General features: G+C 37.3%; 14 protein-coding genes and 1 long non-coding RNA gene across 24 annotated transcripts; 12 read left to right on the forward strand and 3 right to left on the reverse strand.

Annotated features, from left to right (window-relative positions):
* The first annotated feature begins 25,687 nt into the window (after positions 1-25,687).
* On the forward strand, positions 25,688-78,441 carry efna4 (ephrin A4). The gene is made up of 5 exons (XM_065261030.2): positions 25,688-26,282; positions 57,485-57,780; positions 64,507-64,575; positions 74,381-74,407; positions 75,206-78,441. The coding sequence occupies exons 1-5, from the start codon at positions 26,164-26,166 to the stop codon at positions 75,307-75,309; spliced, it is 615 nt and encodes a 204-aa protein (XP_065117102.1). The 5' UTR covers positions 25,688-26,163; the 3' UTR covers positions 75,310-78,441.
* Positions 78,442-87,782: 9,341 nt separating this feature from the next.
* On the reverse strand, positions 87,783-94,241 carry flad1 (flavin adenine dinucleotide synthetase 1). The gene is made up of 8 exons (XM_065245735.2): positions 93,878-94,241; positions 93,127-93,340; positions 91,339-92,098; positions 89,482-89,629; positions 88,841-88,939; positions 88,425-88,614; positions 88,181-88,254; positions 87,783-88,098 (listed from the first exon to the last, which is right to left on the reverse strand). The coding sequence occupies exons 2-8, from the start codon at positions 93,283-93,285 to the stop codon at positions 87,963-87,965; spliced, it is 1,566 nt and encodes a 521-aa protein (XP_065101807.2). The 5' UTR covers positions 93,286-93,340; positions 93,878-94,241; the 3' UTR covers positions 87,783-87,962.
* Positions 94,242-94,843: 602 nt separating this feature from the next.
* Positions 94,844-125,337, forward strand: shc1 (SHC (Src homology 2 domain containing) transforming protein 1). 5 transcript variants are annotated; one of them, XM_065261036.2, is made up of 14 exons: positions 94,929-95,300; positions 103,330-103,371; positions 110,886-111,050; positions 111,622-111,692; positions 115,936-115,999; positions 116,406-116,525; positions 118,549-118,602; positions 119,939-119,990; positions 120,370-120,496; positions 120,976-121,135; positions 121,226-121,283; positions 121,597-121,713; positions 122,118-122,353; positions 122,506-125,337. In XM_065261036.2, exons 2-14 carry the CDS (start codon positions 103,360-103,362, stop codon positions 122,632-122,634), a joined length of 1,365 nt encoding a protein of 454 aa, XP_065117108.1. In that variant the 5' UTR covers positions 94,929-95,300; positions 103,330-103,359; the 3' UTR covers positions 122,635-125,337. The 5 variants fall into 5 exon arrangements, with proteins under 5 accessions (XP_065117107.1, XP_065117106.1, XP_073667708.1 ...); XM_065261034.2 differs by lacking the exon at positions 103,330-103,371 and having other exon boundaries at positions 94,852-95,300; positions 110,321-111,050; XM_073811607.1 differs by lacking the exon at positions 103,330-103,371 and having other exon boundaries at positions 94,928-95,300; positions 110,693-111,050.
* A 288-nt stretch (positions 125,338-125,625) lies between these two features.
* lenep (lens epithelial protein) lies at positions 125,626-126,267 on the forward strand. The gene has a single exon (XM_065245744.2). The coding sequence runs from the start codon at positions 126,076-126,078 to the stop codon at positions 126,265-126,267; it is 192 nt and encodes a 63-aa protein (XP_065101816.1). The 5' UTR covers positions 125,626-126,075.
* Positions 126,268-126,949: 682 nt separating this feature from the next.
* pbxip1b (pre-B-cell leukemia homeobox interacting protein 1b) lies at positions 126,950-136,548 on the forward strand. Of its 4 annotated transcripts, none has more exons than XM_065261039.2 (10): positions 126,950-127,058; positions 128,688-128,775; positions 128,894-129,097; positions 130,257-130,560; positions 131,490-131,729; positions 132,086-132,109; positions 132,749-132,792; positions 132,869-132,985; positions 133,105-133,372; positions 133,883-136,548. In XM_065261039.2, the coding sequence occupies exons 2-10, from the start codon at positions 128,713-128,715 to the stop codon at positions 135,319-135,321; spliced, it is 2,703 nt and encodes a 900-aa protein (XP_065117111.1). In that variant the 5' UTR covers positions 126,950-127,058; positions 128,688-128,712; the 3' UTR covers positions 135,322-136,548. The 4 variants fall into 4 exon arrangements, with proteins under 4 accessions (XP_065117111.1, XP_065117112.1, XP_065117113.1 ...); XM_065261040.2 differs by having other exon boundaries at positions 132,752-132,792; XM_065261041.2 differs by having other exon boundaries at positions 128,688-128,769.
* Positions 136,549-136,684: 136 nt separating this feature from the next.
* LOC135727743 (uncharacterized) lies at positions 136,685-140,245 on the forward strand. The gene has a single exon (XM_065245750.2). The coding sequence runs from the start codon at positions 137,198-137,200 to the stop codon at positions 139,547-139,549; it is 2,352 nt and encodes a 783-aa protein (XP_065101822.1). The 5' UTR covers positions 136,685-137,197; the 3' UTR covers positions 139,550-140,245.
* A 643-nt stretch (positions 140,246-140,888) lies between these two features.
* On the forward strand, positions 140,889-146,379 carry LOC135727744 (toll-like receptor 12). Its single transcript, XM_065245751.2, has 4 exons — positions 140,889-143,820; positions 143,901-144,109; positions 144,182-144,290; positions 145,732-146,379. The coding sequence occupies exons 1-4, from the start codon at positions 141,268-141,270 to the stop codon at positions 145,741-145,743; spliced, it is 2,883 nt and encodes a 960-aa protein (XP_065101823.1). The 5' UTR covers positions 140,889-141,267; the 3' UTR covers positions 145,744-146,379.
* A 2,237-nt stretch (positions 146,380-148,616) lies between these two features.
* LOC135743367 (protein S100-A13) lies at positions 148,617-152,730 on the forward strand. The gene is made up of 3 exons (XM_065261044.1): positions 148,617-148,762; positions 151,674-151,801; positions 151,984-152,730. The coding sequence occupies exons 2-3, from the start codon at positions 151,682-151,684 to the stop codon at positions 152,140-152,142; spliced, it is 279 nt and encodes a 92-aa protein (XP_065117116.1). The 5' UTR covers positions 148,617-148,762; positions 151,674-151,681; the 3' UTR covers positions 152,143-152,730.
* A 2,591-nt stretch (positions 152,731-155,321) lies between these two features.
* Positions 155,322-157,020, forward strand: s100t (S100 calcium binding protein T). Its single transcript, XM_065246117.2, has 3 exons — positions 155,322-155,467; positions 156,274-156,436; positions 156,513-157,020. Exons 2-3 carry the CDS (start codon positions 156,275-156,277, stop codon positions 156,687-156,689), a joined length of 339 nt encoding a protein of 112 aa, XP_065102189.1. The 5' UTR covers positions 155,322-155,467; position 156,274; the 3' UTR covers positions 156,690-157,020.
* A 322-nt stretch (positions 157,021-157,342) lies between these two features.
* Positions 157,343-180,309, reverse strand: chrnb2 (cholinergic receptor, nicotinic, beta 2). Its single transcript, XM_065245752.2, has 6 exons — positions 179,990-180,309; positions 168,444-168,589; positions 167,665-167,709; positions 165,359-165,468; positions 163,842-164,952; positions 157,343-161,136 (listed from the first exon to the last, which is right to left on the reverse strand). The coding sequence occupies exons 1-6, from the start codon at positions 180,033-180,035 to the stop codon at positions 160,984-160,986; spliced, it is 1,611 nt and encodes a 536-aa protein (XP_065101824.2). The 5' UTR covers positions 180,036-180,309; the 3' UTR covers positions 157,343-160,983.
* Positions 180,310-183,641: 3,332 nt separating this feature from the next.
* Positions 183,642-190,345, reverse strand: she (Src homology 2 domain containing E). The gene is made up of 6 exons (XM_065261046.2): positions 189,338-190,345; positions 188,114-188,240; positions 186,172-186,390; positions 185,740-185,938; positions 185,001-185,120; positions 183,642-184,844 (listed from the first exon to the last, which is right to left on the reverse strand). The coding sequence occupies exons 1-6, from the start codon at positions 189,800-189,802 to the stop codon at positions 184,661-184,663; spliced, it is 1,314 nt and encodes a 437-aa protein (XP_065117118.1). The 5' UTR covers positions 189,803-190,345; the 3' UTR covers positions 183,642-184,660.
* A 1,171-nt stretch (positions 190,346-191,516) lies between these two features.
* Positions 191,517-218,117, forward strand: cgna (cingulin a). Its single transcript, XM_065245753.2, has 21 exons — positions 191,517-192,077; positions 201,372-201,644; positions 202,351-203,002; positions 203,701-203,801; positions 204,201-204,270; positions 207,633-207,757; positions 207,886-208,018; positions 209,150-209,362; positions 209,665-209,813; positions 211,297-211,417; positions 211,607-211,819; positions 211,913-212,134; positions 212,669-212,917; positions 213,002-213,172; positions 213,259-213,420; positions 213,590-213,679; positions 213,762-213,845; positions 214,718-214,836; positions 215,160-215,268; positions 215,351-215,514; positions 216,449-218,117. The coding sequence occupies exons 2-21, from the start codon at positions 201,373-201,375 to the stop codon at positions 216,588-216,590; spliced, it is 3,561 nt and encodes a 1,186-aa protein (XP_065101825.2). The 5' UTR covers positions 191,517-192,077; position 201,372; the 3' UTR covers positions 216,591-218,117.
* A 3,854-nt stretch (positions 218,118-221,971) lies between these two features.
* Positions 221,972-228,791, forward strand: LOC135743179 (uncharacterized). Of its 3 annotated transcripts, none has more exons than XM_065260758.2 (8): positions 221,972-222,177; positions 222,854-223,174; positions 223,273-223,566; positions 223,936-223,977; positions 224,075-224,239; positions 224,365-224,430; positions 224,520-224,576; positions 227,324-228,791. In XM_065260758.2, exons 1-8 carry the CDS (start codon positions 222,108-222,110, stop codon positions 227,392-227,394), a joined length of 1,086 nt encoding a protein of 361 aa, XP_065116830.1. In that variant the 5' UTR covers positions 221,972-222,107; the 3' UTR covers positions 227,395-228,791. The 3 variants fall into 3 exon arrangements, with proteins under 3 accessions (XP_065116830.1, XP_065116831.1, XP_065116832.1); XM_065260759.2 differs by having other exon boundaries at positions 224,093-224,239; XM_065260760.2 differs by having other exon boundaries at positions 224,400-224,430; positions 227,324-227,365.
* A 156-nt stretch (positions 228,792-228,947) lies between these two features.
* LOC135743178 (uncharacterized) lies at positions 228,948-235,828 on the forward strand. Its single transcript, XM_065260756.2, has 8 exons — positions 228,948-229,347; positions 230,749-231,069; positions 231,167-231,460; positions 231,712-231,774; positions 231,870-232,034; positions 233,065-233,127; positions 233,511-233,567; positions 235,630-235,828. Exons 1-8 carry the CDS (start codon positions 229,284-229,286, stop codon positions 235,692-235,694), a joined length of 1,092 nt encoding a protein of 363 aa, XP_065116828.1. The 5' UTR covers positions 228,948-229,283; the 3' UTR covers positions 235,695-235,828.
* Positions 235,829-235,911: 83 nt separating this feature from the next.
* LOC135743372 (uncharacterized) lies at positions 235,912-239,777 on the forward strand. Its single transcript, XR_010530507.2, has 3 exons — positions 235,912-236,619; positions 238,036-238,353; positions 238,451-239,777. It is a non-coding gene; the product is annotated as an uncharacterized lncRNA (long non-coding RNA).
* The last annotated feature ends 16,726 nt before the right edge of the window (positions 239,778-256,503 follow it).

Below are 256,503 nucleotides of genomic sequence, written 5' to 3' on the forward strand. Positions count from 1 at the left end.
GAGAACCCCTGTGCTATATTATATATCGTTTTCTAAATGAATTTGTGTACCAGAAAATATTCATACAGGCTTTGAACAACCTGGATCTCGTTAAGCTCTGTGAATAGCATGTGTAGAAAATCTGCTGTGAAAACACATATTAGTTATAATAGAAGTCATCATATGCTTGTCTGACACATAATAATTTAAAATACACAACTATCTTACTGCGTTCGAGTGAATGCATAACACTTAGACACTTCATATGTTAGCATCAGACTGATGTGAATTATTCATATAACAACCTTTCTTGTGCAAAGTTTTATCCAGTCTTCCAATTCCTGTGATGTTTGGCTAAATCGTCTATCTGTTCTCTTTTGCATGGCAGTAAGAGGATGTACCTATGCTATGCACATGGCAGCTATCAAATCAACGACGTTTTGTAACTGTTTTACAAGGTGCCTATTTCGTATAAATTTGTACGATGGCATTTGTACATTTTAGTAAGATCTACTTTTACCCCAGTGACATCGGTTTTAGGGATGGGGATTCTTGCTTTTTACCTTTGAATATTTAAGTTAATTTGTATATTTAATTTATTGTTCAGTATATATTAGTATATAGTTTATTATCACAATTTATGTTTTTTGCTACAGATTCTTTTTGAGAGAAAATGTGCAAGTAAATTTTTTTTGGTAAAAATGGCACCACATAAACTCATGCATGGACTCTTTTTCTCTCTGTCACTCTTAGTCTCCCCTTCCTCTTTCACTCTCCTCGCACTCATCTGTCTGACATGAATTTTCAATCTCACTGTTTACCTTCCACTGCTGTGCCTAAAACAACACTGACATAGATAGAGCGCACATACTGTAGAGAGAGAGAGAGAGAGAGAGAGAGAGAGAGAGAGAGAGAGAGAGAGAGAGAGAGAGAGAGAGAGAGCAGATCAAGAAGTAGGAGAGGTTTTAGCATTGAATAGTTTTACCATGAGGCAAAAAATATTATCATGCAAGAGGTTGAAAAAGCATGTGTTTGTGCGTGTTTGTGTGTGTGCGCGTGTGTGTGAGCGTGTGTGTGGCATTTTCCATGAATGGGGTACAAAGGAACATATATTTTATCTTCATCAAATAACCAGTAAAAGGAGAGCATTAACCACCAGAAAACGATAATCATCAAACACAGAATGGCCAACCAAGTATTATATGAGCTATTTAAATTTATGTTCATTTTATGAGATCTGAAGTTTTTGCAACTCTGTTATTAAAATTGGGGATGTGTCTAAAAACAACACATGATGAATTTGCACTTTTCTAGCAATAAAGATTAAATAAATATCACACAGACTAAATGCATTCAATTACAAAGCAGAGGGGGGAACACAATAGTAAACGTTTGTTTCTAGTTATTAATATAGTACTTAGCCATAAATTAAAGAACAATATTTGTTTGATCATTTATTCTTACTTGGGAAACTTGAGTAACAGGGTTGATCTTATTTGTAAAATGTTATAAATAAATTAATCAATAGATTAGTTGCTTTTGTTCCTCCCCCATGTTAAAAATGATTCAGGATATTTCAGGGTGATGCAATTGTGTAATGGGATAAAATCTTTGTGGTAATAGCCTTGAGTGCTACATATAACAGCTGCATATAGTGAACCTATACGTATATCATGTATCAAGAAAATGCACTGAAAAAATAAATCTGGGTGGATGTAAATGTTATATCATTTTTTATCTGTAATATTAACAATAAAACGTTTGTTTATTATTCGAAAAGTTTGTAGATTAAAGTTTGAATTTATCTAAAAATTGTAATATGGAAATTAAAACATTAAGTTGGATCAAAAATATACATTTAAAACTCTTGAAGTTATGTAGAGCACACACATAAAATAATGACTAGAGAAATACAAAAATTAAGTTGACGTTATGTACAAATTATATCTCAACAAACAGAAAAATTAAATAGTTTGTACAAAGACTAGTCTTGTAAGATCTACATAATAAAATTATGCAAAAAATATCATCATGTTTTTTAAAGTAAACCAAGCAGAAAATTTTTAGCAGTGTGGGTGTAAACAATTTTTATTCAAATAAACTGAAAACTAATGCAAAAGAGTCATAGAAAGTTTATAATCACTACGTTCAGAATAATCAAAGGCCCAATATGAGAAAAATATTAACATTTCATTTTTTTTAATAATCTACTTTTTATGCTATGCTCATTTTTTAAGATAATAGTTGTAACAGAATGTCTCTAATGCTTAAACAAAATTCCTGGGACACCTAAACCTGTGTGTGTTCCTGGTAATTATCGCGTTATAGGAATACCAGTTTTTTGTGACATTGTATGGACGTTTTGAGGTCCCCATGAGGAAACAAGCTTATACATCAAACAGAAGTTTTGATGTTTCTTGAAAATCTGAAGTAGCAGAAAGTTTTCTGTGATGGTTGGGGTTAGGGTTTGGGTTAGAGGAAGGGAATAGAATATACAGTTTGTACAGTATAAAAATCATTACGAATTTCGAAAACATGGAAACCAGAATGTGTGTGTATGTGTGTGTTTGTGCATGTTTCTGTCCTATGACAAACAATAGCAAAACTAAGAAGGTAAGCTGGCTAAAAACACAACGTGGTGAACGTTGTCCAGTCAAAAAAATGGAGAGCAAGAGAGCAAAAATGGGACACAGCACATCAGGGATGATTTGAGAGAGCAAGATTTATAGAAGTGGAGAAAAAGGAGGTAGACAAAAGAAGGTTGTGGAGAGAAAAGGGATTTTGTAAACGACAGGGAGGAAGGCGAGGCGGCGGAGAGCAAAGCTTAGAATAGATACACTCTCATCCACATGAAATATTGAACAAGAGAGCAAGAAAACAAGGGGAAAGGAAAATGGAAAGACTGATAGAGATAAATACAATCGTTATTTGTTTAGTGTACACTGAGAGAGAGTGCAAGATGAAGGAAGCTGGAGAAGGAGAAGAAAGGTAGAGAGCACTTTACAAAAGATGGATGAACCAGAGATTCCTGCCTGTAGAATTGAAGGCCGTGAGAAGAGTGCAGCGTTTCTCAAAAAAAAGAGATAGAGAAACATTTGTTTGGATTCTGTTGACTGATATTTGTGGATGAATGGTGTGGTTTTGTTGAAAATATTACTTTGCAAAAAAGTATTTCATCATCTCTCCTCTCTCCCTACAATCCACGCCCTCCAATCTTCCTCTCGCTCTCTTTCCACACTATTTCTGCTTTGATCTCTCTCAGTTCTCACCGATCTTCTCCCTCCTCTCCCATCAAATTTGAAATGTTTGGCAGGCTTTGTTCAGATTACAGTGCAAATGTGCTTGTGTTCAGATTCAGTCCCGTTACCAACAGTGGGCTGAAGGCTAACATTTCAGAGGCATGTTATTTAAAACATTATTCATTTATAATCCTTGGCTTACTCTCAAAAATTTTAGGTCTGCCTTCTGTCATCATCAGAATGACTTTCGATTTGATGCCTTCAAATCGTGTTTTACTGTAATTCCCTTGTCTTGAAAGACAAATGTTCATATTGACTTTTACCAGGCTGTTTCAGAGAGCCGAAAAAACTTCTGTCTGAATGACCAACTCAGCACTAAGAGCTGGTGAAAAATATATCTATGACTTTAACCAGTGGAGGTAACACTATGACTGTGGATATTAACAGGAGAGAGCAGAGATGTGGCCTGATGGGTTGATGATGGCTGGATGCTGAGTTTTTTACAGACCTCTTTCCTGCCAAACCCTGACATAAATCTTACCCATGGAGCTCTAGTGACCCACAGGAGTATCCTCTCTCCCCATTAATATTGTTTGTGTGTGTACTTGTTTAATGGTATATAAAACAGACTCTAAATATTGCTGGATTATTATTAACCCAGTGTTAATTGGTCCAAAAGGAAGGAAACTAACGTTGGGTTAAATTAACCCAGAAAATGTTTATACCTAACAATGGGTTAAACACCTCAACATAGGTTAAATTACAACCCAATTGGTTGCAATCGTTCATTTTTTACCCACCGCTGAATCTAACACATTATTTGTAGAATGTAAAAGGTATTATATGGGTACATAAAAACAGCTTTTGAAACCACACGTAAACAATTCTTTGCATTACATTTTTTTAAAACTTACTATAACAACTTATCTCTAGTAAAAATAAATAATAAGTTGAAATGAATCTGAGTTGATTAAACAAAAAAATTAAGGCTCACTCTTATTGCTGTCAAAGAAATTAATTGATTTTTTTAGTAAAAATAATAAATGTTTTGGTAGCAAAGTATTAAATTAATATTTTCACTTAAGTCCTTAATTTTATATCATGCATTAATTGTACAATTTCATTACAGTTTCTATAATGTGTCCAAGTCTGCTTGGATTCATTACACAAAAAGTTTTACCATAAATTAAAGAATTTAAATGTACCAGTCTTACTAAGGCAGCATGCCTACAATTGATTCAAACCAATAAAAGCAGGGTCAAATGATTTTTTTTAAGGTTCAGGTCAAGTAGAAGGTAACAACTGCACATTTTTACTTTTTACAACACAAATAAAAAAATGCCTCAGGAGCACAAGTTTTGACTATAAACTTATAAAATCAGTTAAATTGTTTAACTTTATTGATCCATACCTTTCCTCGTCACTGTGGCGTCACCACTCTGGAGGCAAAAAATAAATAGGAACCCATAGCAGGCGCGCTAAAAGTTTGAGATTTTGACCTTAAATTGTCATCATGTTGTGTTTTTTGCTGCCAGAATAAAAGGAACAGCACTTTTGGTTCAAACTAAAGTTTTTCCGGATCCCGGCAGACATTCCTTCACAGAAATCAAGACGACAATTGTGGTTGAATGCAATACGGAGTACATACTGGATGGAGACGATCACAAATAATGCTTGTGTTTGCAGTGCACACTTCATATCAGGTAAAACAGTTGCATATTAAACTTAAATTTAGCTTATCCTTCCTATTTTGTTGTTTTTTTTGGGGCGTGTTAGAGTCAGATTCTGTTAGGTGGTCCTCAGAAAAATATTGGAAGATTGGTCCTTGGGCTGAAAAAGTTTGAGAAACACTGCATTAGACAATAAGCCTTGACAAAATTCCCCAAACCACCGAAAGTAATTCATATGCTGTCTAGGAAATATCCAAAACCTGGTTAAAATCGTGAGAGTTACAAAAATAGCAGTCACGGTCCCGCAGAATCAGTGACTGTACATATTCGGAGAGTTCTGAATCTTTTTCTGCATCCATGTTTAATAAATCCCCCCTAAAACGTGCTAGCTATGTCAACATTGCCTCCACGGCTCTTTTTGCCTCCAGCTAAGCCCCGCCCACCCGGAGACGTTCTTCTTCTTCTTCTTCTTTTCCATTTTTATTGGCAACCGCCCTCTTCAAGTAGCATGGAGCTTGGACCAGAAACCTTTCTTTCTCTTAACCTTTCTAACCTCCTCCCAAGTAAAAAAAAAGAAATAAAAATACCACACAGAGACGTTGCAATGTTTACAAACTTTTAAGGGGTCTATTTGATAAGTTAAAGTAACATAAAATATATATTTTGATTTTATATAATTTTTGTCAAATTGTATAGGTCTCCAATGTACAGCTGTCCACAGGTCAGTCTCCAACAAGGAACCAGCATGCTGCCAATTCCATGCTTGACACTTGACGCATGAGAGTGACGATAATATCAGTTTGGCAATGAGTTGTGCTGCTCTTGCAAATATATCTTTGGGAGTTTCTGCCATGGTTTTAGGAGTTATCTCTCTTTGCGAAATTTATATGAGCCTGGGCGTTATTCATGGGAAGTAAAAGCTTCAGTCTCAAATTCCTGCAACTCTGAACTGTTATATGCAGGGAGTAGCCAGTAACTGCCATAAATTTTTACAACTTCTTTAAAGTTGTCATCAGCCTTCCCAACAAGCTTTCGTCCGGTCATCAATTTTGTATGAGCATCCTGTTCTTTGCGATGTCGTCTTCACATTTATAGTCTTTTACAATCCTCACGGATATAAGATCACACAAAAAAGTACTGATAACAATTAAAAAGTGTGAACTTTTGTAAAACTGATATCTGTAGTATCTCTAAAAAACTTTTATTTATGATTACAGTTAATCTGTGAAGGACAATTCATTTGGTAGCAGAATTATTTTTTTTCAAGTTTAAAAATGGTTATTCCCATACTTAAAGTTAGTGTAAACTTTGTTTGCAACCAGTTTTATTATAATTATTTTATCTATTTCCAAACAATTTGTGACTCTGAAAAAGTTTTGACTAAAGTTTTGTAATCTTTTTATAAGATTAGGAGCATCAAAGTTTGATTTCATTTATTGGTATCACTTTAATTTCAATCTTTTAGATTACCTTACCCAATTAGTTTAAAATATATCAAGGTTATATTTTCACACTTTTATTTACATTATGATTCATAAAGAAAAGAGTAAATCTAAAAAAAAAAGACTTTAAGTGAATTTTAAGGTGACAATAAAATTAAAGGTAGGGTAACACATTTTAGAAAAATGCTAACGGTAGCCGCCTAGCAATGAAATCCCGATCCCACCCTCAAGTCAAATCGCTCTCCAAAGTCACGCCTCTTTCCAAACACATGAACACGCACAGATCAGACGGCCACGTCTCATGTCTCATTCACCAGTGAGAAAACTTTGCAGTACAAAGTGAATAACACTTCCAAAATACCCAACATAAACAACTGGTTTACATCAGAATTAGTTTAAGCACACGTTTGGTGGTGTAGACGTAGTAACTATATCGTTATGCTAATCCGTAAACGAACACAAATTTCATAAGCAACACAATGTTTCATCAAAGTAGAATATCTGAATCCATCTCAATACAAACATATCGCGTACCTACCTTACCAAAATAAACAGTGCAACGACCCTTTCAGACCTTTGGCCTCCTGCAGCTGTTTGCATCTCGTGGTAAAGCAGTAAAGTTACAGATGTTAATTCAGCCCATCCTCACCCCATGGCGTCAATATTTGACGCCACTTGACCATGCGTCAATATGTTACGCGGAGGGTATACCCTTCGCGTCATTTTTTGACGAACTGGGGACTTCAATACTATTGAGTCCGTTGCATTCTCTTTCCTATTTTCGTACCATTTTCTTACCATTTTCGCGTCGGTTTAGGGTTAGATTTACATAATGACATCCCTACCCAAACCTATCCCTAACCCCAATGTCAGGCGACAACTGTTTAATTTCGCGTACCTAATAGTATTGAAGTCCCCAGTTCGTCAAAAAATGACGCGAAGGGTATACCCTCCGCGTAACATATTGACGCATGGTCAAGTAGCGTCAAATATTGACGCAATGGGATGAGGATGTGTTGGTTAATTTGGGTTTTTGCTCTTGCTGATCCAGGCAGTTTTTGCTGTTGTTGTTATAAAAGATGCATTTAGTTTTGTTGCTCCTGTGTAGGTTGTCAATTCAACAGAAAAGTTTGGTGTTCTCGCTGTTTACAGACAGAGCGCATGTGAACGCGCCGATGACGTATGGTATCTGCGTGGACTCGCTGCGCGGTGGGAATTCAAATTACACTTACGTATGAGGGACATAAAAGGAAACGTCCGTTCGGACCGAAATCTATGATTTGTTGAACATTTTTTGGTCCTACGCCTTTCACAGATGACATAAATTTTTACAAATACATTTAAACAACTTAACACAGTGATTGCTATCAGGATGTGAGGAGACTTTTAACCAACATAACTAAAAATGTTTCAGGATCAAATCTGTTACCCTACCTTTAAATCAATTCAAAGCAGAAATTCAGAGAGACTAACTAAATCAGACAAATTTCCATTCTGTTCCATATTTCTTAGTTTTTAAAATAAAATTACATTATTAGACTTCTTAAACAAGACAGGTTTTATTACACAAGTAAATCCACATCATACAAAGTTTTAATTTAAAAAGCTCTTTTCTATTCATCATAGTGTGTTTGTGAGTTTAGTGTAAAAAGTGTGCTGTCAGTACTGCTGCTGTAACATTACTTTCAGGCATTGTGCCCTTCACTGCATACCATCCTTTCCTTACTATCTAAAAAACCTGGGTCAGCAGTTCACATTATAATGACGCATGTGAATCGATAATGTCTGCATGTGTGTCTATGTGTGAGAGGGGCGAAGCGGCACAGGCTTTTACGCTTATGTGCCCTTAGGAGAATGGATAGCTTTGAGCAACGGCTTGTCACGCAAGCTTGTGTATGTGTGTGTGTTAATATGTGTGTCTGTGTAAGTTGTTTCTATGGGCACTTTTGGACCTTAATTTGACTACAATATACATGCAATATTTGTACAATATTTCTGCATTTTACAAAATGCTTGAATTGGGAAAAGATTGGGAATGACAAACAATAAAAATATTCTGATATTTTGATACTTTGATTTTTGCTTTATTTTTCTAATAATGGAGAAATTATTACATTTTAAAATATATCATATTAAATTATCTTATGAACAGCTGTACAACACAGCTGTTGTTTTAAAACGTGCTACTGTATATAAATCAATTATAAAAGTGATTGCAAACAAACAGAAATGTTCTCCATTGTGTTCCATGTCCTCACAGTTGTGTAAGTACGCCATGTCTTCCTTCCACACGTGATCGCATCATTTCCTGTTTATTCAGCCCAAAGCTAAAGGCAATCTGATTGGCTGCTCAGCGTAATAACTGTCAGGCAGGTTGATTGATTGGCCAATATGAGACGATGACTGCGCTCACTTTTACTGGACCACATAGACTCTCTTCCATTTCCTCTCACTCACTCTTTTTATCCCTTTGAATGGCCCTTGAGTGCTTCTTTTCAGAGTTTCTCCGCCTGAGACATTTATAGTTTTATTTTTTCTATTAAAACAAAGAAATGAACTGGATATGTGACAATGGCCTTAATGATAATTGCACCCTGCTGTACAGCATGAGATTTATAGGACAGTTTATAGTATCATCTCCCAGCTGTGGAGTTAAGCGTGCTGGGCTGTTGCATCATGGGACAGGTGGGTGGAGGTGAGATCCACATCATCTGTTGTGCACAGCTGTAAAGCGAAAAAACAAAATGAATCACTCATCACAAGCGTCACGTAAGAATCATCACATTAGGCTTCAAAATGAAGCTCTGAATCAAAATGATTTGTGAGTGGGTTCTCACCCGCTTATTAGTCAAACATAAAAACACTTCCATTATGTTTCCCAGTGACATTTCTTAAGCAGATGATTCACGCTTTTGCATTAATAATGTGATAGAATGGAAAACTTTTTGCCAACTGTTTATTTATTTATTTATTTGCCACACACAAAGTTTGATACATTTGATACAATTTCTTTACAAAAAAGCAAAGTGAATCTAAAAATAATAATTCTGTTTTAATGTATTCACCCTCTTATCATATAAACACAATCATTTCACAAATATTCTCCATCTGTTATTGCTCATAGAAACATGCAGTCCCACCCTCATGCCATTGCTTGCAGCAGATGTTGAGATGTCAGGCAGATCAAACAGACAAACAATTTTGAGAGCACCAGAGAGCACCATGTTTATACTTTTCAGGCAGTCATCCCACATTTTTATTCACATTTAGTCATTTAGCATACTTTCATCCTAAACGACTTACAAATAAGAAACATCACAGCAATTTATCATCCAGAGCCAACAATGCATGTAGTGTAGCAATGCCAAGTTTCAAGTGTACTGCAGAAGCACAAGTAAATTAATAAAAAGCAAGAAAAATAGTTTATTTTACAGTAATAATAAATAAAATAAAATGCTTTTGATTTTGGTTGTGTTTTGATTAAGCCCTTACAGAATAGATCTGTCTTCAGCTGTGGGTTATTATGATATAGTGTTAGGAGATTAAATAAAGGCTGAATGCTCATTTGAGGTCCCTTTTCCACCATACATCCTGCTAATGATTACTTATATATATAGTACATGAGCTTATTATGCTATACTTACACTTATTATGCTATGCTTTGCTTTTTTGGTTCTGGTGAAGCCAATTGCCACATAATTGACAGTAAGAGGCAGACAAAAGTAGCAGACTATACTAGGAACATGACCTGGGCTAAACCATGAGTAAAACATCACCTACAAAGTCACTGACCACAGGACCACTGTTTCAACAATTCAACTTACTTTAACATTAACCCTTGATATGAGTTTTAGAAAAGCAGAGTTATTCAGTGGCAGCTGGTGACTTCATTTCTCGAGGGTGCTCGATGCGAAGTTCGTCATAACATGTATGTAGGCCGTCATGTTTATGTGGTTCCTTTTTTCAAAATATGTGTTTTGCACATCAAGAGATCCTGTGTGCATCACGTGTCTTGTCAAAATAAGTGCCTGCTGCAGACGCGTCTAAAGGGTTTGTGATAAAAAAGACGCTCGCGTTTGCCAGATATTCGCTTAATCTCATGCATAATCAGAGTTTACTGTTAAGGGAGTGTCTTGCATGTATTTTGTGAACATGAGCGTCTCTTTTATCATAAATGGTTTTGATATGTATGCACCAGGCACTTATTTTGACAAAACACGTGATGCACATGGTTCACATGAAGCAACAAACACATCTTTTGAAAACACAAGCAACACATACGACACTCCGAACACTTATTTTGAATTAGTGCCCCTCGGATGAGCAGTCACGACCCACCACTGGTTATATTTCACCCAATCTCAAATTTAATACTCAGATGTGCGTTCACACTGAACATGAAAACTTCTTAACAGTGCATCAAATATAAGAGTCTCCATGGAAACAACTGCTAGAAATAAAAGCATGGCAGTACTTCAGTGATGCAGAACTTAAAGTTTTAATGACTGGGAAAGATTATTAGAAACCAGTCTTCACTGTAAGTTCAATTGTATAAAGTAATACAGCTGCAATGCCACACTAGTTTAGAAGTGAGAGTTGTCATAAAAAAAATTAGTATCACTAATATTTTCAGAAAAAAGTTATAAAGTTATAGTGTGAGTTCATGAAACTATAAAGTGATGTCAAATTCAGAGAAGCCTAATTAAACATTTAGAAGTAAACAGATTTAATAAGACAGGTCTCACCCACACAAATATTTAAGGTCAAGAATTTGGTTTTGCTATCACTTGGATTTTTATAATAATACTGTATACAGGCCATACAGTATAGAGCAAGTTTAACGGTTTTGGACAAAGCATTTGGATACATCAAAAGGAAAAATATACATAAAAAAAGGTAAATGGCCATAAGTTGATACTAGCTATAGACATGTGATTTTTATTTTAAATTAAAATAACAGTAAAAAACAGTTTCTTCCTAAAATTGTCTGTGTAATTATTTTGATTCTTTCTCGTATTTTCTTTATCTCTCTATTTTTAATTTGCATTATTTATTATTTTGTATTGTGATTGTTTTCTGTGGTTATCTAATCTTATCTTATCTTCATACTCTTTATTTTATCCAATGAGACAACTATAATACTTGCAACTCCATACACCCCCATGCTCAACTCTGGTCCACCAGATACATCGCTTGGCCCACCTTACATCTCAGCCCAGTCTCACGAATTTTCGTGATATACAGTAGTCACGTAACTTTTTAATTATTTTTTCGTGATATTTTCACGAATTTCCGCGTTTTTTCGTGAGCGTATCACTAATTTCTGTTTACAGGTAATTTTCACGTATTGGTTACTCAACTGTTTTGTACTATTTTCTTACCATTGTCGCTTCGGTTTAGGGTTAGATTTACATAAAATTACATCCTTATCCAAACTCAACTCTAACCCTAACCCCAGGCGACAAAGGTTTAAAATTCAGAAAATATAAAAAAATAATTAAAAAAATATTGTATAAACAATACTTAAAGTGACATCCTTACACAAACATCAAATCTAACCCTAAACCGAAGTGACAATCGTTTGAAAATAGGAATAAGCGGTTGAGTAACCAATACGTGACAATTACACATAAACAGAAATTCGTGATACACTGAAAAAAATGATTCATTCAATTTACTCAATTTTTTTAAGGTAAGTGGTTGCAATCAATTTATTTAGGCTACATTTAAACAAAAGTTTTTTTATTTAATTTTACTTTACTACTCTTTGTTGTATAAATGTAGCTTAAATAAATTGATTGCAACCACTTACCTTAAAAAATTGAGTAAATTGAATGAATCATTTTTTTCAGCGTACGATCACGAAAAAACGTGGAAATTCGCGACAATATCACGAAAAAAGAATCAAAAAGTTACGTGAATATATCACGAAATTTCGTGAGACTTTGTAGCACATCTTTTAGCTGGGGCCGGACCTGCATCTAATGTGTTTGTTTGCCAAAACAATGGTGGACACGTGGCAGGGCACATGAAGGGCAGAAATATCTAAAAAACTTGTTTGGAGAAAGGCATCTTTTGTGCATTTAAATTAGTGCCGCTGTTGACAGAAATTACACACTTCACCTCTTACATCTCCATAAAAACAGCCAAATGATGTAAGCACTTTAGAATAATTAACATATCCATAAAAAATAATAACTGGAAAATGTCTCTCAACGTTTAGAAACATCCCACATTAAAAACATGACACATTTCAATAAAAAACACTTCATTTAGCAATAAAATCTAACACACACCAAACATTCCTGGCCTGTAAACTTTCATTTCAAATCTGCCTAATCCCGACCCCAGGTCATTTGAGAATATCAGTTTGTTGGCAGGATCCTTTAAGAGTCTGATAAAAACATACTCATAACAAGAAAACATCTAAGACGCACTTATAGGGTTTTGCATTTAAGCTCTCCAAATATTTTTCCTTAGTCCAGATAATCCTCATTTCAAAAGGTCCACATACAAAATCCACTTTCAGTCTCTTGTGTTTAATTATAGACCATACAGTATTAGCTATATTTTATTACTAGATCTCTTGCCAATCCACCATATTCAAAGTCAATGCGTTATTTTCTTCCCTATAGTCAAATATTGTAGACCTTCCTGTCCCCTGTATTGTTTACATCAAAACCTGTATAAGCAAATATTTAAATGCTTTGGGAATATTGCAATCCCTCAAAGTCATGACAATAAAGCTTTATAGTCTATGAGAGAGGATGAAAGTTTTTATGAGAGTGAGCGAGAGAAAGAGAGTAAAAGCAGATCTGCTCCAGGTGGGACGCAGTCAGTCGGTGTTATTTTTAAGAGAGCAATGGGAGAGCTGGAAAGAGAGGGATAAAACGGGAGAGAAGAGGGAGGAGAAGATGAATGTAGTTAATTAAGATGAGCAGGCAGTGAAGACAGTGCAGAATTACACAAACACTAATTAGAGTCTTCGTTAGGGGGCACAAAATGAGAGCAGCGCATCCATCATCTCCCTTCTGCTCTCTCTCTCTCCGTCTCTCTCTCTCTCTCCGTCTCTCTCTCTCTCTCTCTCTCTCTTTCTCTCTCATTTCAGTATTTCAATATTCTGTGACTGGATCAGCTGTTGTTTTTTCCTAATATTTCACTGTATAGTATTTTGTATATATTAATCCCACTGGCAATGCTTTTCACTATACTCCTAAAAATAAAGGTTCCTCTCACAGGCTGTACTGTATGGTTCCATAGAACCTTTAACAAAAACTTTTTTTGCATTAAAGTTTACATAGCAAATTTTTTTATTACTTAATAATTTTAAAAGGTAAGAAAGAAATTTATGTTCAAGAACTTTAACTTAAAGGGGACATTTCACAAGACTTTTTTTAAAATGTCAAATAAATCTTTGGTGTCCCCAGAGTAGTTTTAGTTCAAAATACCCCACAGATAATTTATTATAACATGATGAAATGGCCACTTTTTAGGTGTGAGCAAAAGTGTACTGTTTTGGGTATGTCCTTTTAAATGCAAATGAGCTGATCTCTGCACTAATGACTCGTTTCCAAAAACCAAAACGTCTCAATCGCCCCCCCAGTGACTGGTCCTAGTATAGGTCATAAACCCCGCCTCCCCATGTTATTCAATGGAACTTGAGACCAACTAAACAATTTAATAACACTTCAATTATCTTTTTTCCGAAGCTGGTTTCTGTCTTCACTGTAGTTTTTATCACGCTGATGTTTGTTTTTCAAATAAGTTTGTTTTTAGTTAGTTATTTAATGTTATAAAATCGGTGCTGTGACGTCATGAATGACAGCTATGATTTGCGTATTCTGCGAGATTGAGGGTGGGGCCTTGATAAATGGCAGTGCCTTGGTTGGATAGTGCAGATTAAGGGGTGGTATTATCCCCTTCTGACATCACAGGAGCCAAATTTCGATGGCCTATTTTTTCACAAGCTTGATCTTTTTTTTACATTTTCTAGGTTGATAGAAGCACCAAATTATAGCACTTAAACATGAAAAAAATCAGATTTTCACGATATGTCCACTTTAAAAGTTCTTTGGGGAACAATAAATGGTTCACCATATGGCACTGCTGCAGGAAAAACCCTACAAGCACTTGCCAATTGCCATCTTGCCCTGAATGCAAATCCTAAATTTGCTCTATTAAATGATTTTGTTTAAAAGATATGCTTTTACTGCAAACAAGATCTGCAATACTGAATTTAATCGCTATTGGTACCACAGTCACACGGTCCCCTTCCCCAGTCATCATTTGTTTTTAAACAATTTTATTGACTGTCTCCTCTTTCCTTTTTATTATAGACCTGAAGAAGGTGTGTGTGCAATTTATTCATTTGTTCGGTGTCAGCACAATTTTTATTGTTTCATTCGTTCTCTTTAGTCTATATCAATGTGTGATGTCTCACTCCCTCGCTCCGTTTACCCATGTCCCGCTCTATCTTATCTCACTCTCTCAATCACCCTCATGTACAGGTAGTTGTTGTGTTAGTATTTACAAACTAATTTTTTTTATGCTTCTTTCATTCTTGCATTACACATTATACTGTTCGACAAAGCAAAACACAACAAACTTTTCTGATAAAACAATCCATTTGTCTTTTAGTTTGTGTGTGCATGTGTTGGGAGTGTTCATAATAATGGCATAATGGTTAACTCATACAACCATCTTTCTATTAAATGGTTTAATTAATGCAATGTCAAAAATACACTCCATCTGTGTTTCCTAAAATCCGTTGATGAATTTCACCATGTGAGAAAAATGGATAAAAGCAAGCAAATGCACAGCAAGGGGAATGTTATGACATGAGTCAATGAGCTACATCGGAAACTATAGATCTTATTTACGACTGATGACAGATATATGGAACAAATGAGAGATATAGCTTTATAACCTCCAGCATTCACAGCCTTATCAGCACCAGCTGGGTGACAGAAATTACAAATCAAATCTGACTGAACACAGGCTGAGAAATCAGGACTGAAATTATGTAACAGCACAAGTGCAGTTTTTCCACATGTGAAGTTTTTGCTATGCAAAAGTACAAAATCAATCTCTAGAACGTTGAACAGATCACAGAGCTGCATAGATACTGTATTTTTTAACTGTAAAATAAAATAAGAATCACATATTCAAACATGTTTATGTTCTTAAATGGTCTGGCAATAAATGAATTTGTATATGTTTGCTGGTATATTAATTTAACTAGATGAGTAACTCAATCGGCATACATGCAAGTTAAACTTCACTGCACATGTAACAAATTCATTTCCATTAACATAATTGCCGTTCTAGTTCTGCTCGATTTCCATATTTAATTTTCTTTAATTACAGTATCAGATCGTTCTAATGTGTAATTAGAGAAGTAGCTCTTTTGCAGTTGTTGCCATGGTTTTGGGTTTCTGTTCAGCCGGGTCATTAGATGGTTTAATAGTATTCTTCCTGAAATAGAGGCAACCTTTCTTCCCCCTGAGACATTACATGCACTAAGCAATGTCACATATCTATAACAATGTAGTGCCTGGACAAGGTGGACTTCTATGTAGTCACGCTGCAGGTTTTACTGTTTAGATGGCACTTTTTTATTGTGCTTTTGAAACACCAGGAAGCTCTGTGATTTTAGGTGAGAACACCTGGTGGTATTTGCAAACATAGTAGTTTGTGAAAGACGGTGCTCACAGTGTGGTGCTCTTCAGTGGTGGATTGTGTACATGTTTTTATGTCCTGTTGCACGGAGTGTGAGGTTAAATCGCTCGCATCAATGCGGTAGGAGCGGAAAATAAATGTTTGCCCTTCTTTTCTGTGTAGCACAGAGGTTTTTAACCTCAGAACGTTTTGGTTACGATACATTTTTCTACTGGTAGCTACAGGCGGCTAAATTGAAGCGAAAACAGTGCGACAGAAATTGACAGAAATACAGATGGTCAAATAACTAGGAGCTGAAGGGAGGTTTTTGATGGAGATAGATAGGTATGATGAAAAGACAGAGAGACAGGGTTACATAGAAATATTGGACGAGACAGAGAAAAAGGCAGATTTTGACAAAGTTTGATAAGAAAGTTAATCTGTTTATTTTTGTTACTTGCAATTTTTTCACTTACTGCTAATGAACACATTTGTATACACATACTGTATAGTGAGATCCAAAACTATTTTCTTCTATTATTAAAACCTGCCATTTAAAAAAAAGTTATGATATGAAACAATAACTATTTAAACATTTTTTGTTCTTAAATCAAAAGTAAACAAATAGTAACATTCACCTAGTCTTGCGTAGCCACTTTAAATGGCCAGAGCCCAGAGGTGTATACTACTTAAGTATTTTTACTTTCTACATGATAGTAAATTTTCAAGTATTCGTATTTTATTAGTGTTTTTCTTTGGAAAACGTATACATTCCAAAGCATATTATCATCATTTTTACTCCACTACATTTCATAATTTCAAGTTTTTTGTTTATATTTAATATTTAAGTACATTAAACATCTAGTACATTTATTTACTTTTACTCAAGAGAGTAAAAGTACACAATTTTATGTAATTAGGTATTAAATCAATTTTAATATACAATATAAAAAGAATACACAATATGATTTAGAATGTAGCGATTTTTTTTGTAAAGTACATTTTTTTCCCAAGACAAACCCATTGATGAAGCACAGATGCTTGGAAAATGTAACTAAAATACTTTAGTAGTATACATATCTGTAAATGGCCAAGGCCGCAAGAGACCATATGACTGACATGACCTCTGAGGCTGCATCTTACATTTACCATGTTAAGATTTTTGTACGTTTTTAAAAAGTATGATTTAAATTTTTTATACTGAGGCACACAAGATGCTCCTAAGAACATTTTCAGATCATACTGGGATAACATGGATCATCTTGTTTTGTACAAACTTGTATTCAGCACATAATCTTATTAAAGCAAAAGGGACTTTTACTCAAGTTGTTATGATATTATAGTCTGTAATAATGATGTGTGTACTCAAAGAAAAAAATGCTAAAGAGTAGCAGACTTTTGGATCCCATTGTAGATATATAATTTAGACTAAGGTATGTGTGTATATATTTTCTTCTCAACTGAGCTGTTTTCTTATTCTTTGACAGTGTTACATCTCAACAGTCTCTCTTTTCTTTCACCAATCCAGCTATTCTCATCTCTGCTTCTCCTCATCTCTGCCTCATCTTCTTTTCTCTCTCTCTCTCTCTCTGTTCTCTTTCTCTCTCTCTCAGGATATTTAGGTTGATTTATTGTTTCTTGTTGGAAAGGTTGGCGTTTTAATAACTCAAATCCTCTACACCAGAACGAGGGAGAAAAAAGTGAAGAGAACGAAAAACTTCCGTAAGCACAAAATAAACACTGAAACTCGCACAGTTCCCTTCTTCCTGTGTTTCTTTTTATATCCACCATATTTTATGGTTGTGCACTAGTGGACGTTTGTGTACAGTATTTATTTGTTACTACTGTGTGCTGGATGAAAGTTGTGTTAAAGTTAGTGTAAAGTTATTAAAAAGAATTGTTTCTAAACACATTAGAAATGTACTGCTGAAACAGATTACAAAGATTTATGAATTATGTGATATTGAATTGTGGAATTACACGTGGAATTAAACATGTAATTCCACATTTCTGTGTTCAGGATTATTTGGGCAGGGTTAAAACGGTGGCTTGATGACACACTGGATCCATCGCACATGGCCCTGCCCCTATGACATTCGCGAGCATCCATTTAGGTTGGAGAGATATTTAAAAGTCGAAAGAGATGGCAGCTTTCCCTTGAGTGGGCGTGGTTTCAACACTGACAGCAGACACCCCCCCAGCATTTGAGAGCAGAAAATCTTGCTTATTTTTTTTCCAGATTTTTAATAACTTATTTTATTTACTTGTCGTTTTTTATCATTCAAATTTGGCTAGGCGGTTAATAACACATTTTTCTGTGGTGTGACAAACTCAGAACATCACTTTATAAGGCAATCTCAGTTCACAATCAGGCAGTCCGTAATTATTTTTCATACAATCTCATTTATTAGTTCAAGTATGATCTGCTTTTACCCAAGTGGGGCTGGGGTTTCATTATTGTTTTTTAATAATTTGACTTTTTTGGATGATTCGCATTGAAGGAATTCATACAAACCAGCCACCATGAAAAATTCCTGAGATCAGGCAGGGAGGCCTCAGTGTGACAGTAAGACATTTAAGTGCCGTTTTATTTGTCAAAATATGTTGGGTCTGGAGATACAATATATATAAAAAATGTATATAAAAATGTGCATGCATCATGGTCGTAAAATGGTCAAGATTTGTATCCCTGCTGTCACTGGGGCAGTGCCCTTCAAAAAGGTCCTGATATTTACCATTAAGTAGGTACAGATATGATGCCAAAATGTACAGAATGTACCTCTGAGGGACCAATATGAACTTTGTAAAAGTGTGGCGGCCTATTGACAGCTGGGATACATATTTTGACAAATTTTTTGACAGTGCATGCACTGTAAAAAATCTAACTCTTACCTCAAGTAAAAATTGCTGACGAAAAATGCATTATTTTATTCCTGTATTTTTTTTAAACACGTTTACAAGACTTCTAAATACCCAATGACATCAAGGTTCCTTACCATAATTAAGTAAACGACTTTTGCTTTCCTTTTTTTTTTCTCAAATTGTACAAACACCTCATTTTACTGTGTGCGAACTTGCGTGTGAGCGTTTAATCTTCCTGTAAAACCTCAATCACTATTAAACAGCATGAAAGGCTATGGAAGAGAGAACCATGCTAATAAAAGGCTAATGGATAAGAAGAGGAAATAATGAAAGGACAGAATGGGAGAAAACGAGAGTGATTTCCAACACTAAAGGAAGACTTTATATAGAGGCCGATTATTCACACTGATCATTAGAGAGAGATATCACTTTCACTCATTTACTGAAAAGAGCGAGAGAGTGGGGGAGAAGAGGGTAATCATTAGAATCATATCACTTTCCCTCTGTCTCTAATGAGAGAGAGAGAAAGAGAGAGAGAGAGAGAGAGCAGACGGAAAAATGAAAAGCAAAACAGGCTGATGGATGGATGGATGAATGGTTGGATAAATGGATGGATGGATTGATGGATGGATGGATGGAGGGATCAAAGGGTGGATTGATACGTGGATGGATGTTCAAAATATTGAAACTACTGCTTTTGTATAATCAGTTTTCATTGATGGATGTATTTTATCTACATGACAATTTAAACAAATAAGTTGAGTCATATTATTATGTATCAACCCATTATAGCAATCAACCGCCTTTATGACAGAATAATAATATCCTGTCTGCCCACACACCCCTGTGTGTCAACCAAACAGAATTGGCTTTTGCAAGCGCACACACAGACACACACAAATACAGACACAATCACATGGTGTGATTATCAAAATAAGACTGAATCAATTCGACTTTCTCCTACGATTGCATATTTACACATGTGTAAGCAATTAACAAAGCTTTATGAGACAAACTTAATTACAAAACATAAATTGGGATTAAAAGAAACACAGTGCATTACGGTTTTAATTAAAAATATTCATTCCTTATTTTACCAACGTAGGAACAACAAGTAAAGGACACAAGAGAAGAAAATCTAGTAAAGATTAAATGGGGAAAAGAAAAATCTGCACCATCATCTCCAGCTTATATCTCGTCCTCCGGCTCTGTATGTGCCCTCCGGGAACAATTAACTTTTACTTCCCATCACCATGTGCCGCCCATTCTCCCTTCAATTTTCTCGGCCACACCCACAAATAAACATCTAAAATTATGGTTTCTATAAACATACTTTATATGAACCTCACAAGATCGAAAAGTCTGGGGTTTATACGGTCTAATACTGTATATAATGTCCACCTTTAAAGCCACATCCCTAATAAAGCCCATAAATCCCTGAGGACCACTCAAATTCAGAGAAGACAGAGCAAGATGAAAGACTCTTAATTAATTGCCTGAACACAACACTGGACTATGTGCTGACAATGCTTCCCAGCACTGCATGAACAGGATAGGGGCGAGAAAGACGTTGAGCAGTTACTCTGTAGGAATCAGATACTCCTGGGTAATAAACATTATGCCTCTATATACAGTATTCACTCTGTCAGGATGTTAGACAACAGATACACAAAAGCTTTGTTTGGATACTCTAATCTAAACATACATACACACACACACACGTGTGCGCGCACACACTCTCTCTCTCTCTCTCTCTCTCTCTCTCTCTCTCTCTCTCTCTTCTCTCTGGTTATATGCAGTATGAACAAGCTTTATATGATGCTGTATTTGTATTTCCAGCTTTGGCAGAAGTTAATCTGTGCTTTGAGTAAATGCCCAAAGAGGGAGAACTTGGGATAGATCACCAAGACAGCAAACAAGAGTGATGAGAAAGAGGAAAAATCAAGAAACGGCCCTTGAATACACTGGGTACCACTAGGAGGTTGCCAAGAACAAGCGTGTGGGAAAGTGTAACCAAGAAAGACAAAGAAAGAAAGGGAGAGTTGAACAAAACATGATGTGTTCTAGTAATGCCAAGGTCATGCGTGAAATTCCCAGGGATAATGTGCGTGCCAATCAAACGCTTGGATAAAAGTGGTATTTAAACGCAAAACTGAAAACCAAAAATTGATTTAATATCAAACTTTTACGTTTTTTATTCAAACACTTTGAGATGATTTATGGCATGTCACACCACATTGACACTACTTCTCTTTAATGTCAAGCACAACAATAAATAAATGTAGCTGTAATAAACTTCCATGAGTCTGAATGAAAGCCGAAATAATCTTACGAATGGGAACGGGTGAGAAAACGGAATTTTTTATATTTCCCATCATCTTTATTAAAAGGGACATTCATCATTCATGTCACACGCAGACAGCCGTTCAGTATCACACACAATCACATTTTCATATAATCCATGCTGTTGCGGGTCTCCGTTTGTGTTTCATGCGTACAGAAAAAGAGACGGCATGCAATAGGCAAAGAAAGAAATAAAAGACAAAGATAAAGGCATCAGTCGGTACATAAGAAGACATACTGAGTTTCAAACAGGATAGAGGGAGCAGCAGAAAATTGAAGGGAAAAGGGGGCGAATGAAAGCCGAGGGGGAGGTATGAAAAAGGCAAAAACCACATTTTGTAAACAGGTCTCTATAGTAACCAGTGCATAATTTGCTTGGTGGGAGCGAAAGAGGAAAAGAGAAGCGTTTACCGTCTCGGCTTGAGCCCACCACTGTAATTACCCCTCAGAGAGAGTGAGCGAGCGAGTGAGTGAGAGAGAGAAGGGCAGTTTGAGAAAGAGAAAGTGTTTGAAAAGCATAAAAGCTGAACCTGAATGCCCAAAGAAGCGACATGTTGCCTGCTTGTATACGTGCATGTGCATTTTGTATGTAGCTGGGGCAGGTCTTTGGCTGTACGATAAATGAAAGGACACTGTTGTCCTCTTTTACATGAACAAAAGCTTAAATGCTCTTACCTACCCACACACACAAACACACCCTCAGCACCGACACGTAGGCTACATGTACTGTAGGCCTACAAAGACACAGGTCTATTATAAAACACACAGGTGCTTTCAGTCACATTGTGTTTGGCAGCTAAGTGCCAACTCGACGCACACTTTAGTACAGTAAACCAAAAACGCAGCCAGCCATAAACCAATCCCATCACGAGTCTCATTTATGTGTACTTGCTATCGCACTTTTTTGATTGAATTTGAAATGTAACAGCGTTTAGCAGTTTATACACTAAAAAGTGGAAAAAAACGTCTCTTTCTCTGAATTTGCATGTGGGCAGCCTAATTGCTCATTTTTATGTGTATGTGTGCCTTTCTCCATGTGTGTGTGTGTGTGTGTTATATGCCGGTTCGAGAGGAAAGTTAATTATAGAGGGGAGAGTGGTGTGTACAGCCTGCTTGATTACAGTACAGTGGATTGGGAAAATGTGTGTTTGTGTATGTGTGTGTGTGAGGCTGTCAGTCTGTGCCTGTACAGATAACAGGATTAACTCTCCCCTGACAGCATGAGTACAACAGGGATACAGAGAGAGAGAGAAACAAGAGAGAAATGAGGAAGGCAAGGAGGACATAAGTGACATTGATAGGGTTGAGGGATTTATAGAGAGAGAGAGAGAAAGACCCGCTGTTGTCATTTCGGAGAACCTACTTATCCTGTGCTTTCCTAATGCGAGAAGTCTGTCTGTCCTCTTGCTCGGCTTGATAAATCTGACAAAAAAGCAAAAACAGGAACAGGGTGAGGTGGGAATGTAAGTTTTGGAATAACAGCTGATAACAGGAGCAGGAAACACACTTCGGAGAGGCTCCTGGAGGAGCACAAGGTGACTGTTCCTCGTTTAGCCCCGATTCTTAATTACCGCAGTACTGCTGAGACTCCCGCACAATAGCCCAGACCTTCTCCACATGGACCACTGGCACCCAGCTCTTCATTTATAAAAATCAGAGCTCTGCTGCGTTGCGGATGTGACCTACACAACGGCTCTGCTACACCGTTACACAGTTCGGTTTTAATTTTGAGACAGGACAAATCGGTGGTCAAAAACTCTACACGAGTCAGGCCCAGACATGAATAGCCTATACCTTTTCCCAGTATGTGCTGTTTTATTAATTAGATAATAACCAAGGTGGCCAATTCAGGCCTCGGTGGGTGAGACCTTTTGTGTAATTATCCCATGTTCCTCAGAGTGAGGGAACGAGGAACTTCAGTACTGCTGTCGGGGGACTCCGAATCCTCCAGAGGTAAAAACCACACAGGGAAAGGCTCTGCCACACAATCATTGTGATATTAATGAGGAGACGACAGGCGAATTAATGGGTAGTGCCACAGCAAGAGGGAAGACTTGGAAGAATTAACGCAACCAAATATACCCACTGCCGCGTTTCCCGACGTCATTGAGCACTCTCCACCTGCAGGTATAAGTGATTGGCCTGCCGCACTGCTGGTCTTACCTACCGGGCATTACTCATATGTTAGGCTGGTAATTTAACACACAAAGATAATAACGAGGGACCACCGACTGCTCGCGCGCATGGTGGCTGTGGTGATTACCGCCCGAACATGTGCCCTCCCGGGAATTCTGTCGTCAGCAAGTGAATTCATTTTATCTCTCCCTTACCTATCAACACAATCACACAGACACGTGACTATGAAACATGTAAACTCCCAGTGAATCAAGCAGTAAACTCTCACACACCCAAAACCACACTGCACTGTTCGCTTGGGGAAGTTTGAGGGCGCATCCTTGTCTACTTTGGTAAGGACTTTGAAAGAGATACCAGAAATAAAAAAAAGAAACAATAGGTATAATACACAAAGAAATAAGCATGTTGAAAGGATGCGGAAATATACAAAAGAATATTGAAAAGGACAAAGGATGGTACGCTCCAAACACACTTAAAGCATTCCCGGGCACACAGGTCACTTTTCTTTAACCATAAATAACCAGATTGTAAAGAGGAAAATTACAGTGTGTATTCACAACAGAGATTTATCTGTCAATGGTGTTTTGTTACATGTGTTATATATTCAGTGGTAATAACCTGCTTAGAAAAGGTTTTACAACCAGTTATTCTAGTTAATCAAACATCATTGGTTGATCAAAGCTAAGCTAAATTAAACCGAAAGCCAATTTTCACACTGAAACTATTATAAACAATATCAATCCAACTGAAAAATCCAGTAAAGACCAGCATATGCTGGTGAGCTGGTATTAGCTGGTCACCCAGCTTGGTTTTAGCTGGTATTGCTGGTGTAGCAAGCTGGTCTAGCTGTGTTTTGGTTACTTTTTATGCTGGTCTAGCTGTGTTTTGGTCACTTTTTCTAGCTGGACTTTGCTGGTCAGGCTGGGAGGACCAGCTTAGACCAGCTCCTGTCACCTTAAGCCAGCTAAAACCAGCTACCAGCTTATGCTGGTCTTTGCTGGATTTTTCAGTAAAAATATACTGATATATTAAATATATTATTATTAATATTAAATATTATGAGTTACTCATGGCAAAATAAGTTTCACGTGTTTTAAACCCATCAAAATAATGTAATATTAAACAAAATTCAAAGCAACTTTTAGTTAAAGGAATATTCCATTTTCTTAAAAGAAAAATCCAGATAATTTACTCACCACCATGTCATCCAAAATGTTGATGTCTTTCTTTGATCAGTCGAGAAGAAATTATGTTTTTTGAGGAAAACATTGCAGGATTTTTCTCATTTTAATGGACTTTAATGGACACCACCACTTAACACTTAACTCAACACTTAACAGTTTTTTCAACGGAGTTTCAAAGGACTATAAACGATTCCAAACGAGGCATAAGGGTCTTATCTAGCAAAACGATTGTCATTTTTGACAATAAAAAAAATCAAATATCCACTTTTAAAGCACAACTTCTCGTTTAGATCATACGTCATGACGTCAAGAGGTCACAGAGGACGAACGCGAAACTCCGCCCCAGTGTTTACAAATGTGGTGAAAGAGGACCGTTCCTACATTGTTGTATGTCAACTGATACTAATGAATGTCTTTGTGTCAGTTTATTGTTTAAAATGGTCCGCAAATGTGCGTTTTATATATGTAACACGTGACCTCCCTACGTCACTACGCATTTACGTTAGGTCGCGCTGGACCGGACCTAAACGAAAAGTTGTGCTTTAAAAGTGTATATTTGTTATTTTTCTTGTCAAAAATGACAATCGTTTTGCTAGATAAAACCCTTATGCCTCGTTTGGGATCGTTTATAGTCCTTTGAAACTCCGTTGAAAAAAACTGTTAAGTGTTGAATTAAGTGTTAATTGTTGGTGTCTATTAAAGTCCATTAAAATGAGAAAAATCCTGCAATGTTTTCCTCAAAAAACATAATTTCCTCTCGACTGAACAAAGAAAGACATCAACATTTTGGATGACATTGTGGTGAGTAAATTATCTGGATTTTTCTTTTAAGAAAATGGAATATTCCTTCAAATATAATTTAAATAAATGTTTAAATGACTTGGCCAATTTGATTAAATTTAAAAATGTAAATTAGTTCAATTTAAATAGGGTGAAATTTTCTACGGTGTAGGCAAACCGATGGAGAACGTCCAAACGTTCACGTGGAAGAAACTTAAAAGACTTTTATCGCATATTCAGGCTGTCAGTCCAGCGGGAAGCACACCTTTAAAAACTATGGAATGTTAATCACACCCCCTGCTATTCACTGATTGGTCCAAAGTTTCAACAGGCACGCCCTTGGTCTCTGCGTCCCGCCCAGCGTCGCGTTCAAGTCACTCCTAATCACTGTCAACTTTCAACGGCCGTGATTGAGAGCGTCCTGCGACCACAAATGCTTATTCCCATTGTTTAAAGGTCTGGAGGATTGTCACACGCGCGCCTCATGAATCAATGTTGGGATACTATTTGAAGAGGAAGAAGTTTTTCTTTGGATGAGCGTAAAGTGGAATACTTTCCTTCACTAAGAAATACTAAACTTCATGTCTCTGGAATTCAAGGAATCGCAAGAATTTGACATTATAAGGAACTTTTTCCTCACTTAAACATGTATGTTATGTAACTTTAGTATACACGAACATGCAACATATCATAACCTGTTGCATTTGATAACTAGAACATGTTTCTGTTCTTTATTATAAACGCTCGGAGTCCTTAACGGACCGAACTGAGTTTTATTTCCTCTCAAATCGATGAAAGTTGCTTTGCTGGATATTACTCAACTTTTTGAACTCTGAGCCTTTTTTTTATAAGGGCTTGGTCTACTTCAGTCATGACTGTGCCAAGGTCCTCAGTATTTTGCGCTCTGGTGAGACTTCTGGCGCTGTCTATACACATTTATTCGGCTACAGCAAAGAGACACGTTGTATACTGGAACTCTACAAATACGAGGTAAGATCAATTTATAAACCCTGTTGAACCTAAGTACGCATGCTGAGCTGCGCGTTGCTTGTGCGTAAAATTCAGCGCTTTCTGCGCTTCAGTGGGCACGGCAGGAGTTCAGCCCACTGCGGATATTAGAAATGTGTGTGAGACTGTGAGTAAGCACAAAGCGCTCCTGGATCTCTTGTCTCTTCTTGTCTGAAGCCTGAAAACACACATGTACTTATAAACGGGTTTGCATTGAAGCATTTCCATACCTTGTTACACACTACCAAACGTTCACGTATTTATTCCTATTGTGAAATGCAGGCTACTCGCAGCCTGAAGCTGCAGGTGGTCCTGCTGCTTTACTGGTAGATCATTGCGTTTGCAACGCAAAGGTCATGGGTTCGATCCACACATACTGATATATATTTGTATTGCTTGAAGGAATGTACTGTAAGTCGTTTTGGATAAAAGTGTTTGCCCCATTTATAAATCTAAACTTAACAACCAGTGTGCCAATTACCAACTGTATCTTATTTGCATCTGGTTTCCAACATAATTAATTGGGAAGCAGGGTCAGATGAAGGGCTTTTGTATACGATGCAGAGGAAATTAAGTACATGTTGTAAAATCCTTTGCCTTCCTGATCTTTACAGTCCAGTGAACAGGTTCTCCAGGTTTGATCAGTTAATGTTAAAGGTAAGAATAAATCACTGTTAATGGTGCGTGCCTATCAGCTGTCTTCCTGTAGTGCAGCAGAGCTGTCCTCTGACTTGCTGTATAATGATTTTAATTGGCATCATTTGTTAGAGTGATGGTTCGCTTACCTGCCACTCCAGGTGTTACTTCAGCCTGGATTGGCTGATTTTAAGGAGCCTCCAGGGTCAGGAGTTATCTGCCCCTCCTGGTACGACTTGTACTCTGAATAAGGCCCAAAAGAACTTAGAAACAGGCCTTTGAGTGTTGGTTTGGCTTGCGCATAAACAAATTGTTAAAATTTGTTTTATTCATAGCTCATTAGGTTCTCCTCTGAGAAAGAGTTAGTCAGGTTTTTAAAGGTTACCTAGATATATTTTATGGGTAATGGTTTGCTTACTTTGTCTGCTACTGGTACACATTTAAAGCAACACTTTGGGTCAAAGTTGTATGATCGTGTTTAGTTTTAATGGTGATGTGATGTTATAACAACAAATTTTCATGGAAATCGTTAAAACTATTGGTGGCTTATTTTGATGAAATCCTACGAAATGCGATATATATGTTTTTATACAAGCGATGGTTGTGTTCAGTGTTGGTTGTAACGCATTACAAGTAACGTGCATTACGTAATAATATTACTTTTTTGAATTAACGAGTAAGTAATGCATTACTTTATAAATGTACACATTAATATTTTAGTTACTTTTCTAAAAAAGTAACGCAAGTTACTTCTCAATTTAATTAATTTGATTTAAAAAAATAATGTACTGAATTGAAATGAATTACTAGAATCATGCACTCTATGTTTGAGTAAGAAACAGAGATGGCAGGCCAGAGCTTGACATTTTTACGATGGAAAATGTAATTATTTGGGATGCAGAACTTCTCAGTCATAAAAACACATGTAAGGCCTAAAAGAGATCAAGCATTAGCCAAGTAAGAAAAAGTAACGCAAAAGTAACGTTATTATTACTTTCCTTGAAAAGTAACTAAGTAACGCAATTAGTTACTTTTTTGGGGAGTAACTTAATATTGTAATGCATTACTTTTAAAAGTAACTTTCCTCAACACTAGTTGTGTTTAGGGGTGGGGTTAGGGGTACCTTCATGCTTCCAGTTTTTTTTATTTTTATAATTCGTCTTGTATGATTTACATTGTATGAAATCATACGAAATCGCCACCTCGAACGTCACGTTTTTCTGTGAGGTTCATGTTGGTATTACATTGTAATTTGTAACCAACATTGAGGACCTATTACATTGCTTAAGACAACTTTATTGTGTGTATTTGGTGTAATAGAATGAGTTTGCGTGTTTTTTTGTACTGTACATTATTTTTGCTCCTCCCTGAAAGCGTTGATTTTGTACAAAGGTCATTGTTCTGAAAAGCGAAGTGTCCTCTAATTGGCTAGCTAACCAGTACGTTGTGATTGGCCCGAATACCTCTGATGTCAGCCAAAATGTGATGCTCCTTACCATGTTTGGAAGATTGGCTTCCAATGTAATACTGACAGGAGTTAATATCGTCTTTACTACCTTATCAGTACGAGCCGAATCTGATCTAGAAAAATGCAGATGACCAAGCTCATCAATCAACTTTACCAGCATGGCTTGAGCAGAACGTAACAGATTGGTAAGGTAAGGATACTGAAACATTAAAGAAAAACACCACAGTGTTTCAATATTTTCCTATGTTCTTACCTCAACTTAGATGGGTTAATACATACCTATCTGTTTTCAATGCGTGCACTTCATGTTTGCACAACACGTCGTGAATGTGTTAGCATTTAGCCTAGCCCCATCCATTCCTTAGGATCTAAACAACGATGAATTGAGAAGCCACCAAACACTTCCATGTTTTCCCTATTTAAAGTTTGTTACATGAGTAGTTACACGAGTAAGTATGGTGGCACAATTTTTTTTGCAGATTTTGCTAATTTTTTTAAGCAGATAAAAAGGAGAACTATATTGTTTGGCGGAAAAGCACTAAGCACTTAGCACTTCGACCTCTGGCACAGTAACAGTAATCCCTGTTTGGATCCTAAGGAATGAATGGGGCTAGGCTAAATGCTAACAGATTCACGACATGCTGTGTAAAGATGAAGTGCACGCACTGAAAAAAGATAAGTATGTATTAATTAATCTAAGTTGAGGTAAGAATATAGTTAAATAGTCAAAAACAGTGCTGTTTTACTTTAAAACCATGTCTGCATTTGTGATCGTAGAAACGACAAACAACAAGCGTTACTCTGCACTGCACGAAACTTCAGTTTGAATCATGGTTTAGTCAGTAGTAAATTCTTTAAATTCTTTTAAATATGACTACTTACAGGCTGTGAGTCAGAAGCAGCCAGCATCATGATTATGACCGTTGTGTCCATTCTAACAAGTGGAGGAAGTAAACTGTTGCTTACAATCCGTCTATCTGTTTTAATCCAAGAAAAGTGATTAAAGTTGGAAACGATAACTCGCATCATTTAGTACATAGTTAACATGTACTAATAAACACTTACACACAAAAGGAAATGTGAATCGGATAATTAGTGCTCTTTAACCCAAAAATACGTTGGTGTGCACAGGTAAGGATTTCTGTACGTTAATCCTCCTTTTTTTTCAAACACAAACCTGTTCAGGAGTGCTAACCTGCAAACAATCACCATGTTGCGCAAACATGGATTTTCTGTTTACACAGAGCAAAACAATATAATCAGATTAATGTGGCTGAATTCTGTACACATGATCGCTGCAGGGTAGTCATGTTTAGCTTTTCATGTTTTATGGCATCAATTATTTGTAAAGTGTGGGGGAAAGACTCTCCTAGGTCTATCCACCAGGGTATCTAGTGTGTGAATGTGATATGTCATTTTTACTCCTCCTTAATCTAATCCTGCCTCTTCGGTTGCAACTGAACCGTGAACAGCTATGTTACTTTTCATTTATCAGTTGATGTTTCACATGGTCTGCCAGGTGGATAAAGCACAAAACATGTTTTTCTTTCTTATCTCCCACGCTTGCTCTCTCCCAGCTTGCCCCTTTATTTCCTCATGTTTCTCACAATCTTAACCAATAAGTTTAAAATCTGATGCAACAGCTGTGTGTGGACTTACAGCCGAACATTTGCTTAAAAGGCAGTGATTTTGTTAAACACATTCGTGATTTTACAAGTTCAAATCTGCGTATGTTTGGCTCTCTTTGTGTGAGTCACTTACTCAACAAGTTTGGACACATTTCTGATACTGTGGTGTGGAAATACCACAAGCCTCTTTCTCAACACCTCCCACCTCTGTATGTTTCAAAAGAACAAATAATTTTTTGTATTGCTCATTTGGAAATGAATAATTCCTAAAAGTGTACATGCATACATGTTAATTCATGCATACAAGTGCATAACATCCATAAATGCACCCCAAATACAATTTCCTTTCAGTCGTGATGGACAGGACTGGATCTCAGCATGGAGGTGGGGGTAAGGGGACGGACGCGCCCATGCTCATGCAAATTTAAATTTATGCTTGAAGCTCATCTGTAATTTTGTCAATCAGGGCTGCCATGATTGGATTTATAAGCACATGTCATATTTTGCAAGGTCTTCCACAATTCTCAAATAATCTACTAAAAAGCTACTTCTATAAGTCATTAACTTCAAGAACATGTGAACTTTAATCAGCAAACCTACTCGCATTGTAGCTTGTGTTTTGTAGGAAGTAAAGAGCGAACTCCCTGCTGCTTTCTGTCACACACGCTGGTTATTATGTGGTTGACTGTATGGCTTAATGCATCATACTGTATTGTATAATTATCCGTATAACTGGAGCTATATTTACTTTGTTTTCGCCTGCCCTTCCCAGTGTCCGCCTGTAACGTTCAGTAATCTGCTGTGCATTGTCATAAACAGTTGTTCCCAGAAAATGTAGGTTCATAGTTTCATAAATCAAACATAAATGTTGGGAAAACAGGAAATATTCCTCAACCTTGTACTCGCCAAGCACAGCTATGTCCTTATCGCACTTTTTTCCCACTTTGTAATGATCAAACATGTTCCAAGAAACATACTCTTATCAAAACACCTACAGTACTGCAGCTCGATCTCATAGTCTGTTTTCAATCCCCTTCATGAGTAATTTCCATGTTGGTCTTTTCGAAGGCACATTTCCGTTTATAGCACCCTATCCTTCTTGTCTTTATGTATGCGATTGAAAAATGAAATTGCTTAATTCATAAATCGCATCTTTCTGTGAGTCTCCTATCAGTGTGTACTGTAAAGGCCACCTGGCCCACTGGGCACGAAGAGATTTTGGAGGCTCATAGAGGGATTTTACAGCCTGGTCTGTGTCACATGGCAGGTTCCCAAATCGCTAAGGCCCAATCAACTGCTTTGAAGAAACCAGAGTTGATTTGCAAAGCTGATGGACTGAGCGAAAATTGATGTAATCTTTAAAAATGGGTCTTGAGCACTGGAATTTGGCCATACCTGGCAGGGATAACCTTTCAGTCTACCTGGGAGAGAGTCATATTCCATCACCTGTTTAATATTGTAATTTAGTGATTATGCGAGGTTCAGATTTGTCTGTGTGATTGCCTATGTGCCGCCTTCCAACCGTGCCGCTGCACACTGCGAAAAGAGACTTTGTATATTTTCTGCCTTGCCTGGATATTTGGCTAATATCCACCGTACAGATGTTATCGGCATGTTCACTCCATTATCTCACACCTACACATTGACCAGTAGCGCTTCTCTCAGCGTGACCACATCAATATCACCTACCAGTTACCTGTTGCATGGCTGCTTGTACATGCATAAACTATTGCATTATTACAGACAGAGTAAACATATTGGCCAGTGACCTTAAAAGTGTCTGTGAGGTGAAAATAAATGTTTTAAAGTTTTAAAAGTGTGTGACATCGCAAATGACTGAAAAGTAATTATTTTATTCTTCTTTAAAACAACTTCAGAATTATCCATCGATCGTAGCACCATGATCAAAATAAACTACACTTTTAACGTAGGTATGAAAGGAACCTAAACAGTCCTGTGTCAATCATCATTAAAATCATATGGTAAACGCAAGCCTCCGTGCCTCTGCGCCCAGCCGCAATTCTTCTGGCATCTCTCCTCCTTCACTGCTTTTTACTTCTGTTCTGTTACTTGGAATTGGGTCTCGAGCCCGACCAAGATTCGAGCAGCCTTCGAGAACAACAAGCCAAGTTCGTTTAGGTTTCATTAATTATTAAGACTAAATGGGAAGGCAAACTGGTAAAAAAAATGAAAGTAAAAAAAAACAATCCACCAAAATATGGTTTTACACGTCTATAGAAAATATACTATAGCCTAAATAAAGCAATTATTAATTTTCCTAATGCATGGTTGTTATCTTTACTTCCGTTTAAAGCAACACTATGTAGTTTCCATGCAAAAATGACTTACAGCTCCCCCATGTGGTTGAAAAGCGCAACAGTGCCTGGTATCAGACACTCTTCTGCAGGCAGGGGGAGGGGCGGGGCTGTGTTTCCTACCCTCCACCGCCACTTTCAGAGTGTGCTTGTAGCAGCTAGGAGGCTGCTCAGGTTGCAGCAACAGTACAATTTGTCCAGTTAAAAGTTGTTCTATCACTGAAATAATTTTAGAGACATTACTTAAAGGTAAAAAAACTACATAGTGTTGCTTTAAAATACATTTCGAAAAGGAGGATTTTCAGCACTTTGTTTGAACAGCAACTCAGCGACCCCAATCCCCCTCCACCCCCCCAATCTCACTCCCGTTCGGCCAATTTTTTTTAAAGCTGATACCGGTCCGCGGTGAAAAAAGGTTGGGGACCCCTGCATTAAGGGTGGAGCTGCCTGACCTATGTTTTTGGGAATGTTTAGGGAATGTTTGTTTGAAATGATCATTTATGTTTGCAATTTATGTTTGCAACTCTTTATCACTGGTTTTCAAACTTTGTGAGATGACAGAGTCCCAAAAACTGTATGATCAATCTTTCGTAGGGACCCCTTGCCTAAAATATACCTCAATTTATATATTTTTATGCACAACATACAGTAGTGAATATAACTGGCTCCATTTAAAGAAAGCTGTAAATAAACATGAAGACACTTTTTGTTTATTAAAATGTATTTGTACTGCAGCAACTTTGACAATTAATCTGGTTTCAGATCAGCTTTACAAGGAATACTTGCTTTTTAACCCCGGTGATAGTAAAGGGTGATAAGTGTGTAAAAATGGTAAAAACACACTTGAAAGATACATAACACCTAATATATAAACACATAAAAAAATAAAAAATAAAAAAATTGTTTATCCTTTTCTCTGAAAGTTTTCTCTGAAATTTTACTCTATTTTCTCTATATTATTTTTTGATTTAACGCCTTGTGACTATACAAAGAGCGCCAATGTAAGTGAGCACACCAATGTGTAAAATGGCAGGTGTAAAAGAGACCTTTTCTCAATTTTGCTTGACACACCTTGTTAAAAAATGGCCGATCGAGGAGATTGACGCTTTTGTTCACGTGCCTGGAGCTGCTGAAGTTACAGTTCTTGACATGAATATAACCATAGATGATGGAATTGTGAAACAAACAAACAAACAAACAAACAAACAAATAATTATTTAAAGAATTATTTAAAAAATATATATATTCAAGAGGGTTTGGTTCACACATTAGAGTAATCTTTTTGACTAGGATAGCAGCTGAGGTGTTCCCTGTGCACTATGGATGCGACCACGGCTAAAGATTTATGATTGAAACCGTCTTTTTCCTTTTTGTTTTTTACTGAACTTAACCTTAGGGTGCCCTCTTGAAAACATCTCCACCTCGATACTACGTGTCAACGCTTCGATGGGAAAACCGAATTATTGAAGGATATGGGGGTTTTACTGTGTTTGTGAAATCGTATTAGCCTGGCTGGGAGATATTGCATTTCTAGCATTGCCTGTTTGAGGGATCAAATGCAGACCGGAAATCTTATTGTTTTGGCTTTCAATATTACACACGCACAATGTGTATAAGAAAATGCTACTTTGCCTAGGGAAACACATTGCACACAAACATAGATGTGCACATACATTTAGCTTCCTTTCCTGTGTCAGGATGTAAAGAATGCTCTTTCTCTTTGTATCTGCCAGACTTTGATCGTGATTGGTGTCCTCCTTTTTCTGCTAATGGGCATGTTTTATCTGTGAGACAGAGAGAGTTAGAAGTGTCCAGGCCTCATTCACTGTTGAATTTTGGCCTTATGTAGACTTGTGCCTGTCTGTGATGTCTCTGAAATTCCAAACACTTTTTCTTTTTCTGTTTCCTTTTCTCATATTCCTTAAGCATCAGTAACTCATTGCCATTTCCTGTTTTCCACTGAATTGTTCTGATATCTGCAGACATATTTATCTCGAACCTATTGTTGTCTGTATTGTTGTTTTTTATTATTTTTTTGCAGTCACTAATACTTTTATCTAATACAGATATTAAAATACAATAATATTTTTTCTAACAAAATATATTAGCTCTTCACAATCATTTATTTCTCATTTCAGTTCAAATTAAAAACCGAAAGCATTCATAATATTGCACGAGGCATGTACAAACTTCTGTAAAGTAGCCTGTTGATCGCTAAGCAATAAAAAGTTAATCATATACTACTAGTCTAATTTCAAATTAGCCTAGTTACTTATTACCAAAGACCAAATCAAATCACTGTTTCATTACCTTGTACTGTTCCATCAATAGTTATTGCAGTGTGGCACAGTGTACTCTGTAAACCAGTCAGGAGTCGAACAAATAAACTACATTTCTAATCCATGTGATCTTTGACCTCACCGTAACATCTCTTTGAGTTGTCTATGAACAAAATTAGTGGGCATTTAGCTTTCATATTGATTTAAGGGGCATAACCTTGCAGGAATATGGCTTATAAAATACCTTATGTGCACTTAGTGTCTTTGCTATGTTTTTGTTGGCAATAGACCTTATGCGTGTGAGAGAGAGAGAGAGAGAGAGAGAGAGAGAGAGAGAGAGAGAGAGAGAGAGAGAGAGAGAGAGAGAGAGAGAGAGAGAGAGAGAGAGAGAGAGAGAGAGAGAGAGAGAGAGAGAGAGAGAGAGAGAGAGAGAGAGAGAGTGTAGTGGGTGTGTTTTGATTTGTGGTTCTGTCTCTTATCTTCTTGTCAGACCGCTTTGTATTCTTATCCGCAGTTGAAAGTACCCATTTGCTTTTCTGATTTGTGTATCACCCATTTAAGCATTCAGTGAATTGCATTATGGATACAAGCTTAGCGATGTGCTTAATATTCACAAGCAATATAAAAGTAAGCATCGCTGTGAGAATTGCAACTATAAATCGGGAAACTTTAAAATTATTTGGTTAAATGCGTTTTTTCCACTGTGCCAGCAAATCAGTTGGTGTCCGCTTCCTGACCCATGACTCTATGAGAGCATTAAAAGAGATAACTTCAGCTGCAAAAACAGCATTAGATTTATAAATGATGATTCCTCTTATTGAAAAAGAGCATCATTTTAAGTATCTTCAGAGCAAATGCATCAATGTTAGGTCATCAAAAAACTAAAAAATATCAAGTTATGATTTCATGAGGTACATTACACAGACCTGCACAGATTTAACTCCTGTTTTACTCTGTAATTCATTCTTCCTGTTTTTTTAACACTTTTCCCTCCCTACCCTCGACCTTCCTTCCTTCCTTCCAGAGGGGGAAAAGACATTATGCCCATACTGAATAAGGAAAACGCATTATGAAGGAATGGCAGGGAAAGAATCAACAGTGAATTGGCAGGGGAGCCCCTCTGGGGAAAAAGTGCTGAGGTGAGAGGAGGAGAGGAAGAGATGTCAGCGGGTATTACTATCACTGTCACTGTGCAGTAGTGGAGAGAAACACCCTCGTCATGCTTACTTACCCTAAAGGGAAGACATTTGGGGAATAGCATGTATCATAAAATTACCATATTGTCAGGTTTGTGTGTGCATCATTTCTGTTGATATGTTTACATTTATGAAAATGTTTTCTCTTTTGCAAGCGGGTGTAGGGGTAGTTAATGACTAATTTGTCTGTGCGAGGTCTAGGAAAAGTTTCTATATTTTAAGTTTTGTAGTTTTGTATAAATTTTTAAAGGAAAAAAAAATTCATGAAAATTTGGTTCATTTTAAGTTGCCCTGTGGTGTGACACATGAATCTTTAAAAAGTGAGGTTTCACGTGGCTTCTCAATTAATATGAGTTCATAAAAGCTCAAAGCTGCATGTATTATAATTATAAAATGAATGATCAAGCTGCAGTTTAAAATGGTTTTTAGCTGTAATGTAGTAGTACAAACCTGTATATTACACCGCAGGACAGCTTCCCAAGAATATTTCATGCCAGCCACCAATAAATATACGTATGTGTGGTTTTAGTTCATTTATTTTAATAGTAATAGTAGGAGATAGATACAGAGTGTGCATTAGTGTACTGTATGTTTGTGACCTGTTTTTAGTTTCGCATTCATTTTTACAGCATAAAGGTGTGAACTTTGTGCACTGTTTAGAAACAATGGTATACAAAGGTACACCAGTCACTGGGTGCAGTACCCTTTAAAAATGTCCTAATATGTTTCATTAGGTACAGATATGTATACATTTGGTACCTCTGAGGTACTAATATGAACTATTTAGATCCAACGCTGTACTTTTTGAAAGGGTATCGTCCCAGTGACAGCTGGGGTACATATCTGGATATTTTGTCTGACCGTGTGTGTGTTTTGATTATTTAAAATTTGGTTGTAGGTAAGTTGTGTGCATTGTGCTGTTTTCGGTGTTTCAGTTTGATGCTGGTGTTTAACAGATACCCACACAAGGGTCTACAGTTGATTGAAAAGCTGGTATCTTTTGGCAAAGCTGCATGTATAGCATACAGCTTGTGTTTTGTACAGGTATGGGTGTGTTACTTTGACAAACGTCTCACAATAACCGCTTTAGTCACTTAAACCGGCAGCTCACGATTCTCTGGTTATTAAACAGATTTGTCCTGGCTTCGTGAAAGCAAAGTATGATCAAAAGGCCTGATGATGACTGGGTCTTATTGAGCAAGCAGGTTGGGCTGTTAGTATCTAGAACACCCAGAACAAATTTCCTGCAGAGGCTCCCGTATCGTTTCTCAGCCATGCCGTCATTATTGTGGACCTTGGAAGCAAATGTATTCTAAAATTTAATAATACAGAAATCTGCCTGAGCGGAGCGCTTGTGTATAGTAATCGTTATTTCGGTTTGTTCCCGCCCACTTCTTGGGGGACAATCAATACCGATGCATGAATGTGTCCTCTACTTGTCAAATCCTTTTAACATCTCTGCATGTAAGTATGAGGTGACAGCTGTACATGCATTGAAGATGGGCCTCCCTATGGTTTTTGTAATGTTATCTGAAAGGACAATGCCGGTCTGTCTTATTGTTCTTGCTATAGCTGCTTGTCTGTAATCCTAAATTAAGTGGATAATTCGCTCACTGCATGGTGCATGAGAGAAGACATGGGTACACAACATGTGTCCTCCTTGAACCCAGCCTGGCCCCGCCTCAACCACGGCTCTTCTGCTGTTCAGTATTGTGTAAGGGGTTTTGTAGTTGAAGTGCATCCTCCTGTTTACAGACAGCTAGCAGTGGCGCTCCTGCTTTACTACAGCCAGCTGCTTCTCAGTGATATAGCCCAACTTAGATACCTTTAGGTTTCTGTGTAACTTATTTGTGATACAATATCTAAACTTAAGGATAATTAAAAGTATTTAGTCCTTTCTTAAGTAAATTACAATACAAATTTATATTCCTTTATAACCGTTATTAGTCTTTACAAACAGTGTTTATTTGACTGTTTAATCAGTCACAAGTGCAAAGTTTGCTGTTGTATAGAAAAAGAACAAAGAAAGCCGCTACACCCCCACATCCCTCATAAATGAGATGCACTAAATGCTTGCAACACGTGTACATTATACGTTCATCAAATACTTGAGGTTCAAATCTGCTTAATCCCCGCCTTAGGCCATTCAGAAATACCAGTTTGTTGGCAGAATCTGTTAAACATGATTTTTCAGCAAATATAATATAATACATCGATTTTAGCAAAGTCCTCAACGTGCATAGAAGACGAATTGGATGAACGATGTGACGCACAAGGTTTTTTTGACTCGCTTAAGGAGGTTTACCAAACATATAAGGATATTGATCGAGTTTTTGAGCCTTTTACTTTTATTTAGAAAGGACATTAAAGAGTGACTGGAGAGATTTTTAGAAGTTTTAAGACAGGCAAATGTGTTAAATACCAATGGCATGACTAAATGTGTTTTTTTGGCGAAAGCTTCAAATCAGATTTGATCATTTTGACATGCGGACATTGCACAAATAGTTTTGCGCTGTTTCAAAATAGGCATACAAATCATCCTCCTTAATATCGCTGTGTGTCTATTTTAGGTCATAATTAATAAACAACGAGCCCATGAAGCTTTATTCCTCACTGAATATCAAGCAGCAGCAAAAACGTATGTGCCTATAAAGCGTTTTTTTTTACTTCACGCAGTGCTGCAGAGACCAAACACGCATTTATGGATCAGAGTATAAATCATGGACTGACCAGACAACACTGTCAATTATCACTTTACAGGGGTTTTAAAGGAGATTAGGAAAATTTTAAGATTGACAACATAGTTACTTTATGTGACTTCCTTCAGCAAAACAAACTCGCGTTCTTTGCATTACGCCAATTCTACGTCATTGCACGTTCTACAGTCCTTACAAGTCACTTCCTTTAGAGGCTAGGCGAGTCTCCTCTTAAGCATTCGGAGAACACGTTAAATGGAACAGGCTAGCAAGTGCACGTCATTGCATCAATGAAAGGTGTGCTTTCGGTGCTGCGCGCATAGGATTGTGGGTGATTTTAGCGCCTGAAGAGCATATGCATATGCATCCTTTCCTGTACATGGGATATTTCTCGAACGAAGGACTCAGTCCTTGGCTGAAAATTCGAGGATCCTCGACATTGGAACAGTCCTTCGACGGACGTTGATGACGTAGCATCCTCGAAATTCTGGCTGAGAAATGGCTCCGGTTTCAGTCATCAATCTGATCAAGTGTTTACATGTCCTTTTGAGCGGATTACAAAAGGTATAAACCACCCCTCACAAGCCGATTAGATTTTTAATCGGCATGGCTCTTTTTATTCCCATTGAGGTGCAATTTAAAGTGAATTTACTAAACTTAAACATAAGAGCCTGAAAAAAATGCTCATTTACAAGAAAACAGACACACTTAGGGGCCAGTCACACCAAAAGCGTTTATGGCAGTTGCCTTTTTTGAATGATATTCTATGCGCAGGGAGCGTTTGCGCGCTGTTTATGCGTGCCGAGCGCCTTGCGCCTTTGAAGGAACGCTGAGAGCGGAGAAGCGCCCGACGTCATTCGCGTCGTTCCATTGTCCAATCGAATGAGGGGAGAGGCAGGCCTTACATTGTGGTGAGGGACGTTTACAGTTGCTTTAAAGAACCGGGCAACTCTTGCTCACTCTGTCCTGCGTGTTTGTGCACCTCTCATCCTCAAACAAGGTCAGAGCAAGCGCCCTCTTTTTAAAGTTTCTGCTAATATGACGGTTAACTGCAAAAGAGTGCTTACGCTTCAATATTTGATTGACAAGACAGCTGACTCGGTGGTTGCTAAGCAATATTAAAAGCCGCGTCGCACTGCTCTTTTTTTTAAAAAGGCAGTTCGTCGCGCCTTGCGTTTCGAAGCGTTTAAAGCGCGGTTGGTGTGATTATCCCCTTAGAGGGTTTTGCATCTCGGCTTTTCAAACTGAACATTCATTTTATTTTTTCATTTTTGTTCCATGGAGTAAATAGATTTGAGTAAATATAGATTTTAAGATTTTTTTTTGTGAATTATTCTGTTTTCATTTATTTTCTTTTGCAGAAATAATTACATAATTGTTTAATTTTTAAAATGAGTTGGGGAGCATAATCTACATGCTTCTTGTTATTATTTACTAATTGTTTTCATTTTCTTTTGTGTGTCTAATGTGTTCGGGGTTCTCGGGTTTGGTGTTGGTTGGTTTTGAGTCTTTTGTTACATACGTGCCTAATGCGGTGTGTGGATGCTGCTTTTTGTATAGAACAAGTTCTGCTCCTTTGTGCGGTTGGGGCCTTTGTGACCTGAGCATGTTCAGAGGTGCTTGGCTCTCCTCCGGCTCTCTGCCTGGCCACCGCATCACAAAACCCGGGGCTGCCAAGCACCAACACTCTTTCATGCTCTTTCAGCTGAGGAAAAAACAGTCTGAATTTGAATTTGAAACGTTTTGACAGAGAAAGATTGAGAGGAGGGGCTGAGGGAGAGATGGAGAAGGTTACCAAAGACAGAATGGGATGAGAGGGAACGAGCGAGAGAGAGAGCAAAAGAGAAAGGGCAGTTTTGTCCCTTGGGATTACAATGCAGTGACCGTGAAAGTGCTTAAATAAACAGTGTGTGAGAGAGGAAGAGCAAGCGAAGAAGAGATGGGCACTGGGAAATGGAGATGAGCGAGAGGAAGCGAGCGAGGGAGGGAAGGAAGTGGAGAGAGTGTATGGTCATGAGAATGAGTGGTAAGGAATGACAGAACTTTATTAAAAAGCTACAAATTACAGAAAGAATGAGAGTGAAAGATGAGGGAGCTTAGAGGAGATGGTACCTGTCTTGCAATTCACAATGATGATGCTTCATGTTCTCTGTGCCAAGCACTCAAGACTGTAAGCTCTGACTGCATACAGTATGTGTTTGAAGGAGAGAGAGAGAGAGAGAGAGAGAGAGAGAGAATGGAAAGGGGGTCTGTTATGTCTCTTACATTGTGTCCTATCCAGACTTAGTGTAGCTACGGTCTGGACTCTATAGTAGCTTACATTGGCCAAGGACCGTCCAACCAGATGATGACTTTGAAACTCCTGAAGTATTTCCAATTTTGTGTGCCTTATGCATCAGATGTCCAGCCAACATTCCATGGGCATGAGGTCTACTACTCGGGTTAAGGACCTTCAAGTCCAAATCAAAAGAATCCACTCCAAAATCTGTGATATGTGGGTCCCTAGGTTCTTTGTCCCAAGTATGACCAATAGTAACAGTGACACTTGCTTTAGCAGACATCACTAATAAAATTATCAGAGTATGACGCTATAAAGATCAAAATGAAGAGAAAATAATAAATGGGGGGTACAAGCAGGCTGTCACATCACAGGCCTGGTGAGGAAATGGAGACAGGAAACAGAATGTGCAGAGTTAAAAATCAAAGAGCGAGCATGTACAGAGAAGAGAGGCAGAAAGAGCCAAGAGTTCTTAGCCTATCAAAACTCTGACCCACTTTTGCAATGATGGATGTCCAAAGCCAACTCAGATTTATCGTTATTGCTTATTTGCTTAGCAGGCGCCCTTTTCAGGGTTGAAGACTGGAGCACGTAGCTCCAGTGGCTGCGCTCTCTAACCCACTTACTGTCGACAGCTGGGCCTGCAGACCCAGAGAAGGGTTCATCGCACCGTAGACACAGCCGTGCGCCACCGACCCCTACAGCTGCCACAACAGTGATTCCAAAGGCAGACACTTGTCTCTGATGGCACTTTACATTATGTATTAGTTCTTTGCTTCATTTCATTCATCTTCCTTTTTTCATCTTTCCGGACCCTACAGAGATCCCCCAGGAACTGGCGGCTGTGTTGTACGGTAGCTAAACGAGGAAGTTGTATTTAAAGCCAAGGTTTTAAAAACAGGCAGAACCATCATTAGTCTGAGGTTTGGAAGTGGCAGGGATGGAGGAAAGGGTGGGGCAGAGAGGGTCTGGCCTGACTCCCAGTTTCAGATTGGCTGACACCCAGACCACGGCACCTCTGGCCTCACATACCCCCTGGACACCCAGATGCATGTATTGTCATATATTCATACGCACACTATAATAACTATACTTTTGAAAATTCCATAGAAAAGGTCATAAATAACAAAGGAGACCTCTTATTGAATAATATTATTTGGATATCGGATGGAAACCTTTAAATCTCCTGCTGCTTATTTGTCTATATAATCTCAGATGTTTTAGAAAAAACTCAACAGCGGTGCCAACTGTGCCAAGATACACAGTGTACTCTCAGTCAGCAGTCAAATGTTAAGGATTTCAGTATGAAGCATTTCTCCTCAAAATCCCAAATTATCTTAGCTATGCTGTCCATTTTACACTCTTAAAAATACTTAAAAATAAGGGTAATTTAAATTTTATAAACATTTTAGGAACCAAAAGCCTTGAATGTTTCTGCTAAAATTCATTATAATGAATAGAAATAAAACAATTATGATGGTGACATTAACAAGTTTTCCTTTATTGGAAGGTTTCGTTGAAATCTCCAATAAATCTGAAGCCATGAAAGAGCTTCACCCTGAGCAATAAAAATCTCCCCTGAGATGCTTTGTCAGTTCATTGGATTATACACTTTCCCAAACTGTACCCCGTGTCTCTCTGTACCCAAATTGCCTTTAATTGCGTTTCTATTGCAATTTTATTGGTTTTTCATGAAATAAGGAAAGAAAAAAATCCATTCAATGTTCTCTGGCTTTTGTGTGTTTCTTCGACTCTTCAGGGTTTCTTTCACCGGCTGAAGTAGGTGGTAAGTTTCTTTCATGGTATTAAATAGGTAAAAAAAGACCAGTAAAGAGCCTTAAAATGCTTGGGGTTATTCACTGAAAAGCTATTATTTTATGTAGGTATTAGCTTTATCGGTATTCAGCAAAAAAGGCAGCCGGTGTCCGCTTCAATAGTAGAGCATCAGCACCAAGGTTCGTGTCGGGGCTGAGAAGGCCATTTGCTAATCTTTCTCTTTCAGGTCCCGACTTACGCACGCACACACCCGCACACTGGTGCACCGCGCTAAAGTCATCCCCTCCTGTTCTTTGTAGTGCCGTGGGTCGTGCTGACTCGAGGTGAAAAGGCCGCTGTGCTAACAGGCAGAAAATAGACCCCGTTTTCCATTTGAGCGCAAACCTCAAGAGGCTTTGGGCCGCACCGTTGCCCAGTGATAAACGCATTTAAATACAGGGGGCACACAAAGTCTTTCGATGCCTTGCTAAATGCCATCCAGACACTTGCATCCCCTTTCAGGGATTTTTGCAAACGTATCTCCTGCAGCTGAATGCCGAGGAGCAGCCAATAGCACGGCCTGAGCAAACCGAAGCTTCTCGGAGCGCAGATGCAGCTTTTCATGTTACACCAGTGCATGTGTTAGCAGTAAAATGCAGGCCACTATGTAGCTTCTGCATAGATGAAACACCTTTATTGAATAAATGAACGAACCTAATGAATGTATTGAATGAAAGTTTAATTGCTACAGAGTTTTCTCGTCAAGTGCTGATGTTTTCACAAGTGCGCACGCACATTTATACAAACCCATTCATTAGGAACCAGAAATGCGGAACTTTTTGACATTTACAGCGTTGCTTTTACACAGACCAAAGAAAATTCCCATGAGTTGTTTTTTATTAAATGCCACCGACAAACAAATACAGCTTAGCTCAGTCAGAAGTGTTTATCTTTGTCAACTTGTACTCAGCTTAAAGATAGAAATTAATCTCTCAAGAGCTGCGGTGTAGTTACAGCTTTCTGCGGCACGAAAGCCTTGTTCTGAAAAATGTTGAAATCAATATCTGAATCTCTGCACCTGCAGAACAACCTTGTTCTGTCCTCGTAAAGGTAACTACGGGTTTTGGGGCTGATCTTTTATCTGAAACATAAGTGGCACCCCTAAATGAGATTGCTTTGGCCCAAATCTCTTAAGTACTCGTGGTTTCACCCCATCCATAACCAGGGTTCAAGCTAAACAAATCACTCAGCCATTTTCATTAAAACACATCACTTCCAACACATGCATAACATAGATTTGCCTTACCTTATTATGTACATTACTCATAAACAACTACCCTGCTAAAACAACCAGCTGGTCGCCAACATGTGTTGGGTTTTAGATGCCGGAGTTCATATAAGGATGCTTGTGTCTCCACTAGTGATCCTAAATAACCAACATGATTTACTTTCTCAAACAGCATTAAACAGCATGGTTGTGTTAGTCATCTACTGTAGCTTTGCAAATATCAAATCATCACTATCCAGCATAAACCAGTTTGGGTCAGCATGGCAATTGCTGGACTAAAGGGCGTCGCGCCATGAATCTAAAAATGAAACACATTATTTTCTATGAATGTATGCACACCGGCGGCGCCTTGCGGCGTCTGTCCGCTGTGACTCTGGACACTGCTCAAATCCCTGTCGCGCCACAGAGCGCCACTCACATATTTTAACATTAAATAACATCATATTTGTCCCAAATCGTTAGCGATTAACATTGGCTGCTAACGTATATATTTTGCATTTTGAAGTAGACGCTATCTGACTGAGCTCGCGCTATTTAATGTACGATAATGTACGGTGTACGATACCTCCGAGTTGTCCTGCGCTTTTCATGTGGTGTGCGACCCCCTTGATGGTACACTTACTACATAAGTTTTAGAAAAGGCTTCTGTGGACTATAAGCAAATGTTACACCCTAAAATGTGTGGTTGTTTAGCTTTTGCATAAACCCAGTTCCTTAACAGGAAAGGCACAGCAGACAAACTAAGCTCCTAGCCACATGTGGCCCCACACCTGGCGCCTTAGGAGAGATAGAAAGCGACATGCTAAATGTTGGCACCAACAAGGAAGCGTAAGGTCAGGAGTCCTGCTTGTTTTCGTGTGCGTGTGCGTTTCCTTGTTTCCTCCACTGTGGCTACAACATGCATAAAATAACAAAGATCCCATAACAAAGGGTTTAGATCCTGCCTGCCCATGCTAATAGAAAAGAGAGGGAGGGGAACCTAAAAGAGATTGAGGTCACACAAACCAGACTTTTGTGTTAGGCACCTTTTCAATAGCAAATCAAATGTTTTTTTCTTTAAACCAATAGTATGCTTTTTAGCATTTTTGTTCATTTACTTAAATATGACACATTCAGCAGATGCTCTTATTCAGAAAGACTTAAAGTGCATATAATCTATAAATTTTTTATTAGAATTGTGTTGCCTGGGATTGAGCTCATGGCCTTTGCGTTGCCAACGCAATGCTATGCCCATTGAGGTACATTAACAAATTTACACAGTAACAAGTTAGTAATATTAATTTTAATATCCCACACACGTTATATTGCATTTTACAGTTGTTATGATGTTTTCTTTATGAAGGTACTAAAATAATAAGGGATTACACCAATGCAGTATATTACCCATTAAGCTACAGGATCACATTTTAAAGCTACTAATAATAATATTTCTCATAGATTTCACATATAACTTGCACTATAGACGTTATGTTGTTTTCATTCTTCTCAAAAGAACTAAAATGAGATCACTATTATCACTATTCGTTATTGGTATTGTTGTTATTGGTATTGTGTGTGTTCCCTCAGGTTTAGGTAACAAAGAAAAATGAAAAATCTTTCAGAATAATGCCATAGAGCCTGCTTATGTGTCTCTGCTTGGAAGTCACATAAATAGACACAGAGAGCAGCGCAGAGGAAATGCTTGTCGAATGAATATCATTGCTAAGTGGAAAGAAATGAAAAAGGGGGGGATATAGAGGGTACCAGATGGCCAAAGCAGGAGGCCAAGTAGGTGTTTGTCTGAACTGCCTTAAGAGTCACGTTAGACACAACACGGCTCAATGAGCAAACACACACTAAACAGTTGACCACATCAGAGTTGCGTGAGGAGCTAAGCCCCTGTTGGGCCAGCTTTGGGACTAACGTGGGATTTGGAGATGCGCCACATGCTGGAGCTTAGGCTGGTTTATCACAGGAGGGGATAGGGGGGAAAATTTGTGGCACAGATCGGGTGATTTTTTTTCTTGAGGCAGTTAATGTGTGCATTTGGATTTGTGATTGTTATTGAGCTCGTGCGCGCCTTTCTTCATCTGACTGAGAATCCCAGAAGTCTGCCTGCTTTTTCCTGCATAATTACTGCTTATTTATTGTTTACTATAAAATCAAAGACAAAATGCACCACAAATTCATTGGTTTATGAGCAAAACTGGGCATATTTCTGATACAAATCAGTTTATAAATATTTTACTAATTAAAATGTTCCTTTTGTGAACCACATTATAGAAAACATAAAATATTTACTTCTGTGCTGTTGGATGAGAGCCAACTAAATAGGATTTTGGGAATTGCTACTGTAGACAACTACTGGAGCCAGTTTCAATATATTTCTGCAATTTTTGGGTAAATCATGCATCTAATTTGTATTTGTAGGCATGTCTGTGTAAACCAGAGGTGTGAAACTATGGGTCTGTGACAAATCTGCCGTGTGTGAGCATTTTTATATGCCTTGTCAAGTGTGAACTGTCTATACTTACAAAATACTTCAAATTCATTTTCACTTTCAGCATTTTGGTTTGGGCTTTAATTTTATCTTGTTGTTGTCTTAAAGGATTGGTAAATAGACACCTAATTATATTTTTCCAGGGAGCTTATAGTAGACCCAAAACACTGATGTAAACACGTACAGTGTGCTCGTGTTTATCAAAGAGGAAGTTTGGTTACGTGCGTCTACAACAAACAAAACTAGATCAGTCCCATTATAATTAATGGAGCTGTCTACACTAGGAGAGCCCATAGCGGCGATGCACTTTCAGTTGACAGACGCTTCATTTCCCCACTTCTATTTTAGACATGTAGCACTGCTACGCAAAACATTTAATTTTTCCTGTTAAAAAAATATATATATATATATATATTTTCAAATAGTGTGTGTGCGCGCAGGTGTGCGTGTGTGTAGACATTGATTGTACACTGTCGGAAAAAATGGTCCCAACTACCACTGGGGTGGTACCCTTTCAAAAATACACTTTTGCACATGAAGAGTTCAAATTAGTACCTCAAAGGTAGATATTGGTACCAAATGTATACATATCTGTTCATAATAAGAAATTTTTAAGAGTACTGCCCCAGTGACAACTGTGCACCATTTTTGACAATTTTTTCTGACCGTATTTAACTGGGACCGATGGAGAACACCACCTGGCAAATCTGGCAAAACCCTCCTGCAATTTACATTGAACACCTGCAGTAACTTCACATAGTTAAAATTCATGGTTGGGACATGTATTTGTTGTAACTCGTCAGCTCTCCCGCAATGAAGAACATCACCTGGCCAGTGGCCCCAGGTAGTTTGAGTTTAGGACCCCTGGTGTAAACTCCTTTGTATTCGTAGCATTCCACAGTTGAGTGATTTGACCAAAACCTTCACTGTTGGTTTGTAAGTCCCGTTTTAAATGAGTTCTTACATCTGCAGTGTGGCTGTCAAACCCCGGTGACTAACATGAACTGATGAGAGGGAGAGAGGTGGGCCGAGGAAGAATGTGAGAGAGATTAGGGTTGAGGGTTAATGGTGAATAAGAGAACGACTTTGATAAAGGTCATATGTGTATTACATGAAATATTTGTGAGTGAAAGAGTGTGTGGCAATGAATGAAAGATGGAGTGATTGGACTAAAGACAGTGATTAGTATTGACCAGCAATCCAAACTCAGACATTTTCCACTAAGGCTCAGTCGGAGAGCGAGACACTTGCAAGGAAACCTGTGTTTGATAAGAAATTTAAAGTTTTGGGTAATCGTGTCCGCTAAATGCATAAATGTACCTGCCTATGAATTTTTTAAAAGATTATATATTTCTTCTTATTCTTAGTTATTTGCACTTCTGTGTTTGATTCTGATGTAGAGACCATTTATTGAAAAGTCAGTAGAGCATTTAAATCCCTTTGGGGATATGAGTGTTCTCCCTTTTTTTTCTGTCTCACTTGTTCTCTAACCCCTCTAGTCTCTTTTACAGACACCTCTCCTGTTGCCAGGGTCTCTAATATTTTTACCTCCTCTCTTCATTTTTTTTTTCTGTATCCCCATGCTGGTGGTTTTCCACAGTGCAGTTCAGCTTGACCAAGCATGCCAGCCCACCTTTAGTACTCTAAGCCCTAAAACTTCTACCAAAACCTCTAACTTTTCAAGAACACTTCAGCTTACCTGTCTCACTGAGACTTTGCTCTATCCAATGGTTTTAAAACTTTTTCTATTTCTGTTATCAAAGATGTTCAGATAACCCTGATATTGCCTTGCCTCAGGGCAGCTTCACATCACTGTGCCCTTTCACTTGTTGATCTGCTCCAGAGTTCATTCCAGGTTCCTCGACTGCCGAGCCCATCAGAGTCCCTTACTCTCACCTTCATCAGCTCCACTCCATGCCCTTGTTCCCACCACAAACACCCCAAATTTGTTTCCCAGCATGTTTTGCTGTGGATAGTCTAGCATTGTTGATTCATTTTCAGGTCAATTTAGCAATGATGTCGCCGTGTACAGTAAGAGCGCAGCTAGATAGCGTAGCTCGTTTGGTATGCACGCTTTGTCCCGGCTGCTCTGTATTCCTCCGCTGTGGTTGTGAAATTGTTCGTGTTTTAATTATTCTCTTTTATAAAGGGATCAAAGGTGCTGCTGGCACGGTCGGCCTATCTTCATTCATGCTCACCCTCATGCGTATACACCCACTCACGTTTTTTTTTTTACTTTTACTATTAATATGTTCTATTATTAAAACCATGAAGCGCCTGCTATAATGGTATAATGACTCCAGTTTGACTCCTGCCTGCTGTAGGATTTAATAAAGCACTATATACATTACAGACGTTATATAGATTTGTAGTGTGGCCTGCTGTGACTGTATTCAAAGGGATGGCTCATCAAATTTTTTTAATTTTGTCATCATTTACTCACCCTTAAGTTGTTACAACCTGTATACATTTCTTTGTTAACAAAGGAAGATATTTGTAATTAAGCAGAAAGCAGGAGCACCTTTGATTTTCATACACCGTAAAAAAAAGTAAAGTGAGTTACCCGGTTGCTTTACAATTTAGAGTTAATTCAACTGAAAAATATTAGTTAACAACTTTTACACAACTTAAGTTGAATTAACTCAAAAACTTACTTTTTTTTAAGTTGATCCAACAAATCTGGTGCTTCAAAACTGTTACAAACCTTGCTCAAAATATATAGTAAGTACAGGGCCGGCGCTACCTATAGGCAGAGTAGGCAAATGCCTAGGGCCTCAAGCTTGGAGAAGGGCCTCCATAACTGCTAAATCCATGTGCGCTAGTCCGACAATCACTACTGACAGCAATAAATAAAGTTTTAAGGTGAGTTTGACTTTATGCGACACCACCTGTTTTCTCGATTCACTTTCATGGTGCTTTGATATCATCCACCTGTTGGTTCTTGCAATGCCTCATGAAGTTAAAGAAGCCTAGTCTATATGATGAACAACATTAAAATCTCTGCAGCTGAGCGACTTTGAGTGACGCTGAAAACGGCTATCACGTCCTTTGTTTCCTGCTTCGCAAAAGCGGCATGCAAAGACAGTGCAGCACATGATGCAAGTATTTTGAAATAGAGTGTTTTAAAAATAAACTTTGCTTTGTTCTGTGTATTTACATCATTTCATGACAAATCATACTTGAGCACTGCTGACTCTGTTTAGACACCTTGAAAGCGTGTGCACGATAGCATCGCGTGGGGAGCAGACTATCAAAATTGTCAAGTTAAAATGTTCGTATTTAAAGTCAAACAGCAATCAAAACTGGCGTTACCTAAAGTAAACTGTCTGTATATCTTGTAAGTTCTCTACTAGAGCCTCTGAAATCAATTTAGAATCGATTATTAGTCGAAGTTGTTTATAATGTGCATTTAAAAAAGCAACACTCATTAAACAAAATCATTCAAAATATTCTTTATTATCATGAAAATACCTGATATGACAGCGATATAAATATTCCTATAGACATTTCCTGGAATAGAGGGTATCTATATGACGTCACCGTCGGTGACAGGGACTGCGGTTACGCTCACTGAGTGGCAAAAGACAGAGTGGCAGCATTTGAGTACAGCGTGACATCGGCGAAAACACGTCGAAATGGTAAAAAGCTTTTGTGTGATGGACTGTACTGACAGATTAACAAGAATTCCGAGCTATCCTTTTAAAGGACTTCCAAAAAAACACCGAAAGGAGAAGTAAATTGATCGTTCATTCCAACATCCACAGACCACAGGTGGGTTGATAAGTTGCTAGGGTCACTATCAAGCAGAGGTTTTACTTTCTACTTAAAAGTATTTCTCAAGTATTTGTATTTTATCCCAGTTTTTCTTTGGAAAACGTACATTCCAAAGCATATTATCATAAATTTTATTCTATTACATTTCATAAATACACGTGATTGTTTTACATTTAATATTTAAGTATATTAACGCACTTTTACTCAAGTAAATGTACACAATTTTAATGTAATTATGTATTAAATACATTTTAAAATGCAATATTAAAGAATACAAAGTATGATTCTATGCTTTAGGGGCTGTGTACACCAAAACTTTTAAACGCGTCTGAAAACGCCTTGAGGACGCCGAATGCCAGCTGTTTTTCAGCTGAGTGCCAGCTTTCATCAGCTGAGCGCTTTGATAGCTGTGATACTTCAGCTGCGAGCCGGTTGGTTGCTGTGGTAATGTCCCGCCCCTGCTCCACTGTGATTGGGTGGCCGTGTGAGAACTGACATTGACGAGCGGAGCTTTTCTCCCAAAGTTGAATCTCTTTCAACTCTAGACTCTCAGCGCCGAGCGCGTGAAAACCGCCGAGCGCCGGTTTTCAGCGAGGAAAAAACCCGCTCGCTGCTGGCTTATTTGAAAAACGCCGAGCTTCCATTGGAAACAATTGAAAACATGCGCCGGCCGCGGGCGTAAAAGTTTTGGTGTACACAACCCCTTAGAATAGTGAAGTAAAATATTTTCCCAATACAAACATCCTAATAAAGCACAGATGCTTTGAAAATGTAACTAATGTAACTGTATTGTCCACCTCTGCTATAAAGTCCAACTAAATCCAATTTAAGCTGATAATAGTCAGTTTTACTAGCATTTGCGCCGCAGCCGCTATAAAGCCAGCCATTTTGTTGAAGGTTTGCCACTCGACAGGGGTGAGCTCCCGCTTGGTCACGTGGAAAGTGACGTCAATGCATTCCCTCTATAGCGTTTGTAATGCTACTTCTTCTGTGGAACAAATGGGGTTTCTGCACGAGAGCGCCTCCTGGCTGTGGGATGTGCCGGGATGTCACCGTAATTCATTAAAATTCATTCATTGAGAAAGCGCACATTTGCACGATTGATCGTGACAGCTCTATCCTCTACACTTTATTTTATTTTTCAAATCATGAAAACATGATGCATATATATTTTTATTTTTTTACTATTATTCTGCTTAGTAGTTTGTCTGTTTAACTTCCGGTGGCAGCTGATTTGTATGGATATTTAAAGGAACAGTATGTAGGATTGTGGCCAAAACTGGTATTGCAATAACAAAACTTGTGGCTAAAACTGGTACTGCAATCACCCAACTAGTGGCCAATACACAAAATGACAACATAAACATCAGTTGAGGGCTGCAACTCCACATTTTAAATGACAATATCCTGGCCAGACCACTGTTGTCAGTGATATAAGTATTTGAAATGAAAATGATTTCTTAATGTCTAGTGACATATCAGGGCCATTTTATGATTAATTAATATAAATTTCTTACATACTGCTCCTTTAAGGTATAAAAAGGTATTGAAATACATATGAATATATCCATAGTAGATAACTTTATACTGTATATTGATTCAGTAAGATGGGAATGCAAGCTTATAAAAAAAATAATAAAAATAAAAATAGGAGGTGTTCATCTGTAGTTTTTTACAGTTTTTACAGTTAGAGTTTGTGCAATGTAGTGTTGTCTTATTAATTTTACTCTTTGGAGAAAGCAAAACTGTTATCCTGTGTTATCCCAAAAAGGTGGTGTTTTAAATAAATTACTGCATCCACAACAACAACACATTTGACATGCCCTAAAATGTTTAACACATGTGGTTTCGCATTATTTCTAATTCAATGTTAACATAAATTTAATCAATTTGTTAACTATAAAAAAACAGAAAATTAAAGGGGGAAACATGTTTAATCACTGTAGGGCTTAAATTATTTCTTACAGGGTAGAATAAGCACTTTCTCAGATTATTCTGAAAATTAGAGGGGTGTAAGGGGCCTTCAACATAAATTTTGCCTAGGGCCTCCAAATATCTAACCGGCCCTGAGTAAGTAATTTATACAGGTTTGGAACAAAATGATGGTGAGAAAATGATTTTTGTGAAAATTTCATTTTTGTGTGAATTATTCCTTTAATCTCTAAAGGTTTTCTGTTGTGCAGAACTTGTAGCAAGTTGAAAATAGGTCACAGCTCTGTTCTGAGGCTGACAGACATTAGGAAAACACTGATGAATTCAAAATAATATGACCATCATAGAGTCCTAAACCAAAAGCACTGTGCTCATACCAAAAATTATTCTTCAACATAATTTGGTGCATCTTTTGCACGGAGAAGCCGTAAGGACATGGCAGGTCTTTCCTTGAAGGTGAATGCATTATCAGCGCTGAATATGACCATGATTACCACACATATATTACAGGACCCCCGATTCTTTTCTCTATTATGCAGGGTGTTTTTTTACCCCGCCTGACAGCTCGACATTTTAACCTCTCTCTGCTGATTGCTTTATGTCTCCAGTCTCTTTCCTGCTCTATATCACCTTTTCACTCATAGTAACCTTATGTAAAGTAATATGCAAATGCATCAGTTCATTTTCATTGTTATATAAGCTTATTTTTAGCTCTGGAGTAAATAGATTAAGAGCAGTCGATTACAGCATGCCTTTATTTGTTTGTGTGCAGATTTGGCACTAACTAATGAGGACGTATTATTCTAAATAAACAAATGTTTTGATATATTTGTGTGGCTGTGTGTGTCCGTTGTAAGGATATTTTAGTTAATGGTCATTGCTCAGTGGAAGTATACTATCACAAATATGATAAAACAAATCTGTGTGTGTGTTAATTGAGAGATGTTATGCAGCTCAGGGTGTTGAACACAGGAGAGAAATTGATCAGAAGGTCTCGTCTGAGTTGTGTTTGACTGACTCCTGATCGATTCAGCCTGTCCTGGTGATTGATCACCAATACTGTGTCACAAGTATTGATCAGGTCGCTGGTTCATCACTCCAGTGGCTGTGTGGAGCAGGAGTGAGAACAGTAAACATATTTCCTTTACCCTTTTTATTGCTCTTTCATCCCCACCATCATTTAAAAAGAGACTCCTGCTGCCTGAGACCAGAGCATGCTTCTGACTTCAGCTAAATGTAATTATTGGTAGTATAGGAGTTTATTATAACTGTATATTTTGACTACAGAATAATGCTGTCTTAGTCACACTGCTAAAGGTCAGCTACAGTACACGCATTTCCATAATGTCATGATTACACATTTTTAAAGTCCTGCTAACCTTATCTCCAGTAGGGTTAACCAGATGTGGGTTACATACTTAATTTAATCCAGATAAACCACAGTCTACTCCAAGTATTTGCTTTGTGTTTAAACTTGGTCTTTATGGTTACAATCCATATTTAAAATTTACTGCATGCGTATAACGTATTTAATTTAACAAATTGATATTTTTATTATAGATATTTTTGCAATTCCAAAACTTGTTTTTATTTTATTTAAAAAAATGCGTTTAAATTCTGTGTTCCACTTTTGTTTTTATCAGTGGCGGCCAAAAAGCTAGCTATGTGTTCGGGGTGTCATGTGCGTCGCTTGTCATGTAAACTACTGTATGTGTTCGGTGCATCATGGGAACCTACACTCTTAGAAAAGATTTACTGTGCACATCTTTGTGCGTTAAGCTTTTAACAAATTATATGTCATTTTGTGTTAAAATATAGCACAAGTTGTGTTAAAAGTAACACAAAATCTGTCGTTTCAATAATAACACAGAGATGTGATGTTTTTAACACGTTTTAAGAGTGTATGGGCATCATGCATCATGTCAAAATATGTCCATGCTGCATACGCATTGAACGGGTTCATGATAAAAAAGATGCTCACGTCTCGCAAGACACTCACGTAAAGCTAAACTTTGATTACAAATGAGATTAAGTGAGTATCTAGCAAATGCGAGCTTCTCTTTTATCATAAACGGTTATGAAGCACCTGTAGCAGGCACATATTTTGAAATCACGATCTACACACATGACAATGTTTTTACGAGTTTCGCATTTGTGCCTCCTCGGAAAAGAAGTCATGAGTCCCCACTGGTCTCTATAGGTAATATATATATATATATATAATTAAAATAATTTTATATGTTCTGTGCACGATTAAGTGTGCGCCTAACAAATATTTTCCTAATAAGCCAACACCTTACCAAAAAAATTATCTTTAATACAATTAAACATGAAACCTGATTCTTAGAATAAATCCTCACTCAATTTAAAAAAACTCAATTTATTCTGGCGCATTGTTTATTTATTTAACACTAACATTTAATAAGTGACTGATTGATGACACTTTCTTGTTCTTGACAGCTAATAATCAACTTATAAATGTCTCATCACTGGTCAAGCATGCCACTATTTGTGAATATGACATTTGCTGTCAGATCTTGTGTGAATGATGATATGATAGTTTTGATGAGATGATCTTTATTTAATGAAGGGGAGGGGTATTATTGATGTTCTTTGATAAGAAAAGTGAGCTGTATATCATAAACTTTTTTGAGTTTATGTAAGTATAAGATTAACTGTACACTGTAAAAAGTGAAATTGTGGAAATGTTAGAGTACACTGTAAAAAAAATTCCGTAGAAATTGCAGCTGGGTTGCCGGTAATCTACCGTAGATTTAAATTTATGTTATTTACTAGTAACATTTTGTTCAAAGTTAAATGAACATTGAACATTTACAAGTCTTTGTCTTTACAGAGTAAAACTAAAAAAACAGCATCAAGCAAAACATTCTGGGAAACAAAATCTGAAGCAAAAAACAGAAAAAGGTTGATGATGATTTCTGGTTCCCAGAATGCTTTGCATGAGGCTGTTATTGTATAGTTTTATTCTGTAAAGATAAAGACTTGTGAATATTTAAAATTTATTTAACTTTGAACAAACTCTTGCCAGTAAATAACATAAATGTAAATCTACGGTAAATTACCGGCAACCCAGCTGCAATAACATTGTAATTTCTACGGATTTTTTTTACAGTGTAGGGATAAATTTCTACTTCATCTGACCTTTAGTATTTGTTATCCTATTATACCTTTATGTGACCCTGTCTGTGAAATCCAGGCTAAAGTCTTAAAATCTAATTCTAAGTTTACGAGCCGTTGAATTTTTAAGTCGGCATAAAACGGAAGCTATTGTATTATTTTTCTAATAGTGAAACAGCTTCTGAAATTAGAAAAAAGGCCATCCAGATCTGATTGGATCATTTAAAGTTGGGCCATGTTGTTTCTTAGCCTGGTGCAACCAGACTCTCGTACATTCATTTCATTTGTACAGAGAGTCTGGCCACACTCCATTGCAAAGCATCACTTCCGTTAAGGAGGCTCCTCTGTTGAAGTTTAAAACTATTGGATCTGCCCAGAGTCAAACAAAACTCTACACAGCAGTCCCAGACGTAGTACTGAAACAAAATGAAAATTAAGCGGAAGCATGTAGGAGGGCGAAGCCAGGCTAGTTGTTTCTTGCGAATCGCTGAAACCTTTTTCTGGGCCGCGCCCTAGCGCCAGATCTTGTGACCGGAAGTAAAGAGAGATTGATTCGATGAGGGGAGGATATTAGCGTTTTTAATGAAAGATTAATCAATTTATCAAACCAATTTATTAAAAATAATGAAGCTCACATGCAAGTCGTTTGTAAAAAAATACCACAATATTTTGTAAAAAATGCAGATTTTAATAATTTTACAATGATTTCAATCTTTGTCAATATAAAAGATATCAAGGTTATATTTTCACAGATGGGTTTTTATATTATGTAGGATGATTTTATGTAGAAAACTCTTCAGCTAGGGTTTTCACAGACTGGCACACATATTTAACAACTGTTTGACTTAAACTGAAGTAAAAGGATACCTGGTTACCTGACAAACCATTTTTGTTAACAACATAAATGCCTTTATTGTAAACTCTAGTAATGTTTTTTAACTAGGCCAAAGACGTTAGATAGTTTATAGTTTTTCTCTCATTTTCTCCCTCTGCACTCCATCTGTTTCTCTCTACCTTTTTAGCTCCTGTGCTCTTTCTCTTTATCTCTCTGGTCTGGAGTCCTTCATTAGCCTTTTTCCGTCTTCTCTCTGTCCACCCACTTAACCCCCTCCTCATTTTTTCTGCCTTCGTACCTTCCATTTTCTCCTTTTTTCTCATCCCTGCCTTCCTCTCCACCTATCGCTCTGTCGCTTCTTTACAAAAGACTCCTGGTGACAGACCTGGACCGGCCTTCTTGCTCCCCACATCCTGTCTTTTCTTCTCCTCCGTGGCCTCCTCTCATCCCTCGCTCGTTTCCCTTCTCTGGCACACACGCACGTTTGCAGCGAAGAAAGACCAATTAAAATCCATCTTGTCTTCTTGCTGTCTCCCACCAAACTCTCTCCAGGGCCACTAATTAAAATAGAAGCCCTCCTCTCTCAGCCTTTCTTACCTCCCTCTCTGTGTCTGTCTCTCCTCTTGTCTGCCTCTCTGCCCTGCTTTATAACCCCGTTCCTTTCCACCCTCACCTTTCTTTCGGTCTCGCTTCATCTCCATTGCTCTAGACGTTACTGTACTTCCTTTGTACTTCCTTTGTCTTTTTAAGTACCTTACAAGCTCATATAAAGCTTTCTTCCTTCTACTTTCTTTTACTTTCTTCCTTTTTTATTTTACCTTCTTTATTTTCCTATTGCTCTTCCCTTAATATTGATGGTGACTTTTACACACAAGCAACTGGTTAAACAAATGAAGCATGAATTTATTTACCTACTCACTAAGGGCCATTGTATGCTAATTCTTACCCTATTAGTGCAACTTGACTTTTGACTGCGCGTGTGTGTGTGTGCGTGTGCGTGTGCGTGTTTAAGGAGATGAATGAAACTTTATTAGCATGAAGCTGTTATTGAGAGCCATGGTCCGTATCTTATGTTGTATGAATCTTTTGACCTTGTTTAAATCCTAAGGGTTCTTTTTTCCTAAGCTGCATGCTGTGCAGTTTACAACTTTCATGACACTTAAACTTGCTTGATTCAGCCTGCATGATTTATTTCATTATAACACAGTTTTGCTACATCCCCCCATCTATACCATCAGGTAGTAAAGATGTCTGTGTCATGTTAAAGCATTTGTTTTTCAGCTGCGGGTGCGTGAATGATGGCTAACTTTTAATAATATTCCACAGAGCAGCCAAGCAAACGCAGATGAAAGTGTGATTCAGTGCAGATCCTGCTGACACATGCGAATCTGCTCTGTCGGCTTGGAAAAATGCCATTTTTAATGATTGTGCCAATGAATTTCTCTCATGATAGAAATATAACCTGTAACTCCCTCCCTCTCTTTTAGGTTAACAGGAGATGATTACTCTGTCCAGGTCAATCTGAGTGATTATCTGGATATACTGTGTCCCCACTACCCTGCCAGCCACCCGTCGACCGGTCCCGCTGAGACTCTTGCTCTCTACCTGGTGGCTGAGGGCCAGTTCAGAGGCTGTGTGGAGACTAAAGAGGCCATTAAGAGATGGGAGTGTAACCAGCCGTACGCTCCCTACGGCCCTGTCAGATTCTCTGAGAAGATCCAGCGCTTCACACCCTTCTCCCTGGGCTTCGAATTCCTGCCAGGACATCATTACTACTATAGCTGTAAGTGAACGGTGGCATTTGGGAAGATGCATTGAAAGTGTAGCTTGCACTTAATTTGAAAAGTTTTAGCTGTAGCCAAGTAACTCTCTTGTTAGCTAAAAGTTTTTAGCGTAGTTAAACTTTGTTATATGTCAACCCTGTATCGCGAAATTATGTACCTATAGTCACGTAATTCTGTGAGTATTTTCCGTGACACTGACACGTTTTCCGCCTTTTTGCGTGAACATTTTCTGTGAACATGTCACTGTCACGTATTGGTTACTCAACTGTTTTTTCTATTTTCAAACCATTGACGCTTCGGTTTAGGGTTAGATTTGGTGTTTGCGTTAGGATATCACTTTAAGTAATGGTTTATACCTTTTTTCATGAATAATTTTTTTTAAATAATTTTTGATTTTAAACCATTGTCGCCTGGCATTAGGTTTAGAGTTTGTTTTGGTAAGGATGTCATTTTATGTAAGTCTAGCCCTAAACCGAAGCGACAATGGTAAGAAAATAGGACAAAACAGTTGAGTAACACAGTGTTTCCCAACATTTTTTCTGCCACGGCACAGTTTTGATAAGTAAAAAATCATACGGCACAACACTATCACAATAAGCATTAACAGCACCGCACAAACCTGAATTGCAATGTTTAAATGACTTATATTGACTATAGGTACATAATTTCGTGATAATGGGTTGTACACTCGATGTACACTGTAAAAAGTTCAAGTTGGATCTACTTCAATTGGTTACGCATAAAATTTGAAGTTTCTTTAACTTAAATTGTCTCACTATAAGTTGAAAATTTTTAATTGTTTTAAGTGTTACCAACTAAAGTAATTTTTTTCACCTTAAATTTTTTTACTTAAAGTTACCGGTAGAAGTATTACCGGTAGAAGTATGTTTTTTATAAAGCAGCTTTCACTCGTTTTACAGTATAGGCAAACAATTTAAACATCCTAATTAAAAATCAAAAAATTTAAATCATATGAAACCAATATTGAATGTTGATATAAAATGTTTGACAAAAAAAATTATTTTAAGTGATAAATAGTAGATTGCTGTGTTTGAATATTAAACAGTTTTATAAATATTTAAATATTTTCACTGTAAAATAAATCAGTGAATTTTTTTGTTTTACCATTGACTAAGTCATTTCAACTTACTGTTTTATAATTAGACTGCTGAAGACTTTATATAACTTATAAAAATATATAACTTTTTACAAGTAAAAAATGCTTAACTTAATTTGAAAAGTTAAAATAACGTAAAAATATAGGTTGATATGACTTACACATCATTTTTTTACTACTGGTAAATCATGGCACTAGAAGCAGCAAGTTCCTGAGCTCTTTAAACAGGTAACACATTTACTGATAAACTTGAATGCACCTTAAGTTGTTTTGGATAAAAGCATCTGGCAAGTATATAAATGTAAACATTTTCAGCAATAAAAGGAATGATTGGAGGGTAGGTAGGATAGCACAGCATATGTGAAATTACCCTTCACTTTATTTCCTTGCTTTTGGCCCCACCCTCCTGCTCTCAACAGGAGTCCTAAGAGGAAGGAAAGATGGTCTGTGGCCATAAAATTACATGATTTTTTTTGCTGTTTTTTACAGCTTTGTTTTCAGGCCAAAGCTCTTCACCTCCCTCCCCGTTCCCCCCACTCTTACTCTTTATGTATCATAAGAGGGTTTGAAAAAGCATGCAAGCTTTGAGAGAGTTGTGATAAAGCCAGTAATGCGCTGAATGGCTTGATGGAGTAAAGAGGAGAAAAGCAAAAGAATCCTTGTAGGAGCACGAAGTAAACAGAGAATATGAAGTGTGGAGGGGTGGATGGAGGGCATACAGACAGCGGGGTCTTGCAGGGCGAGAGATGGCGGTCAAAAGCAAGAGAGAAGTAGAGGATTGACACTGTAAACTATTTTTTGCTGCCTTAAATTTTCATGTTTTAATTAGGATCTTGGATTTCTTCCTATCTTGACTAGAGATTGAAAAAGTTAACATCATTTTATTTTAATTAAAAGTTGTAGCAAATTATTTCTAGTCAAAGTAAAAAAGACTAAGTTGAAAAGACTTGTAATCCAAGTTGATTATCTTACAAATTTAAGGCAATAAAATTCTTTTACAGTGAATTCTTCGAAAGAAGGAATGGGACCACCAGGGCCAGAGAGACGGTGGGAAAGTAGAGAAAGAGACAGAAATGTGAGGAAATTATCTTTACATAAATTATGGCAGTGGTGACTGGGACAATAGAGCATTGTTCAAGTTTAAGAGTGTATACACAGCATAGAGCCATTCAAACTTCACAAACCCACCCCTGCCCATACTCGTCTCTCTCTCTGTGTGTGTGTGTGTGTGTCTGTGTGTGTGTGTGTGTGTGTGTGTGTGTGCGTGCGCGGGCGCGCGTATGCGTGCATGCATGCATGTGTGTCTATTGTTCACTTTAAAGGCCGTGTAACAATGTGTCTATCTTTCTAATTGTTTAAGCTGGATCTTGTATCTAAAAACAAGGGATCAGTGTGATCTACATTTGTTGTTTGGGTCAGTTTTTAATTTAATTTTCAATCTGTCCTTTCAGTTTCTTTCTTCTGCAAACCAACAATTCAGATATTTTGTATAAAGAAACAGCATGAAGATTCTCATCAGAAGATTCTTATGCATACTGTAATTACCATTTCAGTGACAGTTTACAGTGAAGAAAACATGTGAAACAAGTGACACAAAAGCACTAAAAGCCCCCTAAAAGTAGGGGAGAGCGGGGCACAAAATAACGCTTTTTGGCTTTGGCTCTATCATTCAAAAAATATTAAAGTTAATTAATAATTTTTTACACAGTCAACACTCACATCTCTGCTAGAAATGAACACTTAGGGTCCTATTTTAACGATCTAATTGCATTGTCTAAAGCGCACGGTCTAAACGGGCGTGTCCGATGCCACTTTTGCTAATTTAACAATGGGTAAAATGGTTTGTGCGCCAAGCGCATGATGTAAAAGGGTTGTTTCTATCTTCGTAATGAGTGTGTTTTGGGCATAACGTGCAATAAACCAATCAGAGTCTCAGCTCTCCCCTTTATTTAGATGGCAGAATTGTAAACTAAAAAACTAAACGGAGGAAGAAGACCACCAGTTTATGATTGATATTAAAAAATTGTGTTGCTTTCATTTGTATTGAAACTGTAATTTTTGGTATTAAAACCTTTAAAAGTCGTTTTCTTTCAGTCATGGAAATAAAATTAACAAGCTTTTAATTGCTGTAAATGAATGGATATAGCCTACATGATCTGTGTTATCTCAAAAAATTATTTACAAATATTCAAGAAAATGTTTGTACTCTAAAAATACTTTATTTGTAACAAACAGGAGATAAAGAATTTACAAACGTGTGAAGAGCCATCAGCATTCAGCTGCCCATCCATGTGATAAGCAAACGCGCCTTCTCGTCCCGTTTATAGGCGCATATTACTAACGCGCTCATTAAATAACAAAAACAATATTGCGCCATTGACTTTAGACTTAAGACCAGGTTTTAGTTGGTCAATGGCGTTTTAGTTGCCTCAAAATAGCAACGCGCCAACAATGCGCCTGACCACACTTCGTTTTCAGACCAGAACACCCATGGGCACAAAATTGGGCAAAAATGCATTTGCTATTTAAACAAGGTGGTGCTAAAAGTGAAAATTATAATTGCACCGTGTTCAAACTAGCAAAAGACACTTGCGTCGCACATTGCACTGCATTGCGCCAGGTAAATGATAGAGCCCTTAAAGTTTGTTTGTGGAACTTACCGTTATCGTACAATTACGCCGAAAGTGACTGGAGTGCAAACGTTACAACTTACTCCGTAGGTGGGGTTAGTTGTAACAAACAGAGGGTCCCAAATTCACAGGAGATCATCTTCTGACAGTAAGAGAAAAAGACCAAAAGCACAGATTGCTCGACCCTGTATAATAAAGTAGCCCTGCTACAATTAACCCCACGTTAGTTTGTGCCCCGCTCACCCCTACTGTATTTTGTATTGGTACTGTATGTGCATGTCATTCTATGTCATTAACTAAAGAAATAGTTTCATATCTCAAGTACCGCTGTGACCGGATTGAGTCTGCTGTGAGCTGAATGAGTTTCATGAATGATTTAGTCTGATTTGTGAAGTTCAATCAGTCTTATTTGTGAATTAATCATTCAGTCTGATTTGCGGATTGGTTCATTTTGGAGAGAATAATGACTTTAAAGAGCAATTCTACCTGATCTGATCTGGTTGCAATAGTAAACGACTTACTGAAAGAGAAAATTATCTGTGAAAAACTTTTCTGCACAAAACTATCATATGGCTTCAGAAAACTTCCAGGATACATGAATACATTTTTGGTTTTTGGAGGTTTTGGTTGAGAATTATAGTTTATCAATATTTTTTTTTATATAACACACGGGTAAGTAAATAATTCATTTTTGGATGAACAATTCTGCTATAGTCATGTTTTTCAGGCTAAGGCAAATAGGATTTTGTGCCTGACTGTGAAATATAAGCAAGACAAACTGTTTCGGTCACCTCTCCGTTGTGTCTCTGCTCCGTTTTAAAGATGTTCATGATCTGACTATATAACTCTGAGTTTACTTTTGACTGTAAAAACCAGGGTCACTCAAGCGCTATAAATCATACCCATACATTACCGTACAGCACATACTGCATGTATGAGTTTTAGAAAACCCGAACACACACACACGTATACACAAACATACACACACAGCCCCACTGGAGTCAGCCTTTCTCATTATCGTCAATGTGAAATTACGACGTATGCTAAATGGACGTATCTGCGGTTGTTAGACGTGGGGTAAAAGCCTCTCTGCTAGATGAAAATGGCCACTGCTGTGGTGTGTGTTACTGAAATGGCTGTTATGGATTTATGGTTATGATTAAAGATGGAGCCAGAGACTCACTCAGGCCTGAATTTAAGAGGCTCTCCCTCAGACCTGCTGCTTAGATTCTGGGAAGAGAATTTGCGATGGCCGGCTGATATTGAGGTTTGCCTGTGTGTAAACATTGCATTGTAGGGCTTGTGATGTCTTTTATAGATTTGTCTGTGTGTGTACAGGTTTGGCCCGAATTTAAAGTGACCTCACAAATATAGTGAAACATCACATTTTAATGAAATGTTCGGCTCATAAATTAGACATAAAAGTGTGCATTACTCTAAATTAAATAATGTGTGCAGGTTTATGTGAGGATACGGTGTTGAGGCAGGGCTATGCCATTGATAATATTGGCCTGGTATGAAGTCTGTGAGAGTCTTCACTAATGAAGCGAAACACACCTGTTTTGTTTGTCTGCGTGTCTGCACAGGTGCAATATAGCTTACTCTTAATCTTAACCTAACACACATTAATACACCAGCAACTGCCTCTTTAGCAGGAAGTCAGATTTAATATATATATATATATATATATATATATATATATATATATATATATATATATATATATATATATATATATATATATATATATATTAGGGCTGCACGATTTGGGTAATTTTTCCCATTGCGGTTATTGATGCTAATATTGCGATGTGCGATTGCGATTATACTACATGGTGTCATGAGTCAACTTGATGGGTTTTAAGGAAAATCCACACACAGTTTACCGCCATACAACAGACGTAGTTTTTTTTTAGCTACCAGATCACTGTCAACCTCCTCAGCATCCATCTTCGCTCTGGTATAAGTGACGACGCACACCACACACGTGCACTGCCTTTTTTTGTTAGTTTTTCTTTCTTTTTTTAAACAGCAAGGAAAATCATCAAACTGTTATCAGAAGGTTTGTGTTAACAAGTCCACGCATTTATTTATTTAATATAATTGCAACATTTTGCTGTCATATAATTGCACAGGCTGACATCGCTGACATATATATATAATATAAATAAAATTAAATATAAATTATATATATATATATTTTTGCAAGGAAATATGATCTAAATATTCATTTAATTGATAACACATTTCTGGAAGTAGATCTTAATACATTTTAATAAAAATAGCATGATATGCATGATGATCTGGCTTTTAGTTTCATTTTATTTCCTTAGTTTACTTCCTATATTATATTTTCCATATTCAGTGCATTAAACACGTCTACCAAACAATTTCTATATGACATTTAGGTCGCTCTGTACAAGCATGTAATAGATATTAGATTGCCCTGTTGTGAGTTTTTATATGCTATTAAAATACAAATAGTAGCTGTTTAAGTTGACCTCTGGATTACCTCTGTGGATTTGAAATGTTAGTCCATGTCTGAGCTGTTTGAAGCGACTACGTTATGGAATTTTATTGGGAATAGATATGCAGTCATGCTTAAATCAAACCTGTTAGATGGCGATGGGCTGAAAGAAAATATCACCTCCAAGTGTGTAAATAATGTCGTAATGGTGTAATCATGTTCATTTATGAAGTGTGAATGTTTGCACGCAACCCATCTGACTGCATCACAGTGTCCATCATTTCTGCGGTCGGTCCTGCCGAGCTCAGCATTAACGGGAGCGTTACGCCTCATGCTCGCGCTAATGGATTAGCCATTTCTTCGGAGTCAAGCGCTCGTTTTATGGACTTGAGTTATATGTGTATTTGTGTTTTGTGTGAGTAGTCATAAGCATCGATTTGGTGGCAACAAATTTTGATTCTTCTTTCTCACTTTCAAAGATTTCATCCTCCGTCTTTGTTTCTCTTTCCAGCACTATCGACGGATGATGGACCCCCCCTCCCTTGTATGAAGCTACGAGTCACAGTGTGCTGTCCGCCCAGTAAGTACACACTTCTTTTATTATATATTTTTGTCCACACTTTTTTTCTAAAAAGTGCCCCCCCCCACAAACCCTGTCACGCACTCAGATATCCCCCTCTCTCCGCACGCAAACCTCGCCTGCCCCTCCCTCTCCCTGTTCTACCTTCTACACACTGGTCTTCATCATCCCATTTTCCCTTCTAATGTATTCCCTTTTTCCCTGTGTATCGTTTTATCTATCATATTTTCTCTCTCTATGCCGTTCCTGGCAAACTTGAGTGTTTTGCGGTAAACAGCACCTGCATTTTTATATAACAAAACTACACTCTATTTGTTGTAAATTGATTTTTTTCACTTTTCAAACAAAAAGAAGTGTTTGTTATTTTATTTTTTTAGAAATTGATTTCTTTTTCAGGGGTTTGCAGGGCTATGGGTTTTTTAAGGGAATTTGAGGAGGTTTGTGTTAAATTTCAGTATAAATAAAAAGATATAATCAAAATAAAAACTTATTCAATAGCATTTATAAAAAGTTTTCAAATTAAATAATAATAATAATAATAACATTTTGTTTTTTATTTTAAGATTAATATTATGGGATATCTCAAGTAAATGTAAAAACTAAAGTGGGAACCCCATTACTACACTGTAACTGCAAAAAGTATTACCACTCGTAAAATATTGTTTTTAACCCAGGGCTGGGTAACTATTGGACAGAACACATTTCTGGGTTAAAATGACGCAAATAATGGGTTGTTTTAACCCAACTGCTGGGTTGTTTCAACATGGTTGATTAACAATAACCCAGCACTTGGGTAAAACAACCCAATATTTTTTAGAGTAAGATTAAATGAAGGAAAGCTAATGTAAATAGTGAATATAGTGATCAGTACACTGAAATGAATAAATCCTTAGGAAGTGTTGTTCAATGTAAGTTCATGTTAACAAATAGAACCTTATTGTATAGTGTTATTAATGTTTAATATTGTTATAAAAATCGTCTGTGCCGAAGTTTGTGTGTGTGTGCATCAAGCAAGGCTTGCTCTCAGACCCCTGCAGTTATGTTGACCTTCCGCCTGACTTGCCTGATGCGGGATCAGCAGGGAATGCCGCCCAGTTAGAGTGGGAATGGCAGTCCAGTCCGCAAGCCGTCCGACCCAATTCCACCTCTCGCTTCACACGCGTACATACACGCACACCAGCTTAGGAGCTGTCTAACCCAATATCTAAGTCCTGCCTTGGCCCCAAACCTGCCTCTTGGCCTCTCGTAGTCTCCTTAACTTTCCGTGGCACCTTTTGTAAAAATGCAGTCAACCTAATTATGCTGTTAAAATGTTTCAGAAGCTTAGTGAGGCGTCCACCGTGCTTATTTAAAAGATTATGCCTTTTAGAATGGAGCTGGATAGATAACACGCATGTATCTGAATTACTTGATCTCATTGTTTTTATTCTATATAAAGGAAATCAAACATAACCTCTGTTTTTATATCTTAATCTTGCATTAAAGGAGAATATCTCATGCAATTGATTTGAAATGTTTCTCTGTGTAATATGTGAGGATGATCTGAGGTGAATGTTGTTTAATTCAGAGGCACTGAATGTTTGATTAAGGTTTTTTTTTGTTTTGTTTTGGAGAAAATGGATCTTCTTTCATTCTGACTGACAGTTACTTTGTTATCCAGGCTGGGTGTTTTAATGAATCTGTGGAATGACAACTTTTCTTTCTCGTCTTTGCACATTTTTCTGTGCAAAGAGATGGTCCATCTCTTTTATCCTCCTCTCTTTCCCTTGCTCTCTATCTTTTTCTGTTCTCTGACTGAAACTAATCCAGACTAAACTGTAGCATCCCTGCTCTTCTCTCTCTTTCTAGTGTTCAGTCGCTCCTGGAGTGGCACTAATCTCCCCCACTCGGTTTCCTTTAGTCTTTTTCTCCCCTCCTTCACTTTTATGATCTGACGTTACCAGAGCAAAACTAATCACACTCTGATCCACTGGACTTTCACTTGGTCCTTCCATCTCTTTTCATTTCCTGATTTCTGGTTGTCTTTCAATGTGTAAATCTCAACGCAATCTCACGAGAATTCGTACATATTTTACAAGTTGGCTAATTCGTATTAATTCATACGACCACATTTGTAAGTTTTTGTATGATTTGCCTTGACCCCTGTGATGTTGGGTTTAGGTGCGGTGTTGGGGGTTGGGTTTTGTTGTTGTTGTTGTTTTCGTGAGAATTGTACATTTTAGTACAATAAACTTCATATGCATTCATACGAATTAGCCAACTCGTAAAATATGTACACATTCTCGTAAGATCAGGCTGGTAAATCTCTTGCATTGTGTTCCTGACCAGTAAAAGACTGGAATATGGAAATAGATGAAACACACTAACACATATTATCTTAACACAAATGTAAGTTTGGGAATTGTGTTGTGACTGAAGACAATCTAATTTAAATAAAATTTGTTCTATTTTAACTTATTTTCAAAGTATCCACCATCTACTATTTTTTTTAAATGTAGACATAAGTGTACTTCTAACATTTTATCAAGCAGCTTCTGAGACAATGAGATGCTTTTTAAGCAGCAATAAAGGACTTTTTTCTTTATTATTTGGTCCAAGTTATCCATTTCAAAAACATTTTTAATAAAATGTTATATTTTTCAAAGTTATATTTTTCTCCACGATACTAATTTAAACATTTACACACATTCCTGTAGATCAAAAGGTTGTCAAGATAATGAAAACATTTGTACACTGCAAAAATAAAATGATATAAAATCAACAAACAGTACTGTGCAAAAGTCTTAGGCCACCATGGCAGAATTACATTTGTTGTTTTTGCAATGTTATAGTGATCATATATAATTGTTTCTCAGTCTCTTTAATAGAATACATCCAGAACATACAGGAAATGTGTATAGTATTAAAAACTGTAAATGTAAACTGATGTGTCAAGTATTTAGAGTAAAATCCCCTTCCCCCTTGAGCAATAACAGGAAACTGCAAGATCTCTTAAACCTAAATAAAATTACATCCTAAATTCTAATTTTGAATAAATTTGTCTTTTTACTTCATTCTGCTCAAAAACGCTCAAGATTTGTTTGGGTAACACTAAACACTGACAATGCCTAAAGAAGATATTTAGTCCTGAAAATGTATTTAATTATTTATTTTTTGTACATATTTTCTGTATTTTCTGTTTGTATCTTAATAAAATAGATTGAAAAATAAATATGAATTGACATTTAAACATCAAAACAACAAGTCTGGTGGTGGTGGCCTAAGACTTTTGCACAGTACTGTATATTTGAAGAGTTTGGTTCCAAAATGAGATAAATCCATTTTTTTTTTCAAAAATCTTGTTTTTTATTGTGCCTTCCAGTTGATATCAATTTAACTGCAGTTGGTTTGTTTTGACTTAAGCCTTCATACAGTAACTAAAAAATATAGCTAAGTAGCACAATAAAACATTATCAATTTAAGTCACAACTTAAAATTGTAGGTTGAATTGACTTGCATAACCAAGTTGTTTTAACTTTATGCTGCATTTTACATTGTTCATATATTATAAGTGTAATTTAATTACATTAAATTTTTTGATAACTATAGCAGATTATTTAACAGATGTTTGGTAACACTTTAAAATAAAGTTGCATTTGTTAACAATTAGTTAATGCATTAGCTATGAACTAACCATGAACAACACTTCTACAGCATTTATTAATCTTAGTTCATGTAAATTTCGGCATTCACTATTACATTTATAAAATCAAGCGTTAACTTTAATTAATGCACCATAAACTAACATGAATAACTATATTGATGTTAACTAACATTAACAAAATGAATACATGCTGAAAACACTATTGTTCATTACTTGTTTATTTTAGTTAATGCGTTTATTAATTCAACCTTATTGTAAAGGGTTACCGTATTTTTTTGTCTCTGGTCCAATATCAATTTTTGTAATTGAGAGTACATACTGTTTAATAGGCATGGGCTGGTATAAGATTCTGGTGGTATGATAACCTTTAGCAAAAAATACAAGGTTTCATGGTGTTGCGGTATTGCCATTGCAATGTTATTTTCAAATGCCAGGTAAAAATAAAGCCTTTAAATTATAATATTCTTTCAAAAAAAAAAATTATATTTTTGTTATGTAAATTAAATGTAAACATCAAATCAATCACATGACTTAATGATTTAATTAATTTTGTATAAACACAGCTCATACCTTGGAGACGGTATCACAGAACATTTTTGTGGTTTTGAAACCTTGACTGTTTAAAACCTTGGTATACCTTGCAACGGGTAACCGGCCCATACCTATAGGTGATTTTAGTTTTTGTTTGTTTTCTTTCAGCCATTCTGTGTGTTTGTTGTGTGTCATCACTGAATTTTGACATGTGCGTTGGTCTAGGTCAACATGCTTTCTTTATTTCATTATCCAGAATTAGCCATTTATTTATTTAAAATCCCATATTAAGTGACCCAATATTCTGAATATGTTCAGCTGCTAAACTATTCACTTCAAGCTTTTCTCTTAACCTAAAAATGTCTTTTTTTAATGAATATCTGCTTTTATTATCCTCATTTGCTTTCACTCTGCTCTAAATATTTCAGCACCCATTTTTTTATGATCAGCCCCTCCATCTCTTTCACACCTTCACTGCCTTTTCCCTCTGATCCTGAATGAAAGCAGAAGTGGGTGATGAGAGTTTGTATTGGGGCATGTTTTGCACAGGTGTTGTTTGTCCCTCCTAGTAATGCTGCAGACTGTTTTGGTTCCTTCCTGTGGCAGGTCTTTTATCTTACGGTCTGTGTTCTGAATTCTGTCAGACCCGGCAGCGTTAGCCTCCGAACCGTTAGCCATAGCAACAATGCTGCAGCCGCAGTCAGAACTGAACACCAGTCACGCTGTGCTTTCAAAAAGCTGTTTAAAGTTTAATCGAGTGGAGCGCTTTTCAGTTAGATCATTTGAGTCATAATGACCAGACTCCTGGGATCCAGAATAAGCTAAGGACAAAACTGAGATTAGGAGTAGAGTCACCATTACAAATATAATGTGCTGTCTTTTCTTGGATGATGATGATTAATGCTGCAAGAAGCTTTTTGCCATCTCGGGTACGAGTAAGTGTTTAAAGCTTACTAAAGGTCTGATATATATAAAGCAAATTTAGTGCTTATTAGACTGTGATAGATTCTGCTGTTCGTGGAGTGTAACAGTAAAATCATTCCCCCTTATGTTTAAAGGCTCCCCAAAAGCTCAGAACTGTGTTGCAGTTAAATCCGTCCCCTTACTATGTAACTAAAATATATATAATGCCCACAACAGCCAAGATTGGGTGTTTGTAAGATGTTTATAATCTTGTGGTACTGGTGTGCTTAAATTATAAAAATAAGATCCCAATATTTTGCCTTGTTAAGAGTGTTGTCACAAAAAAGCTCATGGGTGCCTCGTCTTTAATCTTATTCACTCGCTTGTCTACCTCCACTTACTCGGGGCAACTTGTCAAAACATTAATTCTGCTATTGTTTTTTTCCTCTCGCTCATTCAGAGTCGTACATACTGCTTTTCCTCCCCGCTGTGAGAAAGCATTTCAGTCACTTCTACTTTCTCTCTAATTGATCTCTCTCTTTTTCTGCTTTTTAACTCACTCTATACCGCTGTGAGCACATTTCCTTTCCTAAATCTTGTCTGTTTCTCTGTCTTTTAGTTTTCCAGCTCTTTTGTGTTTTTTTAAACCCGTAAAAAACCCTGTCCATTTTTACTGCCCACTTTTGCGATACCTCATCCTCTCCTCTTACCCACATCTCTCGCCTTGTTAGTTTCACATTCGCCAAAGCTTTTCTCTCGAAACGCTTGGAAAAAAACACTCGTTTGGTGACTTTACAACAGTAGTTTTTAACCGCAGTCACCGATTGTTCGGAAATCATAAACGGAAAACAAAAGCAGTAACGTGTGTGTTTTTCGTATGGCTGTAATACGTAAAGTATTGCACTTGCAGTAAGGAGATGGTTTTCTTGCTTCTTCCTCTCGCCTGCTCTTCATCTCTGGCTTCTCTTTGCCAGTCTTTCTCTGCTTCATACCACAGCAGCCATTTTTGATACAAGGAAAAACCGCAATTGCAGCCATTTTGAGCATGAAAACAAAGAGCTGCCATTTTGTTTTGCACATTTTCAAAAACTTTGTATACGAATAATAATTTTTCTACAAGAAAAGCTGTATGTGCCTTTTGTATTTTTACAGAACACTGACGATACTAAAATAAAACATTAAGTATTTGGGATATTTAATTGTAAAGGTAATTATTAAGGTTAGAAAATATACAAAATATTGTACTGTCTGATTAAGATCTTGTTTCATTCAATGTTTAAACCGTTAACACAGTTTTGCAATTTAATATTTTATCATAAGGTTTTTATATGAAATTTAATGGAGTTGCCCAGCCTTTTATAAACTAACTAATGGTGATGTGCATAGTTAATTTTTATTTTTTAAAATTAAAATTTCAATGCTTTTATTACTATTAATAAAATAATAATTAATAAATATTTTTTATAAAATAACCTAAATACATTTTATTTATTTGTTACTTTTTGTAAATAAAAACCTAATAAAAATGTCCTTTTACTTTCATTTTTATCTAAACTTGTTTGAACAATTAAATTAATAAAAAAAATGTATGCTTTCTGCTATATGTTGATTTGATTTAAACCCATATGTTAAAATGTATACAGAGAATGATACATTTACATTTATTAATTTAGCTAATGGTTTTGTCTAGCGTGACTTGAGGAATGCGGATTCAGCATTATCTTGTAGTCAATACACCAAATATATCACATGACATGCGTGCATAATCTTTAGATAATTAAATTAAACAAATGCCTTTTGACAACTGCTGCATTATTTTAAGAGATCTTTTGTGCTTTTAGTCTTTGTAGATGCTTGTTGTATTCAATAGTCTCCTTACAGTATATACACATCATTAACAACATATCAGTTTCATTAGCAGCCTCTTTTAATGACACTTTATCAGTCTTCTTAGTAAAGTCAATAAAAGTCATGCACCCAGAAAATTATTTCGCCATTGTACACCATTGCACTCTTTTGTGAATGTGAATGGTTTTATAATTTTCAGTACAGAATTACTGAACAAGATATAACTTAACTTGGGTTAATTGTTCCCTTACTTAATGTTGTTTAATTGGTTGCTTTTTATTTAATCTGGTAGTTCTAGTTTAAATAGCCTTTGGTTATCAAATTGTTATCAAAAAAATATATATTTTTTAATTTTAATGATAATTTTTAAGATACACTCTAAAACAATGATGTGTTAATTTTTTACACATTGTTTATGCTTTTAACACGTTTTATGTAATTTTGTGTTGATTTTGTGTTACAATAAAACACAAGTTGTGTTAAAAGTAAAACAAAATGTGTTGTTTTAACACATCCGTTCTAAGCAACGTGATGCCATGAGAATACGTGTGTATTTTTACGTAAATGTAATTCTACCAGACGTACATTTACCTACGTTTTCATACAAACTAAAATGTATAATGTATTGAAGGGACTTATATGTTAATTATTTATGTATTAACAGCTTTACATATGTATAGATTTGAACATATTTATATTTATAAACATTAAAATGAAGAGTGGGCATTGGCTTTTCTTATTCATATTACTGACATCTTTTTAGTCTTATTTTTTCTGACTTTTTGTTTACTCATTTACCTAAGAAATGTTCGTGACTTTCAGAGAATAACACAGTATTAAACAAAAATACACTTTAAGACCTTAAAATGAATAAGATTTCTGTAACCATTTAACCATTTTGTAATATTTAGTTTGTTAGCCGTGACACACAAAACACGTTTTCTTCTCTGCAACAATAAATATATCAAAACACATCATAAATTCACAAAATATGTTCATTTTATTCATTCGCTGTAAACCACATCTTAAAAATTCACACAATTACGAGGAATAGATCCAAATTCAGCCCTTTATCCAGCCATCTTGATTCCAGTTCTCACTAGCAACCAAAAACGTCAAATGTCGCATTAGTTATAAATTTGAATTCAAATATGGTGCCTCAAGAAGCTTTACACCACATTGCTTTACGGCAGTGATGCTCATTGGCTCTTGTGTGCTACGTCAGGAGATTTGTGACAATGATTTTCTTCTTTCAGTGTACGTTTGAATTTTAAAATGCGCGCTTTGACAGGGAGGAGAAGCTGGATTAGCGTTCTTGTTGTGAATTAATAACTTTAATACTTGTCTGTACTTCACCTCAGCACATAGTCATTTTAACTACTTTTGGTACTGCTTTTAAAATTTCTCAATAAATAAATTATTTGTGATTACACTTGTCTGTTATGCTTTTTATTTCTAATAGTACATGATTTTAATAAATTGTTTTGGGTAGGACTGAATTAGTGGCTTAAAATATCTTTAAATGCTTGTTATTATTGTTACAAATTTTTTTCTATATATTTATCTCCATTATGTTGCAGAATATAAAAAGTTTACATTTAAAATTTACGTATTTTTTATTTTTGTCCAAAAAGGGTTTGGGTTTAGGGTAAGGTTTGGGGTAGGGTTAGGGTGGTAACATTATCGATAAAATGGTTAAAGGGAAATTCTACAGCAATCTTTAGGGTATAAAAGATGTGTAAATATTTTACGTTTTGTAGCTGTAAAACGTAATCTACGTTTAAATGTTGCAAATACGTCTACATTGTACGCTTCAGTGTCTATTTAAACGTACATTTTGTGTTTTTGAAAGTTACGTATCATTACGTCATATTAACAGTGAGACCAGGCTGTTGCAAGAGTGTTGTTTTCTGTTTAAATAATTTTTTGTCATATGGCTTCTTAAAATAATGAAGATAAAAAAACTTGAGAACAAGTGAAAAAGCAGTCAGAGCAATTAAAATGTATTTATACTGTATACTATACATTATACAAAATATTAATGTGAAATTTTTATTTAAAATCTCAATATTTTCATGCATTATGTGTCATGTGTTACTTACCCTATACATTAGTTTGTTTAGGCAACACTTTTCTTTTGGGCCACTTTGTTTTAATCCACAACATCTAAACATCCACAACATTTCTCTCTTTTTCTCCCTCTCTCTCTCTCTCTCTCTCTCTCTCGCTCTCTCTCTCTCTCTCTCTTTATTCATCTATTCTCCATTATGTCTCTTAGTCTGAACCCCTGCAGTGAGAGTGACACTCAGACACAAACGCCGCCCCCCTCTTCACTTTCGTCTCTTGCCGTCTGACCTTCTTACAGGCTCTCGTCTTCCCCTGCATTTCTCCCTCTGCTTTTTCTCACACTTCTTCCCCTCATCTTTTCTTCTCTCTGTCCTCTCCTGTGTCTCGCTCCATCACTCTCTCTTTGTTGCTTTTGTGGCTCTTCTCTGTTCACTCTTGTATCTCTTGCTCTTTCGTTCCTCTTTCCCTCTAAATCTTTCCTTTTTCGTTCTCCTTTCATTCCTCATCCTCTCTCAGTCCAGTTTTTGTTCCTGCAAAATCTTTCATCTCCCTACACCTTCATTTTTTCTGCTCTTTTTCTGTGTGCGACCTTTAAAAGAATTTGCATTAGGGATGTATTTTGAGGTTGCGCAGCCGGTAGTAATTTTTCAGTGCATTTCTGTTTGTGTAATGTTAAATGTGTCTGTATGTGCATTTTTGAACTCATTTTTTTCTGAAGAATGATTTTCCAAGTAGTTCTTTAAAAAAGAAAAATTGAAAAGGCACTTACACCTCACTTGTCTCTCTCTCCTCCTCCCTCTCTTTTCTCTATAGCAACAGCCGGATCATCACGACGAGAAGGTAAAAGTTTACCGTAAAAACTCTTATGAAAACAAGTGACAGAGACATTATGTATAACCTCTTGTCAAAAATAGCTTCACAGCTTTTTCTGAGCCCATTCCTCCAGCTAAACCTACTGGTCTTAGATTGATGTTATAATTACTTTTTGAAAAACATATGAGCACATGTTATGGTCATGAGAAACATTTTACCCAAGTGTTTCTAAACTTTAAATGGTACTGTATAATTGTAATACTTAACTCTATTTCCGCCGTTGACGAGTTATCTCATCAATTAAGAGAAAACATTTGCCTAAAAATTGAAGAATTTTTATGTTAATCTGCAATCTGCGGTTATCCACTAGATGGCCCAAAAAGACAAATTTTTTATGTTTTGATAATCGTTCTGAATCTGATCTCTTACAACATTCCTTCACAAAAAATGCTATTATTTCAGCTTTTTGCTAAAAAATGTATTTTTAAAGAAAAATACCCATGTTTAAGAGTTTATAGGCAGACCAAAAAATATAGATATGATAAATGTTTTTTCCCGTTTTGTTTGTTTGAAAGCAGAGGGTCTGTTCTTTTATTTGATATATTTGTATGTTTAAATATTTTTAGAAGAATTTTTTTCTGGAAGGCATTTTGTGAAACTTTTGTGAAAATCACAAAAAATGCTGGCAGGCAATTAAAAAAAAATGGCTGGCAGGGAATGAGTTAAATGTGTCTGCCCATAGAATAAATGTAAAAAACGTATATTTTATATAATTTATATAAATGATATATATCATTTATAAAATATAAATTTTTATTTTCTCAGCCACAGAGACATCAGAGACATCAGACCACAACGCTTTTCATCATGTGACAGGCGGACAAATTTCCCTACTCCTCATTTTCCTTTCATTAAAATTTTTCCTTTAGGTCCTGCTCTTAAATAACTTAAGAACAGACAAGTAATCAGTTCCAGGAGGTATTTTCTTTATCTAGTTGCATTACATTAAATGCTATTCAAACCTCTTAGGGTGGTGCTCTGAATTAACAAACACACACACACACACACACACACACACACACACACACACACACACAGACACACACACACACACACAGACTCCAACTTCTTCCTTTGTTTTATATTTTTAATCTCTGTCTTTCAGTTGTCTTTTTGGCACACTCTCTATGTCAAATCTGCCTCAAAGAGCTTTACTTACTTTTTGTCCTTATAAGACAATCATTACATTACCCTCCTGTACACCAAACTGAGCCAAAGAGTCCTGCTGTATGTACTACTGAGTGAAAGATCAGGGACAAAGTAACCGCTCATACCTGTGATCACCAAACACATCACCAAGAATATCTGGAGTTTTCCAATTGTGGAGGGGATCAATGGCTGGAAAGAAAACATACTACAAAAGTGTTGTAGTATTTTTGGACAGTTTATCTTTCACATGAAGTAAAGACTGAAACCAAAGCCAGAACACACTAAATAGTTATCCAATGACAAGCTGTTGTTTGTTCTGGACAAACATTCTTTTAAATACTATTATGCTGTGTTGTCCTTCAGCAGCCTGACAGAACTCAAAAAAAATGCTTGGAAAATCTTGGAATTTTGTTTATAGAATATTATGGATTTTTTTACATTCTGGGATTTGATGATATTTGATTCACATGTACATCATGTGTTAGTGGTGATGATGGGAATGGCCAATAGTGGCTCACACAGGAAAAGAAAAACTATGACTGGGCTCCACTTGGTATGGACTGTTGTTGGCCTGCACATTTTGTGACTGTCTATGAAGTGTGAAAACAGTTGTATAGTTGCTGAACTAGGCACTTAAACATTTTTAGATAACATGACCAATTTACCACTTTGTTTTCTTTTAAATGTGTTTTATTTTTATTTCTTTTTTTATACTCTTTCTTTATTCTTAAATGTGGCTATGTGAATTCTGTGTGATATGTTTATTCATAGGTATTTTATGAGATGGCTGATTTGTATTAATTCATACAACCTCATTTGTACAATTTGCCTTGACCCCCTGTGACGTTGGTGTTAAGGGCGAGCTTGGGTTTCGTTATTGTTTTTTATGTTATAATAATCGTACGTTTTTGCGCGATTAACTTTGTATCAATTCATACGAATAAGCCACCTCGTAAAATATGTACAAATTCTCATGAGATCAGGCTGGTTTATTTGTTACTGAATAAGGGAATATGCAATTGTTTTATGTTTAATAGAAATAAGCATTGTGTGGTTTACCATTATGAAGTAGTTTATTGATGAGAGCAGAAAAACATTATGCACACTATTGTGTAAAATATTGATTACTTTTGATTTTGTATTTTTTAACATTAAATTATTAGTATTAGTGGGAAATAAATTATTTTATTAATATACAATCCTGTTTTTCAGGATAATTTAAGTAATTGAGGTGTTGAGAAAATTAGAAAATGTTTGTATTTAAAACCGGTAAATTAAAGACACATAATAGACAACAAATTATAGTTTTTTTCCCATTAATTTCTGATAATATTGAAGTTTTTTGGCCCTTTAAAAAAATTCTAAAACATTTTGGTTTTGCTCTTAATCTCAATATTGTTATAAATGGGTGCCAAAAGAAAACTGTTTACAATGTTTTTGTTATGGTATCTAGGAATGTCATTTTCTTTGTATTTTGAGTGTTTCACATTTTTGTGAAGTTTCCAACATCTTCTGTGAAGATCTCCTGTCTTTACCATTTTCAAAATGAGCTAAAGAAATAAAAAAGTTTTTTAGATTTCAGTCTTTTTTATCCCAGTCACATTTGTAAATAATGTTAGAGTGAATCTGGAGCCAGTCAGTCTGAGTAGCAACCATATGTGTATTTCAGGCAAAACAATTTTAGAATGCTGTGTGACTTGCATGTAACTGAGGAACTCATTGTAATTTAGGAAATGTTAAGTGCGTCTTTAAAAAAAAAATGAAATTAATGAATGTTTTTAATTCTTTAATTTTATTAACGGAGAACACAATTTTTAAATCAATAATAAAATGTGTATTATAATAATAAAATGTGTATTTTAACTCAAATAAACACATAGTAGTATTATGTTTGATCAAAGCGCATATGAACCATTATCTGTGGTTTAAAGCACACAGTTTTCTAAGACAGCCTGTAAAGTTTGTCCTAGTAGAGGGGTTTGTGTGAGACAGACAGACACTGTATTTATTGTATGAGTATTGTTCCAGTTTTCTCCTCTAGATGGCGTGCTTGTTCTTAGCTGTTCCAACTAGAAACACTGTTGATGGGCATCAGAGGTCACAGACTTACCAGTTCAGTTTCGTAGTACAACCACAAGTCGGCGCTCACTGCATCTTAAATGTTTAATTTCACAATTTGTGCTTTGACTTTTGCTACTGTTGAAAGAAACTTAAGTCAAAATGTTCATAATACTCTTATCCCCGTTACAAAGACAAGGCTTAAGGCTAGTCCTAGACTAAAGACACATGCCTGAGGTGTCTTAACCGAAAATAACATCTTAAAATATGGCAGTTGTTTTGTCTCAAGGTACACACCAGTAATGTCATGTTTAAAAAAATGCTTAAACATCTTCATTTAACTAAGGCCTAGTACTGGCTATACTGTAGCTAAGCCTTGTCTGTGAAACTGTGCCCTAATTTAATGGTTATTTAAAACCACAGTGTTGTTTTTTAAGAGTGTAACTTTAGCATATTAAATATATTAACATATTAAAGGTGCAGTGTGTAAATTTTAGAAGGATCTTTAGACAGCAATGCAATATAAAACAGATAACTGTGTTTTCAGTGGTGTATAAAGACCTTACAAAATGAACTGTATTGTTTTTATTACCTTAAAATGAGCAGTTTTTATCTACACACACAGCGGGTACCCTTACATGGAAGCCGCCATTTTGTGCCTTCATGTTTCTACAGTAGCACTAAACGGACAAACTTTTCTATAGAGCGTTTGTCACTACGTTGTCTCAGACGATGACATGTTTGTCCTGCGCCGCGACTACCATAGCTTCTCTATGTGCTTCGAAAGGTAGGGGTGCAATACGCAACCTCACCACTAGATGCTGCTAAAATCTACACACTGCACCTTTAAATCTACAGATGTTATTATAGATTTGTAGTAGTAGTGAATAATGGCAAACAAACAGACATCACCAAACATTTTATAAATTAATTAGAATTAAACAAAATCATGAATCTAAAACATTAAAGTCTAATGTAGTTAGGCCTACTTAAATTTAACGATTCATTGTAATACAGAAATTATTTTTTGTGAATTTTTATCTGCAAATTTAGTGATATGAAATTTGACTTACTGATATGTCCATATTCTCATTACATCATAAATATACGTTTTAAAAAACGTTTTATATAAAAGCAGATCAGCAATCAGAAATATTACAAACTCGCTTTGATTTAACAGTTGCACTTTAATTAAAATTCAAGACCAAAAGTCACACATACGATATGCTTTAGTATAATAATTTTATTTCATATATCAAACGTTGTATTAAATCATTTGTATTGTTTGTATTAATCAATTTACAGTTTGTTTATGCTGTGGGCGAATCACCGCCATGCTGATATACCAATCTAGAACTTGATCATGCAATAAATTACAAATAAAATTTGTGTATATTGATGCAAAAGCATAATACAATAAAATTGTTTAAGCATTTATCAGTTATTTGTTCTTTAGATTAAAGTCAATCAAAATCCTCAAGAGGAGGGGATATAGCTACAGAGAAAAATATAAAGAATATACATTGAAGCACGTTTGCATGCAAGCATTAGGCTATACACACATCTATGTTTAATTCCACATATAAATGAAACCGCTTTTAACAAATTAAACAGTTGAGAAATAAGTATGATTTTCAAATTGTTTTAAAAATATATATAAAGCTAAATATGTGTACTTGTAGAACGGTTTACACTAATGTTTGTGATTATGTGTCTGTATACAGAGACCTTTCAATATTTTTGTCTTCAACCTTCTGTTTATAAGCCTATACAAAGCCTTATTAAAAATCATTTAGGCTAACAGTGAATCAAAGTGTATACTTCTTCCATCTTTAAAATACTCCATTACTCCAATATTTCATTTTCACTTAACCAATACTCCAATATTTCATTTACATGAAACTTCTCCAAAATGCTGAAATATTTAGGAGTGTAAATGTTTTTATGCATGACCTGCCTGAAGTGGCAGATGTGAGTATCGTAGTCATTCTCTGTGATGTGAATCTCCAGGTACCTCAGGATCAAACTCATTAGTGGCCTAGTGAGTGGACAGCCCTCTTGTAACTCTCTCATGTCACCATCAGTGCTGCTGACCTTAGGGAGAATATAGTCTAAAACCCAGAAATCCTTGTGGAATCCTAAAGCCTCAAGAATTTTGAAATCACCTAGTGGTTGTTGTTTTTCTGCTTTGTTAGTCTTCCAATTTTCGCACAGGTCTGACAGGATCTCCTTTAAGAAGGCCCATTCAATTCTTACTGGTCTTGTGGAGAAAGCTGCAATGTAACAGTCAGTGTTTGGATAGCTGTTTTTCTTAGGACATTCCAGTAACACACGGAGACGTTTGGCCACGATCATAGCAAATATCAAATAATCCACATTAAAGATTTTTCTAGTACCTGTCTCACAAGTTTTGAAATGGTCAGGTATCTGTTCAGAACATAGCAAATGATTAAAAGATATTTTTAGGGTTTCTGTAATTGGACAGCGGTGTATGACTGCATACTGATGCCGTCACAGTATAGCTGATCAGAGTCAGTCATAGAGTTGATAACACTCAGGATTTCTGCTCCATTAATCATTCCTACTTTTTCATCTCTACTGTATGTGTATGTCTCTAACCAGGAAGCAACTGTTGGCATTTTCCGTCTAGAGTATTTTCTAAGAGTGAAACTTAAAACTACAGGCTTGTGATCAGAGATATTCCCTATATTTGTCTCACAGATTTCGACATTGCACACTCGTTCTAAGATGTTTTCAGGCACGAGGAACATGTCTAATCTGGAGAAACTGTCATTCTGAGATCGGATGAAGGCCTTGTCTGTATGGTGTTTTCTGTACCCATGTGTCCATAAGATTAAGCGAGGTAGTGAATTTCTTAAAAAAATTTTTTAGGGGTGTATGTGTATGTTTATCTGTCATGGATTTTCGATCAAAGGTAAGGTCCAGAACTGTGTTGAAATCACCTCCAACCACAAGCACCCCTTCGGCTGTTTCCTTCAAGTAGTTCTGTAGTCGTATCTTTGTCATGTTTGTGATTGTACACATTAACAAGGATAAACAGCTCATCGTGTAGGTAACAGAAGAGTTCAAGATATCCTCCACTATAATCCTCATCATGACATATGTACTTAAATGGTACATCATTCTTTATCAGGATAGCTACTCCTTTGCTTTGGCAGTCATAGACTGTGAAGAAACATTTCCACCCAACAGCATTGTCTAATAACGCCCTGTAATTAATAGACCCGATACGCGTCTCTTGAAGAAATGCTACTTCAGCATTTTCTCTGCTGAGCTCCTTACTTATACTCGAAGGCTTTGGTGTTGAATCACTTTTGTTCTCAACACTACGAACATTCCATGAAACAAAGCGTAGTTTAAGTGGTTCCATCACTGATTAGATATTAAGAAATAGAGGATCTGACAAGCAAAGAATATAGAAATATTTATTACAAGAACTCCAATTAATATTATCTAAAATCATTATTTAAAGATAACTAATAATTGTGACTTGCAACCAGTGGTTTCTCTGTACTAAATAAATGTGTTAATATGATATAAAATAATATTTTAACCAATTAATAAGTGTCCAGGAAATCCTTTAGATTTCATGCGGAGACCTCAACTTGATAATTGCCAAAAGTAAAATTTTACAAATTCTAGGCAAAAGGAGATGCTTAATATATAACAGCTGGGTTATGGTTAGGGTTACACACATATCTTGAATATGATACCCATAGATACGTTTGTGTTATTTTATAGTTTCAATTAGTTTACAAATACTCATTAATGTTGAAAAAAATATAAATTTTGAAATGTAATGTAGATGTTGTAAATCTTTATCAACATTTTATTTGTTAAAAGATAAATGTTTACATAGATTGCTCACAGTAAATGCAGAAATTGTAAGTGTTCTCAGGCACCCAGGACTTTGTAAACTATGTGTGCGTTCATGGTTTCCTCAATGGCATCTTGCATTCAGGAAACATATTTTCTATGCTGTAGAAATGCGTCACTGGAAATTCTTGCTGCCTTAATTTTTTTTGTTTAATTAACTTACAATATTTACAAATCTCTTCAACTTATTATTCATCTTGACTAGAGATGAGTTTTTATAACTTAAAATATAATTGAAATAATAAAATATTGTTGAAATATGTCAGCTTGATTTTATGAGTTGTAGCAACTCATCTCTTGTAAATCTAAGTTGATTTAACAAAACAATTAAGGCAGCAAATAATTTTTTACAGTGTAGAGATCATTTATAACATTATGTGTAATCTATAACATTTAAAAACTGTGGAATGTGGACAGTGTATTCTTGGGTTTAAAAAATCTGGCAAGTCTGTCATGGTTCTGCCAGTTTATCCTGTGTTTAATCTAGTCTTGTGGCAGAATCATGACATGCCCATGTTCTGTGTGGGATCACGTGGTCTGTTCCCGGTGTCTTGTCACTTTTACCTCGCTCCCTTGTCACCCTCATTGGTTTATTTATGTCACCTGTTGTCTTCATTAGTTCTCCCCTACTTAAGGTCCTTGTGTTTTTAGTCAGTGCCTGTTCATTATCTCAAGACTAACCGTGTGTCTCAATTCGTTCCCTAGCTCCCGAGGTCGTGAATCAGTATATCGTGTACACAGGTTCGGGCACTGGTAAGGACCCTAGCTCACTTCACATTGGGACAATGTTCACTTATTTTTCTGTCACGTGGCTGCTTAGCGCGTTGTGATTATTCACAGCTGTTACTCAACAACCGGCAAAACCAACATCTCTCTGACTTAATTTTAAAAAACAGTACATTGTGGAAAATGCTGTCATTATTCTCTTACATATCTGTGCATAAAATTGGAGGCATATAATTACATTTTAAATGTAATAAATATATTTACAATTTTAAATAAATATTATTATTTTAAATATTGAGTAGATTGTGGTCCCTTACTGTGTAGCAATGTGTGTTTATATTTACAACTAAAACAAACGTTTGTCTTTATAAAAGTTCTGTAACATTTCATAAAGTTTATTGAGTTGGATCACGTGATGTTCGGATGGCGAGCGTCAGAAAAGGTCACGTGATTTCCGGTTAGGGAACATCGATGCTCACTGGTTTTTGCGTTGCATTGTGGGAATTTTTAGGGAACGAACGTTCCAGTGCACTGAACGGATTTTGCGATTGAGACAGCCCTTAAAATGGCCGACTCCCTGATCAGTGCCCTGACTACTGAACAAGGGAGCTGATTGAGACCCACGGTAAGAATTGGACGTACAGCATTAAACTATAGTCTATTTAAAATAGGTAAACATGAATCGGGAGAATGTGACAAATGTGGAGAATTAGAAACAGTAATTCATATTATTAATGAGTGTTCTGCATATGAAATGGAGAGATACAAGAATTAATACAAGAATTACGATGTATGGGAGTTGAAAATATTTCATTAAAAGTATTGTTAGGAAAAGAGGGTAGGCAATCAAGAATTCAAGAAGTATTATTTAAATATTTGAAAAACATAGGAATAATAAACAGAATTTAGGTTTTAAATTTTTTTTTTTTTTTTTTTTTTTTTTTTTTGTATTTCTTTCTTCCAAATCTATGCCCACTCCACACTCCAGATCAGTAGGTGGCGGTAATGCACCTTTTCGTTGGTTTGCCAAACCGCCATAAAACACCAGAAGAAGAAGTCAGTGCCTGTTCATTGTTGTTCCATGTGTTGTACCATGCTTTGTTACATCCATGTAAGTACTTTGTCAGTCTAGTCTAGGTTAATCACGTGTATTGTGTTCTGTCAGTTTATTGTTTAGTGTTACCCAGTTTAGTGTAGTCTATCATATTCGTTGTTTTGCCCCCTCGTGGGTTGTTGATTTCTGTTTTTGTGTCACAATAAATTCCCTTTTTTTGTACATCTGTGTCTTGCACTTGGGTTCTCTCCAGCTTTCAAACTATTAGACCTCTCATTAAAAAGCCGCACCTTGACCAGGGAGAGCTTCATAATTTTAGACCAATCTCAAATCTCCTCTTTCTTTCTAAAATTCAAAAAAGTAGTGGCAAGCCAATTATGCACATTCTTAGTGAATAATATTACGTATGAAAAGTTCCAATCAGGATTCAGGCCCCACCATAGCACAGAGACCGCATTGCTTAGAGTTGCAAATTACCTCCTTTTAACATGCGATCATGGTGAAATCTCAATTCTTATATTACTAGACCTTTGACACAATAGATCACACAATCCTACTCAATAGACTAGAAAACTAGGTTGGCATCATGGGCAGGCGTTAGCCTGGTTTAGATCATATATAACCAACTGCTATCACTTTATGTAAATGAGGAAGTCATGTCACTCTCTAGTTAAATATGGCGTACTGCAGGGATTAGTTTTAGGTCCTATCCTGTTCTCGTTATATATGTTACCTCTAGAAGACATTATCAGGAAACCTAAAATAAGTTTTCACTGCTATGCAGATGATACCCAGCTTTACATCTTCTCACATCCTAGTGAAACCCACCAGTTTTCTAAGCTAACAGATTGTATTAGTGACTTGATGGCAAATAACTTCCTTATGCTAAACTCCAATAAGACATAGATAATTATTATTGAACCGAATCGCTCCAAACAAAATATGTCAGATAACAAGTTGCCTGTAAACAGCTGCACTGTTGTGCCATCTTCCACAGTAAAGAACCTAGGTGTGATGTTTGACACCAATCTATCTTTCTATAGTCATATCTACAACGTCTGCTTCCAACTTCCATCTTAGAAATATCTCAAAAACACACCATGCTGTCTGCATCTAATGCAGAGAAGCTTATCCACACTTTTTATGACCTCAAGAACAGACTATTGTAACTCGTTACTCAGGGGGTGCCACAGAAATCAGGTAAACAAGCTTCAGCTAGTTCAAAACGCTGCTGCAAGTGTGCTTACTCGATCTAAGAAGTATGATCAAATAAGCCCAATTTTGGCATCTTTACACCTGTTATCAGTTAAATATCGCATACATTTTTAAATATTGCTAATCACCAATAAATCCTTAAATGGCCTAGTACCTTCGTATCTTGGAGAATTAGTATCAGAATACAATCCGTCATGTACACTGTGGTTAAAAAATTCTGGTCACTTAATTATCCAAAAAAAATCAAGGGTGGCACATTTTCACAGTTGAGTACATAATACTTGCCACAATATTTGCTAGGCGAGTGGAGAAATTTCTTCAACCATCATTTAAAACAAAAACTATGAAAAAGAATTATGAACTTTTTGTTGTTTACTTTTCTGAAAAACCCCCCAAAATCCAAAGACGTTTTTTAAGAAAAGTTCTCTTATCACTGAAGCGCATTCATCCGTCACCCCCACGTGACTTCAGAATTGTGAAAAACATGCTTCCAAACATTGATGGAGTCTATAAACAGCTTAGAGATGGCTGTCCACTTACACCAACTCTCCTGACAATGTCTCTGAAACATCTAGCCAGTAAGTTAAAGGTTGCTTAAAGATTCTGTTGTTGATGTATGTCATCATAGGAAATGCATTACAATCTACATGGATCCTAATCAGTTACCTACCTTAACACAAAAAATAAGCAAATTCCGAAAAAAGTATGGATTCATGTTTGTACACACAGAACGCAAAATCGTAAAAAAGATATGTTTAAAAAATGTTTAAAAAAGTTAAAAGTGTTATTTAGAGTCATATCCATGGGTACCTGTTTTATGAGTAAATAACCTGACACTATTGATTTGAAATTTTTCATTAGCTCAAAATCTGAAGAAAAGCGAAAGTGGAGTGACTCATTAAACATATAGTCAAACCAGTCAAAATGACTCACAGTACCTGGATGAGTGTTAGTTTGAGCAGTTGTGTTGTGGGGATAACAGACTACTAATTGTTGCAACTGACCAATCAGTTTTTCTGAGAGCCATGTAATAATTTTGTATAAGTTAAATCTCCAACTTTAAATTGCAACTCTGTAGCTTATTTTAAAAGCGAGGCTCTGTGTTTTACCACAAATCACATGTATGACAAATGTCATGTTGACGTGTATTTTAAACATCATGTATTTGTATCATTTTTTTTCACATTGCTTTGACATGGACATCATCCAGTAAATTAAAATGCAGCCTAATATATCAACAATCTTTAAAAAATGTTCAAGTTTTATCTGCATAACTTAATCTTACCATCTTCCTTTGTCATAAATTCATTAAAAAAATTTCAAAAAGATAACATCTTTACATTGCTTACCTTAACTGCACAGATCCTCAAAGGATGCTCGGGTGTTTTTTTATTTAAGTTTAAAATTCTGTGTACAGGACAAAAGCAGGAACAACACGCTGATACAAGGCCAGCTAAAAACGGAGTGCTAATAACACTAAACAAAGATAAGTTGGTCTAGTGCTGATAGTGTATTCTTATTGTAAGTGACAGTACTGTCTGTAAGTGCTTTATATCGTATAGGAGCAACACATATGTTTCATAATATGCATATTGTGTTTGCATATGAATCATGCATGGGCGGGCATGTCAGGGAATTCGAAACTTATTAATGAAAAGGTTGTGAGGAGACATAGCTTTATCGTAAATATGTTTTTGGTGAATCGTTTGCAACCCACCAGCAGAAAATCCATAGCAACTGCATGATTATTAATAAATACTGGAGTAATTTCCCGGACAGGGTTTAGATTAATCCAGGATTAGGCCTTAGTTGTATTAGGATATTTAAGTAGTTTTTACAAACAAACCTTACAAAAAAACATTACTGGTGTGCATCTTGAGACAAAAGAATGGCACTGATGTCATTGCAAGATGTTTTTAAATGATGGCAACGCAAACACACTGAAGATGATCTGAACAATTAATTGTTCAGCTGTTGGGTGTGACTCAAATATTTGTTTATTTTAAATCTGACTATTCATACATTTTGAACTCTGGTCATACATTTTGAATTCAAAAACCTGAAACTATCTTACCAACTCTAAAAATATTTTTTGTATTGCTACTATTTTTTCTCTAATTGTGATCAAAACCTTTTCTCATTTTCTCCCATTCTTTTAAGAGTATATATAAGTGCATCTTAATTTCTAAGACATAATATGAACAACATATGTGCAAAGCAAATTTGTCAAGTTTCGAAAGTTAAATCTGTTTGTCACTTGTCATGATGTCATAGGACAAGGATGAACTTAAAACATCATATAAAATGTTTTTTTTTCCATTAATGTGCTTAAAACTTTATAAAGAATTGTTTATAATTGTTTTGAAGTGATTTCTATTTCTATTGTTTAAATTTCCCATAGTAGTAAGTTGGGTAAATTGTTTGTATTAGCAGAAGTTTCTTAGAAATGTTAACTAATAATTATTTGATAAACAGGGCCATTTATGAGCAAAAAGACCATGTCCTGTGTCCACAATGCTACAATCTTCTACTGCTGGATGTTTCCATGAAAATAATTTCTGTTTGTGAAAATATTTGAACATATTAAAAGTCTATAAGGGGCAGTTTCCCGGACAGGAATTAATCTAGTCCTAGAATAAAATAAATGTAAGAGCTGTCCAAAATGAAAACTACTTGCACTGACACATCTTAAAATACATCAGTGCCCTTTGTTTTGTCTCAAAACGCACATATGAAATGTTTTTAATAAGGCATGTTTGTTAAAACTGGTTATATTTCCAAATTAAACTAAGTCCTAGTCCTGGTTTAAGATAATCCCTGTCTGAGAAACCCCTATAAATGTATTATATCCTGTTCAAACAGGATACAACCGATTTATTGCATTCACCATCCTAAATGTTCAATATGATTATATCGCACCCATGAGGCCAAAAACAGTCATTGCATTTCATGATTGATTTCAAGACCTTTCAACTGGATTCCCCTATTTTCATGTTTGAAACTAGTGACTTTATAGGCTCAGGCTAATTTTGTTAGATAGCCATTACATTTTTAAATTAGGCTATCACAGAAAAAATTTAGCCAAGTGTACCACATGCTTAGAATGCGTTTCTCAGTTGTAAAATTACTTATATATGTGAATAACAATAACCAAGGATATATTACTCTCTTCCAGATTCCCTCTTCGAAATACACAAAACCAGTTTCATTGATAATATAATTTCGAAGGATTGAGAAACAAGACACTATTTTACTGTTTTAATATAAATCCTTAAAAACCCCATACAGTAACTCTCCTTGTGCATTCAACAAACATTTACACACATATACAAAATAGCCTTCATGGTTTTTGATTGTGTCTTTCAGATGTTAAAAATGTTTTAAGCTACACTTCTGCCATCCACAATGTCTCCAATGATGACGTCATGCCCTTGAGTTTCGTTCCTCCTCCTCATTTTCCAGGAGGTAGGCAGGTCTGTAGCGGGTCACACCTCTCCCATCCATCATTTTAAGAGAAGGATTCCTGCAAGTGTTATCCATACTTCCCAAAGAAGTGTACCTATGGTGAAGAAAGAGATAAGAGCTTGAGCCAATGAAGATGATCTTATTTAAGAATGAAGACTGTTTGTAAAGCCTCTCACCCTTTGTCATACAGGATACAGTAGGGCACATACAGTGTTCTCAAGAATGACCAAATGTCATGATATGTCCATTCCTACACAGAGAGCAAAAAATATATGATGGTTATACAACAATCATCTAATATTCATCATCATTCACAATCTCTTGCTATGAACCTGTTGTACAAGACCTGCACGTAAGGAGCAAAACTTCATTACTGTATGAGTCCCATTGTGTATATGCAAGTGTAATGCATTCCCTCACCAGCAGTGGGTTGACCCTCATGTAAGCAGGCCAGCCCGGGTCTGTAGGACAGAGGGGTTTCAGAGTGTGCGAGTAAGGGTCAGTCCGCCTCGTTCCCATCAGAACCGCACGTAATTCCGGCCTCCTCTCCTGAACCTCACTTAGTGCCTGTCGAATACTGCCCTCCACTGAGATCAGCTCCAAATCATATCTACAGGACAGTAAGTACCGAGGTTTAATAAATGTGGGTAAACTGGCGATGCAGTATCCTAAAAGTGCCCAAAGCTTTTTTAGAAAAACTTGAACAATTATTTGTTATATATCATTTCAATCACAAGGCACAACTGTAGATTGGCTGATGCAGTAACTGTTCCAGATCTCTTCAAAATCATTGTTGTTCTTATTTTATTTACTGTGTAAATAGGTACATTTCTTACCTTTTAATTGTATCTTGCAAGAATCTCTCCATTTCTGGAAAAGGGGAGACAGTCCGAATATACAGAGCCTTTACTTTGTCTTTACCATCTGGATATCGCCTAACACAGAGAGAGAGAGAGAGAGTGAAAGGAAAAGACTACTGTACTACTGAGATGTCATGTTCATATATGAAACAACAGACAGTAAACTCATGTAGGGCATCAGTGACAATTGATGCTTTCCAGTGAGTGTTTGGTCAAAGTGACCTGAAATGAGCTCTGCATGAGATTATGAATATCTGTAAAACTTCTGCTACACACTGAATAGACTACTGGTGAAAGTAGACAGAGGAAATGAAATCAAACTGCACACTTTCATTAAATTGATAGAGCAAACTTCTTTTTATAAAAGATAATTGAAAGTCTGCTTCTGTAGTCTTTTTATATAACAAATGCCACATGTTATGATGGTTTGTTATTTATTGAAATAACAATTGTACATTGTGCAGGGGTCATCATGCAATACATTCCGTCAACAAAAAAATCTAATTCTGAAGAAGCACAGCATAAAGGCAAAAACAATATTTGTGCAACCTTAGTAATTTTTATTTGGTCCAAATTTTATTTTCTGTCCAGCTCTTGTGTTTTATTTCCTTTCTTACCGTTTGAGAGCAGCATAATATAAATGCAGTAGAGCTGTGCAGTCCTTGCCACCATTGAAGCCTGCACAGATCTCATTAGCTGAATACTGATCCAGTGCCGTCTCAATGGTCCTCAACGCTGTTGCTACTTTCTGACCCAGGGGTGAACCTATAGAAAATTAAATCATATAAAACTTACTTTCAATTCAGACCTCACAATACATTTAAAATGTTCAAGGTTACCCTCAACTGGTAAATCGCTGTGTTTAACAGGTAAATGTCAAATACATCAACTAGGTGTAGAAACCCAAAGAATCATATTTGAAGGGTCACTCAGGGTTTTTTTAAGACGCTTTTAAAGAGGTAGTTTACCCAAAAATGAAATTTCATTTAATCAGGTTGATCCAAACAAACCTGTATAAATTTCTTTGTTCTGCTGAACACAGATGTAGATATTTTGATTAATAATTGTAACCAAACAGATCTGGGGCAACATTGACTTCCATAGTATTATTTTTTTCCAACTATGGAAGTCAATGTTGGCAGAATTTTATTTTTGGGTGAACTATATATTCAAATTAGCCTGGTTAAAACCAGACCACTCAGTAGTAACTGAGTTATGGTCTGGCAAAGCTTCATAGACAAATAATTTCCAAAGGGGCGTCACCAACGGACTTCTCTCAAATGCCTCTGTGTCCAATTGGATAGACCTAAAAACAATCACAGCGATGAAGGAGATGACGCATGCAGAGCTATATCAGACTTTTGCCGGATCCAGTCGGTAAAACAGCGATAACATCTTTTTTTTAGATATGAAGGCTTTGAGTGTTGTTCTTTGCTTGGGTTTTGACGAAAAGGAAAAGTTTAAATCACTTAAAACAGATGCGATAGCCGATTCGAATGACTGATGTTCCATGCCGGCATCCATCTTTGTACAAAAAATGTACAAAATCTGCTTCACTGCGCTGCGGTGTCGTCATCGTGTAAAGCCCACCCCAATGTTTCTGAATGCTACCGCAATTTGTCGGCATTAGAAATGGGCTTAAATGGCCTCTTTGCCAGACTACTTCCAGAGCAAATCTAAATTTGCCGGAAGTTGTCTGGGTTTTCCCAGGCTACATTCAAATAGACTGTCACTGAAACTTAATTTTTCATGAACCACCAGTCAGCTGTGCTTGAGAAAGAAAAACATAAATAATAGTAAATGAACACTTAATATTTCAGTTATTAGATTTCAGTAAATACACTGATAATATGTCCCAGGATTCGTCTAGGGCCTGTTTGATTTTGGTTCATTCAAACCTTTGGATTTGGATTTTTTTTATCTGTGTGTGCCGTTTACACACATCCCATAAAGATCCCATAGAGACACAGGACTTAATGATATGACATGTAAATGTATTCATGCATTCGTTGGAATATTTTCCACAGCGTTTTAAGTTTGCTTATGATTTCTCTCTCCAGAAACTACACTTTTTTCTGATTTGATGACAAACTAGCGCATGGTGTACCGTTGCATTAAGCTGGTGAACAATCTTTGCTTCAACAAAATGAAGCTCAATGGTCTCTGCTTCAAACCAGTTTGCAGACATTTTTTCATTGTGTATGTTGATCTGCATTTAAAACCCCCAGACAAAAAGCTGCACGATAACTATGTCATTGCGACAACAAATGCGTCATAACAACATCAACCCTTGCACCATTGTTTCAGCCTATTGTTCGCACAGGGCTGATCCCATCAATCCTGTAACATGTTTGGGTTCACACAGAAGGCACTCTCTCTAGCACTTCTATAGCAATTTTCTAAAATCAACACTCACTGTGTATTTTTTTCTCACTTTCCATCACCATCTCTCTCATCCAACCTTCCTCACTCACCGCTGTTTGAAAGCGAGTACACCTCTTCAGTCGCGATTGACACTGGGTCAGTGACAAGTGGTACCACACTCCCTTTAGGTAGCTCCTCTATCAGTTGAGCCCGTGCCCGTACCACCTCATCTGCACTGTCCGAGTCCAGTACCAATCGGACACGATGATAATTGCTCAGCCAATCTGGGTAAGAGCCCAGAGAAACATGGTTGCCCCAACTCGCTTGCAGTTTTGTCAGAACCGGGGCTATCTCGGTCTCATCCAAATCCACAAACACCTCCCGGCTGTGAAAGGTGGTTCCAGAACCTGAAAACAGATGGGTAAGTCCGTTAAAGGACCGTTCCAGCAGAGAGGGGATGCCAGGGAACATGTAAACGTTGCGGACACTGACTAGAGGATAGCGATTTGGCCGGCCGGTCTGGGGATCTGTGCCAAAATTTAGTTTTGCTGAAACAGGAACCATGGCGAGCTTCATAGTAGCACTGTTTGGATCGGCCACACCGAAGAACTCCTCCACAAGCTTTGTCAGTTCTGGGTGGGCATGCAGACCTTCGCCAAATGCCATGGCAACGCTCTCAAAAGTGACGTCATCATGAGTGGGCCCGACGCCACCTGATGTGATGAGGTGAGTTACGGAGGAGGACTGAAGGGATACTTCTTTAGCGATGACCTCCTGAATGTCAGGTACCACAGTGATGCGCTGTACGGTGACACCAAGTTTGCGAAGCCCGCGGCACAGGAAAGCACTGTTAGTGTCGACAGTGTGACCCTGAAACATTAGCAAAATTGTGTTATCTTTATGCATAAATAACACATAATAAAATCCACCTTGAACTCTTAATGCAATATTATTAATAAAATTTAAAGGCATGACTTTAAAGGTAGGGTAACACATTTTGAAAAATGCTAACGGTAGCCGCCTAGCAATGAAATCCCGATCCCACCCTCAAGTCAAATCGCTCTCCAAAGTCACGCCTCTTTCCAAACACATGAACACGCACAGATCAGACGGTCACGTCTCATGTCTCATTCACCAGTGAGAAAACTTTGCAGTACAAAGTGAATAACACTTCCAAAAAAACCAAAATAAACAACTGGTTTACATCAGAATTAGTTTAAGCACACGTTCGATTGTGTAGACGTAGTAACTATATCGTTATGCTAATCCGTAAACGAACACAAATTTCATAAGCAACACAACGTTTCATCAAAGTAGAATATCTGAATCCATCTCAATACAAACATATCGCGTACCTACCTTACCAAAATAAACAGTGCAACGACCCTTTCAGACCCTTTGCCTCCTGTAGCTGTTTGCATCTCGCGGTAAAGTTACAGATGTTAATTTGGGTTTTTGCTCTTGCTGATCCAGGCAGTTTTTGCTGTTGTTGTTATAAAAGATGCATTTAGTTTTGTTGCTCCTGTGTAGGTTGTCAATTCAGCAGAAAAGTTTGGTGTTCTCGCTGTTTACAGACAGAGCGCATGTGAACGCGCCGATGACGTATGGTATCTGCGTGGACTCGCTGCGCAGTGGGAATTCAAATTACGCTTACGTATGAGGGACATAAAAGGAAACGTCCGTTCGGACCGAAATCTATGATTTGTTGAACATTTTTTGGTCCTACGCCTTTCACAGATGACATAAATTTTTACAAATACATTTAAACAACTTAACACAGTGATTGCTATCAGGATGTGAGGAGACTTTTAACCAGCATAACTAAAAATGTTTCAGGATCAAATCTGTTACCCTACCTTTAAGGGTCTATTATGACTCATTAAAAGCTGTAATTTCACCTTGAGAATCTCATCTCCTATGATAAGAATAGCTGCAGTGACAGCGCCTCCCTTCTGTGTGGATGAGTCACTGCAGTTCTGAGCCATTGGGACGATTTGTGCTCCAACTCGACGAATCCTCACAACTGCTCTACTAATCTGAGGCAATGCCTGCAGCATTCAGGCCAAAAACGATGACACGGGAGAAAAGCAGAAAGAAGTAGAGAGAGACGGTCTGTTGGGAACAAGCAGGCAAAATCTCAGCAATGAAACTAGTCCTGAATCTACAATTGACTACAGAATTATTTTTATGTATACATTTATTCATTTAGGGAGATGCTTTATTCCAAAGTGAATTACAAATGAGTTAGAATTATTTTATGAACATACAGTTACAGTAAGTTAACAAACTAGTTTTGGATAATTTAAACACAGAAAAGACCTTAACTGAATACTTTGGACTGTCTTTGATTTACTCAGTAAATTTGAAAACACGTGACTTCTAGAAGTGAAACCCCTAAACAAAATGTGACATGCAAACCAACGACGAGTTAGTTACTTAAGCTGGTTATAAAAAAGTTAAACACACCGGTCCAGAACTAACTTTATACTTTTAATAACCTTCTTATGGGTACATAATTACAAATGTGTGACAGAAACAGCGGTAACTGTTCTGCTATTAAGTTTCATTTAGGTTATGTCTTTAGCAGAAACATACAATACACACACGGTTCTTAGCGGGACATTCATAGATATTTTGTTGTTCCTTTACCTGTAATGCAGGATGTAAATGAATGGTGCCGTTATTCCTCTTTAGTGCAGTCACTGTGTATTAATCCAAGGCGTTTATCATTCAGAGAGGGCGTCTAATGGATAACTGAACATGCAATCATGTGTACTCAAAAGTACTGTCATATAAGTAAAACACCGCTCCGCATGCTCGTGACGTAACGGACGTTTAACATGGTAAGCAAGTCGTTTGTAAACATTGCAATTAGTCAACATTAAGTGCAAAGATTATACTAAATCGAGAACCAGATTTATATGTTTTTGATTATATTTAATCAAACGACACCTCACTCCTTACAAACGACCCCTGGTACAGTAAAGAAACATGTCGTCATCCGCCTGTCACGTGACGCCCGTTGGCCGGACATGGTATTACTTCCTTGATGAATTGCCCAATCGGCGTGAAGAGGGCGGGAGGAGGAATTCATAGTCGGAAGTGTGGCGCTGTAGTGCACTCGCGCTGAATGCCCTTATGATTAACTTACTGGCAGATTTCTTTGACAAGTTTGATAAAAGATATAAACGTTGTATCTTTCGTATTTACACATTTTGAAGCTTAATTAATTACCCTATTTGTAATAGATGTATCTGTTTGTTCAAATATGTAGAAAATGTTTGGAAACGGTGAAATATTTTATATGTAAACAGACGATTTATTTTTATATGGTTAATCACATTAACTTTAGAAAAAATCTTTATTACAAAAATAAGTTTTTTCTGTCATTTTAACAGTAGCCTACACGGCATGTTACCTTTTAAAGTCTATCCTTAGCATACTAACGTTATACTTATTCAGGAAAGATAAAACACTTTAGCAGGTTCCTCCTGTACAAGCAGTGATCCTGGAAATGCATTACGCAACTTATTGCACCATAGCTCATATAATACAGTAAGAATGTAGAAATAACTTAAATTAGCACAATTACATAGAAGTTTTTTTATTTTACAGTAAAATACGCTCGGTATTGTATTATGTTTACTCTTGGGAAATTTCATCAACAAACGCCCGGGATAGTCCGTGAGTGAGATCATATCCCGATTTAAGAACAATTCACTTCTTGAGATGTGTATTAAACGTAGTAAACAGGTCAGGGCGCAAACTCAGAAAGCCAGGTGCGGGCGCTCTCGTGGACGCCAAACCACATGACACGAGCAACATCTGATCGCGGAAGTGCGACTTTTTTGGACCGTGGAAAAGGGGGTTAGTCTGGGGGGAGGAAAGGAAGGCAGAGCTATAAGAAAAATTCGTGACATTGCTCGACGTTTAAATGAGCCTGGCGAGACAGGGCGGTTTGTCCATATCCGGACCGTCTTTGTTCCTCAAATGTGATAATTTAAAAAGTTGATCTAAAAGTGCTTTAGGAGAGAGCGGGACCGGAATCGAGAGGCCGAGAGGAAGCGAGTGGGTAAGTTCTGGCAAAAGTTGACCACAGTCATACTGCACGATCTGGGACGGGAATACTAAAACGTGCTCGAATGTTTGTGTCCAATGAAACTGATAAGTTTAAACTTAACAACTGTTAACCACAGTCAGACATGACGCGTTACTTTTGTTTTAATAGTTCTTCTATGGAAAACATCTTGATTTGCGTCTCTTCAACGGCCTGTATTGCCATTTTATTTCTATGAAGCACACTTTTACATCACGAGTTTCACACTTATTCAGCGCAGTTATTTGTGATTTGTTACATGCTGTAGTTAAAACAAAAGTGAACAAAACGAGTGTAACAGGTGAGTTAATCAACTTGTTAGCTTTAATTTGTAGTTATATTGCATTATTACAGCCGCACAAATGTAAATTATCTGTTGTTGTGAGTAGTTGTCTTCGATATTTGGTCTATTTATCATAAACTGATCTGACCAGCTGCGAGTCGTAGACCAGCGCGAGGTCTCATCGGCTGAACGAGCAGCTGTCGCAGACATTTGCAGCAGCAACTCAACGATTCAGGTCGACATGAGGGACAAGCCCGTGTATTACAATCAAGTCAGACGTTTGACTATGACATTGGACTCGAGCTATTCGTGAGATTACTCCGTCATTTATAAAACAATACATGTGATGTAAGTTCCAGGAAACTGAGTCAGTACTTGGTGGAATTGTACATTGCCTACAATCTCTTATATAGCGTCTATCTATGTTTTTATGGATAGTCTCATATTGATTATACATGAGTAGACTGCTTATTAACAAAAGCCAGGTCACCATATGTCTCTCCAACATGTTTTGCATCATTTCCTTAGGTCCTAATACAGAACAGCACCCAGTAGCTTTATGATTACTTGTGCCTCACAAAAGCACTTTGACTTCCTGATCAGGTTTTGAATCGAAGATTTGCATGGAAGGGAAACAACTTTAAACTCTTCATTTAGGAAGAACCTTCACAATAATGTCTGCTTTTGCATACTTAGCAGTTCTTTTATGCTTCAGTGGAAGAAAAGTTCACCTAAAAATTCAAATTCTGTCATGTTGGTCTGTTTTGCATACAGAGCTGTTTTGTGGCCTCATAAGACTATATAGTGTGCATACTTTATATTGACTGTGTTTGTGCTGCTTAAGATTGGTTAAAAAGTGGATATTCCTTAAAAATAAATTATTACACAGGTTTGGGTTGAAATAACAGTGAAGAATTGATGACAGAATTTAATTTCTTAAGGTCGGTTTATGAGGCAGATTATTTATGAACCTGTCATTTATGGACATGACAAATTCTTTGTAGTTAAAGTAAGTTATCCGCACATACAACATTAGTTGGAAAGTTCTGTAATGGGTCAGTAAGTTGCTTCCGAATCAAAATCAGTTTATGTTGTTGTTTTCTTATTAGACCATTTTCGTCATAGCCAAATGATTGACAGTGGCATCATGACCGATCAAACAGGATTTGTTATGAATTGTCAGGAGGATTGCTTTTTTCAATCTTCTCATAAGTGGATATGTTATCAGCTTGCCTGCAGACGACACTAACTGGTAAGGGAAGTGCTAGATGCAACACCTTTTAGCCAGATCACAAGCGGGATGAGCCGGTTGACAGTTGAAGTTCTGCTAAATTGTATCTTTGAGCCGGGCTGATATCACAATGACGCACACCTGCTCCATCTCAGATGTAAAAAAACAGGCATTTTTTGTTTGTGATGTGTATCGATCTGTCCCTGGCAGCTGAAAAGTGTCTGAATCTGTCAGAGTAGAGAGGAGAAACTCATGCCACTCGCTTTGGCATCAAGCCTCTTTTGGCCTCGTCTAAGCTTTAGATGAAGTCGTTTAAAAGATAATACAAGGTTAATCAGTAAGATTTTTAAAAGATACACAAATGTAATTGTTATAGTAAAATGTTATTGAGGTTATCCCACTGTCTGGTTTACATTACCAGTCAAATCACTTATTATGTCATTACGTGTCAAGGCCAAAATCCCAAACTTCCCATCATGACTCAAAGGAGTGCAATACCGGATATCATGTTCCTGTGCTATCATAATTTCCACTGAGTAGTTTATATTTTTGATTACTCGGATGACGTGCACATTTTCTAGAATTTAAATCTGCCTGGTCACATTGGGACTGTTTAAACATGCACTTACAGCATCATCTACAGTAGTCGTATGATAAACTTCTTTACACTGGACAGTGGGCATAATGTCAAATGTGTTTCCCCATGGGTGAAAATTCAGCTGTGAACTATCTAAAACAGTATTAACCTCTCTCTGAGACTGTTAAAAGGCCGTGTTTTTGTCCTAGCCTGCCCTCTGTATCCTGTCATAAGGCTCCAGTGTTGTGATCCTTGAGGCTTGGCTTTCTTTAAAAGATGCCTGTCTGCAAAAAAATGGTGTGAACTTTTGAGAAAGTTTGACCACCACAAGCAAAACTAGAGTGATAATGACGTGTGGGTGGTCAATTCTGAGTCAACAGGATGCCGCTTTGGTTTGCAACAAAGCGAGCATGCCATCTGCACAGAGAGGAAGATGGTCAGGTATTGAAGCCGCATAGTCTTTTGAAGGCAGCAGTATACATAGAAGTTGTGTGTGTGTGTGTGTGTGTGTGTGTGTGTGTGTGTGTGTGTGTGTGGCTGAAGTGTTCTGCTTCTGCTGCACACAGACCTTCATGCAGCACACATTGTCTTTTGTTTTTTCATACTTCACTCTTCCTCTCTTTCTCGACACCTAATTGGTTGCCTTTAAACCGATATAAGGGGCAGGGAGGGGGCATTTCCTGTTCAATGTATTGTCTTGAAACACTGATATGACCACATTGTCTGTTTAAAACTCTCTATGACTTTTTTGATCTATAATCAGTCAGTAAAATAAAAATAGGTTCTTGTCTGTCTGTCTCTCTTCACCGTAGTCTGCCTGTTTTTAACAGATCATCAAATATCGTCCTGCTAGTACTGTGCCTCAAGTTTTTGATAAAGGAGGTAAACCTGTTTTCTGCCCCCTTTCTTCCAAGTTAAACTCATATCAACTGGAATATCTATTCAGTATATTCCATTTCACATTATAAAAAAGGATTAGTTCACCAAAAAATGAAAATGTCCACTTGCCATTACATACCTGTTATAATATTCCCTGTGAAACACAAAATGAGATGTTATGCAGAACATATGAGATAGATATTGCTTTTTTCTCTTTATCTCCTTTTTGTCTGTGTAGAAGCAAGACAAATAACCTAGTGGCATTAAGTTAAGTTAAACAATAACAACATTTTGGGTGTATACTAGTTTTTTCAGAGTTTAAGTTTGGGTGTGCCAGGAGTGTTACCTGACCTCTGAACTCTTCCAAGGGTTAGACCGTCTCCAAGATCACGTATGCATCCTGCTCAGCCCCCGGTGAGATGTTTGTGGTTCCTGTGAACTTTTTTACTCCCTGAGATGCTTGGGCCTTTTGTCCAAATGGTCTTGCTATGAGCAAACCCACACGTGGCAAACCCACTGTCAGAGAGCCACAAGCTGTTTTTCAAATCCTGCACTTGTGCTCCTGACGCCTAGGCATTTGGAAATGTGAGCTCCAACAAATGTTTTCCTTAGTCCAGATTTTATAATACAGGACTGATTGTGAGTTTAGATTTTGACCTATAGATTGAATAAATATGTGTGTTCAGCCAATCACAAGTTTATTTCAACGTTTGTTTGTTTTAACGTGCAATTTCGCAGAACAAAAGGCATTCTTTAAAGCTTTCTTTAAAAGGAAGCTCTGACCTTATTTTGCTCCTTTTGTTGACCATTAATGTTCCTTGAAGGGATAAAAAGGGGCAAAGAGGAAAAAGGGAAGGCAAAAGTATATTGTGACCTGGCGATAACTTCACTCAAAAAATAAAATGAATGTTGTGTTATTCTAAACCTGTATGAGTTTCTTCTGTTAAACACAATAAATAAATGTTGGTAACCACTAGGGGTGCAACAATACATCGATATGGATCGATGCATCGATTAAATTTCTAATGATTCGATGCCACACATAAAATATTGATACCTTTATTTAGTCACTCTCCGTGTTTTCATTCCTTGACGTGACCTTCATCTACACATTTCCGCCAAAGCACACATTTTTATTCATTGTTGTGTGCTAGTGTCAGCAAGTAAATGCAATGCCGTAATAAAGCAGTTGTAACAGTGAAGGAGGCAGAAGACGTTTTGACTGGCTGCTATCGGACGCAAATTGTGGGTTTGAAAATATTTTGTATTTGGAAAATGAATTGGACAAACAGATTGGCAGAAAACATTTGCCAGCACCAACTGAAAAACTGTTGAGACTTTGACTCTTGCCATCATAAGCTTGATTTTGTGGCATTTTGTCTCTCATTATTTATCTTTCTTTATTTACAAAAGCGTATTTTTTTCTTAGTTTGTTGTGTTAAATGTCCCAATTGGGACCGAGATTGTGCCTTTTTTTACAGAGTTTAATTAAAAATGTATGTGTTATATTTGGTTGCATTCCTGAGTTATTAAAAATGTAACTGCTTAACTAGGCACATAATATTAAAGTATCGATAAATTAATTGAATCAAATTGTAATTGCACCAAACATTTGAGATATCGTCAAATACCGCATAGCCGGCGGAGATAATGGCTACTGTATCATATCGCAATGAACTGTCCGAATTACACCCCTAGTAACCACACGCAGTTGATGGTATGCCATGACTTCCATACAGGAAAAACATATACTATAGAAGTAAAATGAGTACCATCTGTGTGTTTACTGTCATTTATTAAAATATCATCTTTTATGTATAACAGAAGAAACTCATACAAGTTTAGAACAACATGATGAGGTTCCATTTTTGGGTGAACTATCCCTTTAAGGTTAATGAAATGGAAAAGTAATAGCTATTTCATTAGAATTCAGTGTTTAGTGTTTGAGGAAGCTGGCTACACTGTGTATTTAGGTGAACAGACTGTGGTAGTACTAGGAAGAAACAGAAGTAGGGAGAGATCTAAAATAGACTAGACTGGTTTTGTATCCTGTAGTAGCCTGACTGAACGCTAATGTAATTCTTACTTAAACAAGATCTGAGATTTTACCCCAATTCAATCCTTATGCCTTTATCTTTAGGTCCCAGAGTAGTTACAGTATGAGATTAATGTATTTATCTTTTATTATTGAGTACAATATACTTTTAGTTCCACTTTACTGTGCGTGACAGTGAGAGGGACAAGGTCCTATTGTGTGTTTACTGAGTGTGGCAAAACTTCTGCTTATGTTGTTTGTATACGTCTCAGTCATGTGTTAAAATAGTTTTCTTGATAAATGAGAGTATACAGAACACTAACTGAGAGAATCAAAGATATGAGAAGACCAATATGAAACCACATGTAAAACCCTGAGAGCCCTTTTATGTTGTTCTCTCTGATTTGCGTAATAACATGCGCACTGAAAACCCAAATAAGTTGACTGAACTCATTTGATTGAGGAAACTTGTTCCTTTAATACAGTTAAGTAATGGGTCTCACAAAAACTTGTATATTTAAGTTCACTTAACTTGGTGGTCATATATACTGAACTAAGATCATTGCACTTGATTTTTTAAGTTTATGGTTTTTGTAAGTTAATAAGTTAAAGTTTAGTCATGATTACTTGACTTTTTGAGTACAAGCTGACACGAGACTTGCAGTGTATCTGGGATCCCACATGGGTCACACCCAGGTCAGAAGTCTCAAATGGAGCTGTCAGTAGTTAAACAGCAAGGATTCTGCCTGTCAGAACATTTAACTTGGAAAGTGTCATTATTGTTATGTCTCCACGCCTTTATTATTTAGGGATTTATTATAAAGATACTGTGGCTTCAGGGGCATTTTTGGACTGCTTGGTCTATTGCATTGCAGTATAGTTCAGCTGGCTACTTCAGTGCACCCTATTATTATGGATCATGCCGAAAACGCAGGCTATGTTGGGTCTATGTCTGTCTCATACAGACTGAGACAGAGGAGTGCAAACACGCATACATACTTCTAAAATCAAAAATCCACCTTCAATTATTGAAGTATTTTGTACATGTGGGATTATATAACACCAAACACCCAATTTCTATTAAAGTATACTTTTAGGTATACTTCTATGCAGTTCCTAGAAGTCAAGACTGATAAGTTTTAGGAAATCTATGAGGAAACAAAAAAGAGAAACAGTTTACTGTAAGTTCACGCTCTTAGCTGTTTTAGTGGTTTCACACAAAGACACAAAGCGCTAGATATGAAATGTAGTTTAAGGTTGGTGGCCGTGAGTGTTTGCGATATCTAAGATTTGTTTGAGATTCTGTTGATTGAGATAAGGGACAGTGAACACATTTGTATATTCAATTTTCCGAGTTATATCTGATTTTAGATTTACCTTCCTTGTAAACGTTCAATAACATTTAAAGGGGCCATGAAAATTTTTCCATGTTTAAAGGGATAGTTCACCCAAAAGTCATCATTTAGTCGCCCTCATGTTGTTACAAACCTGTATAAATTTTAATTCTTAATCTTTAATTCTTAATTGTGCAGATTAATGCGCACTATCCAACCACATCACTGCCATTTAGTATAGAGATCAGCTAATTTGCATGTTAAAGGGCACACCCAAAATGGCACATTTTTGCACATGCCTACAAAGTGAGCTAAAACTTCACATATGCACTCTGGGGACACCAAAGATTTATTTAACATCTTAAAGTCTTGTGAAATGTCCCGTTTAAAAGTGAAAAATATTTTTCATTACATGTCTGTTGAAGTGCTTCTTACTGAGAATTTGCTGCAGTGTTTGCCTCTAGCAAAAAGTCTGAATATGTGAAACTAATCCAGCTATTTATTCATGTGATTAATGAAATACTTGTCTGTATCTTGTAGTGCTTGCCATTACCACACAAGCATTTTCTGTCTTTTATATATTAATAAAAAAATCACTAAATTTGGTCTCTTAGCTGAAATATGATACTAAATATATCATAGTTAAGTTAGCGTAGTTAAAAGTGTTTATCTGCCATTTACTCTCTAGACTGCACCCAGTCTGTGGAATTCTCTCCCTGTCTCTCTAAGGGCCCCACAGACTTTGCACTCTTTTAAAAAAAGACCTTAAAATGTATCTTTTTAGAAAAGTGATGGCTAAAATTTCTATTTTTAATGTTCTTTTTAAGTTGTTTAGTCTTTTATGTTGAGGTCTTTGAGTTGATGTAAAGTGCGCTATAAATAAAATGTATTATTATTATTTTATTATTAGACTTACATCTGCACATAAAGACTAAAGAGTGTGAATGTGGCTTCAAAGTTCCACTGTGCTTTTTAAGATCCACAGCGCAGCAATATTATTGCAAAAAATGAGGACATTGTTACCAAAGTAACACAAAAAGCTCCAGAGGAGTTGCTATTGGTTACTGACTGCAGGAACACATCTATTTTGGGTGGTTGCTTCAAGAATTTACCTACTCTGATCAACTCTCAGCAGGCTGGAACATGTGCTCCCTGTCACTGTTTTAGTCTGCTTGTTTTTGCTGCAGACAAGCGAAAGCATACATACCCATTTCCCATCATCCCCAGCCATTCCTTTCATTCCATGGTTTGTTTGAGCACGACCGCCTTCACAGCGAGCATACGGACATTCATACTCGCAGCCATTCTTAAACGTGCCCAATCGGTATGTTGTAAAGTTGAATGTGCGGATGTGCTCGCAATCAAGCACTATTATTTTGCCTCCGGATTGCAATTGTAAATTGACTCAAATGAGACGCGTGATGTTTTCTCCTAGGTGCTTTAAAGAGAAGGGACTAATCTAGAAAGTGTCCGGTTGTCCTTATTTGAATCGTACACAATTAAATGCACGTGCCTTTGGCTAATCAGGTGCAGTTTTGATCGATTTCAGTGTTTTGATATCAGCTAAACTTTCTTTAATCAAATGCTTGTTGTGATTGGTGGCTTTGCTGATGTGTCATATGATTTTGTCTGAACATGCTAATGTACATTTACATGCACTTTCTAGGAGAACTGATACACAAAAGAGTGTTTTCCAATGGAGTATGTGGTAAGCATTCCTAAAATACAAACACACGCATGCACGTACATATCCTAAGGCATGGAGGCTGGTCATACATTAGCAAAAACCTGACCTCATTGGTTTACTTTACACGTTTCCGTCACTTGTGAGCCGCAGGTGTAAGCAGAAGCTGCCTCGTACCAAACTGTACCTCGGTGGACACCCAACCAAAAGGAATTAAACTATTTGTAAAGGGTATGGATTCCCCCTTATTCTTCATTTTGATCAAATTACCTTAATTTGTAGGGTGTGCCTTAATTATCTGGTTGTGCTATTAAAGCAAGTGTAGTTGTATTGTTAAATCTTATGTTGGTATTTAACTTAAGTTTATTATTTATAAAATGTTAAACTCCGCTATAATTATGTTCTCTTTAATTTAGTGTAAGTGAGGTTTATACATTTATTCATGATGTAGCGATTTTATGAATGAGGTCAAAAGAGAAGATCTTGACTTAGTGTTGCGGCAGTTCCGCATGTGAATGAATTTCACTGTTTCCCATCCACATGTGCATGTGCACAGCTCTTTTTACACAACATTGCGTTTCTGCAGGGAGTTCAGAATGTAGGTCATTAGATTTACCATAAAGCCTGGCTCTGCATTTCTCCGAGCTGTTAATTCACTTCCTGTCTATCCTTAATATAGAGATGCTTTAGAGAGGATGGTAGTCTTGGTCAAATACCTTCACATTGTATTTAATGAGTATCATCAGCCTCTATGCCTCAGGTTACACTCCCAACATGCACCAGGTGATGGGATGGGTGTCTTAATCTGGGTTGTTTGGGGTATCACACATTTTTTCTTACTTCTTCTGAAGGATCAACCTTTTATATTCATCTGAAACTAAGTTTATATTTGGTTATATTTAGTAAATGCATTGTAGTATGGTGCGTGTCGTGGTACATTAGGATGGGGTTTGTTAACTTTACCTTTTTGGTGTTGGCTACTCTGGTGTTCTTGGTTTTATAGGGTTTTTCGTTCGTCCTTATTCTTTAAAGCCTTGCTTTATGAATAAGCAAATTATGTTGCACTTTGCTTGTTTTGGCTCTAAGTTTGCATGTTTGTAACAAAATTGAATAGTCAATGAAGTGTATTTTGTATTTTAATTGTCTGTTTTCTGTATTTCTGTGTGTTTGTGCTATTGTTATTGACTGTCTGTCATACCGCAAATGCTTGTTATTTCAGATCGTTTAAACATTGTCTTTTTCATGTATGTATTTTTGTACTTGTTTTGCATACTCGTTCTCTCTCTTTCCTTCCCCACCCCCCTTCCCATGTCTGTTCTGTGAGTGTGTGTGTGTGTGTGTGCTTACCAGACGTGCTCATGCCCTGGAGCCAAGGTCCGTGTTTAGGCTCAAAAATATTCCCTCCCTTCAGTCCTTCTGACAGACAGCAGAGAAGTGACAGGGAAGAATCCACCAAACATAAATCATTGTGTCTTTGCAGCAAACACAGTACTTTGTGTCTTTCGAAAAAGAGATAGCATTCTCACCCAGTGCATTCTGGGATTTGTAGTCGTGCACTCTGTTCTCCGTAACCCTGAAACCAGGTCACTCGCCTGAATGATTCACAACCTGACTCTGGTTATTCAGATACGTCAATTAGGCATTTTGCACGATCGCTGTAAACGCATAAGCATGTATGCAGTCCCTGCGAGTTTACTGCTTCAGATAACCTTGGGTGTTCACCCGTGACCTGTGTCTCGTTCGGCCGTGGTGGTTTTTGACGTGGTTGAGATTTAAGGTGTCACATGAAACCTGGAAAATTGAAAATGATGTAGATTAGTCGATCTCAGGAAGCGGAAGAGAAGGACGTACTGTATAACCCTCCTCCGGCATGCTTGATCTTAAGTTACCATGGGAGGAGCGTTAAGTGCAGACTCCACCCATCATAATTGTGTGCATTAGAGAGAGGGAGAGATGCACGGGCTGCTTGTGCATGCATACACACTCTCATAAATGCATAAATGACTGACGCTGCAAGGAGACAGAGAGGAAGGGTGGGAGGGGGCAGGAGTGCAGAAAGAGATTGAATCAACACTAGCATCAGTGAGGGAGAGAGAGAGAGAGACATCAACCAGACAGGGAGGAGAGGAGAATAGAGGACAGTCGGCTGCATCGCTCCTCACACACAGACTGAGGTGGAGAGAGGAGAGGATGAGAGACTGTGGGGGAAGGAGAGGACAATAGAAGACCGCTGTGCCGTTCATCTCGGCGTTATACCGAAGTGAAGCTGAAAGAAACTGATGCTGAACCAGAGCAAGAAGAACCGGCGTGACTTTGTGATTTTAAAGAGAAGAAATTGATGAAAGAATTCGCATGATGATTTATTTCAGGGAGGGGGCTGAACGAGAAAGATTGTGAGTGAGTGAGGAAGAGGAGGAGAAGGATTGTCTGTCGCTCTTTAAATATTAACGTGACTTTAATTTGAACATGGAGGATATTTTTAGCTAAAACGTGATCACTCTTTTTTTTCAATTCAAGGACTTAGTTTTTTTTTTTGCAGCAACACACGTGACAAGAACTACACAGTGGGGGGAAGAGACAAAAACTCTTTTAACTCTTTAATACATTTCACTCTTACTATTGCCAACTTATAAACTTTTGAGAGATTTCTAACGAAAGATTCAAAATTGTTTTTGAACGAATGTGAATTAAAAAAAAATTACTTAACTGTTATGCAGACAATCAGGTTTTTTTATGCAAAACTTTTAGATGTCCTTATGTATAGTGTCATACCGGTGCTTTCATAGATATCCTGATCAGGAAGAGTTTTTGATGTCTGCTTGCTCTGCTTGCTTTAGCCAGAAGTGTGTATGACAGTGTCCAAGCGTGCGTGCGTGCGAGCGTGTGTGTGCACTCTTGAGCAATATTTGATTTCCTTGTTGGACCGGTGCCAAGACTGCACCGTGGGTTGCACTCTGCATGCATGCATGTGTTAGGATGTCAGCACTGGCTACTTTGCTGTTGGTTATATAGTAGCAGTTAAACGTTCCTATCCTGTGCCAGCATTTAATGCAGATAGTTAAGGCTGGTTTTAGTTGCAGTGATCTGGAACAGAGCTCTCGTGGAGTCTCCGAGCTGTCTGATTGGACGTAAAGGGAGGCGACAGGTTTTGTGTTGGCGAAACTTGTCAGCTTTTGTTTGGGTTCTGCCATGACTCCGTCTCGCACGATTTTTCTTCAGTCTGTTACCATGGCAACAGTTTTGTGGTCATGGTGAGTTCCAGTGCTTTGTTTCGTAACTTCAGTGCTAGTGCATTGCACCGTCCCAGGTTACAGTTTAAGCAGAACTATCTAATATAACGCATGTTTAGATAAGAGCTGTGCCTTCAGAGCCGGTCATCTAGGTGCTACTTTATTATTTTTTAAATTTTTTTTTAATGCATTTCTAATTCAGAACTATACAGCAGTTGCCATATCCAACATTGGCTGCAATGAATAATATTAAATGTCTCATTAAATCTTTCAATGTAATGAATATTAAACCTTTAGTGCATTGATCATAATTTTTTTACTGATCAAAACACTGAAACATTGATTTATTGTGTTATTTTGTTTTTTTAATTAGGTCATGTAGTTGAACTCGGGTTTTAATTTTGGTATTAACCCTCAACCACACTGAACTTTGAGACTTATCGTGTAACATTAATCACAAAAATACAGAGGCTTCACCTGTGCTATTGTTGACCATGATCTCTCTAATGCGATAACTGGTTACCGTTTACTTCGGTTTCACTTCAGACGAACCGTAACCCTGACCTGATTTTGTTGCATTGCAGCCAATGTTGCTTTGGCAACACAATTCATTAACTCATGTTTACTGGACTTTAAAATAAACCATCATATCAAAACTTGGATTCTGCCATATTCTAAATGGACAGGTGCTACATTCAAGCTAGGTTACCATAGTCTGATTTACAGTACTGTACTCAAAGCATTGTTCTTTATACTGTAACGGATATCATTGAAATGCTTTTATAGGGATTTTGTAATTTCTCTGTACTGGTTCTACTGAACACTGTGCTACTTCTGTGCCATGTTTTGTTGGCGTCACTAACAAGATCGTGACATGATGCAGGACTCGGTGTCCCACCCGAGGCCAAGACACTCCTGTTCGAGCTGAAAAAGCAATCGAGCAAAGCTGTTTGGAATTTACAGCAAACTCTGCTGCATTAATTCACTGATACGTATTCTGTGCCATGTCAACGTAAGCACTTGTTCAGTTTGCTTGCAAAGTTATGAAGGCCTATAACTTATTGCACTTTGCTTAATTATAAGGCTAGACTGCTTCTCCTAACAGACTCTCGGTGAAGACTACTCACAACAGGTTAGTTAATCTACCTTTATTCTTTACTTTAAGGGTCTCTGCTTACTTAGTGCTTGAAGATTTGCCAGAATTTGACTACTTCTACAAGGCTGAGATTATTTCGCACTAGCTGAGATAACAACTTATGTTTGATTGCAAGTGACATCTGTTGGGCTTTGCTTGGATGACTTGAAGTCCTCGCTTATGTTCCTGTAGCCTGCATCAAAACCAAACACATTGTCCTTTTGCAGCCTGAAGCTTCTTTGAGCTCACACACTGGTGCTATAAAAAAGAAATTGATTTACTTAAGAACTAAAGACATCACCATAAAAGAAGCTTGAGGTATTTTATGGTTGCTTGTGTAATATATATGCAGTGAAAACCAGACTTGGTCCAAGTAGGCTTGGCTTGTTCCTAATAGTGGTGACTGTTTTATTCTCTAAAGATATCCCGAAACGATAATCATTTAAGAGGTTTAAAGTAACCCTGCATATACTGGTCTGATAGCTCAGATCTGTTAGAGGTTCCAGGACTGTTGCATCTCTATCAGAGGTTATGAAGTGCATTTCGTTTTGTTGCACGACTTTGCTAAGTGACGTTTGGAGGGTAGGTTTCACTCAGGAAACAGATCTATAAAGAGCCGCTCCATCCGAGACCGTCTGATTTTGAGGTGTCATTTAGGATAATGAGCGAGTGATTGATTTTCCGGTTTGTGCCTAATGAGCACATGTATCAAAAGATCTCTGGTGGAGGTATTACGGATTCGGCCAATCAGGTCTCATTATTTTCAGCCTGACAGTGCTGGAGCTGTGTTGCTTCGGGAACATCACGGTTCCTCTTGCGGTCACACCTTAACTTTTTCACTGGTCACACCAAACACGATTCAGTCAGCGGTTCTTTAAATGGTGCTCAAACCCATATTGACTTCGATAGAGCCATATTTAACCAGTCTTGTTTCTACAACTTTGACTTAACTGTTTCAGGGCTTTCTAGGTCTAGTTTGTCTTTTTCTAAATCATATTTCTACCAACTATTCTTTATCAGGGTTGTTTCTGGGTCCTATATATAAATATAATCTAAAAATCTACGTTTGTTAGCGATTTTGCTTAAGTGACGACTTATCCAAAAGACACATTTTTGCATAGGCTCAGGTGTTTTTTTTTTTAGAAAAGATACAAGTAACGGGACAGCCTGGAGAACGGTAAAGAAGACGTGGGAGGGGGTGCGGGGGAGCGAGAGATTATCTGGAAGAAGAGGGCAAGTGTGCTGGAGAAAGAAAGAGAGGTGGAGAGACAGAAGTTAGAGGAAGAAAAGAGGAACGCTGTGGAGTACACTGTGTGGAGGCTGAGGGAGGGATTTCAGGAAAGGAGAGATAGAGAGGAGGATAGACTCAAGGAAAGGAAACCGGAGGGAGGGAAAGAAGCACAGCCGGAGGTGATCTGGAAAAAGAGAGAGGAAGAGGAGGAGAAAGACAGGGATAGAGGTCGACTCGGTGACGGAGGTCCCCGTATCATCTGGAGGAGGAGGGAAAGAGAGTGAGAGTGTGAAAGTTGCAGATGTGTCAGCTCTAAATATTGCAAGATGTGTGATAGGAAGTGAGGTGGCAGATTTAGAGATAAAAAACACCAATGATCCTTTAGACGCTACATAGTCTCTGTGTTTGATAATACTAAATAGTGTACATCAGGGGTTTTCAATCTTTCTCCAGAGTCCCCTTATTGGCCAAAGAGACGGAGAAGATATTACTTATTGTATGAACTGAGTTTTACATTATAAACCTAGCCTATTAGAGCAACGTATTGTATTAATAAAATGACTGACTGTATTTAAATAGCCATTATTGATGTACAGATTAAAGTATACATAGCGTATTAATTTTGCATAATGCATTTAAATATTTAAAACTTTTAGCTGAACTTTAAGTTTCATGCATTTAAATTTTTTTACAGATCAAGGTTAAAGATCCCTGGTACATTTTTTTAGCACTTGGACTAAATTAAGTCTTTAAAGTGGCAATGATTATAATAATGTTCACTTATAAATATATATATAGAGAGAGAGTGAATAAATAGACTAAACAGAGCAGCTTGACTCCATCATTAAGTGATCTGCGTTCACTGGATCAGTACTTTAGAAATTTCCATCCATCTATTCCAGCTTTCTTTCTCTCTCTCTCTCTCTTTCTCTGTTACTCACTCTCTATCGATCTGTCTGACTGACGGAAGCCTCCTCTATCAGAGTCTCAGCTGCAGCTAATAGGCTTTTTATGGGACTGTCAGACAAGAGCTACTAGAGTGGAGTCCAGTTCATGCATAGACAGATAAACACACGCATACACCGAGGCATTTAAAACAACAGTACTGTCTGTCACACATGTATCTAGAAGGATCGCGTCTGGCGCACCGACTAAAAACGTACCAATAATGTCATGACAATCCTACTATTCTGAATCGAATATTTCGTGCTTTCTTGATCGATCCTAAGAAGCTCTATGCAGACCTAAGATTTGATGCAAACTCTTCTACACACTGCGTATGACAGCAGCAGTTTTGAAGTCTCTTTGATCTAGGCTGGTGCTGATTTTCTTTTCTGCCATCTGTTTTATCGTCCCTTTTTCACTTTTCGGACGAAGCCGGTGTGATGATGAAGCGATCAATGGACAGAAAGGAAAAAAAGACTATAAAAGAAAAGAGAAGACAAGTTATTGATTGTGATAGAGAGACGTGGGGAGACTTAAACAGAATATAAGGACACTAAGACGGTGAACAGTCATCATGGAGCTCGTCCCCAAAACCAAATATACACCCTTCAGGAGCGACTCCTTCAGCTCGACAGACGAGACGACGTCCAATCCTTCTCTTCCTTCTTCCGCTCCTCTCACTCCTCTCACTCCCACTGGCATCCCTCCTTCTCTCTCATCCTCCTCCCTCACCCCCATCCTCCCTCCTTCCTCTCCACGGCAGGCTGAGAATAGCCCCACCACCCTCTGTTCCTTCTTTCCCAGGATGGGAGCCCTGCGGCTGGGTGTCTCTACCACTCTGCTCCCTGGCCTGAAGGCCTCTAGCAGGCCAGCAGGTGCGGCGGGCGGTCAGGGAGGTTTGGGTGAATCTCCCGAAGACGCCGGTACCGCCGCCGCCAGTTGTTCTCCTCCTGTCCTTTCTCTAACAGCCCCGTCTCCTCCTCCTCGTCCCCCACAGGATATGAACCGGCTGGGCGGGGCCTCGCGGAGGGCCCGTGTGGAAGGGGGCCAGCTCGGCGGAGATGAATGGACGCGGCACGGCTCCTTCGTCAACAAGCCTACGCGAGGTTGGCTGCACTTGGACAGTGTTGTCAGCACCACTGGGGTCTCCTACACTGTCAGGGTAAGATGCATGTTTTGGTCTGTACCTAATAACTCTTTTTTTTTTGTCTCTTTCAATTATATAATTGGTTAAATGATGCTAACCATTGCGAGAACCACTATTGACTACTATATTGGGTGCAGATTAAGACTTTGAGATAAGTACTGTTATGTTTAATAGGAAAAAACTTCATTGCATTTGGTTTTCATGTTTGCAGAATGTGTACCATATCGAGATATTATCTTGCACATCACATACCAATATGCCGTGTAAGCCTTTATGGGGCTTACATGTCGGTTAGCGTTTGCCAGCACCATGTTTCGCTTCACATTGCAAAATAGTTTCTGCATAATGGAACTGAGTTCTCTTCAATGTGTAGCATCCTCAAATTGTCCTCTAACTCCAGGTCTACAGACAACAACTGCATTGAGAACTGCAGTGCTTCCTAATTTAGAGCATCATTTCTCATAAAACACACACACAGTTAACCACAACACACGAGTTAACCTTATTGTGTTAGCACCTCTCAGCTGGTGAGGTTATGCACTTACACTGGAAATGCTATAACTCAAAGGTTTTTTCTTTGCTTCAGTATATGGGCTGTGTGGAAGTGCTGCAGTCTATGAGAGCACTGGACTTCAACACCAGAACTCAGGTTACCAGGTAATACAAACACACACACACATTTATTTTTATGAGAATTGAAATAATAGCTTTGAAATATAGTAAATTATTAGATTTATTACAGACTTTCCATAATATTACCATTAGAGGAAACTTTGCAGTTTACCAATATTATAGCAAAGGATCAAATAAAAGATTGTATTCTCATACAGCAGGTACAGTGGAAATGTTTTAAAGGGTTGGTTATGCCATGTAAGGGCAATTTTGTAATAGGGGCACATACAAAACTGTATGTTAAATTATATAATATAAACTTAAATAATATACACTAATACAGTACAAAACATGTCATGTGCTCATGCTCTCATATTCACTTAGAGATGCACTGCACATACATCCGTATCCCACAGGAGTGATTTTCTCGTACATTCTTCCCACATCCTAATGCACATGAACATACACTCACTCGCTCGGGCCGGATAAAAGCCCCTGCGATGAAAAATTAATGTTCTTGTCTCAATGACTGTGACAGAAAGAGTGCAAGAGAGAAATGCAAAAATAATGATCACCTGCAGCCATTGTGATCTGTTCTCGTACTTCTCTAAAGATCCTGTGTGTCTGGAGAACATGTTAGATTTAAGTGCAATGTAATATTTTGGTATTACAATTAAGCTTTTATACAGACAAGGAAAGAGTATGAAAATAAAGATGATCAAAAGTTCCCATCGTTATGGGTTTTTTATTAAAAATTTCACATGGCTCCCTAAAGCTCAAGGTGGGAGACACAATGTCAGGGTGTCAGACCTGTCTCTGCTAATAAGTCGCACATTTTGCAGATGAGTCTGGCACTTTTTGATGTCTTCTGTCCTGTTAACTACTGAGAACTGATTGCACATTTGCATACTTGTTGGATGGGAAACGGGTTAGAGCAGGGTTGTCAAACTTAATTTGATCCCAGGCCACATCAGCATTACGGTTGCTCTCAAAGGGCCGGTAAGACTATATGAATAAATCAACTCTTTTATTACATTGCATAATTACCTCTGCATTACTACTGGTTTTGTTAATAACTCCATTAATACCTAGCTTTGAAAGTGGAAGCCCTGGACAAATAATGACAAAGTGTATTTAAGTGTACAACTACAGATCATTAGTGGTTTTTGTTACAAAAAACTTTGTAACAAATACACATGTTGTATGTGAGGACATTCTATAATTTCTCTGTTATCCTTTATTGTGCAGGTAATAAAATTAGAGGAATTTTTTAGATGCCAATAAAGAGTTTTACAACCTCCTTCATATTATATACAGGCCTTGCATTTATCAGACACAGATACCTGTCATTCTCGCTGTCATCATTTCTTGTCCTTTGTCGTAATTTTTTTTACCTGGCTTTGAGTAACTGATTGACAGACGTTTCACGAGTTCAGTTTTGTACAGATCAGTAGTTGCAATCGTTAATTAAAATTAATCGGTTCAGATGAGTCATTCGTTTGTGTATTTAGTGGAAATAGACGCTTTGTGTACTAATCTGGACATTGCCAATCATTTGTGTAAATGACACAGAAAATATTTCCTCACTAGATAGGATTTGGTCTTCCGACCTTTTACCATTGTGTATCTGTGTTGATAAATACACGCAAGAACATAGACTGTAAAAAAGATGAACAACGTGATGCCGCTTCCTTCCATTATAATGAATTAAAGCCAAAAATGTCCGATCATGTGCGCTGCCATGTTACCTAAGAACGTCAGTTTGGAGCCAGGGCATGCGCAGAACAAATCGCTCGTCGAGCCAGAGGCGGAGGCGAGGTATTAAACTTTTGCTTGCGTGCCCAATTCAACTACGCCGATCATATCGACACACTGCATTTCTATCAAATTACTAGCTAAAAAGAAACTTATCACAAAATTGAACAATTGAACATATATCAGCGTAATAACAACTACCTTAAAGGACCAAAAACATCTTTTGGAAAATTTTATTGGAAGTGTAAAAAAATTGTTTTATTTAGAGAGTTTTATTTAGAGCGTTCGTTTGCATGGGGCGATCAAAGAGCCAGCGGCTTCACTTTTCAAGATGTATGAGGCACACCTGCACAAGAAAAAGGGGGAGAGAGAAAGCAAGAGCAGATACTGGCTGCAGCCCGCGGAGGTCACATATGCAGACTGCATGCGTCATCAAGCCTGGTATATATTAGTTTACTGAGCATTACATTCCCAAGTCATAAGCATATTACACTAATTTACTATTAACTAAGAATAATAGTCAACTTTATATTTGTTCATGTTCTGAAATAAGACTTGATAAGTCTTGATGACATATGCAGCCTAGAAATGCGACCTCCAGAGGCTGCAGTGTGCTTAGTTTGGAGAGTGCACGTGTGCGGGGTTGTGCTCTTTGCTCGTTCACTCCCCTTCAGTCATGAACGTTATCAATCCTTAAAGGTGGGGTGCATGACCTCTAAAAGCCAATGTTGACATTTAAAAACACTTAAAGCGATAGTTCAGCCAAAAATGATATTAAACCCATGATTTACTCACCCCCAAGCTGTCCGAGATGCATATGTCCATCGTTTTTCAGACAAACACATTTTCAGATATTTTAGAAAATGTTTTAGATCTTTCAGTTAATTAAATGTGAAGTTAAGGGGTCCACGTCCTTCAAGTCCAAAAAATGTGCGTCCATCCTTCACAAAATAAATCCAAACGGCTCCAGGATGATAAACAAAGGTCTTCTGAGGGTAATCCATGCGGTGTTGTTGTAGAAATATCCATATTTAAAACTTTATTAACGAAAATAACTACCTTCCGGAAGCGCCGTCATCTTAGACTCCTCTGTATTCAGGAGAGAGTATTAGCGTAGTGTACGCACTTTTCTTAGTGACGCAGGACAAATTTGGAGTGCGGGGGCACAGAGCAGCAGCAGAGTAACCGTACGCTGCGTAAAGCTCTGATCTTGAATGCGGACGCGACTAAGATGGCGCCGCTACCGGAAGGGAGTTATTTTAGTTTTTTTAAGTTTTAAATATGTATATTTCTACAACAACACCGAGCGGATTACCCTCAGAAGACCTTTGTTTATCATCCTGGAGCCGTTTGGATTTATTTTGTGAAGGATGGACGCACTTTTTTTGGACTTGAAGGTTGTGTACCCCGTAACTTCACATTTAATTAACTGAAAGATCTAAAACATTTTCTAAAATATCTGAAAAACGATGGACATATGCAACTCGGACAGCTTGGGGGTGAGTAAATCATGGGTTTAATATCATTTTTGGCTGAACTATCCCTTTAAACAAACATGCCCCTACCCCAATAGAATCTGGACCTTCTTTTGATAGACCCGCCCCACACATTAGATAGACACTGCCCTTGCTGCTGATTGGCTACAAGTGTGTTTTGGTATCTTTTCCAAAAGTATTTTCAAAAATCACGCACCCCGCCTTTAATTATGTTAAGTTATCAATGACTTTGGGGGAACAAAAATGTGTTTTGGTGGCCGCTAAAAAACAATGCAGGAAATACCATGCAAAAAAAAAAAAAACGTGTAATAACAACAAAATAATTTGTAAGCTCTCACGGGCCACATTAGTAACATAATTTGTAAGCTCTCGTGGGCCAGATAAAATGAGGCGGCAGGCCGGATTTGGCCCACGGTCCTTGAGTTTGACACCCTTGGTTTAGAGTAAGGAAAAATCACCTTACAGACACCCTTATTTAAACCTAAATTAATTTCATTTCCACTGAAAGAGCAACGATCGCAAGCATTAAAAATGTAAACCTTGTGTAGACTGATCTAAATGGTAGTTTGTTCATAAGTATGCAGAACAGAATGAGGAAGAGAGCAGGCGGCATAATGGCATCAGCCCTGCTGTGTAACCACAAAGTCTTATAATAGAATCCCCTGGAACCCTTGTGGTTTCCTCCCATTCGAGTGTGTTAGCGTGCTTGCTAGCCTGTGTGTGTTTGCTCTGTGCCATTTGTTAATGGACGTTAGCCGTATTTGCTTCTCGTTCCTGACAGCAACAGCTGCTCAATAAACCGTTTTCATGCATAATCTTATATTCTCCCAAGAGTGTGAAATGTTTTTATGGAAATGCATGGGGAGGGTGTGTGCCCACATGCACCACCAAATGTGTGATTTGCAGGAAATTGCATGACTGAAATATGTGTGTTTAATATAATAGTCCCTCAATCATATGAAATCAAATGAATCTAATTATTTCTCAATGCTATCCGGCTCACTGGATGTTTGTGACCTGTTTGTTTCATGTTTCAGAGAGGCAATAGCTGTCGTGTGTGAGGCAGTGCCAGGTGCCAAAGGAGCTCAACGCAGAAGAAAGGTATTTATCTTATCTTAATTTCGTCAGTTACAGTAAAAACTCACAAACTGATATGACAGACTGACTGTCACGTATACACCAAGACATATACTGTACACATTGGTGTGAGCTGTCCCGGCAGTGGTATTTGGTTAATTCTGGGTTTTAAAAGTTGTTAAGCATACGAGCCAGATTCTTGTTCAGATTGAGATCGTCATAAGCTGCATTTACCCCCACTATCGGAAATTGAAAAGCCAATGCAGATTATATCTTGTTAGTAAAGAAGTGAAAAAATAAGACTGTTTGTAAAGGCTGCTCTAAATAGTAAAGGGTATCCCAGTTTTACTTCTTCACTTTGTTAATTCATTTGCTCTCTAACACATCATGGTGTAATTGATTGAGTTTCTCCATTTCTGTCTCTTTCCAGCCCACCATCCGATGTCTCTCCTCAATCTTGGGGAAGAGCAATCTTCAGTTTGCTGGAATGCCCATCAGCCTCACCGTGTCGACCAGCAGCTTGAATCTTCTGGCAGTTGACTGCAAACAGGTCAGACATCCCACACATGCGATTATCCAGTTCTTCTTTCCTTTCACTCTTCATCGCATTATATCATAAAAGCATCCTGCAGTTCTATGACGCATCAGAATGGGTGAACTCTTTTCTTTAAAATTGGGATGCCATGTTCTCTCTTGGTTTTGATTTGCAGAAATAGCTATTAATATGTAATACCCGCAAAATATTGTTCTGCTTGTTAAGTTGGTCTAAAATGTCGACAGTCAGAACTAGGGCTGTGTTAGATCAGGTCTCCACACCAGACAAAATATTTACGATCCAGCCCTGGTGCCAGATTGCGTCAGAAAATATAAATTTACTCCTTTAACAGGCTTCTGTCAGTTAAGAGGTTGATCGATCAAAGCTAGAGAACAACACAAGTAGGACACGAGACAAAGTTTTTATGATGGTAAAATAGAAACAGAGTTTTATTGATGGACAGTTTCAGTTGCATATGTCTCAATGTTCAAACTTCGTCTAACAAGCATGAATTCAACATGCACTGTTATATCAAAACTGCTTAATAGCATCATCCCATAGACCTTCAGCTTCCATAAACATTCTCTTTATCTATCTCTGTTTGCACAGACATGACAGCTCACGAAACTTCACAAATATAAGACTGAACAACCATAAAATCAATAAGAGATATAAAACATAGAAATAGGAATGAATGAATAAACAATAAAATATAGAAATATAATGAACGAATAAATAAATGAATAAACAATAAAATACAAAAATATAATGAATGGATGAATAAATTAATAAACAATAATATAATGATAAAAATGATAGTAATGAAATTGATAATAATAAAAATAATATTGAATAATCAAATACACAATTACATGGATAACTAATGATTATAAAATGATTATGTGAATAAATGATAAAAAAATAAACTTAAAAACATTCTGCACAGGAGGATCTAAGGTAGGATCCTTCAGCTGCAACAAACAATTATTTTGATAATCTAATAATCTATCGATTATTAGAACGATTAGTCGACTAATCATTGATTATTTCAACAATTAATCAGTATGTTTTGAATGATTATTCTGCTTTTTTAATTATTTAAAACATTAAGTTATACATATTCTAAATAATAAATAAAAAAGAAAATTACTTCAGCATTTGAAATTGTTGTTTTAATGAACTTTGAGCAGGTCATTCTCTTAAGTTTTCAGATTTCTGTCCAATTACACACAAATGCTTTCTAAGCATTGTTTAAATTGTCGGTAGTGCTTTATAATAAGGGTCCATGAACCATAATAAACTAATCTTAACGTTGTCGATAATGCCAACTAATCGTTTTAGCCCTAGTCAGAACAGGGATGGACAAAAGGGTTGGGGTGGCTGGTCCTATGGGTGATCTAATCACTGAGACACTTTTACCGAAAGAGAGTTGCTGCGTATAAGACATGTTAGTACTTGGTGTAAACTTTTTTCTCTCTAAAACCTGTGATTAGATCACCGAAGATTATTGACGTGGCTAAACAATTAAGTATGTTTCAGTGTATTTATAAATATAAGTAGTTTTAAGTAATGTGCATGAGATCTTGCAACCCGGGGTCTAACTCTGAGCGATATTTACAAAATAACAGTGTGGTACCCTGGAGTTCAGTTGATCATGTGGGCATAGTCTGTGAAAACAAATACCCTCTGGCTACACTGCAGGACTTTATTTCTCACTACTAATTTTTTAGTGTTTTGCCTGTTAGGCTTAATCTGTGTTCAGGTTGCACAGCAGGCAGCTATGTGGATCCCATAATAAGTGCTGGAGTAATTGCTTCGCTGGTCTGTGTTTATCTTAATAAATCAAAGCCATGCTGAATTATTTCATCTAACTGCAGTGGATCTGTTTTTTTGGACCACAGTCTCATCGAATCCATTCTTCCATTTTCTCTCTCTTCATTCTTTGATTTTATTCACCCTCTCCTTTATTTGTCACTCACTTTTTGTTCCATCATCTCATATTGTTTTTGTCACATTGTCCATCCCTCTCTCCCTACAGATTATCGCCAACCATCACATGCAGTCCATCTCTTTTGCATCAGGAGGAGACCCAGTGAGTCACAGCCCCGCTCTCTTTCTCTCTTGATATTCTTCTAAGGCTGTGTTCCAAACCCTAGTGAGCTGCCTTCTGCCTTCTCCCTAAAGCCTGTCGCACACCGGGCAAGAAACGCAGCAGCGCGTTGCGGTTTTCGCCATGTGTGCGACCCTCTTAAGGCCGCAATCTACGTAGGCAGCACCTTTGCAGAAGCTACAGTCTTCGGCTGTTTTTAATACTTATTTTTATTTGTGAAACAAATGTTAATTTAAGATGTTTCACTTCCGTCGTCCCCCATCTTGAATTTTTATTATGATTGCTGCAACACATTTTGGGACAGTCTTCTCTATAACCCCTTTCACACAGCACATTAATCCCAGAGACCAAGGAGTAAGCCTTTTTTAAGATGTAAAATAAATCTTGGGTGTCTCCAGAGTATGTTAGCTCAAAATACCATATAGATAATTTATTATAACATGTTAAAATTGACACTTTGTAGGTGTGAGCAAAAATGTGCTGTTTTTGGGTGTGTCCTTTCACATGCAAATGAGCTGATCTCTGCACTAGATGGCAATACTGTAGTTGGATAGTGCAGATTAAGGGGCGGTATTATCCCCTTCTGACATCACAGGGGAGCCAAATCTAATGACCTATTTTTTCACATGCTTGCAGAAAATGGTTTACCAAAATTAAGTTACTGGGTTGATCTTTTTCACATTTTTTAAGTTGAAAGAAGCACTGGAGACCCAATTATAGCACTTAAACATGGAAAAGTCAGATTTTCATGAGATGTCCCCTTTAATAAAATGGTACGCAGTGCCTCACACGTAAGGTTTTCGAGAGAGAAATCGCATATAATAAGCACACTTCAAACCAAATGCTAATTACAGTTACATTACACGTCACATTGCATGTCTTCACATAATGCACACACAGATCCCGGAAAATCCCTGGCAGGTTGAATGAACCAAAATCAAACAATCCCAGGACAAATCCCAAACAGATTTTCCTTAAAATGCTGCTGTAGGCAGTTCAGTAAGTTTTGGAAACAAGCATACTTTTCTTTCTATTGTCTTCTCTACCCTCATTTCTCCAGTTCGTGTGTTTGCATTGTTTCATTTCCTTGCTTTTGACTCTTCTCAGTTCTTTCAGCCTCACTCTCATTCTGTCATTCCTCACTGGTTTGTCTTGCTCATCTATTCATTTCCTCCACTGTTTTCGGTCTCTTGTGTATGGGCTGCCTTAACTAAGACTTACCTTCCTCTGCTTATCGCTGTCTTCTGTGTCTCTATACTCTCTTAATGTCCTGCTTCATCTCTCTCCATCTCTCTCTCTCTCTCTCTCCGCTTTTTAGGATACAGCGGAGTACGTAGCCTATGTCGCCAAAGACCCTGTCAATCAGAGAGGTAATGACACTTTCACATTAAAATTTTGAATGCGGTGCCATATCTATAAGTGAAATGTAAATTAATGTTGTTTTTCCATGCACAGCCAGAAACATAATTAAATATTATACCCTAAAAATGTATTTGATGTGATAAGTACTGAATTACCTAGTTAAGTATGTGGTATTACTTATGATGGCTTTGTAACTCCCAGTAAAGAAGAAGGTCGACCAAAAATGGAAATTGTGTGTAAATTTAAAAGCGATATGGTTACAATCTGCACTGGATTTTTTTTTAAATATCCTGGTCGGATGTTTAGATGGACGAGTAAATAATGAATAATGAAAATAAATAATTTGGTTGTTTCGTCTCATAATAACCGACCATTCCTGTATCATAGCGTGTCACATCCTGGAGTGTTCCGAGGGCTTGGCTCAGGAGGTCATTAGCACCATCGGTCAGGCTTTTGAGCTGCGGTTTAAACAGTACCTGAAAAACCCCCCTAAACTAGTCACCCCTCATGACCGGTAAGTGTGTTTGTGATTCTGTGTGCTTGTCTGCTCGAATGAGCAGTGCAAACATTTACATTTATAGTTTTATGTTTCCATGAGTCTGTGTACATCATTTAATGATGGTACATCGCTGAGACCACAAAGTCCTTTTATATCCTCTGTAAATACACAGTGTAAACACACCGACATAAACGCAAGCATGCATACTGAAAAGAAAAGTTGTTTTCTCGACTTTGTTTGTAATTCAGGGGTCTTAAATACACTCATGAGGCTTAATGTGTAAACATAGACATGTTGTGTATGTATGATGAAACGCTTCTTTCATTGCTTCACATTGAATTTTTTCTGTTCCTGTTTTTACTGCCATCAAACAGAGTGTGTATGCCCGGTTGTGTGTTATTCAGAAGTATTACGTCATTTAACATGAACAGGGCAGTATATTCTTGTAAATATAATAAAGTAATAATGTTTATCTTGATCTTTGTCTCTCTTAGGATGGCTCCATTCGATGGGTCAGCTTGGGAGGAAGAGGAAGAAGACCTGGCTCCACCCCCAGACGTTCCGTATTATAATAACTTTCCCGGCAAACAGCCTCCTCCTGGAGGTTTGATTGACATGAGGACCCGACCTGGCAACAACACAGGATCCACACTGGTAAAACCCCCTGAACCTGTACGTGTTGTCTTGTACATATGTTTGTGTGTGAGTCACTCTCTAATCTCATGCCCATGTGTGCCTCTGCAGCCGTATGGACAGCCCAGCCAGAACGAGATTCACAAGCAGCCATTACCTCCTTTACCCGGTCAGTTGTGTGCAGTTCCTTTTAAATGCTTTTACTCATACTTCCACATAGTATTTGTCTGCTTTATTCTTGCCCACTTCCACTTATTCATTTCCCTATACATTTGAAATACTCTCCTGTGAGATTGTCATTGTGCAGAATGAGTCAGCGTTTGCCTGTCACTTTTCATTGCTCACTGTTGGACGCTTTCCAAGCCTATTACACTCCTGTGAGAGGTGACTTCTGAATTGCCGGCCTTGAGATCAGAATGGCACCACTTAAGCGCAGTCATCTGAAGGTTAACACGCTTTAACCTTAATGTTTTCCCTTTCAGCGGGTGTCAAGGAAGGAGGCTTGTTTGATGACCCTTCGTACGTTAATGTGGATAAGCCCCGTCCTCCAGCATTGGGAGCAGCCAATGGAAATGCTCACCGAGATGCATTTGATATGAGTAAGTAACGGTTAGCAATCATGGAAAAGCGTCAACATTTCTAAATGGTACTTTTACATGTTTGAAAAGACAGATATTTCTACAGTGACTATAAATGAATACATTAATACAATTTATGTATTTGTGTTCCTCAAGAGTACTACTAGATTTACCATTACAAAACTAAACTATTTACTAAACTTTACTAATTACTAAACTGAAAGTAAATGTACCAATGAGTAGAATAAGTCTCTCAGCCCTGGTTGGGTCAGAAGGCCTTTCTTTGTGGAATTTGCACATCATAAGCATGTTTGGATTACCTTATATATGTTGTCTAGCTTAAGTTCTCCCCATGATAAATATAGCTCTAGATGCTGGAATGACGTTAAGAATAATAAATAAATAAAATCTCTCTCTTTTTCCAGAACCATTTGATGATGCTTTAGGGGTGTCAGGTGCAGTGGCGCCCCCTCTGGCAGAGCAACTGCAGAATGAGCCCTGGTTCCATGGGCCTCTAAGTCGGAGACAGGCCGAAAGGCTTTTGACCAAGGATGGAGACTTCCTGGTGCGGGAGTCAGGCACCACACCAGGCCAGTACGTCCTTACTGGACAGCAAGGCGGTCAACCCAAACACCTGCTTCTAGTGGATCCAGAAGGCGTGGTAAGTAAGAGGATGGCGAAGGTGATGATAAAAGAGAACAAGGGGGAGGATGTAGCAGACATGGTGGTTAAAACTGTTCATCAGGACATCATAAGTTTATTCTTATATAATATATAATGATCTTTTAACATTCGGTTTCTGTGATTTTGTAGGTACGCACCAAAGATCACCGCTTCGAGAGCGTTAGTCACTTGATTAGTTATCACATGGACAACAGGCTACCAATCATCTCAGCAGGAAGTGAGGTGTGTCTGCAGCAGCCAGTTGAGCGCCGAATTTGAGAGAAACTTGATTTCTTCTCCACCTTGCTTAGAGAGAAACCATCTTTGTTTCCCGACTTTTTTTAAAGAACTGTTTTTTCAGCTGGGAGTATAAGCTATTTATAGCAAAGTCATAGAAGAAAAGAAACACATGAATTTTACTGCATCAACTTCGAACCATGACATTTTAAAGCGATGCAATCATTATACTCAAAGACTTACAAACAAAATAAGGGTGAGATGTCTAAAAAAGAAAATTAACCAGTAATAGATGTGACATCACATCCTCAACATAATATCATGTCTTTAAAACAGAGGTGCACCTGTAACCATGGCAACAGACTTGTGCATTCATGGAGTCTAGAGATGATGTACTAAAATCACAGTACCTTTGTAGCACTAAAAAAAATCACATCGGATGCAGTGGATAAAATCCAAAGACTTGAGACTGCTTCATATAGATGATTAGTTTAGATTTTGAAGTTGCATTCGATTTGGGAATCCTTGCATTGTTGGGTGAATATGCAAAATCTTTAAGACAATACAAAGCTCACTCTACACTTACAGACCTAACGCCTCTGTTTCGCCATTAAACGAATATGGAATATTACTTTGGAAGAGCTCCCGACAGGGAATAACGCTTCGAGTTGCCTCTTATTCTCACTCTGAAAATGCCCTTTACAGAATCCTGATGTGATCCTGGCAACGATTAGGAATTTTGGCCATTTGGGAACACCCCTGAACGTATGTGAAAGCTTTAGCAGCATGCACAGGTGCTGTGTGGAATTTTCCTTATGCAAACAAGCAGAAGCTGGGAGGGACTTATCCCAGGCTTTGTAAGGTATATTGCAGATATACTTGATTACTTTTTAAAGGGATGTTCCTTCTCCCCTTAACATCATCCTGAGAAAAAGGAGAGAATGAACCATAAAGTGCACTCAGTGGATGTGGATATAAGTATATAATCTACCAAGGAAAATGGGCTGAACTGTAAAGATTGAGGAAGACTTGTTGTACACTGAGTATGATGACAGATGAAAGAGATTTGTATTTAAGCCTTCTTATGATGTCATTTTAACCAAGAATTTGAATATTTGTTGCAACGATGTCATTTCTTGAAGAGCAGACGTCATCATTAGTTTTATTCTTCGTGCATTGGAAAAATGAGAGCAGAGACTATATTTTTTTCTCGACTTTTCTTGTGGCTGTTTCTTCTCTGTTCGCATTGACAATCGATCTTCGTGTGTATTGAAGTATCTGTAGATTCTGTACAAGCCTTTAGTCACAAGACAAATTAAAAAATATGTGTGTTCTGGACATGCTTCAAACATTCACCATGATCACATTGTCATTCGGCTGCATTTGAATATTGCATATTTTGGGTGTGGCAGAATTGCTTGACTTTACTTGCCTGTCAAACTATGGATGCCTTCATCTTGTAGAAAATAAGCACTCCAAATGATTTCTGATGGTTGTAGCGCTTTCGCAGCCACAAAGGACGGTTTCTGTAAAACCACAACCAGTAAGAGGAAGGACACAGTTTTTCCTTTATTTGTTTTTTCCGATTATTTTTATTTGTTCTGGATTGTGCCTTTTCACTTAACTCAGACACATAAATCTAACAAAGTTCGCCTTTTCTAGATCTACAGTATGGACCTGACACTTTTTTTTTCTTAAACAACTGATAAAAAATCTGCAAAAATGACACGTTGAGGTTTAATACACATTTGGGGAAACCATCTTAATTTTCCCTCTGCACGCTCTTTGCCTTGCTGTTATAATGTTCTCTTAGTTTAGTGCTGATCTGTGGTTTAAATAAAACTTCTTAGTATCAAGTTAAGTCACTTAAGTAAACTGTTTCTCATTGGTGACACTGGTGGAAAGCAATGCTTAACACCACATAAAACAACTTGTAAATAAGCTTTACATATGCTGATAGCTATGTAGTTTATGTCTGTAAGTATATTGTCATTCACAGTGTAAATCTGTCTAATGAATCTGTAGGGAGTTAGCAGATTTATAGTGGATTGTACTGGGTCACGCATCATGAAGATAACAGAAAACATAGGTGTAGGATTTCACAATGTCAACAGTAACCACACTGTAATCATAATAGTTTTTTCACACAGCTGCCACAAGTCTATAGAAATGATGAGGTTGTGCTTAGTCACATATACAAAGACCCTTAACAGTCCATATGAGGATGCTTTATAAATCTGAAAATAATACCTGATGGCTTTATTTTATGTGATCAGCCCTCACTTTAATTTGAATTTTAGCCTTTAAATGTATGCTTATAGCATATAAAGAATGGTTAGATTTTCTGTTTGATGTGCTGATGGTAAGACTATTGAACTGGTCAGTTATTTTTCTATTAGGTATGTTTATGAGAGTATTTGTGTATGAAAATATACTGTATGTATGGAGGGCTGAAACATCTTCAATTATTGGGCTTTTGTGGCTCTTGCTTTTGCTCACCACCAAACTGTTTCTCATTTTCATATTTCACAGCGGCCTTTTGTTGCATGGAATCACTTCCTGTTATTGTGGTAATGGTGACTTTTGTGCTGTGATTGGTTGTTTGCTATTTTTAAGCCAAAGGCTTTTTTCTTGTTTCTATAAATATAAAGTTTTTTTACATGTTTTTGATTGTTTAATAATAATTTTTTGTTGATGTTCTTTGGGAAAAAAACATAAATGTTTACACCTGTATTTCAAACAATAGATTATATAAATACATATATCATTCACCTCTCCTTCTGCGTTTAATTTGACCTGTTGCCTTGTTTAGAACAAGTTTCTGTAATTATACAACCTACAATTCTTTGATCAGCTCAGAGAATGATTAAGCTTATACATATCTTTAAAAAATGGGTTTAAATAAATTATATTCATTGCACCAAGGATGCCATTTTACTGTAATAAGGTTTGCTATCAAATTCTTATTGTTGCAATGACACAATTCTTTTAGATAATTCCATTAAGCATTGTTTTCACATTGACCATATCATTGCAAAAGAATCAACTTCCAGAAGCAACTGGGTGAGAATAAAAAAACTAAATAATTGTCTTTTTGTGTGTGTGCATGTGCACCAGAACGAAAATATTTTGACAGAGCCTTTCAGGATCTTTCAGTAAACAGTAGAGGAATTAGAGATGAACAATAGATAGGATGTGAACAGTTAGCTGGCATTTTCCTGAGCTGAATAAAACCTATTTTACACTACAGCCACGTATCCATGCTTCACCAGCCCAGAGCAAGCAGAGCTAGGAAAGCACATTCAGAGAAAGTCTGATTCGACTGGACACTCCAGATTCATTTGACACCATTCCATTAAGCTTGACCAAGATAAAGTGGATACCCACAGCACGCAACAAACAGGGTCCCGGCCCGCTATCCTAAAGTTATTGCCTTCCAGTGTTGTTCACGCTCTCCAGTCGACTGTGGCGCGTGGGAGCAATATGCACCCACAGCGCCCATTCACCCAGGCCATGCCCTCTTCACTGGGCCGAAATTTGAGAGATGCGGCCCTGGGGATGGGCCATGGCAAGAATCTGCTGGGTGGAAATGTGGCCTATGGGGTTATCCAGTCTCTTAAAGAGTGCCTCTACTTACTGCTTTGTTGCTGGTGTATCAAAGAAATCCTGGACTAAAAAAGGTAAATATATATTTTAAGGAGAATTACATTTTTAAACCAAGCAGTTACCTCCAAAGTATGATTTTTATATAACTGCTAAATTATTAAAAAAAATAAGTTAAGAATGCTCAAGAAATAAATCGTTTCTGTTAAGATTGTAACAAAGTGAGACTAATATTACGCCTTGACCTTGTTTCTAAATGTCTGCAGTTTTGGGATGTTACCACTAGGTGGACATGGAGTTAAGACAATATAGCTTAATAGATCACTAAACTACCTCCTTCTTTTTCAGAGCCAGTGGAGTTACAAATGTTTCATCACAGGTGTGTTAATACAGTCAGCAGTCCTGAATCCAGATCGTTATACCCAAGCACACTTTCTTGCAAAATGTAATAAACATTTTAGATTTTTTGTGCAATAAATGTTGATGCTGTTATTAAAACATGAGTGTTGGACCCTTCTTATCAATTTAATTGCTCGTTGCAGTGTAGCCGTTTCTATAAAACCACTATTAATGACCTAAATAATAAGTGTCATTCGAAATGCAGCAACACATGCAGCTCATTTTCATGTCACCTGCGTGCGTCTGTCACAAAAGTTCGCTCACAATGGGAGGAAAACGAGCGCTGTGATTGGTGGAGAACTCAGCATGTGGGCGGGACACAGCTGAACGCCAAGTGTTGATTGGTCGGAATCTTCAGGACCAGAGATGTGACGGCAAAACTGCACGCTTGAGTTTGCAACTTTGCATAAGACACGAGAGAGAGTGGTGTGTAAAGCAATATTACAGGCGAGAAGGGTTTTCAGGTAGGGCTGTGTTTGATGCTGTATATTTTTACGTTGTTTGTGTTTAATCAAAACTTCTGTTTGTGAAACTTCTACGCTTGTTTCTTTGTATTTCCGGCATGTGCTGTATGTAAACGGCGACATTATTTGCTTGCGGTTTTTAACGGAACACTCCCCTTTTGACAACTGTCTGCTCTAAATGTGAACATATGGCCATATACTTGCTAACATAAGTGAAACACATATGTCATAAAGTACAGGGTTTAGTCGCATAGCACTAATCTTTGTGGCGATGTTCTTGTTACGTGAGGAAATGTTTCCTTGTATGGTAATTTATTTCAGAGAAAGATGAGAAAAGATAAGACTGACAATGACAAACGAATAAAGCTTTCCCATGCGTATTAAAAATAGCCTTGTATTAACGCTTTAAAACGTACCACGGTAACTAGCGTTTCCACTGAAACACCATAGTATTGTACTTTTTTCATTATTATAGGTATCATTATAATCATCATCTTGATTATCATTTGTATCAGAATTAAGTCAGTATGGGACATTCACACTATTCATTTTAATAGAATTAAAAAAAAAATTTAATATAATTGTTTTTTATTCAGAGAAAACTACCATAGTGAATACGTCGTGGCTTTATAACATTAAAAGTGATGTTTTCCTCTGCATACTGATATAATTCACTATTACCAAACTTCTCTCACACTTATTTCATACACATTTAAGAGCACCCTGTGCCTTTCTGTGTTATTTTTAGCTTTTGCTATTTCAGACCTTCATTTGTATCCTCACATCTCTCATGGCTCATGGCTACATTCAAAAAATCTCTCTGAGGAGACACATTATTAGCAGACCCAAATTACTGGGAAAGGATAAAGATCCTTAGAGAGTGAACTGTGTCACAAAGTGTTACATAGGTTATTAGACAACTTTGATTTTTGACATTTGCTTACCATTTTTTTAGATCATATGCTTTCATGGTTCATGCATGATGTACTGAATTTCCATAGGTACTGAATAGTCATTTTATTATCGAAAATATTTGAAACTTTTGAATAGCTCACGATTAATAACTGAACCAACAGTCTTTGACCCAGTTGGATAAGTAACCCACATCTGTCTTTGTTTTCTCACTGGTATCCTACAGTAGTTGTAAGCTGTATTGCTTTGTTTTATTCAGTGCTCTCAGTGTGAATGTAAATCTTCCAATCTCCTCTTTCATTAATGCTTTTAGTGCTGTTTCTCTTGACTGACATCCTTAGTTACACACAGTTCTTTGCCAAAGCATTTATTCGCCCAGATACCCATAGTGTAACCAGTGAAACACCAAGCTAATACTAATGAAGTGAAAACAAACTCAATGCAACTCCAGCTTTTGTTAGGACTCTCTCAGTCCCTCTGCTTTTCTCAGATAGGGGTCTATAGGGGAGTCACTATCGTTACTCATGTTCAATTTAAATAAGAACTCACAAATACGTAAACAACTACTTTTGAATGTCTGATTTAAACTGTATACAACTGTACATTGCTGAAAAGGCAGTACAATAGTACAAATGTTTTAAGCTTTTTGTCATCACAAAAATAAATAATACATTATGTATCCTGTATAAACAAAGCTTTTGACTTTGTGCTTTACAGTTGCTGGACTGAGCTACTGGGGGCAATGTCTGCAAACAGCAACAGTGCCAGTGGCAACAGCTGGACTCTTCTTACCCCGGAGGTAAAGGTTTGTTTTGTGGATGGAAAGTGTCTGTGGTTTGAAAATAAATTGAGTGGAGGAGTGTAGGTTTGTTTGACAGAGACAGATAAGGTAATAAATAATGGTCTCTTTCCATATACACCAGGCTGGAGTTGAGAATGTGGGTTCAGTAACTGATGGGACTAAGGCTGAGGGGGATCCAGCCTGTTTAACAGCACCTAAGGCCTCAAAAGAGGACGACACCGATCTGGTGAAAAACTCCACTGAAGGGCCATTGCTGAAACAATGTGATTCTGTTGAAGGCCATGAGTCAGAGGACCCAAAGCAAATTCATCCTCCAGAATCTCAGGTGCCTTAACTAATGAATACTTATTCGTAAAATAAAATAAAAAAAATGTATGCAAATCTGTAATGGAAACCAGGCTAATGACCACATGAAAAATTTGGGATTTAACTTTTAGGGGCGGTTTCCCAGAGAGGGCTTATGCTAGTCCCAGATTAAAATGCATTTTTGAGCTGCCTTAAATTTAAAACACCATGTACTGACATATCTTATCATATATCTTTTGTATCAATAGCTTTGTCTCAAGATGCACACCGGTATTGTTTTTTGTAAAACTACTTAAATGCCCTAATATAACTAAGGCCTAGTCCTGGATTAATCTCAACCCTGTCTGGGAAACTGCCATTTTGTTAAATTGAAACTTTAAAGAAAAATGCCACAGTTTTTCAATATTTTAATATGTTTTTACATCCCTTTCTTTTTTTCAATGTGTGCACTTAGTCTTTGTACAGAGCTTTTTAAATGTGTTAGCATTTAGTCTAGCCCCATTCATTCTTTAGGACCCAAACAGGGATGAATTTAAGTCACCAAACACTTCCATGTTTTCCTATTAGACTGCGCGCGGAGGTCGAAATGGTGCAAACTAAGTGCTCTTACGCCATACAATATAATTCTCTTTTTTTTTTTTTGTCTGCTTTTAAAAATTGCCACGTTTCATTTTGTGCCACCATACTTACTTGTGTAATTACTCATGTAACAGTTTTTAAATGGGGAAAACATGGAAGTGTTTGGTGGCTTTTAAATTCATCCCTGTTTGGATCCTAAGGAATGAATGGGGCTAGGCTAAATGCTAACACATTCATGACACGCTGTACAAAGATTAAAAGTGCACACATTGAATAAAGATAGGTATGTATTAATTTGTATTAGTTGTATTAGTTGAGGTAAGAAAACAATAAAATATTGAAAAACTGTGGTGTTTTCCTTTAAAATTTTAACTGAAAATTTAAACCAAATGTTTTGTAATGAATTTAAATTAATATAGAACCATTTATGAATTAGCAAATTTGTGACATTGACCACTTATTTGCACAAAAGTTAAGACACTTAGGTTAAGGCACACAAGATGCTCTTTGAAGCATTTTTATATCATGTTGGAATAATGCTATTGCGTCTTGTAACCTGATCATGCTAAACAAGTTTTGATCTACCAAATGTTAACCAGGTTAAACCTTCAGAGACAGAAGATCAAGCGGAACTAAATGCAGCAGAAGTTCATGAAGACCCCACCTCTGTCAGTGGCACTGTTGAGGACCTCAGCTCCTGGACCCCTGATCACCAGGAACAAGGTACCTCTACAGATCATTCAGAGAGCCAAGAATCTCCCGGCACTGATGTTGACTCGTACTCTGACTCGTACACGCATATAAGCTCCACCTCTGGATCAAGCACACATCCTGCTTCAGTTTATCAAGGAAAGGGATTATCTATATCAGAAGAATCTCATCTAAAGAAGACCAGAACAGAAGGTGAGCCAAGTCATATGATACCAGTCACAAACATGTACTCTATAAAACCTAGATTTCATATTTTCATAAATTAAAAACACTTTAAATGTCTATATCTGTTCTGTGTATGTATATGTACATATATATATTTGCATCGGACGAGGTAAGAATGGAGCCTTAGTCTGGTTGGCAGGAATGTGGGAGAAGTTTAATGAAAATGACAGGTTGTTTTCTTTTGTTTTAATATGAATGCAATGCATTTTGCTGTATATACACCTGTCAGTAATTTCGTCAAGTCTCTCTGTATTGGAGTGTAGCCCCAAATCATTGTCACAAAATCAGTCTTAAGGTAGAATACTGACGTGGAGTGAAAATGCATATACAACATAAAAAATTATAGTTGCATTTCCCAACTAGCCAAATGCATGCGTGTACGCTGTAATTGTGTAATGTGAATTATTCAAATCAGACATTGATAAATCAGACATTCCCTCTAATCATTTATAAGCCAATTAAAAATTAAGTTGCGATTTTCTAGGCAGATATGGCTAAGAACTATACTCTTATTCTGGCGTTATAATCAAGGACTTTGCTGCTGTAACATGGCTTCAGCCGGTGCAATGATATTGTGCAGTACCCGAACATAGTCCCCTGCTATTGAAAGTTACTAAGAGGACTATTTTCGGGCACTGCGTAATATCATTGCACCTCCTGCAGCCATGGTACAGCAGCAAAGTCCTTGATTGACACTTGCTACTTGAATAAATGCCTTTTGCTACTACAGTATATGCACACATCAAAAGTCCAACTTAAATTGCTGTATACAAAAATAATAACATAGCTGCTGTACTATCCAGCTGTTACTATTTAGCTTCTGTTTTAGTTCATGTGAAATGGGTTTGTTTTGATTGCCTTATCATGCTATTTATAACTGATGAATATCATTGTAGATTTCAAGCCGGATGTAAAACTGTCTGAAGCAAAAGAGAACGAAGGAGATAGTTTACGGAAGAGAAAGATCACCCACGTGGGCTCTTTGGACCAGGGCAAGGCTGATGCAGAGGATGACGAAGAAGGGGAGGAGGAAGACTTTCAAATGCCACAAAGAGAGGAAGAAAAGGTCTTTTCTTTAAACAAGTGCATCTTCGCAGCTGTCATTCTGTTAGGTCTAGGAACTATTTTCTTCTCTGGTGAGTAAGACTCATAATCGGGACATTTATACAGACTTTTAAAAAAATATATTAGTTATGTTCTTGATTCACACTTAATGCATTTATTATTATTATTTAATTCCTACAATTTTGGCCACTGGAGACTTCTGCATGAACTAGTACATAATTTAGTTTAGAAGAAATAAGTGTGATCTACAGTAGTTGACACATTTATTAGGCTACTTCTAAACAATTTTGCCCACAGCACAAACTGGTAGCCTATATAGTACGTCTCATAAAGGGTCATGTGACAAAGGGCACTGTCAATTTGGTGTGGTCTGTTTTAGAGAGTGAACTTGAATTTGTGTCTGAGACTGAGGTGTGTTATTCCACAGGTGTGCTCATGGACTCAGATGATGGTAGGAGAAGAAAGAGTGTTTTTGATGTTGAAAGATTAATGAAATAAAATGCTTTGGGTTATTTGCTGGTAAATGGTTAATGCATGTGCCTTTTATTTTTCTAACTGTGTGCTAAATATTAATTGATCATCACTCACTGCGTGTCTTTTTGCAATCTACTCAAAATATTTTAAAATATTGAAAACCTTATGATTTACTTAATAATTACTCAGTATTTAAAGTATAAAATATTTTAAAGCTATATGCATTTGATTCAGTATGTATTTATATTTGAAGAACATACTATTTAATAACTAATACATTTATAAAAACACTATTTTTAATGTAATAAAAAACTATATCTAGCTGTATATTTTGTTTAATTTTCTGTGATGTCAAATTCTGAACATCAGTGAATGAAAGATCATATTAGATTAAATCATATTGAAGTGAATAATCACTGCTGAAGCAGCATGCCATGTGATCCTTCAGTCTCTAAATTAAAGATTGCTGGCTCACTGTCTGTATTGAATGCTATATGTGAAATGTTTTATGTCAGTCCTGAACTTTCCCATCTTCATCCCATTGTCCTTGACGATGTCTGATTATGTGCTATTGTGTGATTTTATATTACTTGATCTCTCCACTTTCTCCTCTCAGAAGGTGATGTTGACGTTAAAGAGTTTAAAGATCCAGCAAATAAGGTCAGGTTTTCTCATGGCTGTTTACTTTTATTTGTCATGTTTAGATGTAAATTAAATATGTGCTTGTGTGTGACAGGAGTGGTTGAATCCTGAAGTCTCCAGTGACACACCTGTTGGTTATGAGCCTCCAGATATTTTAAGCAAACAGGCAAATGATGATCAACAAATATTGGCATTGCAGGCACAGCTCGAGGTACAGATCTGTTCATGCATACAATTTTTTTGTTTTCCATTTCCTCTCTGACCATTAGAATAAAACACTTACTGTACCTGATATAATGTTTCTTCAATGGTCTTTATTTGTGAACTCAGCAACATCAAGGTGAACTGAAAACAGTGCAGCGTCTGGCAGAGGAGGGAGAGAAAGAGCGTATGAAGAGAGAAGAGCTGGAGAAAGACTATCAGTTGATCAAAGAAGAGCTAGACAGACTTCCTGCTCTTCAGAAAGAGCTGGAGCAAGCGAACGAGAGAATGAAAGAAGAAAGTGAGAGAGCAAAGAAAGACCTGGAGGCTCTGCCATCACTGCACAGAGAGTTGGAGCATCTGAGAAGTAAAGTTTCAGAGCTTACACAGAGCACAGGTGAACAACACATTCCCACTTTTATTTTAATCCATTGGGTTTTAAAGCAACACCAAAGAGTTTTTTTTACCTTAAAATAACGTTTCCAAAAAAGTTTCAGTCGTTCATCCACTCGAAACAGGGGAACGGCACTTTCAAATTCGCTTTGCAGCCCTCTATCGGCCAAAACCACACTAAAGAAGTTTTCAACCGTCGGGTAGTGGTCCTGTAGTTCGAGTGAAAACTACAAAAACTTGCTTTACGGCAGACCTACAATCCAATCAGAGCCAGCTATGCTGCAGTATTTACAACAGTGGGTAATTGACAATTACGCTTCTAACCTGTAGGGGGAGCAAAGAGCAAAAACTCTTTAGTGTTGCTTTAAATTTTGCTCAAATTAAGTTATATAAATATAAGTATAAATACTTTTTTGCTTTTCTTATGGAAGATATCATTAACATTTTCCTCACACATGCACTTAAGAGACAAGAAAATTACCTCATGATGTTTTTCATTTTGTTTGTGTTCCAGTGAGGGCAGAACCTACACATCCTGTTGCCACCTCTGGGATGCCCTCTAGTGGAGACATCAGGAATGAAGCACCCATAGAACCACAGGATCCAAAGAATGTGAAGTATTTGGACAAAAAAAGTGCGAAGAAAGAAAAAGGGGGAGAAAAAGAATTGAAGAAGAACAAAGGCGGAAAGAAAGATGGTAAGAAAATTAATGAGAGAGAGGGGGATGAAGAACATGCTAAAGAAAAGAAAGATTGGAAAAAAGATAAAAGCAACCCAGAAGGAGGAAAAGCAGGAAAGACCAAAGAGTGGAAAGATGAGAAAGTGTGGAAAAAAGACAAAAACCGAGGTGATGTTAAAATGGGAAAGGAAAATAAAGACGCCTTTAAAGAGTGGGATGAGAAAAAGGGAGGTAAAGAACAGAAAAAGATAAAAAAGGGTAAACATCAAGGACAGGACGAAAGTAGGAAAGATGATAAAGACTGGAAGGATACTGGGAACAAAAAAGTGAAAGAGGACAAAGAAAAGGAATGGAAACGGAGAGGAGAGAGGAAAGATTGGAAAACGGAAAAGGAATGGAAAAAGAATGACAAACAGAGTGACTGGAAAGAGGAAAAGAAAGAATGGAAGGAGAAAGATATAGGAGAAGAGGAAAAGGAGTGGAGAAATGGCAAAAGCAAGGGAAAATTGAATGATAAAACAGAGAAAAAATGGAAAGGAAGAGAAAAGGAATTTCACAAAGGGTTTACAGAAAAGGAAATTGAGGAAAATCATTGGACAGGAAAGAAGAAGGAGCAGTCAACAGATAGAGAGTGGAAAATAGATGAACATAAGAGTGAAAAAAAGAACAAGGCATACCACCATAAATATGAAAAAGGTCACAATGAGAAGGTGAAACGAAACAAAGATGACAAGGAACGGAGCAACAGCGAGAAACACAAGCATGGACAGTCAGACCAGACGTCTTCTCATCGCCACAATGACCAGAGGCAACACAACGGAGGACACCATGATTACTGGTCCAGACAGAGGCAGAAGATCCGACACAATTCCAGAAAGAGTAAGGCATGCAACGGTGTGACAGAATGTGCTCATGTGGAGGGGCTTTCTCCTGTCAACCTGCACAACTTCGAGATCCTGCTCCAGAGCTACCTGAAGAAGATCCAGACTCCTGAGGACCAATCCTCGGGGAAAGAAGAGCTTAGTAAACTGGTGAGGGAGTTCTTCACAGACGGAGTGTTTGCGCATGATCTGATTCCCTTCAGCGAGTTTGTGGAAGATGTGGCAGATATTTTGGAGGACATGGCTGATGGAGAAGAAAGCGATGAAGAGGACAGCGCAGAAGATGATGATGATTCTGACGAGGAGATGGAGGAATTTGAAAGGGAGGCGATGGAGATGTTTGCCCTTTCAGAGGAGACTGGGAAGAAAAAGAGCAGAAAAGCGAGAGGTTAAAAGTTCCTGTGAAAGAATAAAGGGAGTATTGAAAGTTTAGAAACATCTGTTGTTATAATGTAAAGAGTGCCATTTCTAAAAAGCGTGTAGCATATCTATATTGATCTGTTTAGTATATCAGTAAGGCTATGCATTTGTAATACTACTGGTAAACCACTGGCTTAAGTCTTTAATATTAAAGGTGTTTTTTTTCACATTTCATTTTTGTTTGACTTTATTTGGAAATGTTACTCAACCTGCCCAATTGACACAACGGCACATTGAATGTCAACTGTTTTGTCGTCCGAGGATCAGAACCAAATACAGACAGAGGCATTGCACAAAGAGTGTTTTTATGGGACTGATCTGCTGATGTTGTCTTTATGGTACAGCAGTTTAATGTTACAAGTCCTGGCACAAATGTAAAATGTATTTGACTGGGTACATTAATCAGAATAGCGTAGTTTATTATAAGTTTGAGAGTTACAAACTAATCCGCCCAGGTCTAATTTGCAATGCTATGCATTTCTTTTTCATTTCCAGTAGTTCATGCATGTGTTGTTTTTTTAAGATACTTGGCTAATACATTGCATACAAATACTGAATAGAATTGTTTTGAGAATATGTTTGAGTGTTTGTTTTGTTTTGCTCATCATATGTTAATTCTTAAATTATTTTGACCCAGTGTGTGTTTGATTTGACTGAGTTTCATTGTTTACTACTTTTATTTAAAAGATTCTGTAAAGAATATGTTTAGTAAATAATATGCCTATGTTGACCTGACCTTTTTAATTGAGGAGAAATGCTGTAACCAAACAAATCCTTGAATGAAAATGCAAGTTCATCTTTCCTTTCCTGCAGGTCAGTATATGAATAAAGATTCCCTTTTGTCTGTGAATAAATACTGTATACAAATATCAGTTCAGAATTCCCTATAGCATCAAACAAATTATATACATTGTCAGACAAAACTTTTTTCTTGTCAACCTCTCTGTCTGGCTTTTACAGATGCATTGCTGGGTTTGTCTTGAAGGTACTTTTAAAGGTAGAGGTTCGCACAAAGCACTAAATTGTAATGTGTGTGTTTTTTTTTTAGTTCAACACTGATTAATTATATGTTAAAAGAAATGTGTATTTTCTATTTGTTAGCTGGTTAATCTGTGATATGTGCCATGTATTGCAACTGGGATGCAAATAGTTTTTGTCTTTTTTGCTTTGAAACCTTCACAGAATAAACAAATGCACACAGTTATGCATTCTGTGTTTCTTTACACACTTTTCTTTTTTTAGACATGTTTTTATGAGTTTGAGCCGTCTTTATAAAATTAATTTTCTTGAAAAAAGAAAAATCCATATATATTTGGCAGCTGATAAGTTTGTCTTATAATCATTCGCACTGTACACAAAGATGTATAGTTCCTGAAAGTGTTTTTCTCGGTTCCTCTTGTGCGATCTATTTAAACACAATACCCTGTATACAGTACATTACATTATTTGTAGAAAATGTTAGTCAGTTCTTTGCTAAGCTACAGTAGATTTTTCATGTATGACTCTAAATAAGCTGTGTCCCTGTATCGCCGTCTTTGAATTAGTCTTTGAACTAAATTAAATTCAGTTATTAATTTAGACTCATCATTTTTTATGACAATATAACAGTTAAAATAATGTCCTGCTTAGTATCTGATAAGACAAACTGCTGGGGGTCCAGAGAGACCAAAAGAGGCAGGACTTGGTTTTCATTTATATTTACCTAAAAGTCCCCTGTGAAAGAAGAAGTGAGAGAAAGATAAGTGTCAGAACAAGCAGCATGTTAAAGATTCAGAGCAGCATACTAACAGTTTGAAGAAACCAAGGAAATTTGTTTGTGTATGCAGCTGGATTTGGAGGATTCTACACTATGGGTGTGTATGGATCAAATCTCTTGTCTTTGTGCTGGGTCTGGAGATTTGCATTGTGTTTGAGTATCTGCAATGTCGTGTTTGCTCTTATAAATAAAAAGTGTTTTACCATCGAGGAACATCTTCTCAGAGACATGCCCAGGACAGAACACTGTCACCGTTATTCAGGAAAGGGTTTCTACGCAGACTGCAACATTACTGACCTACGCAAAGATCTTTCAGAGGTCAGCCCACAGGTTAGATCCCTTTGTATCTCCGGTGACATCAAAAGAATACCTGCCAATGCCTTTGCAAACTTTCCTTCTTTGGAAGTTCTTGAAATAAATGGGTATAATTTGATGAGTGTCGAGGCTTATGCTTTTTCAGGTCTTACAAACCTGAGGTATTTGTGGATGCTTTTCGACGATGCAGAGTGTAGTTCTGTCGCCATGGACAGCCTTGCGTTTGCTGGTTTGGCTAATTTAGAGGAACTGACACTGATAGGTGTAAAGTTCGAAAACGTATCAAGCAGACTATTTGATCCATTGACGAAGGTTAATAAAATAAAATTATCCAGGATTTGTGAACAGGACCTTGGGGTTGTTTTTTGTTACCTTTCCATTGGGATGTCCCATCTGAAGGATCTAGAGGTGATAGACAGTTTTATTTCAACCATCATGAACAATGGATGCCCAGATGGGTCAAGGACCTGGCCATTGAATGTTCTTGCTGGAATTCAGAATCTTGACTTAACAGGAAACCCCATCAAAGTCATACAGGCCAATTCGTTAATTGTGTTCCAGAACCTCTCCAGTTTAATAATCGAGTTTAGAGGAGAATGGCTGGGCAAAATTTGGGAATCTGGGATCGGACAAGTCGGTCATTTGTGTTTGAGAGGTAATGTGATGGATAAATACTCTACAAATGTCAGCGAGTTGTGTCACCTCATCTCCCGCCTCAGTCCTCATTCCCTCAGCCTCTCTTACATAAAAATAGACAGATGGACGGCAGAGGATTTAAAGGATTGTGGCACGAAATTGAGAGAGTTAGATTTTGAAAATTCAGAGGTGTTTGACATAGACTTTGGATTTTGGAAAGAAAAACCAGAGATACAGATGCTGATGATGGCCGATATGAAGTTAAAAGAAGCTCCATTTTGTGATGCTGCAAATGGAACCATATGGTCCTTAAAAACACTTGACCTCTCTAGAAACTTAATGACAGATGTTAAAGGAGACGAGTTTGCTTGTATGCCTCTTCTTGAAAAACTTGTTTTGAGCAATAACGCCATACAAACACTGATGCCTCATGCTTTTCGAGGTTTTCAACATTTGAAAATTCTTGATCTTGGTACAAACAAGATCTCACAGCTTAGTCTAAAAGATTTCAGATACTTGAAGTCTTTGGAGGTCCTCCTCATTAATGACAACCTTATCAAAAAGATTGAGGATGGGACCTTTCGCCACCAGCAGGAGCTTCGTGAATTGGAATTTGGCAGATTGGAATATGTTTACACATTGCATCTGGATAAGATTTTTACTCGATTTCCACCGAAAATGCAACGCCTTAGTATTGATGCGCATTATGGAACAACTTTTTATGAGGATTTTTATGCCGCACCACCCGAGGGGATGTTTGATCTGGAGCTAATTGGAGAAAGATTGGAATTTTTAAGCTGTAATAGCTCTATTTACAGAGCCGTCCGAGAGCTAAAGGTGACTTCTAGCTATTTCATATGCCTAAACGACTTCGTGATACCTTATTTCCCAAACCTGGAATCATTCGAGATGATTCAGGTCACAGAAAGAGCTTTTATGTTTTACGGGGCAATCAACGTTCTGCATCGTCTGAAGCGTCTCAAGCTTATCAACCTGAATTTCACGAATAATACAGATGCTGAAATTGCCTTCCAGAACCTGAGGCAACTCCAGATCCTTGTACTTGTAAACTGCCGTCTCAGCTTCCTGACCAAGAGTATGTTCAAAGACCTGATATCTCTGCAGCTGTTGCGTCTCTACAGCGACAGTCCTCTAGTCTTGGTTGATGGCCTGTTCGATGTTTTGCCAGCACTATCAGTCTTTGTTTTAGATAAAGTGAACTTCCAGTGTGATTGTGAGAACAACTGGATTCTTGACTGGGCGGACAGCACCAAACAAGTGCAGGTGATCTACGCACAAAAGCAGGAATGTACCTGGCACTATCAGAAACGCAACTTTTTGGCAACCATGGAGAAGTTGTGTCAGACTGACACGCAGTTTGTGTGCTTTGTAGCCACTGCTACCACTATTTGTCTGATGATGTTCCTGGCAGTGGGATATCACTTTGCTCGCTGGCCCACCGTGATCCTCTATTTCCTCCTTTTATGGGACTGATCTGCTGATGTTGTCTTTATGGTGCAACAATTTAATGTAACAAGTCCTGGCACAAATGTAAAATGTATTTGACTGGGTATATTAATAAGAATAGCATAGTTTTATTATAAGTTTGAGAGTTACAAACTAATCCGCCCAGGTCTAATTTGTAATGCTATGCATTTTCTCTTTCATTTCCAGTAGTTCATACATGTTGTTGTTTTTTTAGATGATACTTGGCTAATACATTGCATACAAATACTGAATGTAATTGTTTTGAGAATATGTTTGAGTGTTTGTTTTGTTAAGCCCATCATGCTTAAATTATTTTGACCGTGTTTGATTTGACTGAGTGAAATTGTTTACTACTTTTATTTAAAAGATTCTGTAAAGAATATGTTTAGTACATAATATGCCTATATGTTGACCTGACCTTTTTAATTAAAGAGAAATGCTGTAACCAAACAAATCCTTGAATGAAAATGCAAGTTCATCTTTCCTTTCGTGCAGGCCAGTATATGAATAAAGATTGCCTTTTGTGTGTGCCTGCTGGGTTTATCAATCCACTATATTGAAGGTACTTTTAGAGGTAGGGGTTCATACAAAGCACTAAATTGTAATGTGTGTTTTTTTTTTTTAGTTCAACACTGATTAATTATATGTTAAAAGAAATGTGTATTTTCTATTTGTTAGCTGGTTAATCTGTGATGTATTGCAACTGGGATGCAAATAGTTTTTGTCTTTTCTGCTTTGAAACCTTCACAGAATAAACAAATGCACACAGTTATGCATTCTGTGTTTCTTTACACACTTTTCTTTCTTTAGACATGTTTTTATAAGTTTGAGCTGTCTTTATAAAACTAATTTTCTTGAAAAAAGAAAAATACATTTATATTTGGCAGCTGATAAATGAATCTTATCATCATTCGCACTGTGTACAAAGATGTATAGTTCCTGAAAGTGTTTTTCTCGGTTCCTCTTGTGCTATCTATTTAAACACAATACCCTGTATACAGTACATTACACAGACCGTAGAAAATGTTAGTCAGTTCTTTGCTAAGCTACAGTAGATTTTTCATATATCAATCCAAAATAAACTACCTTAAAGGCGTTTTTAACAAACAATGTGCATTTTAAAGCATCAGATCCATATTTTCACAAGTGGTTATTAAACTTTCAATGTAAAACTATCAAAGTCGATAATGTAAACAGTTATGTATATTAATTTCAGTTTAGACACATAAATTGTTTAAATAATAAGACATTAAAATATAACAAACACAAATAAGCATAAAAGATGTGCAAAGCATCTTGAGATTTAAAAACATCTTTATATTATATATAACTCGGTACCTGTGACAACAATAGCTCTACACTTACTGTAAGTATGATCAAACGCTAGCATTAAATATATAAATATGTTATTAGGACATTTAATACAGTTGTTAATTTAGACTCATAAAAAGCAATATTTTTTATGCCAATATAACAGTTAAAATAATGTCCTGCTTAGTATCTGATAAGACAAACTGCTGGGGGTCCAGAGAGACCAAAAGAGGCAGGACTTGGTTTTCAGTTCTATATATTTACCTAAAACAGTCCCCTCTGAAAGAAGAAGTGAGAGAAAGATAAGTGTCAGAACAAGCAGCATGTTAAAGATTCAGAGCAGCATACTAACAGTTTGAAGAAACCAAGGAAATTTGTTTGTGTATGCAGCTGGATTTGGAAGATTCTACACTATGGGTGTGTTTGGATCAAATCGCTTGTCTTTGTGCTGGGTCTGGAGATTTGCATTGTGTTTGAGTACCTGCAATGTCGTGTTTGCTCTTATAAATAAAAAGTGCTTTACCATCGAGGAACATCTTCTCAGAGACATGCCCAGGACAGAACACTGTCACCGTTATTCAGGAAAGGGTTTCTACGCAGACTGCAACATTACTGACCTACGCAAAGATCTTTCAGAGGTCAGCCCACAGGTTAGATCCCTTTGTATCTCCGGTGACATCAAAAGAATACCTGCCAATGCCTTTGCAAACTTTCCTTCTTTGGAAGTTCTTGAAATAAATGGGTATAATTTGATGAGTGTCGAGGCTTATGCTTTTTCAGGTCTTACAAACCTGAAGTATTTGTGGATGCTTTTCGACGATGCAGAGTGTAGTTCTGTCGCCATGGACAGCCTTGCATTTGCTGGTTTGGCTAATTTAGAGGAACTGACACTGATAGGTGTTAAGTTCGAAAACGTATCAAGCAGACTATTTGATCCATTGACGAAGGTTAATAAAATAAAATTATCCAGGATTTGTGAACAGGACCTTGGGGTTGTTTTTTGTTACCTTCCCATTGGGATGTCCCATCTGAAGGATTTAGAGGTGATAGACAGTTTTATTTCAACCATCATGAACAATGGATGCCCAGATGGGTCAAGGACCTGGCCATTGAATGTTCTTGCTGGAATTCAGAATCTTGACTTAACAGGAAACCCCATCAAAGTCATACAGGCCAATTCGTTAATTGTGTTCCAGAACCTCTCCAGTTTAATAATCGAATTTAGAGGAGAATGGCTGGGCAAAATTTGGGAATCTGGGATCGGACAAGTTGGTGATTTGTGTTTGAGGGGTAATGTGATGGATAAATACTCTACAAATGTCAGCGAGTTGTGTCACTTCATCTCCCGCCTCAGTCCTCATTCCCTCAGCCTCTCTTACATAAAAATAGACAGATGGACGGCAGAGGATTTAAAGGATTGTGGCACAAATTTGAGAGAGTTAGATTTTGAAAATTCAGAGGTGATTGACATGGACTTTGGCTTCTGGAAAGTAAAACCAGAGATACAGACGCTGATGATGGCCGATATGAAGTTAAAAGAAGCTCCATTTTGTGATGCTGCAAATGGAACCATATGGTCCTTAAAAACACTTGACCTCTCTAGAAACTTAATGACAGATGTTAAAGGAGACGAGTTTGCTTGTATGCCTCTTCTTGAAAAACTTGTTTTGAGCAATAACGCCATACAAACCCTGATGCCTCATGCTTTTCGAGGTTTTCAACATTTGAAAATTCTTGATCTTGGTACAAACAAGATCTCACAGCTTAGTCTAAAAGATTTCAGATACTTGAAGTCTTTGGAGGTCCTCCTCATTAATGACAACCTTATTGAAAATATCGAGGACGGGACCTTTCGCTACCAGCAGGAGCTTCGTGAATTGGAATTTGGCAAATTGGAATATGTTTACACATTACATCTGGATAAGATTTTTACTCGATTTCCACCGAAAATGCAGCGCCTTAGTATTGACACACATTATGGCACAACTTTTTATGAGGATATTTATGCGGCACCACCCGAGGGGATGTTTGATCTGGAGCTAATTGGAGGAAGAGTGGCATTTTCAAGTTGTAATAGCTCTATTTACAGAGCCGTTCGAGAGCTAAAGGTGACTTCTAGCTATTTCATATGCCTAAACGACTTCATGGTACCTTATTTCCCAAACCTGGAATCATTCGAGATGATTCAGGTCTCAGAAAGAGCTTATATATTTTACGGGGAAATCAACGTTCTGCATCGTCTGAAGCGTCTCAAGCTTATCAACCTGAATTTCACGAATCATACAGATGTTGGAATTGCCTTCCAGAACCTGAGGCAACTCCAGATCCTTGTACTGGTAAACTGCCGTCTCAGCTTCCTGACCAAGAGTATGTTCAAAGACCTGATATCTCTGCAGCTGTTGCGTCTCTACAGCGACAGTCCTCTAGTCTTGATTGATGGCCTGTTCGATGTTTTGCCAGCACTATCAGTTTTTGTTTTGGATAAAGTGAACTTCCAGTGTGATTGTGAGAACGGTTGGATTCTTGACTGGGCAGACAGCACCAAAAAAGTGCAGGTGATCTACACACAAAAGCAGGAATGTACCTGGCACTATCAGAAACGCAACTTTTTAGCAACCATGGAGAAGTTGTGTCAGACTGACACGCAGTTTGTGTGCTATGTAGCCACTGCTGCCACTATTTCTCTGATGATGTTCCTTGCAGTGGGATATCACTTCGCTCGCTGGCCCACTGTGATCCTCTATTTCCGCCTAAGAGGTTTTGTGGAAAAGAGGTTTGGCAGGCAGTGGCAGAGGAGGAGGAGAAGACTTGAGCAAATAGACGGAGACCTAGAGGAGGTGAAGTATGATGCCTTCGTATCATACTGCAGCCGAGATGAGGCGTGGGTCCAGGAAGAGATGGTTCCGAGGCTGGAGGAACAAGGTCACCTCAGACTGAGACTATGTCTGCATAACAGAGACTTTGAGGTGAGCATGATTATTAGATTTTACTGTAAATCCAACTTAAGATAGTATCTGCATAAGTATTCTTCTGAAACATCTTTCAGGTGGGGAAAGGTATTGTGGACAACATTGCAGAGAGCATCTACAGCAGCCAATGCACTGTTTGTTTGATCAGTCGCTGTTATCTGCGTAGCGACTGGTGTGGTCTGGAGATGCGTTTGGCCACCCACCGCCAGCTGGAAGGGCAGAATTACCGTCTCATCCTCGTCTTTCTCGAACACATCTCTCCCTTTGAGCTCTCCGCTTTCCATCGGTAATTTTCTGATTTCATCAGTGAATCACAGTTAACAAATTGAATCAATGCTCAAATCATTCCTTTCTGTAGTTTGGCAAGACTGGTGAGATCTCATACATATTTGGACTGGCCAGAGGATGAAGCTGATAGAGTGAATTTCTGGGATCGCCTAAGAAGGAACATTGCGGAGGAAGACATGGTAAGAAAATGGGAGCGGGTTGGGCATTGCTCAGAGTCTAAGGCTGCGTTCACACGGTACCATAATACAGTTGTCAAACCCGTATTTGAGTTCTTAAGACGGTTCCGTTCACACGCAGTTCGGTTATTTACGGGTTTGACAACCGCATTCTATAACCGACCTCACACCCGCAAATTTTCGGGTTTCACAACCGTATTTACAGAAAAGCTGTGGCGTGTGAACGGAATCGCACTGGACAACCAGTTGTCTGTCACGTCATCCAGTGCTTTGTCTGCATGATATGACTGCAAACTACGCAGCAGGATTGCTCCATAAGGTTAATGAGATAAATATTACCTTCATAGACGCCACAGAGCATATTACATTAAATCGCGTGTATCCCAGTAACTGAAAGCAAAATAATAAAACCTTAAAAGTGGACGATATAATGTTCGGTGTAAAATAAAAGGGATAATTCACCCAAAAATAAAACTTAGCTCTTTATTTACTCACCTTTTTCTTCAATACAGTAATTAAGAAGATATTTTGCAGAAAACCCATCTTCATATGAATGGAAGTCAACCGCCACTTTGAGAGCTCAAAAAGCAGATATATCCAAAACAAAATGAATCCCCATGACTCTTGGTGACATATTGGCTGCTTGTGAAGCAGATCGATCGTTTTTTGCAGGATATTAAACGTTATTTACAACATTATTAGCGTTAATGCACATCCTTGGAAACATATAAAGTGCGCATTACGTTCCCGCTCTAGGTGGCGCTAAGAGGCTGGTTTTGCCTGCGGTTGGTAAACCACACTCTCAGTGCCACCTACAGAGCGGGAGCGTAAGCGCACTTCCTATGTGACTGCGTTATAAATGCTTTAAATAAAGTTCACTTTCTTTCAAAAACGGATCGATTTGCTTCACAAGACGTCAATATATCATCAATTGGGATTACTTTTGTACTAGATATATCTGCTTTGGTCAAACGTGCAGTTGCTTCATTCGTTTTGCAGATTAAAATTTTAAATATGGAACCACCCTTGTTTATTTTTCTCTGCACAATGGTAAGCGTTACACACACGCCAGCTGTTTTTGTTAATGACATAATTAAAGTTTTGTACATTGTATAATACTTTCGTTTTTATTTTTACGTCCGTCACTATGGTTACAGGCACCGCGTGCGAATAGCATACTGGTTTGAGGTCGGTCGTTCATACAGGCAGTGCTCTATTTGTGTCGTAATGTGCTGTCTGAACAGCACACTTCCAGACTCACACCTGTAAGCAAATACGGTTGTCACTCCCGAAATTCTGTCGTGTGAACGCAGTCTAAATTTATTGTGTGGAATGCGAACATCTAGCTTAAGATTGAGAAGATCATGAATGTGATGATTTGGAATAATATGACAAGCATCTATTAAGATAATAAGCACAATTAAATAATCTCATTGTTTTACAGAATGCTTCTTGAAACTACAGAGTGAAACAACCTGAATACCTTCTTGCCACAGCCTGTTAAACAGTGGCGGCCGGTGACTTATTTTTTCGAGGGCGCACGATGCGAAGTTCATCACAATATGTATGTAGCCCATCGTGTGTGGTTCGTAAGTTAAAAATATGTGTTCGCCGCGTTGAGTGATCCTGTGTGCATAACGCGTCTTGTCAAAATAAGTGCCTGCTGCAGACGTGTCTAAAGGAGATGCTCGCGTTTGCCAATTACTCGCATAATCTCATGCGTAATCAGAGTTTACTGTTAAGGGAGTGTCTTGCGTGTATTTTGTGAACGTGAGCCTCTCTTTAATCATAAACGGTTTTGACACGTATGCAGCAGGCACTTATTTTGACAAAACGCGTGATGCACATGGTTCACATGACGCAACAAACACATATTTTGAAAAAAAAAAACGAGCAACACACATGACAATCGAACACATATTTTGAATTTGCGCTCCGCGGAAGAGATATTACCGGCCGCCGCTGGACGCATGACATGGTGCCAAGGTGCATTAATCTACTGTATACAAATCACTTTATTTTACGAAAAGCTGTTGTTTAAAATCTGTTGACTCTTTAACTTTTCTGCATTTGTCTGTATCATTTTCATCTTGATTACAAGTTGATTGTTAATTTGAGTAATAAAGATGAATACAAGAATTAAAAATCTTAAATGTATTTTACATTTTTTCACATACATTGTCACACTGACACTATTATTTGTAATTAAATGTTCTTGTTGAATTGGAAAACACACAAAACAGCATAACAACAACTTTTTTAACCAAAATATGTTTATTTTAATATTCTGTGTGATAAAATTATACAGTATCCAGGAGAGACAGAAACATGGAAGGTAAACAGTAAGAGAAAGAGATGAACATGTTTAACTTCATAAACACAAAAACCATAAAACCACTCACCCAAAAAACCCACATTCGCTACATTTGAGGCCAAAAGTAACTCTAGAGAACATGTTTTTACTTCCCATTATCAATATGAATACAGACACACACTCGCATAGTAATGTCCTGAATGATATTCTTTTTTAGGCCATGGTTACATTTTCTCTGAGGCATGCTTTTCTTTTTCTTTCTGAGCTGAAAGAAATTAAAGTCATTTATACTCACAGCTGCCAATAAAAGAAAAGTATTCCTTAGAAAAAAAAAGAGGATAAAATGTGATTCTGGCAAATGCCCATTTTAAACAGCAGATGGTGATGTTACACAAAGAGGCTTGTGTAAATGTGTAGTGATGAACTTTCATTTTAAGGTGAATTAACCCCTTAAGATGGTACAGTAGTAAGCCCTAAATACATCCTGATATGTGCTACCTATATAGTACTAAGAATGTTAAACCTCATTCTGAAGGAAAGCTTTTTTTCAAACAAGTACAAGCAAAATCAGGTTAGAGAAACATGTAAACAATGGTCAGATTCCTCTTTAAAATGACAAATCGTATAAGCTACAAAGAAAGCCACACTAAGCATACCACCCTGTATGCATAAACGTTTGCACTTTGACCAATAAAAGGACAGTTTACTCACACGTGACTTGTATTAACAAATTTGCTCTGTGCAGAAATTATGCCATGTGAAAGCAAACAGCCTACAGGTCTGAAAACGCCCTCAAACAGCCGGTAATAATCCTTAACAGGTAAATCAGATTTTCACTGGTATAATGGGTTTCACCAGTAGAGGGCCTTAACAAAAAGTGTTTTGTCTTGGTAATTGGAAAGCACATGTTGTTGATAATTATTATGCTCTGCGACACACACACATTATGGTTTCCATGTTTTGTGCGGACATTCCATAGACGTAATGCATTTTATACTGTACAAACTGCAAATTCTGTTCCCTTCCCCTAACCCAAACCCTAACCCCGACCATCACAGAAAACTTTCTGCTACTTCAGATTTTCAAAATCATTCTGTTTGATTTATACTGCAAGCTTGTTTCATCATGGGGATCTCAAAATGTCACTACAAGGTCACAAAATTTACTGGTATTCCTATCTTTGTGGGGACAATTGGTCCCAACAACGTGATAATTACCAGGTACACACACACACACACACAAAACTTTCTCAAACATATGTATCTGCAAATGTATATCTGCACTTATAGTCTATGGTAAGCTATGACTTTAATTTAAAAAAAGTGGTAAGGGTTAAAAAGTCTTACTAAACTCTTGAGGTGTGGCTGGACGATGATCTCACTTTTCCAGTGTCTCACTAAGCTTTGTGCAACAACATGCTTCTACTTGTGATAGGCACAAACTTAGATAACTTGGACCATGATGTAGTAATACACTGTAACAATTATTTTATTGTCATCTGTGCTGTACTGAACCACAATGTAGTGTTCCTGTATAGAGCATTGCGTTAGCACACAAAGGTCATCATGGGTTCGATCCCACCACTGAAAAATCCAGCTAAGACCAGCATAAGCTGGTGAGCTGGTTTTAGCTGGTGTAGCAAACTGGTCTAGCTGTGTATTGGTCACTCTTTATGCTGGTCTAGCTGTGTTTTGGCCACTTTTTAAGCTGGTTTGCCAGGCTGGGAGGATCAGCTACTGCCACCATAAACCAGCTAAAACCAGCTACTGGACTTTTTCAGAAGGGCCATATTTATCAAATGTATAACTTCAATGCACTGTAAGTCACTTTTGATTAAAGCATTTGCAAAATGTATTCATTTTATCACTAACAGGCAGTGTTTTAGGTTAGAATAAAAACAATAAAAAGTGGTAAATATGGTAAATACCATCTTCTAAAGTAGTTTTAATAAGTGAAATCTATATGCTGTTCATGGGCGCAGCGTCCATGTAACACCTCTCTTGAGTAATATCCTGTTTTCCCCACCCAAATAGTTCTGGGCACACGCCCAGTTTTTTTAATGAAAAAAAGCAACTTGGGAAGATAGGAATTCACCGACGGAGCAAATTGCACTGACTTACAAAGACAAGAATCCGTGGGGAAGTTTCGTTTACAGAACAAGGTAAGAGTTTCTATTTAAAGCTAAGACTTGAATATTGTTTTATATAACCTGTTTAATACAAATCAGATGTCTTTACAAGTACGTGGCTCAATTTTAACTGGTTACATTGTTTGTGCCATGCCCCATTGAACTGGTTTTATGTGAACGCAACATTGTTGCGCATCTAGATCGCTGCCCTCCACAAACGCTCTTCATGGTTAATGTGTCACTTTCCGTTTAATCCTTTCAATTTTACGTGAATATTTTAGTCCTTACGAGCGACCGTAGGCTCGATTTAGTTCGGTGACAACAAAAAGCCATCCGATACCCTGTACGTGTAACGCAAGACCTTCTCCTCTTACGCTGCGAGGAGGAATCAGAAACCTGCTGTTTATTAATTCAGTGCGTTTATTTGAAGTACGAGGCAAATCCCCTGGATTAGGTGAGCGGATCTGCATACTGTATGACACTGCTTACTGTGGTCTACTGTACGGGCGTTTGTAGGAAATAATGTACCTCGATCCTCAACTGCCCAGAGCGCAACCTCAATGTGTCAGGGGCGACACGGCCACCACAACGCCCTGAATTATACATGCAGAGATACTGAGAAACTCAGGGCGCCTCGACACTGCTTGTTTTAAGTGCTGAAACATGCCAAAGAAATGATTCACTCCTCGCACAGTTTTTGTTTGTTCTACATCTATATAAAATAAAAACGACATTTGAACAACCTTTAAAATACAGAATGGTGTTCAACTAGATCACTGATCTGTCAAATGCATAAATTCAACTGGTGACTCAGTTATATGGGATCAGTTCATTCCAGTGTGGTACTATAGATCAAGTTAAGGCAAAGAGTTTCTTCAGGGAAAACTGTAACTGGTATGTGGGAACAACTTCTAGAAGAAGAACCACTCCTGCCCACACAAGTACAACAGCCGGAGAGTTGCCTCATTCAGTCAATCACTTGCTCAACCTCATTCTTTACATTTTTTACCTACAGACAAGAGCTTGACATTTTTCAGTTAACATCAGGAAACAATTGCAAACCACCAAGTAGCTTGGAGAGACATCTAGAGGAGTAATGCTGAAATACAGTTTCTTTTCTTGTTTGCCAATGAAATAAAGCCGTTTTCCCAACACTGAGATCCTGACTGTGGCAGTATACAAGCCTGTCCCTGCCTGCTGTTGGTCTACATGTTTCCCTTGGCAGCTAGCGTGTGAATAATACTGGGGTTAATGGGTTTGGCTCATGCCTGAATTTCAAGATCTTATTAGATGACAGTTTGCTCAGGATCATTCAATAGGAGCACCTATCCATCATCCTGCCTGATGAGACTCATTTCTAATCTATTGTATTTCGAGCTTAAGTGTTAGTTTTAATAATGTGCATTTGAGTAAGACGGTGCTTAAGAGATCAATTCACAGTTAACACACAAGCCACACCCATGTTGTATGCAGTGCTATCACCAAGACTATGAGTATGTCAGATTCTCTCTCTCTCTCTCTCTCTCTCTCTCTCTCTCTCTCTCTCTCTCTAATTAGGTTAATAGAGGTGCAACAATAAATGGAAGGGTGGCAGTGAACAGGTGTAGGGTACTTATGTTAGTGGTGTAGTAGTGTAAGTATTCAGGTGTGACGTCTCTCAGATGGAAGATTTACCTGTATGGGCTATAGCGTTACCTGTGCGTCACATCTACAGTACAAAATATATTGTGTGCGAATTGGAGCATTTATTGTAAATCAGTTTAGCATAAAATATAGTAAAACGCAACAAATCGTGGTAAAAATAATGATAAAATGGTAAAACAACAATGATATACTGTATGTGTGTATGTATTTTAGTCATTGTTACCCTGCCTGTAAAATCCAGACTAAATCTATTCATCTCATAATCTATTACTGAGATTGGGAGCATCAAAGTCTTTTATATATATGGTTATATTTTCACACAATTATTTCATTTAGAAAAAAAGTAAACCACAAAAAACTTTAGCTGGGTTTTTACAGACCGGGTCGCGTTTGTGTTTCAGTTTACCTGTGTGTTTGTTATAAATCTTTCTCTTAAGCATTAGACTACTAAATGCCACCTAAAGGAAACCGAAATTAGATCTTTAATTGTTTATTAGTGCCAAATATGCAATGGGGACCACAAGAATGTCGACAAACAGTTAAAGCAGGCTAAAGGTTATTGCTTTATTGTGTATGTTAAAGGAAAGGTCAAAACGGGTCTTCATCCCAGAAAAAAATGCCTCTTGTACATATATGTATGGGTTTATAATGTAAGTAGATTTCCTGTTGAGAGAGAGAGAGAGAGAGAGAGAGTAACAGACCGGTAGCAGGCAACCCCTGAGGTAATGTGAACCTGTGTCCTTAGTGGATCGAATGTCTTGTTAAAGATCACAGGTTCCATTGTCTTGTGGTATAAACTCGACAGCCCCACACACTTCTCTGCTCTTCTCTCTCTTCTTCATGCTTTTTAATTATTCTAACATCATCTCTCTCCTCAGGTCACTCATTTTCCAGTGCCTAGTCATGCTTTTCTTCATAACAGCTCGTAAAATGTCATTTGCTGACATTAAAGTTCTGGATAACAAAGCTTTATTGATGCAAGTTAATTTTGCTCCTTTATTTCGATTTGCCAAGTTCTTCCAAAAGTGCTGATACTAGTAGGAATTTTCACTGCATCATTCTGCATTGTTGGATGATGCACAAAAGTTAATCTTACGTTGGTTTCATTATGTGCTGTACTTATTTTTTTCTTTAAAACATAGTAACCAGTCGTTTTGTTAACATAAACTGTTTGTATTAAAGAACTGTAAAAAAAAGTAAAAAAACATGAGGATATTTATCTGTACAACCCATGCTGATATCCACCACAACCTCACGTTTACTTGTGTGATAAAGCTTAAAAAATTCTCTCTTTGTACAGGTATAGATATGGAGGGTGCCATCAAGACAGTGGTTATGCAGTTTCTATCTACAGCACGGGGAAAAGAGAGTCTGAATGGCAAGAGTTTCCAAAAATTAGTCCAGGGCCAGCTGGGCAACATTATGAGTGTAAGTAGCACCCACACTTGACTAAAACCAACTTTCTACTATAGCCATCTATCGTGTCAACTAACGTCGAGATGAAGTCTCACTATCCCTTTATTTGTCTTCATTTCTGGCTGGGCTAACCTAGTCAATGTTAATTGCAATGCAGTCAATGGTCAATTATAAAGGATCTCTGTCTCTATCAGGACACAGACAGCTCTTCATCAGTCAAAGAAATGATGAAAGGGCTAGATGACAACAAGGATGGAAAGGTCAGTTTCCAGGAATACATGACGCTGATAGGCTATCTGGCTAACTCACTGAGTGAGCAGAAGACCCAGACCAATGCAGCCGGCGGACAGTAGGCTGAACACAACACCGAAAGAATTAATGACGTCCGGGATAATGAAACACTGATGCAAAATTTGTAATACTGGAGTCTTGCACAAATATTGACTGGGACTAAGTTGTTTAGCTGTTTGACCTAGTTGTTTAAAACCAACATGCAAAATTCCCATTAGAGAAACTATTTTCCTCACAATCTTTTCCCTGTGACAACTAACTCCCCATAAAGTATGCAGTTATACAGAGACTTACATTGATTTTAAACACTTGTGAAGTCTCAAATGTCATGGTGTTATTGCAATATTGTTTACGTATATTCAAATTGTGTTGTTATGCAATGTGTGGCCCATTGGCCCAATAAGTGCTAAATCATATCTAAGTCTGTTTTTGCCTATGTTGTTGCTACTTTTTGCTTTTGTCTAAATTCAAAGTAACAGATATTCCTTTAAGGGCTTCTTTTACATTTTTATACGATTTACTTTGCTTTAAACAAAATATGCTGGAAATTACCAAACAGGACAGCCAAAAGCAAGACACAATATGGAGACTAAATGGAGACAATGTTTTTGATATAATCTTTCAATAAAAACAAGACAATGATGATAAAATCTTTTTTTTCATTTTCATCCTTTTTTAAATCATGTTTTGTTTTCACAGTAAACACGCTGAAAAAACAACCTTTTGTTTTTGCACTATTTTTCGAGTAAATTAAGTACATTTACTTAACTAAGTTAAGTATTACACTGTAAAAAAATGTGATAGAAAAAAAGGTAACAATATTATACATACTATTTTTAAGTACTTTTAAAGGCTTTTTTACTTCTTTGATGGAATCTTTCTGATTGAATTATGTAAAATTACCTCTTTTCTTTAGATATTTATAATTATATACCACATTGTGATGAGCAAGTAAGAAGAGACTGGCATTAGCACATTTATTGCTCATTAAGTGAATTAACACACATCATCATTTTCATTTTCACCTACAGTCTAAACAAAAGCTGGGTCAGTGACAAAACCTTTTATTTGGCAAGATAAGAAATTCAAAAATCTTTTTAAAAAACTTGTTTTAAAAGCATGCATCAGGTCCCGGACCAGAGAGGGATTAGATTTGTCCTAGACTTAAATAAATTTAAGAGCTGTCCAAACTGAAAACAACGTGGACTGACACATCTTAAAATGCATCAGTGCCCTTTGTTTTGCCTCAAAATGCATGGCAGTAATGTTTTTAGTTAGGCATGTTTGTTAAAACTAGTTATATTTCCTAATTAAACTAAGGCCTAATCCTGGTTTAAGCTAATCCTTGTCTGGGAAACCACCCCATAATGTTTTTATGTAAATTTTGTGCAAAAAAATTACATTTGGACAATTTTTATGAAAGTTAAAACTGTATGGACCTGAAAATGTCAAATTGTGTAACTGCCAATTGCACCAAAGAATGAGAAATATTAAATATTTGATCCACCTTGTTGGCATTTAAGTGTAATCATCAAAAATAATAATAATAATAATAATTGTATTGTAAATGTAAATTTTAATGCGTTTATGTAATATTTGTCCTGTCATATGCTGAAAACAGCTCTGTTTTCTAATTAATCTTTGACAAATGATGTAAAAATTTATGTAAAAAAAATCATATTACACTAAACTAGATGATTATATTTTATTCCACATTATTTTATGAATATATTTTTATTTTCAAATTTTACACCAATTGGCACAGACCGGTTACACTACATTTACATTTTTGCAATTATCCCCCAAATATTCTGTCAAAATGAAATAAAACCAGAAATTTTAGACTTTCAAAGAAGAGAATATATGCAAGAAATCTGCAAATTTATTTTGAAATTTTAACCCTTTAACATTTAATTGAACCATACGGACACAAAATAATTTACAAAACTAAAAAAAAAAAAAAGCTATTCTAAATCTCAAATATAAATGAATTTTAAACATGTATTTCTTTTTAGTTAAAACACATTAAATATCGTTTAATTTCAAATTTTACTTTCATAATGCAGTCCCATGTAAAACATGCTGGAAACTACAAGTCCACTACTTAGGTTCTTATGTCTACCAAAATCATTCATGTAATCATGATATGATTTTGACTCATTAACTATAACAAAATATTTTTTATATAGTTTAATCATTTCATTTCATTACATCTAAGGCACATAATAATTTTTCATAGTACAGTACTATGCTTTATTATTGTTCTTGTAATATTAATGCATATTTGCATTAGCAACACTGACAGCTCATATATGTAATGTTAAACATCAGACATCTAATACAAGGTATAGTAAAGATCACATTGTTCTAGATACAATCTGTGCCCTATGTGTTTTTATTAAATATGGCCATTTGTGCACGTGTGTTTTCAGCCAAAAACCTTTGCTGGCAGATGTGTTTGCTTAATGATGAATAATGAACACCAGCAGTATCAAGTGTGACAGGACTACTCATACACATACACCAGATAGTGAATCAGCCTCTCTAAAGACCCTCCGGCTGTTAGTGACCACATTTGCGCCACATTACCTCGGTTGCCCTGTAACATAATCAGTCTTCTGGCACTTGACACTATTTATTCTTCCTATTATTAACTCATTGATGTACAGGAAATAAAGAAACATTTGTTAAAGTAAAGTAAAATGTGTTGCGGACGGTGCTGAGGGATGTAATAAATAAACCTTATTAGAAACTAATATTCCTGGTGCTTTACATATTTTCGTCCTAGTGATGTTTTCATCCTAGCCATCAATTACAGCAGATAAATCATTAAAGACGGGGTGCTGAACTATCATGTCTCTTAAACTTTAATGTGACAAGCACCGGTACATATAACTAACCTTTAGGATCAAACATATCCGTTTACTCTAAAGCTCTTATTTCAATCTAGTCCAGGTCTTTTTGGCTTGTTTATGTACATGACGTCACAATGCGTCCTTAATGTTTAAAGACCTATACATGTGTATTTATAGAACAAGGTCCGAATACCAAAACGTTTTTTAATGTAGTTGTGCAAATAATTGTGTATACACACATACACAATTTACTGAAATAATGACAAAAGTAAGTGGCTTTTTTCCAGGTAGCTTTTCCTTTTCTTTATGATACTGGGCATCAACTATTTGTCCTAATATTAAATAAGTTTTTATCTAACATTGTAAATGTGGTGGTGTGGGAAATGGTTAAGGAAGAATAGAGGGAGGAGGAGTGTGAGGTTCGATGGGAGGAGGACCAGGCAGGTATATAAGATGCTGTCTATCTCCTTTACTCTTCACCTGCATTCATCTTTCCTCAAGGAACTGAAGAACAGCATCATCTAACTACAAGGTAAGGAGAAGAGATGATGGATGGGTGAATGGATAAAAAGAAGGTAGAGCGAAAAAGTGGACGGCAGGCAAAAGCTTGAATGTCTGACTTGTTTTTTTCTTTTAGAGACTGAAACATGCAGTTTTAATGTATTACTAAAATGTTAGCCCTGTGTTTTAGATATAGTCTGATGTGCAGCTCATGAAGCAGACTGCTAGGGTTAGTTCAGGGGGTTTCTGCTAAAAAAAATCAAAGACAAAATGCACATTCTGCGCTATGGGGTGATTTTGAAGGTCAACATTTTACCAAAATGTATGTATGCAAGTTCTGTGACCTGTATAGATGTGAGATCTGTATGGATGCATGTCTATTAAATATCTGAGCGGGCATTGTTTTTGTTACCACTTTTGCAAGGTCTAGTCTATGTCCTCCTTATTGTTGACTAAAATCAAAATTCAAAAATTGATAGAGGGCACAGCTCAAGCCCAAGGCTGTAATTTATTCATTTTCATTGTTGTGTGCACTGAATTGAGCACCGTTAGTATAATACAGTATTTTCCAGCTTAGGGTCTGTGTGTGTGTTTTCAGTTTAGGATTTCAACCTTATCAGGAGAGTCACATTTCCTCTCTGTGTTTAAGTTAAGCCCGTCACACAACAGTTTATGGCTGTGATGGAGTGAGGGCTGAGGGTCAGTGCATTTTTTTGCATGGAACATATCATCAATAGTTTGTATCTTGTGTTATTCTTCGTATTTAAATATAATAAAAAAACACACATTTAAATATAGTCAGCTTTATTAGTGTAACCTTTAACTTTTTCTCTCCAGAATGTCCACCCTAAACTCAGAGAACGCCTCCACCTTGGAGAACGCCATGCAGTTGATGATCCAGACATTCCACAAGTACTCTGGGAATGAAGGAGACAAATACACTCTTAGTAAAGCTGAACTCAAGGACATGCTAACACAGGAACTGGGCAACTATCTTGGGGTAAGAAGGAACCACTTTTTATAATTTGTTCATTATTAAATATTTAATTTCATTTTTTATTGGAATTCCTTCACAGAACGCACAGGATAAAGACGCAGTGGAGAAAGTTATGGGTGACCTGGATTCAAACAATGATGGTGAGGTGGACTTCACAGAGTTCATTATCCTTGTGGGGGCCCTCACTGTCGCCTGCAACGATTTCTTCCTCGAGTACCACGAAAAAGATGGAAAGAAGGATGCTAAAAAAGCGTAGAGTTGCATTGTACTGAACAAAAGCCAACATATACGTGTGCAGTGAAGGATGATGGGGGAATAAGGGGAGAATATACAATATGTTGTGTATGACCTAGCTTACCGAAACATCCACCTGCTGACAAAACACTTCTTTGCATCACTTTTACAAACATGTTCTGTGCAATGTTTTTCACCTCTGAAACAAACTGCATTACAAATGAAAGCATATGGAACGAGATTCAATTCAATGACTTTGTTGATTATGTGAATAATGTTTCTTCCCTTTGTTTTTTAAAAGTTGGAGTTTGTTCATTTTAAAATAAGCTCTCCATATTACAATAAACTGCATAGTAAACATAATTCCCATAAAGGTTACTGTGATTTTTTGTCCCCATTAGGGAAATATTTGCATAATGTGTGCACAGTGAGGACTCATTTTATTGTCAGTTTGGCATTGACCACTAGATGGCAGTATTGAAACACCAACTTGATTCCATCACAGCAAAGGACAACTTTTGGCAGAAAACTGTTTATGGAAGTGCTTCTATTTATTGAATATCATTATACTTTAAAGATGCAAATGAAATCTTTTTTATGTAACACAAACCAAAAATCACATTAATATTACATGTGCATTTCCTTTCTCTAAACCACACTCATGAAAGTTGGCTTAAAGTGCTTTCATTAAGGAAGATGCGCAGCCAACTTGAAATAAAACATGAATTTATTATGTTGTCAGGAGGTGCCAATGCCAACGAATGTGAGTTCATAGACTGGTAAACAAGTCCCTGGACAGCAGAACAACACAAGCCAACATTAAAATGCTCTTTCTACCATCTTATTCAATATAAGAATAAAGAACGAGTCCATTGCATTAAGTGGACGACACTTGTTGTGAGTGAAACTTTTTGTGCAAAAAAAAAAAAAACATTTTAATGCTTCCAAACCAAACCCAAAAATTGTCAAACACACGGAGGTGGTATAATAAACTTCTAAACTTTATTTGACAGGATATATGTGATGATACGTCAGCCAAGGGAAGGAAGTGAGAGTAGGAGGCAGATATTTTAGTGCCATTGTTGTGTAAATAAGACAGTGCACACTTATTGGCCATTGCCAACACATGGTTTCACACAGAATCAAAGTGATGTCACAGTTCTGTATTATTGCAGTACTGAATAGGTTGATTTGATTGTGGTGTTGCATAACTTCCTCCTTCCTTCATTCTTTAGTGCTTGGATATAAAATCCTTCCCCTCTCTCTATCTCTCACAGACAGGATGCTTTAATGAATAGAGACACTCCGTTTGGTAAATACAGTCTCATTGCTCATGTAAATAGGTGTAAGGGCAAAGGTGAGTCATTGGAGAACTCAAGCCATTAGGAGCCCAAACAAAATAATTCACATACATCTTGACTCTTATACTGTAATGTTTTTAACATGTTCTAACCATTAGCTTTTAATGTAATAGAGCAGCTGTACTGTGCATCTCTGTGGTTTGTAACAGGGCTTTCTGAAGATCAGTGCTGGTGAGGGGAATGTACACATTAGAGGAAGGTATTGTGATTGACAGAGCCACAGCACAACGTAAACTCATGAAGTATGCAACAAAGCACGGCCAGTAAAAGAGCGAGGTCATTTCGAGTGCTAGTGCAAAAAATAATTTTTATCCGTAGGGATTTGTGTTTGTGTATTCGGTTTAATGAACTATATACACTCACCTAAAGGATTATTAGGAACACCTGTTCAATTTCTCATTAATGCAATTATCTAATCAACCAATCACATGGCAGTTGCTTCAATGGATTTAGTGGTGTCGTCCTGGTCAAGACAATCTCCTGTACTCCAAACTGAATGTCAGAAAGGTGATTTAAGCAATTTTGAGTGTGGCATGGTTGTTGGTGCCAGATGGGCCGGTCTGAGTATTTCACAATCTGCTCAGTTACTGGGATTTTCACGCACAACCATTTCTAGGGTTTACAAAGAATGGTGTGGAAAGGGAAAAACATCCAGTATGCGGCAGTCCTGTGGGCGAAAATGCCTTGTTGATGCTAGAGGTCACAGGAGAATGGGCCGACTGATTCAAGCTGATAGAAGAGCAACTTTGACTGAAATAACCACTCGTTACAACCGAGGTATGCAGCAAAGCATTTGTGAAGCCACAACACGCACAATCTTGAGGCGGATGGGTTACAACAGCAGAAGAACCCACTGGGTACCACTCGTGCACTACAAACAGGAAAAAGAGGCTACAATTTGCACGAGCTCACCAAAATTGGATAAGTAAAGACTGGAAAAATGTTGCCTTGTCTGATGAGTCTCGATTTCTGTTGAGACATTCAGATGGTAGAGTCAGAATTTGGCATAAACAGAATGAGAACATGGATCCATCATGCCTTTATTACTACCATTATGGTGATGTAATGGTGTGAGGGATGTTTTCTTGGCACACTTTAGGCCCCTTAGTGCCAATTGGGCGTTGTTTAAATGCCACGGCCTACCTGAGCATTGTTTCTGACCATGTCCATTCCTTTATGACCACCATGTACTTATCCTCTGATGGCTACTTCCAGCAGGATAATGCACCATGTCACAAAGCTCGAATCATTTCAAATTGGTTTCTTAAACATGACAATGAGTTTACTGTACTAAAATGGCCCCCACAGTCACCAGATCTCAACCCAATAGAGCATCTTTGGGATGTGGTGGAATGGGAGCTTCGTGCCCTGGATGTGGATCCCACAAATCTCCATCAACTGCAAGATGGTATATGGGCCAACATTTCTAAAGAATGCTTTCAGCACTTTGTTGAATCAATGCCACGTAGAATTAAAGCAGTTCTGAAGGCGAAAGGGGGTTGAACACAGTATTAGTATGGTGTTCCTAATAATCCTTTAGATGAGTGTAGATGAATATGAGGACTTCACCAAAATGTGTTAACTCGAAGAAGCATATGTAGGTCCAGTTAGCAGAGGAAATAGCTGTGATTTTATTGCTTTGCTTTGTAATCATGACTCATGAGCTGTCAGCAGCATATTGACTATGCAGATTCACTGTTGTCTGATCTTGCAATTTTTGACCTTCCGACATGAAAATCAATGAAATTTCAAAATGGCTGACCGGATGTGTTTTAAAATACAGGATGTGTAGGCTTTACATATTCATAGCATTTACTTTAAATGAGCAGTAATGCAGAACAGGTTTACAAAAAGTTGAATAGAAAGTGTGACAGACTACAATTCAAATGAATGTGGGTTAGTGTGAAAGTATACTCCTCCTGCGCTGGACTAGACCCTTGAATATAGACTTGATATACAGCGTGCACTGCAATGCATGTTGCAATGTACAAGAGCATAGATTATACTGTAGTAATGAAAAGAAGCACAGAGGAGCAAATGAGATAAGAAAATAAAAGGGCATGAAGATTCAATTTATAGGAGGTTTAACATCATTGCAATGCTTGGATTTAGTCAGTTTATCCAATCTGAAAACTTGGACAGATAAACAGTGAAACAGAATATAATCATGCCTTTTAGTTTATCTCTGTGTTCACCTGCAGGAATAAGATAGCTTTAGACTCTGCTGTTTTTGTATTAGTCAGTCTGCCTGCCCACTCTGGGACCCCTGTAATGTCTCCAATAGGCCACAGAGACCCATTTAATGATAAATCAAAAGTCCTCACTTATTTGCCATATTTAACCTGCTCCACTTGCAAACAATACACCAATTTTGTCGTGCCAACTTTCCAAATGTGTGTTGTGTTAAAACAATTCACTTATTGACCTTATTAATAATACAATACTGCATAAAAGCCCTGTTTCCAAGAACCAGACATATGTTTGCACAGAAACAAGTACTTGCTGTGTTTTCAGTACAAAAAAATAAAAGAATACAGAGCTGGCATGTAAATTCAATGTTTTTTGACTTGGTTGCATGTATTAGTGACAAATTGAATGTGTAACTGCAAAGGGCTCATTATTGTGGAGTTTGTGGGCGGTGCATGGCTTTAGATTTGCAGAGCAACTGGTAAACTGGTGTCTCCTTCCTCTCCGACTGGTGACTCCGACTCCGTGGTTTTTACTTAAAAGGACGGGACAAGGACCGGACATCTTGCATGAAAATCCTGGACCAAATCCAGATTTTGTTTTTTTTATTGTTGTTATATTCCCAAAAGGATTGTATTAACCTAAAAGATTAGTCCAGAGAAACACGTTGACCAGTTATAATTCCCTTCCTCTTGGGCAGACCTTCCCTTTTCCCCTCGCGACTGATGGTGGGTAGCGTCTCTTGGTGTTGCGGTGTTAGGGGGTTTGTCAGCCAGGTGTGTGGGTAATAGTTTTAGCGGTGTAGTTTTGGAACAGTGGTTGAAGAAACATCCCGATTGTGCCAAAAACACACACAAACACAAAGATCCAGAGGAATAGGCGATCGATTACCATAGCCACGTACTTCCAGTCCTCGCTCACCTGTCGGATAGAAAGAAGAGAAGCTAAAAATCTCATAGAAATTGATTTAATTTACATATGGACTCACACTCTCTCTCAACCATCACACGTAAATGCAAATAAAACCCATCCTGTATACTGATGAACTCAATTCATTCATTACTCAACCCAAAAATGAAAACTCATAATTTATTCACCCTTGTGCCATCCCACAAGGACTTTTTTCCTTAGCTAAATACAAACAAGGTTATCTTTTAATTAAAATATCCATTGTTTAATGTGCATACATTTACATTTTATACATTGCATACATAGTTTAATTAAAAAAACTTTGCTTGGGTTTAGCTGAAGAATGGATATCCAGCCTGATTTAATGGGAATTTGTACAACATTTACAGGTTGGTTAATTCATATAAATTTGTACAAAGTGAATCTACGAAAAAACGAATAAAACTCCCCCAACCCCCAAATCACTGCGGGATGGAAGCAAAACAAAATGGGGGTCGTATAAATTAATACAAATTAGCCACTTTGTAAAATACGCACGAATTGCCACGAGATTGAGTTGAGAAGTCAAAAACATCAGGGAGGGCATGAGGATGAATAAATTGAAAGAGTTGAAACTGTTAACATGAATTCATGCACCATGAACTAACATGAATAACATTGACATTAACTAACATTAACAAGAATAAAACTGTGTTACTTGTTTTTTCATGTTAGTAATGCATTTACTAATGTTTACTAATACAACTTAAGTGTAAAGTGTTACCAGTCAACTATTGCTTTAAGGGGCAATAAAGTACACAAATCTATGTTTGCATGTAGGAATAACAATGGAGCTAAAAGTGAAAAGCATAAAAGTTTAAAATGTTTTTAAATAATAATAAACTGTTAGTAGCAATAAACAAAGTTTAGGTATAAGTCTACACAAAGAAAATGTAGGTTATAATCATCCAAATCAATGGGTGGAGGCTGGAAGCTCATTCCACCAGAGAGGAACTCAACAGGAAATTGTTTTAGCATTCTTGGAACAGAATACCTAACTTTAACAACATTATGCCGTTTAATATTTTAATGAGTTGACAGGTCTAAATCAACTAAAACACAAAAATATGAAGGAAAAGAAGGGTAAAAAGAGAGTTTCATATGAGTCAAATTTGAAATGTAGGGATGAGATATGAAATAAGAGTGAAAGGTTGACATAAAATGGGATTGTGTGGGTGTGAGTGAGAAATAGAGAGAGAAAGCATGAGTGAACAGGGTAAGGGAGAAGGTTAATGCGAACAGAGACTTCATTCCGCCACACTGCTCTGATGAGGTGAGACACAAGGGACCTGAACCGTAACCACGGCAAAGGCTGCAAGAGAGTTGGCATGGAGATGCATGTTACCATGGAGATGAGACTGTGTGCAGGTCAACATGATTGACAGAATTACTGAGCGCTGGTAATTTTATACCCCGTTGTCTATATTTCTGCTCTTTTCAACCATTTGTACCTAAAACTGCTGAGTTATGAAAAACAAAAAGCTAAACACATCATTAAAGATATGAAAGAAAATATCTGCCTTTTAAACTTTAACTGATCAATATTTCTACTTCTTTAGCAGACTATACTGTAGCATTCATGCTTCGAAAGTGATACTGAAATGATTATATAACAACACGTATGGGTTATAATAATTTATTCCACGGGCTGTTGAATGCTTGATTCTGATTGGTTGAGAAATGTTTCATGGGTATGCATTATTTTTCGATAAAAGCACATCTGATATGTCAAATGTCTTAAAATAAACACCAGAGCAATGTCTGTGGTAACCGTGGTGTACGCTGAATTACTGACTCCTGCCGCATTACCACCTTGGTGTGCATTATTTTTGAACAATTAAAAGGCCCGTCGTCCAAAGTCCATGTGTATGTAATGTAGGCTTTCATTTTGTGTGTTTATAGAGAATATGCACACAGATGTAAAATTTCTGTATACTGATTGCCTAACATAAAAAATTTACGGAAATTAATCCTTACAGTAGATAAATGATAATTTAATTAATTTCTACAATTGACTTAAGAGTAGATGTATGTGCGATTTATGCAGAAATGAGTTTTGCTTGTGTTTAAAAAAAATAAGGCCCTATGGCAGTGTGCATACAGTGTGTAAAACCAGATCAACTAAGCTGTTTTGAAATAGACCACTTTGCATCTAAAAAGCACATTTCTTTAAAAAAAAATCACGTCTAGGATCATCGAGCACCACTGCTACTCTCATACGTGACTAATGTTGAGATTCAGACAGTGTTTGACAGAATGGGACTGCAGGCCATTTAAACGCCAACAGTGAGTGTTGTGCTGATGGGTAGCTGAGCTTTGGCTGAAGACCACATATCTTTTTTAATGCTTTATGGCCGCCTGTCAAAGCCTCCACATTAGAGAATATTAAACTAAAAATGTGCAGCTACATATTGATCTGAGTGTGTCTGCAGGAAATTTGAAATTTGGGTTTAAAGCTCACTACTGCTTTATTGTAACATGTAGACAGCAGCATTTACCACTTACGGATTTTAGGAAGATTGTACGAGTGTATAGGGGGTAGTCATTTTACTGTTGTTGTTATAAATTGTTGCCATTTTGGCTGAACTGTCCCTATCAATGATAAATACTATCATTATAGATCATAAAAAACTTCTACTGTATGTGTAGATATATCATTATGAAAGTTTATGACTTACACTACGGTCATCATCCTCACTCTTCATGTGGTTTGCTATGAAGCGGACTCCATCCACAGCCTCATCGAACCCTGGGCAGGCCTGGGCCAACAGGGCCTGTGTGAGGACAGTGGGGTTCTGTTGCTTCCCTCGAGGCACAGCAGAGCTCTGCAATGTATTCGAACCTCCTTCCCTGGCCTCTCTGCCCCCTTCCCTCAACCCATTCAGTCCATCCGTCGACCCCCCGCCACCCAACTCCGCCCCGAACTGTTTTACTGAGGCTCGGTTTACGTAGCAAGTGCATGCCTCATTGTTTTCTTTACTCCCAGATGAAGACACGCCCAGGCCCAGCCCCGCCATAAGCCCTGCAGCCAAACCACCTTCCTGCTGTTCATTGGCACGGCGACGCTGTCGCAAACGTTGCCGTTCGCTGCTGTTGCGCGGTTGTCTCATGAAAAGCAATGCGGGGAGCTTGTTGAGAAACACAAGCTTGACCCATGGTGGCATCGTGTGTGTGGTGGGCGACCGGTGATGCACGTTCAACACGCACACGCTTGTCACGATAGAAAAGGTCACCAGCACCATGGTGAACATCAGGTACTTCCCAACCAGAGGAACGTCCAGAGACGTGGGCGGCACGATCTTGGAGATCAGAAGGAGGAACACAGTGAGAGCAAGGAGCACGGAGATACAAAGAGTCATCTTCTCACCGCAGTCCGATGGCAGGTAGAACACCAAGATAGCCAGCGAGGTGATGAGCACGCATGGGATGATGAGGTTGATGGTGTAGAAGAGAGGTTTGCGACGGATGATGAAGTCGTAGGTGATATCTACGTAGGTAGGGTCAGAGGGGTTCTCGTTCCGACGGCCGGGAAGGGCGATGATGTCCCATTCTCCGCTAGGTGTGAAATCGTCCATGCTGGCCACATCCGCGCGCAGAACCAAGTCCACTTCCGTGCGGTCGTACGTCCACGAACGAAAGCTTAGCGTGCAGTTCTGCTGGTCGAATGGAAAGTGCTTCACCTCAATTTTACAGGCACTCTTGTAGATGGCTGGTGGCAACCAGAAGACACTTCCATCGTAGGAGACGACAGCGTTGGAGTAGAAGGAGACCTCATACATCCCATCAGCACTGATGGGGAAAGAAAACAGTGTGGTTATGAAACAAATCAAATTATATGTACGTGCTTTACTATATCTGTTGGTTTTGCTTAAGAGATCAGTCAAAATAATTTTCTGTGGTTATCACATTTCCTTGACTGTAACATTGGAAGAAGAGGCAAACACAGGAAGGTGGATTAAGTTAATCAGGTTAAATGGAGAACTTCTTCCACTTATAAATGAGGAACATGCTTTATTTACAGTCTGGTCAGGTAACGTTACACAGGAACACCACTAATGAGACAAAGTCAGATAAGACGAGATGTAATCTACTCTCAGATGACAAGAAGATGGACAAGAGACGGTGATGGAAAGTAAAAATCAGATATGATAAAGAAGGAACACAATAGGTGAGAAGATAAGTCGTTGAGACTTACTTGTTGTAAAGGACAACATCAGGTAACCAGATATGTTTGGAGGGAAGGCGAACCTTCTTCATGCCATCAAACTCATCCGGGCTCCATATTAGCCTGTAATCCTGCCACTCCTAAACTCAACCAACCACAGTGAGATCACATGATCATAAATCTATACCCCCATTTAACCCTCACTTTTCGCTGACCTGTGATCAGGCAGTGTAACCATTCATCACATGGTGTTAACATTAGGTCTTATCACATACAGTAAATATCTGCTCTCGGGGTGTTTAGTGTTTATATTAATGGTCTGTCACATTTCATTACTGATTTTTCATAATAAACTAAATTAGAATTTAGATATAATTACTTGATGCCGTCAAATTAAATAGACTGCAGATACACAGCATAACTAATTATAGTGGTGTAAGATACTTTACAGAAACAGATATAAAAAAGTGTCTAATGATGGTTATTTAACACACTTCCTATTGGGTTCTGACCAGACAGTGACCACCAAATTAATTACAGTATATTTTATCCTTTATTCTGACACAATGATCGCATACGTACAGATACAGATACAGACAGACTCTGGCATGAAAAGATACAGGTTTTTATGGGTAACCTGCACTGACAGCACCAATAATTCCTGCCAACTGGCATTTGACCATGAGCACATGATTCAGAGAGACTGGATGATATACTGTATACGTGTTTGTGTCCGTATGTGTGTGTGTGCTTGTATAAGAGAGATTTTTTGTTTTAGTTTGTTTGTTTGTTCAGGCAAGCAGATTTTGTGCATTTTTTTTGTATTTTTACACTGAAAATATTGTGCATATCTATTCACAGAAATTTATTTATGCAACAATTGAACAGTTCAGATGAAACTGAATGATTTAACTTAACCCCATCTGGCGTCAAATACTGTAGGCCAAGCCAACAAACTCGCAACCAAACTCTGCAATTTGACCTAAGGCCTATGTGTGTGCATGCATGTGTGTTTGTGTGTGTGCGCATGTGTGTGCATGTGTGTGTGTGTGTGTGTGTGTGTGTGTTTGAAAAGAGGGGTACTGAAGTATAATAACGAAATAATAACACTACATTGTACATGGTTTGTATCCATTTAGATAGCTTTGTTTAAATGAAATTAAATTATGTAGGAAAGTGGCCCCTTAGCATTCTTAGGGCGGTTTCACATTTGGTGCGATTGCCTGGTCCGAACCCGAGTTCGATTGCTCCCCCCTCCCCATGCCCCCCATGGACTGTGTTCACATATTATTTTTGCATCCGAACCACGTTACGCTTGCATCATCAAGCTGCAGCCGGCGCGTTCTCATGTTGCTTGGCAACCGCTGTAAACGAGAAGACGACAAGCGTGATTGACGAACTGTAAGCAGAGAGATGATTTCTGAACGCAAAAATTGACGTCGGCGGACAGACTGTTGTCATCTAAAGACTTTAGTATGTTTGGGGCAGACAGACGCAAGTGCGTTTCTTTATTATTTTTTTGAAAAAACAAAACCAAAGGTTTAAAAAAATAAGAACAAAAGTCAAGCAAGCATTCTATGCATTTTGTTGTCAAGGTAAGTGCACGCACACAAACACACACGTCTGTTTTGGTGGGACATTCCATATAATACGTAATTAACAGTGGTTCACTTCCGCGATTTGGTACGATTGCGCTCACATTAGCAGCGAACCGATCTGGAGTTCACATGAACCCCAGACCACCCTTTTTAAGCGGACTCGAGTACGTTTCGCAGGTGCGCACCCAAGTTCGGAAGACAGCGTTCACATCATCCAAATGTACCGAACTCTGATGTCAATCAAACCCGGGTGCACACCAAAAGTGCTAATGTGAAAAGGCCCTTATAGCATAGTTGTAAAGCATCAATGTAGGTACCAGCCGCTAGATGAAATGACACAATATATTCTTGACACCTGTTCAATTGTTAAAAAAGTTTAAATTTGATGTAGTTGTCATCCTTTCAGTCTGAATCTGTATCGCTAATACATTTTTACAATAAAACCATGCATTCTTCATATTTGTATAATTTGCTATTCTCTGATGTCTGTACTAATATGTATTTACTGTAAAGCTGCTTTGCAGCATTGCAAAACCATGAAAAGGGGAATAGAAAAATAATTAATTGAATAGCATGAATTAAATAGCATTTCATCCAAAACCTACATCTATAACTTCAGAAACAAAACTAGTATCTGCCTATTCAGATAGCTATATGTATATGTTTGTATGTACTCTAGTCTGAGAAACACAAAACAGAGAAGTACTGTAAGGTAAACGTGTGCAGGTATAGACTGACCTGTGTAAGCCAGACATTAGTGGTCATGATCTGCTCTCTCTCATGCTGTCCACACAAAAAAAAAACACAAAGAAAGAGAAATCAACACATGTAATAATAAACAATATTTGTTTTAGCATTTATAAACAAATGCAAAAATGTATCATTTGAATTTCTTGTTTTTAAGCAAAAGTGACATTCTCAGGCGTAATGTCAGAGACATTAAAAGCAGCCAGCCAGATGAATTACACAGGAACGTTGTTGTTTTCCTCCAGCTTTTAACCCAGGTAAATACGCTGCTGATTTACACTCCATTACAGGCATAAAGGAAGCGTGTAATTGGCTGACAGCTAAAGGGTCAGCACAGAATGATGAATGGTCAGTAACCATGGGTAATGTTCTGCACCTGTGGGAACAGAGATGGCTATTTCCTGTTGTCCATACTTACATCCTGCAGTGTGCAGACAGGCTCTTAGTATAGTACTCTAGTGCAAAGTGCACAAACACACACACACACACACACACACACTTAAAAATAACAGCTTTAATTTAAGTCTAAACAGATGTCTAATACAACACTGAAGACAAAAGAAGAGATGTTACTAAATTGTTACTACTCGTGCCATGATTATGTAAAGTACACTTTATACAGGCTACTGTATAGCAACACATAAACAATTTGAGCACAGCAATGTTTTTTCATTTTGTAAGAAATGTATTAATATGCATATGTTAATGTGAGAAAAAATACACTTTACAGTATTTCACAATCAGAAGATTATGTGAAAGTTACCCCTTACCACACTGATGAGCTGGGCAAGCGAGACCATCAGTTGCACCGTCACCAATTCAGAGCCATTGGTCGCTGGTCTAATCAGTTTATTGTAGTGGGCCGGATTAAGAAGATGCTCCACCAGTCTCTCTTCTGTATCTGCTCCATGACTGCCTGCAGGTAAAACATGCTGAATTAATACACATATGTTACCTGTCCAGTAGTTTCGGGAGGCACAGTTGCAAAAAGAGCAAAATAGAAGTGAACGTAAAATGAAAGTCTACATCTTATACAAACTGTATACAGAAAATTTAAAGATTTCTAGGTTATATTTCAAAAAAGTTGCAAAACAAGATTGAAACAATGGGTGTTCCTGTAGCTCAGTTGGTGTCACATTACATTATCAGTGCAAGAGGTGATAGGTTTGATCCCAAAGAAAGACACATACCCACATACTGATACAAATTTTATAGCCTGCATGCAATGTAAATTGGTCTGGATAAAAAAATCACTCACCAAACACTTTGATCACAAAATCAACAAATGCAGATTATTAAACAAGAGCCTTTGGCAAGGAAGCAGAAAAGAGACGACTTTGTTTTTGGAGAATAATAGGCAAACACCAATCAGTGCGTGCTTATTAAACCCTTGTTGTTTAGTGCAATTGACTAAAAGCGTCTACTGTGCAAATCAATCCAACAGGTCGATGTGCTCATCAAATTATTTAAAAGCTGATTTGACTTCCACTTAAGCATATTAAGGTCAATAACTGTATCAAATATTTCATTACAGTAATCATTACTACTTATTTAAATGAACATACATGGGGGAGTATGTTGCTGAGTCAAAAGTGCATACTGTATACACAAACAAACTGACTTTCAAACTAACCTTGACTAGACAACTAGTCCTATTATAATCTCCATTTGGTAGACCACACACTGATTTGCCTCTGCATTTACAGATAATACAGGGGTATAAACTGTTCTCATACTGCTATATCTCCTTTTTCAGGCATATTTACTACCCTCTTTCTAACTATTCATCTATCCATCTCTCTCTCTCTCTCTCTCTCTCTCTCTCTCATTGGCCGTCCTTGCTGTTCGTGTTGTGTTCAGTGGACAGAAATGATGGCTTTACAGAGCAGATCAATGAATATTTACATAACACACGCTTGCTTTACCTTCCTCTGTCTTTCCTCTGTGCATCTCCACCAGCACACTCCTCAACATTTCTCTGTCTTTATATTCTTTCTGCAACATCTTTAAGACTTTTAAAGGCAATGAGACAGTGTTAATGCGTTACTGATTTGATGTGCTGTGCTGTGCTGTACTGTATGTTGTGTAATATTAGAAATGAATAATGTACATATTAAAGCAATGGTCTTTAACCAGGTCTTTTTATACCCATTGGTGGATTAAAAAAACATTACATTGTGTGAAACAGTGTTGCATTTTAGGTCTGGTACAATGTAGTGCTATTTTCATGTAATGTTTCATACTTCATTTACATTGGACAACTGTTGAAATATAGAGACACGTATACAAGTCCATTACATAATGTAGCCCAATTAGGTGAACATTTCAAAAAAAGATTTACAACAATAATTGACAGACCCCATCAGTACTGTTGCAGACTCAATGTTTAAAGGGGACATTTCACAAGCCTTTTTTAAGATGTAAAAAAAAAATCTTTGGTGTCCCCAGAGTATGTATGTAAAGTTCTAGCTCAAAATACCATATAATTTATTAAATAAATAAAATAAAAAACAAATACATTTTAGGTGTGAGCAAAAATGTGCCGTTTTGGGTGTGTCCTTTTAAATGCAAATAAGCTGATTTCTGCTCTAAATGGCAGTGCCCTGGTTGTATAGTGCAGATTAAGGGGCGGTATATTCCCCTTTTGACATCACAAGGGGAGACAAATTTCAATTACCTATTTTCTCACGTGCTTACAGAGAATGGTTTACCAAAACTAAATTACTGGGTTGTTATTTTCACATTGTCTAAGTTTATAGAAGAACTGGGGACCCAATTATAGCACTTAAACATGGAAAAGGTCGAATTTTCATGATATGTCCCCTTAAAGCCCTCAGAAGTCTAGGTGAAGGACCTCTTATAACACAGCAGGAACCAGTCAGAGGTGCTGTCATAAATGTAATTCCCTGTAATTGCAACAGGTTTAATATTCCTCAATCTTTCTCCTGCCCATCCTTCCCATTATGTTCTCTCTCTCTTAGTTTATTCCTCATTGTCTCTCTTTTACTTAAAACAATATTGTGTGTGGTTGTGTTCAGGCAGAAGGCATTTTGTTTTCTCTCTCTCTCTCTCTCTCTCCTTGATCTCTCAAAGACCTGCATGACCGCTTGCTATAGGCCTATAAAGATAGGCAGTGGGATGGTGTCTTTAGTTCTCTTGACAATTTTGAATCAACAACAGCACTGATAATGTAATAAAATAACTTGAATGAATTGAATATGTTAAAGATTTATTAATGATTAAATCTAAATACAGGTGACAAAAGAGGACATTCTAAAAACTTATGTCTAATGCATACATGGTTCAAGGGTCAATATGCGTTTAGAAAAATGCTAATTATTCACATACTGTACATTTACTATATATAACTATAAATAGATAATAAATAAGCATTAAAGACCTCTGCAAAAAAAATAAGCCTTTCCATGCAGAGCATATATATTTGTGCTATATTATTCACTGCATTTCTACAATGCATTTCTTTAAAAAAGGAACTGGGAGAGAGGTCAATTCAAGAGGAATAAGACTGTGTTTTAAACAGATGCTAATGGTATTGATCAGTCCATCTAAAGTACACTTATCACAGTACAGGCTTCCAAAGACAGACCAAACAAATTGCAGACCACAGAGAGCTATTATATTACTGCTTGACACAGATTGCATCCATTCCACAAGAACACAAGGGAAGTCGGTTCATTTTAATTTTGGTTCACCTCATAGAACAATGCAGACACTGTCAAGGAATTAAATATTATTTCTCAAAATGATAAATGTCTTGTTTTTTCTCTTCAGCTGTAAAACATTGCATTAGCAGGGCAAAAGTAGTGGGTTTAAGTTCTCTGCTACACAAACTGATAAAAATGTATACCTACAATACAAAACTGGTCTGCCAACACACTAGCAAGATACTCAAAAGCACAGCAGCGGCTCTATTTTTTAAGAAAATTGCGTAGTTTCAATGCAGACACAACAACTTTGACATTGTTTTATTTAACTTTTATTCAGAGTGTAGTGTCCTTTGCCATCCAGTGCTGGGGGGGAGGCCTTTCTGTCCAGAACAAGAATATGCTGGATAAGGTGACCAAAATGGGCAGAAAAATTACTGGATCCGATGTTAAAACCATCTCCAATCTTACAGGCCAGTATACCCTCAATCTGGCATTGAGGATACTGGATGATCCATCCCACCCACTTTTCTTAGAGTTCTTCTTACTCCCCTCTGGATGTAGATTTCGAATGCCATCAACAAAAACGAAACGTGCCATTACATCATTTGTACCGAGGAGCATTCAGTTACTGAACAGATCAGACAGAGGCACAAAAAATAATTTTTTATAGACATTTTTAATTAGACATTTTTAATTAGCTATCAATTTATTTAGATATTGGACTTATTGTATGCCATTATTATTGCTATTATTGTTGTCTTGTGTTGTTTATGTTTGTTTTTTAATGTTTGCAATGTCGTTGGATGTTTGTTAATGTGGCTTCCTTGAGTGCAGAACAAATTCCCTTCGGGGCAATAAAGGTTTCAATCTCAAAACATCTGTCATGTGCATAAACCTAAATATAAAATTAAGACTGCTGTGTAATTTATCATTGTCATAAATGGAACTTGGATATCTGTGATGCTTTAATCAAAATATGAGCTTGCAGTTTGTGTCTAAAACTTGAATGTCATTGCAAACTTGTCATGTGTTTGTTAAAAGCTGCCATTATTTCCCTTTGAAAACCACTGTGCCTTCTTTGAAATATGCTATAAAGGATCAATAGCACTCTGTTATGCTTTCCTTCATATTCTCACAGTCTGCTGTTTATGGGTCTCTCTGCCCTCTGTACCCTGTAAGCATTATACAAAATAAAAAACTTGAAAATGTAGTGTTTGCAATTAGTCTAGCATATGTTGATTGAATCTTGGCTATTCATAAATGGCTTGCCTGAGCTTGTTTGTGCCAGTCTATCAGAATACTGGACGCATCTGGAAGTAAAAAAGACAGATAATTGGATATTGATACACCTGAACATTTAAGATACCCAGTTAAAAGCAGATTTTGTTAAATATTCCAATTTTCCTATTTATTTAGTTACTGTGAGTTTGCCTTAAAAGGATTTAGACTGCATACAAAAATGCCTACTCTATACTATTCAGTAGTCAAAAATCAGTATGCAAGGTTGGTAGTACATCCAAATTCATGCGAAAGACAGTACAAAACGTACTCATGACATACTACTTCTGGAAAGATATTAAAGTGTGCTTTCAATTGCCCCTTTACTATCCTGTGAGCCCCCGGTAGAGGAGTCAACAAAAGAAGAAGAAGAAACAGAAGAGGCATCGTCATATACAAAAATGTCGGAAAGCGGTGAAGCAACTCTATTCAAATGGAAATACAGCTGTTCCTTTTGGTTAAATTGCATTTAATTTAAGTTATGACAACGTATTTTTATGTGATCAATATGGCAGAATTTTAATCATACTACCTATATTCAAACTATATTTTTATATTCATATAAAGTTCATACTAAAGTATTTTCTGTCTGAGAAATCCACCATTAACAAGTAGCTTCTCCTAAAAGAAGCAGCTGCTGTACTGTTTTTTCACTATACTTTCTTTCTCTCTCTCTCCCTTGGTCTCTTTCATGCTTTTTTACTGTTATGAGTTCTCTGTTGGTGGGTTAACTGCTGGTTGTGCTATCAAGCGTACAGTACTCTTTATAAATCAAGAGGTTATTAACATCATTACACTGTTACATCTCTCTCAGCAGTTTTCAACTCAGAGAGAAAGACAGAAACTGCAGGATAAATACAGTACCCACTAAAAATGCTGAAGTATTTTTAACCCAGTGTTGGGCCAAAAGGGACAAACCCAGCTGTATGGTTAAATTAACCCAGAACATTTTTTTATATTTGATCCAACAATAAATTAAAACAACCCAGCATAGGTTAAATTAAAACCCATGGTGATGACTTCGGGTTGAAAACAACAAACAATATGAGCATGTCTCTTTGGCGGAGCAACATTACAGAAAACGCATTAGAGATGAGCACAGAATAAACAATCTAAGTTATCAATATTCATAAGGTTCTTCGCTGAGTCATGCTTTTGTTTTTAGCATATATGTCATTTCATATCATAGCAAACATTCATTCCACTCTAAATACTTGCAATTATTAAAACATAAACTAAACTAAAACATGAACATACATTGTACAAATTTACACAACAAAACACACATAAAAAGTAAAAAGCTAAAGGTGAAAATAGTAGTACGTGAACAAGTGACTGAAGTAAATGGAAAAGCATTAGGATTAACTTGCTAGCTGTTGATCTGATCTGATGGTTGATCAGATATAACATATTGTAGTAGAACAATCTGTCTGCAGAGCAACATCTCCACCTTATCTAGATTTGCTCAGTGTAGCATGTCACAAAGATCTGAGGAGTCAACGTGTAACAAGAATCCATATGAAACGGCAAACTAGAGAGTAAAAAATAATGAGGAGCTCAGATGCAAAATCTGCTAGACACCACTTCTGGCAAAAATCAGATAATGGTATTGACCGAATGCTCTCTGCACGTATTATATGCTCACCAACAATGTTGGGTGGAACTAGTTAATTAGTTACTATATTTGAAAGGATTACTCTTATTTTTCCAGTAATTGAATTACAGTTAATTCAGCCAGAAATGAACTAAATACTGTGTATGGATTGTACAACAATTATATATAATACAATAGTGAATTAAACATCAAAATTTAAAGTCTAAGGTTAAAATGCATGTTTTTTTATGTATCCTTCTCACTTTAAATACTTTGGTGAGTTAATTAAAATAATGGTACTCTAGTAGGGCTGCCAGAATGATTAAATAAGCGTCTTATTGTGATTTCAGATTACCACAATGATTGCACATCTCTCTAAAAAACACAAGGGGGAGCTGCAGCGCCTGTATAAACGAGACTGTATCAGGCTCTGTCCCAAATGGCACACTTCATGTGGACTTTCGGTCTCGTGGCCTTAAATTGCGCGTTCTCGCTTAGTCTACGAGTCCGTAGGGTGTCCCATCTATCATTTTTACGCTTTGAAGTGTGCTCATCAGCGCCCCCTTTTCTCCCTTGATGCGGTCTTCAGCGAAGCCCGCACTGCAGCAGGCTTTGCGCACTTTACCAACCCAGAAGACTTGCGAAAGGGCAATCAGACCAATCAGACGACGGAAGGAAGGAGTTCACCCTGACGGGCAACTTCTCTACCTAATTCCAGTGTGATGCTCAAGTCTGTCCCAAAAAGGGTCCCTAAAGTCTGGTCTACATGATGTCATCAAAGTGTGGACTCTGAGGAGGACCACAAGTCCGGAGTGTGCCATTTGGGACAGGGCCTCAGATGACACTCCTTAACTGACAGTATAACGCAAAACATTGCAAATCCAGTCAATACAGTGGAAAAAAACGTGCAAAACTTTGATAAGTAGTATGAGCCAGGTAAAACATACATTTCCAAAACAGCAATTCCAAATTTAGGGAAGGAAAGGATGCTATTTATAAGGATCTGTAAGGAATAGATTTTTATGCAGCCACTACAGACATGTGGTCCAGTACTAATATGAACCTAGTAGGATTGGCTACTATTTAAGGCCTGTTCTGGTACAGTCAGTTTATTTTTACTTTTCAGTTAGACACTTTATTTTGTTTATTTCTTATTAAGAATTTTCAGTTTTTGAAAGATATATTCATTAAATAATTACTTTTAAAATCATGAACAAACAGATTTATGGAAGTAAATGTCAAAGCAATAAAACAGTCAATTAATCGTCATAACCGTCAATGCCTTAAAACGCGCAATTAATCGTCATAATCATCACAATTAAACAGACAATTATAGTGTAGCTTCCAAATCTCACTATTAACTGGTTGGTTAGCATTAATATTACTGAGATAATGTTTATTAATACTTAAAAAGCATATATTAATGCCTGATTCTGTAAAACCTTATTCCTTAATCCTACCCAATTCTTCCCAATACTTAAACTTGACATTCAATTTTCCTAAGTATTAATAAGCAGTAATTACGACTATATTGAGGCAAAATAAATAAATGGTTAGTTAATACTGTAGTGAAAATTGGACTTTAGAAAGTGTGACCAGAACAATTTAAGTACTTTTATATTCAACCAGTTTCAAGCCTATCTTTGTATCATTTACTAGGATTTAGAAAATAATTAGTAATAAGCAATTAAATACTTTTTGGACTGAGTCATTTGTACAGTAATCTAACATAATTGAAGAGGTAATTAGTAACTAGTAATTAATTACTTTTTTTAAAAAACTTACCCAACAATGTTCACCAAATGCTTCAAATCCGCTTAATCCCAGCCTCAGGCCATTCACAAATACCGTATATTAATTCCATTAATATAGTCTGGTAATAAATGCTAATTTACAAGAAAACATGTCAGACGCACTTAGAGGGTTTTGCATATGAGCTCATCATATCAAGGATGTAAGAAAAGATAAAAAAACTGCACTGTTAAAGGATTCTGCAATGTCCTTGAAAGTCCTTAGAGAGTTTGTCTAACTGAAAGTAAAGGAGAGTCACGGACACAAGTGTGTATGTGTGTGTGTGTGTGTGCACTGAAGTGTAAGTAATAATGCTCAAAATAGAACGTGAGGTGAACCTCCCATCCCCACCTCCAGTCCTTCAGTGCTCTTCAATGACCTCTTAAAATGTGCATCTCTTTCTGCGACAGTGATGCATGCGTGGGCACGTCTAAGTATGTAATTTGATTAGTATGCAACCCTGCAGGTTTGAGATCTGTCTCTGTTTTGAAGCAACAGACTTCTCACTTTGATTATTGGCTAACTATTCTAAGTCACAGTGTGCCTGCTGTTTCACCACGTGTAGGCATTCATCCGTTTCCAGCCGCTCTGTCTCTCAGATCATTCTCCTTCCCAACAAGGTGGCTTCCAGCTTAAAAACATCCATCATTTATCTAATCTTTGGTTTATATATGCTGGGCGCGAGTGACCAGCTGAGCTTTAATGCAGGAGGTGGAGAGGTCATAACCCTCTGTGTCTTCACCATCGATCACAAGGTGGATAAAACGGAGCCATTTGTCATTCCACAACAGCCTTTGTCGGATTTTATCGCTCCCTTAAGGCCATGTCTGTATTTAGTCCAAATCACTGCCAAATTTGCTCCTCCCTTAATAAAGCGTGGGTGAAAAGCAGGACATTTAGCGTAGCAAAGCCTGGACAGAGTTGCTGACAGTAATTACTGTTAATGCGTGGGCAGAATGGATGAGGTGAGAGGAAATGAATATTGATTCACCATATATTTGGATGCGTGTGCCTCAACCAACGAAGGCTACAATACTTGGAGCTAAATATCCGTTAGCATTTCCCCTCCAACAACCCCCCCCCCCCCACGTACTGTATGATTTAAAATCTGCCATCTTATCACATGAGGCCACAGAAGTTTTGTGACTGCCACGTGACTTATGGAGACGCATACAATTTACCCAGGGCTATGATGAGGATCATGCTGTGAAGTGAATGCATCTTGTATCATCCTAAAGGGGTTTGCTTTGTGATAATGACTAGATGACGGTACTTCATCTATTACATAATTGCTCACACACTGTATGTCTGTTAAAACCAGTAAGAACTGCTTTGGTCCTTTGCAGTAAATAAATATCTAATACTGTAGGTTGGCTCTATTTTAGTTCTTGGTAAGCCTCACAATCTATGTTAATGTTAGCACTGTACAAGTTTTTTTTTTACATTGGATACTCACAGAATATTTTTTACACATTTTACACTTTGGGATTTTATTGCCTATTATTATGAACTTATTATTGATTATTGCCTATATACATGCCACCACTGTATATATTCATAAGATACTATATATTACTCTGCATAATTGTGTTTTATATATCTTTTTTTTAAATTGTATTGTTGATTATTAGTCATTATTTTAATGTCTGCAATGGAAGCTTTAAGTATACCAAAGAAAATCCCTTTGCACAGTTGGCAAAAAAGCTCTTTCTGATTGTGATAGCAATATTTCAGAGGTTAGTTATAATTAGGATTTGGGTAGGGTTTAGGTTATTTTTTTCAGCAGTTGATCCATATTACTTGGTAAAATCAATGTTTTACATACGAACATACAGTACCAAGCAACTATGAGGTAACGCTTGAGTGAAAAAAATAAATGTCATCTTGATAAACAGGGAGACCCCAGAGTGCCTCTAAAAATCACTGTAGCACAGTGGCGAAGCTACGGGTGGGCCTGGCCGGGCCTGGGCCCGCCCACTTTGAGTTGTGGCCCATCCAATCAGAAGGCCATTTTCCAGACAAATGTGTAAATAATTTAACAAAAATAAATAATAGTACTACGAATAGACATCTTATAACACTATAATTTCATATATGTAATACAATTATAAATATAATTAAAATATAAAATATAAGTGCAAGTTTGCATGTTCAAGCAGTTTCGCAGTTTTCTTTTACCCTATTGGTGCACACGCTTGTCAACATGAAACGTTGAATATGATTCGTCAGTCATTGTTAGTTCCGCCTACGCGCGATTGAACTGAATTTGAAAATAGCAAGTCGCAAATCATCGCGTTTAACAGCCTTTCCACGATGACATCTGCTTATGCCTGTTTACTTTTGGAGACAGAGACTATACATCACTCATGGAAATGTTGGATTACTGAGGACATCTTTTCAAACGTCGTCAAAATGAAACGAGCACTTATTACTTTGATAAGACGTCATGCTGTGTCAAAGACTGTTCTTCACCACATACTGTATAAAACATATAACGTTACGCTCATCGATGATAAATGCTCGTCTGAGAAATGTATTTCTGCTTTTCTTTGCGCGAAGGGACATGTTATAATCAAAGATATTGGACTTTGTTATTATGATCGAGACTTTCTACATCTTTAACCAGAAGCCCCGTCTCAGACTAATACAATAGGACATCTAAAGGTGAGTTCAGACATTTTCTTAATGTTTATAGTGGTGTCATTACTATTTACAGTTTATAGTCAGGAGTATTACTCCAGTCAACTATTTAAGGGGGCAGACTCTGTGTTGTGTCATAGGCTGTATGATTTACTGTTGTTGGAATAAAATGTACACTTAAATGACAACACATGCAATTTTTTATTGCGCTATGTTGTTTGATGGCCATTTTCTCATTAAATAACAATCTCTCAAACAAGTTCTTTAGTAAAATCAAATCACTAACGTTACCTGTTGAATCTGTCGTATCCTATGACGCTTTCACGTCATGCATTTTGCTGACGAGGAATGACAAATCATTGAACGGAACTATGTTCACGTAACGTAAATAACGTAAAAACTAATTCCTTTACTAATCCAGTTTATATTGAGTGCTGTGTTTTCAAGTGGATTAATAATTTGGTGTTGCACTGCCCATAGACTGTATAAAACAGGCACAGCCCCACCTGCCCATATACTGTAGACAAGCTACTGTTGGTTATTTATAAGTTGTTTTATAATTTTGGCTTAGGTAGCGTGCACACCAACGTTTTTAAACGCGGCTGAAAACGCCTGGAGGATGCCAAATACCAGCTGTTTTTTCAGCCTAGCGCTTTGGTTGCTGTGATACTTGAGCTGTGAGCCGGTTGGTTGTTGTGATATTTGTCCCGCCCTTCGTCCACTGTGATTAAACGGCCGTGTGAGAACTTACATTGACGAGCTGAGCTTTTTCAATAAATTGACAGCTGCTGGCTGTTTGAAAAACGCCATGCTTCCATTGGGGAAAAAAACATACGCCCACCACGGGCGTAAAAACTTTGTTGTGCACGCCCCCAGTTTATGTACATTCTATGCTTTGCCCACCCTGTTTTATAAAGGCCCACCCACTTAAACATTTCTGGCTTCGCCACTGCTGTAGCATCTGCAGTCGTGGCAGTTAAAGGTTGCGGCTCACTGCAATAATGGTGTGCATTATCATTCAATGCCGTAAACGCTGCTCAGCACTTCTAGGCACAATAGGAAACAGCGCGATATTTCACATTAACGCGCTATAGCTAACTCGCGCTGTGCGCAGAGGAACTCAGACATATCACACATATGTATCTGTAACCACAAGGGAATGCACAAATGAAATATTACGACATTATAGGCATGAGCAGTGATCGTATAGACTCGCGCGAGGCAACAGAGCTCGCACGTTATTCTCTGTTAATATCACACATATGACTCATTCTCACCAAAATTTGCATAATAGACAATTGCATATGAATAAGAGCTTTACAAACGCGTTGAGCAGATAACTTACTTTTCACAATGGCGAGGATGCAGAAGAGCGTCCACGGAGCCATCATCTCAGCGAGGATAGGGACGCATCTGCCGCGCGTAAAACGCTCTCCCCTTGGCACGCGTGTGATGTTGCGTATCGGAGCGTGACTTCGGCTCGATTGCTTGTCGACACGGTGACGGGATTTTTTGCTCTTATCTCGACGTTATTCGGTACCTGGCATTGTTACGTCAGCGACGCCGTGTTATTAAACGCGTAAATTTCCGCCGTGAGTGAGTTGTCATGGTTTTAGGTTGAGACAGGTGCACGAGAGACTGAAGAGATGCGACGAGATGACAGCGAAGGGGATGGGCGGGGGAGGGATGGAGCCTGGAGGGAGGGATGGAGGCATACCTCAGATTTCCTCTGCCTACATCCGGTTACATACAATTCATAAGGACACTTGTCATTTTTTTACAAGGTCATTTCTCCCACCTGAACACTTGCATTGTGTCCTATGGTGGAATGAACTGTGGTTTTACTAAAAATAAAACAAACAAAAGACATATTAAAACATGGTTAGCAGAAACGAATCATGGATTTGCTATAATATAGTTAAACCCATGTTTTTGTAGTAAAAACATAGTTTTGTAGTAACAAAATCATTGTTACTACACGTTTACTATAAAATAAATCTAGGGTTAATACATTTAGATGTGACAAACATACTGTTTATGTGTCCCTGTTTGTAAAATTCTGTCTTAAATATAATATATATATATATATATATATATATATATATATATATATATATATATATATATATATATATATATATTAGAAAAACAAATATATAATGTTGTCAATTATTACATTCACTTTTTTTGCTCTGTTAGAATTTACCCAACAGAGCTTTTGGTCTTTATGGTGCCCTGTGCAGGGGAGTGGGTCGGACGGACGGGTGCGAAGTTTGGGTAGCTTATTGTCTTTCCACCAGTCTATCTTCGCTAACATCACTGTATGACTAGCATCTACATATCACAACTGCATTTGTCTGCTTGTCAGTCACTAGCCATTCAAGTGGCTCTACAGTTCCTCTGTCAAAACTGTGTGCTTAGCAATCCAGAAATAACTGTCACTTTTATGGAAAGAATGGGGTCTCCCAAGCTCTCCATGTCTCCTAATCTCTTGCTCTGTCTGGCACTCACACGGTTTCTCTCTCTCTCTCTCTCTCTCTCTCTCTCTCTCTCTCTCTCTCTCTCTCTCGCTCTCTCTCTCTCTCTCTCTCTCCCTCTCTCTTTTTCTTTACACGCTCACACCCTTTGGCTAAAATATCTATTTGTGCATGTTCTCTTGGGGGCTTCCTATGGATAACCTCTTCCTTACATTCTGAAAGTCACTAGAGATTGCAGAAAAGCTGTGGAAACATTGAAAAAGAGAGAAAGAAGCAGAAATAATGTGCAGGAAGGTAAAACCTTGGTCACTGGTGACTCACTGGTTGACTGTTACGTAGATATTCATGTCCTATTCACACCATAGTGCTTTTTCACAGTAATGAGTCATACATAGATGAATAACTTCAGCTTTCCCATAATATAATACACTCCATATTCTGACTTACTATACAAGTATATGGAACAGTTCTGCAGATCAGAGCAGTAAGAAGAGACACTGGAAATAGAGGGATAACAAGAATAAAATGTGAACATATGTGTCTCTTTGATGATTTGTAAAGGATGTACAGTACTGTAGAGGATGACATTGATCTTTCAAATCATTAGATCCTTTCAGAATCTTAGAAAACAACTGAACGTGCGTTCTGCTCAATTTTCAGCATCAACTTGTTAACCACCTTCATCTACGACCTTTCCTGCTTTTATTTTTGGTGTTCTTCTAAACTTCCGCCTCCTCTCGTCATCTTCAATTTTTACAGCCCTCCCTTCCTCTGTTGTTTTCTGTCTTTTCCTGTGAAGTCATATTCTGCGTGCACCTCTGTCTCTCTCTCTCTCTCTCTCTCTCTCTCTCTCTCTCTCTCTCTCTCTCTTTTCCTCTTTCTCTCTCTGTCTCCGCAGACCTGAGTTGTCAAAGAACTTCAGTGTTTCAAGTGCTTGAAGTCTCTTTTTAAATTATTTACAGACTGGGACGCCCCCGAGTGCTTATCCCCCTCCCTCGCTGTCTGCTGCTTCCTCTTTGACTCTCGTCATTTGTTGCCGGTTTTCTCTTCAGTTCTCTCTAACCTGTGATTTTTGACACACTGACTGACTTCTGTTTTCATGAAGAATACTATTTTGTTGTTGATTTGACTAACTAAAATGTTACAGGTATTCTCCTGCTGGAAAGAGTAAAACAAGCAATGTTCGTCTTCATTATTTATTCCTTACACCATTCCAGCATTGCTATATTCATGGTGAGAACTGATTAATCCATACACAAATTGATCCATACACGAGTTGGAGGAGGGGTAGTTTGGTATCTCCAATTTATCTAACTTGCATGTTTTCAGCCTGTGTGAGACAACTAGAGTAAACCCACGCTGGCATAGGGAAAACATGCAAACTTCACAAAGAAAGGCCACCTGACCTATACAGGGCTTGAACCAAAGACCTTTTTGCTGTGAGGCAAGAGTGCTACCCACTGAGCCACCCAAACAAGCAATAATGAACTTACACACTGTAATGTATGCAAGTCTTCCATGCACCCTCAAGCTCATTTTGACCCAGTTAGAGGTATGATTATGAAATTTCAAAAACATTAGCAAAGGGGTATCAAAAAAGATCATATTTAACAGTTATTTTCTTACTTGTGATTTTTTGAAGTTTAAATATCTTATCTCAGAAATAAGTTTGGCTGATCAGTTACAGTTGGTGTGATTATTGGAGAATGTGACCCTGCAAGTGAAAAGCCATAATTTTTTTTTTTGGGGGGGGGGGGGGTGATTTACTTAAAATCTATTTATTAAAATAACTTTGATAATATTGACAGAGTAAGCCAATGCCAAAGATTTAAATTAAAGTGAAAATCATGATTAAAAAACAAACTGTGATGCTCCTAATCTCATTATTACATTACAAGACTTTAGCCTGGATTTCACAGACAGGGTCACACTGGAGGTACAGGAATTACACACTAAAGCTTCGAAAAGTGAACATTTATGTGCTTAAGGTCCGAGAATCAAGATCTTAGCCTGCCATCTAAACCCTGTTTCGTTGATACATAGCTACTTACAAGGCTGCCTAACGTGGCTAATCGCCATGGCAACATCATAATCTCTATCCCAACAGAGAATGATGCACAGGCAGACGTGTGGTACTTCACAGACAATTTGTAGTATATAGCAGGCTGTTTGACATGACAACTTATCATACAAGCACCCTACATGCACCCATGTGGAGTTTGAGAGGGAGGCAATGTGACAATAAATAACAGGCCTACCGAAATAAATTGATTTCACACTCTGCTCAGTGGCTTTTGACTTCATCAAGATCCTTCACAGAGTGCTGTGGTCCGTCTGTTGCATTTTTGCATTCTGAAATGTTGCTTTTTTTGCAGGGATTACAGTAATTGTGTGTTTAAGTTGTGGGTTTGATTCCACACACACCTGCTGACAAAATGTATACACTGTGCATTTCATTGAATAAAAGTGTCTGTCAAATGCATAAATTTAAACAGAATAAAAGGTATAAGGCTTTAAACATTATTTGACATGTTTAAAATCATCAGCTTTATTTTAAGCTTTGCACATTTTTACATTGTACAAGGGCAAAATCTTCTGTGAACACATGGCGTTTCTCTCATTTCTCTTATGTGGCGTAACAACAATGTCGCACTAAACAGACCTTCAACATTACAATAGATCCTATTCCCTTAAAAATGACATAAATTTAAATCACCATCACCAAGAGTATCTTCAATTTTATTTATCAGTCAGTATCACATACGGTCTGTCTTGAAGTCAAACATACCTACATGGTCAGTAAAGTCATTCCACATACTTTTATTTTCAATCTTAAACCAATCAATTGTAAGTTTTATCCTGGACATTAGACAATTAACTGCAATGACTCATTTATCTCTTGAACAAGGCTTGCTCGATTTGCTGTATTGATCCAGACTAACGATCTAACCTCAGCTATTCAGGAACATTTTCTCTTGGGGATCGTCCTACAATATGAGAATTAAACTATAATTATTCTATACTACGCAACTTAAAAATATCAACACAGGAGCTTTATAATAAAGATTCTGCTCATGAATGCACAGTCATTGCTGGAGGCAGTCAAAACCATGTCCCTTAACATCTTCAGTTACAGGAATGGTTGCATTTTGGCACTGCTGCCAGAAGAGGGAGACAGGGAGAGATGTATGCCTACAATAATAAAGATGACCATGACTGAGAGCACATTCATAGGCTCTAAACAAGAAAAGACAAAATAGATTAAAAAAAATCAACAACAGTAACAAGGTAGGTAAATTATGTTTTGTTGTTTGGCATTTGTAAATAATATTTTTATTTTATTTTCCTGGTGTCGAGTAAATCTTTGGCTTCGATAGAACTCAAATAAGGAATGTCCCACTTATTAAATTACTTATTTCAATATGCATACACACTGTAAGTAAAAGAGTTTTACGCTTTGGCTTGCTGGCATGTGATTTGCTAGCACTGGCAGGCACCACAGTATTTTACATTCATTTCTTTGCACCAGAGACTGGTGTTCAGTGTGTGCGTGGTACAGGGTGCAGCAGGGTCATGTGTTCTGCCCCAGTAAAGGGTAAACGCTGGGTGCAGTAGTGGTGTACAACTTCTGGAATGCTTGGGAACACACAGCTGCTTTTTTCCAGCGTGTAGCCACACTCTTTAGTTTGTGCTACGATGATGTGAACACATCCTTGACTCGTCCTGGAGGCACAGAAAGAGAGAGATATAGACTCAGCAGTAAAGATCTTATGTCATATACGTCAGCTTTTTCAAGCAAGACTGCTACAGTACTGTAGATTGCCGTGCTTACTCTTGATATCAGACACTGGGACAACATGCATAAGCAGTCATGCTTACTTAAGGGCGATGGAGTATTTGCTGGTAGCTGATTCGCTGTCTCGCACAAGGAAGCTGGCCTCCTTACAGTGCTGAAGGTGAGCTTCCGCCTCCTGACGACTCACGCTGCCGTGATACCAACTACAGAAACATGAGGAGACACTGAAATTATTATTTCATATGAACAGTACAAGAAAGATCAGAAAGATAACAGTATGTTAGTTAAGGCACAGTATTAATAAAAAGACATATGATGGATGCACAAACAAAAATTCAAGGCAAAGTTAATCGAAAAATGAAAATTTTGTTATCATTTACTCACGCTAAAGTTGTAACAAACCTGTATACATTTCTTTTTTTTACTAAGCACAAATAAATATATTTTGAAAAATGTTAATAAACAAACATATCTGGGGCACCATTCACTTCCATGGTATTTCTTTTTCCTGCTATGGAAGTCAATGTTGCCCTAGATCTGCTGGGTTACAAAATATATTCTTTTGTATTCAGCAGAATAAATACATTTATACAGGTTTGAGGTAAGTAAATTATGATAAAAAAAATATTTTTTTCTGTGATTTATATCTTTAAGCTGCACACATAGGCAATATGTGCCAAATACTGTACTGTATATCTGAGAGTTACAGTGACATAAAATCTATAATTTAGAAACTAAAAAAATTATTATTAGGGACCCTGTATGTTTTAGGTAACCTGGATAAAATCAGAACATTGACAGTAATATTATACACACACACACCTTTGTTTTTCCAGGGGCAAATTGGGGTCAACTATTGGTGTCTCATTGTCTGGGATGCTACTGGGCGATGATAGGGATGTCGGGGAGGGGGGATTCTGGCGAAGAGATTTTGGGGTCCAACTTTTGTGTCTCAAGGTTTGCTGTTTAACAGGAGAACCAGACTCTTCCTTAGACATACGGTCCATTCCATCAAACTGAGCTGCACACAGACAGAAACAACAAATGCCACTGATGGTATCTGCTAATAATGTAATAATGAGAAATAGTGAGTCCCTATTGCTATCCTAGATGTTTGAAGAAGCTGTGATCATAGTCAAAGAAATATCACACTGAAGCAAGTCATAAAATGACGTTTCAATAACTTTAACAATATAGTTGCATATTGATAGTTGTTGAACTAATAAAGATGATCATTTTAATATGAAAAGTTACCTGACAGTGCTCTAGCAATCTGCTCTTTCTTCCACTCCCATGGCAGTTCATACTCTGCAGGTGGTCTAGAATCGGACTCGGGTCGGGTCAAGGGAATTCCCTCAAGAACTTCTTCATACGGGACATCATAGATCTGTGGGGGTCCAGACCCCTCGCTCTCGCCTCCGTTTAACACCACACACACTTTCAGCAAGTCTTTCGAGCCCCGTCTGCGAATCTCTGCGTAAGGGCACAAATGTATCCAGTTTACAAATGACCTTGTTTAGTCAATTATAAGAACAGGGCTAAAAACTGAGGAGCTCAGCTAAACGCCACCTCAGTCAAAAATTACATAATGATAATAACCGAATCCTCTTGGAACTTTATTGGGTGGCTTCTCGGGCAGGTCTTATCCTAGTCCCAGGCTAAAATGCATGTTTGAGTTGCCTTAATTTAAAAACACCTTGTACTGACACATCTTAACATATATCAGTGTCATTATTTTGTCTCAAGATGCACACCAGTCCTAATATAAGCAAGGTGTAGATTGGATTAATCTTAACCCTGTCGGGAAAACCGTCTAATCTCTGCCTCAGGCTTTTCAGAAATACCTGTTTGTTGGCAGAATTTGCTAAACGCCAAATAGATTTTTTTTGCAAAGTCCTATAGTGCACGGAAGATGGATTGGATGAACAACGGCAAACAAAAAGACTGTGAATCACATTTAAACTTGTGTCTCTTGTGAATGCTTGGACCTGAATTCAACTCGAATGTGGCAGTGACATGGATCACAGCACCCCCTTATGTGTGATTGAGGGTCTTCATATTTACATTGTGACTTTCATCATTTGCAATGTTTCTAGTTGCATCTTTAGTGATTTTGCAACTGTTTACTACGTCTTGCCCAAAAACATGCATTTAGAAGTGGGGGCTTTCGCAAAAAAGCTTGAGTGCACTGAAAGGGTTTTGCAGCGAAAGACAGTAAAATACCAATGAAATAATTAAAGTGACATTTCTTGAAATAAGTCCACTTACACTTAAACTTTATCCACTTAAACCAGTTATTTCTAGGCATTATGCACAAATTAATGAGGTTTCAACATAAGCCTCATATACAAACTTTTACACAATTTAGAAATCATTACAATGCATATACTGTTAGAAAACAATTGTCAAAATATGAACTATGCACCATTAGGTACAGATATGAATACATTTGGTACCAAATTATGTACCTTTTAGATACTAATATATGTGCAAAGCTGTACCTTTTGAAAGGGTACAGCCCCAGTGACAGCCGGTGTACATATTTTGACCATTTTGTCAGACACACAAAAATAGTAATGTAGCCTTTTAACCTAAATTTTACAGATATGGAAAACCAGTAAACACGCTTTCGCACCAATTTATTCCGACGTTTAAAGTTTAACATTAACATGGCCATGCTGGAGCTCCATCTCTTCACTCATTGTTTCTTTGCTGTCACTTTGTGTCTGGCCTATTGTGTGAGAAAACAATGATCATACCAGGGGAAAGCCAGACCAAGCCTGTGATTGGCTGGCTTACTATGCAACTTCCTGAGTTCTGGGAAGTGTTGGGGGGTCTTTCTCACATAGCCAGGCATACTGGGGGGACGGCAGGGGTCAGCTTCCTGTCCATAGAATGGGGCAAAGGAAACACAGACAGGAAACAGGAAGAAGAAAGAGGAAACTGCACCCATTGTCCCAGCATAACACTGTCACCGTGGAAACCACCAAAGAGTGAGAGAGAGAGAGCTGTGATTTTTCATACACTTTAAATCCCTGAAAATCTGCTTGGGTTTGTAATTTTTGTTTTGGAAAATTCATCACACCGGCAAATGTTGGTGCACACAAGTAATGTTTTAGATGCGGATAAAAGAGAAAGAGAGTAAATGAAATACAAATACAGAAGCAGAAGAAGAAAAGGAGTATAAGTGAAGTACCTGTAATAATGAGCTGGGCATCGTAAGGTTCCATGTATCCATCATTCTCTCCTTCTCTTTCAGCTTCCCTCTGTTCTCTTGTTTTCTCTGCATCAAATGGGTCTGCATAATCCTCCAAGATTATCATCTATTAGTAGTAAGAGAAGAGAAACAGAAGGATTTAGCAATGATTTGTGATCATGCATATGAAACAAAATAGCCACTCAGAAGTTAATAAGGTGTTTCAAAAGCGTTTCTGCTTGGTGTTTCACCAGTGCATCGTCTGTAAGAATCTGATTTAGCAAAAGTGCAGTAGTGTGAGCTATAAAGTATGCTTTCGGAGTCAAACCTTAGAGTTTATCTTATTGGGCGAATGGGTGGAATTGTTTGTTACATCCTCCAGTTAAGGATTCGGTATACATTTATGCTACTAGTTACAAAGTTTATGTCCTTTGTCCTTTTTTCTCTCATTCTCCCTCTGGACGATATACAAATTTCTATCCTATTATGTTCAAAGTGTAGCTAGAGGGGATGTCCGTAACTGGGAGAGGATACAGCCTATGTATCAGGTGACATAACTCTTCAAACACAGGCTACACTAGAGACTGGAAGAAAGGGACAGGGCCATTGTGTTGTGTGTGCATTGTAGTCTTTGCGTATTTGTGAGAATGGGTGTGTATGAAAAACAATGAAACAAAAAGAGCAAAAAAGAGTGTGTATACAAGCACAAAAGTGTGTGTTTCCAGAAAGATAGAGTGAGCAGAGAGAATCGTGTGTGTACTAGGAAAAGTGACAGGAAGAGAGGCAAGGAGATTCTCATTGTGTTTGTTACGTTTATGCTCTACTCTGACTGGATATCAGGTACACAACAGTCCATTGAAAAGGGAATGAAAAAAGAGATACATTGTGGAGGAAAGAAAAATAGAAGGGGGGTAGGGGAAGAAGATATTGCTTGAACAAAGAGCTGGAAAAGAGATATTGATCTTAGCTTTCAAAACAAAGATATTTATGTGGTTCTCACAGTCAACAGAGCGTATAGGCCTACCTTGTATTAAAACAAACCCATAAAAATGCTCTAGGGTTTGTACAGTACTAAAAAATCACTCATAACAGGACCGTTTTTCCTGCATCTTTAATGCATTCTTAGAAAACACAAATTTTGTCATACCTCCTTTAAATCTTTCTGGGAAATTATAGTGTTTTATAAACTATAATGGGTATTTTTTTATTTTTCATCAGACTCACCGTTTCTGTTTTGATAGGTGACTTTGCTCTCTCGCTGTCTGGAGATGATCCTCCTGTACTAGATTTTGGATCATTAACCTTGATCATCCGGCTCATGTACGCATCAGCAAGACTGGTTGTGCGCAGTGTGCGGTGGTCTTCAAACCCCTCCATTTTGGTATTCTTCTTACTTTTTCCAGGGATCAGGATTTCCCATATCTTCCCGTCTTTCGTTGAACCAGTACTTGATTGGTTCCGTCCAAGCTCAATGGCCGAATTTTTGCGATTTCTTCCATGGAGCAGCGAGCCCACACCACCACCAACAACGTTGTCCGCTGCTGAATTTTTACGCAAACTCCCCTTCGAACCAGTGGCGACTGTCAGAACCGGTTTTGGACGGGACTGGGTTCCAGATTCAGAAGCAGAACGGATCCGATCGGATCCGGTCTTAAGACTAGTTGGGAAATCTTTAAACCACTTCGCCATGACTGCAATGAATGCGCACAGGTGCCTGCGCCAATCTCCATACACACGCGCAACCCCTTAAAAAACGATTAAACTCCTAAAACATTACACACCGTGACCAATATAATTAATGTATAACAAGAGCTCGATTTACCTCTCTTTTGATATAGGCTATGTATCCGAATTAACAAAACAATTTAACAAGATTTAGACAAGGTTATTTTTTAACAAATTTTAAATTATTAAACTGAAAATATTATATAAAAATATTAGATCTGCCAAATCAATTTAGGGAAATGTTCCGAATTGTTTTATGTAAACTTGCTTATCCCATTCGTATTTCTTTCCAGGAACTTATTACAGTCGCAACTATAGCTACTATAATTCTTCACATTTGAGTAAAATAGTTCTTGTTTGGTTTGCAATTATTCCCGCATGATAAAGAGCAGTCTTTGAAGGGCATAAACGCGGAAAAATTTAAAGTTTTTCTTAGCTCTGGCTGAAGATCCCATTCCCGGTATATCCACTCGAAGCGACAGTCTAAATGAAGTGAAGAGGATATACATGTACGTGTATTTGTGCTGCAGTTTGGGGTGGGGGTGGTAACTATATCTGCTACTGTTCCCCTAAATGGGGACTTTAAAACAGGTTGAAGAACATTTTGTGCATTTCATTCCCAGAATGCTACCACAATTAGTTAATTACTGGTTTACTTATTTTAATGTAAGTTCTTTTATTTGATTATGTTACGATGATTATGATACGATCCCCCAAAAGCTACACTAGATATGCCATTTAACTAAGTGCAATAAAATATGTGAAAGAGTAAGGTTTAACTATTTATCATATAGCCTACACTCAGATTTTTATGTTTTTTTTTTCTTTTCTTTAGTTGCTAATATATTGTGAGTATATTGTAAGAAAGTCAAACTTGATAAATACTAAAAAATTTACTAAACATTTAAATGATGTGCAAGATCTCAGCGCCAGAAGAACAGAGGCTCGCACTACTGTCCCAAATCAAGCCGCAAACCTGTATTGGAACGACACATGATCCGTTTAAAGCCATTTACTGTCTCCATCTAGTGGCTGATTGACAAAACATATAACCCTGTTCACAGCCTTCTTTACGCGTAAATAAATCAGTGGTTCTCATTCTTTCTCCGTGCACCCCTCCTTTAAGATGCATCCCTTCGCCCCCCCCCCCCCAAAAAAATCCTGACATAAAACAATCTCAAACTTAGAATTTGAATTAAACAAAACAGTGTTGTTTTTGGTTAATATCCTAATTTTCTTAAGTTTGATTACACAGAATTTATAATAAATGAATAGGCATTACTATATAAAAGGTCATTACACTGGGGCACCATCTCACACCCCATACTCCCTCCCCCAATTTGAGAACTATTGGTTTGAATGATATTGGCGTTCTTACTGGCAACAAAGGGCAAGTGCGCAGCTTATCTTATCCAGCTGCTTATTATAAAATGCTGTAAATGCTGTAAAAGTATACATGTAATGCCTAACTCTGCCCACACGTGACCTCCTGGCTGTTACCACAGTGATGAGTAACATTGCCAGAGGGCAAATTTATAAACATTGACATTAATTATCTTATGGTTGATTTTTTTTGTTTTGTTTTTGAATTTATTCATGATAGTTCGTTCATTAAAAACGAATGGTAAAACTATAAACTGTTAAGTTGATTGGCTGCAATTGGGCTGTCTGTGGAGTGTTTATACTTCATTTTTAAGTGCTTTTTTACTACAGCTAAATTTACCATCGAGAAATAAACATAATTTTAGGATTTTATTAATTTTAATCTTTTATTTCAAAACTAAACGAGCCTCTAATAGTGCGTTTTTGTTGTGCAAGAGTATTTGTAACATGCACAAAGTTATATTTCTTGAACCATAACTTGTCCAGTCACTTTAGCTAAAATCAATTTAGGTCACTGAGGAATACCAAAACACTTACCAGAGACAAACAAGTTCCAGATTTAATTGTGATTGACATCCAAACGTACCAATGGTCGAAACAGAAACAGTTTCAAGCGTTCCACCCACAAGGCCACTATCAGCCAATGAGATTATTCATCACAAAGAGACTGGGCGGGGCATGTGGTATCGGTCTGAAAGGTAACAGGTTGTGTTTAGCAAGTGTTTCCCCTGGGGCACATTACTGTAGTTAGGTCTGACATTTTAAGACACTGTGTATACCATTAGTTTTCATGAAGAAAAGCCACAAGAGCAGAGCAAGAGTAGAGTGAAATATAAGTTTTGCCTTAAAACATCAGGTACGTTAAATCTTATTTTCTTTTCGCTGTAACTGTTAGTCGCTAAGTCTGTTAGCATATGTAGAAATTGATGCTAAGTTGTTTGTCGCGCGCCAGATGAATTTCAAATCATTCTTGAGCTTAACTTCTCTTCATTGGGTGTAACGCTTCTGTCAGTTGCTTCGAGGTCTCTGTTTTGTCTCATTTTGTGTTCATTTCAAGTGGCATTCTCAAAAGATGGATTAATGTCTCTTTAACGGATTATTGTCCGGCCAGGGTAATGTGATAAACATAGATTTTTTTTTCTCTGTGAAACTGAGCGCTTCGCCTCGAGAGACTTATGACGTTTCGTGCGTAGCGCAGGTGTATGGACAGGTGAACACCTGCGCTACTCGCTATGGGAACTCATGAGATAAGTCTTACGTGGCAAAACAACTTTTTTCTGTGCTGTGATGATCTAAAGTCCGCTAAGTACATTGAGTCTGTTGTTATAATAGCTAAACTTTCATTCAAATGAATAGGCAACATGAACCGTGTCGTGAGCTGTCAGCTTAAAAGTACCAGGTACGACAATCTGTCAAACGTTTCAGAGTAACTAACGTTATAGATAACTTTTTTAAACGTTTTTTAAGCGTTTATGTATATACATTTTTTTTTAGTTCTAAAGCTAAAGTGTTGTTGTTAATATAAACGTCAGGATCTTTAGTGATTTCAAACCGTGACTCATTGCGGAAGAATTTCATAGAGCCAGCTTGTTCTTTGTCCCAACACAAATTCTTTACAATACTACTTAAGGTTCTCAGTCTTTATATGGGTTTTAAATTACTTACCAATTTTATAGACTGAAAAGCATTTTAAGTAGTCACAAATGGAGATGAAATCCAGACATTTTGTTCTACCATAGATATTACACTGGCATCATGGACATCTGACAACTAAGTGCTGCTGAGCCATAGACAAACATATCACAGTATTTGTGTTAACTCTATCATTGCTGACTTGTCTTTAATCCATTATTGTGATTTACAGCTCAGAAGCAGTTTATGCCTTTATCCAGTAGTAAAACTGAGAACCGTGTGCAATGGATATGTGGGCTTCTGAAGTGCATGGCTGTATGATCTTGTGTTTAGCAACACTGGAACCTGTTTTAGTCATGCCAGTGAAGTTCATTAGAAAGGGAGAAGATATTCTTGTTTGTCTTGAAAGCAGAAGACAGACTGAAATTTAGAAGGGAGGGGGCAAAAATGTTATTGAAAAAGAAGAGTGGGATTTTGGCAGGAAACGAGAAATGCCAATGGGAGTTAAGCACTAGTGGAACACAGTGAAGGGATAACAGACTTAAATATGATGAAAGCTGTAATCTCTGTTTCTCCCCTTTGTCAGGTAAATTAGCCTGTGAGGTGCCCGCAAAAGCACCTTCTATTAATAATCTCAATTGTAATATTTATTTATTAGATATTTTTTTATTAGCTTGGCTTGGTTTATGTATGTTAACATTTTAAACAATACTAAAACATATCAACAAGTAAAATAAAATGAAATCAACAAGTAAAACCTAAAAGGTATTTAGACTACCGGTATATCAAAAAGTATAGCCCTCCAGATTGTTTTATCCTTTGTGGTAGCCCTTTATCACAAAAAGGTTGGAGACACCTGGTTTAACCACTGATCTATATAAATGACTGGATTGCGCATAGAACGCTTGACGTAACTGCGTGACGTGAAGCCAGCGCAGAGTTCGAGCCGCCATCTTGGTATACCCAACCGGCAGAGAGCGTCATTGACTTCCATTCAAAATCATGATCAAAATTTACCCCCTTTACAGCGTATCAGTTACACAAGGTTAATTTTTAGGATATGTGTACGTTAATTATTTGTTAATCCTGGTGTTTTTTGCAATGTTTATGTGTTAATCGGGCAGGATAATGGATTTATAAAAAACCGTTAAGGTGAGTGTGTCTGTTGCATTTGTTAATGACACGGGTATAAATAAAGTTTTTTTGACATTCAGCTACACTGTGACGGTCAGCGTTATTTCTCTAAATAAGTTTAGGTAACTTGTAAGTTTAGATAACATAATTTAAAACTAGCAAATTATTGCATGCACATACGGTACAAAGCATGATTATTTATATAGATTTCAGAATGAGCACGTTTATTGTCATTAATACTAAATATGCTGCGGTCTGTCTGCTGATCTGATACTGTAATAAAGATGAATGTATAATAACTGATTAAAACGCAAAATGTACAACTTTCAGTAAATAACTATTTACATGCTTTGGACGTTTGTGTTGTAATAATGTACAGGGTAAGTTCACATATAAAAACGAAGACGAGTAAAGTGATATTTTATCATTAAAATCTGATAACGTCCATTGATTTAATAGAACGTTTGGGTATACCAACATGGCGGCGCGGTGGCTTCACAAGTGTGACGTCATGCGCAATCCAGTCATTTATATAGATCAGTGGGTTTAACTCATTTACTCTGACAATGCTAAGCATGCTTATGCCCTCTAATTCTGTTCTGAAGAATTTCTGACATAAAATTATGTTTTAAGTGATGCAGCTCAGATTATTGATTTAATTAAAAATCAGATTTTGTGTAATTTGTTTTTTAAACACCCTTTTCTTTAAGAGAAGTTGTAAAGGGGACCGTTGGTTGTAGGCATTGCTTGCATAGGTTAAATGAAAGGTAGGGTATTTGTCTGACCTATGTATTAGTATATAAATACAGTTGTTCTAAGAAAGACATGGAAAGCATGTTTTTTACTATCATCCAACATTGTTATGATAAAGCTTTGAATGTTTGTGTTTGCAGAATTGACACATGGCGATGTAAAGTGTTTAGTTTAAACAGAATAGTCAGTGTGTCCGCTGTCATTGCTTCAGAAAGTTGGAAAAATAAAGTTTTTTTTTTTACTGTTGAACATTTAGACTACTACACAGATGTGTACAATTTAAGATGTGCTGCTGTACTGATTTTTTCCAATAACGTTAATTTGTGTATGTTATTACCCCTGAACTGGCAAAACTTGTGAATGTGATTGACAAGCTAAGGTGTCTCATTGATGGTGGAAAATACATTATAAGGCTATTTTGTACCTACAGTATTGTTTTTAGTTTTAAAGTTTTGGAGGGCAGACAGGGTAGAGGAAAGGACAGCAGAGGAAAACTGAGAAAGAGAGGCTACAGGCTATAATTGTAATACAGAAAGAATATATAATCATTTGAACAGACATAAACAGTGCTTTTTACATTAACCAGTCTTTATTTTCCTGCCCTCTCTTTATAAACTGTTTAACAGGAGATATATTTTCTTTTTATGGCACAGATGCTTGTATCTGGAGTCCTGGACTATATGAATCAATTGTGTTCATTCTCTGATATTAGTGAGGTAAAGAAAGAATGAATGATAGAGAGACCAGTGTTCCCTACATAGCTGCCCTTGTTTTCTGCCCCATTTCACTGTAATAATGGGAAAAGGGTCCTCTTTCTCCCTCTCCGTCCAACTCGCAGACTCCCTCCATTCAGCATATCTGATAATGCAGTGCAGAAAGTCTAAATGGTGCTTCTGTTTGCTTGGTCACTGACACACTGACAGAGAAAATAGATTAGTTTAGACCATGACCGAATTTTGGCTGTTTGTTTGACCAGACGATTGTTAACCATTGAAGGTGAGACAACAGAATACTATATGGAGAAACTAGCGTGAATAGTTTTCTTTGTAATAGGGACCATATCTTTGCCTTGTTGTGTTTGTCACTTGTTTACATACAGAGCAGTTTAAAATAGTATGTTCCTGTTAAAACTATGATGTTCTGTTCCAGTATTTTGAGCCATACATGACACTGTTTATATGATGCTTAGACATGTTTTGAACACTGGAAAGAAGACCTTGAAGGATCAGCTGCACAGAACACTTCATAAGACTAATGACTAGAAAATGTTTCAACTTATTTCAATTTCAGTTACATTAAGGCTGCATGATTATGACAAAAAAAAATCATAATTGACGATTATTCATCTTGATTTTGTAATTGCGTTGATTATTGTTATTGCCGATTAATAGATTTTACATTGAGGAAATGTTTGAAATTTTTATAACTTTTTGTAAAGCAGGCGCCTGGTAAATTCTAAAAATCCAAAAGTAAATAATATAATTGTAAATCACAAATAATTATGGGAATCATATTGTAAGTAAGAAATACAAAATGAATATCTAAATAACGTCAACTTAGGACTGGGCGATATATCGGAGGAGATTTTCAAGTGCGCATCAGTAGCTGGATTTCCATCCAAACGTGATGCGAATCTTTTCAAAATTAGCAAAAAAGAAAAACAAAGAAATGCAAATAAGGTGCGTTTCCATCAAGTTGTTTGAGCGAATGATGGTGGTATTGGATAACTTAGTAACCAACAGTGAACAAAACTGTGTGCGTGGAAAATAGAGATAGGACCGCATGTAGTCACAATGGGGTATTTGCCGTGCAGCTTTTAATTGCCAAACTAATCCTTTACATAGAAGAAGGAATGCAGACTTTTTATGAAGGCATTAGCAGCAAGGACATTGCGACCACATCGAGCCCCATATATGGGAAAGACAACTCCAACGAAAATAGCTAGATGGTCAGTTCCGTGTACGTCAGAATTAATTCAGAAAATGCGTCAACATCTCCCATTTTTCGCATTTAATCTTTTTCGCATAAACCACCTCAAGCGAGGGAATTTTAATCGAAATTTCTTAAGTTTTTGATGCAATACTTCAAAATGCCCATAAAATCATGGTGACGGAAACATGTGACGGCTAGTAAAGCCGGTTCCGTGTTTAGTAGTAAATCCCCATCACCTGCTTTCTGATAGAGTGACATTTACTACACAGAGCAGAATAGTTCACTGACAAGCTTGGCAAAATCGCAGGTGATTCTTCTGTGATAATGAATGCGAAATTGCCCACTTGTCAGTGAATTACAGCTTTGTGTAGTAAATGCCACTCTATCTGAAAATGAGAAACATCATAGACAAATAGATAACTGTAATTGAGGCTTTTGATATTATGTAAAGTTTCACCCGTAATTTTAATCCCAATTAGTTTTTTGATTGCAGCCATACTTTGCAGTATAAAAAAATAAAGAGATGAGGACTAGTCACACATTTTATTTAGAAATGTTTGATCACCGGTCTCTATAAAAGCCAATCAGAAGAGATGCAGTAGCATCATTTACTATAAAGCTGGAAAAGCCAGAACATTTTCTAATACAACTCAAACTGTGCTCATCCTATAAATCTCAAGTGACTTGAGGGTGAACAAATCATAGGGTGGTTTTTATTTTTGGAACTACAGTACTATACCTTTAAATATCATATGTCTGTGGTTTTCAGTTCTATGTGCAGTTATTTAAAGTCTGTGCCCTTACTAGTTTTTATGTCAAGGCACGAGGGTCTCTGGTTATAAAAGGTTCAAAACACAATGCCTTTTATATTATAGTAATGAATGAATGAAAGATACTCGTTTAGCTCTGTGCTATAGTACAAACTGGTTCCACACAGAAATTGTTTGTCGTATTTGTATAGACCTCAGGATCATGTTTATAAGATGGCCGGCCGTATACCTGCTGCTATCTACAAAGCCAGGTCAGTAGCTTTTACAATCTTTTATGGAGTTCAAAGTCTGTCGCCTGCGTTTTAAACTCCACCTGTCCAAGTGTGAGAGTATAGAAAAGACAAAAATCCCAGTGAAACCACAGTGAACACAAATGATGAATGAATCTGTTTGAAGCACCTGTGACTATCTGTCAACACAAGACTCCCTACCTCACGTAGGACCTCAACGCTTCTTAATCCGATCTCATTTTTAACCTCATTCAACACATCATTCATCCCAAAAATATAATGAGCCCCTTTATTGCATCCCTAATGTATTACAGTCATGAAGGCTCCTTACTTTATTTGACATGTAGTAAATAAATATATGCTTTAATAACTGCTTTATGAATGGATTCTTACAATGTTAATATAGTGACACTTTGTTTTAAGTAAACCTTTGGTTATTTTAATAGTGAGATGAAAACATTCTGATTATTGTGAACCTGAAATACTCAATTAGACTTTTCCTATAGTTTTTAGAAGAATGAGCTAGTTTTTAGTGTGTTTTATTACACTGGTTCTTGATATCGTTCTGTCTGGCTCATACGGGAAGGGCTTTACAGACTGCTGATAGGGATTACATTACAGAGTATGTGGTGTGTTGCTATGTTGTCACTTACTGACACGAAAAATACAGAAAGAGAAAGCAATAAAGGTGCGTCTTTTTATTTGGTATGAGTGAACAGGAATGATGATTGCTTTGTATTTATGTCACTAAGCTTTGACAAAGGTGATGTCCTAATCTTTTCCCTATGCTTGAGTCATTGTCTCTTTTATTTCTGGTTCAGCTGTCATCATGATTAATCTCCGATAATGTTCACTACACTGTAATTGTGATGTCTTAAAATGCTCTTTGTTCCCTTGTCACACCCTTCATTCTTTAATCTATACACTTTCATTCCATCACACCACACACCTTTATTTTTCTCCTCTATTGCATCACAAGTGTGGAGGTTTCTTAAGGAGAGATTGGTTCAAGATGAGTACAAAACTACATGTAGGGCTGTACCTAATCACATGTTTTTTAAGGCGGAATGACTAGTAGAAACACAGATCATAGCGGGACAACAACACGAACTAACTTAACATTAAAAGGTTGTATCTAGGTTTACAATTGTTAATAAAGTTGACCAATTGGCCTAGTCAAAATGAAAAAAAAAAAGAAATAGCGTCTTTGTTGTTATTGTTGTGTGTGTTAAAATGTGTATATAATGAAGGACGTTGGATCTCATCTGCCAAGAATCACAGCATTGAGTGAGATCTGCTACTGGACGGTCTCAATGTTCATGAATTAAAGTAGTACTTGATTCTGATTCCACTTTTTTAACTACAGTTAATGTATAATGTTGCTGTTTGAGCATAAACAACATCTGCAAAGTTACAACGCTCAAAGTTCAATGCAACGGCAGATATTTGCTTTAACAGTAACCGCTTTTAAAAAACTACCGCAAACGGCTAGATTGCCTACAACTGAGCTTCTTTCTGGGTTATTGACATCATGCACCCCAAAATTACACAAACCCTGTCCCCAGGATCACACAACATGTTGGGCTGCATTATATGTTATATGGCAGTAATTCTTAAAGTGTGGTCCGCGGACCACTAGTGGTCCGCCAAACCCCCCCAGTGGTCCGCCAAAAGATGACCTAAACTAGGCAAGTGTTTATACAATAGTCACTTTTAATTTAAGTAGATTTTTAATGCACTTAACTGCGATATCAGTTCTTGCCATTCTGTTTTAATAACGTAAAAATGGATCGGTGGCTAAACCAAAGAGGAGTCAAAAGAAAAGATCAAGCGTCAACTGAAAGCAGCTAAAATCCACAGATCTATTAGTTTTGTAATGTACTAGTTTTTGTTTCATGTGTAAAATCCCTGTAATTTTAGTGATTTTGGACATTAAGGGGAAAAATTTTTTTCAGCAGTTTATTGTTACCATAGTTACAACCATAGACTTCATATACCCACCAGCTCAGTTTTAAACTAATGGCTCTTTGGAATAACATTAAGTGGGACCTAGGCTGTTATAGTATGTTGAATTTCAGTTTTTTTTCACATGTGCAGTTTGTTGTTCATTTTAAACTGCAACTCATTTCACATTTACTTTTTCTAATGAAATAAAATTCATACTGTATAGACGGTTTCATCGGACGCACGTGATAAACGTCTGATCCGAACCTTACTTCCGGTTTCGTCTTTTTTAATGGCCTGACTAGTTGCTAAACTGATCTCTTGAACAAATGCCTCGTCGAAAATAACAAATGTTTTGGTTTCCTATGTAATCTATGTGTTTTTTTTTGCTTGTTATATAAATAAACGTTAAAAGAACTTTGTTGTTATTTATTCTTAGCAGAGCTTACCGGAAGTTACGTGCGGACCGCGACAGCCGCTTGTTTATGTTGTTAATGCTGAAACGGTCTATAATAATTTCTGAACATAGCATTGCATTTGTGTTTAAAAAAATTGTTTTTGATTTGAAACAGTTGCATATTAAACTTAAATTTAGCTTATCCTTCATATTTGGTTGTTTTTTTAGGGGCGTGTTAGAGTGGGATTCTGTTAGGTGGTCCTCAGAAAAAAATTGGAAGATAAAGTGTTCCTTGGGCTGAAAAAGTTTGAGAAACACTGTTATACAGTAAGGATGTAAACAATAAACATTGCTGTTTGGTTACGCTAGCCAGTTAGTTACATGCTAATTCATACTTATCTGACAAATGCCTACAAACACATGCAAAGGTATTTTTAAATGAACTTCAAATGCTGACATTTGTGTTATTCTTTGATTACAGCTTTTATGTACGTTAGTGTTTAGTTGCATGCTTCTATAGCAGTGGTGACCAACCCTGTTCCTGGAGATCTACTTTCCTACAGAGTTCACCTCCAACCCCAATCAAACACACCTGAACCTGTTAATCAAGCTGTTCACGGCTACCTTAAAATTAGGCAGGTGTGCTGAACCAGGATTTGCTCTGAAGCCCGGCATACACTGCATGTTTTTTGGCTGTCCCAGACCAAAGTTTGCCATTGTGAAACAATGGTCACGATTTCGTGGTCCTATGTCGTACAGTGAGAGAGGTCCAAAGACGGCCGTTTTCCTGGTCTTGCATCCAAAGATAGCCTACGGTAGTTTTCTTACAGTGTCAGAAATTCAGCATGATCAACACACAGTGTGTGTTTGCTGCTATGACCTGCGACCCACTGATCTAAAGTATGCAGGAGGGTAGATCTACAGGAACAGGGTTGATGACCACTGTTCTATAGCCACAGGCTGTAGTAAAGCCATGGTTTGTTTTCATAATAGGCTCATAGTTCTGGTGACACATATTTGGCTACACTCATAGTGATCGGAAATGTTGATGGCACTTTTTACGAAACACCGGAACATGCAACTAGCCATGATGGTAAGGGGTTTGACATGTCCAGACAACATGTGGAAGATGGTCAACGAATCACAACACACTGGGCCACAAGTGCCCCCATTGAATTTCCCATGAATTCCAGCAGTCAGTTTATTAAAATATTTAGATGAAGTTTTTTAAAGCACCTCCTAGTAACATCTTAAACAATGGTTCCATCAGCAGATCTTTAAAAAGAGCCAAAAATGTTGCATATGTGTGTGTGAATGTTTTTTTGTTTCTCTTTCTCCTAATTTCATGTTGGGTCCAGTATGTCTGCTCCTGTCTCGGGAAGAAAGACTCCAGTTGACCATGGTGTTCAGATTCGCTTTATAAATGACCTGCAGGATACCGGAGGGGGAGGGACCGGGAGCGGACCGCCTCGAAAAGATGGTCCAAAAAAGTCCTCTTCCCGCTATGGAGTGGCCGTGAGGGTGCAGGGAATCGGTGGTCAGCCCTATGTTGTGCTGAAAGAGGGAGAGAAAGGGGATTCTTATGGAGTGCAGTTGAGAACCCAACCACCTGCCTACAACAGCCTGCCTAGGTAATGTTTGTCCTTTGTTAAGGCCATTATAAAGATGAATCCTGTGTTGTCTTTTGCACGATTACTGCTATTGTTGATTTCTTATGTTATAAAAGTATTTCTTAAATATATATGAAAGCCACATCTGTTCTAAAACCTATGGAGCTGCCTACTTAAGCATAATATTTTGGCATTGTAGGCATCCTCTATGTTTTGTACAATTATATTCAATACCAAAGAGTATATTAAAAAATATTTTTGTGCTTTTAATAAGGGTGTAAGTAGAGATGCATCAATATATCGGCCAATAATCGGCATCAGACGACAAAAGCAATTTTCTCCCTATTGTCTATCAGCCGATAGTCATTGCCGATATATCCTGTCAATCAAAAAAGATCAGGAAAATGCAATGAATTTGAGCTCTGTGTATAGAAAATGTAAAGACACCACTAGTTTAATGGTCATTATGTGAATGACCCTTCAGAAAATGTAATCTTCAGAATTTAGTTAATGCAAGTTAATATAATCACAAAACTATCAGCATTGGCAGATATCACTTTGACTAATTTGTATCTAATATCGGTGCATCTCTACTTGTACTCTTTGGGGTGGTTTCTTTACCCTATAAGCATCATGTCATTTGCTAAAACCAAACTCTGAAATTACTTTAAGACATTTGTAATCTGTATGTTTATGTATCTCCTAATGGTTTTGTTTGAATGCTTAGGAGGAGAGAAGATGGAGTAATCCAGGGCCCGTATTTCTCATCTGGAGATAGCGCCAACTTGCGTAGGGCTCATTCTCACGGATCCCTGTTGGAAAGAGAAAGCAGCAGTGATGACTTTACAGATCAGCTTCGCCGTCCCCTAGGAGATGGACGCTCTGGTAGTTACGGTAACCTAGATGGTGGTATTGGTGTGGGATCAGAGAGGGAGCGTCCTAAAGAAAGGATGGAGAGAAATCAGTGGGGTGGTTCCTACCAGACAGGGCTGAATGGCACTTTGGGTAGAGGAAGAGGAGGAGGCAATCACTACACATCAGCAGAATCTGTTGAAATATCTCAATACAGTGAGCAATATCAAAGCCAATCAGTTCCCAGCTCCAACCGTCAGACCCCTGTCACCAGATTCATCAATAAGTTTGAAGGGGGCCCGGCCACACAAGCAGATAACCCTGGAGTCACCGCTACGGGGCGCTATCCTGGCATGAATGGCGAAGACAGACATTCATCTTTTATTCCGAACAAATTTACCTCACCACCCTCTTCCTCACCTGGTTCAGCCTACAGCAGTGTGGGGCGGAGCCCCGGGTCGGTTGCCAAGGTCACAGCTGTCACTTCATCTGCCAATCAGTGGTCCACTTCAGTTGATTCAGTTGATGTGAGTAATTAATGAAATGAGCCGTCTATGTATGTATTAGTTATTCATAATCAATAAGGTGCCAGACAATAAAGTAGTCAATAAAAATCAAGCTTTCGGTCAAAAGACCATCTTCAGGGTATACAAACAACAAATGCGGCACATCACTTAACTATATAAGATGGTCTTTTGACTGAAAGTTTGGTAAGGTTATTAAAACCTGCTGCTAAAGGATTTAAGTGTGCAGACGTCTTTATTTTTTTAGTTGCAACATTTTAAAAATATGCATTCGTTGTTTGGGTGAATACTCTAGTCTGTAGCTTGTAAAATTACAGTATGGCTATTTAATTTTGCTGTCAACCTTTCGGAACAGTTTTTGCATCAGAAGCCCATCTATTATACTTTAACATGCTAGATTGGCAGCTCTATGTTTTGGAAGATGCAAGTATGTATATTAGGTGGAATCTGAGTAGGTTACAGTAAAGTTAATCATCAACCTGATACTCTGTTAACTGACACCAACTAGCTAAATCAAGCCAAATGACATTCAATGCACGACAGAAGAGAATGGAGTGCATACTCGTGTTACTACTCAGACGGATCCATTGTTACTTCTCAGATTGTTTAAGAAATATTTCTTTGAGAGTTTTTTTCACACTCGTTATATGTGTCGTGTTAATGTTTAATGAGCTTTGTCTCTTATCTTCATGTGCTTTTAGGTAACCCCTGACCTCCTGCTGGACCAGGGTCAAAGTTCAGGGTCAGAATTCTCAACCGAAGATCAAATACAGCAGATAATCTATGATGTTCTGCGTCAAGGGTAAACCAACAAAATATATTATATTTTCCCATATAAAAAGTGTCTGCATGATTGAAACCTTTTCTATAGTAGTTGAACTGTGAAATACTGTATTTTATCATTTAAATTAATTTCTTGATCTTTATATTAAAAAACTTTGCACTCCTGATGTTATCAACTCGTAGACAGAAACTGAAACCAGATCCTCTTTATTGCTCATCAGATGTATATCAATAACCAGAAAACCATTAAAATGACATTAATAACTTTATTTACATAACATTTATGGATTTGGCAGACGCTTTTATCTACAGCAGCATATAGTGCATTCAAACATTTTAATCATAATGTGTATTTTCAAGTTGAGCTACAGGAACACCATATAAATAACACATTTTACTGTATATATCAATCTTTCAGGAGTACAGAGGGAGATGCTGCCATTAAGCGTAGGGTTCGAGTAATCTGCAGTAAGATTCAAGGACTGAAGGTAAATGCATGTTTGTTAAATGAAACACTTTAAGGCAAGACATCTATTTTTATTTAGTCCGATTCACTGAAGTGACACAAATCAAATATATTTACATTTAGATGTTTAGTACATTTAGTAAAAAGATGTTTAGAGACTTACAACAGTGAGGGAAACAACAATGTAGTTCATCTTAAGATGGCCATAACATGAGTGCAAATGTCAGGATTTAACCATGACACTTGTAATTGCTATCCACATAATGTACCCAACCCAAAACTCAGATACCTTCCTGCCTTTACCACCAGTATGATTTTTACCCACCTTTAGCTTGATGCTGAACCTCAGCTTTCAAAGCATTTAAGGTGAACTGAACCATAGTCTGAATGACTATGCGCTGGAAAACAGGCAACTTTTTTGACATTTTTGATAGAGGCATCATTTTTTTTCTAGAATGCATATAGCTGGACAAAATTAAAAATATGTATTTTTGTGAGCTAAAAAGATAACTTTGACCCTGCTGTTGTCTGGTTTTATTGCTGATTTTAATTACTGTTAGGTTATTTGACAGTCTTTACTCATTCAGATAGGAACTGGGGTGATTTACTGCAGTTGTAAGGTTGGCACTTGTTGGATTTTCTGGCATCTGTCAAATTGGCATTACATTAATGGCTTTTTAGATGCTGGCATCTCTTGCTTAACTGTAATGAATTGGCAGCAGATCCCACATCACTTAAATCAGCTGAGCTCAATTTGGAGTAAGTGGAATAAGCAATATATTTGCCTTCACCGTTAGCTACCCACAAGAACACTAACACACGCATTAAATAATGTTTAACAATCAATTTATTATAAGCATAGTTACATTCACATACAGTCTTGTTCAAAATAATAGCAGTACAATGTGACTAACCAGAATAATCAAGGTTTTTAGTATATTTTTTATTGCTACGTGGCAAACAAGTTACCAGTAGGTTCAGTAGATTCTCAGAAAACAAATGAGACCCAGCATTCATGATATGCACGCTCTTAAGGCTGTGCAATTGGGCAAGTAGTTGAATTAGTTGAAAGGGGTGTGTTCAAAAAAATAGCAGTGTGGCATTCAATAACTGAGGTCATCAATTTTGTGAAGAAACAGGTGTGAATCAGGTGGCCCCTATTTAAGGATGAAGCCAACACTTGTTGAACATGCATTTGAAAGCTGAGGAAAATGGGTCGTTCAAGACATTGTTCAGAAGAACAGCGTACTTTGATTAAAAAGTTGATTGGAGAGGGGAAAACCTATAAAGAGGTGCAAAAAATTATAGGCTGTTCAGCTAAAATGATCTCCAATGCCTTAAAATGGAGAGCAAAACCAGAGAGACGTGGAAGAAAACGGAAGACAACCATCAAAATGGATAGAAGAATAACCAGAATGGCAAAGGCTCAGCCAATGATCACCTCCAGGATGATCAAAGACAGTCTGGAGTTACCTGTAAGTACTGTGACAGTTAGAAGACGTCTGTGTGAAGCTAATCTATTTTCAAGAATCCCCCGCAAAGTCCCTCTGTTAAAAAAAGGCATGTGCAGAAGAGGTTACAATTTGCCAAAGAACACATCAACTGGCCTAAAGAGAAATGGAGGAACATTTTGTGGACTGATGAGAGTAAAATTGTTCTTTTTGGGTCCAAGGGCCACAGGCAGTTTGTGAGACGACCCCCAAACTCTGAATTCAAGCCACAGTACACAGTGAAGACAGTGAAGCATGGAGCATGATATGGGCATGTTTCTCCTACTATGGTGTTGGGCCTATTTATCGCATACCAGAGATCATGGATCAGTTTGCATATGTTAAAATACTTGAAGAGGTCATGTTGCCCTATGCTGAAGAGGACATGCCCTTGAAATGGTTGTTTCAACAAGACAATGACCCAAAACACACTAGTAAACGGGCAAAGTCTTGGTTCCAAAGCAACAAAATTAATGTTATGGAGTGGCCAGCCCAATCTCCAGACCTTAATCCAATTGAGAACTTGTGGGGTGATATCAACAATGCTGTTTCTGAAGCAAAACCAAGAAATGTAAATGAATTGTGGAATGTTGTTAAAGAATCATGGAGTGAAATAACAGCTGAGAGGTGCCACAAGTTGGTTGACTCCATGCCACACAGATGTCAAGCAGTTTTAAAAAACTGTGGTCATACAACTAAATATTAGTTTAGTGATTCACAGGATTGCTAAATCCCAGAAAAAAAATGTTTGTACAAAATAGTTTTGAGTTTGTACAGTCAAAGGTAGACACTGCTATTTTTTTGAACACACCCCTTTCAACTAATTGCCCAATTGCACATCCTTAAGAGCGTGCATATCATGAATGCTGGGTCTCGTTTGTTTTCTGAGAATCTACTGAACCTACTGGTAACTTGTTTGCCACGTAGCAATAAAAATATACTAAAAACCTTGATTATTCTGGTTAGTCACATTGTACTGCTATTATTTTGAACAAGACTGTATGTTAAGCAGCTACCAGTCAAATATAACAACGCATTTACAAATTCTGCCCGAGCAACTATTTATTACACTTTCTTATACTTTGATTTTCTTTATGATTATAAAATGAAAGATAGCTATAAAATACAGTAAACAAGACTAATCTAGAAATAAACTTGAGGCTGTCATTTAAACTGTACAGTAATGTCTGAGTCTGATGTGAAGGGTGCATTATTCTCTGTCTGGTTCAGTATAATTACTCAGACATAGAGAGAAAAGCTTCAGGGCTGATAGATGTGTTTGACTTTCAGAGCACCTGAGCTCAACATATGCAAGTCCAAACGTTTGCTGATTTATCACTTTTTCTTTTTATATTTTAGTTCATTTGAGTACTGCATTCTATGCTGTATATTGGCAAAAATTTAATTATGTATAGGATTCAAAATAAGTTTTTTTAAACATGACTGTGATTGGTATTTTTAGATATATTTATGCTTTTCATTTTCTTTATTTGCCACCTGGGAATTATGGGTCTATTTTCTCTATTTTTCTCTAAGCAATTACTTCAAATTATGATCCTTATGCAAGATTAAATCTTCAAGCTTGTTGTGTGTCAATAAGGTTAGCAAACCACTAATGACTAGTCTGTTGCTTAGATGCTATCATGGGGGTAGACGTGGATTATAGTGGCTTGGGTTAATTGGAGCATAATCTGGTAATACCGTGTTTACATGGAAAACCTGTTTTGCACACTCTGCATTAGCGGTTGTTCTGTTAGCCATTGACAGTTTAAACATGCAGTATATGACTGTCAACAAATACTGTATCATGAAGTAGTCTGTGCAGGGAATTCCTTAGTTTTCAAACATGCAGAATTTAATGGTGGGATTTAAATGAGAGTTTTTTTTCCTCTAGGGAGCTCAGGTGAGCAGACCTGATGACTCATTAAAAGAGGAACTTGAGAAACGTCTGGATGACAATGTCCAGCTACAGGAACAGCTGGGTAGAAAGAGTACAGAGCTACATCAGATGCATTCAGAGTAAGACAAACACAAACACAACTACTGCCTGCTACACATTTAATAAAACTGGCTGTGAGCCAACAAAGGATCACAAAGCATACAAGTTGCCGGCTTATGCTTTATTGTGTTTGTGTGTTCTTTCTTAGGCTGACTCAGTTGCGCATGGACAGGGAGTACGCAGAGTCTCATGTTAGAGAGCTGGAGGATCAGCTGGCAGGACTACAGCAGGAGCTGAGGAGAGAGTCGGACAAAGGAGCTCAGTCCGACAACATGCACATGGTGATTACACAAACACACGTTACATACAGTAGTTTACACACTGTACATGAGACTCCGTCAGATGCAGTCATAGACTTATGGACAATTATGTCAGAAAGCAAGCTATGGAAACATGTCTGGCTGCTGTCAAAATAATTCAGAATAGATGATTATTCCAAAGTACTGTATGAATTGAAGAGTGAAATGATGTCACTACCCTTGTGCCCATGTCCTACCAGGTTTTCTGCACAACTTCAAAATGTCTAATAAAAGTCTAAATTTTCTCACTAATGCCAAGTTCAGACTGCACGATGTTTTAAGTATTCGGGTCACAGATGTTTTCACACAGCATGACTATCTGGGGTAGCGTTCAGTCGCTGCTGAATTTCACACTGCATGACTTTACCATAAGAAGAATCGCAGACAACTTTGACCCAGCCCACAAACTATGTCTCACAACCAAATGCACATGAGAAGTGACAAGGAAACAGTGTGAGGTCACGCGTGCAAGACCGGAGTTCTCACGTGAGACTGGGATTATTTTTAAAAATGGTAGCCCGCAAGAAGCTTGCCATACAAATTGCATTTGCGCTCATTTGCTGTGAAAAGAAGATAAAGAAGTTTATGGAGAAGAAAATGGTTGGGGACTCCTCCCCGAACTTCCAGCTGCCCTGTATGTTGCTCTCTCATTGGCTGTAGGTCATCGCCAATATTATTTTCAGTCAGAAGGCAGGATTTTGAGAAGCGATTCATCTGGGATTCTCTCAGATCGCATCTTTGATAGTTCACACTGTGTGATTGTCACTCGCGTGAACGAGCACTGATTAGTTTGTGATTTCAGGCATTTGTCGGCGGGTTTCTCAAAACCTGTCAGCTAGTCAAAATCAAGGCTAAAATTGTGCAGTCTTAACTAAGAAAGCATTCATTGTGTTTTCATTTTTTGATTAAGCTTTCCCGGCAGTTCCTTTAATGCTTTCCTATTTGAAACGGATAGTGATTTGTCTTATTCTGTAACATTCAGATTTTGTTAGCTATCACTGGTATCCTGTGATTCTTGTTCATATCCAAGCAGGCGTACCAGATGGACAAAACATTGTGTTGTTGGTTGCTTTCTCATCATTTCAGCTGGTTAGGAATTGTTTTTGTGTGCAGGAATTGATGGCAACAAGAGCTGATTTGGCTGAAGCGGCAGCACTATGTCAGAGACATGAGGACCTTCTGAGACAGAAAGAGAGAGAGCTGACCGCTCTTAAGGGGGCTCTTAAAGATGAGGTCTCCACACATGACAAGGAAATAGAGACTCTCAGAGAACAATACAGACAAGATATGGAGCGACTACGAACCAGCATGGAGCAGGTGTCACAGGTAAACTCCTGTGATTGTAACTGCTTGGTGTAGTTTCCATGTTGCAAATATGTGACTCTCTCTGTGAAATCCAGACAAAAAATCTTATAATCTAATTATGGAAAAGTTTGATTTCAGTAATTTATTTCATTTTACTATTTTACATTTTATTTTACTTTTTGACGTGACCTTACTCAGATCATCAAGGATATATTTCACTGAATTTTCTGTATGTTATGTAGTATGGTTTTATGTAGAAAACAGTAAATCCTAAAAATGAATACGTTTTTTTTACGTGAAGTTATTCTGTGTCTGTGCCTCAGTCTCAAGCATCCATTGAAGCTGAGCGTCACCGGGTGAACTCCTCAGTGAGGACTCTTCAGCAGCAGTTGGAGGAGTGTAGAGATGAGGGGAACCATTGGAGAGAGCAGTTTCAGTCCGGTCGAGAAGAGCTGCGAAAAACCAAACAAGAGTAAGAAGCACTAGGTGTTCATTTAAAACCCATTGGATTTGATATCTTTTGTAATTTACAGATTTTCCATTTACATCTTCTGTTAATGCGTGCATTTATATGTCTGTTCTTTTCCCTTTGTGCATTGTCGTGCAGTGGAACACTTGTTCAACCAAAAGCAAAGTGAGAGACTCTCAGAATAACTGAGAGAAAATTGTAGATTGTTTTGTAGTGATGTGATTACACCATTAGTTTTTATACTTCTGAATCTTAGTCCCTAAAAGATCACAATACGATCATTGTCACTCTTTCCCCACCATTGATTTAGTTATCTTGTCAATTAAGAGAAAACATTTGCATAAAAAATACAGCAATTATCCACTAGATGGCGCACTTACCCAATTTATGAAAAAACTGAAGCCAAATCGTTATTTACTAATTTTAAACTCTGTGTATGTTTTGATAATCGTTCTGAATCTGATCTCTAACAAAATTCCTTCACAAATCGTTCTGAATCTGATCTCTAACAAAATTCCTTCACAAAAATGCAATTATTTCAGCTTTTTGCTAAAAAAATTTTTTTCAAAGAAAAATACCCATGTTTAAGAGTTTATAGGCAGAGAACAAAAATTACATATAGGATTAAATGTTTTTTTTTTCCTATTTTTGTTTGTTTGTTGATGGTTTGTTTGAAAGCAGAGAGTCTGTTCTTTCATTTGATATATTTGTATGTTTATATATTTTTATAAATCGATTTTCACAAAAGATTTTCACGAAATTGATAAAAAAAATGAAATAAATGATATATTTTATTTTGTTCAATTTTCAAACAGTAAATACTTACTAGTGTTTGAAGATAGTGAAGATTTTTTTCACATTTATATATAACTAAATAAACAGTACCCTTAAAAATATTCTGAGCATCAATCTGACATTGTATATGAGATCACCAACACAACACTACATCATACTACATAACCAATTTAATCCTGATTTCTAATTGAAATTAAATTTGTATACAAATTTGTATATGTTTGTATACAAAGATTAACATATGAAGATGACACACGTTTTTTAAACAAACATTTTTCTACTACTAACCTGTATCAGAAATGCAGCCATCAGTTGGGACTATTTTCGGTCCGATAATATATTCACACTAAATCAGTCATTTACCAACACAGATTTAAATTATTAGTAAATCCAATGACAATTTCATGGCTGCTGTACACAACCAATGCTTTACAAAGGCAAAGTGAAGTAACTACGCATTTGGACAAAATTGAGTCTTGGAATTTGTGGCATCTTTCTCGTCTCCAAGTCTCCTGGTTCAATTTTGTCCCATTTCAAAGGAACGAAAATTGCAGTGTTTCATTGGCTTGTGTAAAAACTTTAAGGGCATTTTTCTCACTTTCAATGTTCATGTAGTTACTATACTTAGCCTTTGGAGGGCAGTATAAGTGCATACTGGTTAACAAGCGCTTTTTGTGTTATGTGTTGTTAGGTTACTTCAGGCTCGTCTGGAAAAAGAGGAGTTTGAGGAGGAGCTCAAAGAGGTGCAGGAGAAAGTGACCACTATGAAACAGCAAATACCAGATCCCAAACACACCCAGACACTCAGCCAGGTTCACACCTTACTGTATTACTAAAGAGACTATACTCAAAGACGTTGTTTTCATTCCAGTCTTGTGATATTGTTATATACAACATTTGATCCCCACCCGGGTGTGCACAAGCAAATAGTCTTACATGCAAGTAATACCAGTACTGTATACACTGATACCAATGAATGACTAATGCCAATGGTTTCTCAGGAAGTTGAGCGTTGCCGTGCCGACCTGCAGAAGGCCCAAGCAGAGATGGATAAACTTAAAGAAAACCTTGATAAGAAGACAATGGAAATTGTTTTACTAAAGAAGAGCAAACAGGAGCTGGAGGCAGAGCAGAAATATGAGATTGACAGGTTGAAGGACCAATCGCGCAGAAGCAAGGAGGAGCTGACAAAAGCACATGAGAGAGCCAAACAAGTACAGTACATGAAATGATCACGCAATAAACAAGGTTTATATTATATAGTACACCACCTATTTATCTTGATGTATTTTTTTAAAACCCATCAGCTAGCCGAACCTTCATTGTTGGAGGCTCTGCGCAAGGAGTTGAGTGAAGCGCAAGAGGAGGTGGAGCGACTGCGCAGTCGGCTGCTCTCAGCTGAAGAAGAGCTGCAGTCAGAGAGCAACAAACTTGGCTCTCTTCAATCCCAATCAATCAGTCTTTTGCAGGAACGCAGAGATCTCGAGGAAGCAAACTCGCGCATGAAGGAGAGGATTACACGCCTGGAGGTTAGAACGCAGTTTTGACATAACTGTGTAACTGTACACCTTGTTGACTCTCTTAAATACAACAAAAATCTTTTTCTCACGGTACAGTGAGGATGTGCATCATCAGTCCTTAAATACTTAAAGCTATTATGTCATGTTTTGCCAGATTAAAATGGCGTCCTACGTATATGACCCCTAATTCTTAACTAACGTATGACAGTACTACCCAAAATCCCACCTTATTCCAGATGTTTTAAACCCATGCCACACAATTATTGACTCTTATTCATAAAAAATAAGGTGTTACTGTAGCTTACTGGTAGAGCATTGCATTAGCTGTGCAATAGGTTGTGGGTTAAATTCTAGAAACACACATACCGATTGTGTATACATTGTAATGCACAAATGTAGATCGCTTTGGAAAGTGTCTGCCAGATATGTAAATGTAATGCAAATGTATGTGTAAATCATTTGTATTCATAATTAATGCAACAATTTACTTAAAAATAGATTTCTAAATTATTTTTTGACACTTCTATCTGTTTGTCACTCTAGTCTCAGCTTCAGGAGCGCTTGTCTCAGAGTATGGAGGTTGAACAGGAGCAGCAGGAGGAGACCAGAAAACTGAAACAGCACCTTGAGGAGGCCAGACGTGAGAACGTCAAGCTGGGCCTGGAGAGGGATGAGCTGGCTCGCAACCTGGAGGAGAGAGAGAGGGACAGAGAAGGCATGCGCAAGGAGAACACACAGCTAGATGATCTGAGGAGACAGCAGGAAAGGGCGCTAGACAAACTCAACAAAGAGGTGTGTGTTTTTGACAAATTGCTTCAAATGTGACCGTAAGAAACACTTGAAGAAACTGTTTCTCTCTCTCTCTGTGTCTTTCAGATGGAGCGCTTGTCTGCGTCCTCTCGTGAGGAGGTGCGGCTCCTTCAGGCTCAGCTAGACGAGCAGAAAGAGAAGTGGAAGAAGGAGCAGCATGACTCTCAGAAAAACACCAAAGAGAAACTCAGTGAGCTGGAGAAAGCTCAGAGCACTATTCACTCCCTACATGAGGAGGTGTGACGCAGACCTCCTGCATACCAATAATTATAGGTTTTATATATTATTTACATGTATTTATATTCATATTTTTGTATATGTAGTTGGCTCGTCAAAAGAAGGAGTTGTTTGCCTGTTATGAGGAGAAAGACAATATAGTTCTGGATAAAGAGCTCCTCACCAACCGTGTCAAACATCTGGAAAGTGAGTTGGAGACGCAGCGCAGCACGCATACCGACCGCTCCCGAGAGATCCGCAGCATGGAGGTGCTCCTTTCATCCTCCCATCTATTTTTCATTATTTTGTAACTGCAGCCACATATTGCATAAATCTATATGCATTGATGAATTGCTTATTTTACATTTGGGTGAGAGTTGGTGGGAAGGTCTGACACTTTTTCTGATCTCACTGTGTTGCATGCGTCCCTATGTGCAGGATAAAGTCAAGCATCTGGAGCTGGAGTTGGACGAGGAGAGGAGCAATGGAGAGATGCTGACAGAAAGAATCACCAGGAGCCGTGATCAGGTACTCTATACAGATTGTAGATATGAATCATGATAACAGCATCTGCTAAACGCTTGGAGAGTGACACTTGTGCTCTGTGTAGATTGAACAGCTGCGTGCAGAGCTCATGCAAGAGCGAACATCCAAACAAGACCTGGAACTGGACAAAAATGCTCTGGAGAGACAGGTACACCACATGTCCACTGAACAATATGGTGCATTATAATTGAGTTTTTATGGAGTGATGTTTTTGTTTGTTGTTCTTGGCTTGATTTGTTTAAAGGATTAGTCAATTTTCTTAAAAAAAAAAAATCCATCCAGATAATTAACCCACCACGTCATCCAAAATGTTGATTTCTTTCTTTGATCAATCGAGAAAAAATTATGCTTTTTGAGGAAAACATTCCAGGATTTTTCTCATTTTAATGGATTTTAATGGACCCCAAAACTTAACAGTTTTAATGCAGTTTAAAATTGCAGTTTCAAAGGACTCTAAACGAACCCAAACGAGGCATAAGGGTCTTATCTAGCCAAACGATTGTCATTTTGGCAAGAAAAATAAAAAATACATGCACTTTTAAACCACAACTTCTCTTCTTCCTCCGGCTGTTACATATATGAAACGCACATTTGCGGATAATTTTAAACAATAAACTGACACAAAGACATTAATTAGTATCATTCCACATACAACAACGTTGGAATGGTCCTCTTTCTCCACACTTGTAAACACGGGGGCGTAGTTTCGATACGTCATCCGTGACCGTTTGACATGATGACGTATTACGTGAGGTCGCGCTGGCATGTCACAGGACTGGAGGAAGATGAGAAGTTGTGGTTTAAGAGTGCATATTTTTTATTTTTCTTGCCAAGAATGACAATCGTTTCGCTAGATAAGACCCTTATGCCTCGTTTGAGATCGTTTAGAGTCCTTTGAAATTGCAATATTAAACTGCATTAAAAATGTTTAAGTGTTGGGATTTTTTAAGAAAATTGACTAATCCTTTAACTGCACAATACATTCAGATGTTTCACAAAGTTTTTTCACATCACTCTCAGATCAAAGAGTACAAGTCTCGTGTAGCAGAGATGGAGGGCCAGTCGCGCTCCTCTACTGGTGTGTCTCAGCTGGAGAGCAAAATCCAAGAACTCGAGGAACGACTGCGCACAGAAGAGAGGTAAAAAGGATCCTAATGAAATGCACTGTAATGTTTTTAAACCATGTGAAGTTGCACAATACCACCAATGCACTTTACGATCAAGCAATGTTTGTGGTAACCGTGGTATAAGCGGAATAAATGATGCACACCCACAGTGTATCAGCGCATTACCACCTTGGGTGTGCATTATTTTTAAATAATTCAACAGCCCGTCATCAATTATTCCTTACTTAAACATCTTAATTTAACTAAGTCATAGTTTTAGCCAAGCTTTGTCTGTGAAACCAGGCCATAATATACGTCATGCATAAGACCATTTACATACCTGTGTGTTTTTACAGGGAGAAAACCACAGTGCTGTCATCACAGCGACGCCTGGAGAGGAAATTAAAGGATCTGAACATCACCCTAGATGACGAGAGACAGCAGCACATAGAGCAGAGAGACCAGGTGACTGACATTCAAAGCTCATCTCTCTTTCAATCTGTGTAGTTGTAGTGAATCTGTGTTAAATGCATGCATCCGTCTGCAGCTGACTCTACGGGTGAAGGCTCTGAAGAGGCAGGTGGATGAAGGAGAGGCAGAGGCGGAGCGGCTTGAAGGCTTGAGGAGGAAAGCCATCAGAGATATGGAGGAGCAGCTGGAACAGAGGGAGGCGTTGCAGTCTCGAGTGACGGCGCTGGAGAATGAGCTCAAGTATGTTTGTGTTACTTTGTGTTTGTCATGCTGTTGTTTTTCAGTTAGCCCTGCAGAGGGCAGTGTGTGGCCCTTGTCTAGACTCGAATGCAAATACTTAACCATTCCTGCTCTAAAAATGCCATGTGACCATGACTTACACTGTACAGCAAGCTTAAGTCATGACTATTGAATCAATGGGCTATTGTGTGGGGTTTTTTTTAGTAGTGCCATTCTGTCCAGATAACCTTTGATACTTTACTCAGGGCAGCAGTGTCCAGACTGCTCATACCTTTAATCTCTTAAGGTCTTTATCTTTTAAACCTAACACACACGACTTTCCTCAGATCAGCCGACACACACTGCCCACTAGTGGACATGTTTTGAGTACTGCAGAATTTCGATCGTTGATCAATTTATGCCAAACCTTCTCTTGAATATCTGCACATTTTAGCTGTCTACTAATGCAGGTGAGTGATACGATCTGGCTGTACAGTTGGCATTCCAGTTCATCCCAATTTCGTTCAATGGAATTCAGGCTTTGTGTTTTACTCAGGTTCTTCCACTATGTAAATAATTTCTCTGTTGATTTTGTTTTGTGGCCAAGGGCATCGTCATTCTTCAACACAACAGGCCCCTCCCTGTACTGTTGTCACAGAGTTGGCGGCAAACAATTCTCCAGAATGTCATTACCACCTAATGACTTGTAAAGAATTGTTTTCACTGAAAGCCGAACCCATTCATTAGAACTTGTTCACATACTTTTGGCCATGTAGTGTATGTTGTGGTAGTGAAAAAATTATTTAGTAGGTCACATGGTACTTAAATTTAAAAGGAAAAGTGTATATACTGTACGAAGTACATTTTCCCTTTAAATTAATGTTTGGTTTTCTATACAAATGTATTTAAAAGTGCAGTTCCACTACCTAAATGCATCTTCAATCTTTCACCTCAGGAGGAAGATCCAGCAGGCCCGGCAGTCCGCTCTAAACTCTTCAGTGCTGAGCTCTGAGGATGAGGATGATGATAGATTATATGATCATTCCAGCATAACCTCCATCCTCACCGAGAGCAACCTAAAAACCAGTTCTTGCTGAAGAAACGGAGAGAAGAATTTGTGGAATGGGGCGTGAATGAGTTTGTTGTTGATGTGTCCATAAAAGGAAATCGGATTAACATGCAACTCCTGGACAATGTGTAACTTCAGTCCTGCTTTAAAATCAATATTTAGCAGTGAGACTTGAGTCATGAAGTCTTAAACCACTATGCCACGGTACTGTAACCTTACCCTGACACCGGACATTTACACTGCCAGCGAGTAGATGTCAGACATTTAAAGCAATAGATGCACTTTTTGAGGCAACCTCTGTTTTGGCATTATTGTAAATGTGAGAATAAGGCACCCCTTTATTTTAGAAAAGCAGAATATAATTGACCTCTGATGTTTTTATGTGCAGCATAGATTTTATTCACAAAAAGTAGTTAATAGTTAATAGTAGAAATATTTGATAAGGAAATGGACAACACTGGGTTTAGTGCCAAGAGGCTATTAGAGGTTAAAAGTCATTAGGGATTAGTAAGTGAAAGTAAGAAGTTTCATTTTACATTATGTGAAAGAGTAAAATAGAAGAAGCAAAGGAAGAATGATTGAATTTGATTAAAAGAGATGACTGCAGCAGTCTACTGTATGTATTTTGCAGTCTGTACTCGTATAAAAAAGCAAATCTGCCTGAATTGTGTTTTACACTGTGGTAAAGGCAAAGCAAGGGGAAGTTAATATATGGTTAATATTCAACAACATGCGTCTTAAAGATCAAAACTTGTGTTCTAGTTTTTCCAGTTTTGAGAGTATCAATAAAGGTGTTGTAATCCTTTTTAATTCTTGCTTCTCAGAATAGATGTATATTTTATTATGTTTACATAGATTTAGGGCAGGTGTGGATCCAGGGATGAGTAAATTACCACTACATTAATTCAACACTGAAATTCATTTAACATCAATGACAATAAAGAATTATATTTTTATTTTAAAAATTGTAATGTAAATTATGATTACCGAGTATGAGCTTTATATGTAGTGTTATAAACATTGCAGAGCCATTTAAAATCAACAGCACTATAACATTCTGTCTTTATTAAATAATGAAAACATCCATTTAAGTATGCTTACTGGATTTTTATCTTTAAAATAGCAAAGAAACTAAAAATGATTTCTGTGTTTTTTGTTTACCATGATCACTTGAATCTGTTGTTTTTAATGCACACTATCAAAGTAGCAGTTTATATAAAATACAGTAGCTAGAATTTGATTATTCATGTTGTGAATCACAGTCTGTCATTTCTTGATACCAAGCTGCCTTTTCCTCTGTATCTGTATTTATTACTTCAATACTTTTTCTATCCACACTACAGTTTTGATTAATGTGAATTGTACAATGACACTACAGTGCCTTGTAAATGCAATTGTTTTTCCTTCAAAGTAATACAGAATGATTTATGTACATGTATTTTGTATTTATGTATTTTTCATAGTATTTGCCACAAACCATGATCAACTCAATGAAAGCCTTGTATTTGTCAAGGAGCACAAGATTTTCTATCAAAAATAAATTCAGTATTTAGTAGTTTTTCAGTGTGCTTATTTATTTACAGATCATATTCAATGTAATTCAATTTATAATGGAACGATTTTTTTACAGTCGCCATGAAACGGAAGTAGCGATTGCCTCATTTTTCATGTAGTGACGTATAGAGGGTATGCATTGACGTCACTTTTCCACATGACCACGCCAGAGCTCGCCCTGTTGAGTGGCAAAACGTTTAGCAAAGTGGCTGGTTTTCATAGCGGCTGCAGTGAAAACGCCAGTAAAACGGACTATTATCAGCTTTAATTGAATTTAGTTGGCCTTAACAGTGACCCTAACAACTTGCCAAACAACCAGTAGTCTGTTGACATTGACATATGGCCTGACATTGCTTTTCCTGACCTATATGTTTTGTCGTGCCTAACACTATTAAACCATCCCACCTTTGTAGAACACAAGGCTCATCATATTTAGTCATTTAGCAGATGCTTTTGTCCAAAGTGACGCAGTGGTGGTTTTAAAGGCCAGGAGCAGAGCTTTGAATTTGATGCGAGCTGCTATAGGAAGCCAGTGTAAATTTGCAAAGAGAGGAGTGACGTGGGCCCTCTTTGGCTCATTGAAGACCACTCTTGCCGCTGCGTACTGAATCATCTGTAGGGGTTTGGTTGTGCAGACTGGAAGTCCAGCCAGTAGCGCATTGCAGTAGTCTAGCCGAACAGGTCGAGAGCTTGGACTAGGACCTGCGTAGCGTGCTCATTTAGGAAAGGTCTAATTTTTCTAATATTGTAGAGGATGAATCTACAAGAGCGATCAGTGCTGGCAACATGCTCCGTGAAGCTAAGCTGATCATCAATGACCACTCCCAGGTTTTTTGGCCGTCCTGGAAGGCTTGATGGTCGAGAAACCTAGCTGAATGGAAAGGTTGTGCTGAATCTTTGGTTCAGAAGATATAACAAGCAGTTCTGTCTTCGCAAGATTAAGCTGGAGATGGTGAGATGTCCCTCAGGCATGCTAAGATGCGGGCAGAAACCGTGGGATCATCAGGCAGAAACGACAAGTGGAGTTGAGTGTCGTCCGCATAGCAGTGGAAGGAAAAGCCATGTTTTCGAACAACAGAGCCCAGGGATGTCATGTTTATCGAAAAGAGCAGTGGTCCAAGCACAGAGCCTTGAGGCACCCCGGTATCGATGATTTGGAGGATGCCCTTGCCTGCCTTAGGTCTTCAATGACTGAGAGCAGTGCAGTCTCAGTGGAGTGACTGCTTTTAAAACCAGACTGATTGCTATCCAGGAGGTTATTTTGTGTGAAGAAAGAGGAGAGCTGGTTGAACACCACGCGTTCAAGAGTCTTGGCAATGAAGGGAAGAAAAGAAAAGGGTCTGTAGTTCTCTATCATAGCAGGATTGAGTGTGGGTTTCTTCAGCAGCGGGGTTATCCAAGCGTCTTTAAATGCTACAGGGGAAGGTACCAGTGGAAAGGGATGAATTGATGATGTGGGTGAGAGCAGGGATAACCAACGGAGAGATGGCCTGAAGTAGATGGGTGGTTATGGGATCTAGCAGGCAGGTAGTCGGATGGTTAGAAGCAAAGACCTTGGAAACATCCACTTCAGATAGGGTAGAGAAGGAGGGGAGGGAGCATGCCTCAGAGGTTTGAGTATGCGCAAGAAGCAGCGGCTTGGAGAACTGACTGCTGATAGTATTCATTTTCTTCACAAAGAAGGAAGAAAAATCATCAGCCGTTAAGCCGGATAAGGTGGGGGGCAGGGGGACAAAGAAGAGTAGAGAATTGATCTTGAAGAGAGTGTGAGAGTCAGGTGAGTTGTTAATCTTTGAAAGATAGTATAGGGTCTTAGCAGAGGAGATATCCATTGAGAAGGAGGCAAGAAGAGACTGATAGAGACAGAGGTCAGAAGGATATTTCGATCTGCGCAACTTCCTCTGCAGCCCTGCTCAAGAGTGAGGACTGAGGAAGTGATCAGTGTGTAGTAGGGTGACCTGGGTGGGGTAAGTGGAACAGCAGCGTATGTAGATAAGATCTAAAAGATTACAAGACCTGTGGGTTGGTGAAGTAGGGGCTCGCTTGAGGTCAAACAACGCAGTCAGGGTGTTGAAGTCAGTTGCCTGTGGTATCTCAAGGTGGATGTTGAAGTCACCAAGTACTACTAAAGGAGTACCGTCCTGTGGGAATTAAGACAGAAGTACATCCAACTCCTCCAAGAAGTGTCCAGATTGACCTGGGGAGCGATAGATAACAAAAAAAGTATTTTAGTAGAGTGGATGATAGTAACAACATGTGACTTGAAAGAGCTGCTGTCACATGAGGGTGTTTGTTGTTGAAATTTCTAGTCCTTTGGAATGAGCAGATCGGTCTCTCCACCCCTTCCTGTTGTGCAAGGACTGTGGGAGAAAGTGTAGTTGTTGGAGAGGGCAGCTGGAGTGGCAGTGTCCTCTGGTTTAATCCATGTCTTAGTAAGTGCTAAAACAGAAAGGCCAGAATGTGAAGCAATAACAGTAATGATATCTGCTTTGTTGACAGCAGATTGGCAGTTCCATAAGCCAATGGGAAAAGTCAGTGAGGCAGTAGTGGATGGAGGGAGAGTGCAGAGGTTATTAACATTTCGCCCGCGGCGATGTGATACAACTGATTTACGAGTTGTAGTAACAGTAGAGATTTGAAAACACATAATAAAATAGAAGAATAGGAAATGTGCCAGTGAGAAAAAAGAATGATAAATAGAGAAATATAAAACGTTAGTACAAAAAGTGCAATACTAAAGTGCCCAGTCGGTGTCAGCTCGGTGGAGTTGCGCAGGTAAAGTCGATGGTCTTTACACTCTTCTGTTCGCGACTAGGGCTGCACGTGACGAGGCTGCCTCGACCACTTCCGCAGGGGATTTTACACTGTAAAAATTCACAAATTCTTCCGCTCTGTCTTTTGCCACTTAGTGGGCATAACCACATTCATTTTCACCGAAGGTGACGTCACGTGCATACCCTCTATACCTGAGTGAAATTGCTTATAAAAAAATGACAAAGGGTAGGGCTGGATTTGAATTTTTCCATTGAGATCTGATTGGATCATTTGAAGTTGGGTCATGTTGCTTATTGCTAATCGCAGCAATCTTCTCCCAGGCCCAAGTGTCATGACCGAAAATAAAGAGAGATTATTTTGAGAAGGGGAGATTGGTGTTTTTGATTTAAGATTATGAGGGAACATGAATTTAAAAAAAAGAATGAAGCTCGATAAGTCATTTGTTCTTGCCTTTGTTGTCAAGCAGTTTAAACACTTGACAAATTGATAACTATAATGTTTCAAATTAAATAAAAATATTGCATGTTGGAAGCAAAAACAGAATCTGTGTAATTTCATGATATCACAGATCTTGATATCTGTCCTGCTTGTACCCCTACTGAAAATCCAGCTAAGACCAGCATAAGCTAGAGAGCTGGTTTTAGCTGGTCTCCCAGCTTGGTTTTTTGCTGGTATTGCTGGTGTAGCAAGCTGGTCTAGCTGTGTTTTGGTCACTTTTTAAGCTGTTCTAGTTGTGTTTTGGTCACTTTTTAAGCTGGTCTAGCTGGAATTAGCTGGTCAGGCTGGTAGACCAGCTGACCCACCAGCTTGACCAGCTTTGCCAGGCTGGGAGGACCAGCTTAGACCAGCTACTGCCACCCAAACCAGCTAAAACCGGCAGCTACCAGCTTATGCTGGTCTTTGCTGGACTTTTCTGTAGGGACTGTTATTGCCAATAATGGCAAGTGAGTCAAGAGAGCCTATTTTGGTTGCTGGCTTCATCTTTAAATAATGTTGCGTTATTTAGAATGTGTGAAGAATATTTTATATTTGCAGAAGTGGTTGTGATGAATGACATCATATGGATGTTTTCTCTCAGTTAGTTTCTCTAGATGTCACATTTCCTACTTTTGCATATCGTAAAACTGAAACCGCCTCTGTGGTTAAGAGTGAAAAGTCTTCTGCATGGTTATGCTTTCAGTTGTTTTACAGCGGGCTTAGGTGTGCTGTCAGTGTGATGGAGGTTTTACAGCATTCATATTTACAACTTCTAAATATACTTTTATTGACTTTATTGGAACTCAAAGGTAAGGTTTTTTGTATAGTGTATGTATGTACAGCTGCGGAATGAATTAAGAGACCATTTCAATGGTCCCTTTCAGTTTAACTAGATTTATTATTAATAGGTATGTGTTTAAGTAAAATTGGAATTTTTGTTTCATTCTATCAACTACAGCCAACATTTCTGCCAAATTCTTAATAAAAATAATGTGTGTTTTTTTAGTTTAATTTACTGAAAATTTAAATAAGGAAAACATGGTTAACATTTGCTGTTGGGTGATTGTATTACTCCTGAGGTTTGCTTTTGTTGAGATTCAACAGACACTGGACTGAAATGAGCACAATACATCTAGAAATTATGATTAAAGATTGGGTAACCACTTTAAGTGCTATATATCATACCATATTGTGCTATGTAGAATCATAAGTGGTACTATAGTAGTGCACATAGGTGTTATATAGTACTTAAAGTGGTTCCTCTATGGTTACGACGTACAAGCTAGTAAACCATTTTTTTAAAATGACCCTTTTTAGAGTGATACTACACCCCATTTGATAAAAAGGAATATTAAAAAGGACATTAAGTTGCTTAACTTCATCATTATGATTATAGGAAACAATATGTTTTTTCTTGTAACTGCATGTCTCAGTTCTCTGATATTTTTATACTATAGCATGTTTCTCTTTTTCATTTCCTTGTAGCTGTGACGCAGACACCTTGCAAAAACGTTAATGCTGGCAGCATCAACTCTGCACAGGGTGATAATGTATCTATTTATTGCAATACCACAACCCTTCACTCAAATACCTTTAACGTAAAACTACGCAGAACCAACCCAGATGAAATCGTCCTACAGTATCCAAATGCAGCATCACAGCTTCACAGATGGTCTGTAAGAACTGATGCTGGACATGTTAGACTTGATCTTCAAAATATCACTTTAAGCGATTCTGGCCGATACGAATGTGAGGTGCACAGTGGTTTAGAGTGTACCACAACTAAACTGTCACTGAGGGTCAAAGGTGAAGCTACATTGTGTATATTTCTACCTACTGTATAAAGTATTTAACATAGACATCTTCTTGTGTGGATTTGGCCACTTTAAGTTTTCTGGTTTCAGAGTGTAAAGTTATGGACCCAATTTGGACAACTGAAAAGTCTACAGTTACGCTACCCTGCTCTGAACATCTAAACGTTGAGTGGGAAGTCATTCATGGTGACCAATCAACAGATGTAAACGAATATTCATGCAAGCACTCAGACAGCATAGACAGTGCACCAAAGCCTCTGTGTGAGAGACAAATTACGAAGAATGGATCTCTCATCATACGTGATGTGGTAAACACTGATGCACAGTGGTATCGGTGCAGAGTGAATAAAATGTGCTGCTATGATGTAAGGCTGCACGTTACAGGTTTGTGTTTTAATGAAATCTTTCAGAACCAAAAACTCGGATTGAATTTAACTTAGTTATTAAATTAAAGCATTTAAAAACATGCTGTGCTGTAGTGTCATATAAGCTATTGTGATGAGTTAGGCAAGGTTATTGTTGCATTTATGTGATGAGCAAGATTAGATGTTGTGAGAGGTTTATGCTAATGTCTGAGTTATAATAAGTTTGTGTTGGTGGACTGCCTGTTCTTAGAATATGAGCTGTTGCTCTGGTATCTGCATGTGTGTTTATGTATTTATATGTTAAGTTTCCTACGTGAGTTGGTTAACATTTGTATGTTTTATTACAGCATAAATGTATTCTAAAGACCGTCTTTAATTTTAATTATAGGTCATAAGACATCTGATTCAACAACAGCAGTGCAAGTAACAGGTAATACAGTCGTCTAATTGTATGTGTGCATGCACATGTTCGTCACATAAACAATAATCTATGCAAATTCTGTGTTTGTTTATGTCTGCTTTAATAGTTCTCACAAATGCATCAGTCTCCACTGTTAGTCTTGCTGTCCAGAGTGAAGGCAAAGGGAGCTCGACTGCAGCAATCTCTATAGTATCTCTGTGTGTCATCATAACCTTGATCGTGTTTGGGATTCTGTATCTGAAAAAACGAAAGAGCAAAACCAGCCGCCAAAGTAAGACTACAACTAATTGTAAATTGCAGAGGAGATAAAATGTTTGTTTTCTGTAATGGAACCACGTCTATAATGTATTTTAATCCTGTTGTGCTTTGTACTGTACCTCTTTTTGTTTTTTGCAGTTGAATTTAACCGGAATTCCTTATATTTTCTTCAGGATTCTGTATATTACTCTCAGATTTCAGATGGTGAGTAATAAATCTCTTCAAAAAGAGAATACAGAAAGTATTATTTATTAAAATGAGGTTTTAGTCACTTTTGATTTTCTGCTTGGCAGGGCTTCAATTCCCACTATATTATTTGTTGGACAATAATACAGATGCAATGACTACCTGTAAGTTTTGGTAATTTATACCAATATTTCTGTTTACATACCTTAAATAAGTGGGAAAGAAATGTTAGGTCACTTCAAACTTGCCTGGACTAATTTATATATTTACAGTACTATGCACAACTGAAGGCCACCATGCCACCATAAGATTTGTCTTTGTAATCTTATAGTGACCATATCTACATTATTTTTGAAGTAAATGGGTTCGCAGCCATCTTTGTGTAAGACTTCTGGTGAGCCGCTACTAAAGCTAATAGTAGTCGTATTGCGATGGACAAACATGAGTGTGCTTGTTTTGACTGGCTTTTTAATATTTATTATAAAAACCAGGAAGACCGGCATAATCTGTGTAGTTAGGGGTTGCCATAATAGTTGGTACAAACACAATAAATCTCAACAAAACATTTGTTTTAACCATAATCCATGCACAAGAGCTGAATGTTATGTGAAGCACGTGCACCCTGTATTCACACATCCGTCCAGTAAAACCTTTCATAGACACTACCAGTAAGCAATAAATACAATAATTGTTTAAAACAACTAATATTATGCTGATAAAAATATGCTGGTTTAGCTGGTTTATTTATTCTGCTACTATATTATTACAAAAATGTGATTACAGTACAGAATATATACGACATAAACTGCTTATTAGTTAATGTTTTTAATAGGTCTTAAGGTACATTCACATTACAAACGACTTCATCGCTCGTCTCTTTCAAAGAAATCATTAGGATGCGTTTCTAAATCTGGTTGTCATAAACAAATGAGTAACGTTCACTCAAGTACCTGACGAAGGACGGATGACGTGAACTTGCTTCAGAAAGTCGCTTATCATTTGCATAAAGTTAAACTTTTCTCAACTTTGTCCCATGACTGGACATGCCCCATCCAGTCGCCAACGGTCACTGTCGCTTGTGTCGCCGGATGTTGCCAAGCTTCAATTGAAAATAATGAAATTCTGGTACACAATGAAGTCGCTTGTAATGTGAATGTACCTTAAGAACTATTATAAACATGAACTAATAAGCAGTTTATGTCATATATATTCTGTACTGTAATCACATTTTTGTAATAATATAGTAGCAGAATAAATAAACCATCAAAATCAGCATTTTTTTATCAGCATAATATTAGTTGTTTTAAACAATTATTGTATTTATTGCCAATGATCTGACTTTTCTTTGTAAGCTTAAAATGTCTTCTCTTTACTTACATTGAATGAGTAAGGCTTCCATGTCGTTCCGCCATATTGAAAAAACTATAATAGCACAGAGGGACAAAAAGCACATGCCTATTGCAACGCGTTTCCACGACACGTTTTTGTTCCTAACACGTGAATCAGCTGAAACGGACAAGAAGATCAGTGAGTAACATGCATTTGGAAAAGCGAGGCGCTAGAGAGCACTATTCGTTTGAATGCAAAATACAATTTAACCTCTAGATGGGGGGAAATCCTACTTACTGTCCCTTTAAATCATGTTTTATGTGTGTTCCCACCACACTGTTTTCTACCAGCTGCTATCTGTATACCACTGTTTTCACTGTCCTAAAAACGGGCTGATGTCTTCCTCGTTCTATAAAGTCCCTCAGTCCCTTCAGAAATACGTATCGAGTTCTGATTGTGTAGTTTGTTTAGTGTGTTGTGATTCGATAGCACCTTAGCTTGCCGTTAGCTTAGCTGGCGACTGACGTATTCCTGTGGGCGGAGTTTAGTCAAAAACTTCTGCTGACTTCATTTTGGCAGGAAGAAGAGGGCTGTAGTCCAAACCGGCCGTTCACTGTAGGCTTTGAAAGGTGAATTATGTTAAAGAAAATATATAACCTGGCAGTGAACTTTGAGCTTTATCATTTTACAGGTATGCTCTAACAGCAACATTACACATTAACTAGGGTTTAAAAATGGTATCAGAATGTGACCTTTAACTAGACACAAGACATGTTATTTCAACACATTCGTCTTAAGAGTGATGTAGAGTCTGCCAGATGGTAATAGTCTGAAGAGACTGTGTTAGGGGTCTTTAATATCTTTAATAATATTAATAGCTGTTTTGATGGTTCTGGTCTGGTTAAGGCTGTCTAGGTCAGGTTAGGCAGTTCCAGTGATGATCTGAGCTGATCTCACTATCCGTTAAAAGGGCCTTCAGATCCTCTGTTGTGCAACAGCCTAACCAGCTTGAGCAACAGAGGGAACGTGCAGGCTCTCTTAAATCAAAATGAAACCCTAATTCGTCAAGACTTCGTCAAAAGAGCTTAGTGCTTTTTTAACATTTTTTGTACATATTTCCTGCCTTTTCTGTTTGTATCTTAAAAAAAAACATGGATGATCATTAAAACTTTGCTAAAACAACAAACGTGGTGGTGGCCTTTTGCTGTAAATAATGCAAACATTTACAAATGGAGGGTATATATATATTTTAAGTGTGGATTGACTTATTTTTTGCAATGAAGCCAATGTTGTTGTAACAATGGCATGCATTTCCATGCATTTCAGCTACTGAGGGGCTTGGTAAATTAGAAACTACTTTAAAGTTTTGTCAGTAATGTAAAAGAACAATTCTTGCATTTTGAGTGTTAATATGAGCCTAAAGTTCAAGTTGCAGCATAGAAGATTTTTATAAACATTTTATTTAAAACAGCAATGCTTTAAAATGTGCACCCCCAGAGAGAAACAACTGCACCTTTGTACATTAACAAAATAACATTTAGATGGCTTTTAAAATTAACTGTTGAATTTTATCTCTCAACAGTTGTTCCTGAACAAACAGAAGCGACTGCATATGGAAATGTTGACCAACCTGTAACAAAATGCAGTTGTTAATGTTTTCACTTGTTTTATTTTGACATTCAAATCTCTTTGTGCACTTTAACTTCTGACTTACTAATGCTATGCCATCTTTCACAAGCTGTAATAAAGAATAAAAATCTGTCTGGCCAGATCGCTTTGTAATGCCTTTAAAGTGGCATCTGAAAACAAATTGTTGTTTTCCTTTCAGCCGTGATGAAACCAACTATGTAGCTTTGGTCACTACCAAAAATTCTTTCATGAAACAATGTGCAAACATTTCTTTAAATCTTCTCAAAATCCACACCCTAAACACACACATACTGTAAGCCAGTACTAATCCTTCCCATTTTATTATTGCTTAATATCAATTGTCACACCAATTTACTTTTGAAGCTTAGCTATTTTAAAAGTAAAGGTTAAAGGTTTATCAGTATGTATTGTCATTCTTCAGGGAATTTTTTTGAGTGATGTTACTATAAATACTATTCAGGTGTTACAGTATTATGAATGACACGCATATCACAAGATTAAATTGCTCATTGCTCAAGCTCATGAGTACATGTGCACAGACAATTTATGGAATTGAAATCATTTGATTATTAGCATGCAGAAAAGCAATTGTTTACTTTAAATGTCATTTTCTTTGCTTAATTCTGGAATTCTTTCAAACACAATCTTATTTTCTCGACCGCTTCTCTAAATTTTGTAGTCCCACACAGCTACAGCCGAAGACCTTGACGCTACAACTACATTGTGTCTTTTTCTATTTGAACAGCTACATTTTTGTGAGAGTTTTCTTGCCTTTTTCTATAATCTATTTCTAAACCACCTCACTACAGAATGTGTAAACATACAGTATTACAAAACTACAGTATTACATTTTCCCCCTGAGCTATGACTGTACTAAAAATTTAATACCAGTATCTGGTTTGGGTTGCAAGTAATGTAAGCATGACAAATCTGTAGTTTCAGTGTGTGCACAAGAAGTATAGATCAGATTCTATAGGCTAAGACATCTGAGAAATGATTCATATGAGACTGATTAAGCCACACAAGTCAAATTTTATACTTTATATTTCACATTTATAACATTTAGGGGTGGTTTCGCAAACAGGGATAGGCCTCAGTTTAATTAGGAAATATAAATAGTTTTAACAAACATGCCTTACTAAAAACATTATTTGAGGCAAAACAAATGGCACTGATGTATTTTAAGATATGTCAGTGCAGGTTGTTTTTAGTTTGGACAGCTCTTATATTTATTTTAGACTCGTCTAATCTCTGTCTGGGAAACCACCTCATAATGTTTTAAGCACCACTGTTTTGTTTGCTACTTTTACAAACTCCATATGTTTGTCAATTTATATAGCTTAATTTTCCATAACCTCATGTATTTTGACATGATGCATAGGTTCACACACAAAAATGCAGTGCACATGAAAATGCATTCAGAGTCGACCATGCCCCTGCCCTGTCAATCATTGCATTAAGGCGGGGTCATGGTCTACCCGGAATGCATTTTCAATTGAATTTTGCTACATTCATTTCACGCTTAAGAAAATGCAATCCCAAGTGTCCAACCAGTAAACGTAATTGTATTTAGAAAAAAAAGACATTTAAACAATCATTTTGCTACAGTTTTTGCTTGACCATGTGTAACACATCTAATCAGTTCGGGTATGTTTCCTATTTCATTTTGTAACTTCTAAAGCATTAAAAACTATGTTTAAAAAGGGCTGCACCAGGAAATGGCAAATGTAGGCTAAATCAAATTTTCATTTTGCACGATACAAAATATGTCACATTTCCTACTTTTGCATACCTTAAAACTGAAACTGCCTCGGTGGTAAAGAGTGAAAAGTTTCTCTGCATGGTTATGCTTTCAGTTATTTCACAGTGGGATTAGATGTGCTGTCTGTGTGATGGGGGTTTTACAGCATGTACAACTTCTAAATATACTTTTATTAGCTGTTTTGGAACTTAAAGGTAAGCTTTATATATAGTTTATTTATGTATATTCATTTAACCTGCATGTAAATATTAGACTATGTTCTTTCAATATAAAGTGTGAGTTTGTGGCATGGGTGTAAGCTCAATATACTCAGTATGATTATTATTACCATTTATAGCTTGCATAATGATTTAAGTTGGAAATTGCTTCAAATCAAATCAAATTTTTTGATGCTTGTAACAAATAGATTTTCTAACTTGGATTAGTTTGCACAGCAAATTATTACAGACGGGTAAAATATAGGCTAACCAGGTAAAATCTTTGTTTGACAGTTACTGAAAAACTACATGATTACCTTGTTGAAAACTAACGCTTATAAACAAGGTTTTAATCTAAAAATATACATGTGATCATTATAAGAATTTTGCTATATAATCTTCAGCATTTAAAGAAAAGAAAAAAGGAAAAAAACTCAAAATCAACTTTAATTATGTCAGTTAGACGTTAAGACTTTGTTTGACTTTGCAGTACACAGCAACACAGGTTTGCAAAAATGTTTTTTTTGTCGACATAAAAACGTAAAACATACAAAAAAATTGCCAAAAAATATCTGTGCTGAAATATATTTTGAAATATGTTTACAAATTATGTATTTGATATATTCATTGGCCACTTTTGTATATTTCTAAATATATTTTAAAAATAAATATATTTAAAAGCATTCATATTAACATCGCATTGAAAAAAGCTTTGTATCTCACATAAACATAACAGGTTTGAAAAGGTTAAAATTAAATTTGTAAACTGCTCAACTGCAAAAATATACTTATAATTTTATATTATTTATACATTTTAAACTTATACATTTTGTAAAAACTTTTATATTTTGGCAAAAAAAAAAAAAATCCATATAGGTTGTAAAAATTTATTTGTTGCCCCTGAAATATTTATATTTTTGGCCAAAGGAATACATTTTGTATTATTGCCATACACTGAAAAAAATGCATGAAGTTTAAAAAACTTGCTTTTGCAAGTCAATTCAACCTCCTGTTTTAAGTTTTGGCTTGTGATAAGTTTACATAACACATAAAAACAAGTTTAAATTGTGTAACTTAATTTGTTAAGTTAAGGTAACATAAAATATATATGTTGATTTGATATAATTTTTTACAGTGTATGGCAATGAAACTTGTAATCATGGAGGAAACACTTTATAAATGCAATATAGCAGCAATGTAGAACCAGTATTTTAGAACCATGAGTGGTGCTATTCATGCTATACCACATCCTCTATGGCCATTGTTCTGATGCTAGACCCCAAAAAATTAACCCCTGGTTTCACATACAAGTGAGTTTTTTTCTTGTCATTGCATGTCTCAGTTCTCTGATATTTTTATACTCAGTGTAGCATGTTTCTCTTTTTCATTTCCTTGTAGCTGAGACACAGACACCCTGCAAACACATTAATGCTGGCAGCATCAACTCTGCACAGGGTGACAATGTATCTATTTCTTGCCATACCACAACCCTTCACTCAAATACCTTTAGTGTAAAACTACGCAGAACCAACCCAGATGAAGTCGTCCTACAGTATCCAAATGCAGCATCACAGCTTCACAGATGGTCTGTAAGAACTGATGCTGGACATGTTATACTTGATCTTCAAAATATCACTTTACTCGATTCTGGCCGATACGAATGTGAGGTGCACATGGGTTTAGAGTGTACCACAACTAAACTGTCACTGAGGGTCAAAGGTGAAGCTACATCATGTGTATTTATATTGTACAGTATATAACATTCATAGACATCTTGTTGTGTGAATTTAACCACTAAACGTTTTGTTGGTTTCAGAGTGTAAAGTCCTGGACCCAATTTGGACAACTGAAAACTCTACAGTTACGCTAAACTGCCCTGAACATCTAAACGTTGTGTGGGAAGTCATTCATGGTGACCAATCAACAGGTGTAACCCGGTATCGATGCAAGCACTCAGATAGCAGAAATGGTGCACGGAAGCCTCTGTGTGAGAGAGTGAGAATGAAGAACGAATCTCTCATCATACGTGATGTGGTAAACACTGATGCACTATGGTTTCGGTGCAGAGTGAATAAAATGCACTGCTATGACGTAAGGCTCTACATTACAGGTTTGTGTTTTAAGTAAAACATTTTGTCAAGATGGGGTGCTAAGTGTACATTAATGAGAAATAAAATGAACTTTTTTGATTTTTAGCAAATGACTGCAATGACACAAACAGTGAAAACTTTAAAGGGGTCTGAAAATTTTCTGTACCCACTGTATGTGTTTGAATGTTAGGCTTATGTGAGCTGGTTAACATTTGTATGTTTTATTACAGCATAAATGTTTTTTGACGACAGTCTTTTATTTTAATTATAGATCACGAGACATCTGATTCAACAACAGCACGGGAAACATTTTCAACAGCAGTGCAAGTCACAGGTAAGACAGTCGTCTAGTTATATGTGTGCATGCACATGTTTGTCACATAAACATTAACCAATGTGAATCTGATGTTTTTCTGTCTACTTTGTTAGTTCTCACAAATGTATCAGTCTCCACTGTTAGTGTTACTGACCATAGTGAAGGTGACTGGAGCTTGACCGCAGCAGTCTCTGTAGTATCTCTGTGTGTCATCATAACCTTGATCATGTTTGGGATTCTGTATCTGAAAAAACAAACAAGCGAAACAAGCAGCAAATGTAAGATGACAAATGATGCCTTTTGTAAACTGCAGAGTAAATATTTGCGGAGGCGGACACTACTTTAGTATTTTTACTTTCTACATAAAAGTACATTTTCAAGTATTCGTATTTTATAGCTCCCGTTCTGTCTGTGTTTTTGAAGCTTTGATTGTGTTTATAGTTTGCAATCTAACATGTATTCATGTTTCACGTGCAAAAAATGCGGTATTTTTCACACAATTACTTATCTGTATATCGCTGTTTTCACTGTCCTCAAAACAGTCTGATATCTTCCTTGTTCTATGAAGTCCCTCCTTCAGAAATACATAATGAGTTCTGATTGTGTAGTTTGTTTAGTGTGTTGTGATTCGATAGCAGATTAGCTTAGCAGAGCCGTTTGAGCCAAAGCTGGTGACTGACGTATTCATGTGGGCGGAGTTTAGTCAACAAACTGTTTTACTGACGTCATTAAACCAGGAAGTAGAGGGCTGTAGTCCAAACCGGCTGTTCGTTGTAATTTGAAAAAGGAATTCTATTAAAGTAAATATATCACCTGCCAGTGAACTTTCAGCTTTATCATTTTACAGCTATTATTTATGCTGTTACAGCAGCATTACACACTAACTAGGGTTTAAAAAATGGAATCACAAAGAACGTGACCTTTATCAGTGTTTTTCTTTGGAAAACATACATTCCAAAGCATGTTATCATAATTTTTACTCCACTACATTCATAATTTCAAGTTTTTTGGTTTATATTTAATATTTAAGTACATTAAACATCTACTGTTTTTTTACTTTTACTTTGTAAAAAAGTAAAAGTACACAATTTTTATGTAATTAGATATTAAATCAATTTTAAAATGTAGTGAACATTTTTTAGTAAAGTAAAGTAATTTTTCCCAAGACAAACACTCTGATAAAGCACAGATGCTTGGAAAATGTAACTAAAATACTCAAGTAGTGTCCGCCTCTGAATATTTGTTTATATATACTTTAATTCTATTGTGTTTTGATTCAATAGTATTACCTCTTTCTGTTAATTGCAGCTGAATTAAGCCAGATCTCCTATCTTCTTCAGGATTCTGTATATTTCTCTCAGATTTCAGATGGTGAGTAAAACCCATACAGCAAAAAATCAAATTCAAAATATACAAAAGAATGGCCAAAAATAGGTTTAAAAGGTTGAAATTAAATTTAAACTGCTCAAGTGCAAAAATATACCTACAGTTTTATGTTTTATACATACTTATACATATTGGCAAGAAAGAAATATATATGTTTGTCGTATAGGTTGTAAAATTAGAAGTGTATTTGTTGCTCCTGAAATTTATGTTAATATATGAAGGTTAAAACTAAATATATTTTCAAAAATAATTTAATTAAGCTTTACTTGCTACAAAATGGATTTAGCATATTAAAACATATTTTTGGCCTAACACAGAAAGTATTATTAATAAAATGAGGTTTTAGACACTTTTGTTTTTGCTGGCAGGGCTCCAATTCCCACTGAATCATTTTTTGAAAAAAAATCCAGAAGCAATGAGTTTCTGTAAGTTACTGCAAACAACATTTATACCAATAGTTCGGTTTACATACTGAAGTAATAAATGGGACAGGTACACTCTAAAAACAAACAGTGCTAAATAGCACTAAAAGTGGTTCACTGGCTCTTAATCAGGAACCATTTTAAGTGCCATACAGCTGTAGCACTTGTGTAGAATCATATTTTGCTCTGTAGGACCATAAGGGGTGCTATAGTGGTGCTATATCACCCTGTGTGGTTCTTCATAGGTAATACTGTATATATGGTTATATACAGCACTAAAAATGGTTAGATTACGAACTTTTAGTGTCATTTAGCACCAATTATTAGGTCACTTCAAACGGGGTTGGACTACTTTACGTCCAGTATTTACATTACTGTGCACAACTTAAGGCCACCTAGATTTATTTTTGCAATAGTATAGGCTAGTGACCATACATAATTACTTATTTGCCTTTTTTTTAAATAAAATCAGAAAATACAGGAAATTTGCGTGCAGTTTTTTCAATTCAATTCAATAAAATTTTATTTATAGCGCTTTACACACTTGTAAGTTGTTTCAAAGCAGCTTTACATGAATTGATGTAGGGGAAAACACAGAATAATCGATAGATAATATAAGAAGTAGAATACAGCGGCTAAGAATAAACCGTACAAGCGAGCGTAGTAATAATGTAAAGCCAATGTTGGCTGACTCTCCCGGGGTTGAAAAAAACCCCTAGGAGAAAAACCCTGTGGGAAAATTCCTAGGAGGAGAAAAACCCTTGAGAGAGATACGTATATATTTATATATAAACACGATAGGGATATGAAACGGATAAGAGGATTAAACTGGTTCAGCCAGTGGTCATTGTTCAGGCATCGGCGGGGCATCACGTTGAAGGACAGCCAGTAGATCAGTGGTGTGATGACCTTCACAGCAGCAAGAACTGGTTCTGTTTGTCTCATTCTCCTCGGGGTCGAGGACGAGACAGGGAGAGAGAAACAGAATCCTATTAGCGTAGGGCCCGTTCACATGTAATGCAAGTGTCATACAGTATGGAGGTTTAAAATCCTCTCGGTTCCAGACAGGCTAACTATTGCGGCATAAGTATATTACCCAGATGAGTTATGTGAATGATTTGTTCTATACAAACTAACTATTGCGTGATACGTACATTTACTTGACATTTTATGTGAATACTTTGTTAAAGAAGAATGTCTTAAGTTTAGACAAAGTGATCGACTGTGTCTGATTCTCGGACATTACCACTTTTAGCATAGCTTATCCATTGAATCTGATTAGTCCATTAGCATCGCGCTCAAAAATAACCAAAGAGTTTCAATATTTTTCCTATTTAAAAGTTGACTCTTTTGTAGTTACATTGTGTACTAAGATAACCCAGTCTCACCCCATTTCGTCAATATTTGACGACACTTGACCATTCGTCATATGTTGACGTGAAGGGTATACCTTTCGCGTCATTTTTTGACGAACTGGGGACTTCAATACTATTACGTCCGTTGCATTCTCTTTCCTATTTTATTACCATTTGCGCGTCGGTTTAGGGTTAGATTTACATAATGACATCCCTACCCAAACCTAACTCTAACCCCAACGCCAGGTGACAACTGTTTCTAACCCCAACGCCAGGTGACAACTGTTTAATTTCGCGTACACTGTTTAATTTCGCGTACACTGTTTAATTTTGCGTAATCTAACCCTAAACCGACGCGCAAATGGTAATAAAATAGGAAAGAGAATGCAACGGACGTAATAGTATTGAAGTCCCCAGTTCGTCAAAAAATGACGCGAAAGGTACCCTTACGTCAACATATGACGAATGGTCAAGTGTCGTCAAATATTGACGAAATGGGGTGAGACTGAGACAGACTTGAATTTTTTAGGTCGATATGGCTAGAAACTATACTCTCATTCCAGCATAATAATCGGCCTAAAAAAACATGCACCCTCTTCCTATATGAGACAAAACATTGGCATCTTTGTACATTTACAAAATAACATTTACATGTCTTTTATATAGAGTATACAGTATATAATTAATTGTTGAATCTTATCTCTCAACAGTTGGTGCTGAACAAACAGAAGTTACATACGTCCAACAGCCTGTAACAAAATGTAGTTCTTCTTAATATGTTTCCACTTAATGTTGAAATTGAAGTCTCTTTCTGTACTGTAACTTCTAACTTTCTAATGCTGTGCCATCTTTCAAAAGTTGGAATAAAGGACAAAAATCTGTCCTCAACTGATGTTCTAGTTTAACTCTTGGATGAATCATAAATATATAATTTGACTTTATATGTAAAAATTATGTTTGGTGTTGTGTTTTTATTTAAAAAAAAATTTTGCTGTCATTGTATGACAGATAATCTCCTGCAAGAATTACAGTATGTCACTAAAGTGAGTACACCCTTCACATTCCAGCAAATATTTTAGTATATCTTCTCAAGGGACAATACTATAGAAATTAAATTTCGATTTCATTTTCCATAATCTTTTTGACATGATTCGTGATGATGCACCTATGTTTATATGACCCCGTCTTAATGCAATTGATAGGGTGGGGTCATGGTGGACTCAGAATTCATTTTCAATAGAATTTTGCTACATCCATTGCACGCTTATGAAAATGCAATCCCAAGTGTCCAACCGGTAAACGTAATTGTATAGAAAAAAAATTAAGCGATCATTTTGCTACAGCTTTTGCTTATGTGTAACACATATAATCAGTTCAGGTACATTTCCATTTTAGTTTTGCAATTTCTAAAGCATTAAAAACTGTATTTAAAAAGGCTGTACCAGGAAATGGCAAATGTCAATTAAATTATAAAATTTTCATTTTGCGCAAAACAAAAGACGTCACATTAAGATGTCACATTTCCTACTTTTGCATATCGTAAAACTGAAACTGCCTCTGAGGTAAAGAGTCCTCTGCATGACTATGGTTTCAGTTATTTCACAGTGGGCTTAGGTGTGCTATCTGTGTGATGGGGGTTTTACAGCATTCATATGTACAACTTCTAAATATACTTTTATTAGCTGTATTGGAACTTAAAGGTAAGCTTTATGTATAGTGTATGTATATTAATTTAATCTACATGTAAATATTAGATTATGTTCTTTCAATGTACAAAGTGTGAGTTTGTGGCATGGGTGTAATATACTCAATATGATTAACATTACCGCTTACATGATGAATTCAGTTGGAAAATGCCTAATTTTTGGTGCTTGTAACAAATAGATTTTCTAACTTGTATTAGTTTGCACAGCAAATTATTATAGATGGGTAAAATATAACCAGGTACAATCTTTGTTTGACAGTTACTAAAATACTACATGATGAGAAAGTTTTTAGTCTAAAACTATACATGACATCATTACAGGAATTATTGCCACATAATATTCAGCATTTTAAAATTAAAATAACAAAAAAATACAAAAATACCTTAAAATCAAATTTCATGTCAGTTACACGTAAAGATTTTGCAGTGCATAGCAACACAGGTTTGCAAAATATGTTTATCAAATTTTGTGATGTTTTTTTGTTGACTCTTCACAAACACATAAAAATTGTGCTAAATACTGTAGCAACCCATACGGCAAAAAAAGATATATTTTCAAATATAATTGTAAATATATTTTAAAATAAAAATTGCCAAAAAATATCTGTGCTGTATATGTGATGTATTTTATAAAAAATGTTTTGCCATATTTTGATATTTCGAAATATATTTTAAATATTAATATATTTTAAAGCATTTATATTAACATTGCATTGAAAGAAAAACTTTTTATGTTACAAACCTTTACACATAAAAGGTTAAAGTTAAATTAGTAAACTGCTCAATTGCAAAAATATCCTTATAATTTTATATTTTATACTTACTTATACATTTTATACTTATACTTTATACATTTTGTAAAAACGTTTATATTTTGGCAAAAAAAAAAAAAAAAAAAAATATATATATATATATATATTTTGCTGTATAGGTGGTAAAATTAGAAATGTATTTGTTGCCCCTAAATACTTTTGATATTAATATACGAAAGGTTAAAACTAACTTTTCTAGTTCTAAAATATATTATTTAAGCAAATGTATTAGCATATAGCATATATTTAAAACATATTTTTGCCAGAGAAATGTATAATGTGATTTTGGCATATGGGAATAAAAGTTGTTCACTGGTTTGTAATCATAGAGGAAACACTTTATAAATGCAATATAGCAGCAATGTAGAACCATATTTTAGAACCATGAGTGGTGCTATTTATGCTATACCACTTCTATTGTGCTGCTATACAACATCCTCTATGAGCCAGTAAACCACTGTCTTTTCTTGATGCTACACCCCAAAAATGTACTCCTGGTTTCACATACAAGTGAGTGTTTTTTCTTGTCATTGCATGTCTTGGTTCTCTGATATTTTTATATTTAGAGTAGCACGTTTCTCTTTTTAATTTCCTTGTAGCTGAGACACAGACACCCTGCAAAAACTTTAATGCCGGCAGCATCAATTCTGCACAGGGTGACAATGTATCTATTTATTGCCATACCACAACCCAACACTCAAACTTTAGTGTTAAACTACGCAGAACCAACCCAGATGAAGTCGTCCTACAGTATCCAAATGCAGCATCACAGCTTCACAGATGGTCTGTAAGAACTGATGCTGGACATGTTATACTTGATCTTCAAAATATCACTTTACGTGATTCTGGCCAATACGAATGTGAGGTGCACAGTGGTTTAGAGTGTACCACAACTAAACTGTCACTGAGGGTCAAAGGTGAAGCTACATTGTGTATATTTCTACCTATACATTATTTAACATACATAGACATCTTGTTGTGTGGATTTAGCCACTTTAAGTTTTTTGGTTTCAGAGTGTAAAGTCCTGGACCCAATTTGGACAACTGAAAAGTCTACAGTTACGCTACCCTGCCCTGAACATCTAAACGTTGAGTGGGGAGTCATTCATGGTGATCAATCAACAGATGTAAACGAATATTCATGCGAGCACTCAGACAGTAGAAACGGTGTACCGAAGCCTCTGTGTGAGAGACAAATAATAAAGAACGGATCTCTCATCATACGTGATGTGGTAAACACTGATGCACAGTGGTATCGGTGCAGAGTGAATAAAATGAGCTGCTATGACGTAAGGCTGCACGTTAAAGGTTTGTGTTTTAATGAAATATTTCAAAACCAAAAACTCAGATTGGATTTAACCTATAGTTATTAGATTAATGCATTCAAAGACAAGCAGTGCTGTACTTAAAAATAAAAGTTCAACTTTAGTAACCTGATAAACCACTGTTAATACTGCATTGGAAATGATTTACTTACAGATGAAGTAGTGTAATAGAAAAACAATAGACCCATTGGTAATGATATCCGCACTACTTGATCTGAGTAATTGACTGATTTAGTGTAAGTAGAGTGATCAAAATAATAGCAGTGTGAAGAATTAGAAAATAAGTTAATTCTGTGGAAAATCAGGTCTTTTTGACCTTTATAAAGAAAGAGGGAAAGCAAATGTTTTTCTCATTGTTATAAAAAATATATCTGATGCTGAATTTTTAAGTACTGTAAAATGGGCCATTCCAAACATTGCTCTGAGAAACAACGTAATTTGATTAAAACGTTGATCTGGGGGGCAAAAATAGAGAGAAATGCATAACATTCTGTGGCTTGATAAGAGTAACATTGTTCTTTTTGGGACTAGTGGTTATCAAAAGTATTTAAAGGAACCTCCAGGTACTGAATTCAAGGCAACCACAGTTCACTATGAAGACCACCATGGTGGTGCAAAAATCATGGTATTATTGTATGTTTTTCATACTACGTGTTGGGCCTATTTATCATATACAGAGGAACATGAATCAGTTTGAATAATTCAGAATACTTGAAGAGATTATGTTGCCCTTTAATGGGTGTTTTAACAAGACAAAACCCACAATCACACAAGCGCCAAGTGCCAAAATCTTGGTTCCTGACAAAAAGGATTGAGGTTATTGAGTGGCCAATTCAATCTTCTAATATCTACCCCATTGAACCCTTGTGGGGTGACATTACAAAAGCAATTTCTGAACCAAAACCTAAAAATTGACAGGAACTGTGGATCCTGGGATGAAATACCTGTTTCGTGCCAGAAGTTGGTTGATTGATTTGACACACAACAATGGTTATGCAGCTAAATATTTGTAATTCAATAGTTTAAATTGAAGTTAAATCTTAAGAAACTATTATTTTTTTACAGATTAATATTAATTTTCTTTGCTTCGCTAGCGGCTTTTAATAGAATAAGAGAGATTTGATAAATTTTGTTAATGCTTTGATCTGAAACTGAATGTGTAATGTTTTTAATACATTTGGAAAATAAGGAAATAAACTTTTTGCACTTTATTCACTTTTATTTGTACAGTACTATTTTTTGAACACAACTGTATAAGCTATTGTGATGAGTTAGGCAAGGTTATTGTTGCATTTATGTAAAAAGCAAGATTAGAAAAAGTGAGAGGTTTACGCTAATGTCTGAGTTATAATTAGGTTGTGTTGGATGTACTGCTTGTCCATGAAATAGGGGCTGTTGATCTTGTATCTGCATGTGTGATTATGTGTTTAAATGTTAAAGGAACAGTATGTAAGAAATGTATATCAATTAATCATAAAATGGCCCTGATATGTCACTAGACATTAAGAAATAATTTTCATTTTAAATACTTATATCACTGACAACATTGGTCTGGCCAGGATATTGTCATTTAAAAAGTGGAGTTGCAGCCCTCAACTGATGTTTATGTTGTCATGTTGTGTATTGGCCACCAGGGGTGTATTCCAGAAAGCAGGGTTAACTTACCATCAGATTAACCCCGAACTTTGGGTTGATCAACCCCAAACTTGCTTACTCGGGGTATGTCGGTTCCAAAACACAGTTTAAGAGTTAGGTCAATCAACTCGCTGAAAGTAACCCAGAGTTAACGCGCGCTCACGGTAACAACATAAAGGCATTGTCAATGGATCGCAGATTTCACGAGTCACCATGGAAACGTCAGAGAACTTAAAAGTTTTTAAATGAGAAATAACATTATAAACTAATATTTTCTGGCAAAATCAACGTTTTATAATCGGCTTAGAAGTGCGTGATTACAAAACAGATCAAATTAATTAATTAAATAATTAATACGAACCCATTTTACCCCATTTAAGTCCAATATTATATGTGTCTCAACGAAAATACACACAATTTTATTTAAAATAATCTAAAACAATCTAAAATAATTAATATAGTCAAAATAATCATAGATTTTATATATGATTGTAAACATATGAATTATGAATATATTTTCCCCTGTGAAAAGTAACAATGGTTTTACTACAGTAAAAAACATGGTTACAGTAAAACCATGGTAACCACAAAATAACCATGGTTTTCAAAAAAACATAGTTAAACGATGGTTAGTGTAGTAAAACCATGGTTCTGCTGATAGTAATCAATGCACAAAAAAAACATGGTTACTACAACTATACACCAATAAAACCATGGTTAATTTCATAAGAGTTGTGGCACATAAAGTGCAAATACATCATAAGGCTTATTTAAAGTTTTTTTTTTTTTTTAGATATGATTGTATTGTGTAGGCATAAAATGCACTATGATAATATTCACTATATTGTACTTATTTTACTTCTGCTCCTTTGGGTGACCCTGTTTAGTTTTAGGACTTTCCTTGTATGACACTGTGTCACCATCTTTTTTAACATTTACGGATAGCTGATAGATTAATGCACCCTCTTTTAATTGTAAAGCTTCCTTACAGTCCTTACAGATTTTCAATAATGTTGTGTAATGCTTTTCATTACACTACACTAAGAATGATCATTCATTTGCATTGGACGATTAGGATCTGCTGTGACAGAATTGGAGAATAGAAATGTTACATTAGTGTCAATAGTAACATGTTGTAATATATGTCCTGTATCATCTAATATATGCAAATATCTCAATTTCCCTTTGCTCAAAAATGATAGCTCAGGAAAGCAGCTACAAAAGGTCAATTTTAAAGAAATAAAGGTGATTTAGAAAAACACCAACTATAGATCAAATGTAGAGAGAGGGCTAAGGATCTCAAGAGCATGTTTAAGAAATAAATATTATACTATGAAATATATATTTATAATTTCATTTCATTGTGTACATGATTCTAACTGATATAATAGAAAATCTCTGACCACTATGCCATGTCTGTGATTCAATGGTGTTTCACCTAATGAAGTCTGTGCTTCACCTGTGTCACTATGTGGGTCAGTGTTAAATCATGCCTGTGCTTCATGGGTGTCATTCTGTGGGCCAGGTCAGATGCACATGCCTATCAGAGACTGCAGGCAGGGGTAACTTCTATCCCTCAGTAATTATTATTATGATAGGCATCATGTGTTTCTATTTGTTATATCCATTTACTGTAACATTGCCACATTGTCACTTAAGTAACATAGGTTAAGATTCATTAATGACAATGTATTTGCACACACATTTATTATAACTTTAGATTCATCTCAAATTATCTAGTAAGTGAAAGATGAGGTTATTTATGAATTGACAAAATTGATATGGAAATGTACTTTATTGTTAACATTAATTAACTGATGGAATTATGTTTCATACATCCACTGATATTTGGAGATATATTACTAATGAACATAATTAAATGTATAGTATTTAGTCCGAACACAAATATGAATACATTTTTAATTAAATTTAATTAATAATAAAATTTATAGTAATTAGTCCAATCACCAATAACAATCCATGTTATTAAAAAAATAGTTTCTTTAAAAAAAATTCATATCACACATTTTTTAAGACAGCAATAAATATTCGCGACTGTAAATATAATAAAATAAAATAAATGCTTTAACATTGTAATATTATGCAAAATATATGCTTCCACGCCCGCTGTACGCTCGTCATAAGTGCACGCATGCGCAGACTTCCTCCGAAGCCTCGTTTTATTAACTAAAATGAACTTACCCTGCAACATAACCTGCTCCGGAGCAGGTTATCTTCAGAGAGTCAGTTGCTATGGTTACTTACATAACCCGAAAGTTACCTCCGTTTTTGGAACCGAAAGCAGAGGTTATCCGCTTACTTACTCCTAAACTTACCCGGGTAAGCCACATAACCAGCTTTCTGGAATACACCCCAGTTGTAAGATTGCAGTACCAGTTTTAGCCACAAGTTTTGTGATTGCAGTACCAGTTTTGACCACAATCCTACATACTGTTCCTTTAAGCGTTTTTGAGCTGGCTAACATTTGTATGTTTTATATATACATATATTATAGATCATGAGACATCTGATTCAACAACTGCTCTGAAAACATTTTCCACAGCAGTGCAAGTCACAGGTAATACAGTCATCTAGTTATTAAGTGTGCATGCACATGTTTGTCACATAAACATTAATCATTGTGAATCTGATGTTTTTTTTTGTGTCTGCTTTGTTTTCACAAATGCATCAGCCTCCACTGTTAGTGTTGCTGGCCATAGTGAGGGCGACGGGAGCTTGACTGCAGCAGTCTCTGAAGTATCTCTGTGTGTCATTATACCTTGATCATGTTTGGGATTCTGTATCTGAAAAAACAAACGAGCGAAACAAGCAGCCAAAGTAAGATTACAACTGATGCCCTTTGTAAACTGCAGAGAAAATATTTGTTTATTTATATTTTATTCTATTGTGTTTTGTTCAATAGTACTATCTATTTCTCTTAATTGCAGCTGAATTAAGCCAGATCTCCTTATATTTTCTTCAGAATTCTGTATATTTCTCCTAGATTTCAGATGGTGAATAAAACCCATACGGCAAAAAATATTTTTTTAAAATATAATTTTAAATATATTTCAAAATATACAAAAGAATGGCCAAAAATATTATTGAAATATATCAAAATAAATAGATTTTAAAGAATTTATGTTAACACAGTATATTACAAACTTGTAAACATAACAGGTTTAAAAAGGTTAAAATTAAATTTAAACAATTATATTTTGGCAAAAAAAAATATATATTTTTGTTGTATAGGTTGTAAAATTAGAAATGTATTTGTTGCTCCTGAAATACATCTTGAAATGTATGTTAATATATGAAAGTTTAAACTAAATATATTTTCAAAAACATATTTAATTAAGCTTTACTTGCTACAAAATGGATTTAGCATATATTTAAAACATATTTTTGGCCAACGAAAATATTTTTTGCTGTATGGGAATCTCTACAAAAAGATAACACAGAAGGTATTATTTATTAAATTAGGTTTTAGACACTTTTGTTTTTTTGCTGGCAGGGCTCCAATTCCCACTGAATCAGTTGTTGAAAAATCCCGAAACAATGACTATCTGTATGTTACTGCAAAACAACATTTATACCAATAGTTCTGTTTACATACAGTAAATAAATGGGACAGGTACACTCTAAAAACAAACAGTGCTTAATAGCACTAAAAGTGGTTCACTGGCTCTTAATCATGGGGGGGGGGCATTTAAAGTGGCATATGGCCGCTATGTAGTACCTATGTAAAACCATGTTGTGCTCTGTGGACCACAGTGCTATAGTGGTGCTATATCACCCCGTATGGATCTTCATAAAGGTGATATATTGGTGGTATAGCACTAAAAATGGTTACCCTATTACGACATTTTAATTTAACATTGTAATTTAGCACCAATTAATTTTTAATAATGTATTTAAAGTCACTTCAAACTACTGTACATATTTACAGTATGACAACTCAAAGCCATCATTAGATTTGTTTTTGTACATAGTGTGATGTAAATGAGAACATGTGGCGAAATAGAAACGCAATAGATTAGATTATGAGATTTTACTGTTACTTTATTTTTCAGTGGCTTTTTCTGTTTGTATTTTTTTTTACTTTTTTACTGTAAAAGGAAGCAATATTGAATATGTTTGTTATCTTGCAGTAATGTCCTGTTGTAAATACTGTAAAGTATTTACTGCAGCAATTCTGTCTACTTTTTTTCATAAACCGTACTCTAAGATAGATGATTCATTTTTGTCTTGAATTTCTGCAGCAAAACAAACATAAGGCAAAACAAAAATATAAACAAGTTTTCAAAAGAAACTGTAGTGCAAAACTCAGTCTATAATCAATCTACTGTCTATTGTATAAGGACAGACTTACAAATAAACTATGCAGTTTTTGTTTTTCCATCTTATGTTTGTGTTTTTCATGACATTGTGTTATGATTGACTAAATGTTTCTGTTGGAAGAGAACATGTGTTGGTGATTTGGTATAACTAGTTGTTAGTTATATATATATAAACAAAAACATTTTTATGATTGAAAAAGTTTAAATATTTAAGTTCAGCCAGAACTAATCCTATTTTATTATTGTTTAATATCTATTGTCAAACCAATGTACTTAGTTGAAGCTATTTTATAAGGACTTATCATCTACTTCTCAGAATTTTGTAGTCCCACACAGCTAGAGGACCTTGATGCTGTGAGTATTTGCCAATGTATGGTACCCCATACTTGGAATGTGACCTCTGCTTTTAACCCATCCAGTGAATAGTGAACACACCCACTGCAGGTGGTGAACACACAAACACCCTGGAGCAGTGGGCAGCTATCCCTGCAGCGCCCGGGGAGCAATTAGGGTTAAGGTGCCTTGCTTAAGATCACCAAAGTCACAACCCACCTCGAACCAGCAACTCTCGGGTTACAAGCCCGACACTCTAACCAGGCTACAACTGCCCTTACCTACAAATAAACTTTTTGTTTCTTTCTTAGAACAGCTACATTTTTACCAATGTGAGAGTCTTTTTGTAGTTGCAGGCAACTTTTTTGAATGATTTTCTATGGGCAGTGAGCATTATGCACACTGTTTATGCGCACCGAATGCCTTGTGTTTTTTTCCAACTGCCACACAACGCCTTTTTTAAGGAGAGCTCAGAGCTGAAAAGCACCAGACGTCATTTGCGTTTTTCCATTGTCCAATTGAATGCGAGGAGAGGCGGGCCTTCCGCTGTGGTGAGGGAAGTTTACTGTTGCTTGGATCAATCAATCAATTGTTATTGTTTTGATTATACAAATTGTAGTACCTTTAACCATTTTTTATAAAATAATAAATGTGATGCATTACTTTCATTATTCATTCTTCTTGCTAAAACATGTAGTTTGCCTAATGCCTATACCAAAAATAGCCTAGGCTCAGGGTAGGCCCAGAGAATACAGAATAGGGGGCATCCTGTTTCCCTGGGGGGTACCGTTCATCTTATTATTTTATTACTAATATTATATTATTATTATTATTACATGACACTGTAAAATGCTTGGTACTGACTGGCCAGTCGCAACATTCAAAGGTAATTTAATCCTTGAAAAACCGCCTGAAACACGAATTAATACAGGATAAATATGCATAATTAATAACGCATATGAAATTGTATTTACAATGATTAAACCGAATGTTCGTCTTTTGACTTCAAACTTGTTTTAACGTGGCTTTCTCCCATTAGGAAACGTGTTCCCAGAAACATTTTTTTTTTTAAATAATTAAGTTCTTTATTATTTTGAGAAGTAAGGGGACACAGTGACTCAAGTGGCCGGGCCATTCCCCCTAGGGCCATCTTGTGGCGCTGACACTGCGCTAGGCTGCTTTTTTCCACCTCGGACCTGAGCAACCCCCTGTGCAAACCCCTGTGTACGTCCCTGCATGGCACTGCCATTTAGTGCAGGGGTCCGCTCATTTGCATTTAAAAAGACACACCCCAAAATGTCACATTTTTGCTCACACCTTTTAACATGCTATTGTTATGGTATATGAGGAGGAACCCAAGTGCAGACAGAGGTTGATGAACTCAAACACTTTATTTAAATGAACCAAAAACAAAGGCCCACGAGGGAGCAAATCAACATAAACAGGATAACTAATGACAGAATGAACACACAACTGGAAACAGGACTAGACTAAGACACTAAAAACACTTCACAATAAACTGACAGAACACTTTTCTACAAAACACTGAATATCACTATACTTAACTAAGGCCGAGTATACACAGGCATGAGACGACAATGCACAAGCACAGAACAACAAACACAAGGACCTTAAATAGGGGAGAACTAATGAGGACAACAGGTGACATGGGTTAAACAATAAAGAGGAGGATGACAAGGGAGTGGGGTAAAAGTGACAAGACACAGGGAACACGTGGTCTAGTAAAACCAATACTGAGACCACGTGATCCCACACAAAACATGGGTCTGTCATGATCCTGCCACAAGACTTAAAGGGACACTTCACCCATTTGCATTAAGCTTTGTATAGTTAGTACCCCAGTCATGTTTTTGAATGGTCGTGCATCATTTCCTCTGTTTCCCCTGAGACAGAAGAAATATGGATTTCAGTGTTGCACTTCCTTCTTTCAATGATGTAAAATCATCATTTTGCATCATTGAAAGAAGGAAGTCCTATATCTTTGTAGAGGGCGTGAGACTACAAACACCCCTTTTCTCGGTCATATAGGCACCAAATTCTAAATTTATGTTACATTTCAACTACAAATATGATCCACTTTTAATAAAGTTTAATGTTTCCACGGGTGAAATGCTCCTTTAAACAAAGGACAAGATGGCAGAATCATGACAGAACCCCCCCCCCAAGGAGTGGCTTCCAGACGCTCCCCAGGGGAACACTTGACACGGGACATGACAGACTCAGATAGACAGACACCAAGAAAACATGACAAATTAGATAAAGGGCAGACAAGAATACAATACAAAGGGGTTGGGGTGACATAATAAAAACAACAAACAAGGGAGGGGGGCGGGGGAACCAAAAAGTTCACAGGTGGTGGTCCAGGCTGGGTGGCACTGGGCGGGGACGGAGTCTTAGGTTCAGGGGTAGTAGGTGAGGGCCGAGGACGAGGAGTACGGGTGGGCTTGGTGGGGTTCTTAGAGCCAGCAGGTCTGGTGGGGGAAGCAGACTTGGTAGGGGAAGGACAAGGAGGAACAGTTCCGGGAGAAGTAAACCGAGGCAGGGTAGAGGCAGGAATAAAAGGGGGTACAAAAGGAGGCAAGGCAGGGTTCCAGGGCATGGCAGGGGTAGACAAGGGAGCAGACGGGGGCAAGCCAGGACTCACTGGGTAGGGGAGAGAGTTCAGGGAGGACATAGAGACAGTGGCAGGGGACCGGCCAGTAGAACAGGATGATGGTGCATGGGAGGAAGCAGCTGATGTAGCCGGAGAGACAGGGGGCGCTGTGGGCGGCAGCGTTGGCGAGACAGGAGCCAAGACAGGGGGCGCTGCTGTGTTCCTCGGGCGTGGAGCAGAAGCCTTGGCAGGTGAGGTGAAGACTGTGGTGGGAGCAGCAGGTTCCGAAGAGGACCCCTCGGACAGCGACTCCAACTAAACTCTCCACTCTCGTTTACCTCTAAGGTCAGGGGGCTGGACTGAGCCTGCAAAAGCTAGAGTGGTGAACGCTGGGTCCTCCAGCGCCAGAACTCCCACGGTGAGACCCTCTAGTATAGGAGGCAGTAGAAGTGGAGGTGCAGCCCTAGCTAAGGCCGTGGGCTCTGGACCAGGTACCTCAGCATCCTCATCTCACCGGGGTTGAGAGGCTCGTTGAGGCAACGACTAAAAATGAATTCCTCTTTGAAATTGGTGCCTCTCGCTGCTCGCATGAAGTCCACCGCAAAGGGTAAGACCACGGCCTCCTTCTGGCGGAGGCCGAATAGACGGTGAGCTTGGCGAGCTCGCTCAGCCGGGTCCACTCTGTCTGCTGATGGCTTGTGCATTCTGTTATGGTATATGAGGAGGAACCCAAGTGCAGACAGATGTTGATGAACTCAAACACTTTATTTAAATGAACCAAAAACAAAGGCCCACGAGGGAGCAAATCAACATAAACAGGATAACTAATATGACAGAATGAACACACAACTGGAAACAGGACTAGACTAAGACACTAAATTGGTAAACACTTCACAATAAACTGACAGAACACTTTTCTACAAAACACTGAATATCACTATACTTAACTAAGACAGAGTATACACAGGCATGAGACGACAATGCACAAGCACAGAACAACAAACACAAGGACCTTAAATAGGGGAGAACTAATGAGGACAACAGGTGACATCGGTTTAACAATAAAGAGGAGGATGACAAGGAAGCAGAGTAAAAGTGACAAGATACAGGGAACACGTGGTCTAGTAAAACCAATACTGAGACCACCTGATCCCACACAAAACATGGGTCTGTTATGACCCTGCCACAAGACTAGATAAAACAAAGGACAAGATGGCAGAATCATGACAGCTATGTTATCTATATGGTATTTGAGCTAAAACTTTACATACATACTCAGGGAACCTCAAAGATTTATTTGACATCTAAAAACGTCTTGTGAAATGTCCCCTTTAAGCACCACTGTTTTCTTGCTACTTTTACAAACTCCATATAGGCTAATTTGCCCATTTCAATAGCTTTAATTTCCATAACCCTTTGCATGACGCGTTATGCACATATGTTCATATGACCCCGCCTTAGCGCAATTGATAGGGTGGGGTCATGGTTGAATTGCATTTTAAAATGAATTTCATCCATCGCACGGTTATTACAGTCACAAGACACAACAAAACTCACAAATCTCATTTCAACCCTTAACTCAATTATACTCTTATACTCCAATATATTTTACTGTATTTTGGTTAACATGTGTTCTCTGTATTATTTACAGTATTTCAGTTCAGGACACGATTAAAAAAAAATTATGTCACGGAATCAATAAAAAAATTCATCAAAGCATTTCTTATTCTGGATTCAATTCTTTGCAAAAAGGCAAATTTGACACAGCCTATAGGCCTACAGAAAGACAACAAATGGCTAAAATGACAAGCAATGGTGCACTGAGTTCTGTATTTTGTTGTCCACTGTATAATGATTGACTTGAAGGCAGATTTTGCTTTTGTAGCATATTTTAAATGTTTTGCCGCGATTATAGTGTTTTGCAAGCAAAATGTGTCATTTTGACTATGAGTGCCACTTTTTAGGCCCTGTGTGTTAACTGTTTTGAAAATGTGGAGTTTGAGTTGACGACTACATTAAAGCAATCAAGAAAAACTGTAAACTGCAATCCAAAGTGTCCATTCGGTAAACATAATTGTATTTAGAAAAAAATGAAATTTAAACGATAATTTTGCTACAGTTTTTGCTTGACAATGTGTTACACATCTAATAAGTGCAGGGTACATTTCTATTTTAATTTTGCAACTTCTAAAGCTAAAAAAGGCTGTACCAGGAAATGGCAAATGTTAATTAAATTACTGAATTTTCATTTTCTACCAAACAAAAGATGTCACATCAAGCTGTCACATTTCCTACTTTTGCATATCATAAAACTGAAACTGCCCGTGTGGTTAAGAGTGACAAGTCCTCTGCATGGTTATGCTTTCAGTATACGGTTTAACAGTGGACAGTGTGTGATCTGTGTGATGGAGGTTTTACAGCATTCATATTTACAACTTCTAAATTTGTTTTTATTCGCTTTATTGGAACTTAAAGGTGAGCTTTATGTATAATAGTTTATGAATGTATATTAATTTAACTTAAGTGTAAATGTAAGACTATGTTCTTTCAATGTACAACGTGTGGGTTTGTGTCATGGGTGTAAAATGCTCAATATATTGAATATGATCAATATTACCATTTATAGCTAACATAATTATTTTAGTTGGAAATTGCTTTAAACCAAATTTTTTCATGCCTATAACAAAAAGATTTTTTAAACTTGGATGAGTTTGCACACCAAATCATTACAGACGGGTTAAATATAACCAGGTACAATTTTTGTTTAACAGTTACTAAAAAACGACATCATTACTTTGATGAAAACTAACGCTTATAAACAGGGCTTTAATCTAAAAATATACATTACATATAAAACATATTTTTGGCCAGAGAAATGTTTTTTTGCCATATGGGAATAAAAGTTGTTCAGAGGAAACACTTTTTAAATACAATGTAGCAGCAATGTAGAACCATATTTTCACATTTAATGTGTTGTCCTTAACTTAACACATCTCTGTGTTATTTTTGGAATAACACACTTTGTGTTGTTTTAACACATCTTGTGTTGTCCCTTTAATTTATTTGAACTCAAAATCAACATGAAATGACGCATATTGTGTTAAAATACCACACAATGTGTTAAATAGGATAACACAAAACAATGTTTTAAAATAAACACATCCTTTCTTAGAGTTTATAGTCATGCTATACCACTTCTATATAGTGCTGCTATACCACATCCTCTATATGAGCCAGTAAACGTCTTGTCTTGATGCACTCCTTTCTGTTAAAAGAAAATGAACACCTGGTTTTACAGACAAGGTTTTTTTGTTGTCATTGCATGTCTCAGTTCTTATACTCAGAGTAGCATGTTTCTATTTTTAATTCCCTTTTAGCTGAGACACAGACACCCTGCAAAAACTTTAATGCCGGCAGCATCAATTCAGCACAGTGTGACAATGTATCTATTTCTTGCCTAACCACAACCCATCACTCAAATACCTTTAGTGTAAGACTACGCAGAACCAACCCAGATGAAGTCGTCCTACAGTATCCAAATGCAGCATCACAGCTTCACAGATGGTCTGTGAGAACTGATGCTGGACATGTTAGACTTGATCTTCAAAATATTACTTTACGCGATTCTGGCCGATACGAATGTGAGGTGCACAGGGGTTTTGAGTGTACTTCAACTAAACTGCTAATGAAGGTCAAAGGTGAAGTTACATCGTTTATATTTCTACCTATACATTATTTAACATACATAGACATCTTGTTGGGTGGATTTAGTAACTTTAAGTTTTGCTGGTTTCAGAGTGTAAAGTCCTGGACCCAATTAGGACAATTGAAAAGTCTACAGTTACGCTACCCTGCCCTGAACATCTAAACGTTGAGTGGGAAGTCATTCATGGTGTCCAATCAACAGATGTAACCCAATATTCATGCAAGCACTCCGACAACAGAAACGGAGCACCGAAGCCTCTGTGTGAGAGAGTACGAATGAACGGATCTCTCATCATACGTGATGTGGTAAACACTGATGCACAGTGGTATCGGTGCAGAGTAAATAAAATGTGCTGCTATGACGTAAAGCTGCACGTTAAAGGTTTGTGTTTTAATGAAATCTATCAGAAACCAAAACCTCAGATGGCTTTAACCTATATAGTTATTAGATGAATGTATTCAAAGACAAGCTGTGCTGTAGTGTTATACACTTGTGTTAAAAAAAATTGAAGTTCAACTTTAATCTAGTAACCTGATAAACCACTGTTATTAGTAGTACTATTTCTGCATTGGAAATGATTTACTTACAAATGTAGTAGTGGTGTAATAGACCCATTGGTAATGATATTCACACTACTTGTTTTGAGTAATTGACTCATTTATTGTAAGTGGGCTTATCAAAATAATTGCAGTGTAAGGTTGCATTAGAAAATGAATTAATTATGTAGAAAATCGGGTCCTTTTGTCCTTTACTAAGAAAAAGGGAAAGCAAATATTTTTCCCATTGTTAAATATATCTGCTGTAGAATTTTTAAGTAAAATGGGATATTCCAAACATTTCTCAGAGGAACAACGTAATTTGATTAAAATTTGATGTAAGGGGGAAACATATAAAGAAATGCATAATGATGTAGCATTTTGTGGCCTGATGACGAGAGTAACATTGTTCTTTTTGGGACTAGCAGTTATCAACGAAACCTTAGGGGACCTCCGAGTACTGAATTCAAGCCACAGTTCACTTTGAAGGTGGTTAAAAGTAGTGGTGCAAAAAATATGGTGTTTGATGTTATTCACGCTAGACCCCTTTTACTGGGGCACGTGCCCCAGTGTAAATCTTTTGTGCCCCGGTGTAAATCTCAAGTTTAAATTTTAGCAGTTAACTAGTGTATTCCTTTACAAAGACAATCGCGGCAAAAACGGATTTTTATGCAAAGTAGTTACCCAATTTAGGCTTGTAAAAGCAAGCAGGCGCATTGACGCGTGCACGCACGTATCCATGGCCGCGCGCGTTTGCGTTCACCGCGCACAACCGCATTCAAAAGGTGACGCCACGCGAGTGCTTATGAAAGCATAACGAAACTAAAGTAAGTTTCTAAATAATAATAATGCTAATCTCATTTTGACTCGATCATTATTGGCTTCTGTAGATGTACAACAGAAATGTTTTGTGCAAAGCAGGGAAAGGGAAGAAGAAAGGAGAGATGATGAGTTTAAGAGAGGTAAGACAAACTACATCCTCACCCTGTCAGGTCTCAAACAGAGGAAAAATCTCAGGAAAACCTCTGTCAAGTCTAAAGAATTGCAACGTTGCTGAGAAAATCAACACATGTATGTGATACTGTTCTGTATTTTGAGATATGAGATTAAGATTTAGTTTACTAATATTTAACTTTAGGACACTAACTTACATAACAGTTAGCAGTAACTATGACAGAGATTATTTAGTATAGCAGTCATAAAATGACTGGTTTCTTAAAATATTCTTGTAAAAATAAGTTATTAATCATTGTATAATGTAGAAAATATTTCTCTGCTGTCATTATTTCCAAACATGTTATGCCATTTATGCCTCCAAACATGTTTATAATGTTAGGTATGATGATGATTACACTTGTATATATGCATCTTTCGCAGTAACTGTTGCACTAGAATAGTGGGTTAAGCAAATGACATTGTATAGAAGTGTTGCACACTTCTCGAACACAGCAGGCTTTCAAACAAAAGTCAGCAAAAAATTGGGGGCCTGTGCCCCAGTAGAGCTTTATGTCTAGCAACGCCCCTGAATGTTGGGTCTTTATCATATACAAGGGAAGGGAATCAATTTGAATAAATCAAAATACTTGAAGAGATTATGTTGCCCTTTAATGGGTGTTTCAACAAAAGAAAACAAAACCCTAAACACAAGCAAACGCCAAAATCTTGGTTCCAGACAAAAAGGATTGAGGTTATGGAGTGAATCTCTACCCCACTGAAACTTGTGGGGTGACATTAAAAAAGCAGTATCTGAAGCAAAACCTAAAAATGTGCAGGAACTGTGGATTCTGGGATGAAATTTCTACCTGTTTCTATAGGTGCCAAAAGTTGGTTGATTCGATTTGACACACATCAATGGTTATGCAACTAAATATTAGTAATTTTCTTATAATAGCTGTTGATCTTGTATTTGCATGTGTGATTATGTGTTTACATGTTAAGTTCCCTATGTGAGCTGGTTAATATTTGTATGATTTGTCGGAGCCGATCAGGGACGTGCACAGGATTTTTTAGGGGCAGTTGCTCTGACCTAAATAAAGGGCACCCCCCCCCCCCTAATTTTTTTTTTAACTCACGGCCTATATGAAGGACTGAGAATAACAGGGTCTTTATTAAAATCAGCAAACATTGCCTAATGCCTACCAAAAAAATTGTAGCCTAGGCTGCTTGTCTGCAAGCTATGATAGCTAGCTGCTATCTGTCTGATTATTTAGGCTTAAAGGAGGCAAACTCAGCCTAGATTCATGAAGATTTTAACAGAGGTGGAAAGAGTAGCCAAAAACTTTACTCAAGTAAAAGTACAAGTAACTAAATAAATAATTACTCAAGTAGAAGTAAAAAGTATGCAATGAAAATAATACTCAAGTAGCGAGTTACTAGTTACTCATGAAAAAATAAATCTAGATATACACACGCAAATACACGCGCACACACACACACACGCACGCACGCACGCACGCACACACACACACACACACACACACACAATACTGTGCCCTCCATAAGTATCAGAACTGTAAAGACAAGATTTTTCTGTTTGCTGTGGAGACCAGATAATTAACAAATTAACTCTCAATGTTGATGTAGCTTAGCTGAAATATCAGACAAGTAAACTGACAACAGTTTTGCGTATGTATACAGTTAGAAATCTCCTGAGATGGTCTGAGGACATTGACAGTTTACACTTAGCCTACATAAAAATGATTTTAGACAAAACTCATGTTTTCTTACGTTGTCATGTCACGTGTGTTTTGTGAGAATCACTTACATCATACAGTACTGTATAAAGCGAATCAGACGTCAATCATTGATGGATTTTCTTCAATCTGTGCTGCTTCTGGAGGTTGCACGCGTTTAACTGTGTCTGACGACGAACAGGTCGCGTTTATGTATTGGCGGGTACATGTGTGAAGTTTTGCTTTTAGTTAAAAGATTGGTAAATTAATTTCCACGTCACCCAACACTGGTTATATTCTGCGTGTTTCTACATAGGTTACGAGTAAAACAGCTTCGGACGATTCCGTTTTTGCAGCGATCTGAACAATTCATTCAAACTGATTCGCGAACCAATTTTAAACGTTTGGCCCATTCGTTTTGTAAAGAATCGACTCAAAAGACTAATTTATTTTCAACACTTTGTAAGGAATCGACTCAAACGAGTCATTAATTCGCGAATGCGCCAGAAACACAAGATAGCAATTTAAAAATAAAATACAAATTTTGTAATTAATTAAAATACAGTAATGAAGGAACGCTGCATAGTGTAAACGAAGTAAAAGTACAATTTATTTTTTTCCACCTCGGAAGGGCAACTTGAGTCGAGAAGGGCATATGGGCAGTTGCCCGGGCAACCTGAGCAACCCCCCGTGCACGTCCCTGGAGCCGATGGTGTAGTGGGCAGCGCTCCGACATGTGGTGCTTTCACACTTTCGGCGACTCGTTTGATTTCCCGGCTTGTGATCATTTGCCGATCCTATACCCCTCCCTTCTCCCTGTACTTTCAACTTGAATATTAGTTTATTATATTATTTTTTTGGTTAACTTTTATTTTAAAAACATTTTGTACAAAGTAATTAGCTTGCTAGACCGCTTACCTTACGCAGACGAGATATCGCAATCACACATTTTTGAGCAGGCATTAGTGCTAGGTACCAATCGGGGTCCTAGGGGAGACCGAATTGCCCGGGGAGACCGAATTGCTCATGACACCGGTTCTCTCCTAAACTCACTGTTATCGCAATCACACATTTTTGAGCAGGCATTAGTGCTAGGTACCAATCGGGGTCCTAGGGGAGACCGAATTGCCCGGGGAGACCGAATTGCTCATGACACCGGTTCTCTCCTAAACTCACTGTTTAATTAATTTTGTAATTAATTAAAATACAGTAATGAAGGAACGCTGCATAGTGTAAACGAAGTAAAAGTACAATTTATTTTTTTCCACCTCGGAAGGGCAACTTGAGTCGAGAAGGGCATATGGGCAGTTGCCCGGGCAACCTGAGCAACCCCCCGTGCACGTCCCTGGAGCCGATGGTGTAGTGGGCAGCGCTCCGACATGTGGTGCTTTCACACTTTCGGCGACTCGTTTGATTTCCCGGCTTGTGATCATTTGCCGATCCTATACCCCTCCCTTCTCCCTGTACTTTCAACTTGAATATTAGTTTATTATATTATTTTTTTGGTTAACTTTTATTTTAAAAACATTTTGTACAAAGTAATTAGCTTGCTAGACCGCTTACCTTACGCAGACGAGATATCGCAATCACACATTTTTGAGCAGGCATTAGTGCTAGGTACCAATCGGGGTCCTAGGGGAGACCGAATTGCCCGGGGAGACCGAATTGCTCATGACACCGGTTCTCTCCTAAACTCACTGTTAAATAAAAAAAGGTTTTAACTAACTTAAAAAATACATTTGTATGATTTATTACAGCATAAATGTACCGGTATTTTCTTTTATTTTAATTATAGATCATGAGATATCTGATTTAAAAACAGCAGTGCAAGTCACAGGTAAGACAGTCGTCTAATTGTTTGTTTGCATGCATGTTTGTCACATAAACAATACTATATGCGAATTTG

The sequence above is a fragment of the Paramisgurnus dabryanus genome, chromosome 13, assembly GCF_030506205.2.
Source record: "Paramisgurnus dabryanus chromosome 13, PD_genome_1.1, whole genome shotgun sequence".
NCBI classification, from domain to species: domain Eukaryota; kingdom Metazoa; phylum Chordata; class Actinopteri; order Cypriniformes; family Cobitidae; genus Paramisgurnus; species Paramisgurnus dabryanus.

Bases quoted from the DNA above. Each gene is read 5' to 3' on its own strand.
- LOC135743179 (XM_065260758.2), top strand. From the start codon at position 222,108: ATGGAGGTTTTACAGCATTCATATTTACAACTTCTAAATATACTTTTA. The intron at 223,175-223,272 runs GTGAAGCTACAT...TTCTGGTTTCAG, and splicing joins ACTGTCACTGAGGGTCAAAG to AGTGTAAAGTTATGGACCCA. The intron at 223,978-224,074 runs GTAATACAGTCG...CTGCTTTAATAG, and splicing joins AACAGCAGTGCAAGTAACAG to TTCTCACAAATGCATCAGTC.
- lenep (XM_065245744.2), top strand. From the start codon at position 126,076: ATGCACCCACAGCGCCCATTCACCCAGGCCATGCCCTCTTCACTGGGC.
- s100t (XM_065246117.2), top strand. From the start codon at position 156,275: ATGTCCACCCTAAACTCAGAGAACGCCTCCACCTTGGAGAACGCCATG. The intron at 156,437-156,512 runs GTAAGAAGGAAC...ATTCCTTCACAG, and splicing joins AACTGGGCAACTATCTTGGG to AACGCACAGGATAAAGACGC.
- pbxip1b (XM_065261039.2), top strand. From the start codon at position 128,713: ATGTCTGCAAACAGCAACAGTGCCAGTGGCAACAGCTGGACTCTTCTT. The intron at 129,098-130,256 runs GTGCCTTAACTA...AATGTTAACCAG, and splicing joins TTCATCCTCCAGAATCTCAG to GTTAAACCTTCAGAGACAGA. The intron at 132,110-132,748 runs GTAGGAGAAGAA...TTCTCCTCTCAG, and splicing joins GCTCATGGACTCAGATGATG to AAGGTGATGTTGACGTTAAA.
- cgna (XM_065245753.2), top strand. From the start codon at position 201,373: ATGTCTGCTCCTGTCTCGGGAAGAAAGACTCCAGTTGACCATGGTGTT. The intron at 209,814-211,296 runs GTAAGAAGCACT...ATGTGTTGTTAG, and splicing joins CTGCGAAAAACCAAACAAGA to GTTACTTCAGGCTCGTCTGG. The intron at 213,173-213,258 runs GTGTGACGCAGA...TTGTATATGTAG, and splicing joins TTCACTCCCTACATGAGGAG to TTGGCTCGTCAAAAGAAGGA.
- LOC135727743 (XM_065245750.2), top strand. From the start codon at position 137,198: ATGGGTGTGTATGGATCAAATCTCTTGTCTTTGTGCTGGGTCTGGAGA.
- shc1 (XM_065261034.2), top strand. From the start codon at position 110,463: ATGGAGCTCGTCCCCAAAACCAAATATACACCCTTCAGGAGCGACTCC. The intron at 116,526-118,548 runs GTCAGACATCCC...CTCTCCCTACAG, and splicing joins TGGCAGTTGACTGCAAACAG to ATTATCGCCAACCATCACAT. The intron at 121,136-121,225 runs GTAAAACCCCCT...GTGCCTCTGCAG, and splicing joins ACAACACAGGATCCACACTG to CCGTATGGACAGCCCAGCCA.
- LOC135727744 (XM_065245751.2), top strand. From the start codon at position 141,268: ATGGGTGTGTTTGGATCAAATCGCTTGTCTTTGTGCTGGGTCTGGAGA. The intron at 143,821-143,900 runs GTGAGCATGATT...AACATCTTTCAG, and splicing joins TGCATAACAGAGACTTTGAG to GTGGGGAAAGGTATTGTGGA. The intron at 144,110-144,181 runs GTAATTTTCTGA...TCCTTTCTGTAG, and splicing joins GAGCTCTCCGCTTTCCATCG to TTTGGCAAGACTGGTGAGAT.
- LOC135743178 (XM_065260756.2), top strand. From the start codon at position 229,284: ATGGGGGTTTTACAGCATGTACAACTTCTAAATATACTTTTATTAGCT. The intron at 231,775-231,869 runs GTAAGACAGTCG...CTACTTTGTTAG, and splicing joins AACAGCAGTGCAAGTCACAG to TTCTCACAAATGTATCAGTC. The intron at 233,128-233,510 runs GTGAGTAAAACC...TTTTGCTGGCAG, and splicing joins TTTCTCTCAGATTTCAGATG to GGCTCCAATTCCCACTGAAT.
- flad1 (XM_065245735.2), bottom strand. From the start codon at position 93,285: ATGCTGCAGGCATTGCCTCAGATTAGTAGAGCAGTTGTGAGGATTCGT. The intron at 88,940-89,481 runs GTAAGAAAGGAA...TCTCTGTGTTAG, and splicing joins TATTATGCTGCTCTCAAACG to GCGATATCCAGATGGTAAAG. The intron at 88,255-88,424 runs GTGAGGGAATGC...CTCTCTGTGTAG, and splicing joins TGAGGGTCAACCCACTGCTG to GAATGGACATATCATGACAT.
- chrnb2 (XM_065245752.2), bottom strand. From the start codon at position 180,035: ATGATGGCTCCGTGGACGCTCTTCTGCATCCTCGCCATTGTGAAAA. The intron at 167,710-168,443 runs GTAAGGGGTAAC...TTGTGTGGACAG, and splicing joins TTGCCCAGCTCATCAGTGTG to CATGAGAGAGAGCAGATCAT. The intron at 164,953-165,358 runs GTAAGTCTCAAC...TTTCCCCATCAG, and splicing joins GATGTTGTCCTTTACAACAA to TGCTGATGGGATGTATGAGG.
- she (XM_065261046.2), bottom strand. From the start codon at position 189,802: ATGGCGAAGTGGTTTAAAGATTTCCCAACTAGTCTTAAGACCGGATCC. The intron at 185,939-186,171 runs GTAACTTTTCAT...GTCTGTGTGCAG, and splicing joins GATTGCTAGAGCACTGTCAG to CTCAGTTTGATGGAATGGAC. The intron at 185,121-185,739 runs GTGTGTGTGTGT...ATGTTTCTGTAG, and splicing joins TTGCCCCTGGAAAAACAAAG to TTGGTATCACGGCAGCGTGA.
- LOC135743367 (XM_065261044.1), top strand. From the start codon at position 151,682: ATGGAGGGTGCCATCAAGACAGTGGTTATGCAGTTTCTATCTACAGCA. The intron at 151,802-151,983 runs GTAAGTAGCACC...TGTCTCTATCAG, and splicing joins AGCTGGGCAACATTATGAGT to GACACAGACAGCTCTTCATC.
- efna4 (XM_065261030.2), top strand. From the start codon at position 26,164: ATGACTGTGCCAAGGTCCTCAGTATTTTGCGCTCTGGTGAGACTTCTG. The intron at 26,283-57,484 runs GTAAGATCAATT...CCTCTCTTTTAG, and splicing joins TGGAACTCTACAAATACGAG to GTTAACAGGAGATGATTACT. The intron at 74,408-75,205 runs GTAAAAGTTTAC...TTATTTTCTCAG, and splicing joins CGGATCATCACGACGAGAAG to CCACAGAGACATCAGAGACA.